The sequence below is a fragment of the Aulonocara stuartgranti genome (genome assembly GCF_965226115.1).
Source record: "Aulonocara stuartgranti genome assembly, chromosome: 6".
NCBI classification, from domain to species: Eukaryota; Metazoa; Chordata; class Actinopteri; order Cichliformes; family Cichlidae; genus Aulonocara; species Aulonocara stuartgranti.
The window spans coordinates 19,421,382-19,665,558 of record NC_138944.1 but is presented as its reverse complement, the minus strand read 5'-3'; the positions used below and the strand labels follow the sequence as shown (position 1 = coordinate 19,665,558).

The window sequence follows — 244,177 nt, the reverse complement described above, 5'->3', positions numbered from 1 at the left end:
GCTCCTGGCCCATCCTAATTTTGAGGAGCCCTTTTTGCTCTCTGTTGATGCCTCCAGCAGTGGCCTTGGTGCCGTGTTGTTGCCTTTGCCAGTAAGACACTCAATCATGCACAGTCCAAGTACCCAGCGCATAGGCTGGAGTTCTTTGCATTGAAGTGGGCGGTGTGCGACAAGTTCCATCACTGGTTGAGGGGTCATCAGTTTACCGTATGGACGGATAATAACCCTCTCACTTACATGCTTTCTAAGCCAAGACTGGATGCATGTGAGCAGAGGTGGATCGCAAAGCTAGCGCCTTTCAAGTTTGACATAAAGTACATTCCTGGTCCTAAAAATGTGGTTGCTGACGCACTGAGCAGGGAGCCCTTCGTGCACCCCAGGGCCTCACACCGTTTGATAAGAGTTCCATATAAGGAACTTCTGGCAGAAGCAGAGGCAGTCGCCACTGGTGGGGTTCAGGAGGCCTTCAGATGGACTGTTCACTCAGCTGATAAGGCCTCAAGCAATGACCAGCCTGTTGTTTCGCAGTGCACGGCTGTTGCACAGACAGGAATGCTGATATCTTCTGAGGTGGGAGCTGTCTTCCAGGCCCATAGTGAACATGAGTCCAGGGTGTGGCCACATGCTCTCCTTCTGCCCCAATGCTCTCAGACTGTGCTTACGCCAAACCAGTCTGACTCTGAACCCTTCTTGCGTGATGACCTAGTGGGACACCAGCGGCGTGATGATGTGCTGTGCAGAGTGATCTCCTATGTGGAAAGGGGACGGAGACCCTCGAGGAGGGAGCGGGCAAGTGAACCGGTTGATACGAAGAGATTTCTAAGGGCTTGGGACAAGTTAACTGTGAGGGATGGTGTGCTGTATCGAGTCTCCAAGAAGCCCGTCTCAAAGACAAAGATTTATCTGTATGTTGTTCTGCCAACCTTGCGGCTCGCTGTACTGAAAGGCGTCCATGATGAAGCCGGTCACCAGGGACAACAACGAACACTTTATCTGGCCAGGCATAGATTCTACTGGCCTGGTATGGCCAAACATGTGTCAGAGTATGTACGGTGCTGCAGAAGGTGTGTTGTTAGCAAGTCGCCTGAGCGAGAGCACCTTTGGAGAATATCAGAACATCAGAGCCTCTTGAACTGGTCTGCATAGATTTTTGGTCTGCAGAGGATTCGGCGAACAAATCACTGAATGTGCTTGTGGTCACAGACCACTTTACTAAGATGGCTCAGGCCTTTCTATGCCCCAATCAGTCTGCTAAGGCGGTGGCACACCAACTCTGGCATAACTACTTCTGCATCTACGGCTTTCCGAAACGCCTTCACTCGGATCAAGGAGCTAATTTTGAGAGTGTGCTCATTGCCGAGCTATTGAATGTGGCAGGTGTCCAGAAGTCTCACACGACCCCATACCATCCGATGGGAAACGGCTCCTGCGAGAGGATGAACCGTACCTTGGGCAACATGATTCGTGCATTACCCCCAAGAGCCAAGCAAAGGTGGCCTGAGGCACTGAAAGCTCTCACATTCGCCTATAACTGCACAGTCCATGAGACAACTGGCTATGCGCCATTTCTGCTGATGTTTGGCAGAGTGCCAAGACTGCCGATTGATGTGATCTTTGGCTCTGTTATTGAGCACCAAGACCTCATGAACTATGATCGATATGTCCAGACATTGAGGAGGGACCTCAAAGAGGCCATGGATTTGGCGCAGGAGGTGGCACGCAAAAATTTGAAGCATCACACGGACCTCTACAACCGGAAAGTGCGGGGAGCCCCAGTAGCGATTGGTGATCACGTCCTTTTGGCCAACAAAAAGGGACGTGGCAAAAGAAAACTTGCTGATCGCTGGGAGAGTGTTGTCTATACAGTTTTTGACAAAAATGATGAGAGTCACACCTTTAAGCTGATGGATGATTCCACAGGGGAAGTGAAAGTTGTGCATCGCAACCTGATAATGCCAGTGAACTTCCTCCCTCTCAGTGGTGTTTCAGTTCAGGATGATGGAGATGAGCTTTCTGAGTCTGGCTCGCTGATGGTTGGATGCGACGGAGAAGCTGTCTGCAACTCATCAGTGGGCACGGCTGAATACAGGACGAGAGCTTGGGTGTCTGACTTACCGTCTGCAGTGTCCAGCGACTCGCTGATGACAGAGGTTACTCAACCAGAAGGCAGCATGGTGGATCGAGAGCTTGCCTGTACCAGTGTCCCCCTTGTTGACACTAAGGAGCAGGTAGATGCCACCTCTGGTGGTCAACATTCTGACCTGCTTATGTCTGTGGCCCCAGTTGCAGCCTCCTCTGTTTCGGAGTTGGCAGCCATTACTGACAGTGACCAGGACAATGAAGCTACGATTGAGGGTCATGTCTCAACCACAGTTGTTCCACCCAACGCAGACCCGATTGATGTTAGCAGGATGGTGGGGACCCGTGCTAGATCGAGAGTGGGACGGTTACTTAAGCCTGTTTCCAGGTTGATTGAAATGATGCATCAGAGACCTGTTAAAGTTTAAATATTGTTGATAACTGTGAGTTGATTCTATTGTTGTTGAAGTGGGACTTTGATCTTTAGAATTGAAACTGATTATTTGTCGTTGATTTTTCTGTGTCGGAGTGGCGTACAGTTATGATGTGATGAAATATGTAACTGGCATATTTTGTTCTTTTTTGGAAGGGGTCTGGCCAACTTCTTCTTCTACTTCCTTTGGGGATAGTCCTCTGACTGAATTTTCTTTGTGACTGTACGACCTGGTATTACTGAACAGATTTATCACATGCTGATAGCTGTGGATTAGCTATTGGATTTTTTTTTTTATCTTGTTCTTTTTTTTGAGGATTATTGGGTTTTTGTCCTCTGTTTGTGTTATGGTGACTGTGGTGTACCTGATTTTTTTTTTAAGGGTGTTTTTTGTTTGTTTGTGGTGTTTGTTTATTTGAGTGTGCAAGTGGAATTCAGCAGGGGGGGAATGTAACAGTGTTTATGTGGTATTATTCCACTTGCCACAAATATCAGTGTAATGGGGAAACAGCGCCCCCCTCTCGGTGTGGCTGGTTAGGTGAGGCTGGCTGCAGTAATCGCTGCCAGTCTGCCGTAGCCATACGAGAGGTGAGTTGTATTGTTCCGCACACGATATAGCTAAGTAGTACAGACACATAAACATGTTTGATTAGCTGACGAGCACCGAGTGTAATAAGTGCTTAGTGGACACATGTCCAACACCAGTTTTATGTACTTTTCATTTGTTTATTAATGTGTGAAACTGTATGCTAAAGCGGAATGCTAATGAGATGTTCTGCCGTAGTGTGCTGTGCGGAGTGGTGTATGGCGAGCCTGTGCACTGATAATACACCGTTGTTTCCATTCAGGTACATCATTTGTTGTTGCTGTTATTTTATTGTATATTAGAAATTGTAATATTGCTGCAGTAATCACTGCCAGTCTGCCGTAGCCATACGAGAGTGTGCTGTGCGGAGTGGTGTATGGCGAGCCTGTGCACTGATAATACACCGTTGTTTCAATTCAGGAAATAAAGTGGCAACGAACGATCAGAGACTCCTTGTCTTTTTAAAAACACTACACAACGCAGAGTCGAGGAGTCTGTTTGGGCCGAACTGTTGCAGCGGGATGAAGCAGAAACCGGTTACATACGCACTCCTTGATACACAGAGCGATACAACCTTTATTCTTGAAGAAACTGCACAAGCTCTGCATATCAAAGGTGAATCGACTCAGCTAAAGTTCACTACCATGTCTTCAAGAAACACAGTTGTGTCCTGTTGCAAGCTCTCAGGTCTACAAGTCAGAGGGTGCTACTCAAGACCATTTCCCTACCAGTAACATATGCCAGAGATTGTATACCTGCAAACCGAGATCACATTCAGACATGGCCTCATCTCAAATGCATTGCAAGTGAGATCGCTCCACTTCAAAGCTGTGATGTTGGTCTGCTGATTGGGTAAAACTGCCCCCAAGCACTTGTTTCTTGTGAGGTTGTGTCTGGAAAGGAAAATCAGCCGTTCGCACAAAGAACTGATCTGGGATGGAGTATTGTGGGTTATGGAAATCCATGTCTCGATTATGGACATGCCTTCGAAGTAAGTCACCAAGTCATTGTGAAGGAAGTGGTGCCTGACATTCAGCCCTCTTCAAACCTCACCAACAAGGTTCACTATGTCTACATAACTCAAATAAAGGAAATGATCTCTTCCACAGAGGTCCTAAAGATGTTGGAGTCTGACTTTGTTGAGAAACAGCAGAAGATACAAAGGTCTCTCAAGAAGATCTCAAATTTTTAACAAAGATAAGACTGCCATTAGGCACAAGGAGGATGGTAATTTTGAGATGCCACTCCCATTCAAGAGTGAAAGGCCTAACCTGCTGAACAACAAGGCATGTGCTATTCATCGTCTCAAATGTTTAGAAAAAAGGCTCAAGAAGAACAAGTAGTACTACATGGACTATAAGAAATTCATGGATGAGATCCTAGCCCATGGAGATGCTGAAAAGGTCCCAGAGCAACACATTGTCAAGACACCAGAGCCCTATTTCAGGAAGCCGGTTTAGAAAACTCAGAGTGAAAAACGATACTCGGGGTTAAGTAACCCCGAACTGTCCAACTCAGAATATTCGGTTTCAGAAAGGCTGATAACAATTAGTTCAGTCAACGTGGAGTTGCTTTAACCCCAAGTTAAGCGCGCGCACGAGGATACATAAAGCCCTGATTAGTGGAGCACAGATTAAGCGAGTCACCATGGAGACGGAGGGAAAGAAGGCGCGGTCAATGTATTTTACAGCGCTTGAGGCCGAAATTCTGATGGCAGCATATGCCGATAACATGCAAATTCCGCAGAAAAAAAGTAACACAGCCTCAGCTGCAAAAGAAAGGGAGGATGCATGGCAAAACATAGCCGACAGAGTCAATGCGTGAGTGTTAATTTAAACATTGATCTAGGGATTTCCACCCATTTAACACGTTATTTTATTATATTTTATTTTATTTTGTATTTTATACATTTTATTTTGTGACGTGATGTGAGCGCAGGTGCAACCCAACAGGCCCCAAACGTTCCTGGCAGCAAGTAAAAATGAAATATAAAAATATAGTCCAAACAGGTGAGGTGTAATTGTATTATGAGCCATAGTGCTTGGTCTGTTTGTCCGATGTAAATCAATTGCAGTTAGAGGCTACATTAATTTTCTTTCTGTAAGCACTTATTGAAATTATCTGAGCACATTACAAGTACATATTTGCTTACTCTGTATGCTCAAATGTGACCCGTTATAGCCAACAGAAAAAAAAGCGGAGGCCCGAAAAACAGGTGGGGGTCCTCCACCACCACCACTCACAGAGGCTGAGCAGTTGGCTTCCACATTTGTGATAATGTTGGCAGCATCACATATGATCTTCACAGTGCAGAGAACACAAATTAGCATCCATTACTATAATGAAATAATTTGTTAGTTTGAAATGCTACAGGGAACTATGTACCTGTGCATTAATGCTGTGGAAAGACTTCCTGTTCACATAGTCTCCTTCATTCACTGAAGGAGCAATGATTGGAATGTGAGTGCCATCTATACAGCCAATCACGCCTGGGAACCGTGAGAATAAATGTAAAATTTAAGTAGTAGTTCAAGTATCACCACATCATGAATTAAGTTTCGTTCATCCTGATACCTGCAATTTTGTGGAATCCCTCTTTGATAAATCTTGTGGGTCTATGACCGGGGAACACCACAGACGAGTACAGGAGACGTTTCAGTGCAACTGTAACATTCCTGACTGCCCGACAGACGGTAGCCTTGGAAACGTGCTCAGCGTCACCAATATTATACAGAAAGCTCCCGTTTGCAAAAAACCGAAGTACAATACAAATAATATGTACAGAACTGAGAGAATGTCCGTGATGTGTCACATGAGCAATATTAGGCCTGAGGATGTTATTCAAATAAATTATAGATTGTGCTGAAAAACGGTAACGTTCACACAGGAGATCATCAGGAAATGATAAAATGTCCGAACGCGCTCTAATCACTCTCTCCCGGCGGAGAGCTCTGCGGAGAATTTGGGCTTCAACATCTACTGGCTCTTCAAGGAAGGAGCACGCCATGTCTGACACTTCCTACAGTCAGGTTTCTGACAAAGAGGCGGAGAAAGTCAGGGTTAGTTGAAGTAAACCTGCTAGGGGGCAGGTTAGCTTCACGGAGTGTGTCGTCATAGTAACTCACTCAGAATTAATCTAAACTCGCTTTGTGAAACCGAAAACCCAGAGTTTTCATTAACTCAGGGTATACTTACTCAGAGTTTGCACTAAACCGGCTTCCTGAAATAGGGCCCAGCTTAGTACATCCCACACCATGGTGTGTATCATCCACAAAAACCTGGAAAGATTCGTATCGTCTTTGATGCCTCTGCCAAGTTCCAAGGCACTTCACTAAATGACCATCTCCTGACTGGTCCAGAGCTAACAAACACCTTGCTCGGAGTCTTGTGTCGCTTCCAAAGAGGCCCAGGGAACTTTCATGTGTGATATCGTTCTACCAATTCCATGTGCATGCTTGTGACCACGATTACCTATGGTTCTTGTGGTGGTAGACCAGTGACCTTGAAACTCCATTCACTGTCTACGGGATGAAGGTACACTTATTTGGAGCAGCATCTTCTCCAGGTTTTGCCAACTATGGCCTCAAGCATCTTGCAGTTGAAGGAGAAGGAAGTTTTGATAAAGAAACCATCATGTTCATCAAGACCAACTTCTTCATTGAACTCTGACTAGCAAGTGTTGACACTGAAGATCAGGCAATACAGCTTGTTAATGAAGCACGCAAACTCTGCAGCACGGGGAATGTTTGTGTAAACAAGATCCAGCGCATTTTCCCCCTTCATCGCAAATATCATTTTGATGTAGATCCACGTGTCCCATGGAAGCTGGTTCCATAAAAAATGGGCTGGAAAACCGAAGGCTCTGCCAACCATTCTACTTTTAAATACTCTGGGAACAACAAGTAAGCCTGCAGTTCAGAGGCGAGCTGCTCTAATGGGGTGATATGGTACTATAAGGTCAGTAAGATAAGATGGAGCCTGATTATTCCAGAAATTGTATGTGAGGATTTTGAATTCAATTCTGGATTTAACAGGGAGCCAATGAAATGAAGTCAATATAGGAGTTTTTTTTTGGATCAACTGAAGACTTTAAATATGAGGTGAATTTACCTAAATTGATTATGTGCACGTTAGCATATGCTACTTCCGGTGCGGAAACTCCTGTGGGGAGCTTTGTTTCCGGTGTCCTATTCGCGCCCTGTTTACGGTCCAAAACAAGTTAAGCAAATGAATGAATTAAGCGGCGATTTACATTTCTATAGATGTCTTGGGCATTTACACAATATATCTGTAAATGATGTTCATCGACTTGTCGATATTTTTTCCCCGCGCCTCAGGGCAAAAGAGAAAATGGATTCAAATGTTATATTTCTCAGCTGTCCCTCGTTTATCGCGGGTGTTATGTTTTAAAAATAACCAGCGATAGGTGAAATCAAGTAGCCAATTTTGTTTTTTGACGGTGCAAAACGTTTCGTGGGCATCGTGGACATACAGTACTGCACTTCAGAGTCACACTGCTAGCGATCGATGCAGCGATTCTGTACTGTACAGGAGAGACGGCACGGATGAGATCGTCTGCAGCGATCAGGACGCAGGACACAATGTGACGTAAGAAAAAATAAGCATGCAAACTTGCACTAAAAAATCTGCGAAACAGCGAGGTGAAAGGTGAACCGCGTTATTAGCGAGGGACCACTGTAATTTTTAAGGTAAGTCACAACATACCCTTCGTACATACTAATGTATAGAAACCGTTACCAGCAATCACTCATTTTTGTGTGGCTTTTTTCACGGTTTGTTAACATGCTGTGTAGGTGTGTACTTGACTAGCTGATCTCGACATAATGGGGGAAACATCTGGTTTGACTATTCTTGTCCTGTAGTTTGAATGCTGAACATTTTCCTGTTTAAATCATAAGACCAGTCACTATACAGAGATGTGCTTCTGAATGTGGACGATGTGTCTTCTGCATGCAGTAATGCAGTACTGCTTGTGTTGAGTGATGTAAACAACTGATCGATCTAAACTCTTTAAACGTCAAAATTGATCATTAGATTTTTTATGACGCAACAGTGGTGAGTGTTCCCACCTTCTCCTCTTTGTAACTTAACGCGATCTTTCCGTTTTCGAGTTTTGGACATGATTTTGGAGTATATCTTCGCAGTAGCGATTGACCGCAAAGTAAAGCTACTGGAAATGTACAACCCCACACCCGGTCTCAAACCAGGAAGTTAGCATTTTCTCGAGCACAGGGTCAATTTCCAGAGAAAGAGATCTGGAGGGTGCAAAAATTGTTTGTCACTGTTTAACTGGAAGACGTTATTAGTCATCCAATGTTATTATTTTCAAGACAAACCACAGGGAATTACAAAAAAGACTTGTCATCTACAGTATCAAAAGCAGTACTGAGGTCCAACAGAATCAAGTCTTCATAACTTCCTGAAACTATTTTAAATGACAGATCATTGGTCACATTCAACAAAGCTGTTTTAGGGGCATCAATGGTAAATGCCTCTGAAGTCTGACTAAAATAGTAATTATCATGGTCCTGAGTCTGATGACTCAGTGTTTTGTTTTTCTTTATATTATTCTATGTTCTTGTTTATTCTGTTATATCTTTTGTTAAGGTTTGCCATTTGTTAGGGTTTTGATCTATGCCTGCCTGCTCCCACTTCTCTGTGTTCCCTCTGTCTGTCCATGGTGTCACACTGTCTGCTTGTAAATCTATCTGGTAAGTTCAGTGTCTTGTCTGGTTCTCTGTGTCTGTGAGTTTCCTGTTTTATTCTGAAGGTCTCTGTCTCATGTGAGTGTGTGCAGTTTACGTTTCCCCTGTCTCGTCAGCTCTGATTTCTCCCAGGTGTGTTCCCCTCTTGTCTCTCGTCCCTTGATTACTGCTGTGTGTATTTAAGCCCTGTGTGTTCTCCTGCCTGTTGCCGGTTCATCTGTGTTATTTCCCTGCATCATCCTATGTTGGTTTCCTGATTCTCCCTGCGTCTCCATTTCAGGTCTGCTTGTGTTAGTTTTTCCAGTTTAGTTAATCTTAGGTTCAGCACTTGCCACCTCCTTTGCTGTTTGTTCTATCACCGTCACAATAAAGCTCACTCTCATCAAAGTCAGTGCTTGCATCTTGGGTGCTACTTCCAACCTCCCCTCATCTGCCACTGCGGATGTGACAGTAATAGTATCTCATTTGAGTTCATGAAAGCAGCAGTAGTGACATGACAACTTTTTCCATTATTTTTCACATGTGTGGTAATTTAGAGATAGGATGGTGTGGGTTTTTATTTATTTTGTTTAAAGGCTGACCTTCTTCAGATACTCGATTGAAACTAGCATCTACACTATCCCGTATGATATGAGAAGACCCAGCATCACAGGGGCAAAAGGGGATTTTCTTGCACAATGTCCCTCAGCTCAGACGAAAATACCTTACAGAACCAGTTGAAGGTGAGTCAGTGCAACACCCAAGGAAGAGAGGCTGTGACCGTTAATCTTATCTTTTCAATTTTATCTATGAAACAAAACCAATAGATGCTTCAGTGACTGTAAATATAAGAGGTTTGACTGAATTGATAATGCTTGACGATATCTTAGATCTGTGAGAATGTGCACTGATGCATCAGTACATTTAATGGAGGTTGCAATGGGATTTTGCCAAAATCTTTCCAAATGCAGTGAGAGGTAATTATGTGTTTGGATATTACACAGAGCAAATAGCGAGCAAAATAAGCTCACAACAGGAGAAGGCAGCAACCTCAATATAAATATTAACTGGGAACCTACAGTGGCTTGCAAAAGTATTCGGGCCCCTTGAACTTTTCCACATGTTGTCACATTACAGCCACAAACATGAATCAATTTTATTGGAATTCCACGTGAAAGACCAATACAAAGTGGTGTACACGAGAGAAGTGGAACGAAAATCATACATGATTCCAAACATTTTTTTAATAAATGTGTGCGTAAATATTCAGCCCCCTGAGTCAATACTTTGTAGAACCACCTTTTGCTGCAATTACAGCTGCCAGTCTTTTAGGGTATGTCTCTACCAGCTTTGCACATCTACAGACTGAAATCCTTTCCCATTCTTCTTTGCAAAACAGCTCCAGCTCAGTCAGATTAGATGGACAGCGTTTGTGAACAGCAGTTGTCAGATCTTGCCACAGATTCTCGATTGGATTTAGATCTGGACTTTGACTGGGCCATTCTAACACATGGATGTGTTTTGTTTTAAACCATTCCATTGTTGCCCTGGCTTTATGTTTAGGGTCGTTGTCCTGCTGGAAGGTGAACCTCCGCCCCAGTCTCAAGTCTTTTGCAGACTCCAAACAGGTTTTCTTCCAAGATTGCCCTGTATTTGGCTCCATCCATCTTCCCATCAACTCTCACCAGCTTCCCTGTCCCTGCTGAAGAGAAGTCCCCCCAGAGCATGATGCTGCCACCACCATATTTGACAGAGTGTGTTCAGAGTGATGTGCAGTGTTAGTTTTCCGCCACATATAGTGTTTTGCATTTTGGCCAAAAAGTTCCATTTTGGTCTCATCTGACCAGAGCACCTTCTTCCACACGTTTGCTGTGTCCCCCACATGGCTTGTGGCAAACTGTAAATGGGACTTCTTATGGTTTTCTGTTAACAATGACTTTCTTCTTGCCACTCTTCCATAAAGGCCAACTTTGTGCAGCGCATGACTAATAGTTGTCCTATGGACAGATTCCCCCACCTAAGCTGTAGATCTCTGCAGTTTCTGCCACTTTGTATCGGTCTTTCACGTGGAATTCCAATAAGATTGATTCATGTTTGTGGCTGTAATGTGACAAAATTTAGGAAAGTTCAAGTGAGCTGAATACTTTTGCAAGCCACTGTATATGATAGAATAAGGTCAAGAGTATACATGAGTAGCCTCACTTATGTTGGAAGGAATCAAAGCAGTCCATTACATAACAGAACTTGTTGACAATGGGTCTACTAGGGCAAAAAAGTTTAAAGCACTGAAACTTTACCACTTATATACAGAAAATATGTACTCCATCCATCCATCCATCCATCCATCCATCCATCCATCCATCCATCCATCCATCTTCATCCGCTTTATCCGAGGCCGGGTCGCGGGGGCAGCAGCCTAAGCAAAGAGGCCCAGACCTCCCTCTCCCCAGCCACCTCCTCCAGCTTATCCGGGGGAATACCAAGGCGTTCCCAGGCCAGCCGAGAGATATAATCTCTCCAGCGTGTCCTGGGTCTGCCCCGGGGCCTCCTCCCGGTGGGACATGCCTGGAACACCTCACCCAGGAGGCGCCCAGGGGGCATCCTTGTCAGATGCCCGAACCACCTCAGCTGGCTCCTTTCGATGTGGAGCAGCAGCTGTTCTACTCTGAGCCCCTCCCGGATGGCCGAATTCTCACCCTATCTCTAAGGGAGAGGCCAGCCACCCTTTGGAGGAAGCTCATTTCTGCCGCTTGTATCCGCGATCTCGTTCTTTCGGTCACTACCCACAGCTCATGGCCATAGGTGAGGGTAGGGATGTAGATCGACCGGTAAATTGAGAGCTTCGCTTTTACACTCAGCTCCCTCTTCACCACGACGGACCAGTGCAGCGTCCGCATCACTGCAGCTGCAGCCCCAATCTGTCTGTCGATCTCCGGCTCCCTTCTCCCATCACTCGCGAACAAGACCCCGAGATACTTGAACTCCTCCACTTGGGGCAGGAACTCATCCCCAACCCGGAGTGGGCACTCCACCCTTTTCCGGCTGAGAACCATGGCCTCAGATTTGGAGGTGCTGATCCTCATTCCCGCTGCTTCACACTCGGCTGCGAACCGTTCCAGTGCGAGTTGGAGGCCCTCACCCGATGAAGCCAACAGAACCACATCATCCGCAAAAATCAGAGATGAGATTCTGAGGCCACCAAAGCCACCAAAGCGAAAGCCCTCCGCCACTAGAAATCCTGTCCATAAAAATTATGAACAGAACCGGAGACAAAGGGCAGCCCTGGCGGAGCCCATCACCCACCGGGAACGAGTCCGACTTATTGCCGGCAATGCGAACCAAGCTCTTGCAACGGTTGTATAGGGATCGAATGGCCCGTAGCAATGGGCCAGACACCCCATACTCCCGCAACACCTCCCACAGGACACCCCGAGGGACACGGTCGAATGCCTTCTCCAAGTCCACAAAACACATGTAGACTGGTTGGGCAAACTCCCATGCACCCTCAGGTATCCTTGAGGATAAAGAGCTGGTCCAGTGTTCCGCGACCAGGACGAAAACCGCATTGTTCCTCCTGTATCCGAGGTTCGACTAGCGGACGAACTCTCCTTTTCAGCACCCTGGCATAGACTTTCCCAGGGAGGCTGTGGAGTGTGATCCCCCTGTAGTTGGAACACACCCTCCGGTCCCCCTTCTTAAAGATGGGGACCACCACCCGGTCTGCCAGTCCACAGGTACTGCTCCTGATCTCCACGCAACATTGCAGAGGCGTGTCAACCAGGACAGCCCTACAACGTCCAGAGCCTTCAGGAACTCGGGGCGGACTTCATCAACACCAGGGGCTCTGCCACCAAGGAGTTGTTTAACTGCCTCAGTGACCTCACCCCCGGAAATTGGCGGGTCATTCCCCTCATCCCCAGACTCTGCTTCCTCCTCGGAAGACGTGTCAGTGGGATTAAGGAGGTCCTTGAAGTATTCCATCCACTGCCTGACAATTTTCTCAGTCGACGTCAGCAGCGCTCCGCCAGCACTATACACAGTGCAGGTAGAGCACCGCTTTCCCCTTCTGAGACGCCTGACGGTTTGCCAGAATCTCTTCGAGGCAGTCCGAAAGTCTTTTTCCATGGCCTCTCCGAACTCCTCCCACACCCGAGTTTTTGCTTCAGCCACTGCCCGAGCCGCATTCCGCTTGGCCTGTCGATACCTGTCGGCTGCCTCCGGAGTCCCACAGCCTAACCAAGCCCGATAGGACTCCTTCTTCAGCCTGGTGGCTCCCTTTCTCCTCCTTGAATCGCTACCTTATCGTGGTGGAGGGGTTTGTGTGTCCCAGGGATCCCAGGGGCTATGTTGTCTGGGGGCTTTTGCCCCCTGGTAGGGTCTCCCATGGCAAATTGGTCCTGGGTGAGGGACCAGACAAAGAGCGATTCAGAAGACCCTTATGAAAAGGATATCGAGGGAACAGTTTACCTTGCCCGGGATAGGGTTACCGGGGCCCCGCCCTGGAGCCAGGCCCGGGGAGGGTGCCCGAGGGCGAGCGTCTGGTGGCCGGGCCTTAGTCCATGGGGCCCGGCCGGGCACAGCCCGAAGAGGAGACATGGGCCCATCCTCCCACAGGCCCACCACCCGCAGGAGGCGCCATAGGGGTCGGGTGCATTGTGTGCCGGGTGGCGGCCAGGAGCGGAGGCCCTGGCGGACTGACCCCCGGCTGCCAAGACTGGCAATAGGGACATGGAATGTCACCTCTCTGGTGGGGAAGGAGCCTGAGTTAGTGCGTGAGGTTGAGAGGTACCGGCTAGATATAGTCGGGCTCACCTCTACGCATGGCTTGGGCTCTGGAACCAGTCTCCTGGAGAGGGGCTGGACTCTGTCTCAGTACAAAATATGTACTCATATTGCAATATTTTTGTGTGAAATACAGAAGATGGTCAGAAATTATTATTGAATAAAGAATTTTATAAATGAGCCCATTGTTCCTTCAGTGGGCTGGTTTCAGTCATTATGCAAATGTACTGTTTATAAGATTGGGGAAACCTGCAGTCAGCTGAGACTGAAGAAGTCACTTGGATGAGTGACAAAACGTTTCTCCCACTTAAAAAGCTACGTTGTGATGAACAGAATCAACTTTTGGAGATAAATGAATGTGCTTCTTCTCTGTGAAGACCTGAGGTTTAAAAGGGCTTCTCTCTCTTCTTTGTTCCAGGCTTGTGGACATTACACTTGTCTTTAGGTTACCTTGTCAATGCTGAATCTGTTTGGGGCTTGTGATAGCCTAATTGAAGAGTGGTGTGAGTTTATGGCTTATGCTTCAATTATTTTGTCTGTTGCCTGGTCTCTAACTATGGCTGTTGTCCATAGTGCGGATCAAAAGCCAGAATGATGCTGCTGATATTAATTATTGCTATTTAATATTATTTTGTACTTACAGTGTATCCGTGTGTGTGTGTGTGTGTGAGAGAGAGAGAGAGAGAGAGAGAAAGGAAGGAAGAGAGAGCAGGAGTGTAAAATGTTGCCTTGTTTTAGTATATTTTTGCTATGATGCACTAGATGACTTTGAGTCACCCAGCAGTTTCAGTTCTGTACTGATATAACCTCCCCCGCTAATTCCAAGTAAATGAACACTCTTCATGAACTCCTAACTTCTAATGAACACTAAAAATGTTATTGCTAAAACTTCCAATAAATATATAAGAGCTGAAAGTGTCAGCCTCCTTTAACTGCAAATCACTTTTTCCCTCCATCTTTACTGGATGGTACATTTAGAGGTTAGACTATTAGACCTTGGCAATAAGTCACTTAAAGACCTGTATGGTGATGATTATTTTGTTTTTGTTTTTTGTTCTTTGTCTGGTAAATTTGGATTACCTAAACATTTCTTTGACTCTCTCTGTTTGTATGCTTGCTGCTCTGTGTGTGGTTACCTGCTTTGCAGGGGGGAATCCTCCTGGGATCCCCAGCCTCTCCTGCACACACCTGAATCAATCAAGAACCTGTGTATCACCTGTTGGTATTTAAGGTGGGTCCTGACTTACAAGTCGTGTCCAAATTCATGGGCTGCATCCTCCTGAGGACCCGGCCTTCGCGGTCTACGTGGGTCGCGTCCTCAGAAGGTCGGGTAGGCCGGAAGTAAACGTCTGGGGAAATTGGATGGTCTAGACTTCTGATTAGCGTCACCGCTGTCTCGGTGGAGTTTAATAAACTCGGCCGTCTGCTCCTTGCTATCTAAAATATAACAGGACACTGACGTAAATTCTCGACCGTCTCATACTTCTTTTTTATCAGTTTTCTGTTTGACGTTTAGTGAGCTGTGTGAAAACCAAGGAGGAACCCACCCGGGGGATTAATAAAGTTTTATTTTATCTAATCTAATCTAATAACTTTAATCTCAGCCAAACTGATTGACTCACAAACAAACAAAACAAAACACTGAAAAAAGCCCGACAATAACATTTTTAGGTTGTCTAAGTGACTTATATATTATGTTTAACCTGAGTAGCTTAAGTCCGCGGTGATCTGAAAATGATGTGCCAGGAGTTGTGCCGTTCTCGGCGGCTTCAGTGACCCTCGAGCTCCCAGTTAGCTATCGAGCTGGTGGGTAGCAGACGTCTCTGAAAACATCGAAGCACTTTTGCAAATATGCGATATCTTGATAAACCGAGAAGATATTTGATGTTTACATACCCACATTCTCGCCTGAAAATATGTTAAAAGTTTATTTTGTGACCCAGAAAGATTAGTAAGAGTAATTTTAAAACTTAGTAGCGGCCGCCATTGTTGGAAACTGGAGTTTGGCTGGGCCGCGCTATGAATTCTGGGATATGGTGGGCCACGAAGGACACACCCGACCCATCCTTCAAATTCGGGGAAAAGGAGGACGCTGTCACTACCCGATCCGTACCGGAAACCCGATCGGTACCCCGCATGCGCGAAAGATGTCTACTTCCGGTCGAAGCGTTTTACGATAGTTACAGGTCAGAGTATCTGTTAAGATGTTAAGAATAATAACTATCTCTTAAAATGTTTCCAATAATGAAACATTTCAATATGATGTAGACAAAAACGAAAAATAAAAAGATAGTTATGGATCAGAACTCACCGATCCTTACTGCGCATGTGCAAAGTCGGACCATACAAATCGGGTCTACCCGATCCGTACCGCGCATGTGCAGGGGTTTTCTTCTTCTTCTGTTCGTTTAATGAGTTTACTCCCCAGTGTATGAGGATACTGCCGCCTGCTGACCGATCGAATGAACCATATTGTAAACTGAATTAGCGTCATTACAAACGTGTGTTAAATTTGATTTAGTGATAGTCGAGTGTGTTTATGCTTGTCTGTGTGGAGAAGATTGATTGGAATAGTGATGGTGATGTCTGCTATCACTGTCAATTGTCAGTAAACACTTCATCTGGCTGATGAATCTTCACGTGACATATTACAAAGTCTGTATTATTAACTCTGTAATTAGGCGCCATTCTTCTTATTTTACGGCGTTGTTCAATCGGGGAACGCTCTCTGTTGAGGAGAAAAGCATAAATTTGTTTGTATACGGATTATCCATTGTTTAAATGTCCTGGTAGTCGAAAAGGAGGCAGAGCTGTTGAGAAATGCTAGGAGCTAACTGGGCACTAACCGTATCATTGAAATATATTGAATGTCGCAATGTTGGCAAAGAGAGGAAGTGACGTAAGATTTGCACATGCGGGGTACCCATGGGTTTCCGGTACGGATCGGGTAGCGACAGTGACAGTCTACAAATTTGGACAGCTTTCGGCGCGTCGCTGTGACGTAATCGGTCTACAAATGCAGCCTCAGGAGGATGCAGCCCATGAATTTGGACACGACCTGAGTGTTGTGTAACTGTGGTAGTCTTTACTGTGCCTGTCTGTAAATCTTTGTTTCCAATTTATTTGGTGAAAATTTCTAATGTGTCTCTTCTTGTGCGTAGGACAGCGCAGCGGAGTTCTGTGAGAGTGCTGCTTGGCCAAGTTAGGCGATTCTGTTCGAGAGACTCAGAGGCTCGGGGACTTGGATTAACTGAACCTTCCTTCCAGTGGATTTTGTACATATGGGACTTTTGAACATAGCACTTTAAGAAAACTTTGCATGTAGCACTATCTGCACCAACACTATAAATAAATTCACTGAACCTTCATTCCTGAGTCCTGGGTTTGAGTCTGGCAAGACAAACCATAACAAAAATAGTCTAAAGTACACAGCAAATCCAGCATGTCCAAATTAACACTGTCGGATTTGATTTCAACACTATTAAAGTGTCTATATGGGTCCACACCAGAAAGTGTTAATTTAACTCTTTTTGGAGAGTTGGTACGTTAACTCTGATTTAGTGTTAAACACCAAATCTGTCTGGAGTTGATAATTTAACACTTGGTGTTAAGAGTTTATATATTAACTCTCAAAGAGTATTTTAGTTTAACTACGTAAGAGTTATCTTCTAATTCATTCTAAAAAGCGGGAATTTTACTGTTCTGAACTTCTAGAAATTTCTTTTGGAAATAAACATTTACTAAAAAGATGCAATGGTTTTTGAAAAACATTTATTCTGAACTGTGCACCACAATTTCAAAACATTTTCTGAAAGATGTAACAGTGTACATGTTCTCACTTTCATTAGAATTGTGTTTATCAAAAGGTCTGACATGGTAAATGCAAATAACAGCATTCTCAACACTTATTGCTTCAATACAATATGCATGTCCTTCATTCATCCCTTTGTGGAACTTCAACGCACTTCTGCTCTCCCCATATTCCATCTTCACAAGCATATCCTGTGCGGAGATTGAATAAAAATTAGTTGACACTAATTAATGGCACAAATAATCCAGTAAACAATTGCAGCACAGTAAAAAAAAAAAAAAAAAAAGGAATCCTCTTTGAGCCATTACTTGTGTAAAGTATTTTCCCAAAAGACAAAGACACAGGCAACAGGTAATACTGAACTAAATGTAAAACCTCAACCTTTTTCATTTTTACCTAAACCGTGTGCACAAAACTCTGGAGGGATCTAAATGCTAACGTAGAATCCAGTCAGGACGTCAGCTACTGCTGTTTGCTCGGTTTTTTTTATGGGCGATCGTTTTCAGGCTTCAAGTAGCACCATTATACCAACATTTCACATTCTAGACATTGTTTTAGGTGTATTTGACCAAAAATTTGACTGAAAATTCACATGCAAGCTTTTTTTCAAGGCTGTGGTATTTGCCCGCAAACAATACCTTTCAGCTAGCTAAAACAGAATATTATGCTATCACCGAGCAACATGGCTAATGCCTTTCACACAGCTTTGTCTCAACTCCAAAGAGCCACAGAAGTAAAAGCTAATAACAATTGAAACAATCTTTGAAAAAATGACTTACCAAGCATGGCAAACAACTCAAATATGTAGAGCAAAATGTTCTGAAACGGCTTCACTTCAGCTTTGATTGGAGCCGTGCTGGGGGCGGAGTCTGTGAATTTACTCTGTTGGTGTCATAGCCCCTGTAGGAGTTCAGAATTAAGAGGTCAAGAGTTAATGTTTCCATTGTAACACCTCCAGATTTGACAGAGAAACACTCATTTTTAACACTCGATTTTAACTACTATCATTTTACACCTCAGAGTTACATTAAAAGAATGTGACTCTGCTTAGAGTAAAATTAACTCTACTTTTGCAAGGAGACTATTAACTAGTGATGGGACGTTCTGTATCGAGGCTTCGGAGCGTGTGTCGAGTAATGGAGGGGGCGTTTCCGCGAAGCGCGTATCGAGGCTTGCTTCATTTATGGGAGGAGCTGAAAATGATGACGTCCGAAGCCTCGCTGCCCGGCTGTACCACGTGACTGGTTCATGAAGCGGTTCGAACTTTGCCGCAAATAATCATTTTCCATACTGCCAGCATAAATATACACAGTATACTGCCATCACTACACTATAGGTGTTTTACACACTCCTTTTGTTGTTGACATTTACAGGCTGTGTGCAAAATGCCACACTCTTCAAATTCATGCCAGCTATTATTTTTACGTCCAGTAGGTGTCCTGCTAGAGCAAATGAAGCTTCATGAAGCTTCGCGTTGGGGTGAACCAATTGGATGAAAAGCTTCAGTGCTTCATGGGGCTTCATCTGCCCATCACTACTATTAACACCAAAACATTTAACACTTTTGAATTTGCTGTGTAGTCAAGTACTGTAGAGCAAGTACTAAGGAAAGTGATAAGTAGAAAGAATCAGCAGACTGGTCAAATTTATTTATCTCCTGGCATCTCCACTCTACCATCTCAAAACAACCCCGGTCGTCAAACTCTCACTTGATTTATACAGACTTTATACACACCTGAACATCATTAGTCTCTACCATTAAGAAATAGGTTAGACCAAACAATACAATCTAAACAAAGAAACAGGAGTAAGATTATTTATCCAATTGACAAACTCATTTATGCAGCTAAATGGTTTGAAATGTAAAACACTGCATACAGTACAACTCAAGAGGTTACTTTAAAGTAAATAAACAGTACTATACAAAAGGAAAAACCCTTCATTTGGTTGTACCCAGTGATGCAGTTAATGATATCATGACCCACACACGTTTTGGATATAGGACCAGAACAAAGGAACAATCAATGGTAAGTTTAACCAAAGCAACATAAGCAAACATAATTTACCAGAAAGTTATCTGTCAGCAGAAGAAAATTCAAATCACTTTAAAAGCATATGCATGGATGTAAACTGTAACATAATGCTACCACAAACAAAGTTACACCAGCAATGTCAAGGTCAAGCCTACCACTTTTTTCCACAAATACCAGCAAGCAATTTGCATATTTTTTGGTTCAGGCCAGCTTTGTAGCCTTCTAGGAAGAAATCTTTAAAATCTTTTTCTACATGAACTGGGAAACAAGTTGTACATAATGCTCTTTTTTTCCAGACCATTTCACCAATAGCACAGCTTCATCTAAAGAGTTTACAGTTCAGGACCCTTTAAAGGCCAGACTTGTAATATTGTGCAAATGGAAATCTCCCATTATTCCTATCATGTTTTTTTCGGAAAATATTCTATTAATGCAATGCTTACCTTTGATTACATTTGATTCTTGATGTTATACTGTATATATATTATTTGAAAATTTAATGAAAAGAACAGTCACATTTTGATGAGTACTGAGGTGCAGCTACAGTGGGGCAAACAAGTATTTAGTCAGCCACCGATTGTGCAAGTTCCCCCACCTGAAATGATGACAGAGGTCAGTAATTTGCACCAGAGGTACACTTCAACTGTGAGAGACAGAATGTGAAAAAAAAAAAAAAAAAAAAAAAAAAAATCCATCAATCCACATGGTAGGATTTGTAAAGAATTTATTCGTAAATCAGGGTGGAAAATAAGTATTTGGTCAATAACAAAAATACAACTCAATACTTTGTAACATAACCTTTGTTGGCAATGACAGAGGTCAAACGTTTACTATAGGTCTTTACCAGGTGTTGCAGCTTTTAGGCAGGGATGACTCCGAGAGTTGCTTTCTCACTGCATATGCTTTATTTCACAATCAGATCGATAACAAAAACATACAGCAGCTCCTCTCCAACTCCTAGCCCTTCGCTGCGGTGGAAAAAAGAACGACTCCAATCCCCTTCAAGGAACATACGTACAAAAGAGTTTTCCTGACACACCAATGGGGCGTTCAATGCCATCTTGTAAATATGAGTACTCTGGCAGAATAACAGTTCAAATGAAAAATACACCAGAACAAACAAGCAAACAAAAAAAGAAGTGTAGGGTACCTTTGAACCAATGACCACCAAAGTATAACAACAATACTTTTTAACATAACCCGGCCCCGTCAATATGTGTATCTCTCACACAGGTTTGCACACACAGTAGCTGGTATTTTGGCCCATTCCTCCATGCAGATCTTCTCGAGAGCAGTGATGTTTTGGGGCTGTCGCCGAGCAACACGGACTTTCAACTCCCGCCACAGATTTTCTATGGGGTTGAGGTCTGGAGACTGGCTAGGCCACTCCAGGACTTTCAAATGCTTCTTACGGAGCCACTCCTTTGTTGCCCGGGCGGTGTGTTTTGGATCATTGTCATGTTGGAAGACCCAGCCTCGTTTCATCTTCAAAGTTCTCACTGATGGAAGGAGGTTTTGGCTCAAAATCTCACGATACATGGCCCCATTCATTCTGTCCTTAACACGGATCAGTCGTCCTGTCCCCTTGGCAGAAAAACAACCCCATAGCATGATGTTTCCACCCCCATGCTTCACAGTAGGTATGGTGTTCTTGGGATGCAACTCAGTATTCGTCTTCCTCCAAACACGACGAGTTGAGTTTATACCAAAAAGTTCTACTTTGGTTTCATCTGACCACATGACATTCTCCCAATCCTCTGCTGTATCATCCATGTGCTCTCTGGCAAACTTCAGACGGGCCTGGACATGCACTGGCTTCAGCAGCGGAACACGTCTGGCACTGCGGGATTTGATTCCCTGCCGTTGTAGTGTGTTACTGATGGTGACCTTTGTTACTTTGGTCCCAGCTCTCTGCAGGTCATTCACCAGGTCCCCCTGTGTGGTTCTGGGATCTTTGCTCACCGTTCTCATGATCATTTTGACCCCACGGGATGAGATCTTGCGTGGAGCCCCAGATCGAGGGAGATTATCAGTGGTCTTGTATGTCTTCCATTTTCTGATGATTGCTCCCACAGTTGATTTTTTCACACCAAGCTGCTTGCCTATTGTAGATTCACTCTTCCCAGTCTGGTGCAGGTCTACAATACTTTTCCTGGTGTCCTTCGAAAGCTCTTTGGTCTTGGCCATGGCGGAGTTTGGAGTCTGACTGTTTGAGGCTGTGGACAGGTGTCTTTTATACAGATGATGAGTTCAAACAGGTGCCATTCATACAGGTAACGAGTGGGGGACAGAAAAGCTTCTTACAGAAGACGTTACAGGTCTGTGAGAGCCAGAGACTTTCCTTGTTTGAGGTGACCAAATACTTATTTTCCACCCTAATTTACGAATAAATTCTTTACAAATCCTACCATGTGAATTCATGGATTTTTTTTTTCACATTCTGTCTCTCACAGTTGAAGTGTACCTCTGGTGCAAATTACTGACCTCTGTCATCATTTTAAGTGGGGGAACTTGCACAATCGGTGGCTGACTAAATACTTTTTTGCCCCACTGTATATGATGATTTATATCGTGCATGTGATCTACATTTCTTTTTTTCTTTTCTTTTTTCTGTTTTTTACTTTCTAAGCATAATTCAACATAATGGCTGAGAAAACCCATATGGAAAAGATATATATAAATGTTATAAAGTTTATCTGTCTTGTGTGAAACTTGTATGAAAAGCATATAAGAGTGAAAACAGATATAAGATCCCTTGAAAAATTATATAATGAAACTTGTATGTTTTGGATACTTACTAAAACAATGTATGAAAGTAATTAGAAAGTGGCCACTTTCATGAGTAATCACATATAAGTTTTTACTATTTCTTTTTCACATGGGAAGCACTGGGAGACTGAGAACAAGATTGCAACATTATTTACAGTTTGGCAGTAAATCAACATGATATCCCAGTGTGTTAACATTTGCATGTAAGTCAGTGGGAAAAGTAGGAAAACAGGAGTTACAGAACCACAGAGAACAGATCTGAAGGGAGTAGAGAGTTAGGGAAAGTCAAAGGGGGAATAAAAAGCAGCTGTGTAACTGGGAAGTGGTGTGACATTCGGTATGTCAGCATAACTTTCATAGGCTAAGATCAAATATCTGCTGTTGCTTTTGAAATCACAGTCCTAAAAAGAGGTGACTGTATTTCCTTTATTCATAAGCCTTTATTCAAAGCAGCAGTGATGATACAAAACAAGCACATAGTACATTTTTTTTAATTGTTAACTTTGTTACTGTGTTTAAAACTAAAATACTAGTTGTTCTGCAGTCAGCTCAGAAGAAGCATAAATGACTATGGTTATACACCAGCTAAGGATTTTTCTTGAAAAGGGCACAGTAAAAACTGTTTAATTTTGAAAGAACATAATTGCTTTCAGCTGCTATAGAGGTATTCAGTAAATGAGACAATCCTAATGGTATGCATCTTTGTCCAAGAGGTGGCAATCTCCTTCCATTGAAAATATAATCTCACTGTGTGCCATAGTCTACATGACACAATCCAAGAAATTCTCCTTTTTGCTTTACCCTGCAATGGACAATATACCTGAATAGACTGTACCTGTTAACCTCTCACCCTATGACATTTTGGGCAGGATTCCAGCCCCACCATGACTCTGCATTGGATAACCAGTTAAGAAAATGGATGAATAGATTTATTTTTCCACAATTTTTTCCTGACATTTCAAAGGCAGCAAAAATGTCCTTGACAAAATGTATGGTATGTAGCACAGCACATGGAACAGTCACACAGTCATATGTGATATACAAACCATTAAATGCCAACTCTTCTAATAAAGTTTTAAACCCATTTCATGACTTGCTGTTGTGCTCTGTCCTCATTGCCCACTATCTAGTCCCTCCTTACCGTTAGTTAATAAGGTTTATCCCCACAATGTATTAATAAATGAACATGTAATGTATATAAGGATATATTTTTAAGGAAATACAAACACAGATAGTTCACATCAATAATAAGAGAACACAGTTAAGTGCTGTAAAGTGAAAACGGGTATAAACAATCCTGCTTCTACACCTTCAAACAAAACCCAGTTTATGTTCTATAACTGCAGTCTGTGCTTCTATTTTCCATGTGTCTATCCTCTGTCCATCTTAGCCAAATCAGGGAAGGTATATTCTTCAAGGTGTCTGCCTACAGAAAAGAAAATGTTCATGTTTTAAGGGGAATACTATTTCACTTGGCTCACAGAAAAAAATGTAAAATAAAAATCAAAATTTTTTTGATTAATTTGAATGCAATAAAATGACCAATTGTATATTTTTTTATTCTTTCATTGGAACCAACAAAAATGTAGGAGCCACTTCCTGTTAACAAAAGCAAAAAATGGAAGTGACACTCCTAGTGACAAGTTAATCATTAACGATTAACTGTTTTCCTGGTATCGTGAATATCTTCCTGTAATTGTATATGTTAAGGGGAAGTGGGTGCTTTTAATTCCTTTCGTAAGAAATTGAACCTTTTCCTGATCCATGACTAAGCATGCAAACACAATAGCCACACAAGGTTTCCAGTTCACCCTAATGTAAAAAATGAAGGTGGGGTTGTGTTAAAATATGTTTCTCAGTCATTGCAGACATCTTGCTCTCCCTGCTTATCCGGATTCTGAAAAAAGTAATATGCTTCTTGTTTAAATAAGGTTTTATATGCACTGGTATCTACTAACTCCCCCTCCCTTTCCAAACGCCTTCGATGCTTGTTTCCTGCGGGGGAAGACGGCGGGTATGCGTGCCGCGCTGAAATGGTAGCGCTGTGTAGGACGACTGCTGTTTTCCTTCGGATTACCCCCCACCCCCCTATCCACCCCTGTGGCCAGTCACGTGCTCTAATGTTGTGATGTGGACATTAATGTGCTCTCTGTGCAGAGGAGTTTTTTTTGTTTCCTGTTCTCATGCTGTCCTCCCATAGGTGCCCAGCGTGAGAAGAGGTCTCTTTTCTTCCTCTTGTACTTTTTCCCATTGTTGTGTAATTTTTCAGTGTTTTCTCTGCAACGCTGCCGATCTCCGACTGTATTCCCATGTGATATCTTTGTTGTGTGTGTAAGTCGGGGGGGGGGGGGGTACTATTCCTCTGCGGGGCAACCTGCATATGGCCAATAAAGCATTCATTCAATTCAATTCAATTCAATTCAATTCAACAGTTACCAAAGTACAGTAAAGTTACACTCACGTAATCTTTTTACTTTTAAGCACTTGTTTGACCCATGGAGCATTGGGGTCCAGACAAATCTTTTGCCCCTCCTTCTTGAGAGTAGCACTGCAGGATCGAAGACAGATACGAGACGGCAGATATATGCATATGGTTCAAGTGTTTTATGAGGGCAAATCAATAGAAATACTTACATAATCTCAGTGCTTTTGCAGTAGGAGTTTGCAGGGTAAATCTCCACGGTGCTTATGAAACGTCCAATTGGCCTTTTCTCCTTAAAGAGGCATTGGCATCTAGGACTGATACCTGAGGCTTTTAGATAAGTTAGAGAATGATTTTAGTGTCTGGAGACAAACAAGGTAAGGCAAGCATCTATTGCAGGTTAAAATTCACATGCACGTGACAAAAATGAAAATTCTGTTGCTGCCATTAGGTGTCAAATGCACATTTCTGAGCAATAAATGTTTTGTATTTTCATCAGTTGTTCAGCTATACTTACCTCCATGGATAGTCAGGAAAACCAGGAGTGCTACAACGATGGTAGACATTTCTTCTGCAACTGACTGTAAACTAAACTATCTAAGAGATACGATATATATCTGAAGAATATGATTAGTGAGTAGACTATCAGCTCAGCCCTCTTCTTTGAAAGATTGTGATGAAGTCTGCTCTGCAGACCCCCTTTCTCTCTTTGCTCCCTCTTTCCAATGAACTCTTTTTTCTCCCCCCTCAATAACCACAACTGAAAAAAAAAATGAGAGCACAGAATAAGAATCACATAAGAAATACATGCTGCAGCAGCAGGCTTTTGGCAAGGAAATACCTGGACTCTGTCCCAAGATAAGTACATCACAAGAGAACTGATTTCCATGGAAAAAGGTTTTTTTTTCTTAAACCTCTTAAAGCCTTGTGCCAGTAAATGGTACTAACAAGTTATCTGGAATATGGATATCTGTGCCAAACCAAAGACTTTGTATTTGTCTTTCTTGTCTTTGTATAATTTGTGTTGCATATATGCATAAATAAACATAGATCATAACAGTTTCCCTCTATAAACATAAATAAAACTAGCACAAACCTGTTAATATTCAGCCAGATATATGTGTGAAGGCTTTGCAGATACCAACTTTTCAAACAGAAGGTGCTTATGACAAGCCAGCAGGCTTGCCCTGGCATGACATTAAAGTCAGAGGGATGCGATTTCACATGTGAAATTGTACTTCGGGACCATCCCCCAACAGATATCCAAGATTAAAGTATTCATTGTTTATGGGTGAGAGGTTGTACAATTCTTTATTTGTTAAACATCCTGACGTTTTTCAGACTATCCAGGGGATGTTTACATTTGAGTCTCAATGGAGGCAAGTTATATTGTAAAACTTCATCCCATCAGCTTGCAGAACGCAAACAATGAACAATTGGCCAACAGCAAGGAAATGATTCAGTTCTTGTTTTCCCAGTTCAGGTTTTTAAGTCTTACCATGAACCTCATGGTAATTTGGGGCTTTTAATGATTTCTTTGAACTGTTATTTTTTCAGGGTGGAATGCTTTGGACGCCATATATCTTTAATTACTTTAAAATTCCAGAATTGGGTGTATAGGATTTTAGATTTTTTTTCTTTGGGGGGGGGGGGGGGGGGGGGTTCTCTAATCCACACAGGCTCAAATATATACATACACCCCCACTAATAATTGGTTAAATTTTTCCAAGTTGCACCTTACCAGGTGCTTTTGTGTCCAAGTTTTAAACTATCTGGGTTTTGATTTGAGGTGAAGAATCTTGGAGGTAGTCTTTCTCCTTTATTACTTCATCTAGTTTGTTGTACCAGCTTTAAGCCTTGGTGGTTCCTGGGGTGTTTCTGAACATGCTAACTAATCATCTCTTGTATTCTTCCAGACTTTGAAAAAGTGATGACATATCAGAATAACTTGTACTTATGCACTACTGTTTGAACTGATGATGGAGAGATCTGCAGTTGTTGGCTCCAAGAGACCTTCCCAACTTATCCTTTTCCGGTTTTATTCAGTTCTTTTTACTTTCCCAATGTTGTGTTGGTCAACCAAATAGGTCCTGTCAAACAAATCCATTTTTAATGCTGGCAAACAGAAACTACAAGTCGCATTTAATCATAATCACTAATCACAAGTTAATAGGCATTGTCCTTGTCAATTTGAAAGACACTGTTGCACTTTCAGCGCCACTTATTAAAATATTTAAGTGAGTGTATGTATATGTTTGATCCTGAATAATTCTGACTCTGTGTGGACTGGAGAAAATCAGAAAATAAATTCAAACTTGTTCAATCAAAAATTTTTTAGTAATTAAATATGTACACTGTACAATCACTCCACGCTGGAAAAAGAACAGTTCAAAGAAATCCTTGTTGCCATGACATTCATGTCCATGATGCGTGTATATACACACACTGTATATACTGTGTGTATATATCTTTGAGTCTATGAACAGGAAATAGATTTCCTGCATGTTGTCTTGACTTCTTTCCAAAATATTTCATCTTTCTACATTGCTTTAACAGTGAAAAGGTGCAATGTCAGCATCTATGCATTTAATATACATGTCTACTATACTGATAAAATAACAGTTTAACTTTTTACTGTATTACACATTTTCAGCATAAATGGAAATACAGTGTTGACAGTAAAAACAGTCTGCACAATTCTAAAGAACTTAAAAGTCAATATTTGGTTTAGGTAAGGTAAACCTTTATTCTTCACACGACCTCAACTTGCTTAGGCAAGCTTCCTTGCTATTTCTTTTCGTTAATGAAATGACTACAGGCTTCTTGAAGGACATTCAAAGCTCTTCTTTGGATGTTAGCTGCCTTCTTTAAAAGTCTCTGTCAAGGTAATCCCACACTGCTTAAATCATGTTGAAGTCTGGCTTTTCAACCCATGACAGATTATGTTCCATTGTGTGTTTTCTATTCAGTGCCTTTTGTGCATCAATAATGTTTTGACAGTGACGGTGATCACTGACACAGCAATCAGATGAGTTCCAGATGTTAGTGAATGATGGTTTATAATCTGATGTTACTTTTTTGCATTCATAATTAAATGAATTTTGACAAGATTCCCAAACCATGACAAATCTTTCAGCAAGTTTTAGCAGTGGCTGTTGACACTCACTTCACAAGACCTGTTGCCACTGAGTTTGAGTCCATTCTTGTTTATTTTGGCACAGCATATTAGCCTTTTCTTCCCGGTTCCCCTCCTTAAAAATGGCTTTTTAACTGCCACACTCCCACTGAAACAATTTCTGATGAGACCTCAGGGAATAGAAGGGACAGATATATCTTGCATTCCCTTTGTCTTTTTTTTTTCGTGATTTCTTCCTCTATTTCTTTAGGGCATGGCTTTCAGTTACTGTTTATCTGCAGTAGATATGTGTAGTTTTTTAGACCTGGCATGTTTTGTCCTCCACTTAACAAATTTCCTTAATTTTTTGGTGACACTCTCAGCACACTCTAACAGCACACTGAGATATGCCCCAAACCAACTAAAGTCACAGAGCAGGGTCAGTGGATGCTTAGGTGCATAGTACATGATGAGAGAGTTTGGCGTATGTTACGTTTCGGTGTTGTCAGTGTGTTGTTTTTGGCGTGACTGTTATGTGTTTCCTGTTTTACTTTGAAAGTCTGTGTTATCTTAGTGTTTTCAGTTTACGTTTCCCTGTCTCGTCAGGTCTAATTTGCCCCAGCTGTGTTTCCCTCCTGTGGTCCATTCCCTGATTGCTCCTTCTAGGTATTTAAACCCTGTGTTTCAGTGTGTCATGGTCGCGATCTCCCCCGTGTTGTAAATAGTTTGGTGTTTTGTTGTAAATAAATAGTCTGTTGTAAATAGCTGTGAATGGGTTTGTTAATATTTTCGTTTGAGACACCTTCGTTTTGGGATTTTGGTGGAGAGCTTTAGTTTTTTTCTCGTGTGTCTTTTTCTTATTTTTATTTTCATACGTTGCACGCCGGTTGCCTAGGCCGGGGTGTAACATATGGGGGCTCGTCCGGGATTGCCTTCGCTGGGGGGGTCCAAGGACCGCCCCAGCCTTTGTCGTCTGCTGGAGGGTCCGTGGGACCGCTCCAGCCTTCATTCGCCTTCGCTGGAGGGTCCGAGGGACCGCTCCAGCCTTCGTCGTCTGCTGGAGGGTCAGTGGGACCGCTCCAGCCTTCATCAGCTTCGTCCGTCTTCGCTGGAGGGTAAAAGAAGTTGACTTGCCTGCACAGAGTCCTGACCTCAACCTGACTGAACACCTTTTGGATGAATTAAAGAGTGGGAGCCAGGCCTTCTCCTCCAACTTCCTTGTCTGACCTCACAAACGCACTTGTGGAACGATGGTCAAAAATTTTCATAAACACAAATAAATTAAACCTTGTGGAATTAAAAATGGGATGCCTCTCAAGTTCATATGTGTGTGAAGGCAGATGAGTGAATAGTTTTGGCAATATACATTTAGTGAATGTGGAGGTGATTGGAGTTGTTTTAATGTTTGAAAATATCTATTTTTTATTATATACTTCACTTAGAATGTGGTAATCTGTAAATGAAAACACACAATTGGTGGGAAAATCAGTGAGCTACATAAAGTTGAAGGTTTACAGACGTTCCTACTATTCATTCTGAGGAAACATGACCATATATGTCATTTTTAAGCACAGTTCATCCCACCCCAGTTGTTGTCAAATCTCAATGAATGTGCCTGCTACCAGCATGCACCAGCATGGCAGCAAGTACTGTAATTCAAGTAGATAGTGAGATGATTCACAAGGACGCAAAAACTGGAATGCTTGCATAAAAGTTAGTAGAGTTTATTCTCACCTCTTAGATACCTACACTAAATGGCACTGCAGTTTCATCCAATATTTGTTTTGTCATTTCAAACCTGGCCATTGTGAGTTGACAGTGTGAGTCATCTTTTAACAATAATTCCAAAATAGGTGTTAAAAATAGTTCATCATTTTCATTATCCACCTAAAATGGTCTGATTTCATTTATTCCATTTAGGGGAATTTCTTTGCTTCAACTTCTAGCTTTAGGTTCAAGATGGGCCAACATGAGGTTGTGGAAGTTTTGTTTTGTGAAACATGCTGTTAGGAAAAATTTTGTTATACTTCCTCTTAATTAAAAGTCTAGTTCCTGTATTTTGTGTGTGTGTGTGTGTGTGTGTGTGTGTGTGTACATGTTTAAACATCTTTGTGATGGCAGAAAATTAAAGCATTATGCCAATGAGATGTCCTCACTAATATACGAAAGTACGCTCCTTAAAATAGGTTTTGCTTTGCAAAATGAAATCTTGCATATAACAGTAGAAATATTTTTTTTCTTTGTTGCGTGCAGGAAATATGAAATACTTTAAATGCACAGAACTCAAACTCAAGCAATAGACAGTGTTTGGTCACTCATATATGTATAAATATTTCTTTAGGGGAATTTCATGGAGCCAGATGATGTAAACTGTCATTTGATTTCTAACATTTGCTGGTGGTCACATGCCGGATATCATCTTTTCTTCACATGTCTCACTACATATGTTAGTTTTAATTTCAGCATCGTAATGGTTAACTTAAAAACTTTCCGTTGAGGTCCATCACATGCTCTGTGTTTAACCATAACTGCTTTCCCTTTCTATATAGCGAAGGTGGGTGTGACCACAAAGGGACCATCGGTTAATAGGTTTATAGACCTTTGGTCATTGCATCCAATTTTTCCAAAAATCAATTTTAAAAAACAAAACAAAACAGAAAAAAAATTCATTACAACTAATATGGAAATATCTGTGCCTTTAAATGACAGACTTTTGCCCTCTGAAAGAAAAAAAATCTTTAGTCAGCATTAATTTGTTAAGTGAAGCAACAGTTAAAGTCTTTTTCTCTTGCTCAGACTTCCTTCTGCTTCATGAGAATGATTGAATCGACGTCATGTCAGCAGACATGTTTGAGCTAGATGAGATTGCATCAGACTCAAGTCCAATAACAACTTTTGGCAGCTCACCCACTGTTGCTTCAGGAAATATCAATTGCATAAGTAATAAACTGACAATCGTGCCTTCCAAAATGACACCAATGTAATCTAGGGTGCATAAACGCCAAAGGTTCAGTGTCATCAGTTCTGGGAAAGGATTTTAAGACAAGATAAGATAAGATAGAACTTTATTAATCCCTCGGGTGGGTTCCTCTGGGAAATTCGACTTCCAAAGAAAGCACAGCAACGACCGAAGTTACAGTTACAGAACTGTTATATATATATATATATACACACACACACACACACACACATATATATAAATACAGAGACAAATATAAATAAAATATACAAAGGGGATAAATAGAATAAATAGGAATAAAAAATAAAAATACAAGTGAATTGCACATTTCAAGTATTGAGTCTATTGCACTGTTGACTATTTTCTGTCTCTTTTTAACATATATGCATTTTTTTTTACTATAATGCATATATGGCATGTGTACATGATCAACATATTCACAGTATACCCACTGTTGAAATACAGCAGGTATTTAGCTTTTCTTCTTAAGGACTGAGTGAAATTAAGTTGGCAGTTAATTACTGAGGAGGCAATTACCATCTCATATGGAAAAGAAATGAAATTCTTTAAGAATAAAAAATACTGTAGCTCTTATAAGACTTGATGAGCGAATGTGATACTACATTTTACTTAGGAATTTAGCCACTTTTGCATTTTTCCCCATTTTCACTTTGTTTTCTATGAAAACTATGCAAATAGGTAACTTTCATGATGACTGAGTATGTGAGAGACATGCCAACAAACGGAGGCTAACATTCATCAACCAGTCATTCAAAAATTACATTCAGGTGTAAATTATATTATATCTGTGAATCAGTCACCACTTGGTCAATCTTTAAGCTTCGTGCAAGAGCTGGTGCAATACAGGAATGCAGACGTAGTTGGTTAATGAAAAAAAAAAAATCTGAAGCATTCCTGTGGCATCAGTCGATTATCACAGAGTTTTAGTCACAGTGTTTTTCCACAAAGGTGATATATGTGACAAATCTTGATAAATCAGACTATTAGAGCTCTCAGTGTGAATTCCCACACCGGGTCTGAAAGTCCACTCTTGCGCAATCTGCAAGAAGTGAGTCATTTTCAGTTGGCTTTAAAAGCTGAGCCTCTTCAGGGATAGAGTCAAACAGCAGAGCAGCTGAACTGAGAGAAGAGAGGGGACCGGGAGCTGAAAGAAAGACAAACAGACTAGAAGAAAAAACAAACAGCTGTTGTAGATTAGCGCTTCAGGCTTCATCAGCTTTCAGAAGAACATTGTTATTTTTCGTTGTTAGTTTTTACAGAATTTCTAAAAGGCAAAATGATAAGCAACAGAATCATTGTCAGCTCCATCGTGGTGCTTTTGACCCTGCTGGCCACCTGTGAAGGTATGTTTTTTTTTGTCATTTAATGGCTTAATTTAGCAGTAACAAGCAATTTTATTCATGCTATCCTTTTTCATTGCATTAAATGTTTTCAGCATGCACTTTGTGACCATGTGCAACTGCTTTCTTCTTACAGGCATGGGAGTGGAACTGCACTGCCGTTGCATTCAGACAGAAAGCAAACCTATTGGCCGCCACATCGAGAAGGTGGAGTTGATTCTTCCCAACTCCCACTGCGAGGAGACGGAGATCATGTAAGAGCCAAAGTCTTCTTTCCATCTCAGTAGTGATAATTTTGCTTGATTTTGTCACTGTGATTTGTTGGCTTCAACACGAGTTCTCTATCTAAACTTTAGTTTTTTTTCACTGATTTATGTTGCAGTGCCACACTGAAAAGGACAGGTGAAGAGGTTTGCCTTAATCCTGAGGCCCCCTGGGTCAAGAAAGTGATCAACAAGATCATGTCCAGGTAAGATTTTACCTAAAAGTATGCCAACACAGCAGTCTTTCTTTTAATAGGAAATAGAAACTAAGAAATTATCAAACAATGTTAAAATCCACTTTTGACACACAAATTAATTCTTCTTTACTGTTTCTTGTCCAAGCAGCAGACCCTGAGCTGAAGAACTGAAGCGACACAAGAGATGTGCTTCATGAACGAGCTGTTTTTTAACCAACAAAAATCACTGAAATCACCGTGTTCCTTTCACGAGATGAATGTCATCATATGCAACTAGCAGTACCATCGCCTGAAAACCTGTTAAAAATGACAGAATTTTGATTGAAGTGTTTGTATCAAACACCTTATTTTTTTACTTCAGTATATGTATTCTCCATGTATTCTCCTGTCATGAAGAAAGGGAGGCTACCTATTTCCCTGTGTGTATGTATTTATGTATTTATGATTATAAGTGCTTAATTTTTTTTCTGTATTTATGAAATAAAATGTCAAATAAAATGTCAAATTGAAATAGCTTGTTTGCCCTTTCTTACATTTTATATTGCAAAACTGACAATATCAATAATAGGAGCAGCCAGATATTGTAAATATTCTGTATGGAAAAACACCCATTCGATGATATAGTAACATATATGACATACATTACATATTTTAATAGATTGTTATTACTGATGCATATTGTGTCTAAGTAATTATTTACTGTTGTAACTAGTTATAGTGGACCTACATTAAGTAGTCCACTGATTCCCACTTATGGCATAATACATAATAATCAAGTAATTGGCTTTTTGTCAGACCATGACTAGTTTTTCCTCTTTGGTCCTAAAACTGTAATTTTAGAGGGAACATCTATTATTGATGAGAATGTCATGAGGCCATCTGTCATCTGAAATGTGACAAGGAGATCCACCGATACAATTTTTTTTTTTGTTGGGGTCACAAGACAAAATTACCTCAAAAGTTAATTGACTTCACAGGTATATGTGTTATAATCTGCTTTTCAGGGCATGCTCACTTTTGCCAAACCACATTCTTGCTTTTATCTTTGCCTTTCTACTGAACACATGTCCTTGGATTTTTCTTCCTGTTGTTATTATCTCACTGACCCAGAAGTTCCCATTTTTCATCAGCCCCTCCTGGTTTCTAATCTCTGCTGGCCTGCATGGTAAATGGCCTGTATTTGTATAGCGCTTTATTAGTCCTTAAGGACCCCAAAGCACTTTACACATCCAGTCATCCACCCATTCACACACACTGGTGATGGCTACATTGTAGCCACAGCCACCCTGGGGCGCACTGACAGAGGCGAGGCTGCCGGACACTCGCGCCACTGGGCCCTCTGACCACCACCAGTAGGCAGCGGGTGAAGTGTCTTGCCCAAGGACACAACGACCGAGACTGGAAACCTTCCGATTACAAGGTGAACTCCCAACTCTTGAGCCATGATCGCCCCGTGCATAACACTTCCTAATCAGCCCTGATTTCTTATTTTATTTTATTTTTTAATTCAATTTTTAATCAAACAAAGTGCATATTTCCCATAGCCATGTAGCCAATTCCAAAGAAGTGAAGTTGATTCCAAGTGTTGAACTAACACGTGGTATTTTTCACTAGAATTCTCAATAAGAGCAAAACAGATGTGGATGGAAGTGAAGGGCCAATAACAGGCTGAAAAAAGGAAAAGGGGTGGCCAAATCAATACATTCTTTTAAAGAAGGAAAGTACTGGTCACCTCAGTGACACCAAAAGGCCTGAAACCTGGCAGAATACAAATAAAATGGATGCTTTTGGTTATTACATACAAAGCCAGAGAGACTAACAAAGAAGCTGCAGCTAAAAGTGGCTGCAGCAAAGGCCAGGCCTAGCAGAGCATCTCACGGAATGAAACAAAACATCTGGAGATATCCATCTGTTCTAGGCTTCAGGCAAAAAGAGACTGCAAAGAATTTCATTCGAAGCATTGAAAACAATCCGTATATTAGTTTTTCCAGTTTCAGTGTTGGGATAGGCTATCTCTTAGGAGATAGTACAATCCTTGGCTCCTTCATACTTTGTGTTAGCATATACTTTGGAAAGGTAGTGAATATGAGTTGGATAAGTGAGAAGGAATGGTTGAATCAAAATGTGAACATACATAATGAGTACTGTAAAATTTTAGTTTCATATATCAAATACTTTTCATGATTTTTTAAAGATAACAACCCACTTTCAGGTCTCTTTTTCAAACATTGAAATGTCAGGCTATGTTTGAACGCGATTATCTTAAAACTATTAAAGATAAAGGTCTAACATTTTCACTGATGTACAACAAAATTTTGAGTGCTCTACACCAACTGTGCATGGAAAGAAAACATATAAATAACAAGACAGCAAGAATATGTAAAAAAGAGGAATATATATACAAAACAAGAGGAAGCCACACAGCAGAAAGGCATTAGAGGATAGTTTACAAAGTACTTGAAAGTAGTGTAATGGACTCGGTCTGAGTCTGTGTGTGAGTGACCTGAGTGATGAGGGTTACTCAGATCATGGCTCAGATTAGTGAGTGGGTGGCCAGGGGTGGGGTGTGGGGGGATAGTCTTTCCTGACATTATGAGTGGTCCAAGGGAAGAAGCTGTTTTCCAGTGTTGAGGATTGGGACCTGATTGACCTTAGGCGCCATCCAGAGGGCAGCAGGTCAAACAGCTGTTGCGTGGGATGCACGGGGTCACCTGTGATGACCCTGGTTTTCCTGAAACAGCAGCTTCTGGGAGGTGCAGCCAATGACTCTTTTGGGTAGCAGCAGCTTCTGGTCCAGGTTATTCTTCCTCAAGGCACAGAGGAAGTGCAAACGCTGCAGGGCTTTCTTTACCTGGTGTTCTGGGTCCAGATGAGGTTGGTGGAGATGTGAGTACCCAAAAAACTGAAGGTGGAACTTCCACCTGTTTGGTTCTTTGCCTTATCTAACTGAATTTAGACCTTTTGGTGTGTTTATTACCATCTCAATAAACACGCCAAAGATCTAAATTCAGTGAATTTCTGGATTTGTTTGCCTAGTTACCTCTGTGGTTAAATAAATCATTATATTGCATTAGCTCTGCCATCTTTCCCCCATGTACCGTCAAGGCTGCTAGCAGCTAGTAGCATGTTAGCAGCCCTATAAATAGCATCTGTGCAGAGTAAACACAGAAAGCTTCCTTCTGGTTAGTTGTATGATTTGTTTGTGTCTGTTTAATACTAGAAGGCTGTTGCTTATCTTAAATCACAGCATGTGCATCTATCAGGATTGTTTTTGCTACTTGTTGCCCCCCATACTAAGACAGTGACTTCAGCAAATTCCACTTACAATATCTGAATCGAAGAGTGCAGTCCTAGGATCAGCTGTGATACTGTGCAGAACCCTCTAGCTCTGTATGCCTATGCAGGGCTTGTGTGGGATGTAAATAGTAGAGATGGACCGATCCGATATTACGTATCGGTATCGGTCCGATACTGACCTAAATGACTGGATCGGATATCGGAGAAAAATAAAAAATGTAATCCGATCCATTAAATATCACGAAAGCACCTCACAAAACTTGCAACACGCCGTAACTCACCTCAGAACGTTAGCATGTCGGAGCAGTATGCATCACGTGATAGAGCGGCTGTGGCATGCGGGACCTGTGGTCTGGATAGCATTTGGAGCTTCGCTAGCAACCCGGCATTTCATCTCCGACAAAGTTATCCCCGAGAGAAGTAAAGCAAGTGTGTAAGTCCATCTCTGAATGTTTGTAAAGCATTCCTGCGTTAAGCTTAACGAGCGACTGCCTCTCGCTCTCCGGCTGCTACTTCAATCGTGAAACTGCTTAATGATCAGCTGATCGGCTTTTCTGTCGCGAGTCCGTCTTTGTTTTTGGCCCACTTTGCACCAGAAAGAGGAAACCAGCGGCTGAACAACAGCAGCACGTTTAAGCTTGATAAGCTGTTGTTAGAATTTATTTAATATTACTTTCTACTAGTGATGGCCCGCTTGAAGCTGACGCTCCGGAGCGTGTGTCGAAAAAAACAACACACTGGTTCAGAAGCACTGTGTCGAGGCTTGCTTCGTTTGGCAAAAGTCACGTGACCAGTGACGTCCGAAGCTTCATTACGCACGTAACTGCTTCGGTACCTGATTCAAACAGATATAAGGAAGTGAATCATCCACGGGATTCGTGGAGTGTGTTGATGGTGACAGATAGCGACGAGGTGATCATTCCACTGACAGATATGGAGCCAGCGAGGAAGAGAGGACGTTCTGGCGTGTGGAAATATTTTGAGTTGATTTTGCTCAGTTCATTTTATCTGCCGAAGTGAAAAACTTGAAATGTCCAAAATCATGTTTTCATAATGTAAATATCATTACAGCATATGACTTTAGGAACACTTCCATGTGAATTAAAGCTGATGAAGACTACAAAAATGTATTTGACACTATACGTACATGACATTGCTACACAGTTTAGAAAATCATTTTGTTTATTGTTTTTAGGTGATAGTCTGCAGGACCCAGGAATACCTGCATATCTACCAACTTGCAGTGTAGTTCCTGCACTCCACAGCCTCTTCTGTTCCATGCAAGTGGATTTTCTCCAGGGCAGGAGAAACTATTTCTAAGAAAAGAAACAGACTCAGCCAGCGCACAGTAACACTAATCCTCTTGTTAACTGTAAATAACAAAAGGGCTACCTTACATTGATCATGTTTTTACTTTGCAAGTTCTTGATTAGGGATGGGTTTTGATTATCGCTTTTCTGATTACAATCCATGCTAAATTGAATAAAGTGATATTGATTCATTAAAATCCCGTGTCGATTTGTAAATTAACGTTATTATGCCTGAAACGCCAGCATCTCAGGTTAAACCTCACAACATGTCGTCAAACACCATGCAGCTAAAACAGTAACTGGGAGCAGGTTTACGGATTCTGCATACAAACGTGAACACAGAGCGCGGACCCGACGCGTCAGAGTCAGATTTTGATGTGTCGGCGGGTCCGCGCTGTGTTTGCCTCTTTTTTTTTCGCTGGCTTCTGCAGCTGCAGGTTTCATAACTCTCTGTTTACATCTCTAATTAAGTCTCACATGTGTCAGCTTTCTTTTAATAGATACGAAATTATGGATATATACTGTTAAATGATCAGACTTGTAATATTTCTGACTGAGGCAAAACTTTCCAGATTCCAATCAAATTGAATCGGATCCTGTATCGAATCAAAATGATTCTACAAATCAGTGACGATGCAGCCGTACTCAGCTTCCTAAGCATTTTCCCTTTCCAGTTCACAATCAATCCCACCCCTAGGTCAAAAATATGTATAGGACAATTGGCCTAATCTAATATTTTGTATGAACCTGTCCAGCTGTCCAGTGATTAAACGACAAGTAGATGGAGGCAGGACTTCACAGCAGGGGCATACTCCATAATGTGCTGTGCATTATCATATGTATATTATATATATTGCTCACTTATTGTATTTACCAACATCAAGGAGTTATGAGCAAAGAAAGGCCACCATAGTGCATGTTTAAATAGGGAAAGTTTATTGATCAAAATGTATTACGCAAATACGCATTACATTTTTTTCAGCCCCCCAATCGAGAAAACAAAACCAATTACATGTTCAAAGCAACGGAACGGTGGCCCAATATCAGAGAGAACTCCACTCTTGAGTGAGCAGTGATAATTGAGCAGTCCGTTTTATTTTGCAGATTCAAGCTGCTCTTCAAAATTTTCACCACCAGATGTCACCGGAGAGGACTGTGTTGAAAAGCTTCGAGTAATGAACCGTTTTTCAATACAAGCTTCAGTGCTTCGGAAAGCTTCATTTGGCCATCACTACTTTCTACACCAGGATCTTTTTCTACGTAGCTGACGCTGGTAACTGTGCAGGGGCGGATCTAGCAAAGTTTAGCCAGGGGGGCCGATAGGGCATTAACTGGGAAAAGGGGGCACAAAGACATACTTTTCTTTCTTATTCTCATTTAAAATGTCGAGCTTTTAATAAATAATTATCTGACACACAAAGTTTTAATTTGATGTAAAATGAATAGAAGTCAATTACTGTATATAGTGACTATTAAGTCTAATATATATACCCTAGTAAGCTATAGTACTTTTTCCTTTGGGAAGGTACCATCTGTGCAGTCTGCAATTTTGTTGAAGAAAGATGTTGAATCTATTTAATATTTCTTAAAAAATAATTGATTTCTGTGCATTTTTTTTCCACACTGCATCAAATTAAGGTTGATTACGTCGATTAAGCATCATGAGGTGGCACGTGAGGGGTGGTTCCCTATTTTTTATTTATTTATTTTTGTTGTTGCTGGGAGTTGGAACCCTATTAGTTAGGTTGCTTAATATTTACGCTAAGTACTCTTTAAAATACCAGAATAGGGAGGATGGTGTAGGTTTAAGTTTATTAGATTGATCAGTATTGCTGAACTATGAAATATTTTTTTTGTATACAGGTATAACAGAATAGCTTTAGTGTAGTTGTTGTTTTAAACTTGAGTATGAACTTGCAGACTTGCAAAATGCAGCAAGATATTTTAAAAAACAGTTTTGTTGATTAAAAAACACTATATCGGATTCATATCGGTATCGGCAGATATCCAAATTTATGATATCGGCATCGGTATCGGACATAAAAAAGTGGTATCGTGCCATCTCTAGTAAATAGAAACAAAATGCCAACCAACCATCAGCTTCACTTTCCTATAATCTGCCAGCACTGTCACAACTGTTTTGCCACTGATGCTTCACAATTAATCATCAATAAATCAAGAATGTAAATAAAACAGAAGAAGGGATGATTCAGTTTCTAGCTTATGTATGACCTTACATTTCATTTGCGCGATTTTTTAATTTCAGAAAGGTTTTGCAGACACGCCAAAAATACTCGTGCATCCAAATGCTGTTAATATTTACAACGTTACATTTATTAATGTTGTTATTTTTGTTTGCCAGTGGCTTGCGTGAGGATGCAGGCAAAGGGGCGGGACTGAGCGCACAGCCGGGGGTAGGTGCGGTAGTGCGGCGTACGATGCGTGCAGAAAGACAACACTTACAGCACAGGACACACAAAATGCTGCGTCCACGAGCTGTAACAAGCCGCTGGATGTGAAGAAAATAAAGGACCGGCTGACGATAACGCCTCCAGATTGAGTACGCTCTAGCAGGCTGCGTTTCTGCCGCAGAAATCATTCCACTAAAGCTCTTGTCGATGCGCTTTAGCTCTGCATGAGTCCCTTCGTTTGGTTTGCAGGTTCAGAACAAAACCGGGCGGTGCTGACTGTGTGTGGTATATACAGTTTGTGAGTGCACCTTATCCGCGTCTCCGCACAGTCCTTGGCACCTCCTTCAGGATGGCGTTAACGATCTGCACGAGATTCACTGACGAATATCAGCTGTTCGAGGAGCTGGGGAAGTAAGGAAACGCGTTCTTCTTCCTTTTTGTTTCAATCATCTGGCATCATCCCTTTTGAAATGTCAGCTTGTTATGTAATAGGCCGCCTTGGTTTAGGGACGCGGATTTCAGGCTGAGTGTGTTTTTGTGAGTGTGCTTGTGCGCGCTGCTGATAAGTGCGGCGATGAAGCCTGATGCAGAGGGGTAAAACACTCTGATGTATATCATGCAGGCCTGTGCGATGGGATCCTATTTGTTTTAATCCAACATCTGAAGCCCTGCTTACGTTTTGTGCTTACGAAAGAAGACGCGTATGGAGCGTGTCGTCATCTGCCTCTATCCTGTGCAGTCTTTGATGCCTCGACCTTAGAGGTTCCACAGCAGGGCGAGGACCTTTTTTTTTCTTTGAAAAGCGAAACCAGGGAAAGATGCATTACTGTGGGTGAAAGCCTGAGATTTGCTAAAACACCCCTCCCTTTCTGCCTCGACCCCCCCATTCCAAAGCCCTCCTCCTCCTCCTCCTCTTCCCTCGTGACAGAAATACACACTCAGTAATGCGACAGCAGACCATGTAGGCGAGATGGAGATGACACACTCCACAGCCAAGCAACCGAACCGTGATCACTCTTAGACCCAGGCAGGGAATTCCTCACCATTGAGAGAGAGCGAGAGGTGTGAAAGAAAGATCCACGTACCTGCATACCTGTGCACACATATGTATATGTTTTTAAGGTGGCTGGCTTGGTTTATATGAAAATATATGTGTGTGTATGTTTGTGGTCATGCAGCTGACTGACCTGCAGTCTGGTCGGCACCCAGTAGTCAGTGTACACAGTTCAAGATGTCTGAAACCAGCGTTGAATTTTACTGACAGCAAAAACTGTATAAGAATGTCCTCCCAGTAGCTCTCACCGAGTATTTTTACTGGAAGAGTTGATCACTGAAAGGAAACCTGGATTTCAAGTCTCCACCGAAGCCACAGCTCCCTTCAATTATGATCCTCTGCAGTATTCATCTTACACCATCTGGCATTAATAATGCACCCGTATTGCTTTCATATTACCATTTAACTCACTGATACTTTAAGCACAGTTTCACCCACACAGGCATTAGACATCTCTCTACTGTCTGTTTACAATACAATGATAGCGTTCCATTAGACAAGTTAGTAAAGGGAATATGGCAAAAAAACCCCACAACAACTCAGATTTGGCTGTTAAAGGACCACACGTGCCTGTCACAGTTTATCTATTGGACTGCATAAAAAAAAAAAAAGTATGTATATCCCCTTCCTGTTCAAGCATCTTTTGCTGTGTAAGCCATCACAGAAAGGATTTAAGTTTGCTTTAATGTCTGTTAGTTTTAAGCTGCATATAAAGTATAACAGTCTGTTATTTTACACCCATGAATTGGATTTACATCGATTTTCAGGTAAAGAAAAAAAAAATTTAATATAAAAAATGGTGACGTCATTTGCAAAAAAGTGCGTTGTGATTGGGATGATTGGAATGATACATATAAACATTTCAGTTCAATAACAAAAATACATTTTAAATCAAAAGCACTGTCCTGTCATTGATGGTAGAAGTCTTATATCCGTTTACTATCTTCTGTGAACTTGAGTGACATAGAAACTCCTATCTGAGCATTTCTTCACCAAGACAATTTTCATCTTTGTTAAGCATTTTTACATAGTTACACAATAAGATGGTCCATACCAGAGACCAACAGTATATTACATTTATATTTGGAACTATATATTTTGAAGAACCCAAAATATCATGGGAAAGTGTTCAGTGTTTAACCCAGAACCGCATTTCTGCTATTGCCTTTTATTTTCTCTGAATTTAGTAACTGCAGGCAGTTTCACTCTGCAGCTACTGTATATTTTGTCCCGCAGGACTGTATAGATGCACTTGACATATGCGTGCAATAGTGCCACGCGACTTAACCATACTGGACAGTCAACTAAAATTCTTATGTAACATGTCATGCTATGATCATTTCCTTCAACAAATCCCTATAAATTAGAGGTAAGCTTTAGTGGCAGGCTGCGCTCTCAAGAGGATGTTAGATAACATGTTTATGGTACACATCACTATATACTCAACAGCCAGTCATTAAACACACCAAAGACAAGAGTCAGCTCTTTCTTGTAAAACTGATTTCATCAAATCACATGATGTACAATTAGCACTAAATTAAGTGAAAGGCCAGAGTTCTTTTGAGATAATGGCTATTCTCAGCATCATCTTGGCAATACTTACTTACTTCTTACTGACTCTTACTGACGTCTCTGATGTTATATGGAATTAGACAGGAGGTTTGGTACGAAGGAGAACATTTTATTGTTAAGAAAAAGCATAGATAGACAGAGAAAAAGCTTGAGTAGCAAAGCCGCAGGCATGGCTGCAGTGCTGAGCAGATCTGAGGCAGGTGGACCACTCCTTGGCTGCATTTACAGATGAGAGATGCAGCACTCTGCTCCTCTCCTTCAAATATAGCTGACCTAGTTTTTTGATCTTCATACATGTGCCTGAAACTCCAGAGCAGCACGTGACTGAAACAAAAGAAGGCTAGTTGGCATGTCTGCAGGTGCTAACGGGTGTGACGGTTTAGGGAACGTGTACTGCAGGTGTGGTGTGTGAGAGTGAGTTACTGCTGCACCTAGACTTAGTACTACTAACTAATTGAAATTTCACTATTGTTTAATTAACTTAACTATAACGTCAGCTGGATTTTTAATAAAGCAAGATTATTTTAGTCAGATATATTTGCAGCCTTTTTCAGGGTATCTGGCTGACTCAAGCTAGTCTTTTAAAATTAAGCTCAATTTTTCTGAACTTGTTTTGTTGTATGTTGACTGGTATGGATTATATCTCTTATTTTTACCTGTTGAGAATAAAAACCCTAAGTATTTTTGTGTGCATGTCCATTTTAGGGGCGCCTTCTCTGTGGTCAGGAGGTGCGTAAAGATCTCATCTGGTCAGGAGTATGCTGCCAAAATCATCAACACTAAGAAGCTATCTGCCAGAGGTAGGAACCACAAACATTTTCAAGCACATACAACAACACAAGCTGAAACATTCCCTGAGTGTTACTGACCTATGAGCTGAGCATTGCTCACTCTGAAACAGGCTTTAGGACACATGTTTGTGTGCATCTGATTAAACTCAGTGAGTGACTGACAGACAGTCACACAGAAGGGAAGAGACTCATCTGCATTTTGGATAGTTATGTTTTCTATGTTTGTAGAAAAAAACAACTGAATACGTGTCAAGTGATGTGTCATGCTGTAATTGTTCTGTTGCACTTTTTGTGATGTACAGTTCTCCCTCCTTTTATGGCTTTCATATTTGTCCTCTAGTTTCTATGCAAATGTTTGTCCCATACAACCTTGTGTGTACGTATGTGCGTCCGTGTGAGTGTGTTCCTTATTGATTCAGGGCTCTGGCTGGTCTTGTTGTCCCAGGGGCAGATCTCTTGTGAAGCCGACCCAGTTCTTTCATATCCATCACTGTAATTGTAGCTGCTGGCCTGGTTGCCTCAGGCTTGGGATGCAAACATACACGCTCACAAACGTATGCATGCGCAGCCACATATGTGACCCAGGAGTCATTAAGAGTCTATCTGTGATTACTATCCAGTGATGTGTTGTGCTTTTACAGTTCCATTTCTTCAGCCAATAGATTTTGTTGCAGTGTGCTTGTTTGTGATAATCAGTGACTGCTGTCTACTACAGAAAATGTCAGATTTATGTATATGTGAACCATTCTTTCCAAACTACAATTTAGTTTGCAATAATTTACTTGAAATTAAACTGACTGGAGTGCACATGTTATATTTGTGTATATTTTGACTGTGATGAATCAAATGTGTGGTCTGTTGCTTAGGACCACCCCTAAGTAAATCAGAAGAGGCACTAAGTTTTGATTGGTTGTTGAAGGATAAAAGCAACTCACTGGAAGTAAACTGCTTGTTGGACACACTTTGGAGCTGACAGCTAGTTACTTTCAGACTTTCCAGATACGGTTGCCTAGGTGCCCCAATGATGTATTTACTGTCATGTGATATGCCAATCAGTGATATCCTGCACTCTCATTGGGGGCTGCCTCAAATTTAAGATAGATGTATCTTGGTGTCTACCCATAACACATATAAACCTGTGTAAACAGTTTTCTGATTTAACCTCTGTAAACACTTTTGTAAATCTTGGTCATACTGTGTTTCAAAATGCAGGATTATCTGTAGTATGGTCACTGGCAGATGACTTATGTAGTAAGTCCCGCTCTTGCTTGTTACATCTAGTTTTCTTAAGCTAAGATGGTGACAGTGAAAACACTCATCTCAAGATTTCAAAACGGGACTAAAGAAACCAGTGGACCAGCGACCCCATGGTAACTTTCATTCTGTCTGTGTCACCATATCCATATCACTTACTAAGCAAGCAAGGGAAGTAGCAGTTGTCTAATGAAATCTTAAAAAGGACATGTTTATATATTTATTTTGAGTTCTTCTTTATTTTCATGCCCATTTGCATCTGTCCTCTCTATTACTGCCATCTTGTGGCCACAGTTTGCTATTGTCTCTGGAAGCAGGATTAAGCCCACTTCACTACAATGCTACTAAAATCTGTACAGGGCCAGTGTTTTGAAGACATGGTCTTGTTCTGTTAACAATAGCCTGAGATTGTCAGTTAAGGGCCCAGCAGCTTTTTCTGGTTGCTTGCGCCTACAGAATCAGAACAAGTACAAGTTTTCCTTACATAACCACCTTTGCAAACATGCAAGGTGTAAGGAGTTATAGTGTAGTGTGAAAAAAGTTTTTCATAACTTCTTTTGCAGAAAGCCTTGATAATGGACAGAGGACATCAGCTGTTGCCATCTCTGGTTTAATAAAACAAGTTTAACAAATTAAGAACCCAGCAGCTCTTTCAGAATAACATGTATGTGAACTCACAGGGTTGACAGAATAAACTTTAATCAGCTGTTTTGCATTTTTAATTAATATTTTGAATCCCTCAGTAGATATTGACGGTTTACCATGTCAGACAGTGCAGACAGCTGTCATTTAAAAAATAAATATATATTTGATATACTGTGTTCCTGAGCTCATTAAAAAACGTTTATTTGAAGATTTGTGGTCCTTATTCACAACCACACTACAAAAATGTGATTTTATATACTATGAATCATTACATTAGATTAAATAGAGAATGAAATATTGAAAATGAGCTGAGACTTAACCATCTGCAAAAATAATATTGTTCCATAAAACGCGATGGGGAACAATTTCTGGGGAATATGCGCTTTTTCTTTTGGTTGTTTGTTGATTGTATGACAATAATTGTGTTTTATGTCTCGTGAGGTGTTTAGTGTTTGCTACTACCTTTTACTAAAGGAATAGTTCTATAACATTTGCCCGCAAGTCAAACCACTTGTCATCGTTAGCTAATAGTAAATACTTTGATGATGACTACAGAAGTTATATTTTACACTTCTTCGACCAGGAAGGCGTACGGAAAGGTGCAGGATGTTTACATAAAGGCAGGTAGCAGACAGGCAACACAAAACAGTATTGACACATAATTTTTAATGACAGTTTTGCTGCCATATCATGCTGTCAATATATAACATTTAAAATTGGTGCCTACTGTTATTAGATAGTAATTTCAAAGGAAATCCAAGAATTGTATCATTTCCAGATGACATGCAAACACTACAGACAATCACTTCTCTTCACATTCAGTGACTTAAAACCATACCAGTTTGTATCTCATACATGATGTAAGACTGTCATATTGTAATATCACTGCTAGAGCAACCCCATGCATTTGCATTCCCTAGTGCGCACAAGAATGAGACAACCCCGGGCATGTCTGAGAGCAAGATGCCCTCTGATGATGCTATACTACCTAAAAACCGACCAACCAAAAAAAAAGTAAAAGAAAAAAACACTAGCACCTGGTGTTGTGTAACTCAACTGTAAGCAAATGACTCAACCAACCTGATTTTCTTGAAATATCATAATAACAAGTTGATCTACATATTGCCATTTGAAACATGCCAAAACTAGCCACATAGGTGCTCACTCAGATAGAATATGCTCAATATTAGATAGACAGTCTCCTGGATTGTTGTTGCTACATTTTTCATTATGCATTTACTGGTGCTGTTCATTTCCATAAAATGTATATTATATGTTACACAGTGCACATTAAATGTTTAGTGTTATACTCAGTTATTTCTCAGTTCTTAAAGTCTTAAATTAAAATGCTCATCGAATTCTTACCCAAAATGTAATATTTAAATGTGTGAGTACTGACTGAATAGTAACTAAGAAGGTTAGTATGTGCTCTATCTGTCAATCCATCTATCTATTGCAGCATATCTCTATCTTCTCCTCCATATCCTAACAGTCTTTTGCACGTTGCTGAGTGTAGTGTTTGTAATAGACACCTTGGGAGACGGATCAGTGTCTTGACACTTGCGTGGACAGATTTTCCAAAAATACTGCAAAGAATTATCTCACCACTTGTGCATGTGGGTCTCGAAGTGCATACGTACTTGCCCTTCCTCTTTCTTATGTGTGTTCATATAGAGGTTTATATACTCTGCATGCTGGCGTGTCAAATATGGACTTACCCTCTTTCCGTGATAAGCCCTAGAATTGCAACTCTGATTCCCTTTTCTCTGGCAGGATCATGACCTTCCCCCTACTCCTCTCTTCTGTTCTCTGTGTTTGTGTATGCAAGTGCATGCGTGTGTGTGTGATTATATATAATTGAAAGGGGTTTAGGATAGGATTGGTGTCTGGAATGCAGGCAGATCAAGGCACTGCGTGTGTGTTTGCTGCTTCTAGTTAAGTAGGCACACATGTGGTGGGCCTATTGAACCAGCCAGATTCCTAAAATCTGCAGTCCTGATTATGCAGCATTTGATTTAGAGCAGCAGATGAGTTAGTGAATAAGAGTGGAGAAACAGAATGGAAGAAAAGGAAAGGAAGCAGAGGGAGAGAGACAGAAAATCAGAGTGAGATAGAGAAGATGGTCAGTCAGTATTTAAGTGTGTGTTTGTGCTTTTAATTTTTAAAAGATGTGCTCTTGGGTTGTCGATACTGATATCCAAGTAAATACTTAATATTCAATGCCAGTTTTGATATCACAGAGGAAAAATGACAAAAAAAATTAAACTAAAAGTTGGTTAAAAAATATATAGATTAGCATAATACAAACAAATTTAAGATTCTTTTAGGTAGTGCAAAAAACCCCAAAGTATTGTCATTGCTGATCAAACAGAGTTGGAAAGGTAGACTGCCTTTGTTTCTACTTGGTGCAGACTTTTCTCACCTTCGTTCTGGTACTTTCAGAGAAACATGACAGTTTTTAGACAAAAGAGAATGTGATCCTGTTAAATTACCAGGAGCCTGTATTAAGGCTACATACTGGCAGGATTGATAATCTTTGATGCCTATTTCTCCATGTTAATGTTATTAATTTATTATTAGTCATAGCAATTAGCCGCTGCCTTAATCATAACTTAACAGACAGATAATGGTGCTATCAATTAACTGCTAATAGTTAAATTGCAAACATTAAATGTTATGATACTCAATTATCATATTCTTGTTTTAAAACAATAAATTATATATTACAAAATAAGTCCATACTTCCCAGTTGATATATTTTGTTATGTATCTATAACCATTTGCACACTGCCTTGGTCACTGACAATGTCTGTCATGTGACACTGTTTGTGAACGACTGTACTAAATAGTAACGTTATACTATTATTGGTTGTGATTACATACTATTTTTTCAGACATACAATCTCACAAAACGTGTTCTTTAAATGTGCACAGCATGGTGATTTCAAAAGAAGTGTTACTGTAGCCAGTACAAAAATGCTATGTTGCAGAGTCTGTCGTCTGCATTGCATTTTGAAAAGTGTAACCACCCCTGAGATTACTTTTGTCTCCTTGCTGACACCACCATCATTGTACTTGAAAATGTTGTAGGAGTGACATCACACTGTCTCGCTGTCTTTCTTCCTCTAACTCAGATGTTTTGAAATTTGAAACCAATTGATTTAGTGAGAATTGGTACTCATTAATACCAATGCAATTGGTTGGTATCTTTAAAAAATACAGAATTTGGCACTCAAGCTAATCAGGGGTTGTGTGCTTTCAGCTTTGTTGATATAGAAATTTTAGAAAATTTTTAAGTATTGATTGATACCCCAGTATGCTCATTGTATTGTTTTGAGCATGGCATGGTGATAAGGAGATGGGCTGTGAATCTGGAAATCATTTCCAGCAAATTAGAGATGGTGGTTTATCTTCTTCTATCTTCTTTCACCTGGCACATGTTTGACGAAAGTCTGTACTATATGTGAGGAGATGACAATAAAGAGACAGCTGAGCCATTTGACAAAAATAATCATAATAATAAAAAAAAGAAATTAATCAATAGGTCTGTAGGACTAAAAACAGAGAGAAAGGGGAGAAGACTGTGGTTAAGATACACAGATATGCACGCAGGAGAGAAGGAAAGGAAGGAGGGATCAGTCAGAAGAAGGGGATCACATGACTCACTGGGTACTCAAAGGCTAAAAATATATTGCTTGTGCTCTCACACCCTGACATACACTCAGTATTGAAAATATTCTTTTTTTCTGTTTTTTGTGAGTGTTTAGCTGTTTGGCAAATTAACAAAGCACTGGACAGCAAATGTGTGTTTGTAGATCCCACTTTAAGTCTTAGTTTTAAAAATATTTTTTCCTGTATAATAATGCATCAAGTTATCAAATTAATTTGATGCATTATGCCAAATTTCTTACAGAGCCGTCTGCCACATACTGTATCATGGACCTTATTATTCAAATGTGTCCTACCACTATGAATAGACATTAGACTGATGGCAGTCATCAGCACAGAGTCTGCTCTAGATTTGCAGATGTGAAACGTGAACCAACTTTGTCCATTAAATTCAATGTATGCATTCAGTGAAAGTGAAAAATAAGTGATGCAGCTCTCACTCTTTTAAAATCACAAAATTTTGACTTAAGGTTAAAAAAATGTTCAGTACAATGTGTGCAACAAAGCAAGGGTATTCTTAGTTACAGATTAGATTACATTTGAATGCATCGCCTACCTCCCTCCTTTTCTCTGTGCTTTTATATGTTAATTTTTTTTCTTACTTTCTCAGAGTCTTAGAATATTTAGTCTGAACTCCTGCTGCAGGTAAACTGTGTACGGTTCATATTGTTACTGTCCTACTTCCTACAAAGAGCTGTTGTGTGACACTGAACATATTTATGACCATTTAGTCATCGGCCATGTACCAAATGATTTCAACATTGACAAATTGAATATTGATTAGATTGTCACAGACATAAATATATTTAAACAATCTTAGAAGACAAAATTCATAATAAAATATGTAAAAGTGTGCATTGTAGTTCAAAATGATGTCACTTCATAGATGGATTAGCATAGCTGCAAAGTTGCAAATGCATTTTCTACTTTTGGCATAGAAAACTGTACATCTGTCATGAGTGTATTGACACTGCCTCATTGCATAGACAGTTGAGCAGAAGCATCTACTACATCACTTAACCAGCAGTTTCCTTTGAAGTGGCAATTTTAGCCACACTAAATGCTAGCCATGACTGCGTCTGAACTATAGGTCCTGCATTGTTATTGTCTTCAGTAGGCCTCATCAGCAGTGTTGTGTTAAGCCATGCTTAACTTGCAGGTGCTTTTTCAGTTTGAAGTGGAGCACTTCACAGCCTGGAAATACTTATCACCCAGACACAATTTGCATTTCGCTGTGATGATTTTGACATCTCTGGGCTCACTCTTGGAGATAGAGTGAGGAGTTCAGTCAGTGGAAGGTCTCATAGTAGAGGAATTGCTCCTCCACATTGAAAAGGCAGTTCAAGTGGTCCAGACATTGTTGCGAAATCAGTTTTACCCCGGTTCTTTTATTCGTCGAGGCATCCAGAGACGGCACCGGAACTCAGTAGTCATTTCACAAAACCTTTATTCATCTTTATTCATCTTCATTTAAGCATGCACTTCTAGAAGGGAAGACGAGGCCGGTGTGTCCCTCTCCAAATCTTCACTCCTTTGTCTGTGAAACACAGTTTTGTAGGGGCGACGCTATCATAAAACCCCCCACGGTGTGCTGCAAACTCTGTGTCTGTGTCTATGTGCACAAGCACATGAATGCCTACATGTGCGCGTTCCCACGTGTCTATGTGAGTGCTCGTGTGTGAGTGTGCGTCTGGATGTGTGTGCGTGACAGTTAAAACACTGTGGGTGTAGGTGACTCCCTAGGTCATAAAACCCATCTCCCTTCCAGACCACAGTTATCCAGTTACAAATGTTGAGACCCCCACCCAAACATTCTCTGGGGAATTTCCACTCAGCATTAACTCCTCTCTGTTTTACTTTCACAGTTCAAGTGGGGAGGGGTCTCCTACAATCTACTCCTAAGTTCACAACACAATGAGGCCTTTATTACATTGAGGGCAGTGTCAATGTCTCTACAATAGTTCTACATTCTATGTTAACACATTTCTAAACTCTAAAATAAGCTAAACACTCCTACAACATCTGCCTCCAGTCTGCTCCTGGCATGTCTAACTGGAGAGTCTGCAGTGCATGGCCTGGCTTGGTTTTCCCCAAGTGACTCGAGTTCTTTACTTTGTAATGCAATTTTCCCACAAGATACTTGTTGCACTTTGTTCCAAAATTAAAACTAGAAAAAAAGACATTCCAGTGTTTTTTCCCCCAGAAAAAAAGTAGCTCCATTAAATTGCTTCTCTTCTACATTAAAACTATTGCTTCCCTAGCTAATAAAAACTGGAAAACTGGATGGTTCAGTCAAGTTCTCTGTGGGTGTATTGGAGGCATTGCAGAGAAATGCAGAATAAATTAGGTCTGGTAGTTGTATTAAAGAATTTTAAGTGTTGACTAATCTTTTTATGCTGTTTCATGGTTCACACATATTGCACATATGTACCTGCACACCCATTCATGTATTTATATTTACTAATATATTTCTTACAAAGCTTAATCATATGACATGCATTGCAAATGGAGAGCTGCAACTTTTCTGTTTAATTTGTATTTTATAAAATGTATAATTTTTTTCCATGGGGCTTTTCTGTTTCTTAAATAACAGGTCAGGTTATATTATTCCTGTTCTTGTTGCAAAAATTAAATTCTCAAGTTGAATCTTTTGTACTGTGTATTTTGGTACCTTGGTGCTGCCAGTTCTCCTGAGCTGCAGGACACAATTCCTACCGCAGTACTGTAGCTGTAATCAAAATAAAGAATGTGCAGCACAGTAGGGCTTGATTGCTGCAATAAAATGGGGTCTTTGTCTGTGATTATAACTAGTATTTTGAGAGTCTCTCCTTGTTGAGGTGTTTTCAGAAAATGCAGCTCAGATTAAACCACTTTTACACATCAGTCTAATGTGTGTGTGGTATATCTCTGCATTACAGTGTATAAGATAAATGCGGACATTACCGTATGTTACAAGACTCTTGGGGCAGTTTTATCTCTTGACACCAGCCACCTTTTGTTTCTCTTCAGAAGAGAAAGCCAGGGAGTTATCAGTTTCTTAATTCTTCCTCTATTGCAAACTAACAGAGGGTGACGGTGTCTCAGCATCCTGGATGGTTTCATTAGATCCCTGGGAACGGTATGGAAGAGGACTACTTAGCCGCTGGCAGCAGAGGATGTTACATTCACTCCACTACATCTTTTTAATTAAAACTCTTAATTAAATGGAGCAGCGCAATTCCAGGACCCCGTTGCGGTGTGTCGCTGTCTGTGTGTGTACATTTGTGTGTGGTTTGAACATTTGCGTCTGTATCAGCGTTAAGACTTCAGAAAACGTTTGTCGTCGTTGGTGGTTAAACTATTGATTGTTTAATAGGGTTAATTGAATATGTATTGGCATTTCCAGAGGATGGTTTCAGCTGCTCATTTTTCTGACCAACACTCAAAACATCCAAAGAGCTATAACCAACAAAATTTGGAATTTTTACTTAATTGATTACCTAAGTTTTTAATTGATTATCAGAATTTGTTATTGTTGACTGGTATATAGAATTAGCATATTTTATACTGGTAACAGCAATATTTTTAGCCAGTAAGGCAGGACATATGTATAAATTCCCCAGATATTTGTAATGATCATTGCAAATATAAGAAATTAGTCTTAAGGATGTTATTTCCATTATAAACTGGCATATTATCATCGATAACTGCATCACTACTTATTCATGACTCTTTTTTTGGTACAAAGCTAGAGTTAGCTAGTATTGGTTCTTTTTTTAGCTTAGGAGCCATTTTCTGTTCAACCCACTTCCAAAAATATTTTGATATTAGCTCCCCTGATGACTGGCAATATATACTTTGGAAAGAACGGGTCAGCCAGTGTGCTGCTTTTCATACTTGGCCTATCAGCTACTGATAAAGTTGGAGAGTCACCATGCAAAACTGGAGTCTGAGTCACATTTGATGAAAGACCACTCAAGTGACCTTTTAGCTTCCCAAACATGCATGATACCTAATTTAAACAGAAAATGTGTTTTCACATATCAGTTTTGTTTGTTTGTTTGGTTTTTTACATAAAAGCGCCTACAATAATTTATTTTGAAGGATAAAATGTAAAAAAAAACACAAAAAAAACATAACAATTGTCATGGATGCCTTCCATTATTTTTTTCCTCATTTGCATTTTGCACTCTTACACAGGCACACTATACTGGAAATATTCTTTGTAGGCCAAAACTATGTATGAGCCAAATGTTAAATAAGTCTTTTCTTTTCTTTTCCTCCCTTGTAATAGATACTACACTCTTTACATGTAGCTACTAGTGCTGTGGTTTTACTATGACATAAAGGTCAGACTGTCAATACTAGCCTGTTAATTAAGTCACCGCTTAACACTGAAGTCAGTAGTAACATTAACTACAGATCTACATGTAATGAAAGTAAAATTACCTCATACTTTATACAGAAAACAGAAATGTTACATATCAAGAAGTAATAGTTCATCATTTGGAAATTGAAATTATAGTTGTTGTCACCATGGATGCAAAAACATCGAGGATGTAAAAAACTAAAAAAAAATAACAATAATAATAAAACTAAGCACAGAATGATTTCACTTAAAGATTCATGCCATGTTCTCAGTCTGCTTCTGTTGCTGTGAAGATGGCTCTATTTAGCTTTTTAGTTTCAAAGCTGACCTCTTTACCTTGTTCTTTTTAAAATGTTTTTATTTATTTATTTAGTTTTAATAAAAATGTTTGGATGTGTTATGTTGTCCCAAAATTTGCTTGTGTTGGACTTGCAGGATATCAAACTATAAAGACACTCACAGAGAGAGCACTATACTGCTGCAGTGCGGTTGCAGATGTGACACTTCAGACACAGACTGAAAAAGAAAGAAGCAGCAGTGGAAAGAAACAAAGTGGGGTAGAGGTGGAGGTTCACTGGGGTCTGCAGCTGGGTGAACTGAAGATGGGCTTGCTGTTGCAAATGTTTTTGTGCCTTTACTGTAGGTTCAGTGGGATTTTTACTAATCACTTTGGAAACAATTCATCAAATGATACTTGCTAACCTGTCGATCGTATTTACCCCAGCAACCCACTGCAACCTACTGCTAACGGTTGGTTCTTTCCAACTTGCAACTGTGTCCATTTAACGTAAGGAATAATAATACACAACTCAAGCAACTGAAGTGTACAGGTAATGGAACAGAAAGAACAACTCAGAATGAAAGAACACATGGCGACCGTGGCTCAGGGGGTTGGGAATCGCATCTGTAACCGGAAGGTCGCCGGTTCGATCCCTGGGCTCTCTGTCCGGGTCGTTGTGTCCTTGGGCAAGACACTTTACCCTACTTGCCTACTGGTGTTGGCCAGAGGGGCCGATGGCGCGATATGGCAGCCTCGCTTCTGTCAGTCTGCCCCAGGGCAGCTGTGGCTACAACTGTAGCTGCCTCCACCAGTGTGTGAATGTGAGAGTGAATGAATAGTGGAATTGTAAAGCGCTTTGAGGTTCTCGAAAAGCGCTATATAAATGCAATCCATTATTATTATTATTATTATTATAACTCTTTGGTTTACAGTCATACCCTTTACTAATAGAAACCTGGAGATTACAGAAAATGAGCAAATGCACAACACAGCAGACAAACTGGTTATCAGCCAGTCCCCACTTTGTCCAGGTTGAAGAGCTGTGTTTCTGTACATTCCCTAGTAACAAATTAGCATATTTATACATTCACTTGGCAGCACGGTGGCACCGTGGTTTGCACTGTTGGCGCACAGCATCAGGCCGGGGTCTTTCTGTGTGGAGTTTGCATGTTCTCCCCGTGTTTGCATGGGTTCCCTCCAGGTACTCCGGCTTCCTCCCACAGTGCAAAGACATGCAGTTTGTGGGGATAGATTAATTGATAATTCCAAATTGCCCATAGGTGTGAATGCGAGCGCGAATGATTGTCTGTCTCTGTGTGTTGGCCCTGCGACAGACTGGCGAGCTGTCCAGGGTGTACCCCGCCTCTCGCCCTATGACAGCTGGGATACGCTCCAGCACCCCCCGCGACCCTGAAAAGGAGAAGCAAATGGATGGATGGACTTTTGAAAGAAGTAACTTGTGATCTGTTCTAAAATGGTGCAAAGCGTAGGAGGCCTAATCTGAGCAGCATACTTGGAATGCTAATGATAGAAAATTGATTATTTACGACATTAAGATTTATGAAGTGACTAATACAACAAGTCAGTATTTTTCTGTAGACTGAAAAGGAGCTGACTGAAAGTCTCCTTGCATCACTCTACATTTGGGGAGGTTAAATCTATACCTATAGCAATACATACTCACCACAAACTTTTAAGATACTGTTTCTGTTGTAAATACCTTAAATAGATATTTCAATCTTTTTGTGGCTATTGCACTGTGCCATGGAAAAATATAACAAATTTGTTGGATTGTTTTATGAGACAAAGAAGTGCATTTGGTATTGAAGAGGAACACGGCTACTTTTCAGCCATTACAAACAAAGTAGCTGTATTTTTTTCTCACACCACAGCTAATTAAAGACAAATTATGACAGTTAAAATAATAAAAGTAAAAGAGAACAAAAAAGAATAGGTATGTTTTTGTATACTTTAAATGAAGTTATCAATCATCGTGGTCTTTATTGTGCCAGACAGAGAAGCACTCATACTTGGACACTTAGAGACGGTCAGCCCAGATCAAGCCAAGAAAAGGTCCAGACAGGGTTGAATGAAAACAGCTGACCGCACATTCACATTTGTTGGCACAGTTGCTTCAGTTTTAACCACATAAGCAAAATTACTCTCACTAGTGTCTGTGACAGCAGGACTCAAGCTTGCGCAAGCAGAGTTGAGTATTGTGAGGCTTTGCAGCCAGTCATAACTGATTGTTTGCGACACTTTGAGAGTCAGCTTTTTTTGCAGCTACAGTCTGAAGAGTGAATGGGTAAAATGCGATTTACTCATGCATTAAAAAATAAAAACACGCTGTTATGCCAGTGCAGGCAGTCACACCTGTGCTCGTGCACTTTTGTGCTCCAATCCTGTTAACTTGTATGAAGCTTGCAAAAATGAGAAACAAGCTCTCAAAGGAAAACCAAGTAATCTTGTGGACTGTCTCATTCTACAGTTACTGTCTGCAGTCCCTCAACACTGAAGATGTTTGACATTAAGGTTTGATTTTCTGCTAAAATCAACAGCATACTACAGTACAGTACAATGCAATACAATTTTATTTATATAGCACATTTAAAACCAGGGGGTACACCAAAGTGCTTCACAGTAAAAATAACGGTAAATGATTACACTGAACAGTAAGTCATTAAAACAAGGTAAAATAGAGAAAGTATAGAAAACAAACAAAAAGCAGTAAGTAGAGATAGGGAGAGATCATGATAATTCAGAGAAATGAGTAGCGATACAGCAATTAATGTGCGTTGAGAATTAGTGAACCGGAAAAAGCCAGGTTGAATAGGTAAGTTTTCAAGCGTGCTTTAAAGAATTGAATGGAGTCAGAGGCACGAACGGTAGCAGGAAGACTATTCCAGAGGTTTGGTGCTATAGAGGCAAAAGCACGATCACCCCTAGTCTTCAAACGGTGCCTGGGCTGGGCCAGAAGTAACTGACTGGAAGATCGTAAAGAACAGTTGGGAGTATAGAGACTGAGGAGGTCGGTGAGATAGTCAGGGGTAAGGTTGTTTAGGCATTTGAAAGTAAGCAGCAGAACTTTAATAGGCAGCCAATGGAAGTCAGAGAGCACTGGAGTAATAGAGCCAAACTTTCTAGTTCCGGTTAGGAGACGAGTCGCAGCATTCTGAACGAGCTATAATCTTTGGAGGTGAGCAAGTTGGAGTCCAGAGTACAGCGAGTTACAATAATCTAATCTGGAAGTCACAAATTCATGTATCACTTTTTCAGAACGAACAGAACTTTGTTATGCTTAAGCTCTTTTGCATGTGTTTGTTGTTGCATTTTTCTCTAATCTTGTAGCTGCTGAGGTTTCCAATAAAAAGCTACAGTTTTAATATTATCAAAAAAATATATTATCTAAATGAACGCATCCTTTGCAGACAAATGTTCACTACTCATCAATCCTTAGACTATCTGCACTTTTTCTGTGTACATAAGCATCTTGAGACTCAACTGTTGCATTACAGAATCTGTAAAGCTCAATTTCTGACTTTCCATCCTCATCTACAAGACTAGACGTGTTTAAGTTAGGAAATAAGCATACGTAGCTCTAACTGTATTTCTGCAGAGTTTTAAAGTTGTGTGTGAACTCTCAATATCTGCTATTTGCATTCAAGGCTGGTTCCACTGCAGAGGAGAGGAGAGGCCTGACGCTCTGATTGGTGCGTGAGTTGCTAGACAACAGATGTCCAGCCGACTAGGAGGTGGACTACCTGTGGAGGAGGGAGAGAGAGGAGAGAGACAGAAAGAAAAGTGGAGGTGGAAAATGATGAAAAAAGGGAGCGAGGCTGTCATATAACAGAGTACAGTCGATGAATACTGCAAATAAAAAAAATAAAAAAAATACAACCACCCTGGCACAGCCAAACATGACCACCTATTATGGAGCATTATGGAAGAATGGTTCAAATCATTTTCAGAGTTTGATTTTTTTTTGAGGTCTGAAAACGTGCTGCAGTCTTTCCTAAACCATGTCCTCAGTATTGCTACTAGGTATGGTATAATTAGGTCAGATAACTTTATTGCTTAGTGTACAAAGAATAACACTAGATTGTGTGTTAATTGTAATATAATGGTTACATAATGGCATTAATGCATTGTGCATACTATCATTTTAACAAAAGTTCTGCAAAAATACTTAAAACTATGGGTATTGTTTTATTTTACTGGAATTTAACAATGTTGATAAAGCAAAGTACAATGAAAAGTAGTCCGTTAAATTCCTTAAGAACAGCAAATTGGCTGTTGTACCAGTGTAAAATACGCTATGATGCTAGTAGACTTAAGTGATGTACTGTAAACACAGGTGTATTATAAAAAACTAAACAAAAAACAATTACTTAATGTAGCAGAAAATGCAAATGTGAAAATTAGATATTTGTGAGTAATGATTCTCTCAATATTGGCAAAGGGAAGACAAAATGTGTTTTGTGTTATACTGACACAAAAGGATGTGCCATTCAGCAACATAATAAGGCAAAGACAGAGATGGAGAGATTAGTGACCTTGCTCAGAGAATCCTGCTAATCATGCAGTAATGGCTAGGCTGCCCTTGTTTCTGGCGCTGTTTGTGGGCTTCTGTGCTGTTATGCTTGTCTCTACAGCCGGCAGTATGCTTCAGCAAAATTGAAATTGGCATGTTCTCAGGGGCATTATGGCAGACTTGGAGCCACACAGAAGAGCTGCAAGAAATTCTGCATGCAGGAAGGCATGCAAGTCCTTTCGGAAGTTTTTACACAGTTTCATCACCGCCTCTGGAGCCAATATGACTGTTGAAAGAAAAGAAACAGCATTTTTTAAGTTAATGAAGTTAATTGTGGCTGTTCTTGGTAATTAATGCTTGGGCTGATGGACGAGAAAGCTTTTTTGCAACAGTAATCAGATCAATTCATTGTAGACCTTTTTGTAGTTTCATCATTTTATCTCTTCTTCTTTTGCCTTTAAACATTCTTTTTTTTGTAGTTTTGTCTGCTCATGCTATATATTTTATTCTGGATTAAACTTTGTCACTAGGGCTGACAAACATCTTTGTCACCTTTCTTTGGGGATAAGTACTTTTCTGTCATAATATGTTTTATATTGGCATTTTGCTGCATATTTGAGTGCACGCCAAGGTCCGTCTCATTTAAAGCTCACTAGCTTTGTTGTTGTGCTTGCCTATTGTTTTCCTATAGGTGCGTTACACTGACACGAAACAAACAGATACCTGGACCTATAATGAGAACAAGCAGCCTAGTGTTCTTTGCTGGTCTTGCCTCTGTGCTGCACTGAGCCCACAGTTTCCATAGCACCAAGAAGAGAAGAAGAAGGAGGCAGATGAGAGTGAAAAATAGGCGTCCTATTTTATTTTGGAAAAATGTAGAACCTCCTGCTCTCTCTCTCTCCCTCCTGTCCTGAGGCAAAGCTGAAATGGGTCGCCTCAGCACCGGATTGTCTTACTCATTGCAATGACTCACTTATTCTGAATCAGAGTCACTGGACATTGGGTTTCTTCTGACAGAGAGATTTGAGTGTCACTTCATGTTTGCTAAGTCAGATAAAATCAGTCTGAGCCTCAATGAGGAGAGATATGTTATGCTGTCTGGGTTGCCATATTGCCTGTCTGGGATTTTTGTTGCAGTACAGTTAGATTGCAGTATCTAATACCTGCTGCTGTTCTATTCTTTGCTTCCCAAAAACCGTCTTTTCCCCCCCCGCATAAAATTTGGTGGATTTCATGTAAAGAAGCATGTACATGTTCTCCCAGCATCAGTTAAGGGTCCACTATTAAAACAAGCTCACCAAAAGCTGATGTTGTATTTAGGTGGAACATTATAGTCACTGCCGTAGAGCATATACTTCTTTAAGGTTTCGGAATATGAGTGAAATCGTTTTATGGTATGCATAATATTACTGTGTGTGTGGAAAAAAAAAGTCACAGTTTATTTTAACCTAAAGCACTTCATTACAGTGATGTAGAAATCTACAAATATCATAAAGTTTCTGATTAAATCTCATCATTGGTGTAATACAGAATTACATAGCTGTTTTTGTATTACTGATTATATATTATTTCAAAATACCCTTTGTCTGAAAAAAGGGGGTAGAAAATAAATAATTTTAACATATTCTATCCAGATTAATTGTTTAACACAAATTTTAATTAAAAACATGAAGAAAAAAACGGTATGAGATCTTCTTTTAAACATTCAAAAGGATTACTGTATAAATCTATTGTATGATACATCTGCAAAACTGCAGCACAGTGTATATTTTGGGAATACAGATTTCAGATTTCCCTCAGGGCACCAAAGAGGACCTAAAAGTACATTGGAGGAGCTTATGCTGAGCCCGACGCGAGAGGTCAATATGAATCCTCTGTGGCCGTTCACTGTGTTTGTTGTTCACTGCCGCCTGCCTGTTTGTGGCATATTACCGAGCACATATCAGGTCACATTATTTTTGTCAAGCATTTCAGTTCTGATAAGGAAAAGAGCCGGCTGACACCATGCCAGCACACACACACACACACACACACACACACACACACACACACACACACACACACACACACACACACACACACACACACAGAGACAGACAGACAGACAGACAGACGCTGACAACCAAATACTGCAATGTGTCCTCCACTGAGTCAAAACTAAGTTGCATCCAACTTCACGTTCTATTATTTATAAAGCCAATCACAGGAGGGAATCATGAGTAGCATTAAAATAACCCATCTCTGTGTTTGTGTCTCCTCTATTTTTCTTTTAGATCATCAAAAGCTGGAGAGAGAGGCGAGGATTTGTCGTTTATTGAAGCACCCCAACATCGGTGAGCTGTGTCCTAAATCTCGGAATACACACACACACACACACACACACACACACACACACACACACACACACACACACACACACACACACACACACACACACTTGTGCAAATTAAAACAGGTCTTTTCAGGTCTCTACTGATTTCTGCTAGGGATATTCATGTTCTAGACACAGTTACGAGAGAGAAAGGAGGAGAGACCACGAAACCAAGTGTGTTTGTGTGTGTGTGTGTGTGTATGTGTTCTAGTACGGTATGTAATGATTATGCTGCACCTGTGTGCTCTTGCAGCTGAGTCATCAAAAAGATACACCAGCCGAACACCTGCTCTCTAAACCTTTACACCCCTCTCATTAAACCTCTGAAAGAAGTGGTCTCTCCTCCTTTGTTTTCACATTTATAGACACATGCTCTTTCTTCCCTTCACTGCTGTTGTTTCATATTTCTCTAATAATTTCTTTGTAGTTTTCTGAGATGTACTTGCTATTTGAAATTTTGAGAGCAACAATGGCGTTAGGTTTTTGATCCTGTGGCTTTGAAATCAAGACAATAATATATAATATAAGTCAAACTCTTCTAATTTCCTAATATTGAAACGCAGTGTAGTAATGCTTTACTTTCTAACAGTAACAGTTTACCTCCGGCAAAACCAGGCTCAGAGAAGGGGTGGTTGTCTGCCGTGACTGGTTGAGGAGAGTGAAGGAAGACAGGATAAAAGTATGATTCTATGCAGAGAGGTCTACTGAGGCCATAGTGAGTGAGAAAGGTGACTGAAGAAGAAATACTCAGTACATCATGGGAAACCACCAGCAGCCTACGCCTATTGCAGCATAACCAAGGGAGGATTCAGGGTCACCTGGTCCAGCCCTAACTATATGCTTTAGCAAAAAGGAAAGTTTTAAGCCTAATCTTAAAAGTAGAGATAGTGTCTGTCTCTCGAATCCAAACTGGAAGCTGGTTCCATAGAAGAGGGGCTTGAAAACTGAAGGCTCTCCCTCCCATTCTACTTTTAAATACTCTAGGAACAACAAGTAAACCTGCAGTGCGAGAATGAGCTGCTCTAATGGGGTGATATGGTACTACAAGGTCATTAAGATAAGATGGGGACCGACTGCGGCTGCAGTGATGCGGATGCTGCACCGGTCCGTCGTGGTGAAGAGGGAGCTGAGTGTAAAAGCGAAGCTCTCAATTTACCGGTCGATCTACGTCCCTACCCTCACCTATGGCCACGAGCTGTGGGTAGTGACCGAAAGAACGAGATCGCGGATACAAGCGGCAGAAATGAGCTTCCTCCGAAGGGTGGCTGGCCTCTCCCTTAGAGATAGGGTGAGAAATTCGGCCATCCAGGAGGGGCTCAGAGCAGAGCTGCTGCTCCTCCACATCGAAAGGAGCCAGCTGAGGTGGTTCGGGCATCTGACAAGGATGCCTCCTGGGCGCCTCCTGGGTGAGCTGGCATGTCCCACCGGGAGGAGGCCCCGGGGCAGACCCACGACACGCTGGAGAGATTATATCTCTCGGCTGGCCTGGGAACGCCTTGGTGTTCCCCCGGATAAGCTGGAGGAGGTGGCTGGGGAGAGGGAGGTCTGGGCCTCTCTGCTTAGGCTGCTGCCCCCGCGACCCGGCCTCGGATAAAGCGGATGAAGATGGATGATGGATGGATGGGGACTGACTATTTAAGACCTTGTATGTGAGGAGCAGGATTGTGAATTCAATTCTGGATTTAACAGGGAGCCAATGAAGGGAAGCCAATATAGGAGAAATATGCTCTCTCTTTCTAGTCCCTGTCAGTACTCTTGCTGTAGCATTTTGGATTAACTGAAGGCTTTTCAGGAAGTTTTTAGGACATCCTGATAATAATGAATTACAGTAGTCCAGCCTAGAGGTAATAAATGTATGAACTAGTTTTTCAGGGTCACTCTGAGACAGGATATTTCTAATTTTAGAGATATTGCGCAAATGGAAGAAAGCAGTTCTACATATTTGTTTAATATATGCATTGAAGGACATGTCCTGGTCAAAAATGACTCCAGAGTTCCTCACAGTGTTACTGGAGGCCAAGGTAATGCCATCCAGAGTAAGTATCTGGTTACATACCATATTCCTAAGATTTTCAGGGCCGAGTAAAATAACCTCAGTTTTATCTGAATTTAAAAGCAAAAATTTGAGGACATCCAGATATGTATGTCTTTAAGACATTCCTGCAGTTTAAAATAATTGGTGTGTGTTATCTGACTTCATTGATAGATAAAGTTGTGTGTCATCTGCATAGCAGTGAAAATGTGGATACTGTATTGTTCTTTCTTTGTCATTTTTTTGTGTTAAGTCATTTTTTGCTCCTATTTAGTTTGTTTTTTTTACTGTTTGGGAGTTGACACACTCTCTAAAGAGATGGTATTTTCAGGGGGATGGGAGGAGAGAAGCTGCAGAGAGGCATGTAACAGTGCAACTCTGCTTCCTGGTCCCAACTCTGGATAGTCACGACTTAGGGGGTTTAATAAATTTGGCCAGATTTCTAGAAATGAGAGCTGCTCCATCCAAAGTGGGATGGATGCCGTCTCTCCTACCAAGAACAGGTTTCCTGCCAGCAATTTAAGGAGAACATGTGGTCCCAACTACAGAGTCTGACATTGTTTTGGCAAAGTTGCACATGATTCAATATTAGTTCTAGTAACCTTCAATTGACGTAACTGGGTGTCATAATTGCCGTGATGTGAATTATAATTTTACTGAATTTATTTTTAGTATTGTAAAGATTTTCATAGACATATAGCTACTTCCAAAATAATTTAGGTTTTATTATGGGAAAGCGAGATTTCATCAAACGACAGCCATCACTATTGACAGCTTTACTATGAAAACTTAGAAGTCATCTATTATTAGTAACATGTTCTGAGATGTTTTAAGTGTTATATTGTAACTTTGTTGACACCGCTGCACACTGCTGGTCTGTTTCTGTTGGCTGATTTTTCTTTTCTCTGTCACACTTTTCTCTCCTTTTTTTTATTTGCGCTCCTCCACAGTAAGACTCCATGACAGCATATCAGAAGAGGGTTTCCACTATCTGGTGTTTGATCTGTGAGTAACACTCATTCACACATTCTGTCAATTCTCTTCACCATACCAATTTTTATATACTATCTCTTATTAATGTTAACACCCTGTATAGAAGAAGCTCAGTTTTTACTCTGAAAGCCATGACCACTGGAGGGGAAAAAAATTCAGGGTTAAACACATTCAAACAAGATATCTGTAAATACCCAATTATATTAGAGTCCACTATGTTAAAGAATTATTATGGCAATTATTATGGCACCCTTTTGTTAGAATGCTAATAGCCAGTTACTGTAATTTGGTGAGTTACTTGCAAACATTTTTTTTCTTATTTTCGTTTGGAACGTTCCACATTCCAGTATAGCATTATTCAGCTGTCTGTGAAGGTTCTCAGTCATCCAGGTCATCGTAGTCAAAGGAGCTTTCAAAGAATAGTGTCTGGACTTCTTTAAGTTGCTTGAAGATGTTTCACCTCTCATCTGAGAAGCTTCTTCAGAACTGAAGAAGCTTCTCAGATTGTTCAGCTGCTTGTTAATGCAAAGGTCTGAAAGATGATTCAAGTGGCTTTCAACATGGCACAGTTATTGATCTTAGAATTTCAGAAACTGCTGAGATCTTGCCACAAAACCATCTATTGGGTTTACAGAGAATGGTCCGAAAAAGAGAAGCTATCCCTTGAGCAGCATCAGCAAGGCCCCCCGAGTATCAACTGATATAAATGCGAAACCCAGCTAAGTATCTTTGCTAAACAATTTATCCATTTATGACCACAATGTGTCCATCCTCTGATGGCTGCTTCCAACAGGATAACACACCCTGTTAATATAATCTCAAACTCGTTTCTTGAACTTGACAATGAAGGGCGTTCACTGTCACCAGGTCCAGTAAAACACCACTGGTATTTGGTGGAATGGGATATTCACATGATGATTGTACAGCTGACAGAATTAAGGCAGCACTGATGGCAAAAAGGGGTACAGAGTCGATACTACCGAGGTGTAATAGTTGAAGTTGCCAGTGATTTTTGTAATTGAGTCCATAGAAAAAATGACAAGTCTGTTTCAGTTTTCATGACAGCCAGAATCATGAATACACTAAATAATGATCTCATTCTCTCTTCCCAGGGTGACAGGAGGGGAGTTGTTTGAAGATATAGTAGCCCGGGAGTACTACAGTGAGGCTGATGCCAGGTAACACATACACACACACGCTGCTGAGCAAAGCAGCCATTATGCATCTCTGTCTGTTACCCGAGAGAACAACTGTGTGTGCCTATATGTGTGTTTGTGTGTCTCACATATGGTTGTCTCAGAGGTGTGATATAGTTACCTTGTCTCAGGGATCTCGGAGTTATTTATAAAGATGATTAATGACATAAAGCCTGCAATATTAATCATACACAACCTACCTAACACTGCCAGCTTTATGCTGAAAAGCTGCATCTCGAGGGAGAAAGAAAGGGGTGTGTGTGTATATCTATGTCTTTATGTTATGCATGTCTTTAACTTTAACTTTTTGCAGAAATAAGTTCCCATCATGAGGCTTAATATCACATAAATCTCACGTAAAAAGTTTGATGACGAGAACAGTGTTATGAATTAGGTTATTCTTCTCTTCTCGGTTATTTTCCCTAGTATCCTCTTTTAAAATATATTTTTTCTTGATTTTTTTCCCCCTCTCTCTCCTTTTAATTTGATCCATCTCATTCCTCCACTTTCCCACCCTCAGCCACTGCATACAGCAGATCCTGGAGAGTGTCCATCACTGCCACGTTAATGGAATCGTTCACAGGGACCTGAAGGTTTGTATGACCACAGACATTGCTGCAACCTTGTTGACCAAACAGACAGACAAAAAGTCCTGACTTGGTAGCAACAGAGAGAAAATTCCATTTTGTCCTTTACATATTTTTGTTTTGCTTCTTTTATGTTTTGTTTTATAAAATAAATAAATTAAATTCTCCATTATCAACCTTCTTAATTATTACATTGTTCATTCTTTCTTTTGAAGGCAATAAAAGTAATAAAAGGCAATATATTGCAAATATTTGATTCGAGCCTACCAGATTCCGACACTTCTTCTTGCCTGCTTGTCTTCTTCTATGTTAAGTTAGTATGCGTGGCTAGTACCCCCCTGCCTGCTCGTGTAGAGAATGAGGAACCTCTTCTAATACCTCTAATATGTTGAAGACAGATTGAAAGTATGTTGATGTTATCATGGCAGTAATTTTGTGAGATGTATGACTGTGTAATGTAATGCAGTGCTGGTTAAAAATAGAGGCAATCACAAGACAGACACTCAGAAATGATCCCCATTCGCATAGTTATGTAAAAAATTATGTTGAGATGTGAAAATTTTTTTTAAGGTCATGACTATTCCAGTGGTAGCCCGTATTCTCACAACTTGCCATTAGCATTTTGATGTTAAGCAAAGAGGCAGGAGAATGCTAAAAAAAAGCTGTTTTCAATGTGACTAAATGGATTGTGAGCTTGTGCCTGCAAAAACACCCCAGAAAGAATAACCAAGTTTGAGATTTCCATTCTGTGACTAGGATTTCCTTTGCTGAAGCAATTTCAGGTTTTTACATGCTTCAAAATTAGGACGATTTATTCATCGTTATGTTAATCGTTATGTAGCTGTGTCTAGTTGTCAGTTACTGTCTATGTCCTGTTGAGTCATACGTCTGCCATAAAGTGACTGCTCACAGGCTGCCTGTGTTTTGAGTCTCTAAATGTTAGGAAATGCATTATTCATTAGAGCACACTGTCTAACTGGCCTTAGGTTAGCAAAGACCTTTCTGCACCTGCGCCTTTGTTAGTGCATATGTGTTTAAATGTGTGTGCATATATGTGCATGCTGTTGGCTTTCATAAATTTATGATGGTGCTAAATTGTCTTAGTGTGCAGTGTGTGTCATTATACATATGTGGCTGAGAGTCACTTGTTTTTACACCCACGTCTCCTGTTCCACCACAGCTGCCCCCTGTATCCTTCTCCCTGCAGTGTGCACTTTGTTCCTGCTCATGGATTCTAATAGTAGAGTGTTTTTTTAATTTACACATCACCTCTACTCCCTTTGAATCCATGAGGCTGGGGGAGCAAGTCCACAGCTCCAGTGTGAAACATGTCCGTGGTCACGTAGAGATCTGGTCCCGTGCACATTTTTGTTCTCTGTCATTGATGTGGCAGAAAGGGAGTTGCCTCAGACACTGATTTAAGAGCAGCTTAGTGTCACTGACCTCTAATGGCTTTGATTGGGATTGCTATGGCTAATCTGATCTTAGATCTGTGTCTGTGGGCAGCTTGTTCCCAGAGCGTGTGACCTCTCACCTCTAACCTGTTTGACTCCGCCCCCCCCAGCCTGAGAACCTTCTATTGGCCAGTAAGCTGAAGGGGGCGGCGGTCAAGTTGGCTGACTTTGGGCTGGCTATCGAGGTACAGGGGGACCAGCAGGCATGGTTTGGTGAGTATTCATCCATCCATTTTCCAACTTGAAATAGCTGATTGGTCAAGCAAGCAATCAGTAATGATAAATAATATTAAGTCAGCCATATAGATGTTTGACAATGTTAGGGAAGTTTTGGGGCAATACTAATAAAGGGGGATTTAGTGTTAATCTGTTGAGAATCTCTTTAATCTCGACAAGTAGGGGCACATACACCAATTGGTTTAAATGTCCCATAGAAACCTTTCGTAGGCTTCTTTTTGTTCATGAACTGGACAGCATCCTGGCCAAAGCACAACGTGATAATAGATTTCATGTGACGTATTGGAGTTATTCAGTTTTCCAAAGAACACTGTCAACAAAATATTTGGCAGGAATAAAGAGTTTCACACGAACCACCCTAAATCCACAGAGGGTACATGGCAGCCAAAGCCTTGACTCCTTGTGAATAAAAATGTTACAACAGATGTCTCTTAGCAGAGTCTCTTATTCAAAATAAGAAAAAGTGAAATTTCAAAAATCAGCATAAGACAACACTCATTGTCTCACAGTCATTTTACGGCCTGCACCAACCTGCCTTTCCAAATATTCTTTCATATTACTCCTCCAGGTTTTGCAGGCACCCCAGGCTACTTATCTCCAGAAGTTCTGAGGAAAGACCCATATGGGAAACCAGTGGACATGTGGGCCTGTGGTAAATAACATTCAAATTGTCTCACTGTAGCTGCTTGGATCTAATACTGGGTCCAAAGACATCTGTTTTTTTTTTTTTTACAAGGACTGAAACTTTAAGTTGTTCTGAGTGTTTTGTGGAGTGCTAAATAAAGAAACCTCATGTTGTTTTTTAAAATAAACAAATAGTATCTGAGTATAAAGATCTAAAATGCATGGGTTTGTGTGCATGTCACTTTGTTCTAGGTGTTATTTTGTACATCCTGCTGGTTGGCTACCCTCCCTTCTGGGATGAGGATCAACATCGCCTCTATCAACAAATCAAGGCTGGGGCCTATGATGTAAGCATATATACATCATCCAAAACTGAAAAAACTAAATGGTAAATAAAGTCAGACAAAACAAAAAGTGACATTTTATTTTAGTTAATTTGCACATAGGATCATTTCATCATCTGGCCATCTGCTCAGTTTTCCTGTAGCATCATTGGGAGCTCAGGACACAGCCACTGTGATTTTTGAATTGGTATAGGCCTTTAAAGATTTTTCTCTCCACTAATATAACATCTGAAACCTGAAATTGAAAATTGGATAATAATTCTGATGTTATCTCCTCTCTTCCTGGCTTGCTACAAATACAGAATCCTCAGAGCTCTGTAGTTTTGTATTTGTATATATGCTGTATATATGACACACTTTTTTTTTTTTTTTTTTTTTTTTACAGTTCCCATCACCGGAGTGGGACACTGTAACTCCTGAGGCCAAGGATCTAATTAACAAGATGCTAACCATCAACCCCAGTAAACGCATCACTGCTGCAGAGGCCCTAAAACACCCCTGGATCTGCGTATGTGGCAAACACACTCCCAGATGTTGGAATATTTGCACAAACACACACACACACAGATGCACACAGAAATTAAAAAAAAAAGCATGAACACACACAAAAGGTGACAGTTGCACTGCCCACAAAATCGCAGCCATACATTCTTCTCACCCATTGTTTCCATTCCTTCAAATCCTCTCATCTTCTCCCTGCAGCAACGGTCCACTGTCGCTTCCATGATGCACAGGCAGGAGACTGTGGAATGCCTGAAGAAATTCAATGCCAGGAGGAAACTCAAGGTGAGACTTCTGGCAGTCCTTCATGCTTCTGTTTATATAGAACAATCCATCCAGCCATTTTTTCCTCTCCTTTTCTGTTTTCCTTGCTCAAGACTTCTCACTATAACTTAAAATGATTGCTTGTTCTGTAAAGCCTTCGAGTTGTCCTTTTGCTATGCTGCTCTTTCTTGCTACAACCTTTTAATCAATCTTTCTTTCTTTCTCTTCCTTCCTTTCGCCCATCATCATTTCCTTCTTCTTTCCTTCTTTTCTGTCAATGCAGGGAGCAATATTGACCACTTTGCTAGTCACAAGAAACTTCTCAGGTATGTCTTTCTCAGCATGGTGTCCAAAACCTGGTTTTCCCAAACATATTATGTTAAAAATTACAAGCATTTGTCCTAAAAAAACAAAAAAAGAAGAAGGAAAAAACAAAACTGGAAGCTAAAAAGGCGTTACAGCTGTTAAAGAGATCTTTAAAAAAGTGGGAATTTATGAACTTATCCATCAGTGTAATACCTGCAGTAGAGGATGCGGACATGAGTACTGGCAAATTAAAACTATTATGGATGAGATTAACAAATTACTGAGGTGATATAAAGCTATTATACTGCTTTTTTTTAATAAGCTAGTAAAGTTTGATTAAAAACAGTAATGAGCAGAACCTGCCTCAACTTTAAAACTTTAAGGGTTTAAAGGGTTAGATTCAATCTAAGGCATTAAAACACCAAATTCACACATTAGTATATATTAACCAGTGAAGACAGTGGTAGACCAACGAATCAAGAGGTAGATACATAGAGTATAAATGGTTGTAACCAGCCTTGTCTACAGCAGGATATTGGTGATGGTATCGGAAGTACTAGGGGAATAAACTATGAATGTTGTAGGTAGTACACTGACTATGGATAACTATTTCAAGCCCACTTAAACTAACCTGAACTATTAAACCTTAATAACTGATAATAATTTGGTTAAGTACTCTCTGAAAAGTGAATCTTCTGCTGCTTACACCATAAAAAGGTAAAATATGGAGAAACTCTAAGTTTTAAAATGAAATAAAATTGAATTTTAGAAGACTTTAAAAAAAGAAACTAGGCATAAGAATGCCATTGCTAAACACGAGTCATTTATATTTTTCAAGCTGTTTTTCTACCATTCTCTCTCTATTTTGACGCCAAACTTTTTTTTAAATATACATTTCTTTTGACCTATCTCATATTCTTCATGCTCTTATTAGACTACTTTTGCTTTTCATTCTACAGTGAAATGCATTTGTTCATTTGTGTCTCTTTTTATTTATCAGTTTCTTCCTTTTTCAATTTTCTTTCCTTTTTTGTTTGAATTGTGGTAACCATTTGAGGTAAGGATTTTTGGAATGACAGTGAAATGTATGAGGTTGAGCCCAACCAATAAGCATTGGCATTTAGGTCTTATTTTTCATTTAGAGTCATGTTTCCAAAAATGTTGGGACACTGTGTAAAATGCAAATAACATTTTTTTATATATATAACTGACAGTAGTGTAAAGATGTATAAAATGTTAAAGGTGAAAAATGTTGTGTTTTAGAGAAACGCATCCAGATCACATTGTTTTCAGGAAAGTTCTTGCTTATTTCAGAAAGACAGCATCTATTACAACACCTTCCACTTGCTTAGCTGAGCTGCCTGCACTCCTGACATGTTATCCACTGAAAACCTCTGGCATATAATCACATAAGAATTCAACACAAGAAGCCAGAAACTGATGAGAAGCTGAACTCATACATTAAGCAACAAATAGGAAAACATTTCACCTTCAAAGCTACATAACGTCTCACTCCTCCTCAGTTCCCAACTGACATCAAATTCCAAATAAGCATATGCTTGTAATAAATGAAAAGCAATTTAAAAAAAATTGTCAAATTGCCTTGGTATTATTTTCAGTTACATGTGTAGTCTAAATGATTTGTTGATAATTTAATTCTGGTTGTATTTTCTGTTTATACTGTGCCCCTACATTTTTGGAAATAGTGTGGAATAGCCAATCGCGCATGCATGAAAGTATGACATTTGGCATTTTAAAGTGTACTACAGAATCTCATCCTTGCATAAGTGCTAATTTACAATCTCAGAGAAATTTAGAGAAAGATGCAGCATGGATTATTGTAATGCAGTTTAGTGTTAAGTTTCTATGTAACATCGGAAAATAAAGTTAAGGAATAGTGGTGGGAGCATATGCGTAGGTGCAAATATACAAGTGCATGGGTATGTGGGCAAATGTCGACTTAGGAATGTTGTGTGTGAGCCTGTTGGAGATAGTTGGTTAGATTAACCTTTTCATCACCTGCTATATATACACCCAATTAACCACCCACCCTTCAGCCCTGACATGTGAGTAAGTATGTAGTAGGATAACAGCCTTGCAGAAGTTATGTTATTTGGAGCTTCAGTTGGATTGCATTATGGATCTTGCAGTTGGATCTTGCACCTGGAGTTTGGAGATAAGCACAAATTGATATGCTTGCTGCATGTTTGTGTAGCCTCTGGCACAAGACTCTCTTGAGCCTCATACTGAAATGTTGTCTCTGTCTTTCCTTCTACAGCAGCTAAGACTTTGCTCAACAAGAAGCCAGATGGCGTTAAGGTGAGCTGCTTTGCACAATGAAGAAAATGCTTTGTTTCTTGCATTATTTTTGTTGGAATGTTTAGTGTCTGAGAAGCCATATTGATTATTATTACTACTGTTATTATGCATTTTGCACTTAACAACATTATCATTCAGGGACAGTCACTCAAAGATGTGGGAAATGGGTATTATTTTCTTAGCTTTCCTAGTTTTCTTAGCTTGTTCGTAGCTTATGTTTCTGGTCTCATCATCCTCTTTTTAAATTATTGATCTTTTTAGTTTTTGTATTTATTGAATTTACCTAAACTCATGTTTTCCATAGTCATTTATAGTGTTTCTTTAGAGTAACATGATGCTCTAGCATACACGGTTTATCAGTGTGCTTGGTATCAGAGCACATTAGGTCAAAGGTCAATAACAGTCTCCCTTGTTGTATCATGTGATCTAAGGCCGTATGTCTTGGACACAAAAAGCACAAAAAGGAGCACAGCTGTCAACTGATCACCACCTAGGAGTGAGCCAGATCAGATGGTGAGGAAGGTTCTCAGACAGACCTGGAAAAACCCAAACGACTAGTGAGGGTGAACTGGGAACATCTGGTTGAAAGCCCCTGTGTGTAGTGCGTTTAAATCTGGAAGGATTCCTCTTGCTTCCCAGAGAGTCTGGAGACACAGAGTCCGAATGAGCCTTGTTAAAGATTGGAGGCGGAGTGTAAGACAGCAGGAGGGGGGGTTTCCATTTTCAAAATGAGGGACCGGAAATTGTTCTCCAGTTATTGGGGTATCACACTGCCCAGTCTCCTGGAGAAAGTCTATAACAGGGTGCTGAACAGGAGGCTCCGGCTGATTGCTGATTCCATTCTTCACCTTTGCAAAACTTTCAAGAAGGATCATGGGAGTTTGACCATCTTGCGTACATGGGATATTTTGGAATGTATATGTACATTGTGGAAACTTTGAAAAGGTTTACAACCAGGCCATCTGGTATTTGTATGAACAAAGGATGCGCTGTCCCTGCATTCTTCACATAAAGTCAAGAATGTTCTCAGCTTTTGTTGGGCTCTAGGGTTGCCCCCTGGCTCCAGTCCTGTTTTTGATTTTCACGAATAGGATTTCAAGGCACACAATCACAAGCATTTGCTCTGGGAATCTCTAAATCTGTTTGCTCTGTTGGCTTCATCAGAGTGTGACCTTTAGGACACATTAGAGTTTTTTGTTTTTTTTTTCCAGCTGCCTCTGATGTCTCACATGTCATTATGTTAAATCCTTTTTTTTATCATCTCCATAATTTAGTTTTGCATGGTAACATATAATAGGAACTGAAATTAGAGCTTTCAAACAGAAGAGTTGGGATGATCACTTTGGTCTGTAGCCGATGTGAGAGAGTGTGTGTGTCTGAGAAGTGTGTATGTGTCATGTCCCTCCCCTCTACACTGCCCCCCTGCAGGTCAACAACAAAGCCAACACAGTGACCAGTCCTAAAGACACTGGCCCTGCCCCTGCACTGGTATACACACACATTCTCATCTACACTCACAGCTTCTTTCACAAAACTTCTATATGTACCTGCCTCACATCCTGTGGAGGAGGTTCAGGTTCACCCTTTCCGCATTGTAAGATCATATTCTTTTTGATCTCAACCTTTGATAAGAAGATTTCAACTTTTAAAAAAGACATGTAAGGATATTGTAGTAACGTGGGGTGAAATACATGTCTAGCACCAATAATAGACTATCCCTGAATGAAATAGTGCATATAGACCTTTGTAACTGTGCAGCATGTCCCAGCTCCAGATTTTTTCATCAAGCTATCTATGAAAGATATTTATAATTCAGATTGATGTATTTATGAATTCATTCATCTGAATTAGCAGTGCATGCATGGGATATATACCGCTTGGCCAGTTTGGATTTGCTGAATTTATGCACCGTTAATGTTGGGTTAAAGCAAGTTAAGTCTTTATATACACACGCACACACACACACGTTTGGATTAAGCTCTAATGAACATGAAGTTCTGTGGTTAGGGTAACCTCTACCTCAACCCCCCCACTTCTTGTGTTCTTGTATTTCTTAAGAAACTCTTCTTCTTTTCTTGCTCTTTTCATTTGTACCATGCATGAAGTCCTTTCATGTCATTGTACTGTACATCTGTTAGATATGCAATTAAAAGTAAAATTGCTGACAGTAATCCACATGTGCATTTTGTAGGATTTGTTACTGGCATAGTTGGTCTGTGCATGACTGTAAGGATTGTGAGGATAGTTGTTCTTTGGGCATGGTGTCTGCTGTCTACGTCAGGCCACATGACTGCCACTATGCATGATGTCAAAGACTTTCTGTCCTCCCATTTGCTGTCAAGTTGATTACGCATGAACACATGCACATGACATCTGTCTTTCCTCTCTTTCTCACTCCATCATCACACACACACGCCCACCCCCAACACACAAACACACATACACACTCACACAAGGCCGCTGATGTTATAATCTTATGTAATCTGGGTGAGTGATTAGAAAGACTGAGCTGGTCACCAGGATCAATTCTACAAAAACCCAGACATGTGATTACCAAGTGAGGGCACTGGCTAGGGCTGCTGAGAGAAAATCAGATGCAAAAAAGACCACACAATACAGAAAGAGTGGAAAGAATGAGAAATACAATAAACAAGAAATTGACGCACACATTTGAATTTGGTCTCAGATACATTGTGATGAATAGATTTACAGATAGACAAAGTTAAAGATTGTAATGAGTAATTGATGTAAGTGGTTGGCCATCTTCTTGACCGTCAGTTTTAGAAAATACACAAAATACATTTTCTTCAGAGGTATCTGCCCAATCATAACTTTTCTTGCATTGTTGAAGTATTTGCTCCCACAAGTGCCTATTATATGTTTTTCTTAGGAACCACAGACAACTGTGATACACAACCCTGTGGATGGAAACAAGGTATAACATAAACAAAGTTCACTTTCACTGATGGCTACATTTAATATTAAGTCTGTTTGCTCCTGTACTATAGACTTTCTTAGTAAGAGCTAACAGGAATGTTTTCCAATTTACCAACAAGAATAAAGCAAATTTGCTCATAAATCAGAGTTTATGAGACCATTTAGCTTTTAAAACTCTCCATTTAAGACTTAATTGTATTACAAATGCATGTTGCATGATATCATTAAAGAAGCATGTATTATGTGTCCATAATCTTTTTGTCATTTTTGTCAGGAGTCAATTGAGAGTGCCAACACCACCATTGAAGATGAAGATGTGAAAGGTAGTAAAAACTGTATGGTTTACAGACTTGCAGATCTCTGCTACACTGGTAATGTTAGTCAGTCCTCATGATTTCCAGTCAGACTGGTCACTCCCATCTGTGTTTTTCTACATCCTGCTTTGTTACGCAGTTAACAGCAGGTTAACTACTCCTGCTCCCATTTAGCTTTTAACTCTTGCAAAATGGAAATTGTTCTGTTCTTTCGTTGTCTTCTCCTCCAACTGCATCCATGTACTCCTAGGTTAATACAAAAATGGGAACACATGCTGCTTTTGTGCCCACCATTTTATGTTTTTATTATTAAATGTTTCCACTCAGCATTTTTTTTTACTCTCCTTTTATGTGTTTTTGTTGAGAAAATCTTTTTTTCGCTATGTCTCTCACCATACATGATTATCTTTGTTACGTCTTCTGCCCTTTATACACACTGGACACCCAATCATTCAATCATTCAATCATCCCATCTCAGCCCTTCGTCTGGGCAGCTTAGTGAGTGGTATCTTGAGTTCTAAGAGCCGTTCCTCACAGATGTCTGACTCAAGACAGACTCCCAACTCCTCAATTCAGAGTAAGTCCTCCACAATGGGGAAGATGCCCTATTTTGCTTACCCAGTCATCCCTGTGAGGTAGTGTTCCTTATATATAAAGTGTCTCAAATGCCATGCTCGTGATGTTCAGATCATATCCTTTTCTTAGACCACTGGGTGTTTGCAGTAGTCTGTGATTTAAGAAAGTTACTCCTCAGTGACTATCCCTTCTTCAATAAAATGAAACCTCTGTTTATGACCCTATTTGCTCCTTTCGTCTGAAGGTGAAGGACTTCTTACAGTTTTTAAAAAAAAAAATTATTTAACATGTCTGTTGTTTCACAAATTGAGTAATTTTTTCAATATCCCCCAGCCTGCACCAATAACAATAAAGGTAACTGTCAATATTACTTAGTTTAAATCGCTTTTACAGCAAATACTTGCATCTGACATTGGTTTGTCTTGATTCATTTGAGCTTTGTTGGGTGAAATATATTGTCATCCTGCATTTTTCCTGCCTGATATCACTATTAGTCATGGGAGGCTTTCTTCCAGCTTTTTTTTTTTTTTGGACTCAGACATGAATGATCAAAAATGTTGTGAAATCCTTTCTTGAGCGCCTTCCATTTCTAATAACCTTAAAATCCTGCAAATCCGTAGAGTAGAACTCATCTGAAGCTGATTTGTAGCTGCACTCTGAACATTTGCCTGAAATATAGTAACAACACATTTATTATGCCAGTTTAGCTGATGATTTTCTGTGATCTTGTGTTTTAGCTCGAAAACAAGAAATCATCAAAGTTACTGAGCAGTTAATTGAATCTATCAACAATGGAGACTTTGAGGCCTACGCGTAAGTTCCCTTCTGTTCACGTTTTCCCAGTAACATAACTATAATGTGTATATAATGTGGCCTAATAAACACAGACTCTCTTCCTGCATTTAAGTCACAGCTCAAAACACATCTGTTCAAACTGGCTTATTCGCTTTAGTGCTGATTTTATCTGTTGTCAAGTTCTGCTTTGCAATTTTAACTTATTGTATGTATTCTATGACTATTGCTTCTTTTATTAATTCTGTTCTTTTGTAAGGTGACCTTGGGTTTTTGAAAGGCGCCCTCAAATAATATATATATATATATATATATATATTTATATATTTATTAGGGGTGCAACCATACACAAAATTCACGGTTCGGTTCGATACTTTGGTGTCACGGTTCGATATTTTTTTGATACAAAAAAAATGTTCATGCCTTTTTAATTTGTCATTTATTAAATTTTCACGGCACATTCCGCACCACATCTCTGTGCGTTCATCATTTGTTTGAAGCCAGCTCACCTCCTGCAACTACTTTTCCGAGAATACGCGCTTCTTTTGTGGTTCGGACTCCTTCTGACATTTCTTTGGAGGTGGAGGAACACCAAAGTAATTGCTTAAAGGAGCTTCTTCGACATCTTTAAAATAGTTCTAAACAAATGTCTGTCCTCCTCCTGAAAATCGGATGTATGCAAACACGCTTTGCAACTTCTTATCTTGTGCCTGTTTTTTATTTTGACAGCGAATGCACACCTGCGGACCACTTATGTGCAGCCCTGGTTATATAGCTCGTCATATTGCAGCCACAGAAATTATTTTGTCCATGAAACCATAAAGCTGCACTTTCTTTTTGCCTTATAGTCTGATTTGTCATAACTTTTCCGTTTTGTGGTAAGCTTTTCTTTGGCTCTCACTTCTTCACCCTGACCTGTCTTATTTGGCTCAGCAGAACTAAAATATTGTGGCGAGCTCAGACAAGGAGGAGACGGAGGTATCGTTTGGTCTTGCTTCCCGTGAGCTAGCCAGGGAGCACAGCCGTTTATTGACATCTGCAGAAGAACACTGCCGCTAGCTAACTGCTCAGCGCGGCAACAGCACAGCAACAACAACAACAACAACATCACACAGGGCGCCCTCTGACCCCGGAAGGACACACTGTCGCAGCGAGAGGGCGTCACCCGTCACTATGGCAACATAAACAAAACATAACTGTACAAACAGAACCCCGAACAGCCCTGACCCACTACAATATATATCCTGCTCCTTTTACACACGCACTAACATAACGCTCAGCGATTCTCTGCGCGATCAACCTCTCACATGTTTAAGCTTGCTGCGGGAGATTTCACTTGTCATGTTTGCATAGTAAGCTAACGATTGATAAGACATGTCAGAGGAATTGGTGCGCAAATTATCATCACTCACCAATCAGTGCTGTCGCTCTCTATACACAGTTTGCGCGATTGCAAAGTGAAAGCAAAAAACAAGCGCAAATTCAAACGCGATTTCAATATGTCACATATTGACAGTGGCTCACCGATGCCAATGACATAATTACCCAGCTACATTTCCGAAAGAATGCAAAAGCATTGACATATATTTTTCCTTCCTACGATAGGCCGACGGACAGGGCAGAGATAGATTTTGGTAGCCCGACTGGAAAAATCGCTAGCCCCAGGACGTCGGGCATTCGATTTTGCGAGCCCTGTATCTGATTGAGGAATCACTCATCTTTGGAAAAGAGAGTTTATTATAGAGAAATGGCTCTTTCCAAAATAAAAGCTATACTATACGCTTCTTCTGGGCTATATTCTCAGCAGCATATTAAACATATCAGGTCCCCATAAGGAGAATCATGTGCTAACGGCTGTCTAAATGACTCGGGTAAAGTTTGTAGCATGCGTGCTTGTTGTTTTTGTCTGCTTCCACTTGTCTTTGCACTAGGATGATGTCGGCGTAAACGTGCAGTCATATTCGTTGTGTTCCCACTAGTGCTGTCAGCGTTAATCTCGTTGAAATGACCTTAACGCCACAACACGGCAAATCTCCGTTAACGAGCTACCACGGATCGCCCGTGCATGGGGCTAGACGGCCAACACGTTAACGAGCTAACTGTGCTAACACACTAGCTCCCACCCATGTAATTGAGCATTGCCTGGCACATCCAACATACTGTTTTACTTTAGTCCATGACGCGCTTACCTTCAGGGTCATACGTCACATGAAAACCAAAATAGTTCCAAACGCCAGATCTGAATGAGGGTGGGGGAGGTTCAATTTGCCATGTTGCAAGGAGAGCTTAACTTCTGTCTGCTAGCTTGCCCTGCACTCAGTGAATCTGCGTTTGACTACTCCGCCTAGGCTGCACTGTCGAGCGCTGATCCACTGAGCGCTCAACACAGACAGCATCGTCAGAAGGAAAGTTGATAAAATAAATTAAAATTTTATTTTGTATTGTTCGATACATATGTGTACTGAACCGAAAGCACTGTATTGAACGGTTCAATATCGATACGAGTATCGTTGCACCCCTAATATATATATATATATATATATATATATAATTTCATAGACTTATTTGCTTGTCTTCTTTGCTGATGCTACATTATGTTTCTGGTGGAACAGGAAAATTTGTGATCCTGGTTTGACTTCCTTTGAGCCTGAGGCCCTGGGCAACCTCGTGGAAGGACATGACTTCCATCGCTTTTATTTTGAAAATGGTAGGTTCAAGACGATTAATTCTAACTTTAGAAAAAAAGCTGCTCTAGCAGTATCTTGAGGACTCATATGGAGAATTGCCTGCAATTTCTGCATTTCAAAAGAAAATCGATAAACTACTAACAACCTGGGTAACATTTGACAAATTAAAATGGAATTAGAAAGAGAATTTGCAGAATTAAAAAGAGAATTTGAAGAGAACTTTTGCTTATGCAAAAGATATCTGCAACTAAAATCTACCAGCTTTTAGTGTAAGAGTTAGAAACAGCTGGCTGACCTCGAATCAGCATTTGATACTAGGAGTAATTAAGGATTATGTTTAAGTAACAGTACTGGAGTCTTTAACCTCCTAGGACCTGGTGTCCACATATGTGGACATCACATTTTGGGTTGTCTAGACCAAAATACAAAATTTTGCTCTACCAGGGCCTGATATCCACGTACGAGGCCATTCTACTGCCACTGTTCTATCAAAATTTAAAACGAATGTCCTCATATGTTGATCTCATTTTTCTCAGAAACAAAAGTCAGGTAAAAAAAATCTGGTAATTCTTTGTTTTTACATTCATCAGGTCCCAATCAGCCCAAATAGCAAAGAGAAATTAAAAATGCATTTAGGAGGTTAAACACAGAGAGTTAGTATAAATATGTTTGCTTACATTGGTATGACAAGATGAATGAACTAATGCACAAGTCGTTTATCTCAGTCACAGTCTGGAGAACTGTTGATTTTTCAGCAGGGGAGAACTTGCATGTTTACATTAAATGTTCTGATGAAAACATATGGTTGAAGAGACCAAACACAATCAATATACTACACTGGAGGAACAAAAAATTTCATTTTGTAGTTTGTTTTAATACAAAGTCGAACATTAAGACTGCTAACTAATTTTTTTGAATCTGCATTCTCCATCTGGTGGTTACTTTGCTGCTGGAACAGCTAAATTTCACCAATGAGGGACAATAAAGGATATTTCTATTCTAAATAACTGCAACTACTAATCTGAGCTGTCAATAGAAATCCCTCTTTAGGGAGCTGATAAAACAGAAACAAGCCAAATAAAAAAAGACCTTGAGGAAAACAAATGTATGACATATTAATCTTCTTTTCAACATTCACACTATCAAGTACATCTGTGCATGTCAACACCAGTTCATAAATTTGTAAATAGTTGACTTAAGCTTGTCAAAATGATAAATGTGTGCACAGAGCTATGGAAACTTTTATTTGGAGGACATAATGCACAAAAAAGGGATAATATGATTAAGATACCTAAAATAACAAAGTCCAGTTCACAACCAAGGAGTTATTCGGATTGTTGAAAGACAATATTATAGGAACATTACTGGAGTTGGACTGGATTGTTTGTCCTATATCAATATTTAGTTCAGTTTGTTCATATTTGCTGCTAAACTACAAGGGCATTGACTAACCTTGGAGCAAAAAAAAAAAAATCACTCATGAATAATGACTGCTATAAATGGCAGAATGTCCTCAGTCTGGGTAAAAATAGTTCAGATAAACCAGATATGCCCCAGAAACCTCAATCACTTGGCAACCCCATGCTTGTCCACTATCCAGCATCAACATATGGAGACTTCACTTGCTCTGATTTCATATCAGTTAATACTCCAAAGAAGAATCAGCATTTTGTTTTTGATGCAACTGTATCTGCTGTATAATATTAACATAAAAAGGAGCAATTCTTAGCCAACTCTGTGTGGAAAGTGGGGAAATACTACCCATAACATTCACATATTGTGTGGCATCTTTCTCTGTTTCATTTGCAGCATTGTCCAAAGGGAATAAGCCAGTTCACACCATCCTATTGAACCCACATGTGCACCTTATTGGGGAAAATGCAGCATGCATTGCCTATATTCGGCTGACCCAATACATGGATGGCAGTGGCATGCCTCGCACCATGCAGTCTGAGGAGACCCGAGTTTGGCACCGCCGTGATGGAAAGTGGCAGAACATTCACTTTCATCGCTCTGGCTCGCCCAGCATCCCCCAGTAAGAGACAGTAAGAACTGCAAAGCTGAAAATGTGTTTTAGGAAAATAGATGTACCACCTGACTAATGTAATGCAGCTGTGGGCTCCGGGGTATGATCACTGTTGGCTGTTGCACCTAATCAATAGATGGCACACTCTCTGTGCTTAACCAGCCGCATAGCTTATTTCAGTCAGTAATTATAATTATCTGTTTAAACACTTAAACATCTGTTTGACATTGAATTTATTTTTTAATTATCAAACATTATTCAGATGAAGTTGTAGGAAATTATATTACAGAATATAACCAACAACGATCGTGGAATTATGCTTAGAAAAATGATTCTGTTTATCTGCACCTATATTCTTCTACTCTTTTAAAAATTAAGGTATGAGGTTTCATATACATACTACCATTGTGTGGAATTCGAGCTCAACATATTCAACTTCAATTCATGTTTTGATCAAGCTGTAGTACATTGGTATAAAACTTGCCGTTGTCCAATGTAGTGGATGAGACAAAGAAACAGAAAAGGGGCAGTCAGAAAACCTTGAAGACTGTTTTACATATGCACTATTGCATATATAGTATTACAACAGAAACGGCGAGAATGGAATTATTAAGTAGAATATGAAAACGAAGCTGTCGTAGTACTTTAAGCAGGAAGCATTCTTTATATTTCTAGATGTTAAATGCTTACCTCTAGAGAAACATTCTTGCTTCTGCTTGGTGAAAAAAGGGAGGTAACCAGGATGAGCTGTTCGATGAAGTGTGCGTTCTTTTGTGATTCAGCGACATCCTTTTATTGTTAGAGCAAAAATAATTATACCAGGCTTGGCATTGTCGCTCTTGAATTTCCCCGAAGTTTCCTTACTCCTACTAAGATAAAAAATAAGTACCAGCTATCACTTCACTATTGAGAAAGCAGGGAATTTCTGTATTACGGTATGATGTAATATTAATTTAACCACAACCCCCCTCTATGTCCTGGGCTTCCTACTCTATCACTTTATCAAAGCTTCAAAGCCAATATTTGGTGTGACCACCTTTATTCTCCAACACAATCTGAACTGTCTTAGCTAGCTTTCTTCTAATATCTTTAAGTGGTCTTCAGGAACTGTTTTTCCACAAGGCTCTCAGTAACAAAGTGCCTAAAGATACAAAAGTTAGTTCTTTGTTCATTTCTCTGTTATATGTAGACAAACACTGGTTAGTTAATTCTGTCAGCAAGGTACCTTTTTATGAATGAACAATTCATAGTCTCATTTGTGTGGCCTAATAAGTAAACACAAATCAAAATAAACCACAGCAGCAACAACAACAAATCATCTTCTGAAAGTGGCCAGGTCGAATAACTGTGCAAAGAAAACAACTGAAAAAACTTCAGAAAGCCAGGAGAATTATTGCTAAAGACCAATTTGGAAAGAAAGAAAATCTGGCTCCATGGAAGCAAAATATTATAAATGCATGGTGGCTCTATATGTTTGGACGGTATTGTAGCTAGATTATGTAAACCAGTGCTACGAGCACCGGTAGCTAAAAAGTTTCTGAATGATTTTTGATGATTTTTTTCTTTCTTTCTATCTGGGAAGATTAGAATAGTTTATAAATCCATAAATCCATAAAGCCTGTTTCAGTTTAACCGTTGTTTTTAATTAATTGCATGCTCAAAAAAACGTTTTGTCTCACTACCATTTCTTCTTGTTGCATGTTGAAGCTCTACTTGGAACCTTGTTAAGATCCAACCATGCAAAATATGATTTTTTGCCATTTTCAAGTGTTCTTAAACTTTTGATCGGGGCTGTTTAATGCGCTGAAACTGTAGTTGTATAACATAAAATATCACCTTAAGCATTCCGTGCAGACTTTCTTTAAAAGTGAAAGAACTCCTGCTGATTTGTTTTGAATTGAGAGCCTGGGAAATGTTCACTTGGCATGGCATGATCATAATATCGTGTATAAACTGTTTGCTTTGCAAAGGTTAAGTATAAATATTGGCATTATATTTGAACACACCTGTGCAAGTGTCTTGTTGGCATTTCTGGGATATTACCAGTAAACAGTATCGCAGAGCTGTTTGCATGCCAGTACCATGCCAGTACTTTTCACTTTCACTGATGTGTGCTTTTCATTTCATGCCATTACATGGCTTAATATGTTTTCTCAAAAGATCCTTTTTATGCTGTCTTGTCAGCAAAGATTCACATGGTTGCTCTCTGTCTTTTCAGTTAATGGAACATCAACATGTGGTCACATAAAAAAAAAAGAAAAAGAAAAAAGAACCCTCATCAGCAAATCTAGTGGAGTTCATGACTGCTCTTTGACCCCTCCATAAGGATATGACATACCACAGGAAACAAGTATTACTACATTTTACTGTTATGGCATTTTATTAATGGACATCATTCGAAACCACCACTGGGTGGCTGCACACCGTATTTGGACATTATGAAACAAGCATATTGAGAAAAAAATCTTTTTTGTTTGTTTTTTTTAAGATGTTTTGGTATGCATTTTAAATATAAAATAGAGATGTTTAAAGATCTACAACTGTAACCTCTCCCCAAAAAATAGTTATGTATTTTTATGTGTATTTATGTGTGTGCAATTCAAAAACATTTGGAAGATCAGAATGTTAAAAATTGAGCTTGCTTTAGTTCTGGTGATGTATATACATTGTGATTGTTGGTTTAAAAACACAAAACACAACAAAAACAAATACTGAAATTGCTATTCTTGCTATCAGAGGACTTAAGAGTTTACGTAAAATCCAGTTTATGAGCTACATTTATGTTTGCTATGAGCTAAGTCATACTGTTTAAATTGTCAGATTTCAATCTATAGTACTAATTTAAATGTAAAGAAAAGCAGAGCAGCTTACACTTGCGTTGAGATATGTTTGCCTTTATATAAGTGAAATAAGAAATAAGAGAATGTAGCATATATGTAATATATGAAAATCCAAGACTATTGTGTAGTGCATGGTGGGGGGAGGGGGGTGTTATCGTGCTAAGATCATATGAAACTATTATATCTTCTGTTTGATTTGTCAGTCACTGACTTGTTTGTTTGTATTTGTTAATGTTGTGCATCAGTCCTGTCCAAATGTTTCTAATGTCCTCCAGCATCATGGAACTGTTGTAAAAACAATAACATTGTTATTGTTACCATCCAAATATCGGAATCTCATATCTAAGAGGAGGAGAATAAACTCCGGGTTGCCGAAGCACCACTTACATTTTGTACAAAAAATAAGACGAAAACAAGCTCATTTTTCATAACGTTTGTACTTGTATTGTATAACTGTATGTAGGGTTTCTTTTGTCATTTTATTCTTGTCATATCAGTGTGTTATTTTGCCAATTGCATAGAGGTGGTGCAGATGATGAAGATGGCACAAAAGCACTAGAAGGTTTGCCTTCTGTCAGGTCAAGTGATACAAACTGGTGGTCGGACTAATAGGTCTGGAAGCACTGTAATGAAAAAGTTGCACCAAGGCAAGAGGATGGTATCAGAAAATTGAAGGAGAGAAAGTGCAATGGACTGTAATAAATGTTGGGATGTCTTCCTTGGCGATCAGTGCTTCTGCTAGCCAGTGGTCTTACCACTGCAGGACAATGGCAGTGTCTTTGTCATCCCTACTGTTTGCTCTTTTCGACTGATTTGTCTCTTCTTTTTTAAAAGGGAAAATATGATAAACATTTCTTTCGACAAAACGTATGATGTCAATGCAATGCACCACTCCTTATCTGGTGTGTAACTGTTGCCAGCATGGCAATGGATGGCTTAACATGTTTAAGAAATAAATAAATCAGCTAAAATATGTGATAATTGATGTGTTTTAATTTTATTTTGTGTTATTTTGGTATTGATTTTTCATGCATTTGTGTCCTGTGGTTTGGTCACTGTGTGATTAGATTGCTGTGCTTCAGAAATGCTAAGCCCAGACCAGGCTATATTGTTGTGCCTGATTATTTGGATATTTAAAGACTTATATTACATTTTCATGTTTAAACATACTCTGAAATACAACATGTACAACCTGGGCTCTGGGGAGGCCAATCCATGACTGATAGTGTGCATACGTATCTTTTTTCTACGCAGGTATGCTTTTACTGCATTAGCAGTGTGTTTGGGATGATTTTCCGGCTGAAAATGATGCTGTTATTAATCAGATGCTTTCCAGATGGTATTGCATGGTGGACCAAAATATGATTGTTCACAATTCCATCAATTTTGACAAGATCTCCAACAACACTGACTAAAATACAGCCCCAAACCATGACAGAGCCTCAGCTGTGTTTTATAGTATGACTGTAGACAATCACTGTTATGACGTCTTCTTTTGTCCTGATTCCTCAAATTTTTTAAGGATACATTGTACACGATGTCGAAATATGCCAAGTGTTGAGTTGATGGCGCTTTGGGAATCACCTTGTTGTTGCAAAATTACCATTTACTCCTCAAAGTGTTATCTTTGGCTATTTTTTGTATTCAACTAAAGAAATGGAAAAGAATTATGTGCTTTTGCTAGTAACAAACTGTCTAAAGATGCAGTTAAAAATATGTTCTTTGCTAATTTGCCTGTTTTGTGTAGATACAACACTGGTTGATCCTTGTAGTTAGATGCCTTTTTGTGCATGAATGATTGATTAAAAAAATATTCCCCTGAAAATGGTCAGGTGTGAGGACTGGACTGAAAATGTGTGAGAAAGCATTTAAATATTTAAGCTACCAGGTGAAACATGTGTTTATGATCAATAAAGTTGGATTCTACTTACCTTGGTAGTATGGAGGTAAAGTGTATTAAATAAGCAGTTCAACCTTAAATGACCTCCTTGGATGAAGATTTGTTAACCTTTCAACCCTCTTACCATCAACAAGTTCTTGAATTCACTAGCTTTGTCGGGCTATTGCACAAGGACAACTGCAGGGTGCTAAACCAAGGAAAGGATCTTTAGATCACATCTCCAGAAGAGTGCATTTCACACAGACCTGAACATGTGTCAATTAGGCAAATCAATTTCTTAACCCACTGTGATGAAAGCTGTCCTGTTTATAAACCATTTCTTCCCAAGTAGCTGATTTGACTCTTAGTACACATGGGTGCAGATTTATGGATCATTTGTAATACTTTTTAAAGACTGGAACTGTGTCTTTGAAAATGTGTAGTGTGAGGTAAAATTCATGCAACCCATTTATCTTGAGTTTAAATGGAAATCTGTTTCTTCTGGGTTACCCCTGATGCCCAGCAGGAGGCAGTACAAACTCTACTAAGTACATGTGCCTAACATATCTTTATTATAAAACTGATGGGACTGGATGTAGCAGGAATTAAAAAAGACAATTTTTAAGATAATTTTTCCTTTGTCACAGTAGAAAAAGTGTAGTGTATTAGACATTTTCCCAACAAACAAAAGCTCCCCAGTTCAGTTCTGAGACATAAATCCTTTTGGAGTTAAGTCAGGAAGAAAATCCAGCATGATATTCATGGTCAAATATGCAGACAAGGTGCCCTCTTGCAAATAAAGAAGCAGAATAAAGTAGTTTCTAGAAAAGCACAGATGGAATTAATAATTCTCAGTTCCAGTAAGCTCTGAACTTGGTTATGCAAGACCTCCCCTGAGACACAACCATCAACAATACACCCAAGCTACTATTTTGGCATGTCAAAATGGCCCATTTTACAGTTAAAAGATGTAATCAGATACAACACTGCACATTTGTAGATTTTTATTCTCAGCTATAGATACACTGCAGCCATTTTCTTTTCTGCATTCTTGACTTTTGATACAGTAATACATGCCTTTATAGATATTTATTTATATATGCATTGTATATGTATATAACGGGTCATCATCACAGAGAAGGGATGCTGAGTCTTCAAATTAAAAGCATATCTGTCACAGTGAATCTCCACTAATTTGCATTTTTTTCTCTAAATCACAAAATAAACAGTGAGAGTGAGAGTAAATACATTGCATGTTGTAAATACAAACAGTAGCGATGCTCCGAGCTGTGGATAATCATATATTTAAGCTCTCAACCTGCTTTGTTACAGCAATCCCTCCACAATGAGTATATCCCTGTGGCTGATATATTCTGTACCTTGTATTGCAGTGCACAGAAAGCATGGAGGTTTCCTCTTCTGAAATTCAGGAGTGCAAATGCCAATTGTGTAAAATAAACATTTCTTTTCTTTGCTGACAGAAACTGCTACACATCCTTTAACTACATACGCCGAATCATTCACTCACACACATAACACAAAACCGCCTTTATCTACTTCAACAATCGGATTCAAAAGATAAACTAACAAATCTTTACATAAATAAAACACTGAGTGTATCATCATCTTACCGCAAATGTAATATTAGAAAACTGGGATTATTTCATTTCCCAGTGCCAAATCCTGAGGGGCTGAATTATTAAATTAAATAACTTCTCTACACGAAAATGAAAAAACAAACAAACATCAGCAAACAAGTTAAAATCACCTACAGAAACTTTTGACCAGCGTTCAGTGTGGTATTTAACTCATCAAATGCACAGACAAAATCAAACCTAAAGCAAGTACAGTTACACCTGCACTCATCACATCCATACTTTAAAAGTGGAGGTCAACAATGATTAGTTGAAACATAATAATAAAGAATGAAAGACACACACACACACACACACACACACACACACACAAGGTAAAGAAAAGCAGAAGGGCAATCCACACAACGACAAAGCAGTCAAAGCTAGGATCAAACTGACAGATGTTGATTAGTCATGCCTGTTAAGTTCACATGAGTGATTATTCATTCCTAGGCTACAGATGTCAGTAATGTTGAGATTAAATAGAATATATAATTCCCAAAGACAGAGTACACATAGTCAACACGAAACACAACAGCAGCAGTTAAATTCAGTGTCAGTACAGTCTGATTTTCTGTTTGTGATATCTTGACCATCTGAATCAAAAAAGCAGAGGCTAGTACAGTGAGTGAGAAGTTGTTTTTTTTCATAAAGGATTATCTGTGAAAGTTGTGAGAGGCAGTGCAATGTGAAATATCGTCTTTCAGTCCAAGCACCTACTCCAAGAGCAGTACCAGTGTTTTTAAGTAAAATGTACTTCGGAGGTTTGTGAGTTATTTGATGGGGATAGTGTCGCTCTGTTTTCTTTGAGTGTTCTGTTGCTCTACCACAGGATAAGACAAACCTATCAGACAACTTGAATCAGAAAGTAAAACAATCAGGAGATCAACAAAAGGCTTTCTTTGGTCACAAAAGGCAAAAAGATAAAAAAAATAAAATAAAGAAACTCAGAAGTACTTTGAAACCACACAGGGAAAAAACTCCAAATCAAGAACTAAAGATCATCTTCCAGGTCCTAAAGGGGAAGACTGTGGTAGCTTTGAGGTGTGTTTGTGCACACTAGGATTGCATGTGACTAATGCATAGGACTAGCAGGGATTTTAGCATGGGCACAACGAGGGAGTTGGGCAGAGTGTTACTCAATCATTTACTCTTCCTTCCTCCTCATCATTGTTCTTTTCTTCTTCGTAGTAGCGGTGAAAGAGCTGGTGGAGATGCTGTTGGAGATCACGGGTTTTTGATCCTTTTCTGGGGTGGTCCACTTTCTCTTGAATGACCTGTTTGCGCTGCCCAGCTCCCTCAACCACTGTTCGTGTGAGAGTGCAACCTTTACGCAGATGGGCCCTGGACAGGTAGCAAGAGGCAGGGAGGGGAAATAGATAAAGAAAGATAAATATCTTTGAAAAAATTCACCTGTGGAAAATAAAGTAAAGGAAGAGCTATAGTTACAGATATGTTATAGGAGAAAAAAAAACCCCACACAGATTAGACCGTGTAAATCCAACATTACATTTTTGGATTTACACAGTTGAATTGAATTCAGGTTTACTTATAAAGTGCCAAATCCCAACAACGATCACCTCAGGACACTTGATACTGTAAAGTAAAGACCCTATAGTATTCTGGAGAAAACCCCAATAATCAAGTGACTCTATATCACCCACATGGGGGACGAAATGTGAAAGCTTTTTTAGAAACTCTAGAAACCACAAATAAACCTGCCGTCTGAAAGCAGAAGTGCTCTGTTGGGATAATATAAAACTGTCTGATGACGGTATGATGAAGCCTGATTACTCAAGATTTTGTATGTAAAGAGAAGGACTTTAAATTCAGTTGTGGACAGTGAGCCTGAGAAGCAGTTATGGGAGAAATTGATCTCTCTTTCTCATCTCTATTAATACTCGCTGCACACATGCACAGCAACTTCATGGTCTTGATGCATGCTCGATCGTCCAGGTAAGGAAATCCCCACAACTTGATTCTGTTCATCTGGACCTGAAATCCCTATGACTAGATGAAAGGAATCAATTTTTTGTGAGCAACTTCATAGCTATTTTCTTAGTGGAGAAAGCTTAAGATTGTGTTGCAAAACTCATACTGTTAAGGCTGAAAACATGTCGTCCCCTGCGTGGAACCTGAATTCAGGTTCCTCAAACCAAGGAATTTCTTTTGAGCCAGTTTTTCCTGAATTAAACTTGTTTGTAAAATACCACCATTAGGAAACCTACGGAATTCTACTCAAAACTCATTTGTGTCAAAATGTATCTTTTTCCTTTTCATTTTTGTGTCTTTTGCTTGTTAATTACTTGGAATATTTAAGGCTATTCAACTTCTATACTACTCAAAAGCAGCAACACAAAGTAATCACTAAAACTATGATTTACTAAAAACAACTAAATAGTGCATGAATAATAATTTTAATGTAGTGCACGGGACAACATTTTCTTGCAGTTGTTCACAAGAGTTAAAAAATTATAAACTCACATCTCACTGGTTTATTTACACGTTTGACTTTGAATTGGTTAAGAATACAAAAAATTTGTTTGCCAGCACAAATGAACATGCGCAAACATTAGTCAATAATAGTAAGCTTCACACACACACACGTGCACTCCAGTAGGCACACCTCCTGACCACTGTTCCATCCTCTTTGATAGTCTCTCTTTCTACCACCAGAGGGAGCTCTGTTCCGCTAAAACCACTCAAATAACCGAATGCCTGGTGGCATGAAAAGCAGAGAACACAGTCTCTTAATTCAAAGTGATTAAATAATAAAAAACATACATTTGAAACTCGAAACATCTTCACAATGTGCTGTTTGTTTATTATTTTTTTTAAACCTAAGGTGCTAAGACATGAAGAATGTTGATGTATAAGTATTATGTTAATATGTGGTTATGTGGTTGGGGAATAACGGTGACAAAGTGTTTAAAAACCTTCTTGAAGTCGTCCTGGGCTGTAGGCAGATCAGAGGTCAAAGACTGATCACCATGGTGTGTCACTGTCCTTTCACCCTCCAACACGGTTGTCCTTTCCGTGTGACTGATCTTGCGGCCATCAGCCGTCTCCTGCCTTGATGATGACGAATGCTCACGTTCGGTAAAAGTCACCTAGGTCAAAAAGTTTATTTAGCTGTACTTTATATATTAATGTCAGTATAGATGTTACACCTTCCATTTTTTGGTAAAAAACAAAACAAAAAACAACCCCAAAACAAAACAGAACAAAACACTATGAAGAAGGACATCTGCAACGAACATACCTCTGTGTGGTCTCCCTCACTTTTCACGACTGTCCGCTTCACAACCTTAGAGTAGCCATCTCCCTCCGCTGCAGGGACAAACCCCTGAGGAGCTCCTTCTAAGGTCGTCTCTTCATGCTCCGCACCATCCGCGGAAACACACTTACGTATAATTTTACGGGTAACCTGAGCAAGATAATGCATTTAACGACTATATATAGGATTAACTTATACTTGCATATAATGCATATAGTGCATTTTTTCTCCACCTTTTTGACAACTATGTGTCCATTTTCATCCTTGTACCTTTCTTCTGACACCGACTGGGCAGGGAGGTCTGGCATTTCATCAGCCTATGAGGAAAACAAGACAACTAATAATCATACAGGCTCATTTGGGTCAGTGAAATATTCACTTCTTTAACTGACAAATTAGTGCAACTGTATGTTCGAGTATAATAATGCACACAACTTTTAAGCAGTAATTCAGTGAGAAAACAGAGACTTCGGGACACAGGAAACAAACTTGCATTTTCAGATGTATTTTGTTAAATAAACCAAGAAAAAAAGTGCTCACAGCAGCACAAAACTCTCAGGTTAGGCTCATACATGTTAATCAAGGGGTGTGTTATCTAATTTGAACCCATTTTAATCCTTTCTGTTAAGACTTAAGGTTGTTAGAAAATAAACATTTGTAACTTGACAGTGAAAGTTTTTAGCTTTCATTTAGTTGCCACACTGGTTTAAAACGTCATCAGTCATGCTAAATCAGATACCTGAATGACAACTCTTCTTTGTACTATTCTGGCAGTCAAAAATTCATCATCTGAACTTTCTGACATTGATCCAAGCTCAGCGTTGATCTCCTGACCAAGCAACACAAATCCATTGACATTTAATAATGAATGACAGCATGAATGCTAGGTTTGCAGGAAAGCAAGCAAGAAGCAGAGTGATATGTTGCACTTTCAGATGATTGCATGTCGTTTTGTACATTACACTGAAAGTACAACATGGCAGTCTATAATTAAACAAAAAAAGAAAATACACCATGCTCTTACCTAGATGACAATAAATGTGCCTACTGATGAAAAAAAAAAGTAACTCATGTTATCACTGTGAGTGATCCTACTAGTTACAGGCAGCAAAGTGACATGCTAAGTTAGGATTAGTCAAATGTGAAATCAAAACAAATTAAGGGTTAGAAGGAGTTTTAGCTCCCATTCACGTGTCTACAGGGTTACCAGCAGTCATTCCTCTCTGAAGCAAATATAGTCATTTGGCCAAGCTCAGCTCTGGGGAAAACACTTGCAGTTTTTTTTACCAACTCTCATCTTACCCTTGTCAGAGATTTATCAGTATCATGATATGCTGCAGTTTCACAGACAGGTGGTGGTTGTGAAGTCTCACACAAGGTGAATTCTTCATCTGATGTTTCTTGCATTTCTTCTCTCTTTACATCTACACGATAAATAGGCTCATGGACAAAAGAAGCGTCTTCGTAATCTTCACTTCCAGAAGACAACAGTACTTTTTGATTCAACTTTTCCTGCACTCTAGAGTGATCCTGGGCTTGACCTCCACTTGACCTAGCTCTTGTCTCAGATTCATCAGGATCAGGCTCTGAGAAATCGGATGAACCCTGTTTGCAGTCAAAGTAAGGCTCTGGGTCAGAATATTCATTGGTTGGACTGTCTGCACCACTATGCACTATAGGACTGTATCCTGAAGGTATCTGAGTATAGGTAGATGAAATAGAGGAGGCCTCTGCATAGCCAGGTGGCAAGTTGTACTCTTCATCAGAGGCTGAAGAAGAATAAGTTTTGGGTTTGACTGAAGAAGACTCAGAGTCAAAACATTCATCGTCTACTGAAGTCAGAGATCCTTCTGAATGGTGTTCACTGGTCCTGTCCTCATCTGAAGATATTTTTAAGTTCCTTGATGAGGAATTGGGCACCAGTTCTTCAAAGCTGAAATTTCTTGCAGATATCACTGTCTCAGGAGTCAAATCAGAAAGAGACTGTGAAGACAAATCTTCATTATGTATACTGTCAACAGAGTTTGCTGCCCATAACTGAAGTCTATCTGGGTTAGTCTGTGATTCTGTCACACCTTTAAAGTCATTAGATGGCATAGCTAATTCATGTGCTTCTTGACTCTGAAGAATGTCAGTTGTAGCATCTTCCCAACAAATATCTTTCTCAGGTATGTCAGACTTGCTCTTTGTAGCAACTGAAGGAAATTTCTGAGTATTATTTAGACCATGTGTGCTTAACTGAAATGCATCCACATGAAAGCTTGGTTGTTCCATTTCTTCACAAAGTCTTTGGGAAGATTCTGGGCTCGAAAGGGATTCATTAGAGGACTCAGAACTGTCTTTATGAAGACCAGAGCTTGATGGTACGCTTATGACAAGTTTTGTTACATCGGGAATGACTGAGACCATTTCATGTTCAAGCTGAATGGATGTCTGGAAATGTGGATGCTCTGTAATGGGAATATCTGGGTTATCTACTGCAAGCTGTGCAGCAGATGATAGATTGACTTTTAGCATATCACTATATTCTGCAGGGCTGTGATCCTGAAGGAAAATATCTTGGAACTCATACATTTGGTCAACTGCAGGGATCTCGTTGGTGGATTCAGATGAATGTGGTTTAAGTGCCTCTGGTCTAAACTTAAGTTTCATCTCCTCCAGATCTGACAGAAGCTGGTCAAGCTGAGGGGACCCAGACCCTGGTGGTGTTGGTGTGGATTCTGAGGACATGACAGTTGCAGCATCTGGGCTATCTTGAGCTGTTTGAGAGACTGATTCTAGAGTCATGAAGCTTGGTTTAACTAAGCCATAATCTTCACTTGTGGGAGATGACATTTTGTCTTTTTCCTGTGGTGCACTAATTTGATTGTTCACTGTGGTGTCAAATTGTGCTTTACTCAAGTCAAAGTTAGCTGGAATTGGTAATTCTAGTTTTTTAGTGAAAACTGTATTTGAATCACATGGTAAGGATGGGGATTCTGCTGGAAAGACCTGCCTCTGTCCTAATTCAAGATTTTTTTGTTGTGAATCTTGTGAAATATTTGTCTTGGAAGATGCAGGTGACACCTGAAAGAAATGGTACAATGAAGTGGGAATTAAAAATAAATATCATGGGTGGTTTTGTTGTTGATTTAAGGAAGACTCCAATGACGCATGCATTTTCCAAGATTTTTCAAGGACAAGTTGGTGTTTTAAATACAAGAACAGTGAGCAATATTTTAAATAATTAAGTTCACTTGTAGTGCACATGCATATAAAACAGAATTAACATATTAAGAAATATGTTAATACATGTATTTAACAAGCAGCATGAGGTTTAAAAAGCATGGCATGACCTATTAAGATGCCCATCGATATTTTTGAAATATTCTTCATAGCAGTACATAATTGACAAGACATTATATTACAACTATGATAGACTTGCAAAAATGAATAACAAAAGATTTGATTTACTGTGAAGATGAACATGCATAAGTATAGTATAAAGTCACTTCCATGTCATATAAAGTCAGCCATCCAGCAGTTTATAAAATTTGCTAGTGCATTTTGCTGAGCTGCATTACTGCAATAATAATAACACCGTTTCAAAAAACCTGCCCAAATGACACAGCATTATAAGGAAAGGTTACAAAAACACATCAGGTGAAAATTTGAATCAACGCAACCAACCCAAGGTGTTGCGCCCCTGCCAATACATTTGGGAAAGCAAAATGTGTGGGTTTTAAATGTAAAAATTCTTTGGCGGAGGATGTACTTTCAAAGAGGAAGAAAAATATCAGCTGTGGCAAATTTAGAATTCTGTGTTTTTTAACTGAACAGCTAAATATTGCAAAAGATTTGCTGCAACTACAGTAAATAAAAAATACATTTCTATTGGTAATCTCTATTAGTTTTGCTTCAGAGAAAGGGCATTCTACCTGTTCTAATGCAAACATGCCATGGTCAGAGAGCCATTGCTTGTTATTGGGGGAAGCTACTACTTATAAAAATCAACACTGCATTCACTGATATGCAACAGCCTTTGCTGCCTTACCAATGCCATGGAAATTTTTCTCTTGAACTTGATCGTGGATTTTCTTTTCATGGGCTTTTCATGTACTTGGGAAGATCAGTCTTGGACATGTGATATTGTTGTGTCCATTTTTGTTCATACACAAGTTGTATTCACTTCAGGGATTCTTTTTTCCTTGAGGTTGTTCATTGGAAAGCCTCCTCCAGCCAGGTACCATGATGAAAACCACTGTTTTCTACAGATGGCTTGTGACTCAAATGATGAAAACTAGCTGTGGTTTATTGTGATCTAATATAGACTTTTTGGCATTTAGGCTTTATTAAAAAACAAACTGAAAAACGATTATTTATATCTTAGTAAAGAGTTATAGGTTCGTTTTCAGATGTTTCATTTTGTGTAGTCTTTGTTTCAAGATATGTATCTGTGACTGTAACTAATGTAGAGTGAAATCAGAATTTTGTAATCTATTTGAATGCTCTTCTATTTTTTCTTCTTACTTGCCAAAACCAACAGCAACAGATCCTCTGTCTGAACTAGCCTGCATGCCAGATATACTTGGGCAAGATAGTAACCCCAAGTTGCTCTTCGATGCATCCACTGGAGTGTGAATTTTAGACAGAAAGCAATTGCATAGAAAAAGAAAAAAAAAGTGCTTGTATGAGTGGGTGAATAAGGCAAGTTGTAGCGCTCCGAGTGCCTTGTCAGAGTAGAAAAGTGCTATATAAGAACCAGTCCATTTACTACTGCTTGAGCATAGGGCTTTGTCTGATTGTTGGGGAGTTTCACTCTAATCTGAATTTTAAATAATTTTAGTGATTGCAGGCAACAAATCATCAACAACTGACTGTGTACACCTTTTTTTGTACAGTACATTTATGGGGGACCCGTAGGATTGAATATTAAACTCTAAAGTATAGAGTGTACAATACACATTGTATACAATAAAAACTAGTGTATACAATCGATAATATGGTCATATCACATAAAAGAAAAATAGCAAAACATAAATAATTACAGTGTCTCTCCAGATTAGATAGATAGGTAATTTTATTATCTGAGCTGTGAATATACAATGTTATGCCTATAATGTCTATTCTCTGAAAGACAGAATTGAGTTGGTGGAAGACAGATGATCTGTGACAAAGCACAACACCTGTCAACTCCCTCTGGTGGCCCATCTGCACCATGTGATGACAATTCATTTGCTAACTTTTTATTTATCCAGGGAACATAGTGACAGATATAGCATTTCATTTCCTTTCTAAATTATTTGTTGCACCAAATATTATAATGTCTTAAAATCAGAGTCAAATACCTCAGCACTCCTGAACAAAACTGTTTTGACCAGATGGTGACCCTTTAATTTATAATTTATGTTGTCACGCCTCCATTTGAATGTGCCCCTACAGCATCAGATAGTAGAGTTACACCAGCAGAAACGCCTAACTAATGCAAAAGCTTGTTTGGACAGAATAAAACAGATAAACAACTGGTCACACTGCATTCTGAGTATGAGCAGTAGGTCAGCCACAACATTGAAACTACCTGATATTTGGTAGACACCCAGCAAAACACCTATGGTCCACTTATGCATGCACATAGGATGTTACATGCAGGTTACACTATACAAGACTAGACCTTGACTAGACCTTACTCCAAAATGTGGCCTGGATTTCCAGCATTACAGCCTGTGACAAAATCAGCAGACTTGAGCTTAATAAAACTTGACAAGCGTTAGGGGTGGGCGGTAGAAACGGTATACGATAGAAACAATATAAATTTGGCCAACGGTAGAGATTTTGACTTATACCGCTCTACCGTGATAGCGCATGTTGACGGCGTCATCAAGCTGTGCCTGTTTTGGTCGAAAGCATTGCAGCAGCTGCAAACAACATCATCTGCAAATTATGCCGGGCGACAGTAATAGCAAAGAGACGAAGCACTTTTCGAATATGGGGAAAGCTAAAAACTGCGCTTCCTCCACTTCCGTACCATTGATTCAATAATGATGAATTCTCTCGCAGCTGTTCTATTCCCATGTTGTTGCAGTATATTAATGACTAACCTCGTATTGTGGATTACCTCAGTTGTTCTCCTGACTGAAGTTTTGTCCGTTTATAGCATCCTGCCATGCAATTGCATTTGTCCCTAACCACCAGAAATCCTCACGTTAACTTTTATCGAGTGGAAAAAGGTTAGCGTTCATCCTTCAGCTTCACTGTGCTAATGTTATGCTAACATAGCTGTTTTGCTAGCGATCACGTAGCACATCATTATATACCAGCTAGTCCAACTTCAGTAACCCTACAAAAATCACTGCTGTTTAGTTTTCTGTCTGTTTTCATTTATGTTGGAAGTCATAGCAGACCTGTACATTTTAATTTTTCAGAAATCTCTCAGTCAGAACATGCTATATCATGTTTAAGTGGAAACTAGCGAGCTAACTTCCTGCTAACTTCTAACTCCATTAAATTTAATAAATTCTGTTTTCATGGATGCCTGGATGTTAAACTTAATTGTTACACCTGGTAAAGCAGCAACGCTGATTATTTTATTAAGGATGAAAGAATTTAGACAGTTTTTCGTTTGACTTTGGGACCTGAAGCAGACGGAGTTTTGGACCCGGATTACTCCGCGAAGCTCCTGACTACGGCAGCCGTAACGCTCCGGCAATCCATCAAGCTGTGCGCCTTCATAGCTTACCAAAATCATACTAAAACATTTTTTGACAGATTTCTACCACATAAAATCGGTTCGAGGTGAGTAAGCACAACCAGAATTCAGACATAAGGCACACTGTCGATTTCTGAGAAAATGAAAGTATTTTATGCCTTATAGCGGGGGGTAGACAACCTTTCTGATGATGAGTACCATCTAAAATTTCCTCAGAAGTCAATGTGCCATATGATTGCATTAGCAATAAATTTAATAACTCTATATTGACAGTTACACACTATATAGAACAACTTTATAGAATTATATTTGTTCGCAGATGTTTGCAGCTATCAGCGAATAGTTATCAGCTGTTTTGAAACAAAAAATTACACTTTTTATCCATAACAAGAACTCCATAACAGCAAATGAACTGTACAACAGAAAATGCAAATGCTCTTTATGGTCTCCTCACAACAATGATAAGAAAAATAAACTGAGCCAATATGACATGTTTGTTAATACAGGGATACACATGTTAATGTGATCTCTGGTCTCCCACTCAGAGACACAGGTCTACGAGTGTCCAGCATGCAGACCGCTACCTGAGGACACTCTTCGTGTGAGAGAAAATCTGCTTACACAGATATGTAGAGCCAAATACTGTCAATAATGCCTCTGCAATGTTCTGAAGACAGTTAAACTTGTCAGGTAGTGATGTCCAGCAGGTGAAAATGCAAGCTCCATGAACACGCACAGCTATGGATTCCAGCTTCGTTCGTAGTTCTGCAAACTTTCACCCCCACAAAGTTGAGGTTTTCAGTTCAATCAGCTGCATTTCAATGTCGCATTAACTGGCATTAACTCAGCCAGTTAATGCGAGACAAATCCAGCTGCTCATTAAAGCCTTCTGGTTTGATCAGTCTCGAGTCTACGGATGTATCCGTGTATTTCTGTGGTGCTGATGCTGCGCTGAGCGGAGAGCTCCTGAAGCATCTGAAGTGTCGGAATGTGGAAATTTCAACATCGCTTGAAAAAACTGTCAGCTAGCAACGTCCCTCTCACTGGTAAGCTAAGTTATTTTTAGCCAATTACAAGTTGAATCTGGTCGTTGTGGTTGTTAGCTAAGATACCGTCATTAAGAAGCGGCACAACTAGTGTGTCTATGTGAGCTAATTTGTGATGTGCACCGCTGGCCCAGCCATTTATTTTTTAATGCACCTTCTCAGATTAACTCACTGCGTGTCGTGCCCAGGGCTGGACTGTGACAAAAGATCGGCCCGGGCATTTTGACTAGAGACCGGCCCACCAGGTATTAAAGATATAAAGCCTTTGAATGAAAACAAACGCCTTGGTGACAGTGATGTACACTGTCTTGTTGGTATATGTATGATTTCTATACATTTTACGTCAGATAAAAACTTTGGTTATAAGATTCAGATAATTATTTAATAAAAGCTAGATATTTTTAAATGAGAATAAGAAAGAAACATATTTCTTTGTGCCCCCCTTTCCCTGTTAATGCCCTACCTGGCCCCCTGGCAAAACTTTGCTAGATGATGTTGCTGTTTTCCTGTTTCCGCTGGTTTCCTGTTTCTGGTGCAAAGTGGGCGATAAACAAGCATAGCCGATCAGCTGATCATTGATCAGTTTCATGACTGAAGTAGCAACAGGAGAGGGAGGGGGAGAGAGTGAGAGAAGAAGAAACAGCTGTGCAGCGTAAAGACGCAGAAAAACTCCAGCTTTGCTTGTGAAGCTCGCACACAAGAATTTCACTCACATGTGCTGTACCAATGTACCTGCACATGTGATGTGACAATAAAAGTGATTTGATTTGATTTGATTTGCTTTGTGTCTTTTTCCATTTTAGCTGAAGTACGGGACAAACTGTGTTCCTTTTCAGCTCAATACGAAACGCGTAATATTTTCTCTGAATATGGGATTATTCCGTTTTTTACAGGACGGTTGGCAACTCTACTAACTAACCTTATGAATAAAATAAAGTTCGCTATCAGTAACATCATAGCACTTGCCCAGCTGTATAGAAACTCCGCCAGCTAGTACGCAGTACGGGTTATTGTAACTGACTGTAAAAAGTCAGCACAACGAAAATAAACTACACCTAAACTTGGTTTTTCTATGACCCAGATAGACTGCAGGTCATAACGTCTTACCTGAAGTTCAGTTCACCTGACACTGGGACCAGCGGCTGCCTCTGGTCTCTCCTCCTGCCCCCCCTTTCCCTCATCCACCCGCTGGCCTCTGGTGGTGGCTATGGCGGAGCTTCCACAAACAACTGAGTTATTTTTACACATCGACCAGTATCTGGCCAATCCACCACCTTTCATTGTTTATACCGTTACAAAAATAAATAAATAAATACATAATCAGCCCATAAAAACGAAAAATCACCCGGTATGCCAGATGGCCAGTCCAGATACGGTCATGCCATCAGTTAACCCTTGGCACGCGTGCCCAGGGTTGTCGACCCCTGCCTTATAGTGTGTAAAGTATGTTATACAGAAGAAAAGAATATATCGCGATATATATCGTTACCGCACATGCTTCAAATTATACCATGATATGGATTTTAGGCCATATTGACCAGCCCTAACTGGCGTGGATAATCATTAAACATTACACATTAGGGAACATGAAAGGCTTGGTCAAACAAAAAAACAAACCCCCCTCAAAATTAGGGCTCAAAATACAACCACATTCACTAAAAAAGGCAACAGTTGAAAACACATAAGGGAACATTAAGCTCATTTTGAGTTAATCCCATGATCCTAGTAGTACCTAGAAGCCCTAGCAGTAACTAGTTGGCCTTACTTGCATTGAGGAAAAGAGCATAAGGACTAAGGAATAAAGGAATAAAGGATAAATAGAATATATGTGTAGGGGAATCACACAGTTTATCATAAATTAACGTCATAAATCAAGATTACGGGTGTCTTCAGCATTGCAATAGAGATGCTTGAAGATCTAATAACACAATAGTTGTTATGCAAAAAAAGATGACTGGTGACTGGTGAAATACTAGAGAAAAAAAACTGAACCATTTTAGTTACTATTGCGTCAGGATATTTTTTGTGATGTTCAACTGACTTGACTAAATAGGTGGATGGTTTCAGAAAATCTAATATCACAACAAGGACATTTTCCTTTATACATTGGATCAGAAAGATGTGACATTAGTTTGGGAAAACAAACTTTGTTTTGTATGCTAGAATCACTAACATATCTCATTTCATATGACTGTGGCAAGGAATGCAAAGATGAAGTGTGTACCTGGGTATGGTTTTTATTAACTAATAGGTTTTGAGAAGATAGAGGTTCAAAATCTGATGAAAAAGCCTTGGCTGAAGTTGATTTTTCTCTGAAAGCATGACTTGATTTTCGGGACGAAGTTGTGTCGCGTTCATTTTCTGGGGACAAAGGACTATTATTTGATAAAGAATCGGGACCAAAATCAGATGAATGTGACTGAGAGGACACTGGTCTGATCTCATCAAACATAATTTCCAGACGCAAATCAGAATCTTCCCAGTCCGAAAATGCTGATTCTGGTGTAACCGACCTTTGCCCTAACAATTCCGCATTACATTCATTATGGGGACATCTGAACTGAGGAACAGGTGAGTCCGGAGAGAGTGGCCTAAATTCACCTTCAGACTCCAGCGATTCAGGAGACTGTGGCCTTAATTCCGCCACCCACTCGTCTAGAAGATAAAGGGTATATTCTGTATCAGATGCTTCTGATAGCGAAGATGCAGAAGGCATAGTTCTCAAGTCACTACTTTGGAAGTCAAATAAAGTGTCACATTCGTTGTCATGTGTAAAGCCTCGCACAACCTGTGCATTGGTCAAAGTTCTTGAAGCAGGCAGCAAAGGCGATGATTTTACAGTAAGAGCTGAGTGTTTAACTTCAACATTTGAAGAGTAGGAATCTGGTGAATCTGGTCTGTTGTCTTCAAACATTTGTGCAAGACAAAATTCTAAATCATCATTATCGGACATTGTTGAAAGAGGTGACGTGGGCCTATTTTCAGAATATTGCAAGTAGTAGTTACAATGTTGACTGATTGTTGGACTTAACATCAGGGAAGAAGAATGAGGACATTGATGAACTGACACCACAGATTCTGGGGAGGATGCTCTAAAGTCTGCCAGCCAACTGTTCAAGAGTGAAAAGTCCAAACCAGGAGACACAAACTCTGGAGACAATGCTCTATTATCTGACAACAGATCCAGACTAAAATCAGATGAATGTGACTGAGAGGACACTGGTCTGATCTCATCAAACATAATTTCCAGACGCAAATCAGAATCTTCCCAGTCTGAAAATGCTGATTCTGGTGTAACCGACCTTTGCCCTAACAATTCCGCATTACATTCATTATGGGGACATCTGAACTGAGGAACAGGTGAGTCCGGAGAGAGCGGCCTAAATTCACCTTCAGACTCCAGCGATTCAGGAGACTGTGGCCTTAATTCCGCCACCCACTCGTCTAGAAGATAAAGGGTATATTCTGTATCAGATGCTTCTGATGGCGAAGATGCAGAAGGCATAGTTCTCAAGTCACTACTTTGGAAGTCAAATAAAGTGTCACATTCGTTGTCATGTGTAAAGCCTCGCACAACCTGTGCATAGGTCAAAGTTCTTGAAGCAGGCAGCAAAGGCGATGTTTTTACAGTAAGAGCTGAGTGTTTAACTTCAACATTTGAAGAGTAGGAATCTGGTGAATCTGGTTTGTTGTCTTCAAACATTTGTGCAAGACAAGATTCTAAATCATCATTATCGGACATTGTTGAAAGAGGTGACGTGGGCCTATTTTCAGAATATTGCAAGTAGTAGTTACAATGTTGACTGATTGTTGGACTTAACATCAGGGAAGAAGAATGAGGACATTGATGAACTGACACCACAGATTCTGGGGAGGATGCTCTAAAGTCTGCCAGCCAACTGTTCAAGAGTGAAAAGTCCAAACCAGGAGACACAAACTCTGGAGACAATGCTCTATTATCTGACAACAGATCCAGACTAAAATCAGATGAATGTGACTGAGAGGACACTGGTCTGATCTCATCAAACATAATTTCCAGACGCAAATCAGAATCTTCCCAGTCTGAAAATGCTGATTCTGGTGTAACCGACCTTTGCCCTAACAATTCCGCATTACATTCATTATGGGGACATCTGAACTGAGGAACAGGTGAGTCCGGAGAGAGCGGCCTAAATTCACCTTCAGACTCCAGCGATTCAGGAGACTGTGGCCTTAATTCCGCCACCCACTCGTCTAGAAGATAAAGGGTATATTCTGTATCAGATGCTTCTGATAGCGAAGATGCAGAAGGCATAGTTCTCAAGTCACTACTTTGGAAGTCAAATAAAGTGTCACATTCGTTGTCATGTGTAAAGCCTCGCACAACCTGTGCATAGGTCAAAGTTCTTGAAGCAGGCAGCAAAGGCGATGATTTTACAGTAAGAGCTGAGTGTTTAACTTCAACATTTGAAGAGTAGGAATCTGGTGAATCTGGTCTGTTGTCTTCAAACATTTGTGCAAGACAAGATTCTAAATCATCATTATCGGACATTGTTGAAAGAGGTGACGTGGGCCTTTTTTCAGAATATTGCAAGTAGTAGTTACAATGTTGACTGATTGTTGGACTTAACATCAGGGAAGAAGAATGAGGACATTGATGAACTGACACCACAGATTCTGGGGAGGATGCTCTAAAGTCTGCCAGCCAACTGTTCAAGAATGAAAAGTCCAAACCAGGAGACACAAACTCTGGAGACAACGCTCTATTATCTGACAACAGATCCAGACTAAAATCAGATGAATGTGACTGAGAGGACACTGGTCTGATCTCATCAAACATAATTTCCAGACGCAAATCAGAATCTTCCCAGTCTGAAAATGCTGATTCTGGTGTAACCGACCTTTGCCCTAACAATTCCGCATTACATTCATTATGGGGACATCTGAACTGAGGAACAGGTGAGTCCGGAGAGAGCGGCCTAAATTCACCTTCAGACTCCAGCGATTCAGGAGACTGTGGCCTTAATTCCGCCACCCACTCGTCTAGAAGATAAAGGGTATATTCTGTATCAGATGCTTCTGATAGCGAAGATGCAGAAGGCATAGTTCTCAAGTCACTACTTTGGAAGTCAAATAAAGTGTCACATTCGTTGTCATGTGTAAAGCCTCGCACAACCTGTGCATAGGTCAAAGTTCTTGAAGCAGGCAGCAAAGGCGATGATTTTACAGTAAGAGCTGAGTGTTTAACTTCAACATTTGAAGAGTAGGAATCTGGTGAATCTGGTCTGTTGTCTTCAAACATTTGTGCAAGACAAGATTCTAAATCATCATTATCGGACATTGTTGAAAGAGGTGACGTGGGCCTTTTTTCAGAATATTGCAAGTAGTAGTTACAATGTTGACTGATTGTTGGACTTAACATCAGGGAAGAAGAATGAGGACATTGATGAACTGACACCACAGATTCTGGGGAGGATGCTCTAAAGTCTGCCAGCCAACTGTTCAAGAATGAAAAGTCCAAACCAGGAGACACAAACTCTGGAGACAACGCTCTATTATCTGACAACAGATCCAGACTAAAATCAGATGAATGTGACTGAGAGGACACTGGTCTGATCTCATCAAACATAATTTCCAGACGCAAATCAGAATCTTCCCAGTCCGAAAATGCTGATTCTGGTGTAACCGACCTTTGCCCTAACAATTCCGCATTACATTCATTATGGGGACATCTGAACTGAGGAACAGGTGAGTCCGGAGAGAGTGGCCTAAATTCACCTTCAGACTCCAGCGATTCAGGAGACTGTGGCCTTAATTCCGCCACCCACTCGTCTAGAAGATAAAGGGTATATTCTGTATCAGATGCTTCTGATAGCGAAGATGCAGAAGGCATAGTTCTCAAGTCACTACTTTGGAAGTCAAATAAAGTGTCACATTCGTTGTCATGTGTAAAGCCTCGCACAACCTGTGCATTGGTCAAAGTTCTTGAAGCAGGCAGCAAAGGCGATGATTTTACAGTAAGAGCTGAGTGTTTAACTTCAACATTTGAAGAGTAGGAATCTGGTGAATCTGGTCTGTTGTCTTCAAACATTTGTGCAAGACAAAATTCTAAATCATCATTATCGGACATTGTTGAAAGAGGTGACGTGGGCCTATTTTCAGAATATTGCAAGTAGTAGTTACAATGTTGACTGATTGTTGGACTTAACATCAGGGAAGAAGAATGAGGACATTGATGAACTGACACCACAGATTCTGGGGAGGATGCTCTAAAGTCTGCCAGCCAACTGTTCAAGAGTGAAAAGTCCAAACCAGGAGACACAAACTCTGGAGACAATGCTCTATTATCTGACAACAGATCCAGACTAAAATCAGATGAATGTGACTGAGAGGACACTGGTCTGATCTCATCAAACATAATTTCCAGACGCAAATCAGAATCTTCCCAGTCTGAAAATGCTGATTCTGGTGTAACCGACCTTTGCCCTAACAATTCCGCATTACATTCATTATGGGGACATCTGAACTGAGGAACAGGTGAGTCCGGAGAGAGCGGCCTAAATTCACCTTCAGACTCCAGCGATTCAGGAGACTGTGGCCTTAATTCCGCCACCCACTCGTCTAGAAGATAAAGGGTATATTCTGTATCAGATGCTTCTGATGGCGAAGATGCAGAAGGCATAGTTCTCAAGTCACTACTTTGGAAGTCAAATAAAGTGTCACATTCGTTGTCATGTGTAAAGCCTCGCACAACCTGTGCATAGGTCAAAGTTCTTGAAGCAGGCAGCAAAGGCGATGATTTTACAGTAAGAGCTGAGTGTTTAACTTCAACATTTGAAGAGTAGGAATCTGGTGAATCTGGTTTGTTGTCTTCAAACATTTGTGCAAGACAAGATTCTAAATCATCATTATCGGACATTGTTGAAAGAGGTGACGTGGGCCTATTTTCAGAATATTGCAAGTAGTAGTTACAATGTTGACTGATTGTTGGACTTAACATCAGGGAAGAAGAATGAGGACATTGATGAACTGACACCACAGATTCTGGGGAGGATGCTCTAAAGTCTGCCAGCCAACTGTTCAAGAGTGAAAAGTCCAAACCAGGAGACACAAACTCTGGAGACAATGCTCTATTATCTGACAACAGATCCAGACTAAAATCAGATGAATGTGACTGAGAGGACACTGGTCTGATCTCATCAAACATAATTTCCAGACGCAAATCAGAATCTTCCCAGTCTGAAAATGCTGATTCTGGTGTAACCGACCTTTGCCCTAACAATTCCGCATTACATTCATTATGGGGACATCTGAACTGAGGAACAGGTGAGTCCGGAGAGAGCGGCCTAAATTCACCTTCAGACTCCAGCGATTCAGGAGACTGTGGCCTTAATTCCGCCACCCACTCGTCTAGAAGATAAAGGGTATATTCTGTATCAGATGCTTCTGATAGCGAAGATGCAGAAGGCATAGTTCTCAAGTCACTACTTTGGAAGTCAAATAAAGTGTCACATTCGTTGTCATGTGTAAAGCCTCGCACAACCTGTGCATAGGTCAAAGTTCTTGAAGCAGGCAGCAAAGGCGATGATTTTACAGTAAGAGCTGAGTGTTTAACTTCAACATTTGAAGAGTAGGAATCTGGTGAATCTGGTCTGTTGTCTTCAAACATTTGTGCAAGACAAGATTCTAAATCATCATTATTGGAAATTGTTGAAAGAGGTGACGTGGGCCTTTTTTCAGAATATTGCAAGTAGTAGTTACAATGTTGACTGATTGTTGGACTTAACATCAGGGAAGAAGAATGAGGACACTGATGAACTGACACCACAGATTCTGGGGAGGATGCTCTAAAGTCTGCCAGCCAACTGTTCAAGAATGAAAAGTCCAAACCAGGAGACACAAATTCTGGAGACAACGCTCTATTATCTGACAACAGATCCAGACTAAAATCAGATGAATGTGACTGAGAGGACACTGGTCTGATCTCATCAAACATAATTTCCAGACGCAAATCAGAATCTTCCCAGTCCGAAAATGCTGATTCTGGTGTAACCGACCTTTGCCCTAACAATTCCGCATTACATTCATTATGGGGACATCTGAACTGAGGAACAGGTGAGTCCGGAGAGAGTGGCCTAAATTCACCTTCAGACTCCAGCGATTCAGGAGACTGTGGCCTTAATTCCGCCACCCACTCGTCTAGAAGATAAAGGGTATATTCTGTATCAGATGCTTCTGATAGCGAAGATGCAGAAGGCATAGTTCTCAAGTCACTACTTTGGAAGTCAAATAAAGTGTCACATTCGTTGTCATGTGTAAAGCCTCGCACAACCTGTGCATTGGTCAAAGTTCTTGAAGCAGGCAGCAAAGGCGATGATTTTACAGTAAGAGCTGAGTGTTTAACTTCAACATTTGAAGAGTAGGAATCTGGTGAATCTGGTCTGTTGTCTTCAAACATTTGTGCAAGACAAGATTCTAAATCATCATTATCGGACATTGTTGAAAGAGGTGACGTGGGCCTATTTTCAGAATATTGCAAGTAGTAGTTACAATGTTGACTGATTGTTGGACTTAACATCAGGGAAGAAGAATGAGGACATTGATGAACTGACACCACAGATTCTGGGGAGGATGCTCTAAAGTCTGCCAGCCAACTGTTCAAGAGTGAAAAGTCCAAACCAGGAGACACAAACTCTGGAGACAATGCTCTATTATCTGACAACAGATCCAGACTAAAATCAGATGAATGTGACTGAGAGGACACTGGTCTGATCTCATCAAACATAATTTCCAGACGCAAATCAGAATCTTCCCAGTCTGAAAATGCTGATTCTGGTGTAACCGACCTTTGCCCTAACAATTCCGCATTACATTCATTATGGGGACATCTGAACTGAGGAACAGGTGAGTCCGGAGAGAGCGGCCTAAATTCACCTTCAGACTCCAGCGATTCAGGAGACTGTGGCCTTAATTCCGCCACCCACTCGTCTAGAAGATAAAGGGTATATTCTGTATCAGATGCTTCTGATAGCGAAGATGCAGAAGGCATAGTTCTCAAGTCACTACTTTGGAAGTCAAATAAAGTGTCACATTCGTTGTCATGTGTAAAGCCTCGCACAACCTGTGCATAGGTCAAAGTTCTTGAAGCAGGCAGCAAAGGCGATGATTTTACAGTAAGAGCTGAGTGTTTAACTTCAACATTTGAAGAGTAGGAATCTGGTGAATCTGGTCTGTTGTCTTCAAACATTTGTGCAAGACAAGATTCTAAATCATCATTATTGGAAATTGTTGAAAGAGGTGACGTGGGCCTTTTTTCAGAATATTGCAAGTAGTAGTTACAATGTTGACTGATTGTTGGACTTAACATCAGGGAAGAAGAATGAGGACACTGATGAACTGACACCACAGATTCTGGGGAGGATGCTCTAAAGTCTGCCAGCAAACTGTTCAAGAATGAAAAGTCCAAACCAGGAGACACAAATTCTGGAGACAACGCTCTATTATCTGACAACAGATCCAGACTAAAATCAGATGAATGTGACTGAGAGGACACTGGTCTGATCTCATCAAACATAATTTCCAGACGCAAATCAGAATCTTCCCAGTCTGAAAATGCTGATTCTGGTGTAACCGACCTTTGCCCTAACAATTCCGCATTACATTCATTATGGGGACATCTGAACTGAGGAACAGGTGAGTCCGGAGAGAGTGGCCTAAATTCACCTTCAGACTCCAGCGATTCAGGAGACTGTGGCCTTAATTCCGCCACCCACTCGTCTAGAAGATAAAGGGTATATTCTGTATCAGATGCTTCTGATAGCGAAGATGCAGAAGGCATAGTTCTCAAGTCACTACTTTGGAAGTCAAATAAAGTGTCACATTCGTTGTCATGTGTAAAGCCTCGCACAACCTGTGCATTGGTCAAAGTTCTTGAAGCAGGCAGCAAAGGCGATGATTTTACAGTAAGAGCTGAGTGTTTAACTTCAACATTTGAAGAGTAGGAATCTGGTGAATCTGGTCTGTTGTCTTCAAACATTTGTGCAAGACAAGATTCTAAATCATCATTATCGGACATTGTTGAAAGAGGTGACGTGGGCCTATTTTCAGAATATTGCAAGTAGTAGTTACAATGTTGACTGATTGTTGGACTTAACATCAGGGAAGAAGAATGAGGACATTGATGAACTGACACCACAGATTCTGGGGAGGATGCTCTAAAGTCTGCCAGCCAACTGTTCAAGAGTGAAAAGTCCAAACCAGGAGACACAAACTCTGGAGACAATGCTCTATTATCTGACAACAGATCCAGACTAAAATCAGATGAATGTGACTGAGAGGACACTGGTCTGATCTCATCAAACATAATTTCCAGACGCAAATCAGAATCTTCCCAGTCTGAAAATGCTGATTCTGGTGTAACCGACCTTTGCCCTAACAATTCCGCATTACATTCATTATGGGGACATCTGAACTGAGGAACAGGTGAGTCCGGAGAGAGCGGCCTAAATTCACCTTCAGACTCCAGCGATTCAGGAGACTGTGGCCTTAATTCCGCCACCCACTCGTCTAGAAGATAAAGGGTATATTCTGTATCAGATGCTTCTGATGGCGAAGATGCAGAAGGCATAGTTCTCAAGTCACTACTTTGGAAGTCAAATAAAGTGTCACATTCGTTGTCATGTGTAAAGCCTCGCACAACCTGTGCATAGGTCAAAGTTCTTGAAGCAGGCAGCAAAGGCGATGATTTTACAGTAAGAGCTGAGTGTTTAACTTCAACATTTGAAGAGTAGGAATCTGGTGAATCTGGTTTGTTGTCTTCAAACATTTGTGCAAGACAAGATTCTAAATCATCATTATCGGACATTGTTGAAAGAGGTGACGTGGGCCTATTTTCAGAATATTGCAAGTAGTAGTTACAATGTTGACTGATTGTTGGACTTAACATCAGGGAAGAAGAATGAGGACATTGATGAACTGACACCACAGATTCTGGGGAGGATGCTCTAAAGTCTGCCAGCCAACTGTTCAAGAGTGAAAAGTCCAAACCAGGAGACACAAACTCTGGAGACAATGCTCTATTATCTGACAACAGATCCAGACTAAAATCAGATGAATGTGACTGAGAGGACACTGGTCTGATCTCATCAAACATAATTTCCAGACGCAAATCAGAATCTTCCCAGTCTGAAAATGCTGATTCTGGTGTAACCGACCTTTGCCCTAACAATTCCGCATTACATTCATTATGGGGACATCTGAACTGAGGAACAGGTGAGTCCGGAGAGAGCGGCCTAAATTCACCTTCAGACTCCAGCGATTCAGGAGACTGTGGCCTTAATTCCGCCACCCACTCGTCTAGAAGATAAAGGGTATATTCTGTATCAGATGCTTCTGATAGCGAAGATGCAGAAGGCATAGTTCTCAAGTCACTACTTTGGAAGTCAAATAAAGTGTCACATTCGTTGTCATGTGTAAAGCCTCGCACAACCTGTGCATAGGTCAAAGTTCTTGAAGCAGGCAGCAAAGGCGATGATTTTACAGTAAGAGCTGAGTGTTTAACTTCAACATTTGAAGAGTAGGAATCTGGTGAATCTGGTCTGTTGTCTTCAAACATTTGTGCAAGACAAGATTCTAAATCATCATTATCGGACATTGTTGAAAGAGGTGACGTGGGCCTTTTTTCAGAATATTGCAAGTAGTAGTTACAATGTTGACTGATTGTTGGACTTAACATCATGGAAGAAGAATGAGGACATTGATGAACTGACACCACAGATTCTGGGGAGGATGCTCTAAAGTCTGCCAGCCAACTGTTCAAGAATGAAAAGTCCAAACCAGGAGACACAAACTCTGGAGACAACGCTCTATTATCTGACAACAGATCCAGACTAAAATCAGATGAATGTGACTGAGAGGACACTGGTCTGATCTCATCAAACATAATTTCCAGACGCAAATCAGAATCTTCCCAGTCCGAAAATGCTGATTCTGGTGTAACCGACCTTTGCCCTAACAATTCCGCATTACATTCATTATGGGGACATCTGAACTGAGGAACAGGTGAGTCCGGACAGAGCGGCCTAAATTCACCTTCAGACTCCAGCGATTCAGGAGACTGTGGCCTTAATTCCGCCACCCACTCGTCTAGAAGATAAAGGGTATGTTCTGTATCAGATGCTTCTGATGGCGAAGATGCAGAAGGCATAGTTCTCAAGTCACTACTTTGGAAGTCAAATAAAGTGTCACATTCGTTGTCATGTGTAAAGCCTCGCACAACCTGTGCATAGGTCAAAGTTCTTGAAGCAGGCAGCAAAGGCGATGATTTTACAGTAAGAGCTGAGTGTTTAACTTCAACATTTGAAGAGTAGGAATCTGGTGAATCTGGTCTGTTGTCTTCAAACATTTGTGCAAGACAAGATTCTAAATCATCATTATCGGACATTGTTGAAAGAGGTGACGTGGGCCTATTTTCAGAATATTGCAAGTAGTAGTTACAATGTTGACTGATTGTTGGACTTAACATCAGGGAAGAAGAATGAGGACATTGATGAACTGACACCACAGATTCTGGGGAGGATGCTCTAAAGTCTGCCAGCCAACTGTTCAAGAGTGAAAAGTCCAAACCAGGAGACACAAACTCTGGAGACAATGCTCTATTATCTGACAACAGATCCAGACTAAAATCAGATGAATGTGACTGAGAGGACACTGGTCTGATCTCATCAAACATAATTTCCAGACGCAAATCAGAATCTTCCCAGTCTGAAAATGCTGATTCTGGTGTAACCGACCTTTGCCCTAACAATTCCGCATTACATTCATTATGGGGACATCTGAACTGAGGAACAGGTGAGTCCGGAGAGAGCGGCCTAAATTCACCTTCAGACTCCAGCGATTCAGGAGACTGTGGCCTTAATTCCGCCACCCACTCGTCTAGAAGATAAAGGGTATGTTCTGTATCAGATGCTTCTGATGGCGAAGATGCAGAAGGCATAGTTCTCAAGTCACTACTTTGGAAGTCAAATAAAGTGTCACATTCGTTGTCATGTGTAAAGCCTCGCACAACCTGTGCATAGGTCAAAGTTCTTGAAGCAGGCAGCAAAGGCGATGATTTTACAGTAAGAGCTGAGTGTTTAACTTCAACATTTGAAGAGTAGGAATCTGGTGAATCTGGTTTGTTGTCTTCAAACATTTGTGCAAGACAAGATTCTAAATCATCATTATCGGACATTGTTGAAAGAGGTGACGTGGGCCTATTTTCAGAATATTGCAAGTAGTAGTTACAATGTTGACTGATTGTTGGACTTAACATCAGGGAAGAAGAATGAGGACATTGATGAACTGACACCACAGATTCTGGGGAGGATGCTCTAAAGTCTGCCAGCCAACTGTTCAAGAGTGAAAAGTCCAAACCAGGAGACACAAACTCTGGAGACCATGCTCTATTATCTGACAACAGATCCAAACTAAAATCAGATGAATGTGACTGAGAGGACACTGGTCTGATCTCATCAAACATAATTTCCAGACGCAAATCAGAATCTTCCCAGTCTGAAAATGCTGATTCTGGTGTAACCGACCTTTGCCCTAACAATTCCGCATTACATTCATTATGGGGACATCTGAACTGAGGAACAGGTGAGTCCGGACAGAGCGGCCTAAATTCACCTTCAGACTCCAGCGATTCAGGAGACTGTGGCCTTAATTCCGCCACCCACTCGTCTAGAAGATAAAGGGTATGTTCTGTATCAGATGCTTCTGATAGCGAAGATGCAGAAGGCATAGTTCTCAAGTCACTACTTTGGAAGTCAAATAAAGTGTCACATTCGTTGTCATGTGTAAAGCCTCGCACAACCTGTGCATAGGTCAAAGTTCTTGAAGCAGGCAGCAAAGGCGATGATTTTACAGTAAGAGCTGAGTGTTTAACTTCAACATTTGAAGAGTAGGAATCTGGTGAATCTGGTCTGTTGTCTTCAAACATTTGTGCAAGACAAGATTCTAAATCATCATTATCGGACATTGTTGAAAGAGGTGACGTGGGCCTATTTTCAGAATATTGCAAGTAGTAGTTACAATGTTGACTGATTGTTGGACTTAACATCAGGGAAGAAGAATGAGGACATTGATGAACTGACACCACAGATTCTGGGGAGGATGCTCTAAAGTCTGCCAGCCAACTGTTCAAGAGTGAAAAGTCCAAACCAGGAGACACAAACTCTGGAGACAATGCTCTATTATCTGACAACAGATCCAGACTAAAATCAGATGAATGTGACTGAGAGGACACTGGTCTGATCTCATCAAACATAATTTCCAGACGCAAATCAGAATCTTCCCAGTCTGAAAATGCTGATTCTGGTGTAACCGACCTTTGCCCTAACAATTCCGCATTACATTCATTATGGGGACATCTGAACTGAGGAACAGGTGAGTCCGGAGAGAGCGGCCTAAATTCACCTTCAGACTCCAGCGATTCAGGAGACTGTGGCCTTAATTCCGCCACCCACTCGTCTAGAAGATAAAGGGTATGTTCTGTATCAGATGCTTCTGATGGCGAAGATGCAGAAGGCATAGTTCTCAAGTCACTACTTTGGAAGTCAAATAAAGTGTCACATTCGTTGTCATGTGTAAAGCCTCGCACAACCTGTGCATAGGTCAAAGTTCTTGAAGCAGGCAGCAAAGGCGATGATTTTACAGTAAGAGCTGAGTGTTTAACTTCAACATTTAAAGAATAGGAATCTGGTGAATCTGGTCTGTTGTCTTCAAACATTTGTGCAAGACAAGATTCTAAATCATCATTATTGGAAATTGTTGAAAGAGGTGACGTGGGCCTTTTTTCAGAATATTGCAAGTAGTAGTTACAATGTTGACTGATTGTTGGACTTAACAACATGGAAGAAGAATGAGGACATTGATGAACTGACACCACAGATTCTGGGGAGGATGCTCTAAAGTCTGCCAGCCAACTGTTCAAGAGTGAAAAGTCCAAACCAGGAGACACAAACTCTGGAGACAATGCTCTATTATCTGACAACAGATCCAAACTAAAATCAGATGAATGTGACTGAGAGGACACTGGTCTGATCTCATCAAACATAATTTCCAGACGCAAATCAGAATCTTCCCAGTCTGAAAATGCTGATTCTGGTGTAACTGACCGTTGCCCTAACAATTCCGCATTACATTCATTATGGGGACATCTGAACTGAGGAACAGGTGAGTCCAGAGAGAGCGGCCTAAATTCACCTTCAGACTCCAGCGATTCAGGAGACTGTGGCCTTAATTCCGCCACCCACTCGTCTAGAAGATAAAGGGTATGTTCTGTATCAGATGCTTCTGATAGCAAAGATGCAGAAGGCATAGTTCTCAAGTCACTACTTTGGAAGTCAAATAAAGTGTCACATTCGTTGTCATGTGTAAAGCCTCGCACAACCTGTGCATAGGTCAAAGTTCTTGAAGCAGGCAGCAAAGGCGATGATTTTACAGTAAGAGCTGAGTGTTTAACTTCAACATTTGAAGAGTAGGAATCTGGTGAATCTGGTCTGTTGTCTTCAAACATTTGTGCAAGACAAGATTCTAAATCATCATTATTGGAAATTGTTGAAAGAGGTGACGTGGGCCTATTTTCAGAATATTGCAAGTAGTAGTTACAATGTCGACTGATTGTTGGACTTAACATCAGGGAAGAAGAATGAGGACATTGATGAACTGACACCAAAGATTCTGGGGAGGATGATCTAAAGTCTGCCAGCCAACTGTTCAAGAGTGAAAAGTCCAAACCAGGAGACACAAACTCTGGAGACAATGCTCTATTATCTGACAACAGATCCAGACTAAAATCAGATGAATGTGACTGAGAGGACACTGGTCTGATCTCATCAAACATAATTTCCAGACGCAAATCAGAATCTTCCCAGTCTGAAAATGCTGATTCTGGTGTAACCGACCTTTGCCCTAACAATTCCGCATTACATTCATTATGGGGACATCTGAACTGAGGAACAGGTGAGTCCGGACAGAGCGGCCTAAATTCACCTTCAGACTCTAGTGATTCAGGAGACTGGGGCTTTAATTCCACCACCCACTCGTCTAGAAAACAAAGGGTATGTTCTGTATCAGATGCTTCTGATGGCGAAGACGCAGAAGGCATAGTTCTCAAGTCACTACTTTGGAAGTCAAATAAAGTGTCACATTCGTTGTCATGTGTAAAGCCTCGCACAACCTGTGCATAGGTCAAAGGTCTTGAAGCAGGCCTTAGCAATTCTTCATTGTACTCATTATGGGGACATCTGAACTGAGTAACAGGTGAGTCAGGAGAGAGAGGACTAAATTCATCATCAGACTCCAATGATTCAGGAGATTTTGGCCGCAATCTTAGGCATGATTTTACATTAAAAGCTGAGCGTGTAAGTTCAATATCTGAAGAATAGAAATCTTTTGAATTTTTTTTGTTATCCTCAAAAACTTGTGTAGGTACTGTTCTCAAGTCACTGATAAGGGTTAACTCCTTTTCAGTTAGAGTGCATACGGTCCCCAAACTTTTTGTATCTTCAGGAAATACATAATCCCTCTGTTTTCCTAGCGATGTATGTGAAATTTTCAAACATGGCCTTAGTGCTTCCTTCTCATACTGACAGTCTTTGTTTACAGTTTCATTTAAGGGTTTTTTTGTGTTAGAGAATTGAGTTATCGTTGGAAAGTCCAAAATGTATTTTGGTCTCTCCACTAAGTCAAACACAAGTGGTTGGGCTAAAGATATTTTTTGCAAGTTGTCACAAGTTTCAAGTTTTTGGTGTTGGTCTTTGGTAGGTGATAATTCTTTCACCGAAGTCAAATTTATAGTCGCTTTCATTTCATTGTATTCTGGAGCCAATTTTGGCTTTGTTGTTAAATCTTCAACTGACTTCCCTGGTAATGAATTATTTTCTAAAGATTCTGCTTCCAGCTTTGAAAACCAGTAATCAAGGTAAGATTGACTCCTTTCCTCTCTTAATTTTTGGACTCCAGAAACTAGTGGCTTAAATTGAAATGACTCTTCTTCTTTAGCTGAACAGCCCAAGTCTTCAGTGTCAATGATTTTGACTTCTACACATGTAAGAGTAGATGAATCCATAATTGGTATTTCTCGTCCTTTCATGTGACATATCAATGAATCTGATGCATCTGTGGTTTTATCATCTCGCCATTGATTAAGATGAGATGAGCAATTCTTTATAGTATATTGCTTGACATCACATGCATTATGTTGGTGCTGTGAAGCAGAAAAATGTGGTGGAAGATAAACTGATGTGGCAGATTGCTGGGGGATAGACGGAGGGCAATCACAATCTACATAGTCCTCCATCAAAGGGCTACTTTGACCTGCTTCCTTTACACTGAATTTTTGGTAAGAAGTTGGCATCAGGGATGGTGAGGATGGATTTTCTCCTGAATACTGTAAATAATAATGACAGTGTTGATTCATTAGCTGTGTGCGAATTGGCTGTGACAGCAATAGTTCAAGAAATGAAAAACTGCACTGAGAAGTTTGCGATTGTGGGGAAGATGGTCGGCAATCCCTATCTGTAGATAAATAGTCATGAATAGCTGCACACAAGTCAGGTGAAGATATTCCTTTGTGAACTGAAAGATCATATTCATTTTCTACTATCACAGGTGAGAATGTTCTGGATTCTTTCTTTAAATTTTCACCCTCATGTCTTGGACTATATTTAGAGATTAGATAGTCATTCGATACTGGTCTAGAGTGTGAAATTACAGGAACAAAAGCCTTTGACCCAAAAAGCAGTTTGTGGTCGTAACTACATGACTCACAGGTGTTATATTCATTTTCAGTGAAGTTGTTTGTAACTTCTGGAGAACTACATCTCTCAGACATAACAGAGAGTGCATAGGTCTCATCAAATATACTTGAAAAGTCTGGAGGTAATACTCTTTCCCCACCCTGAGGAGAGTCAGGTGACATTGCTCTATAATCACTAACTGACATGACAGATTCGGGGGATGACAATCTAGGTACAGATTCATTTAACATCCATGCATCTGGAAGGAAGTGACCACTTTCATTAGCGGGAGAAAGGGAGCCACACTGCTCTTCAGATGCTAAAGAATCAGGGGTCAATCGGCTGCAGTCTATAAAAGTGGAAGGTAATGTGATACCACACTCAGGTGTTTGTAGTGTGAGATAAGTGACAGGCTGGAAATAGTGGAAAGACAAATTCTCTGGCTCAGTAATGCAGGACCTGTTTGCTGCTGCTACAACATTGTTACTGTTTGGAGTAGTAGAATAACAATTACAGATCATCTCAGTTGAGTCACAAGCCATACAATGAGGGCGACAGGTTGTCTGACTGCATGGCATCATTGTCTGTATGCCATTTTTAAATGGATTCACGTTGCTGGACTTAGCTGTTGCAATATTGAGTTCAGTTGCCTGCATATCAGCATTATCATCAATGAAGGGCAAGTTTTCCAGAATGACTTCACTATATACATTGCACTTTGTTATTTCTTCTTTGCTTAACTTGAAGGGTTTGGTGTCCATGTCCACACCTGAAACCTGTGTGGTCTTGTCATGACTATAGAGTACTCTCTTGAACTGGGCTGTGATCTCACTAGAACTGGCTGGATCTCTACTGCAAAACAAGGGTGCACAATGTAATTCATTACAAAGCTTACTGATATCAGTTTCAATTTTGTCTGACTCTGACAGCCTCAGAGTAAAGTCTCTGACAGAAAAAGATGAGTGAGATGAGTGAATTTCACAGGATTGACCTTGCTTGTCTTCATAACCACAGTGCTCTAGGCTTTGACCATCTTTGACTTGAGCTCCACCTTGGAAAGAGCTGATGAAATGAGCTTCCTGGTCTTTCACTTTGGGGTCATAAACCTGAGTTGCTTGGCTCCCAAATGCAGCTTCTTTTGAAGTAGGCTGCATACTTACTTGCTCATCTAAGTTGTCTTGACTTGATTCACGTGTAATTACATTCTCAGAGGTCCACAAGTTAGGATTCAACTCACTGCAGAACAAAAAGAAAGATAGGTCACAAAATCTGACTTTGATGATAAATGTGCATCTCAGAGTCCTAATCTGACAAGCTAAAAGGGAAACACACCCAAAGAACTGCACCCACTATATGACACAAAGAACAGCCTGAAGCAGGATAGGACACTGTTCTGTTTCCTGAGGACAACTTGGTGGGAAACATTAGGCTTGAGAAAAGGAGTAGTTTGATCTGACATTGTGTTGCACTGCCAGTGCATTTTGCAGAGTCAGGAATATTTTCAAATGAATAACTTACTGCGGGATTTCAAGCTCCTCCAATAGGTCACCATGCATGCTCTCCGAATGGATCTGTCCAACAGGCTCTGCCCACGAAGGAATATCCAGTAGGGAAGCGACTGAGAGGTCCTCTTCTGAAACAGCTGGGGGTGGTCTGCGATCTGACTCCACTTTTCTCACGACTCTGGGGCTATCTGCATCCTCTTGGACTGAAGATAAGGCTACTGACACTAAAAACAACATATATATGTATATATATGAATGAACGTAAACACACAGGGAGCTTGGTGTAAGGTAGGGTGTTCAGTGTGCTAAGAAGTACAACTACCTTCACTGTGATCCAGTGTCTTCTCTATCTCTGCATAAGTTCTAGATGTTTGCTCTTGAACTGACTTGTTCATCTGGGTTTCAATAAGATGAACAATGTCCATGCGGTTGATCTTAGTCAGCCTCTTAATCAGACAGTCCTCTGTGGAAGAATCAATAATTTATTAATAGATGACTAGAAGACATTCATTTCTATTACGTAAAAACTGAAAATAAAACATTTGTATTCAATCAGCGATTTGAATATGGGTCTACCAAATGCACAAATAATTTCATAAAGGCATATCTGGCAGGACAAAATGTTATGGACCTGTGGCGTGTTTTCCCTCACGTTCAACCCAGCGCTGCAGTAAAGCATGGCTCTGCTCTTGCAGGGAATTAGGATTCTCTGTTCTCACTAGCTGAATATCATCTTCACTGAATTCCAGTTCTCTTGCAAGTTCTTGAGAGGTGGAGAACAAATCAAATAACAAAAGGGTTGAATTATGTATAATATCATCTGTTCCTGATGATGAATAGTTGAGTTAAAGTTAAAATAACATTTGAAAAATGCAGTAAATACAGCCTCTACCTAAAATACAGCCTCTTCCTAAAGTACATTGCGTATTTAAAATTTAAAATATAAAACTTAAAATTAATTGCATAATTTGACAGCTTACCAGTCCAGCTGAAGCCAAGAAGATCTGAAATGATAGCTAATGTCTCCTCTTTCCTGTCAGCATCTTCCTGCCAATCGACTAAAAAAAATGCCAACATAGCCAAACATTAAATGTTAACAACTCCTGAAGTGAAAATATACCGAGTAAAATTTTATTTTACATATTGCAAGTATATGTTATGTGAATGTGTACGTGTAAAATAATATTTCACGAGGATTCTATGCTATAGGCTGTAAAATAAATGTAGATCTGTAATAATGACGTAGATGATAACATAAAGGCTGAAATTTGATACGAATTAATGTTTTCTTACAAATGACTAGTCACGGTCAGCACATCATGCTTTTCAGTCATTAGTGTAAGTAATGTTATAGATCTGCTTTTCCTTATTTTGATAATAGTAAAGCTGGATTATTAGTACAGACAATACTCTCATATAATAATCATTCATTCATCTATAATCAATAAGTCTTCATTGAAACTACTTAGACTATTTCTTTAGCCAACATGGCCATTCAATCTTGAGACTGCATATTCACAAACACAGATGGGAAAGTAACTTACATGCACAACACAAAAATATACACATAGGGGCACACATACTCACATACAAAATACACTAAGCTGTGCAAGGTGGGACCAGACAAGTCACAACATATGAAAGCAATGCAAAATGAGTAATGTTGATATTGTTCTTAGGAGGAGGGAAAAGGCTCTTGCAGCTGAGAGGAAGAGATAAGAATGTAAAAACCCACTTTGAGTCTGGCCATACCTGCCGTACATTCTGAAGTTTGGTCATCGATGACTCTCTGCATCTGAGTTTCCACTGTTTCATTCCAGGCAGGCCTGGATTCAAATACATCCACTGTCTCACAAGACAAATGCTCTGTTGGCTCTACTCTACTGCCATCAGAACCTGAACTATGCGAAGCAGGAATGTCATATGTGAAGATAACAGAATCTGGGCTCTTGTGACTAGCGCTACTTATATCATCGGTATCCAAAGAAGGCCTAACAGATGTTTCTATAGTCATGGACAGTTGGCTGTCTTTCCTTGGAGAAGAGCATGTCGAGATCATATGAGGTAAAGCTTTTTCTTGTGTCATTACAGTAAGTTTGGAAGGGGAAAGGTCAGTTGTATTAGTGGGCTGACTACCATCAGAATAACTCCTGCTGTCTTTTACAGAGGATTTATTTATGTCACTAGCCTCAGATCTAGTCCTACGGGCCAAGGTGGAACTTTTTTCTTCTCCATGAACTTGAGATATCTGTGTGTCTTTCTTGGCTTTTTTATAATGACCATCTCCCTTAACTGCCGTGGCTGGTTTTGTCAAAGGTGTGGGTGAGTCCTGATTATATGCTGGCATGCTAGGCTGACCAGATGAAAAGGCCATCTCTATGACTGAGCACTGGTCTTCTTCCTCCTCAACGTCATCATCATCATCATCATCATCATCATCATCTGAGAAATCATGGCTCTGGTCTGAGTAGAATGAATGAGCGACTGTGGATATGTCTGATTGAAGATCGGCTATGGTAGAGTCTAGATAGCTTAGACCGAGACTTTCAAGGCTTTTATTGTCTAAAGCAGAGCTAGAGCTGGCACATTGAACTTTAGTAAGTGGCTTCTCAAGTTGTGATTTTCCACTTGTAGCTACGATGACAGTTTCAGAATTGGGACTAGATGCTTTGTCACTGGTACCCTGAGTCAAATATGAATTTGGGGTTTCTTGATGGGTTACATCTGAGACATAATCATTCATCTGTAAAGTTAAAGACTTTGATTGAGAGTGTTCAGTCTCTTCTGGGACAACTTCATCAACTGGATGTTTCCCAATATGAAAAAATGCATATGCTTCCCTTTCTTCATCGAGGCTTCTTGTCATGTCAATAGCTCCACCTCTGGTCATTTCAAATAGCTTTCCCTCTTGAAACTGAAATGGATCAGGGGTTTTTTCATCACCTGGTGTTTTATCTGGTGTTTTTCTGTCCTCTGAAATGCAAAGACCCTCACACTCTACAACAAATTCTCCTTCTTTAGTACACACCGTAGTCTGAGGTTGGCTGACTGAAGCTGAACCGATTGTAAATGGTGATCCAACTTCTTTGTCATCATTTAAATGATGTTCATCTGAGCCAGAAAAAGGAATGTCAGTGACTGCACCTCCAATAGTGTCTTTATCTTTGTGTGGCACAGAGTACTCACATTCTTGTTCAGGTTCATCTGGAGTTGCAGTTAAACACAGTGAACTGTCAACTGAGTGAGTACTTTTAGGATCTGACTGAGTTTCTTCCTTCTTATTAAAAGTAATATTCAGTGCCTCCTTTTGTCTGTGAATGCTTTCTGTCACACATTTCTCTGTTATTTTCTCTATTGCATCTTGTGGGACAGACTGTGAAACCGGGCCAGATTTAAGATCAACCTCACCATTTTCATGACCATTTGTTTCTGATAGTACAATAGCATCAAAAGATTTTTCTATCCGCAGTTTAGACTCCTGTTCCATCTCCTCAAATGTTTTGATCTTTGCAGCCATTTTAAACATCTCCTCTTCTGGTGTTAACTGTTTATTGGTGCCATCAACCGCCCTTTCTTCTGTGTCAAAACAGCCTTGCCTTACAAACATGTGAAGACTCTCACCATGAGCTACTCTCTTTGTGGATTCAGAATATTTGTCTTCTTTATTTTCACTGTGTATTTCAGTTGTCTCAAGATTGTTATCATGCTCAACATGCTCACATTCATCTGAGTAAATATTTTTCTCATAAGCAAAACATGCTCGGAGCTGGGAAGCATAATCTTCATATACAGCAGTCTTTGCTGGGATCTTAACATCTGCATTGTTTGACTGAGTAGGACTTCCCTCAAGAGAGTCTGGACAAGGAGATTCTTTGGTAGGGCTTGGTTCAATTGAATCAGGGGATTTCTGTGACGATTTATCCTCCACAAGAGGGCTAGCTTCTAGTGAATCTCGATGACATGACTCATTAGCTGGGTCATCAAATACAACAGTGTTTAGATTTTCTAAATCAGCCGGTCGCTGTAGTGTGTTAAAACTACTTGGTACTTGAAAAAGAACAGAATCAGAGACAGCAACACTAACATCTTCATGGTCACTTTTATAGTCATGTGCATCCACCATCCATTCCGTTTTAATTTCCTCAGATGAAAAACTCTTCAGGCCTTCATCTTCTTTAGAACATGTGTGCCAACCACTTTCTAAAGGTTGTTTTTTAGTGATATCCAGGCTGTCAAAAATTGTATCTCCTGGTGACATCATTTTATGTTCAGGAGATAAGGCATGAGTTTCTTGTTTGAAATCCTTTATTGCTATAACTTGCTTGTAGCTCTCATGGACTAGTTCCTCTTCTGGTTCAGATTGCACTACTGCTGACTTTTCCTGAAGATGCTGATCTAAGTCATGACTAAGAACTGATAGCATGCCAGACATATTTTTCCCAGTTGTAGATGGCTGGTGGTGCGCCTTTCTCTCTATGCAAATTTCTTGGAATGGAGTTTCTACCACTGAACTTAGTATTTCTCTGTCTCCAATTACATTTGTCTGAAGCTCTTTGTTTGCCTCTTCTGCTATTTTGACCTGTAAATCATTATTTTTCACAGTAGTTTGTTCACATCTCTCATGGACTACATCCTCTTCTGGTTCAGATTGCACTACCACAGACTTTTCCTCAAGATGTTGATCTAAGTCACTGCTAAGAAGTGACAACATGCCAGACATATTTTTTTCAGATGTAGATTGCTGGTGGTGTGCCTTTGTCTCTATGCAAACTTCTTGGAATGGAGTTTCCAACACTGATTCTCTGTCTCCAATTACATTTATCTGAAGCTCTTCATTTGCCTCTTCTGCTATTTTGACCTGTAAATCATTATTTTTCACAGTAGTTTGTTCACATCTCTCATGGACTACAACCTCTTCTGGTTCAGATTGCACTACCACAGACTTTTCCTCAAGATGTTGATCTAAGTCACTGCTAAGAAGTGACAACATGCCAGACATATTTTTTTCAGATGTAGATTGCTGGTGGTGTGCCTTTGTCTCTATGCAAACTTCTTGGAATGGAGTTTCCAACACTGATTCTCTGTCTCCAATTACATTTGTCTGAAGCTCTTTGTTTGCCTCTTCTGCTATTTTGACCTGTAAATCATTATTTTTCACAGTAGTTTGTTCACATCTCTCATGGACTACATCCTCTTCTGGTTCAGATTGCACTACCACAGACTTTTCCTCAAGATGTTGATCTAAGTCACTGCTAAGAAGTGACAACATGCCAGACATATTTTTTTCAGATGTAGATTGCTGGTGGTGTGCCTTTGTCTCTATGCAAACTTCTTGGAATGGAGTTTCCAACACTGATTCTCTGTCTCCAATTACATTTGTCTGAAGCTCTTCATTTGCCTCTTCTGCTATTTTGACCTGTAAATCATTATTTTTCACAGTAGTTTGTTCACATCTCTCATGGACTACAACCTCTTCTGGTTCAGATTGCACTACCACAGACTTTTCCTGAAGATGCTGATCTAAGTCATGACTAAGAAGTGACAACATGCCAGACATATTTTTTTCAGATGTAGATGGCTGGTGATGCACATTTGTCTCTATGCAAACGTCTTGGAATGACGTTTCCAAAGCTGATTTTCTGTTTCCAATTACATCTGTCTGAAGCTCTTCCTTTGATTCTCCCTCTATTTTGCCCCCCAAATTATCACGTGTCAATATGACTTGTTGAAACCTCTCATGGACTAGCTCTTCCTGTGGCTGGGATTGTATTGTCACTGACTTTTCGTTGAGATGCTGAACTAGGTCACTGCTAAGAAGTGATACCATACCTGACATATTCTTCTCAGTAGTAGACTTTGGTTGTTCTAAATTTCTCTCAATGCATGTTTCTTGAAATGGAGTCTCTGATATAGAACATGGTGTCAGTTCTTTTACTTCAGCCACATCAATCTGTGTCTGGTCATGCATCTGTGCACCTATCTCATCCTCCATATCAGCACTCGAAGACTGATGTATTTTGGTTTGAATAACTTGCTGAAAATTCTCCTGAACAACAACCTCCTCTGTAGGCTCACTTTTCACTGGCTTGTCCTTGAGGTACTGATCCAAGTCACTGTTCAGCAGGGATAGCATGCCTGACATCTCCTTTGGTTCTGTAGATGGATCGTATGATTGTTGATATTGTACCTTTTTTTCAAGGCAAACTTCCTGGAATGGAGTCTCACTTGCCAAAGTTGGCATGATTTCTTTCTCTCTAATTACATCAGTGTGCAGGTTTTTATTTGCCTCACCGTCTATTTTGTCCTGTAAATCATTACTGGACAATATAATTTGTTCACATCTCTCGTGGACTAGATGTTCTTCTGGTTCAGATTGCATTGCCACAGACTTTTCCTCAAGATGTTGATCTAAGTCATGACTCAGAAGTGATAGCATGCCAGACATATTTTTCTCAGATGCAGATGGCTGGTGCTGTGACTTTCTCTCTATGTAAATTTCTTGGATTGAAGTTTCCACCATTGAACTTGGTGTTAGTTCTCTGCCTCCACTTACATCTGTCTGAAGGTCTTCACTTGGTTCTCCCCTTATCATGTCTATTGAAATATCACTTGTCAATATGACTTGTTGGAACCTCTCATGGACTAGCTCTTCCTGTGGCTGGGATTGTATTGTCACTGACTTTTCGTTGAGATGTTGAACTAGGTCACTGCTAAGAAGTGATACCATACCTGACATATTCTTCTCAGTTGTAAACTGTTGTTGGTTTAAGTTTCTCTGAATGCAAGTTTCTTGAAATGGAGTCTCTGATATAGAACATGGTGTTAGTTCTTTTACTTCAGCCACATTAATCGGTGTCTGTTCATCTGTCTGTGCATTCATCTCATCCTCCATATCAGCACTAGAAGACTGATGTATTTTGGTGTGAATAACTTGTTCAAAGTTTTCCTGAACAACAACCTCCTCTGCATGCTCACTTTTCACTGGCTTGTCCTTGAGGTACTGATCCAGGTCACTGTTCAGCAGGGATAGCATGCCTGCCATCTCTTTTGGTTTTACGGATTGCTCATATGATTGTTGATGTGCCCTTTTGTCAATGCAAACCTCCTGGAATGGAGTCTCAGTTACTGAAGTTGGCATGAGCTCTTTCTTTCTAATTTCATCAGTCTGTGGGTCTTCAGTTGGCTCCTCCCCTATTTTGACCTGTAAATCATTACTTTTTATTATAATTTGTTCCCATCTCTCACAGACTAGATCTCCTCCTGGTTCAGACTGCATTGCCATTGGCTTTTCCTTCAGGTGTTGATCTAAGTCATGACTCAGAAGTGACAACATGCCAGACATATTTTTCTCAGACGTAGATTGCTGGTGGTGTGCCTTTCTCTCTGTGCAAACCTCCTGGAATGGAGTGTCACTTACCAAAGTTGCTGTGAATTTTTCCTTTCTAATTAAATCAGTCAGCAGCTCTTCATTTGTTTCTTCCCCTATTTTGACCTGTAAATCATTGCTTTTCACTATAGTTTGTTCACAACTCTCATGGACTACATCCTCTTCTGGTTCAGATTGCACTACCACAGACTTTTCCTCAAGATGTTGATATAAGTCACTGCTAAGAAGTGACAACATGCCAGACATATTTTTCTCAGATGTAGATGGCTGGTGGTGTGCCTTTGTCTCTATGCAAACTTCTTGGAATGGAGTTTCCAACACTGAACTTGGTATTTCTCTGTCTCCAATTACATCTGTCTGAAGCTCTTCATTTGGCTCTCCCTTTATTTTGCCCTCCGAATCATCACGTGTCAATATGACTTGTTGGAACCTCTCATGGACTAGCTCTTCTTGTGGTTGGGATTGTATTGTCACTGGCTTTTCTTTGAGATGTTGAACTAGGTCACTGCTAAGAAGTGATATCAGGCCTGACATATTCTTTTCACTTGCAGATTCTTGTTGTTTTAAGTTTCTCTCAGTGCAATTTTCTTGAAATGGAGTCTCGCTCACAGGAGTTGGTGTGAGTCCTTTCTCTGTAATTACATTAGTCTGCAGGACTTCATTTTCCTCACCACCTAGTTTGTCCTGTAAATCATTACTTGACAATACAGTTTCTTCATAACTTTCATGGACTAGATCTTCTTCTGGTTCAGATTGTACTGCCATTGGCCTTTCCTGAAGATGTTGATTTAAGTCATTATTGAGAAGTGACAACATGCCAGACATATTTTTCTCAGATGTAGATTGCTTTTCCGTTGAAGACTGTTGTAGGCTTAAGCTTTTCTGAATGCAAGTTTCTTGAAATGGAGTCTCTGATATAGAACATGGTGTTAGTTCTTTTACTTTAGCCACATCAATCTGTGTCTCTTCATCATTAATATCATCCTTCATATCAGCACTAGAAGAATGATGTATTTTGGTGTGAATAACTTGTTCAAAGTTTTCCTGAACAACAACCTCCTCTGCATGCTCACTTTTCACTGGCTTGTCCTTGAGGTACTGATCCAGGTCACTGTTCAGCAGGGATAGCATCCCTGCCATCTCTTTTGGTTTTGCAGATTGCTCATATGATTGCTGATGTACCTTTTTGTCAATGCAAACCTCCTGGAGTGAAGTCTCAGTTACTGAAGTTGGCATGAGTTCTTTCTCTCTAATTACATCAGCCTGACTAGATGTTTTTATCTCTACTTGGATTTGATCTTCCTCTGATGGTATAATGTACATTCCATCTTCTTTAGTAGAGTACGAATGGATTTCATTGCTCAGTCCTGACATGAGTCCTTCAGAACTGTCTCTCTCACCAGTGCTGGAGTGATATGTTGTAATAACACTAGTCTCTGAGGATTTATCAATGCCTTTATGTTTGTGACTCTCAAGATACTTGGGACTTATGTCTTCCTCAAAATAAGTATCAGAATCCTGAGCAAAGCTCTCCTCTTCAGGTGTCTCAAGTTGATGTCTGACATCTGAAGCTGTTTGCTTGAACTGCTGGTACTTTGGACATTCCTCCAGCTCAGCTTTTATGTCTGCACTAAAGTCCTCAGAAGGTCTGCGATCAGGGCTAATCTGTGAATCATCAGATATACTCTTTCTAATAGCCGGTTCTTCGAGTTGCATTATCCTTCTTGATAACTCTGAATCATCACTCCAAGAGCTAACCCTTCCGTCATCTAACTGAATTCCATAAGGATTTTTTACTGTTTCTCCAAAATAAGAAATATCTAACATTTGTTGTGAACTCTCAGGATTCTGTAGAGGGCCAGTTTGGGCCTCTAAATCCTTCATATCTCTCTGCGGTTGGAAAGTTGTGATATTCTGCATTTGGGTTTGCAATTTTGGCTCATTTCTGGGACTGTGTTCACTCCACTTAATGCCTGACTCTGACTCTAGTGCTCCAACTTTACTCTTCAAAGGGTCTTTCTGAGACTCAAATGTTTTCCTCAGCTCCTTCACAGACATGGCATCTTTATGTAACATCTTTGGCCCCTTATTAAGACACAATTGATCACCCTGAAGTGTATCTACAAATATTAGTGACTTTCCATAAGGAATATCTGAAATTATCTGTGATTCCTTTTTGATTAAGGTTACTGGTTGATCAACCAATTCTGCCTGGTCATATTGCTTGGCATCACTCTGTTGATGTACATTTGTGAGGTTCTGACTTTGGATTTGAGTATTTATCTGTTTTGTAGGACTTTGTTCAGTACTCTGTATCTCTGCAGAATCTCCTGAATGGGATATTAATGTTGAAATAGAGGAAGCCACAGGTTTGTGTTCAAAAAGTTCCACTTTAGTTTTTGAGGGGTCTTTTACAGACTGGAATGTTTTCATCAGCTCCTTAACAGACACATTTTGCTTTTCTGAAAACTCTTGCACATCTTGCTGTGGGCTAACAGCATCATACTGAACTGTGTCAGCAAACGTAACTGTCTTTCTCAACAGGGAAATGTCTGAAATTAACTGTGGTTCCGTTTTGATTAAACTTTGTGATTGATCATCTGTGTCTGTCTTTATGATGCCGTGTACATCAGCGTCACTCTTTGAATGGAAAACCGTGGGTCTCTGAGATTGGCTTTGTGATTCTGGCTCCTGTGTAGGACTTTGTTCAGTTGTCTCTCTCTCTTCAGAATCATTAGAATCTAATATCAGTGTTGAATGAGGTCCCACTTTACTTTTTTGATCTTCTTGCCCAGTCTGGAATGTTTTTATCAGATGTTTCACAGAGATTCCCTCCTTCTCTGACAAGTTTGATACTTCTCGCAATGGGCTAACACTTTCATCATCTCGTTGAACAGTATCACTAAATGTAACCATCTTTTCAATATAAACACTGTCTGAAGTGAACTGGGATTCTTTACAGCTGATTAGGTTTGCTGGTTCATCCTTGATGTCTGTTTGATCACCTTTCTTGACACTACTCTGTTGATGGAAAATCGTGGGCCTTTGAGTTTGGATTTGTGATTTTGGCTCCTGTGTAGGTCTTTGTTCTATATCATGCACTGTTTCCGAACCTGGTGATTCAGAAATCCATGTGGAAATACAAGAAGACTGCAAGGATTGGTGTTCAAAAAGCCCAGATTTACTTTTTGACGGGTCCTCCCCAGTTTGGAAAGCTTTCATAAGGTCCTTCACTGACATAGTTTCCTCTAATCTTTCTGTCTGAGATCTAGGTGACTTAGGAACTCTGGGAAGTTCTGGCATAGCTTCCTCCATTTTCTTTGCGGTAATAGAAGATTTTCCATCGTATGTAAAGACTTTAGTATCTTTTTGCACTTCTTCCTCTTCAACTTTGTTCTGTAAAGCTTTTACCCTGTCCTTTATTGATCCTATAGGTGTCTCAACCACCAAAGGAGAAGCTGGTGGCTCGACAACTTGGGTGGATAAAAGGCTACTCTCTTTAAGAATAGTATCACCATCTAAAGACTCCTCAGAGCTCATCCTTTCCAACTCTCCCTCAGAACTGCTACATCCAGAACGCGATCTGTCTCTAAGTTTTTTCCGAATAGGTTTCTTGATATCTGGGGGGTGTTTTTTGTTTGCATGCTTCTCAATGACCTGTTCAAATCCATCTTGGACAAGATCTTCTTGAGAACCACATGTCCTAGCAGATTTCTGGCCAAGGCATTTTTCTGTCTGTGTGGTAGGGGGGGAGAACAATGTGATGTCTCTAACATCTGTGTAAGATCTACTTAAACTTTGTTTCTCAATGTTCTTTATGACTGGCTCTTCAAGGGTATTGGCCCCATAGAGTGAAAATTTATCTTTGATATCATCAATTTGTTGTCCTCTCAGTTTACTAACATTCGTCCGATCGTTAATTTCACCAGCCTTTTCTACTCTGTCTTTGAACTGTTCTACAGTGGCCACAGATTCTCTTTCTTCCGATTTATTAGTTTCAGCTCTTTCTTCATAGATATCTGGAGTAAAGATAGCAGACATTCTGACATCTTGTGTGTCTGACAGGAGATCTGGGCTCGCAAGGGTTGCAGGGTCAAGAGGTTGATTAGTTCTTAAGGAGAATGTCTCCGTTGATTCAGATTCATCGTCTTCAGTGAAAAATATTTCAGAACCAAAAAGGGTACAGAACATAAGGGACAAATGAAGTGGGGGAGAGAGACATCAGAAAATTGTCATCAAGATAATGCCATCAAAAATCCATCTTCAGTTCACAGAGTTAGAAGATGACAAGGCAGAGAATAAGGAAGTCTCAAAAAGAAGACCAAAGAAGACAAAGTAGTTCCCAGACACTTGAAGAGCGGTAGAGCAGCAACAGCATAAGCAAAGCCAAGAGGTGTAACAAAATGAATAGAATGTAAATAAGTACCATAATAATCTAAATTGTTTGACTATGCATTAAAAATGAATTGCAAGATATACCAAAAACAAGATGAAACAGATAAACCTACATATGGAACAAAGGTACAAGAAGGACTGAAAACAGACAAACAAAACTTCTCAAGATTGTTGCTATTATAGTCATGTTTGCCAACAAATAAACATTTTTTTAAATAATAAACTTTGAATTAAAAAAATTATAAGGTATTTGAGTGAGTGAAAATATGAGGTAAGCAAAGTAAGAGAATCACTGTTACTTGACTGTTTTAGTCTCTTTTCAATACCTACTAACTGTAAGCAACACAATATATAGAACTGTTAGTTAGTATAAAATACTGTTATATTTAGCATTTACACTCTATTTGATGTGTTCACTATTATTAAATATTATAGCTTACAAGTTGTTACTGCTAGAATCCTATAGTTTTGTGACATGATAGCATATATAGAAAATAAAAATAGTGAGGTAAAACAGTGTAAACCAAATTTAAAATTTGTGTGAATGAGTGAATGAAAGTAACTTAGTACAAAAAAATAATAATAATTTAAAGAAATAAAACAACAAAGGAGAAAGCAGTGGCTAAAGAAAATCATAGAACATGAATTATGTAATAATAAATTGGCTAGTAATCAAGCACAAACAACATGATATTGTTTGTTTTTCTGTGAATAACAATTTTTACACGCAACTCGTACAACTGCTGAGGTTTAACATGAGAAAATATTATGTCAAAAAAATACTTGTTACATAATAAATGTTATTATCATAAAACATAATTATCTGTAAGTTAAGATTAATGTCAAGTACAAATATCTAGAGAATCAAACAATTTTGAGAAGATATATATAAAAAATACTATTTTGACCTTTGTATGAAATTAATAAAAACAAATATAGTGGAAAATTGAAATGATAGGAAAGTCAGTGGAGTTTGGAGTGAGAACATAAAGTATAGCAGCCATAGCATTTCCTCCAGTTACAAACATGTAACTGCATACAATGTTAGTAGTAGTAATTAGTAGTTAGTATATATAACAGGCAAATCTTTTAACTTAATACTTCAAAATATTTATGACCAGCAATCTCAAGTTAATCTTGTGATGCATAAATGCATAACTATCATATAATATACAGGCCCATTACTATTGAAAATAGTTTTTACAATGTCTCAATACATGAATTTCTATCATGCATTTTAGATACTTGGTCTATTGTGACAATATATATAAGAAAACTAACTTCTAATAGAGCACAAATACTAAAATAACAACTTACATTTCTTGTCACTCTTCTCACTCTGAAAAAAAAAAAAGAAGTCAAATCACAGTAAGCTGCAACCTAATTATACCATCAAGGTTTTTTGCTATAGACTGAAATCAAACAAACTTTATTTACCTCATCATCTCCATCTTGGTCTGAATCAGACTCCTAAATAAAAGAATAAAAATGAGGAGAAATCAGCAATGCGGCAGTTTCAAAGTTAAAGTTAAAATCACCTAGCATACATGATAAAATATTTAAAAGCTGACCTTTGAGTATGATGGAAGGGTGATGTTTAGGTTGCAGATTGCATTGAGATTAAGACTACGGTACGTGCGCGGTTCCTTGGTAAAAGACAATCGACCACATGGCTCCTGTGCTGTGTCTCGAATCTGCTCATATTTGGGGAAAAAATATGTCTCTGACTTGCATATATTTAGATTTGTGAATTTCTGAGTAAAAAAGTAAACATTTTATATATTTTAATAGATTTAAAGTCATACTTTAATAAAGAGGGCCAGTCTGTTCTCTTTGAAGGCATAGAAACTGAACACATGGTGCTGCCCACTCTTGGTAAGAGGCACCAGGTTTCCAAAGCAGTCAGCAAATATAGGTTTCCCCTCTAGTACCTGTATCAGGATATGACAAATCTAAATGTTTCCATGGCTCAAAAGAAACAAAAATTCTTGGACAATATTATTCAATTTCTTTCCAGAAATGAAAAAGAACCAATATTAATAAGAATCAGTCAGTAATAACCTGCGTCTGATTTAAAATCTTTAAATACCCACTTAACCATCATTAATTGACATCGACCTACTTTTCTCAATTACTGTTTAACCCTCGTTAGATAAACCTGTGCACACAATTTGATTTGATTTGCCTTATTTATTCCCCAGTATTACACTGCACCTCAACATCTCGGCTGCGGGCGACTTCAGTGAAGTTTTCTTGCTGTTCCAAGGTTTTGTCCATCTTGTCATCTGTCATGCAAAAACACCGTAGGCGAGCCTCAATGGGGTCAAGTGTCTTAGCAAAAATGACAAACTTAGCCATGTATGGGACACAGATGATTTCTCTGTAGACCTGAGTGCCAAAACCAACAGACTCCTGGATCTGTCTGCAGTCTATCAGCCAGAATCTACAAATGAACGACACTTTTAGGTAAGTATCAACAGGTAAAAATTTAAGCATAAACGTTTATAACCTTCAATCGTAAGACTGCAACTGTGCATCGTCATTTACCAACAAATAAAGGATTTACCTTGCTGACACATTCGTGGTGAAGGAAACACATTGGTTAACAAAAGTGAGAGGCGTGGAGCCGGTGATGTCCTCCCATTGTGCAGGAGTGGTACCACCTGAAAGGTAAACCGATGATTTGTTACTCAACCTCTGAAAACAGTTCACGCAATATTTTTTAATCTTCACACAGTCTTTTTATTGGACTTAAGATAAGATACATCCACCACCACGAAGTTCTGATAAATTACGTCCATTAAATCAGGTCATTTCTTTTAATAGCACACAAAGAAAAATATCAAAGATTGACTAAAGAGCTTTATATTAAGATTTTAAACATAGAAATCTTAATAAAATTATGAAAAAAAACAGCAATTGCACAAGCAACAAATACAACATGAACAATAAATTAGGATGTTCACGGGAGCATTTCAATATGTCATCCAATGAGATGTGCCTGAAAGCCATCTAAGATGTTTTTTTTCTAAAACAAAGGGTTTTATTTATAGATACTTACCTGTAATACTACAAAGCAAACGTAAAGTCGGGGTCTCCCCACTGAATGTGGTGTCACTATTGGAGGTCTTGGGAATTGGGATTGTCATTGTGATGGGTTTGTGGAACTTTCTTCTCCTTGGCTCCAATGTGACAATTGGGCTGAACGTTGCTTTATTACCAAGAATCTTTCTCACCATGTCAACATCAATAGGCTGAGCCTGGGGCAAGATATGTGGTAATATGTATTCATATTTTTTTTCTTCATAGCCATAATTTGGATATTCTGTTGGTATACCAGTCAAGGAATGTACACACCTGAAGCCCAACTCTAATCTTCTTAGTAAGGGCTCCTTCAGGGAATACAGCCTGGACCTGGGGCACGAGAGTACTACTGAGGACCCCGCCCTCTGGACCAATCAAATGACTGTCCTGCTTTATCCTTGACACAACAGCAAAATACTGTGGGAAGTCTCTGGTGATGATGCGACATATTCTTTTCTTTTCAAGTTCCTCAGGGGAATCAAGTTCTGTGAAAGAAAGCATAAAGTCAGTGCTTTGTTTTTTCCCTTTATTATTTACGTACTGTGCTTCACATTATTATACTAGCATTTTAAAATCTATAAGACAACTCTCTCCTGCTCTAGTGTTGCTTGTTTTATGGCATTCATGTATTGTTTTACATAAAATGCTTTGAGATATCAACCTATCGATCACAGTTATACATCACAGGCCACTTCAGATCCCTTACTTTCATCCATGCCATTAAGTATCTGGTTCAGTTCCTCTTCAGTGAAGTCACAGTGGTGTTCCTTCCAGCTCTCTCCTGTTTCACTCCTTAAGATCACTAGCTCCCGCTCTGTTCCCCGCAGAGCAGCAAAATGGGGGATCTCTACAATCACAGGCCTAAAAGGTGTGACAAGGTAAAAGCAAATACAAATTGGACTAATGCTAATTAATGCTTTTCAGCGCTAACTCCAGAGAAAAATCAATGATAGCATAGTGTTTAGGTTGACATGTGAATGAATTTACGAAGAAAGAAAACAATAAAAACTCAGTTAAAATTAATTTCAAAACACAAACTATGAACATAAAAATAAATAAACATCTATTTCACATCAGGACCAGAATCCAACTAGAAACATGATTGGGGAGATAGGTGCTTGTGGGAAGCATGAAGAAAACTCAACAGGTTAAGGTAACAGGTCAGGTGGTAAAGCTGTCCTTCTCTTCAAAGAAAGAAAAGAAGCACCACAAAAATAAATTATAAAAATTAATATATATATATATATATCATGAAAAACTAAAAAAAAAATTCAAATTTCAGGACAAGGGAAAAACACGGGTGGGCGTGTAACCAGGATTTGAGGGTGGTTGGGTATCACCCTCACATGGTCCTACCCGAGGAACTTGGTTCCTGGAGGACCCAGCTGCAGGATGCGACTGACCAAGCTCTCACCCTCATTCAGAGGGGGTGGAGCTGTAGGTAGGTGGAGCTTACTGATCCATACGCAGCACAGAGGGGGAGTGAAGAAGAAAGTATGAACACACCACACAACTACTGAAACACACTTATACCAGATAGTACAAAGCCACCAGCAAGTACACAAACTGTTAGTAGATGCGCGCAGACACACACAAACACACGCACACTCAACCAAATTTACCCCAAGAACTGGGCTCCAGTGGGTCCCACTTCTATAATGCGACCAGCCAGCCCTTCACCCTCTACCATAGGTGGCATAGAGGCCAGACGATGCCTCTTCACCAGCCTGCAAGTCACCCGTGTCGGGGCAGAGCACTTTCTTGGTGGGACAATAATTCGCAAACCATTGTGACGGCAACCACGCATAGCTCCACCTCTGGCATCTACCATAAAGCTGACCAGGAAGCTAAAGAAAAGGCACCAGAAATGGATGAATTGGTTTCTAGACATTCAAACAAATAAAGATGCAAAATCTCCATGCTCACAAGGCAACTGAATCAAGTAAAGGTAAAAGAAAAGGCTATTTTTGTAACCTGAGAAGAGACATTAATAACAAATAGGTCTCAATAAATATCACTTTATCCTGGAGAAACACTTTTTCGGTTTTATTCTGCTTTAATTTTTTAACTTGCAAGATTCTGGTCAGGACACAGGTTGTATTATGAACTGATATAATTAAATTGCATTAAAAACAGGGCAAAGCCAGCTAGAGCTGCACTAAGGATAAAAAAAAATCTGGTTATTTCAGGTTATTTCAGGTAATGTAAGGGCATTCATTATGAAATAAAGCAGAGAAACAGGATGGAAATGAGAAAATCATTCAAAAGTGACAAAGAAAAAGAAGTAAAGGCACAAAGGAGATAAGAAAATAGACAAAATAAAGACTTCACCTGCTGTTGTCATGGTCTAGGCATGGTGAGGAACGGCTAGAAGCAGAATACAAAAACAACACACACACACACACAGAGTCACAAACACAGAGAAGATAAGAGAATGCACATCGAAGCAACAACAAAATAAATAAAAGAGAAAGAGAGAAAAAAGAATGAGTAAAAGTGAGAAAACCTGACCAGACAGATAATTACACAGCAGGAAAAATAAAAGGAGTAGAAAAGACACATGAGAAAGTATGAAAAATACACCAAAAGTACACCAGAAAAAAATAAGGGCATGTAAAAGATGGAATATCTATTTCAGAATATAATGATAACCCTTGAAGTAGTGCATTAGCCAGCACAAGCAGCAGAACAGTCAGTAATTTGTTGCAGGAGGTATATAAGCTGAAGGACAGCTGCAAACAGGAGAAAGATTTACTGAAATAAAGGCTTGCAAAGCACCGAGATGCCATTTTGTGTCTTAAACTTTGGTGACTTTATCAGCAAGTAAACTAAAATAGAACCAGAAAATACACAACAATGGCAGAATAATGCTTTGAGTATAAGTAAATCATTAAAAAAAAAATCAATATCAGCTGATCCTTTGACATGCTGCTGCACATACTGTACACAAAGCAAAATGCAAATGAGAAGATCCAGTTAGAAATGCCCACATAGCCTGTTTATCCAAGATGTACACCTTTGTGTATAAAGATGGAGCCTTTAGTCTGAATTCTAATGTCCAAGCTCACTCTGAAATTAAAATGCTACAAGTGTAAAAAAAAATTGATTTTACTTTGAAGTCAATGTGCCTTTAGAGGGCACTGCTACCATAAACAGGTTGGTAGAATTTCCAAAGATGGGCTTAATGTATTTATTTCTATAAGAGACGCCATGCAAAATGAAACTGTACCTGAGTGTAGTGACAATAAAGACAATTCTGCTTTTGGTTGTGGATAATTTACTAAAGAAATTTGGATAAAGTGTGCACCCTAAGCTGATTTAATGCAAGTCCACAAAAAGTTTATGGCATCTTGTGGATTTTACAAATTGTGGGTTTAAAAAAACCCCTCAGTATTTCCAGACATAATGGGAATGTGTATGTTAAGTTTGCAACTGGGTTAAGTCCCAACATTTGGATTTTCTCTGAAAGAAAGGAGTGTGAGTTTTTCTCTGTGTGTGTTTGTGTGTGTTTATACCCAGAATGTAGCAGACTGGAGGACAGCACAACATTATCAAGATGTTCAGCACCCCAGCTCAGACGGAATGAGTCCTTTTCATGCTCTCTAGACAGTGTTGACACCTAAAGAACAACAAGCATCAGCAGGCTGGTTAAACTCACCTCGAGTGTCTAAAGATACTTTATTGAAGGTTAGACTACGGATACTACGCTTACCTGGTGACTTGTAAGCAGATCTTCAATGAGAACTTCTCTTTGATGGAAACTTTGGTGAATGGGAGTGTGTTGGGGCCTGATGAAAAACCAAGGTGAATCTTCTCAGACCTTTTCTGTATATATCTGCATTACTTAGGTATTCCTTATGATGATGAACTTGGCTAACAGCAGATCTGGAAGGTTTGCTGTGAGCAAATTTAGATGTTTGTCAAATACAATATGTGTGTGCTGTTTCTGACCTGTCCAAGTTGTGGCTCATGTAATTGAAGCCATCTAGATAATGTCCTGGCAGAGAGTCATCTCCCAGCTCACGGAGGTCCTCTGCTCTTAGATACTCTCCCCCATCACCTGTCATTGTGTCCTCGCCTGGAAAACAGATACAACAAAAATGCCAAACCTTGTTATGACCAATGAAAAAATGGCTCTTCTTCAACCCTTCGAGCACTTTTTCAGATCCAAAACTACATCACCTACAATACACTTTTTTACAACTTTTGAACAATGAGGTATAATTTTTTAATGAAGCTCAGTCATGACTTATTGTGTCTCATGACTGGAGTAGTTTTTTCCTATAAAAAAATTAGCTTGATATCGATGAGCAGCACACTAAATTCTTGTTTTCTACATTTAAGTAGCTTACCCTCTTCATCAGACACATCGAGAATCTCAGTCATGGTCTCTGGAACATTCAGTTTGTGTTTCTCTGTAACCGTCTAATGTAACACCATTCAGAGTCATGGAAAACAGACAACCAAAACAGAGAAAGGTTATAGTTTAAGTTAAAAAAAATTTCCTGGCTCCATTTCCAGAGGCTAAAGCAATCATGAGCTTACAGTTGTGGTTGTGATGACCTCCTCAGTGACGACTTTCAGTGTGTCTACCACAGAAATGTAACCCAAACGTTTCGCAATCGACAGAGCGGTATTTCCATTCTAACAGAGAGAAGGATATACGATAGCGTACCAGCAGAACTTTTTCCACAACATATTTCACATGTTAAAAGTAAATGCTTGGACTCTATTGTGTCTTACCACTGTAGTAGTATTGGGCTTGGCCCCATGTTGTAATAAAACATTAATTATGTGTGTATTCCCTTGTTGTGCCGCTTGATGAAGTGGCGTGTAACCATTCTGCAGGGCAAAAGTTTAAAAAGAAGACAACAAAATTTTGTTAAGTCACAGTAGAAACTAAAACGAAAGGGATGCTATATTTGAGTTTTGCTTCATGCTGTGTCTGCAGTTTAAGTTAAATAGAGCTTGCATGCTTCAAATTTAAGATTTAAATATAACCTTGGTTTTGGAGTTGACGCTGGCTCCTTGTTGTAACAGGAAGTTAACCATCTTGGCATTTCCATAATGACAGGCGACAATCAGAGGGGTATATCCAAGCTGTAGCGAGGAGGGAGAGGGTGAGAGATGAACACTGATCTTCTGTAAGCAAGCACTAAACTCAATCTTAATGCTTCCTGAATATATGATGTATATGAAGACTTTGTTATGTTTTTAAAAAGCCTCTGGATGGCAGGTATTTACATGCACGTCCATATGATACACTTAAATATTAACATGTAAACATAAAGCGAATAAACAGAAAGTAAGCAAGACATACTGTCATTCACACAGGAAAATTCTTGTAGATTAGCATACTGTTAGGTTTTCATTACTAGTAACAATTTTCTTTTGCGTATACTTGTTAAATTTGTCATGCACATGCATGTCTGTACTTTGGTTTGCTGGTCCAAGTTGGCATCATGTTTGGCTAGTACTTCTGTTACAGTGACTTTGTCCTCTTGGGCAGCAAGATGCAGAGGAGTTAGTCCACTCTGTAAAACACAAAGCAATGTCACATTACCATCCTTCACACTTTTTTATTTTATTAATTCCATGAAGCAATTTATTAACATAGTAATAAATTGCTTCATGGAACAAATTAGACAAAACTGTTGTTATAGAGCACTCAGCTTAAGAACTAAAGAGTTTTATACAGCTGTATGTAGAGTGCATGTGTTTCTTGTTTCCACTTCAAATTATTTTAATAAATAAAAATGTCATAAAGATTGTGCTTCTGTGTGACCTTTGTCGCTGTGTTCACATGGGCTCCTTTTCCCAGCAGGAGGCTGGCCATCTCTGCATGTCCTTCCTGAGCTGCCAGATGCAGAGGGCTGACTCCCTGTTTCGTTAAAGCATTGGTCTCTGCTCCATACTGCAGTAGCGCTAAAGCAATGTTTGTCTGGTTCTTTTTGGCTGCAATGTGGAGAGGAGTGTAGCCATTCTAAAACAGAGGAACGAAAGAAGATATACACTGTGATAGAAATACAGTACATGCAAACAAGTGTGAGCTTCTCATGGACCTTTATTTTTCTTTAAAACTCAGCCTAACCTTTGCAGTAGCATGAGGCGATGCACCTTTATCCAGGAGCAGCAGCGCCACCTCTTGGTTGTCATAATGAGCTGCCACATGTAGTGGAGTTAAGCCATTCTGTGAAAAGAAGCATTTGATTTAATGAAACTTTTTGCAAGCCTTTGTGATATTTTTGTGTGTGTGTTTTTGTGTGTGTGTTTTTTTGTTTCAAGTCAGTTTTATTCCATAATTTGTGTTTCAGAGAAAACAATCAGATGCTCAAAGATTAAGTGTAATGTGTCTCTCTCTGAAATTAAGACAATTACCCTCAGTGCTGGGTTTTGTTTCAGAACCTGCTTCTACAACTTCAGCTCACCTTGCCAGCATCATCAGTAAGAGCTCTGCGCTGAAGGAGAAGTTTTGCTACGTCGAGGCTTCCATATTTTGCTGCTACATGTAATGGAGTGAATCCTTTCTGTAGATGTAAAAGGGATTAATTAAAATTCCACTGATTTAACTTATCACATGTTATTTATCTGTCTACGTGCATTCATCCTCTGTTCACCTTGGTGGCCATTGAGTGTGAAGCTCCAGCCTCCAGGAGCACAGCAGCTGTCTCCACCTGCCCCTCTCTGGCTGAAATGTGGAGAGGAGTGTAGCCATTTGTGGTGGCAGCATCCGGGTAGGCCATGTGCTGTAATAGTAGCTGGACAATGTCTGTTTTTCCCAGACGGGATGCAATGTGCAGGGGAGTCTGGTCCTCCTGTAGTTGAGGGGAAAAGAGGTAGTACATGTTATAGAAGAAAAGGATAAACGGAAATGATGCAGTCATTTAAAAGCAGTAAAATTAGAATGAACGGTGATGTTGTAGGCAGAGCTGGGACAGGTGACATCAGGCATTCAAACCAGTGCTTGAAATATAAAAATTTACTGTAAACAGAAGGAAAGAGTGATTAATGTTTACAGCTGACTCACCCTGGCCATGGCATCCACCAACGCTCCATTTCTCAGCAAACAGCGAACCACTTCCATCTGTCCTGCTCGTGCTGCCATATGGAGAGCTGTCTCACCGCGCTGACAATCAAAGGCAGAAGATTTTTAAGCTTTAGGACACTGTGCTAAACACAAAAAGTACACCAGAACGGGGTACATTTTTTCACGTGTTTGCACTGAAACAAATGAAATGTGTGTTTACTTTGTGATGTGTATTTCCGACTGCTGATCGCTGACCTGATAAAAGAAATTACTACTTACAATGTTACGAACATCAGGAGAAGCTCCATTCTGCAGTAGAAGTAAAACGATGTTGAGGTGACCCATGAAAGCAGCTACGTGCATGGGAGTCAGACCAGACTGCAATAATGAAAAAAGAGACAGTAACAGTAGCAGTAACAACAAGGAGAAGCATTAAATGCAAATTTAGAACAATGTTAGCAACAAAGTATACTGTGCTAATCCATGAAATCCTGACACACCAAAACAATCTCACCTCAGTAATTGCCTGTATGGAGGCACCGTATTTGACCAGCAGCTCCATCACCTTCACTCTGTTTTTCTTACAAGCAATGTGGAGAGGAGTAAAACCATTCTGGTAGAGACAGTAAGAGAAAAATTAGCAGGAATATGCATGTCTCTATAGTAAAAAGGTAGCATTGGAGTATTTAAATTTTATAACCTTATTTTATATTTCAGGAGTTATTAAACTTTTTGGGTCAACTGACCCCTGATAATCTGATTAACCCTATGCTTACTACTGTTGGGACTCTTATATATCATTAAAACTAACTGTATTCTGACCATTTCCAAACCAAAGAGGCATTTAATTTGAAGGTGAAAAGTCAGAATATACGTGTTCCCAGTCAGAATTTTTTAACTGTATCTGCCCCTCAAGTCAGATTTCCAACTCAGACCATCAATGCTGACTTCACAATCCAAGTTGGCAGTTTGAAATTCCTCAGGAACATTTTATATGAAAGAATATGGAAATATATAAATATATATATAAATAAGCATACTAGTAAATCGCAAGATATTCACGATCCATAGTGTCACTCTTTTTATCTTAATATGTGCATCAGTAAATATCATGATAATTTCTGTTAATACCAGTTTTGGTGCTTCTCTTATTGTTTCTTTGAACCCTTACCAGTGCTCTTGCATTGGGATTGGCCTTCTTGTCCAGGAGGAGCTTAGTTACTCTGTAGTGGCCACAGTGAGCTGCGACGTGCAGCGCGGTAAGGTAGTCGAGTGTGACATCATCAACAGGCGCCTTGTGTTGCAGCAATAGTTTTACACACTCTATGTGGTCTCCCTGGGCTGACATGTGCAGTGGAGACAGTCCATTCTATATGGAGGCAAAAAATTTAAAGAATAGCAGCCGAGATAAAAACCAAAGGCATATAAAAAGGAACAATAGTACTCATATTGTATAAATTCTAAATGATATACTAGTGCAAATATGCTAACCTTGGTTCTAGCTAGGATGGGGGCTCCTCTTTCCAGCAAAAGCTCAACTGCAGGATCATGTCCACTCCTGGCTGCACAGTGCAGGGGCGTCAAACCATCCTTTGGAACAATCACATATGCACAAGCAAACGCACACATTAATCCAGTTTAAAGATTTTGAGAAAGAGGACGTGGAAAGTTGTTGATTCCACTTATTTATTGTTCACTATGGTTTTAATAAAATCTGAGTCTTACTCTTGTTTTAGCATCTATCTGAGAACCTCGGTCCAATAACAGGGCCACCATGTTGGTGTTGCCCCTCTTAGAGGCAACATGTAGAGGTGTTATTCCATTCTGACAAGGCAGATACAGAAACAAAGGTACATCAAAAACTACAGCATGTAAAACATACAGAAAGAAATGTAACGTTTAATGGGCTAGAGGTAAATGTATTAATAAAGGCTTATTAGAAGTGAACACTACGATGGTAAATAACATGCCCTTCTGTAATGATCAAAATCAAAAACAGCCACACAGCAGGAATTTGGCTGTACCCTGGCTGTGAAGTCAACAGCAGCTCCTCTGTTCAGCAACAGGGTGGAGACATTCACGTTACCATAGTGAGCCGCAATGTGCAGAGGGGTGAAACCACTCTGATAGGAAAGGAGAGAATAGAGAGGGACAGAGTGAAAGGAAAAGAGGTTAGAGAGTGCAGAACAGCTCATCACGAAAAGGAGAAAAGTAAAATGAAAGTGAACAAAAGAAAGTAAGAAAGACTTTTCATTGTTAGATACAGGAATAGACTCTACTGAAGCAGACTCTGCTGAAGTAGTAATATGATGAAAGAGCGTGCTGAAAGAAAAACATTGTGTAAGAAGGAGCATAAAAATGAGCAAATCCCAAAATAGCACATTCAATAGATAATACATGCAAAACTGCTCAAGTTCAGCCATGCTTACTAAAAAAAACTACGGGTGAATCAACTTGGTTTTTTGGATACATAAATATATTGAAATAAAGGACAAAACATAACTCATAAGCACCAAGCAACACTATGGACGCTCGCAAGTATGTGTTTCTACTTGGGTGGACAAATGAACATTTATATATTAGCTATATATATAAATTTTCATAGTACACAATTGCAGGTCGGTTCACTCCTTACCTTCCCATTCTGATAGACATGGTGCAATTTAATTAAGAAACAAAGTTTACTTAAAGATCAGAGATCAAAGTGTTTCAGAGAAGTAAATCAACATGCACAAGGACACACATGCGCTGAGTTACGCGTAGAAAGATAGGAGTAAAAGAAAAAGCTGATTTTACTTTCAGGTTATCAGTTCAGTATAAAATTCGTAAACATAATACATTTCAATGACCTATCAATTAAAAATAACAACAAAAATCTATAAAATAAATGATCAGTAATTAACTGACATTCTCTGGGGATTATCAATAAAACACATTGTGTTTTACTGTCAGCCATGCAGTGTCTAATACAGCAAACTCTGGCATGCAGGGTATCCCTATGTCACAAAAGTCCTCAATAAGTAAGGACAAGATCAAAACAAAAGAGCTGAAAAAAATGGTCAGAAGTAGGGATGGGTACCGGTGTCCGGTGCCATGATGGCACCGGTTCTGACATAAACGGTAGTAACCAGACCGAAAAGCAGCGCACATTTCGGTGCTTTATTTCGGTGCTTTTTTTTTTCCTGAGCTGTGATACACTTCTAGCCAATCATTTTACGTTTCCGAGGATAGTAGGCGGGGCCAGGTACGTGCGTTCTTTTAGAGCAGAGCTACAGATTAAAATGTCCAAGGCGAAGCGGTCAAAAGTCTGGCTGTACTTCACAGCAAAATATGCAAACTCAGCAGCAACAAGTGCTTTAAGGTGATACTGTGATACTGTCAAAGGAGGTAACTCCTCAAATCCGATGAGACACCTGGCGACGCATAGCGTTTTTTTTTAAAAGCCCAGAAATGCGCCGTATGATAGCTTGCTGCGAGACCTCACACCGAGCGCATCTACTGCGGGTGGGTTGCCTGTTATCTGACCCGGAGTTAGCAATATCCCCCAAAAACCCCGAAGAGGAGAGTCCTGGCCCCTAGCCCTGCCAGTGTAGCAGAAATGATGAGGATGATGATGCAGCGGCAGCCGTTCTTCTCTGCGTGAGTAGCTTAATGTTGTTCGTGTAATTTACGTTGAGTAGGCTAACCACGTTATTACATTAATGCATGTAAGGTGAACTAGCAAACATCATCATAGCTACATGCAGCTGTCTTCTTGTTTGATGGCAGATACTCCCTTCACCCTGGACAAAAAGGCTAAAATGACCAAAGAAAAAGTGGAAAACAGTTAAACATGAGAGGTTTTTGGACAAAGTTTGTGTTTTTTCCATTGTTTAAGCACTGCTTCCAGCCAAGAGTGATGCCATATATGCCCCATAGCTGCAGAAAAGGCTAACATTGTTATCTTTTTACAAAAAAAAAAACAAAAACAGCTGAACATGAGAGGTTTTTGGACAAAGTTTGTGTTCTCCATTCTTTAAGCACCGGTTTGAGCACCGTTTGAGCACCGGCACCGTTTCAAAAGTACCGATTTGGCACCGGTATCGGATAAAACCTAAACGATACCCATCCCTAGTCAGAAGTGACAAAATTCAGAATCAAAGGAGGAGGTGATAAGTCTGTATACCTCTGTGGTTCTATTGACCATCATCTGGTTATGATGCATAGAGAGAGAAAAGGGGAATAGGGTGAAGGGCTGTTAGGGGAAACACTCAGTATTTTTTTTTAATTTAAAACACTGAGTATGTTTATAAGTTTGCACAGTTTGAAAATAAAAAATAAGGACCTGTACAATACAGCATTTTCAGAGAGGCCTGGTCTGTCCGTTTTATTATTGTTCCCTAAGGAACCCACAAACAATAAAATGTAACTTGTCCCTGTTGCCCTCCCTCACCTTAGACTGGACATCAGCGTTGTGGTCATTCTGAAGCAGCAGTGCAGCAGACTTTGTGTCGTCTTTGCGGGCAGCAATGTGCAGGGCTGGAAGGCGTACCTTACCCTTAGTGTCATGCTCCAACAACAAGGAGACAACTGAGTTGTGCCCCTGCTGAAGAGCAATAGCAAGTGGAGTAAAGCCATCCTGGAGGAGCACAGGGGAAAAAAGTTAAATGGTTACACGCTTCATAGAGAAAAGAAAAGAAAATAGGCAAGATATTACATATTGTTTTTACCTTCAATAATTGTATATATAACAATATGAAAGATAAACATACCTCTGTTGCAATGCTTTGATTTCCTTCATTTTCCAAGAGGTATCGCACGACCTCCAAGTGATTCTCCTGAGCCGCCATGTAGAGTGGCGTGAAGCCATTCTGAAGAGATATACAGGCAAAAACAAAACCACATCATATACTTGTTGCTTGTGTTGCATGCTGATGCATTTTGTAAAAGTTCTTGTTAATTCTCACCTGTGACTGAGAATTGACATCTGCTCCTCTTGACACCAACAATTTGACTACTTCTTTTTGTCCAGCCAAAGAGGCAATATGGAGGGCAGTGTTTCCTTTCTGCAAAGAGAAAACAGGGTTAAGATCACCAACCAAATATCTGTCGTCTCTTACCTCCCTCAGTCTTAACCCTGAAAATTCCAGAAAATTCTGATTTTTGAAAATGAATGTTTATTGAAATGTTTGACACATATAAAAAAATATACATACACTTGGTGTTACAGGGCTAAAATCACATTATGCAAACATTTCATTTCTGCTTTAATGTTTAGGATGTAAAAGTTGGGTTTAATTCCAAGAAACGTATTCAAGTCACTCGAAGGACACAAACAGCAGAGTGATAGATTCTGTGTCAGCTGTTCACTGCTGCTAGCTGTTGAGCCTGAGTCATGAGGCAGTCACAGACTCACATAACAAGCAGCTTGCCAAAAAGCGCACTACACATTCACTCTCGCCTTCTCTTACTCCTTCCGACTGAATGGTACAATATCTAAACTTAGCACAAAAAGTAAGGATTTCTTTGTTGTAACAATGCTTCTTGGCAATAAATCTTATACTGTTGGAAAGGGTTGAGCAGCAGAGTTGAGTATACAAAACATATTGGCCATATAATAATAATAATAATAATTTAACAACAGAGGCACAAAGCACAAGTCATTAGTAGAAGAAGCTGTTTGGGATTGGCAGAGAGGTTTTTCATGGGCGCAACCGACACACTCAACTCTGCTGCTCAACCCACAAATGCAATTTCCTTACCAATGTGGCACCATTTAATGGAAAAAAATTAAACAGGGCTTCCAACATTTACTGCCAAGAAACATTCTTACAACAAACAAGTCATCAGCCAATCAAAAATTTCCTGACTCATTGTGCTAAGTTTATATATGATACAATTATTAATATTTTATTAATTAATAAAACTGAATGTCTGAAGAAACAAACAATCAAACTCTCATAATCATCTTAAATCACCCTCATATCCACCCCAATGGCTCCTTAATTCACTAAAGAAGGAATGATTTTTATGGTATTTTACAACTTATTTAAATCCTTTCCATCATCTCCTTCTTTCTCCTTTGGTTAAAATAATTTTCTTATCTTTTTTTCCCTCTTTTAAAAATTTAGCTTTATCTTTAAAAAGTTATCTTTGCCAATGCAAGCCAAAGAAAAACCCATTAGATATATAGTGAGCGATTAAAGCAACAATTATATTAACTGAAATATATCAATTAAAGACCCTATAAAGCTAAATCATGTGTGTACCTTGGTGGAAGAGTCAACAGATGCTCCTCTCTGTAGCAGTTCCTCCACCAATTCCTTGTGCCCCTCCTTAGCCGCCAGGTGTAACGCATTGAGACCATTCTAAACAGAAAACAAGAGAAGATTTCAAGAAAACACGTGAAGAAAAAATGAAACTGCGTGGTGCTCAGGGAATCATATTACAACCCCCCTGTATCAAAGATAAGGCATACCAACATTACAGGACATAAAGCGATATCTACTGGAAATTGGCTCAATAACAATCTAATGGAATCATGTATACTCCTGCAAAAAAGGAAAACTATAGTACAAGTGTGAATTTTTGTAAAATTGGCAACAATAAAAAATCTTGATTAAGTTTATAGTCACTTATGAAGGTATAATCCAACTTGACATTGCATTATACTGTACATGATTTATGGCATTCATTTCATTCACAGTTGGAGAGATTGACATTTAAGAATGGAAACAGAAGAAAAACTATTTGGGTTAAAAAAACTGGCTGATTTTTCACAGTTCAATTCGCTCATAACAAAGGCCTCACCTCAGATTTATCAACAGGAACTATAGCAGCACAAGAGGAGAGCAGACCTCAAATGTTGCACTCCAACAAGCCCTTACAACACAACTGATTTATCCCCACTCGAAAACTCACAGTACCTCTTCTGACGCTGACATTTACACACAGAAACAAACTCTAAACAAAACAAAAACCATTCACCTCGTCCTCCTTTTCTTCCATCCTGTGCTTTGGATCTTTGAAATTTTGCTCTTTTTTTTATCTTTCAAAATGCCCGCTCCTTTGGGTATTCTGTGCCTTCATGAATCCTTTGCTCTGTTTTCTTTTGTCTTTGGTGATGGAACTCCAACCAGTCCTCCACCTCCTGCTTCCTCTATACTGGTTTAGAACCAGCTTTCTAGGTTTATGTGCTCTGTCCTCTTCCTGCAGGCTAATTCAGATGAATGACAGCGAGGAAATGTGCCTCTAAGCTCTGGATGCTTTTTGGGCAGTGATATAAAAGAGGAGCTGTTGCTAACCCCTCTATCATTGCCTTTTCCCCTCCATAGCACATGTACATCATGCATATACATTCACACACAAATAGAAACACGCCCTCTCTTTCTTTCTCGCGAGTTGCTAAATGCCAAACAGCCAAAGAGGGTGTCATATTTCTGCACAGTCATAGAGGGAACCCAAACACACATCCAAACATAGATAATCATATTTAGAAGCAACTGAAAATGTCAGCCTTTAAAATAAAAAGGGGGGCATTCCTCAAAGGCCAAAGTATATCAGTGACTGTCTGGCTGAGTGATTTATAACATGACTTTAAAAAGAGTGAAAAATGACACATAGTTCGTATCACTATGGTACATCCATAAAACCTAAGAAGGCATAAATGCCTTCAGCTTGTGCAAACGGTTTCTAATGAGCTACGAGTAAAGCGGCACAAATGGCACTAGACCAGTGTCTGTTATGTGTCTTAATCAAATCTGCAGAGATCCACCGATCGACAGTCTATGACACATTCTCAATCAGTTTCATGTATGTCAGATTATGAGTTGGTCACACTGCATCACGCTAAAATAGTCACACATGCTCTCACAGCACAGTCGCTTAAAGTGTGAAAGCTCCTCATGGTCTAATCAAGTCTAATCAAACACTTAAATCATCATCACGCAGGTCTGCAAGGTCTGCAACTGACTCATCATAGCAAGCACTCACTTTTGATAAGTAAAGACTTTAAATTTTAATATATGTTTTTGCTGATTTTTTTAAATTGTCATTATCACTTCCACAATGATCACACTGCATATCATGTTTGTCCGGTCGCATGGCCAAACCTTCTAATATCATCATCACTTCAGTATATTTTAAATCAGTATGCAGTTAGTCCATCTGTGACTTTTTCCACTGAACTGGCAACGAATGAAAAGAGAAAAAAATAGTCTAGGCTATATCAGATGCTCTTTGCTGACATTTGAGAAGCAGAAAGTCCAGCCTCAGTTATACTTCAGTTCTGAAATGATAGACTCACTGACACGGCACAAAATAATCATACTTTCAGCCACATTTCAGCCATTATGTATTTCAGGAGAGACAAGAAAACCCTACAAAACACACACACAGTCACACAAACCGATCTAAATCTCCTTTCCCTCTGAGCTCAGTTGTTCCTAAAAGCTTCATTTAGCTAATGGACATCGTGATCCCTGGCACTTTGTTGCTTCCCCTAGCAGGAAACAAAATGTTGAGCTTCATCCAGCGCAGATTGTCATTCAAGCTGCTTTGACCGCTGACCTTTGTTATAAGCACACATGGTATAAACAACCATGCTTACTTGGTGCCGTTTTATTGTCTCAAATGTCACAGGGGAAAGATGTTGGAGGAAATAATGTAAATGTCATAAATGTCACAGTGGGATAGATTTTGGAGCAAATAATGTAAATGCATGCGGATTAAAGTAAAGAGTAATATTACTCACCAAGGATTAAAATTTTAAGTAGATTAGAAGGGAAATCTGGCCTTTAATTGTGAAGAGCGAAACAGTTCTTATACACACTCCTAACACGCAAATACAAGCACATAGGCATATTGTATTAAAATGCAGAATAAGCTGTAGTGACTCATTCTCTTTTGAAATCCTAAAACTCAAACACACCATGCTTAAAAACTGGAAGAACAAACATCATCTGTAAAAAACATTACAACTTTATTTATACATCTCATTCATAAAATCTGTGCAATGGAGAATCATAGTATGACAGTGGCTTTGGCAAGCTAGGAATATACCCCTCACTCTCTCTTCTACTAACTTGGGCAGCCTTCTGCCCTTGGCGCCAGTTTCTGGCCCTTGCCACTCTCTTCGTGCTTTCTAGGTTTTTACTCTTCAGTTATTAATGAATATAGCACCAAGGGCGATACTCAAAATATGTGCATGACTTAGTGTGTGACATTTGCAGCTTCTTGTGGTGTTTTGTGGATGGATAGACTTTTTAAAGAAACCATGAATAACATTAAACATGATAAAATACTAAGATACAGTTCCTGTATTTGATTGCATTGTGAACGGTAATCGGAAACGCATTAAAACAAGCAAAAGGAAATTGGGTCATTCAACTGCAATGTCACATTATCCGGCTCTTGTCAATAGACTACTAACTCTAATGACTCATTATCGGACATTATTTCAGATAATGGCTTTGTGATAATGATGCTTTTCCGTGATTCGTTCAAGTCTTTGGAGAAAATTTGCATTTATGCACAGAATTATTGTGATTTTTTTTTTTTTTTTATCTTACTGCAGTAATCAAAAGCATTAATCCTGGGCTCATGCCATCACTTCCAGTACGGTCATGTCACTGCCTGTTGTGCTTTGACTTAACAAAATCATTCTAGAGACATCACTCATCAGCTGTCATACACATTCAGCACAAATTAAGACCAGTGATGTGTGCTTTAACTTAACCATACTGTCAATGTCTTTCCTCTTAAAATTTGTGAGTAAAAAGGTAAAGACACAACAGACTTCCCTGCCTGTAACACAGCATATATCTGTAGGTGGAAAAAGTGTAGAAATGATCTGTGAATCTGTGAATGTATGATTATGTATTTAAGCACGTGCAATCAGAATTAGAGACAAATACACACGTGGGAAGATGCACACATTATTTTATATTATTTTACATTTGGCTATTGAAAACACTAAGAGAAAAAAAGTAATGCATTTATGTGCATGTTATAACTTTAATTTGGTTTACTTACACATCACTGGAATAAAATAAAGTCTATAGCTTATGTTCATATGTGCTGGGAGATATTTAACGTGCTTAGGTCCAAAATTACATTCACTGCACATTATACTGGCCTCTACACACACAATAATGAGGGAATAACTGGGATATGTATAAAAATGTCCCTTACATTTTTTGGTCACTTGACAAGGTCTCAAATTTGATCATCTGACCACCGAGAAATCCTATTAGGGCAAGGCTCTCCTGTTGCAGGACAGGAGGTGTGTGTGCCTATGTACATGTCTGTGTGTATGTGTATGTGAAGATTAGTGTGTGCACAGCTTTCTATATTCAGGCTTCCCTCTCGGGGCACAAAACAGAGCCCATGGTGCCCATGATAACAAACAGCAGAGCTACGGGTTGGCTTTTTATAGCTGCAAACCAGCTATAACAGTCAAGCAATGACACAGTAAAAAATAACGATATGCACGCACACACACAACACATACGCTCACGTAGCCTCACTCCTTTAGGCTGTCTTGTGACTTCTGTAAATCACATTGACGTAGACAGGAGAGAGGAGTAGGGGGAAATATTTTAACCTCTCCAATCCCTCCCCTTCGGCGGAATGTGGGACAGGGCGAGTATGGGGAGGGGACGAGAACAGCTGTCACGGAGACAGACCTTTTCAAAAGCTGCTGAGATTGGGGGGAAGAATGGGTGGGGGGGGGGGGGGGGGGGGAGTAATTGTAGCTATGAGGGTAGCTGTGAGTATGTAAAGGGATATGGCAGGTTAAGGTACTCGCTGTGTGATGCCATCATGACACGGCAGGGCAAAGGTTAGCTTGAGCAGGTTTGACAGTAGCTTGCATTGAAGCACTAAACAGCAGATTTTAGATATTATTTCACACAATTGCTATATCAGTTCTGGAAAGTTGTAATAAATATTTAGATTTAAAAAAAAACTAAAAACTTAAAAAGTATTATTTAAAATTAAAAACACAAAGATGGAGTTTTGAAAAATATAACTCCATAAAACCTGAAAATTTGTCACAGTTTTTATTTTTATCGCCTCTCTTCAAATTAATGTAACTGCATACAAGAATTCAAACAAAATCCGATGTTGTTTAAGTTTTCTTACCTGGTTACATGTGCTGATGTCAACCCCGTTCTTCAGGAATTCAAGGACTTTGTCAATGTTTCCAGCTCTGGCAGCCCGGAGGAAACTGGTGTTACTGTCCGACTACAGAGATAAAACAGAAATTAGGGTAATATTAATAACAGGTAAATAAGCAAATGTTTCTAATTTATTTTGTTACTGTGTCATTCTGATAAAAGTGCCACATATATGCAATATTATAGTAACAACATTAAAGGCCACATTCCATTTATCAGACAAAACAGTATTTTTCTCTCTCTCTCTCTCTCTCTCACTCACACACACACACACACACACACACACACACACACACGATGGGTTTGTTCCTTAAAGCTCTTTTAATGTGAAAACATAAAATAAAGGGTCAATCATGTGTTTTTATATGGCTAAATAGCTGCTTGTACAGTATCAGTGGCCTACTAGGCTACTCTAAATGTAACCATCACAAAGCAGCTGCGCACGCATGCACACACACACATGCACACACAGAGTCACGTTTCCACATTGCCAGAGGACATTATGTTGACTTACATTCATTTCATGGAGATTCTAACCTTGATCCCTACATCATGTTGTCATACTAAATTTGCATTTTGATGTCGTGTTTTTTTTTTTTTGTTCAGGCTTAAGTTTATTTGTTTTATTTAGCCATTCCTGGTGTCTTTTTTTTAGTTTTACTTGTGTCTTTACTATTTTTTCCTCCATTTTTGTCTGTCCTGCACTGATAAATATCACCTGCGTTAAACTGCCGCACTTGTTCCCAATCTGTTACTGTTTGATCTCAAGCCTTCCAGCATTTCTTGTTCTCCTGGTGTAAGACTTGTTTTCATTTTATTCAAAATGTGTTCATTTTTTGTTAGAATTGTTCGTTACTGCCTGATCAACAGTTAATGACAGACTGTCTTTATGTGCATGTACACAGCAAATTTAAGTTTTAAATGTAAATTGTGTTTTCCTCTTGCTCTTTAAAAAAAAATGTAAGAGGAATAGCACTCTTTTCTGAGTTGGATTAAATATAAATCTTACCAAATAGTGTTATATTTTTAAGGCAGTATCAGAATTAAAAGAAAAATCTTATATTAATAAAACATCTAACATTTGTTTACTGCAGACAATCATAATCACTGCAGCTTAATGAACAGAAATTTAACAACCAATTTTAACAGCAAACAAAAAAACAAAACAAAGTCAAAGGAAGTGATGACTTTCTGACGATGGCCTGTCATTACCTCTGTAATGATTTTGGCCCAAAATAGAATTTTTCATTGCATGACATCTGATATTTGAATAATCAAAATATACCGATGTATCGCTTTATTTGCTGAATATCACAGTATGTGAACATTAGTAGTGTCTTCATTATCTTGAGAGTGTCAACGAGTTTCTAACCTCTTTTTAGCAAGGTTAAAGTGTTAAAGTGTCAGTCAATCACCACTGGAAGTTAACTTGTAAGGTCATCAAACTTCGCAATACATGTCAACAATCATACCACACCCCCTATGTGGATTACCCTTCACGTGCAATGTCGCACAATCCCAAGCAAACCATCAGACATTAACATGTTTGTTTCTTCTTTTTTTTTTGCCTGTCCCGTTTGGTGCTTTTGCCATCAGAATTGTTGTCTAAAGGCAAAGAAAGATGCCCAATGGATTTACTTTACCAAATGGACCATCCCAGCCTTGCTGTATTGGTCTATTTGATTCACCTTTGCTTTTATTGTTTATTTTATTTTCATTTGCTGAACACGGGACAAACAAACATGTTTGTTTCTGACAAAAAAGGACATTAGCAGAAAAAGAAATTATAACAACCCAAGTCTGCTTTTTCCATCTCTTACCAGTAAATCATCAACGTTAGATCCAGTGTCAGCAGCCTTGTAGTAATCAGTATGTTGATTTGAGGCATAGTCAATCCCAACGGTCTTTGAAGCTTTATCTGATCCACATATCTTACATGTTGCTGCATTTCCCATGGTTACCATTCAAACAGGAAAAGAATTCACAGCTTTACCTGAATATTGTCGCCTTTCTTTACTCTCTTTGGCCACTTTGTCAAATTCTTGCAGTTTCTCACTTTGCATCTCTCAGTACACTCCTGATTACTGGCATCCTTTAATCCTACAGTCCAATAAATTTGTACATATCTTTGGTTCAAACATATTTAATAAATTACCAAATCTTGCTTCCTTTTCTAATTAATTCTACTACATTTCCTTGTTGTTCCCTTTTATCACAGTGCAAGCTGAGGATCAGCCTCTAGCTCTGACTTAATGTACGATGTACTGTGGTCAAGGCCCAGTCCTGCCTACTCTTCCGCTGCCTCTCCTCTCTCGCAGTAAGATAACAACTGCAGCCATAAACATTTAACCCTTACTGTTTCTCCTGTCTTAGCTATTTTTACCATTCTAGACCTTCAGTTCCACAGACACAACCCACTGATGGGTGTGTGTGTGTTCATGGTAGGGTGCATAACAGCTGGGTTTCACTCAGAATGTAGACCACATGGCCTACGGTGCTTTCAGGAACACCAAGGGTCAGGATTCTGAGACAAAATTAAAAATGGAACACAGCAATAAAAAGATTTAAATAAGAAATGCACTAATTGAGATTTCTTTGGCCAATTCCATGTTTTTTTGCAAGTCTGACATGGTAATACATATTTTTGATGATTCTGATTCTCTTCTTTCTAAGAACTATAACTGTTCTTCAAAGCAAAATTAGCTGAAGCATAAATAGTTAACTGAAATGTCTGATATATTTTTCCTTACCAAACAAAAGCAACAGATTTATATAACAACAACAACAAAAAAACCTTTCATCTTTTTTCAACATGTTCATAACAGGCTTTCAGCCCTTCCTTCATTTTTACTCATCTCTATAATTGTCTACATAACTCCTCCGATCCTTTGCTCATACCGAGGCTGCTGGCTTGGATTGGCTCTGAGCTCTGGACGGCTTTAGCTTTAGTCCCTTTGCCTTGGTTACTTTCTTATAAATGTTCATGGTGGTGATTTAAGTGTTTGATTAGGTTTGCTGTTACAAAGGTTTTTCATGGTAGTGAACAGTGAGACTTTACCTCCAAAAGTTGACAGTACTGTTTATCCCCAACCTTATAAACAGTACTGTTTATCCCCAACCTTATAAACAGTACTGTTTATAAGCTTGGGGAAACCTGCAGTCAGCTGAGACTGAAGAAGTCACTTGGATGAGTGACGAAACGTCCAGATGAACAGAATCAACCTTTGGAGATTTACTTACCTGGATGATTGAGAATGCATCAAGAAGTGAGTCTTTACAACACTAATGACATGTTAGTGTGTGGCTGTGAGTGTGTATGCAACTGTTTGGCTGTGCTGCTGTACATGTGTTGCTCATGCATAACGGGACATATGGGAGGCTGACAGAAACCACTGAAAAATGGACCAAGTCAGATCCGATTAGTACAAGCAATCTAATTTCAACCTTACATAGAATTTTTCACTACACAGAACTCGTTTTGTGTGTGTGTGTATTCTTCAGTCTCCACTTTTTGAGTTTTTACTCGTCTGCCTGCCTGATTCAGCTGTTTGCCAAACTCCACATGCAGAGATTGGATTGATTGAGATCCAGCTGTAATCTCTGTATCCGTACAGGATTTGCACAGATTCGCCTGGAGTCAGTCATGTAATGAAGGACAACACAAGTATGCTTACACTGGATGAAAATCAAAACTCTACTTATTATCACGAATGTCTCATTAACAGCTGCTTTATGTACACGAGGTCACTTATGAACATATGTGCACTAGTATTGCTAGGGGCTTTAGCTTTAGTCCCTTTGCCTTGGTTACTTTCTTATAAATGTTCATGGTGGTGATTTAAGTGTTTGATTAGGTTAACCTCATGGTTAACCTTGTTTTAACCATGAAGGTTAAAACAAAAACGGTGAAAATCTTTTTAAAAAATTATACTATTTATGGTAGACAGTGGTACAGTACTATTTCTTTGACTTTATCCGTTACCTAGTGCGATTTCAACCACCTCCACATCTGTGCAAATCCCACAGCCCCTTTTCATGTTGTCCTACAGTAACACCAAAGCGTACGATAAGGCCACCACAGAATGTGGTAATGAAATTGTCATGATACACACCACGTGTGACAGATTTTACCTGACGCTTTCGTTCAGCTCTTTCCCGCTGCCGTCTCCTCTTCTCCCTGGCTTTCTGCAAAGCCCTGTAGTCTGGGTGTTGCTCAAGCTCGCGAGCTTTCTTAAGATGGGCTGCAGCGTGGGCCATGACTTCACCCTTCTACTTTTCTGTGTTTTCTCCTTGGTGCTAAAGTTTATAAATTCCGCCTAAAGCAAACTAAACACCTTCACTTTTTATATTTGTCAAAAAAAATGCCATACTATATAAATTATAAAAAGTTATTAGGCCTTGTTTTGCATCAGCATTATGCTAATACTAAAAGAAAAAACAGAAATATTGACTAATTACTCCGAAATGACTGAAAAAAAGACTTTAAAGAAGCGTTAACCCAAATTCAGTGAAAAATAAAATATTTTTAAAAAACTGTTGCATATTCCTCTTTTTCCTTTCTTCGGTTTTCTTTTCTTCCACCTTGTACAGCAGTTAGATTTCAGTCCTCACACAAAAACACAGGCATACACACACCTACAGGTGCTCAAAAAATGAATCCCTCCCCTCGTATGGTCCTATCAAACACGAACAAGAGGGATGATGACTGAAAAGGGCTGATGAAAAATGAACATAAGAACCACTCACACTCTCATCCTCATCACATATTTCAACACACAAACAGGGAATTACCCATCCCAGATGTACATGAAAACCCTCCATGTGAACAGATGTGGCTACAAAAGGCTCTGAGTGTGTACGAGCGTGTCCTTGCATGAGTGTTAATGTGCATGTGAGCCAGAGTCACAGGAAATTTTTCATTGTGTAAGGGATTTAAGGAGGCTGTGTGCTAACAGCCAGCTGACTGCTGCAGACACAGCTACTTCCTCTGCTGCTGTGAAAATGCTCTCCATCCTTAGCGAATGAGGTAAATGTGTAGTGAAGATTTAATAGGTCAGAAAGGACCATGAGACGGATTACAATGGTCGAAATACGGTAAATATTCTAGTCATGGTATGGTTAACCCCCAATTTACAAGTTCATAAATCTATAAAGTCTGTAAGGACTTTTTATTTTGTCGCAGTTTAAATGATGTATGCGTTTAGTTTCTTTTATTACATACTACAGACTTTTCCAAATAAAAATGGAAAAGAATGATGCAAAAAGTGTTCAAATAAAAATGAGACAAGACCATGAAAAGGGTGAACTTGGGTACAGGCTGTCCTACTGTGAGCCAGCAGAGCAAATGGGACACACCACTCTGTCCAGAGGGGGACCAGTGAGCAGAGAACAGTGGCTTCCAACCACCAAGTTACAGGCTTCCCCCTAAACGGGAGAAAGTGGGTCAGTCTGAATCTTAACTGCATTGCACCCTCCATAGTGGTGGCTGATAGAATTGAAGTTGACAGCTCCTGCATGTGAGTGTGCGCGCCCACTCCAAGCAGACGGGTGTCAAGGTCTCTCTCTGTCAATGCCGCTAATGTTAGGAGTTTGAAATTTCAGCACAAGTGACAGGGACACAATCTCACACCTCTATTTCTGTTCACACATTCTGCCTGATCGGTTTCACTGACTCAGTCAGCTACAGCAGCATCAGCAGCATTTATTTCTTCTAGTAATCATGAATGGGACAGATTTGCTGAATCACTCCACAACTGCAATAATGTTGTTTTCCTTTTTTTTTTTTTTTTTTTTTAAACACTGGTGCACTGAACCTGACTGCTTCATTTAGTTCCATGACAATGCTGCCTTTAGAGAGACTGCACATTTCTTTTTCCTTTGCTGCTCTCTGCTGGTGATGAAGGGAATAAGAGAATCTTTTTTTTAAGGAAACAGCGTATGGATCTTAGAACCCAATCTGACCTAACAACAGTGTTTATATTGGAAGAAAAAACAACTGGCAGTAAACACAAGTAAAAAGAACACTCGACATTTTTGCATCATTAATCCATTATACTAATATTCAAAACAAAATAATACTACTCTGATCTAGGTTTTTGGAACAAGGAACCTTGAACAGAAATTTAAGGCTCCTTGTTAATTTATTCACTTGAATAAAAATAATACAGCTGTAATAATTGTAATAAACTGAAATTGTAATGTACATTTTTTTCTGGTTTCTTTTCAAGCATAAACTTGTTTTTAACTGAAATTACAAGCACATGCTATTCACTAGGTCACCTATTCAAACCATTTATGGTCATAAAATTAAAACAGTTTATGGTTACAGATACTTTAGAATGTGGCTGGTTACTATATTCTCAGTGCCTGATTATGAATTTATTGTTTGATTTTATGCTCAGTAAAAACATACTCTCAAAGCCTCAGATGAGATTTTCCTCAATCATTGTATCTTAAAAGAAAAGGTGGGCTAGTCTTCCTTAACAAGGGAATGAAACAGATGCAAAATGTTTATTTTTATTGTATTTTTCATAAATTTGCAATTACCTTTGTTTATTTGTAACAGGCGGGCATAGTACATAAAGTCTGAGTTTTCAGGAAATGGATTCAACCAAAATCTTTTTATTTCACGAGAGATAATTTCGCCATTAACTACATTAACTTTTACATAGCAATATAGTTGGTACTGTCCAGTCACAGGACATCCTAACAGGACATAAGAAATTGTGGAGTCTCAAATGGAATGGAACTGCTGCACAATACAATTTTACTTTTTGGTTTGCTATTGTAATTTTAAATATATATGCATCGTTACTTGAAATGTATCACATACTGAAATACTTACTGGATGGGGGTTATTTACAACTAGTAGCATTTTGTTACAGTGAGTGATTGTAAAATTACTAACAAGTTCTGTTTGGATTGCCGAAGATGTGCAGTCTTTTGGAGGTGTACCTTCATTGGGTACACCTTCCCTTCCCTAAGTACACTAAAGCCAACTCTGTTTTACAAGTAAAAACCTTGGCATTACCCGAGTTCTTGAATTTCACATTAAACAGACAAAAATCTATAATTATTGATCATCATGTTAGCTGATCCAGAAACAGTGTCCTCAGTAATAAGTTATAATGCTATCATTGCTTGTCTGCAAATGCACGTGTATATGAGGAAGTGTGTGTGTGTGTGGTGGCGGTTATCCATTTGAGATTCAGGTTACACTGATGGGCGATCTGAAAGAAGGATGACGTGAGCTCTCGTTTCTGTTGGTCCAGTGGACCTGGTACATGGGGAGGGGTTAATGGTCTGCTTTCCTTTTTATAGATCCAAAGGCTTTTATTTGGCCCATTAGCATTCTTTGATAGACAGAGAGCACACACGCATGTTTCAAACTGTAAATGTGTGTGTGTTCGCAGAATTGTACAACTCCTTTGTCAAATGAACACACACTCATTTTTATATGAAAAGGGGGGTTATAAACAACCAAATTCACACTTTACATCTATGTTTCAATTTGTTCCTGTTTATTTTTCGACTTTTGTGCTTAATTTTCAAGCTGATTTTTTATTTAATAATGAATTTGACAAAGGCAACAGGGCTTTAAAAAGATAGTTGCCTTCCATGGACTTCGATCTGTCCATCCATCCAATCTCTTCTGCTTATCCTTATCGTGGGGGGGCTCATGTTATGAAACACAAGCAAACATTAGGAGCAAGAGCAAAGGAATAAGCCATTATGTTTTTGATCACTTTCTTTAAATTGTGAGATAGGCCATTATCCTTGATGGAAGACGTGGCCTTCAAGTTGATAACGATTATTCTACCTGCTAATGGAGCTACAGTGCTGACTAGTAGAGTTCTCCCAGAGAAGAGTGTCTAACAGCATATAATGCATCTGAGATTTAATGGAGATATGATCTTTCTGTTTGAAAAAACTCATATAGACTTCTTAACGCGTTTAAATATTTCATAACCACAATTTTTAATCTCCTCCCTGAAATTTGTAACAGCGATCGGGGATGGCTACCAGATTCTTTTTTTTTGCCAACCCCTTTGAACCTTTGTTAGCTTTGAATAACTTGACCATTTTCAGGCCCGGGACTAATATAAAGACTCATGATGTCAATAACCACTATATTGTATTTTCCAATATATTTAATTTAGTAAAATATCCTTCATTATCAGATGACATCATTCCATAAGAAAGATTGGAGAAAAAACTAAATTTAAGTTAAGGCTTTACCATGCTTTAAAAGATTATGTATAGCAGAGTTTCACTTCTTAACTGTCCAAAGACCAAAAATAGCCAATTTACAGCATCGACTGAGGCCGATGACCAGTCAGTCAGCCTCACTTATTTCAAATTACAAGCCGGTCTGTTTCATGCATGTACAACACACACACAGTGATGTAGGCAAATCGTTGCATGCAAACCACATGATACTATGTGGTTAGCTTTAAGGCTTCTTATTGTGAGTGAAGACACGATGTTTGCCAAAATCACAGGGGGACCACCACAAATGTTCAGAACAAAAAAAATCTAAAGAGACATTTAAACCACCTCCACCTAGCGAAACATGGAAACGTGGATTTTAAAGAAACTAACAAAGGCAAAGTGGCTAAAGCTATAGAGTTCAGAGCCAGTCACAAACAAGCAACCTTGGCATGAGCAAAGTCACTAATAGTTATTTTGTTTCATAAATCTGTTGCATCTGTGGGTGCACAGCAACTACACTTGAGTTCTAAATACTTCTTTCAATAGCAGAGCACTTTATTTTTACTTGTGAGAGAGGATCCTGTAAAACATACAGTTTGGGGGAAAATTTTTTGAGGGCAGTTTTTTTAAAAAGTGATCAAAATATGATTTTGCATTGAAGAGAAGTTGATTTTTTTTTTTTTTGCTTTGATATGCTGACTTTCCACTTAAAAGGTTGATATTTCTATTTTTTATGTCTAATAGCTAAATTGTTAGCCTGTTTATGTTTGTGTAACAGAATTAATAAAATACATGGCTGAAGCAGTAATGGACTGCCTCAGAGACAGTTCCTAAATGCCATGTCTTTTTGAAAGCCTCTTTTAGTGCTTAAGAAAGGTCAGCACCATAAAATACACAGCACACATGCTTGCTCTCCATCACCGTCCCTGTTTTTTCCAAAACCAAATCATACAGAGTCAAATTTAATAGCAAGCAAACAAAGCAGGCAGTTAAGACTCCAGATCATGCCACACCCAAACACACACTAAGAAATAAAACTCGGATGCTTGGTGGGAGGGGCTGAAATGAGATGAGATTGAATAGAAGGGCACATTGTAGACATGACATAACCTTGATACATTATTATATAAAGAGAAAGTCAAATGAAGAAAGAGGAAGTCAAAAAGACCACACCCTGTTGCAAATGAAGCACAAAATGGAAAAATCTCATTAGTCACTCAGCTCATTTACACGTAACATGACTTGCTCCATTTGTTTGTTAGTGTTGTGCAACCGCACTAAAGCCCCCAATACACACACCCTCACAGACAGGCAGCAACACTAAAGGCAAACAGCAGTGCTACATTAACTGATTGCTTAAGCTTTTATTTTTTGTTACACAATGCCACAACCTTCAACTTCTTTCTTTTCCCAAATAAATTATGAACACTTTAAGAAAAGCTAGATGGCCAGTAATGCAGTGTAAGCAACTGCTCACGTCAATAAATTCATTATTCACTTCCCGTAACTGATGCCAGGGTTTATGAAGTGTTATATGTAAAAGCCATCAGTACAATGCAATGCCTCCAGCTACAACCAACATTCACTGCCTCCCTGTGATAGATGAGGGTTGGTAAGATAGCCGCTACGGTACCTTGCAAATGGCCAGTACCTGAATTTATAGCTTTCCCCTTTTCCCCTCTTTGAAGTTCTACCCAAGTCCCTTGGGAACACATGATGTCATCTTGCTTTTCATTTTAATTAAAAAGAGGCCTTGAGGCAAATGGAAAATAAATACTTGAAAGAGACTCCCATCCTATTATAGGATGTTATCAATGTTAAGTAGTACAATATACCAGTTATCACAACAAAAGTCTGTAGTTTTGTATACTAAATACTGAAGTATAAGTTCAAGCCATAGAGTCCCTAGCTATGTGTGGCTCCACAGCCTAGTGGTTCACACATTTACCTAACAAATGACATCACCTAACAAGATACCTGGTTTCAGCACCGTATTGCACAAAGTAACAATGCAACATCATATCAGCTGGGATAATGTTGGGGATAACCTGTGTAATTTTTTTACGTGATATAAAAGTATAAATGGTCTGGTTCTTATATACCGCTTTTCTACTCAGTCTGAGCATTCCAAGTGCTTTACAACTTGCCTCATTCACCCATAGAAAACACTTACGACGTAAGTGCTTTCTATCTAACATTCACACACATTTATTCTCCAATGAGAGCACCTCGGGGTTAGTATCCTGCTCAAGGATATTTGGCATGCAACCTGAAGCAGCCAGGAATTAAACCATCAACCCACTCCTGCGTTACAACCACAAGTGTCACAGCATGACATGTCATTGCTATAGTAACGCCTAGTACAAGCGTTACTTTAGATTCCCTAGTACACACAACAAAACAAGCCCGGACATCTCTGACAGTAAGAGTATGTGTCAGCTACTGGAACAACCACCAACAAACTCTGGAAAAATATGCAAAACATTTGTTCCTAAAAGTGGAACTAAAGGTTCCACCTTTTGCTAAAGGTGCTAAGCATGGAAATGACAAACATGTTTTGCCACTTAAGGCAGAATCACAGTCAAGAACAATGAGGAGATACTAGCAGCTGGTGATGTGCAACCCAAATATAATCAAATGGCCTCACCGGGAGTTGATGGAGTACTGACTAGTTGCACACCATATGAAAGGACGCACAAACAGTGAAGGAAAATTCCTGATGCAGTTATAGAATAAAAAAAGCACGGCTGGCTAAAAACCTTCCAACGAGAAAATATTTTTCTTTTTTATTATGTGACAATATTGTGCAGCTCCTGATAAATTACAAGGTTGGGTTAGTTTAGTTATTTTTGAAATCAAAGTGTTTAGCTGTTATTTTACCTGCTATTTAAAATTTCTCAGGTAACATTACATAGGCTTACATTTGAACTTACATTTAACATCTGCTGTGTCACTGGATATTATGCTGTATGATCTCTAATGCAGTATAATGCTTCTGCAGCTGGCACCTTGTTTCAGTAGGTTCACACTTCAAATTACGTGGTGTGTCATCAATGACAGCAGCTCACTGAAAAAGAAGGATGAAAAATGACCTTCAATAATTTAAATGCGGCTGCCTGCAATCATCAATAACACATCTTTCTGTATCTTTCTTTCTGTATGTCTTGATATGAGTCAAAACTGACTCAAAATTGGACACAATAAACATCCAAGCATCCACTTATTTTCTTAACTGCTTATCCAATTCACGGTCTCAGGGGTGGGTTGGGGGGGGTTGAAGCCTATCCTAGCTGTTACAGGTCAAGGGGAAGGGCACACCCTTTACAGATTGCCTATCAATTGCAGGGCTTACACATAGAGAAAGACATGCATTCATGCTCACATTCACCCCTACAGCTAATATAGAATTGGAAAATTATCTGTATTGTAAATTTTCTGCACCTTTTCTTTAAAGTTCACTGATTTCTTGATATGCTAGAATAACAAAATGATGACAGAGTGCTGTGTCAGATGACAAAGGGTATTGAGGCAGAAACTGATTTCACCTCCAATCTGAATGTGTTATGAATAATGAAGCGTGTGACCTAAAATCCGCTGCAGCGCACAGTCATGCAGGAATGCTGAGTGATGCCGTGATGCCATCACACAGAGAAAAAGAACAATGCAGACAATTAGTAAGACAGACATAAAAAACAAAACTGTGAGATGGCGACAAAGAAAACAAAACAAATGGGGGAAGAATTCACTTTATTGTATCGCCACTTTTTTCAGCCGCTTTTTAGATCTATAACCATACCAGTTCAGAAAGGAAAATGTTAGACCTAAGTGACACATAATAAAAGCACAAATGTCAGACTTAACTCTAATGTAACTGCTGCATGAGTTAGAAGGTGGGTCACAGGTTGTGTCATCTTCCTCGGTTTGTGAAAAAAAAGCAACATGCTGCTGTGCGTATGTACACGTACATGATTGTGCGTGTGAACATTCAGTTCGATCAGCAAACTATTCTCAGCAACACAGTCAAAAGCTTTGATGCGTTTCCTATGAGAAAACCTTTGCTTACCCAACTTAAATTTGATGCAAGAGAAGTGGAGAGAAGGAGCATTAGGAAGGAGCTGACGGCTGGGGAGAGTGCACATTTACATAGATATGTCTGAGCTTCTGAGAAGTCCATTGATCACTAACCACACCCTGCTCTTGCCCCCGCCTTCTATTTCTCTCTAACGGGAATCAGCCTTATAAGGTCATTATAAATAATTAACTTCTAAATGCTTCTCACTGCCTTGGTCCAAAAACACCTGTCCTCTATGAAGCAGAGGACACATTTCAAGGGATACAATATTTACATAGTGTTGTTAGCTTTTCTTATACTCGGGCTGATATTCTCTCAAGTTTTCTCCTTATAATTTCATCTGTTTCAGTCTGCAACATTTTGTAAAAATGATGGTGAGGTATTACACATCAAGTGATGCTATCTCTCTCCTTGAAACATCTATAAGGAAAAAACATGCCAGGAAAAGATGGTGTCAGACGTAAATAGGGCACCCAAGCTAGCTGTGATGTTGAGTCAGGGTGTTGTTTGTACCCCAGTATAGACATGCTCATGTGCTCTTTGGATTTTGGATCTTGGACAGGAATACCAATGGATTTCTCTACACAGTATCACCATTACCTAGTACTGAAACACAACACTCATGTGTATTGCTTGTACATTGCATCAGAGCTCACCAGCAATGTGGCTCATCTGTATTTGGAGAACATTTTTCTAATTACTTGCTCTTTGACAATAATTGACTAAAGCTAGGTGTCAGTATTTAAAAATAATTGGTACTAGTAAAATGTTTCAATTAACAATTAACCAGTTGGCAAAAATAAATTATTCAGAATATAAGTAGTGAAAATTACAATAAGCATTCTGTATTCTATTGTTGTGTTGTGTTGGTCCAAAAGCTCCAAACTACAAAAACATAAATCATTTTCCTTGTATTATATCAACAAATTACAAGAAAAAAGCAGCTTTACATTTTTTGTTAAAAAACAAAACACTTTACTAATTCTCAAAATCTCAAAATTAACATTTGACAGACTGAGTGACGAACTGGTTAATCCGAAAGATGATGCAGTAATGTGCCATTTTGCTGATGGTATAGTATATGAATAGTGAGAAAGTGTAATTGACAGCTGTATCCTGCTGAATCATATCTATACAGAAATAATCTGGAAGCATTAAGCCCACATTATAAATTGTTAATGGCATTTGACAACCATAGGGTACTGGAGTTGTTGACCTGCAGTCATTTACAGGTTTTTGCATGAATTTATAATCAGGAATGTGCTGTTAAGCCTCTGGTAAATACTAATATACAGTTTAATGCTTTACCTACATGTGCGTTTAGCAATTTGAATGAATATAGAGTATTTGACCCCAAACGTTTCCAGTGGTTATATGTGGGTGTACATTGATGTAGCTGTTCTGAAGTAATGTAATGAAGATCTTGGCTCCATTAGGACTCCCTTCCTGCAGAGTCCCATCATGAGACTCCCAGTGGAAAAAGACAGACAGATAGACAGGCAGGCAAAAACAGAAAGGCATAAAAGCAACAGACAGAGAGGCGGAAAAGAGAAAGCTGAAAATGTCAAAGGCTGCAGTGTAATCTGACCTCCTTGCACATCAGGACATGAGTGTAGGAACTAGTGGAGAGGAGTGCAGGGCAAAAACAGTGTGTGTGTGTGTGTGTGTGTGTGTGTGTGTGTGTGTGTGTGTGTGTGTGTGTGTGTGTGTGGGGGGGGGGGGGGGGGGTATTTTGCTGGGAAATGAGAGATGGGTAGGGAAGGCAGCCAAAAAGACAAGGAGAAAACCAACCTAAAGAGTCAAACCCCTTTAAAGAGGAAAGAACGAGAAAGCAAGGCTCTCGAGGAGAAAAGACAACTGGCAACCAGAAAAGAAAGTGGAGAGGGAACGCAGCGCAAGAAAAGGTGTCAAAAGAAAGGAGCATGCAGCGACAGGGCTTGACACTTGAAATAGGACCTTCATATCAAGTCCTGAATAAAAAACAGGTCAAGCTGCCTAAACCCATCATCTTTGGATATAAAATGAAGGCATTACGCTTTTCTGGGTTTTATATCTGTATCTACATGGGGAGCAGCATTTTTCCACCAAAGCAAAAAGGTTCAAATAGCTCCTTGACTTGTCTTAGACTGCAATGAACATAAAATCTAGTAGAATCAATCTCTGTTCCTAAGAATCTACTATTCGAGCCCAGGAAAGTAGTTTACATATTTTGACGCACTCCACATATCTTTCAGATAGAGGAGGGAGTACACTGCAGAAAGCAATCATTTAACAACAGCTCAGAGTAGCGTGCAAATGAACAGTGACATTGGTCCATTGCAGTGAGCGCAGAGACATGGACACAAAGCCATTTGGCTGGGAAAAAGCGATTTCTCTCCAGGACAATCACGAGAGAGACAGGAGTATTTTTAGACCTGAAAATAAGATCTTCACATCCCAGTCTCCCTTAGTCATGTTCTCCTTTTGTGTCAGAGCTGTTTTATTGTTTTAGTGAACTCCAGCTCAACGATAAGATTTCGATTATTCATAAGATTAAACATTAAAGTGCTGTAATATATTACATTTATTCATGTCAACTTGCTTTTTTTTTAAAGTTTTGCGCATATTGTCTATCTGTGGTTTGGAAAGTACACTGGAGATGAAACAAAGTTTGGTTGCAGGATTAAAATCTTTGAAAGTTCAGTTTAGAAAAACACAAGAATCGTTCCTGCAGTCAATCCTGTTTCTTCTGACACCTTAAAGTCCTCCATAAACCAAGGTATCGTTATTAGAAAGACATTTTCTGATGTATTTAACAGATAAAATCAAGAGTATCCACTCAGCTAGATGCTTTTTCACACTTGCAAGACAACAAGACAAGACAAGTGTACTCTTTGTGCCAAAAGCCTATTAATTGGACAGTATCCCTTTGATGTGCCATAGTCTTTCTTGCAAGTTAAAGTGATGTATCCCAAGAGGCCAAAATGTGCTATTTTTTATACTCACGGTGAGTAAAATTATCACACGTATCACATGATTTGCCTTCACATAAGAACTCGCTCTGTACCTCTCCTTGCTGGCCCATGCGCATTTAGGATACTTAATTTTCACTGTGCTCATTAAAGCCATTTCCAGCAACAGCAGATATAAAAAGGCTTTGATAAAACCAGTGTGCCCTAACAAAATGGCAGACAAAGAAAGCAGAAGCTTGCTGGTGAAGAGAGTCCAACATAAAGCAAGAACAAGACTCAGGAGTTAGATGGGACCAAAGCAGGGGGTGAAGAAAGTGAATATCAGAGTCATTCATAACGATACACAGAAACCTGAATCAACTTCCAACACAAGTTTTCAAAGATTTGTAATATCTTTTTGTGTTTTGGGCATACTGACTATATAAAGTATTTTGATTTTGCACCACTGTTTGCTCAGCTGTGGTGCATTATGCACCCAGTGCACTCTACTGAACAATTCGTTACTCATCATTGCCTCAGGCATCTTTTCCTACATTTTTCTCTGTAAAAAATAAAAAAAAAAAAGTAATATACAGTCATGTGAAAAACTGTTTTAACAGGACTCCATGCAGTCCTGTTATGATTCACTAACTTGTGGAACCACCTTAAGGAGCAAAAAGTTAAAGTAATCTTTTAGCAGTATATTGTTGTGAAAGATCTCCACTCTTCTTTGCTTTGCTGAGGCTTGCAAGCTCTTCTTTATACAGCGCTCTCTCACCACATCATTTCCATCAGGTGGAGGTTTGTACTTTGGCCCATTGCAACACCTTGATTCATTTATTTTTTTGTAGATTTGATCCTCAGAGACCTGTGAAAACTTGTTTTTCAAATGATTGTACGTACACAGTGCTAATCAAATTTATTAGACCACCTAAAACTGTAAAAATTCATATTTTAGCATTAAAAATATATGAGTTAAAGGGCTTGCACATACTGGTGTATTAATGATTACATGTATGTGAAATTAGTTTTAGTCATTACCAGTTCCAATGATTTAGTGCAACTGTGGTGTAAAATGTAAAGTGGGTGATGGTCTAATAAATTTGTTAAGCACTATATATTGGAAATCAATAGGTCAGTGTCATACAGCCTCAAGCTGTAAGGTGTGGCTTATTGTACCAGTTTAGCCTCTAAACAAGCTTTGAGTGTCACAGCCTGTTTAGAGGCCTAAACGTGAATCCAGTTTGTTATCTGAAAATTAAGAAATCTATTTTCTGCTTTCATTGTGGAGCACATCAACATAAGTATGCAAATTGCATTTATTTTAAACTAACTATAGTAAACCTGTAGACGATGTGATTAGTTGACCACGAACAAGCAAGCACACGGATGAGCAGTGCGGCGTTTGATATTTCAGTGCCATTTAATTATAAAAAAACAAAACCTCCGGGGTAATTCAAGTATCTGAGCTCAAAGGCCCCACCCCAAAAGAAGGGTCTAAGTGTGTGTCTGTGTGTGCAAGTGTACATGTAGCACCACAGTCCATTACTGAAATCACATTAGCCTCAGAGAGTGCACTGAGACAGGAAACAACCCTCTGCCATCTCCTGACTCACTTCCACCGAGCAACCAAACACACATTGCATGATCAGGCCTAGATGGTAACGCTTTACATCCATTTTCTTGTTCATACTGAAAATTTATGAAAATTGACTTTTGGATATAGATAAAGGGACTCTATATATTACTAGCATGTGTACTCATAAAAGTAAATCTAGAACTTAGTGATAAATAAACAGTACTGTTAGTCTGTAAGTCTTGAGCCATCCCCTCATTTCTTAATATTTTGTTTTCAAGGAGCCATACTTTCACGTAATTTTTAAAGTGGTCCTGGGCAATAGTTCTGCAGGCTTCCTGGAGGTTTTTCAGTGTTTTTCTTGGATATTGGCTTCTTTTTCCATCCAGTCCAGTCCTTATACCTGACCATTTTCATACAAATGTTTAAAAGGAATTTTTTTTTTTAGTATTAAGCCATTTAACAAAAACACTGAACTATAAAGCACTCAAACATAAGCAAAGTGCCTTACTATAACATGTTCTATTTCTTTACCTGAATCTACAAAAAATACCAATGACCAAACAGTTTGACACACATAAAATCCACCATGCAATACCATCTGCACAGCATCTGATTGGAAATGACTTCATTTTCCAGCATGACAAGGATCCCAAACACACTGACATACAGTATTTTACTGTATGCCAGTGTGTACACCTGGGTAGAATAACATACAATGGAAGAGAATCAATCCTGGATTGGCCTCCCCAGGGCCCAGACCTCAATTATTGAAATAGTGCGGATCTTGACAGAGAACAGAGCAAAAAGCAGCCAACGTCTAAAAACGAAGATTTGAATGTCCTTCATGAAGCCTGGAAAACTATTCCTGAAGACTACTTAGAAATGATCAGAAAGCTGCCTAAGAGAGTTCAGGCTTTATGGAAGAATAAAGGTGCCCATGCCAAAATTGACATTCAAGCTCACTACCTCTGTCTGTTTGCATGTTTCAATAAATTGCTGAGCTTACTGTATTTCCCATCTTTTTAGTGAAATGTAAAGAAATGAGTGGAGACTTTTGCACAGCACTCTATGTGAGGTTGTTGCAGATATCACATACAGTGTATGCGTGTCATTTCAAGAGCTTGAGAGTCTCAGACACAAGTCTATGGACCTACAAATATTTGGGAAAAAAAAAATCACATCTGAAGTTCAAACTAATCAAGCAAATATTCAGAACTATAAACAACTTGCAGTGTGTCATGATATGGCCGATCCAGACAGTAAACTTTCAGTGGTAAATGATAACATGTAAACATTCTTCACTGAAGCCCCTCGACCAGAGCAGACCTGGTGGTGTTTATTTTGACGGCCATAACAACTGGCACAGTTGGCCTGTTATCACACAATGCTGAAGCACGTCCCTCTACGTCGCTTATCAAAACAGATGGTTGAGGAGCTTTTCTATTATTAACAGCTAATTTAAACACAGTTTATGCAGCATCATAGGAAAATCTGTCTTCTCGGCAGCGCCGATGTGATAAAGCACGGCAACGCCTATGACCGCTCTGCCTAGGCGCACAGCATCATCAGCAGCATCAGCATCAGCGCTTTGGACTGCTCGTTACACGGCTGACTGGGCCAGCTAGTGCAGAGAGCAGGCTGCGGACAGACACCCACCTGGCGTATACGGTTTTGGTGCAGCGGTGGTGGATTTCCATCCTCGAGGGACGTGCTGCTCGAAGAGGCCGTCTTTAAGTCACGGTTGGAGCCGCCGCCCCTGGAGTGACTTTCTTCGGGGCTACTTGACATTCCGTCTCGGGCTTGCTGCTTCTTCTGGAGGAGACACGGGGGTCCTTTACCCGACCCACTGTGGATTTCTGTGCACGCCTCAGCATCCACGGCGCCCGGCAGAGCCCGGGATCATTATGCGTCGTCAGAGAAAGTCTTTAATCAAGCTCGACAGAAGCTAATACAGCGATTCTTCCAGATGGTAAACCAAAACGAGCGCTCCCTCCTCTCAGGGATGCTCCCGGTGTGCTGCTATGGCCTGCGCGCGTGTTTGTGTGTATGGAAACGGGAACGCGCTTCAGATGCGCTTCCCCGAACCTCCGCAGGACCAGTGTTGCCTTCGTGGACAACCGGAAACCTCGACAGTAGACCTTGGCAGTGATGACCACCCTGAATGCGACCAGAAGTAGCCTCAGAGCACCTTTTAAAGGGGCGCACTGTGCGCAGACATTTTTTTTAACACATCGCATCACTTAAAGCATACATTGTCACCATATAGTGCTTTACTGCATAGTAAAGCACTAATTCAAAACAAAACATTTACAATGAGACAATTCCCAGTGGCACTTGAATACACCGACGCCCTGTGCAGCAGTTTGCTTCAGAGATCAAAGTTCCCAGTATGGAGCATGTTGTCCCATGGTTGAATAAAAACTGTGAGATTACTTACACACTCATGTGAAATTAGACACTTTGGGTTGGGTTTAACTAATCTAATCTCCTTCTTCGTGTTCTTACGCCCCCGCCATGGCCTGGCCTTCTTCACTAGATGACAAATTTAATATAGGCTGACAGGGCAAAAATCAATAACAATGTCTTGGAGACATTTTAAAAAACAGACAGCATCTTGGGCAGAGGAGGGCCAAGTACGGGAAGAGATGTAAGAAATCATGTTAGCAAAATGTCATCGTTTGAGATGCAGTCTTCAGAGCCAGTAGGGCATAGAATAATATGCCCTAGGCCAAATCTATGAGTTTACAAAAAAGACAGAGGTAATTTTTTTTTCTTTAAAACATGCGTGAAACAATTACTAGATAAGAACACCTTTTAGATGTGACTTAACCCTTTGTCAGAAATCAGCTCTAAAGAATGCAACAAATGGTTTAGTTAAATAAAGTAAATAAACTATGAATGGTTGCCAACACACATGCAATTTCTGAGTGAAGGGAATGGATGTGAGAAATGCCCTGGGCTCCAGCTGCCCAGGTCAGATGTCAGGTCAGCTCCACCCACTAATTACCTGGGGGATATGATACAGGCAACAAGGACAACAAGGGTGGCCGTCATACTGCAGTATTATTGTGTCTGTGCCTAACACAACCCCCCCCAGCTCAGAATACTAATAAAATACTAGTATTATCAATGAGGAATAGAAAATAAATCAAATCAATTTTATTTATATAGCACTTTTAAAAAACAACAACTGTTGGCCAAAGTACTGTACAATAGAATAATCAGATAAATAAGATAAGAAAATAATAAGAATAAAATAATGACAGACTCATACAGAATAGTAATTTTTTAAAAAAAGCCAAAGAGTAAAAATGGGTCTTTAAACAAGTTTTAAAAGTATCTAGTGTTGGAGAGGTCCTGATATGTTTATTCCACAGTTTCGGGGTAGTCACAGCAAAAGCCCGATCTCCTCTGTGTTGTAATCTAGACCTAGGGACAGCTAGAAGCATTTGGTCCGCGGACCTCAAAGATCTCGCTGGAGTGTACCAATTTAAAAGATCAGAAAGATATATAGGAGCTAGTCCATGCAATGTTTTAAAAGTGTCAAGATTTTAAAATTAATTTGAAAACTTACTGGCAGCCAGTGTAGCGAGGCAAGTATATAGGGGATATGTGCTCTCACTTCCGCTTGCCAGTCAGAAGCCTTGCCACAGCATTTTGAACCAGCTGTAGTTGGCCAATAGATGACGAAGTAACACCAGAGTAGAGGCTGTTGCAGAAGTCAAGGCGAGATGAAATAAAGGCATGGGATGCTTTCTCAAAGTATCTGAAGCAGAGAAATGGCTTCACCTTTGCAAGTACGCGGAGTTGAAAGAAGCTGGTCTTGATCACATTATTTATCTGTTTATCGAATGTTAAATTACTATCAGAAACTTAGTTATTTACAAATAAATAACTGCAAAGTGGGGTGTGCGTAATTATTCAGCCCCCTCTGGTCTGAGTGCAGTCAGTTGCCCATAGACATTGCCTGATGAGTGCTAATGACTAAATAGAGTGCACCTGTGTGTAATCTAATGTCAGTACAAATACAGCTGCTCTGTGATGGCCTCAGAGGTTGTCTAAGCGAATATTGGGAGCAACAACACCATGAAGTCCAAAGAACACACCAGACAGGTCAGGGATAAAGTTATTGAGAAATTTAAAGCAGGCTTAGGCTACAAAAAGATTTCCCAAGCCTTGAACATCTCACGGTGCACTGTTCAAGCGATCATTCAGAAATGGAAGGAGTATGGCACAACTGTAAACCTACCACGACAAGGCCGTCCACCTAAACTCACAGGCCGAACAAGGAGAGCGCTGATCAGAAATGCAGCCAAGAGGCTCATGGTGACTCTGGACGAGCTGCAGAGATCTACAGCTCAGGTGGGGGAATCTGTCCATAGGAAAACTATTAGTCGTGCGCTGCACAAAGTTGGCCTTTGTGGAAGAGTGGCAAAAAGAAAGCCATTGTTAACAGAAAACCATAAGAAGTCCCGTTTGCAGTTTGCACCAAGCCATGTGGGGGACACAGCAAACATGTGGAAGAAGGTGCTCTGGTCAGATGAGACCAAAATGCAAAACGCTATGTGCAGTGGAAAACTAACACTGCACATCACTCTGAACACACCATCCCCACTGTCAAATATGGTGGTGGCAGCATCATGCTCTGGGGGTGCTTCTCTTCAGCAGGGACAGGGAAGCTGGTCAGAGTTGATGGGAAGATGGATGGAGCCAAATACAGGGCAATCTTGGAAGAAAACCTCTTGGAGTCTGCAAAAGACTTGAGACTGGGGCGGAGGTTCACCTTCCAGCAGGACAACGACCTTAAACATAAAGCCAGAGCAACAATGGAATGGTTTAAAACAAAACATGTCCATGTGTTAGAATGGCCCAGTCAAAGTCCAGATCTAAATCCAATCGAGAATCTGTGGCAAGATCTAATCTGACTGAGCTGGAGCTGTTTTGCAAAGAAGAATTGGCAAAGATTTCAGTCTGTAGATGTGCAAAGCTGGTAGAGACATACCCTAAAAGACTGGCAGCTGTAATTGCAGCAAAAGGTGGTTCTACAAAGTATTGACTCAGGGGGCTGAATAATTACACACACCCCACTTTGCAGTTTATTTGTAAAAAATGTTTGGAATCATGCATGATTTTTGTTCCACTTCTCACGTGTACACCACTTTGTGTTGGTCTTTCACGTGGAATTCCAATAAAACTGATTCATGTTTGTGGCTGTAATGTGACAAAATGTGGAAAAGTTCAAGGGGACCAAATACTTTTGCAAGCCACTGTAAAATGGCGGAGTCTCCCGAGTCTGTAAAAGTTAAAAAGTCATTAGAAACTTTTAAAAAAATTAAAAGGTGCACAGTGGCTGTGGTTTCATGGTCAGAGTGAGGTACACTACATATTGCAGAGATTATTTTGAAGTTAAGCTGATGATGCTTAGATTAATTCACTGCAATCTACCTTCAGTCTGTTTAATTTTCTACCTAAGTGATTCAAGCTGAGTATATTATTTAGAACTAAAATTTCAACCAAAGTAAAGTTAGCATTCTCATTTATTGTCATTATTAAATTAACATAACAGTAGTAGAAACATCTTCCAAAGAGATACTTTTTACTTTCTTACTTTGCGCATGTTTCATGTTTCAGTCTATACTTTTTCATTGTTAGTTGAGTTAAGAAGGTGAATCCGTACTTCAACTTTTACAACAATCAGTACTTGTACTTAAGCACAGAATGTCTGTACTTTTGTCACCTCTGTGGCAAAAGACAATACACTTCCAGGGAGGAGGAAGTCTTAAGCAGCATACCATAACTGTTAGAAGATAATCACACGGATGACTTCATGTTCATAAATTCAACCTGAGATTTTATCACTTTTGCCACTGTTAACAGCCTTAGAAACAAATAACACAAACATGTGCGTGTACTGGAGCACACAACTGATGCTTTCTGCTACTTAAATAGCGCTACACCTCTAGGTATAGTCACATTCAATAAGTACTCTAGACTATGAGGCCTCCCCAAACCAGTTATAGGTCACAGCCCAGTACTCAGACAACCAATTCACAATATTAACACACAAAGGGAAGGGGTGGTGAGCTCTGTGCTCATGTGGTCTGTGCTTATGTGCTTCAGGACTGGTGCCATAACAGCAGAATTACACAGTCACTGCTCACTACACTTAGGTGCCATGTCCACTTGGTGCTGGCCTATCTATCTGCCTCGCAAGCTAACGGTAGCCAATGTTACCACTGAACAACCTCACCAACCACAAAGGCCAGAGCTATATCCTGGACAGCAGCCTCAAACTAGCAGAGGAGCTCATACCTTCTTTGCTCAGTTTGAGACCACCCCTCCCCCACTTCCCCTGCCACCCACCTCACCCAGCACACACCCTTCTCCCTCCAGGAACACGAGGTCATGAGGAGGCTGAGAGCAGTGAACCCCAGGCGACCTGCTGGCCCCGACAGCATCCCAGGGGCTGTGGTTAAAGTTGGTTGAACGAACTGTCAGGGATCCTCATCAGGCTATTCAACCTCTCCCTGACTCATGCCACTGTTCCCAACTGTCTGAAGGCCTCCACTATCATACCCATCCTCAGAAGACTGGTATAGACAGCCTCAAAGACTTCATGGAGGCTGTCTATGAGCCTGAGCCATCTGGAGAACAGGAAGGTGGACTAAAGCTTCAAAACCATAATCCCAGAAATCCTCACCACCAAACTGGACTATTTTCAGATCCCCCACTTTCTCACCAACTGGCATCAGTCAGTCCGACTTGGCCCCACCTCTCCCCCTCACTGTCACTGAGCACCACGGCTCCCCACAGGGCTGCGTTCTCAGCCCCCTTACTGTACACTCTCTACAGATACGAGTGTAAACCAACCCACCCAACCAAACATCATCATCAAGCATGCCAATGACACCACTGTGATATAGATCAGACAGTGTACGGGGCAGAGGTAGAGAACTGGTGCTGAGGAAATAACCTGAAGTTGAACATTCTTAAAACAGGCCCAGGGTAATTAAATCATTGGCTGCCCACACCCCAACCCTGCCCAACCACCTCACTAATCTGAGCCATGCTCTGAGTAACCCCCGCAACACTCAGGCCACTCATACATGGACTCTATTCAGATCAAGTCTTTACTTTGCATTAGTTCCAAGCACTTTGCAACTTGTTCTCTGTGTGCCTATTTTTGTATATATTTATCCTGTTTGCTATTTATTCCTGTCTACTATTTATATTTTCATCATCATCATCATTGTTTATTTATATAGCACTTTAAAAACACACAAGGCTGACCAAAGTGCTGAACAATAGAAACATAATAGATACCATAAGAATAATAAATACGATCAAATAAATAATATTTTATTGCACCACAGTTGGTGTGAAGCACCCAAAATTACATTATACATGTAAAATGACAATAAGCAGCAATATTCTGTTCAATCCTTTTCTAAAGGCAAGTCAAAAGAAATAACTAACCAAAATAAGTATACACAAGATGTGACCCCAAGAATACCAGGTGCAGCCTAACAAAGCAGTACAAACAAGCATTTGAAAACTTACTGGACCCCGATTTTTGTGCAGACAAGCTCCCATTCGATGCAACCCGCTTTAAAAGAATAACAAAAACAGGGAGACCACACCTAATCTTAGGAGGCAGTGGAGTGGTTTAATGAAATAAAGTAGTGAAACCAGAGATTTGTATGGGTAGTTATCAGGACATCAGTGTGTATACAGTGTGTGTGTGAGTGCAAAGACAGCGTATAAGTGTGTGCAGGTGAAAACAAAAGCGAAACCAAATGGCCAGGCGGCCAGCCAGCTAGTCAGTCAGGCTTCTGGAGGAGGAAACATACAGGCAACAAGGAACACAAGGTCAGTCCCATCACATTCCTTTCAGACCTTTCACATTTAAACCCATTTGGACCATTATATGGACCATGAGTTTGTTTGTTTGTTTGCAGCCTCTGTGAACCAGCATTGTGCACTTTAAATCAAACAGTCAATATGTGGCATAAGTACAGATTTTTGAGGGGGTTAAACAAAAAAAATATATTGAACTAAGCTCCCCCTGGAAACACACATTGTTTATAGACCGAAAAGCAAACTAAAATTATTATAACTATCAGGATTGTTTTTAGTGTCAGGATGGAAATCACTTGCAGCCAACGACATCGACCATGGACATTACTAAATATTGTTTCCTTCCTTGATCTGCTAGTCCTTTACTGCAGCAGTTCAGCTGCTGCTTTTTTGTGTGTCTCTCTGTGTTCAGTTTTGTAGTTAATAACTGAAAAGTTTCCTCTGTTACGTCAAGTTCAGGTGACTGAATGATCTATTGAAGAATATCCATTTTTCTTCCTTGAATAAACTGTAGCGATGCCTCTTTGGACTTCAAAATTGAACAACTGCTCAATACAAGTCCAAAAGTTGGAATCAGCTCCAGATCTTCCATCTGCTTAGTTTTTCAGGAATTAACAAATAAGGAAACACACCCTGTGCATTATATGTATGCCTCTAAAAATGGCTCTGATGGACAGGGGGCAAATTACAAAATCATGCTGGTGTCAAAATATTTACAAACTGTAAATATGTCTGTTTACAGTCTGACTGTAGGTCCTTAAATCCAAATTAATGAATGCTCATTCCAAAAAGAGTTTTTATAAGTCTAGTGTACCAATGAAGCTTCACGACAAGAAAAAACATCAAAGCAGGAAGACGACAATGACACAGCCACCATAACCTTTGTAATGCACTTTAGATTTTGAAGATGTAACATACTCAGTGTAAGCTTGCCCAATTATTGACAAGTGAAATAAATGTTTTGAAATGTCTTGAAACAAAACAGCAACAGAGCAGTCTGTGCAGTCATCCAAATTTTTAATAAAGGCTGCGTTACTGTGGATGCAACCATTCCAATGCAACCACATGGGCTTCTTGTTGCATATTACTCTGCTGTAAAACGTTTGTTTGTAGAAAGGCTCTTGATATAATAGAGGCTTAAATAAAATATATCCAAATACCAGCCATTTTATGAACTGCATCTAATCAGAAATGGGAAATGAATGAGGTGGCTCAGGCCTGGTTTTAGGGGGTTTTCTGGCGTTTCCAGTATGCTAAAACTGGAAACTTTCTTATTGTTACAGTTTTTCTCCTCATATCCTGAAAGACTAATGAAAAGACAGGAAAGGATCAATCCCTTTCTATATGCCAAAACATTCATCAACAGAAATGTCAGTTACCAAATACATCCTATGTACAGTATGGAAAATGATGACTCAATATATGAATGATGGGAAGTCGTTCCCAGAATCTTACCGTGCTGCTCATTTATGAACTCCCATACACAACACTGCCCTCTATTTCCACTCTATGGTATTACACCACCTTAAACGCATTGTTCCATCAGATTGCCTGCAGTCTGATCAACACCAGTCCACCTTGATGATCTAAACTCAAGGCAAAAATTATGATGACTGCACAATTCAACTGTAAAGTGAGGTGGACTTTGGCTCAGATTAGGCTGGACACAAAAATCAAACAGGTTAAAAAAAAGAAAAAAAAAGTAGAAATATATATTTAAAAAAAGCTTTATTGAACAGCTACCTTTTACAAACAAGACATCACTAAACTGTTTCCAGTTAGTGACAGCAGCACAAATCCACCAAAAATATCAGCAATGACAAACAACAGAAGACAAGAACACATGGTGGGAAAGCTTATAAAGAGCCAGAACAGAAATGTACTTCTGAATAATTTTTTTTGTTTTAATGTGGAGAGAGTTGGTCTATGTTGTCATGGATACGACTTGACAGATGGGTCTCCAAAATTTCCCCAAACAAGTTCCTTTTCAGTAAGTTGTAAGCCATGGGCAAAAGTTGCTTGATAACCTTGTGGAAGTACTGTAAGAGAGAGAGAGAAAATCAAAGAGAAATGATTTATATCCCCAAAAACCCAGTCCTTAAAAAGTTTTGAAAATTCAGTTCTTTGTATGGACCAAAGCATTAGTTCCCAACTTATGTTTATTCTATTTAACTTAAATGTATGTGCAACATTAAACCACTAATAGTTCTAGTATAGCCACTGTTGTGTTTTGTTTTAAATATGTCAAAGAATTAAAACTATCCCATTTTAAATAAGAAATAAGTCGAAAAGAAAAGTTCTTTTTATTTCATAAGTCATCTCAGAAATCACATCAAATCCAAGAAAGATGATTGCTGAAGAAGCAGTGACTTAGTATACTCACATGAGATCCATAACAGAAGAGGTCTATTCCCAGTTCATAACCCATGCCATAATCGCACTCGTCATTAGCAAACTGAACAAATGTTATCATTTCCTGGATCGGTCCAAAAGCTTTGACGCGTTCTTCATCAGTCCGTGCTTCAACAATGGCTTTACAAATTTTCTTGAGACCAGCTGGGACACAAGGGAAAAAACAAATTTGTTAAGGAGCGGAGACAAAAAAAAAAAAAAAAAAAAAAAAAAATCTCTGCAATCTCCAAAAGTTGATTCTGTTCATCTGGAGGTAGCGTTTTCAGTGGGAGAAACGTTTTGTCACTCATCCAAGTGACTTCTTCAGTCTCAGCTGACTGCAGGTTTCCCCAATCTTATAATCGTATGAGTTCCGGTCAATAGCATTGTCTCTTCACTTGCATCCCAGTCACGGAAGCGTTGGAGGTAGTTCGTAAGAGATTACAGGATGACCCCAACCTCAGCAACAGGACCACTCTCAGCACTAACCAAGTGTGTTTGCTGTTGGAACTGTATCTTCATTCCACCTATTTCACATACAAGGGTCAGTTCTACAGGCAGAAACATGGGTGTGCCATGGGCTCCCCAATTTCACCCATCGTGGCCAATTTGTACACGGAAGAAGTGGAAAAGAGGGCTTTGTTATCCTACCCTGGAACACCACCAAGTCATTGGTTCAGGTATGTGGATGACACCTGGACGAAAATCAAATCTCAGGACGTACCACAACTCACGAATCACATTAACTTGGTGGACCGACACATCAAATTTACCAGGGAGGATATGAAAAGTGGCAGGTTAGCCTTCTTAGACTGTGAGATTTCCATCAGTAATGGGGAACATCTAAAAGCTGAAACCTACGCATACAGATCAGTATTTAAGGTTTGACGCTCATCATCCACTGGAGCATAAACTGGTTGTCATCAGGACGCCAACACCATCCCCACAGACACAGCGGACAGGGAAGCAGAAGAACATCACATCAAGAAGGCCCTGAGTAAATGGGGTTATCCCAGCTGGACTTTTGTCAAAGCTGGAAAGGCGCCTAAAGAAAGTTCCAGCCGATCCAGGAGAGAAGGACAACCGCTGACTAAGCAAAAACCTGTAGTGATCCCATGTGTCAGGAGTTGAGACACATTTTTTCTAAACATCGTGTCTCTGTGGCTTTTAAACCCCAAAACATGCTGCGCCAAAAATTGGTCCACCCCAAGGATCTGGTCGCTCGACACAAACAGAGTAACATAGTGTACGCTGTTAAGTGCCAGGAGGATTGCCAGGATTTATACATCAGGGAAACCAAACAACCTTTGGCAAAGCGGATGGCACAACACAGAAGAGCCACCTCATTAGACCAGGACTGCAGTATTCCCACCTACAGGGTGGACACTCTTTCAATGATGAGGATGTACACATCCTGGAAAGGGAAGAACGCTGGTTTGAGCGCAGAGTCAATGAGGCCATTTACATGAAAAGGGAAAGACCATCTCTGAATAGAGGAGGGTGCTTAAGGGTACATCTTTCGCCATCTTACAATGCTGTGATTGCAGCTATTCCCCAACTCTGTGTGAATGGTACTCATGGCCATTGATCAGTGATCTTTGATCAGTGGTTGTTGATCAATGGTCATGAGAATTTGCATAATCAAGATGAAGGAACTGACCTCCCAGTCCATTTTTCCTTCAGTGGGCTGGTTTCAGTGATTATGCAAATGTACTAGTTACAGTATAAGATTGGGGAAACTTGCAGTCAGTTGAGACTGAAGAAGTCACTTGGATGAGTGACGAAACGTTTCTCCCACTGAAAACGCTACATCCACATGAACAGAATCAACTTTTGGAGATTTACTTACCTGGATGATTGAGAATGCATCAAGACATCTCTGCAATCTATATAACCAGCTTATTTCACAGAAGCTAAATTCCTTTATCAAAATTTGTTTACCTCACCAATGAATAAACAAAAGACAAATGGAAAAAACTGGTGTTAAAACAACTTTAAATTTGTAAACTCACCATCTGTTTCTGGAAGTTCCCTGTATCCAACATCATTCTTGTCTACAGGTACAACAATGCCCGCGCCGTGGAATGTCTTTGTTACGACCTATAGTGTGTAAAAAGTTTTCAAGCATCAACTTTAAGAACACTTTTTTTTTTCATATCTATACATTTAATGCTTTTCAAGCAGCATTACTGTCTTGTAAATGTGGAACAGTCAGAGCTACCAGAACTTTTTCTGTAAATGAAATTGGACTTGATCTTTTATTAAGATGTCTCGGGGATTAAATGTGTACATCAATGTCTTTAAAGAAGAAAGTGCAGTTTCACTCATCCGGTCCACTTAAGATCAAAGTCGGCTATATGCGACCCTAAATGCAAAATGAGTTTGACATCCCTGATTTAATGGGTATTACAAGAGAGGTCTTGGTAATTTTTTTTGTTGGCGTGTCCATTTTACCTTCTTGTCTCTCTGCTTCATGTCTTTGGTCTTCTGCTCCAGAGAAAAGCCCAGAGTCTGTGCTTTGTCTCTCAGCTTTGCCTCCAAGGTTTCCAATGCCTCATCCCCAGTTTTCTTACTGCCCCTCTCTTTCCTCTTCCTCAGCAGATACAGGCTGATGGAAGTAAGAACAGCAAATTACAAGACAAAAAGAAGTGATGACAGAAAATTTCATGCAGTAATGTACCTCCACTCTCACACATGAAATAAAAGGAGGAAGGACAAGAGGGCATATTATGAAAAGTTAAGGATCACCCAATTTGACTGTTTATTTCTGTAAGCATCAAGTTATTGATGGAATTTTAAGTGGCCAACAAACAAATAAACCACAACATTAAAGCCACCACTTTAATACTCTACAATTTCCCCTTGTGCTGAGACCACACCTCAGTGGGTCAGAGCTGTTGAGGGGTGGACTCAACACAAGACCTCAGAAGGCGTTTTGTGGTATCAAGCATCAACAGATTAGCATGACTTCCTTTAAGTCTCCATGCACTCGAGTTTTTTCCCAACACATTCAGATGCTCAATCAGGCAGACACAGAAACTCAGCAAGTCAACTTAAAACCTTAAAGCTTTTTTCATATTCCTCAAAACATTCCTGAACAGTTTTTGCAGTTAAATGTGGTGCATTATTCTACTATTGTTCCCATGAAAGTTTATTTGTGGTCTGAAGGTTTAGGTGGGTGATATGCATCAAAATAACAACATCCACATAAATACACTTTTAGTAATGTAAGAGTTCAGCAAAGGTACCCTGACTGATCTACAGCTACAAAACCCAAACACAACAGGATGCAACGCACTGATGATTCTTTCAACTTTCTGATAGTGCTGGATGATAAAACGATTACAATATTATTTCGAGAAAATTTTTTTTTAAGACCATGATAATAAATGTAGGCTTTACAATTTGATCAGACAGACAATACAAGTAGCTTGTTTAATAATAATAAATAAATAATAGCTTGTTTATATTATGCTAACGTAGCTGTGTCGCTAGCGGTCACGTAGCACATCATTATATACCAGCTAGCCCAACTTCAGTAACCCTACAAACGTTACTGCTGTTTAGTTTTCTGTCTTCATTTATGCTGGAAGTGATAACAGAGCTGTACATTTTAATTTGTTTCCAAAACCCCGCAGTCAGGACATGCTATATTGTATTTAGATAGAAGCTAGCGAGCTAACTCCCTGCTAACTTCTAACTCCTTTAAATGTCATAAATTCCGTTTTCATGGATGCCTGGATGTTAAACTCAATAGTTACACCTGGTAGAGCAGAACGCTGATCATTTTATTAAAGATGAAAGACTTTAGACAGTTTTTCAACTCTCAGTAATGCCATAGTGATCGTTTGATATATGGACCTGCAGCGGAGTTTAGACCCAGACACGGCTAGTGACGTCAGACTGAACAACCGGATAGCCTATCAGACAGTATTGTAGGGTTGGCATAACGCCACAGCAGTCAATCATAGTCAAATCAAATTCAAATTCAAATTTTATTTGTCACGTACAGTCATACACGGTACGATATGTAGTGAAATGCTTGGACAACTGCTCGTGACCTAAAGAAAACAAAAAAAGGAAAGGCTATGAATAAGATAGGAAATAAATATGAAAAATTAAAAAGGGTAAATTTAACTAGGAAGGAATAAAATATAAATTAAGGTTAAAAATGAAATAACTGTACAACACAAATTAGAATGAAGGGTAAATTTAACTGGGAAGAATAAGATAAAATATATAAATTAAAGTTGAAAATAAAATAACTGTACAACAAAATACACAATACACAATATAGAACTATATAAAATGTATGAAGAAATCTAAATATAAATAAATATATACACAATAACAGCAGCTGTACAAGTATTAACTGGAAATGAAGAATATAGTGACCAGTGTTGTGCAAAAACAATGTCCAGAAAGTCCAGTGTGTGTGTAAGAACCATATGTGTGGGTCAGTACTGTGTGGTGGTGTGATTGAGAGACCGTATCGCCTGCGGGAAGAAGCTCCTCCTCAGTCTCTCTGTGTTGGTCTTCAGGGAGCGGAATCGCTTTCCTGACCTCAACAGAGAGAACAGTCTGTTGTTGGGATGGCTGAGGTCCTTCACGATCTTCCTGGCCTTAGTCCAGCACCGCCTGCTGTAGATTGAGTGCAGGTCAGGGAGCTCGGAGCGGATGGTGCGCTCAGCTGACCGCACAACCCTCTGTAGAGCTCGTCTGTCCTGCATGGTGCTGTTCCCGAACCAGGTTAAGATGTTTCCCGCCAGGATGCTCTCTATGGTGCACGAGTAAAAGTTCCTGAGCACCTTGGAGGGCAGTTGGAAGTCTCTCAAGCGTCTGAGGTGGTAGAGACGCTGTCGGGCCTTTTTCACCACGGTGTTGATGTGACAGGACCATGACAGGTCCTGCGTGATGTGAACTCCGAGGTATTTGAAGCTGTCCACTCTCTCCACTGGGCACTCGTTGATGACGGGGGTCTGGTAGTTCCTCTCCTGCTTAGTGCTGAAGTCCACTATCAGCTCCTTTGTCTTACTGACGTTTAGAAGGAGGTTGTTCCTCTGGCACCAGTTCTCCAGATTCCTAATCTCCTTCACGTAGGCCGTCTCGTTGTTATCAGAGATCAGGCCCACCACGACGGTGTCGTCAGCAAACTTGATGATGGTGGTGGAGCTGGTAGTGGCCACACAGTCATATGTGTACAAAGAGTACAGCAGGGGGCTCAGAACACACCCCTGGGGGGCTCCAGTGCTGAGAGTGGTGGAGGCTGAGACATGTCCGCCCATCCTTACTGCCTGTGGTCTGCCAGTTAGGAAGTTGGAGATCCACTGACACATAGATGAGCTGAGTCCCAGATGCTCCAGCTTGGTGGTGAGTGTGGAGGGAATTATGGTATTAAATGCAGAGCTGTAGTCTATGAAGAGCATTTTAACATAATTCCCCCTTCTAGTGTCCAAGTGAGTAAGTGATGTGTGGAGGAGATGAGAGATGGCATCGTCTGTGGAACGATTTGGACTGTAAGCGAACTGTAGTGGGTCCAGTGTGTCTGGTAGTGAAGAAATGATGAAGTCTCTGACCAGGCGTTCAAAGCACTTCATCACTACTGAGGTGAGGGCTACAGGGCGATAGTCATTGAGAGAAGCAGGGTGGGGTTTCTTCGGGACAGGAACAATGATGGACTCTTTGAAGCATGTGGGGATCACCGACTGAGATAAAGAGATGTTGAATATCTCAGTGAACACAGGAGCTAGCTGGTATGCGCAGTCTCTTAGGATACGACCTGGGATGCCGTCTGGTCCTGCTGCTTTCCTGGTGTTCACTCTCTTGAAGGCTCTCCTTACTTCATGCTCGGAGATGACGAGCACGTTTCCGGTGCTGGCAGTATCTTCCTGTCTGCAGCCGTTAGCGCCGCTAACACTAATCAGAATCAGAATCAGAATACTTTATTGATCCCTGGGGGAAATTATTTAAGCATTGTTGGAGACCTTAGCTGCAGCCTCGAAGCGAGCATAGAAAGTGTTCAGCTCGTCTGCCAAAGTCACGGCCGCGTTCGTCATACCGGTTGTTGGTGCTTTATAGTCCGTTATTGTCCTTAGTCCCCGCCACAGGCTCCTAGAGTCACTCTGTTGGAGTTGTGACTCTAGTTTCCTCCCGTAGCGCTGCTTCGCCTCTTTCACCGCCCTCCGCACGTTATATGACGCGGCTTTGTACGGGTCTATGTCCCCCGTCATGAGTCCCGTGTTGTAGGCAGCGGTGCGGGATCTCAGAGCGTCGCGGATGGTTTTATCCACCCACGGCTTCTGGTTGGGAAACGTTGTGATAGTCTTTGTCTCCACGGTATCATCCGCTAGTTTCCCGATGAATCCCACAACCGCTTCCGTAAACACGTTGACGTCATCGTCGGAGCTGTTTCTGAACATGCCCCAGTCTGCGTCATCGAGTGCGTCCTGTAACGCGGCCACCGATTGATCCGTCCAGCGCGCGACCTTCCTCTGAACCGGAACTTCCTGTTTCAGCCTTTGTTTGTATTTTGGCATGAGGAAGATGGCGGCGTGATCAGATTTGCCAAATGGGGGGCGGGATTGTGCCTTGTAGCCGTCCTTGACCGTAGTGTAGCAGTGGTCCAGTGTCCTTTCACCCCTGGTGGGGCAGGTGATGTGTTGATAAAAGTTCGGCGCTGCGCGTTTGAGGTTGGCGCTATTAAAGTCCCCCGTCACAATAAGCGCAGCGTCCCGGTGTTGTGTCTGGTGCTGTGTGAGTGCCTCATGCAGCTCGCATAAGGCGGTGACCGTGTCCGCTTGTGGTGGAATATAAACGGCACTTACAATGACCGATGTAAATTCCCGAGGTAGATAAAAAGGACGACACATGATGGACAGTAGTTCCAGATTTGGTGTGCAGGAGCATGTGAGAGGAACAACGTTCGCACTGTTGCACCAGTTGTTGTTCACCATTAAACACACGCCGCCTCCCCTTGACTTCCCCGAGTCCCGTGTCCTGTCCATGCGGTGAACCGAGAAGAACTCGGCCGGCTGGATGGCGTGGTCCGGCACCGCTGGGTTCAGCCATGTCTCGGTGAAGCAGAGGAGATTGCAGTCCCGAATGTCTCTCTGGAACTTTATCCTGGCCCTGAGGTCGTCAAGCTTGTTCTCCAGTGACTGGACGTTGGCGAGCAGGATGCTAGGCAGAGGTGTGCGGTGTGCACGAGCTCTCAGCCTGTTCCTGACGCCGGCTCGCTTCCCTCTAGGCCGCCGCCGCTTCCCTTTGTTCTCCCTCGAGATCTCACTCGGCCAGCTCGGATCCGGAGTTAAAAACGTCGAATTGTGAGTACATTGTATACCAATAGAAACAAGAGTGTCACTGTCATACCTAATGTACCCAATGGTGATGATTTTGCCGATTTAGAAACGCTGAAAACTAACTTAAAAAACAAAGACAAAGAAAAAGTGGTCGGAGCAGTCGTGACGGCAGCCGACCTCACCGGCGCCATCTTAATCACTCACTGACGTCAGACTGAACAACCGGATAGCCTATCAGACAGTATTGTAGGGTTGGCATAACGCCACAGCAGTCAATCATAGTCAACATGTTGCCCATTCCCTCAGAAGACGAAAAAAATAATGTAAACATTACTTGCAAGGACTTGTGAAAAACATGTCAGGCAACTAAGATGTCCTTGTGAGCAGTAAATAAAGACGACGATTGTACCGCATTTTGATCCGGGACGTAATCTGCATGAAAACAAGCGCTCACTCTTCCTGCTCAACAAATGACAAGGGCGGAGCCTTATACCACGTGATACAGAAGCTGGCTGCTAAAATTAGCAGGGAAAAAACAACGGAGAGCACATGAGAAAGTGACAGGAGAAAATCCGTCCCGGTCAACCACCCAAACATCAATAACGGGAACCTTATACAGCGCTTCACGTCGAACTCCCGCAGGCACAAAGAAATTACGGAGGCTATCACTTATCACCTGACCAAAGATATGGCTCCCATCAACACTGTGCAAAACGAGGGATTTAGGAAAATGATCAACACCCTAGACAAACGCTACACAGTGCCGTCCTGCAACTATTTTTCTATTGTTGCACTACCTGCTCTATACCAGTGTTGCCAACTCCTCAGTAAGGAAAGTCGCTATTGGCTGTCCTAAAAGTCGCTAGAAGTCGTTAAATGACGTCATCGCCTAATTTGCATAATTGGTCATGCTAATATAACTGTAACCTACGTTGTTGGAGAGAGAAATAACATCATGGAAGAGACAAAGTGAGTAAAGAACATTCTAAATGCATTTAGAATTTATTTATAACTACAAATTAAATTTATTTTAGCAATTATTGTTTTTTTTTAATGTCACAATTCCAACCCTGTTCCTTTATCCGGGCTTGTACCGGCAAAAGTGACCCGAAATAGGCACTCTGGTGGAGTTACTGTGTGTGTGTGTGTATAAGTAGTTTTAAACCTCGTGATCCACAAAAAAGCACAACAGTAAAAGAAGAACTGACTGCGTTACAGTCAGTGCGAGAGCAGCGGCTTCGCTCATGCGCTATTCATTTGCAGTTCGGACGCACAGGTGTGAACATCTTCTGCCCTGATAGAAGCTGGGGGGGACTATTCTCCGCCCGTGAGCGCTTTGGAACGGGTGAGATGCCCACGGCAGCACCCGCTGCTTGTTGAGAGTAAAAGCGATACGCGCTTTCACTTCAAAAAGTCGTCATAAATAGGTCTCCAATAACACCAGAAAAAGTCGCCAGATTTGTCGCTAGTCGCTTTTTAGAAAAAAAGTCGCCAAGGGGGTCTGAAAACTCGCTAAATATAGCGACAAAGTCGCTAATGCTGGGCTTACACTGTGCGATTTTTGGCCCATTTTGAGCAGATTTTTGAGTCGTGCGACCGTTTTGGCGATCGGCCCGATTTTGGCCTTCATCGTGCGTCGTGCATCGTGTAGTATACGTGGGGTAACGAGAAGCGATTGACACCTCACGACCAGCTCCCGATCATCAATCGCTTGGTCGAGAGGATTTCAAACCTGTTTGAAATCCTCGCGACCGTCGTGAGGGTGTCACCGCAGTTTCTCACACTGCGCACGCGCAAACACAAATGTCAGCGAAAAAGACGGCGCAGCACGGCAGTGCAGCGTGTGATCTGGACACAAGCGATGGAGGCACAACTTGTAGAACTATGGCAAGCTCATCCGAGCCTTTTCGATGTGGCCTCACAAAATTATCACGACCACAACAACTGTGAAAATAGTTGGATCTACACTGCTGCTCAATCACAGCTGCCTGGTCAATGTTTTTCATTAGCAATTTAGCAAAGTTGATGGTGGTGGTGTGCGTGTCTGTGTGAGTGAAAGACAGAGAGGGAGAGCGAGCAACAGAATTTCTCTTATAACCTTCATTTTATGGACGCACAGTGTGAGCACTCGGGTCGCATCAGAGCATCGGGCCGTATAGTGTGAGACCCTGCATCGTGACCTATGAACTTCTAACCCCTGCGAGTCAACCGTACAGTTTGAGCAGGAGCTGAATCGCGCGACTGAAAAAAATCGCAGTGTCTGCCCAGCTTAAGTTGGCAACACTGCTCTATACACGCAGTGTCGAGCAACGGTGGAGACGGAATTTCAAGCAGTACAACATTTTGCAGCAACAACAAAATGTGAGACATTTGTTGTTTTTATGTTTATTTATTGTTTTTATGTTCAGTCTCAACTGTTGCGAAGTTGATGTGCAGTTAATAAGTGCAATAAATATTTATACTGGAAAAGAAAATCGTGAGATAATCATGATCTCAATTCTAAGCCAAAATAATCGTGATTCTCATTTTATGCAAAATCGTGCAGCCCTAAATAATACCATTCAAACAAGCATGATGGAATAGTGGAAAGTCCACGCAACAGGTTTTCCTACAAAGAGTCTTCTTGCTTAGCGTTAAATCTGTATCCCTGCCATCAGTTCACCAGAAACTGAAATTGTTCAGTAAAGAAAAAAAAAAATTTGTGATTGTTTTTTTTTTTTTTAATCCATATTGCCCAGATCTACCTTCCAGTACAGCTGATACTAAGCTCTTCCTGATTTTCCTGAACATAAAAAAACAGTTTTCATTTCTCCTGCTTTGGAGGCTGTGACCTTGTTGCTTTTTCAGCATTTGTCCCCCTTCAGATCACTTTTAGAACCTGTTAAACAGTACATACCTAAACACTACATTTAAAAAAACAAAACAGTTTATTGTGAAATGTGATGTGGGAAATAAAATCACCACCATCAGTGGTCACTAATGCACAAGGACTTTTTTTGTTCTTGTGCCAAGAATTTGTTTCTTAAGCTGGAAGTTGGATTATATAAAGTGATATAAGGTGAGTTTGTGGTGGTTAACACTCACTGGACTGCAGCAAACACGTTGTCCCCCATCTGTGTTATAGTACAGCCCTTCTTGGCTTCATTTTCCCCAACAAACGAAGGGAGGGAGTCTGGAGTATCTCTGGCGGAACAATGAAATTCAGTAAAACAAAGCAACAACAAAATCAGAACCACTTGTGCTCATGTACATATTGTTATCACTATTTTCATATTATTACACACGATGCTCTCTATCTTCTCGGTAGAGCAAATGTTGGAAGCAGCCTTTGGTGGAAGCTACAAGATTCTAATAAAAGCCGATAGTCACACACTTCAGATCTTATGTTCTATACCTGTAGTAACCAATGTGATGCTGGCTGTTCTCACACCCTGCGAGTATGGTCTGAAACTCTGGTGGGTCATAAAAATATCGCCAGTGAAGGTGGAAGTTCGGCTGGGAATTCTTGGAGTTTTTGTGAGCTCCTGCCAAAATATCAAATGGTCCAACTAGCTGCAATCCCAGCGAGTCTTTCAGAGCACCTACAGAGAGTGACAATATATTGATACAGAAACGAGCTGACACAGAAGCATTACTTAAGTGCAAATTATTGATGAAATATTTTACTAAATAGACACACTGTTTTGTAGCACATATCTTATACACCACATAAGTATCTGAGATGGAGATTTTTCACTTAATGATAAAATGAATCATCTGCACTGCTCAAAAAAACCTTGATAAATGAAATAAACTTAAATCTGAGAACAAAACAACACTCAGTGGAAACAAATCATCCACTGTTTTAGGGCTGGATTCAAAAATAACAAAAAAAAAAAAAAAATCAAAGATAAAATTGTTCAGGTGTTCAGTATATTTGACATTTTATAGATGAAATGATCATTGACTGTCAGCTGCTGTACTCTACTGCAGTGTGTACACTACCACTCACCGCAGCACCTTCAAGAACATCTGCTTTTAGCTAGCTGTTACACTGGCCTTTAAAGCACCGTACAGTACTACAGTATTACAGACGTGATGCTTCTGTCTTCTACTGTGTCATCTGTTTCACACCTGTATTACAGCTCCTAAGTTCATTACAACGATTGAGCATCTAATAGCTAAAAAACAGGTTCTGAATTTCATGTTTAAGTATAATAGGAGATCTGTTCATTTTGAAGTCCTTAACCACCGACTGTCACGTGGAATTTTTTTTTGCTTTGAATTACCTCGTCTTTAATGTTCTATTAGACTGAAATACTAAGCAGTATTAAATTCAGCGGTTCCACCCTATGAAGTCTAGTACCACATCATCATACCACAGGGGTTGTCAGTGCAAAGCTCGCTGCAGAATTCCCAGAAGTGGTACAGATCTTCTGGCATTTGAAAACTGTATAACTGCATCAGCTCATCACGTTGCTCCGATTTCACTCCCGATGGCAGCACATCATTGGATTCTTCACTTCGAGCTTTCTTCACCTCTCCATTATTTGTGCCTTTTTCCTAAAGACATGAAAAGCAGGGGAACTCCTGAGCAATACTGCATAGTAAGTTGCCTATTTATGTATTATATCAAGCTCCAAATATCTCATTTTGATTCAGCAGGTTGACAGTAAAACATATCGTGGATACATTGAACCAACCACTATATTATTATAAAAAGAAGCCATCCATCCAAAAAAAAAAAAAATATCGATAAAGGTTATTCAAAACACTTCTATAATAATCATTGAGCATCATGGTCTCCACAGAAGTAGGTCAATATTTACTGCGTGAGAAATAATGCATCGACCTCGCATCAGCACTAGTGTACAATAAGTACAGCTGTGTCCACTGCCTTGGACTCTGTACCCTGCAGTGGCGTGTACAATACGAGTAGGGATCGAAATCTTTTCCAATAGTTGCTCGCAACCTTAGCAAAACGATTTTATGGGGCCATTTATTGGTGTTTAATGGATAAAGGCACCAATCAATGAAGACACCCACAGTGCGCTTGCTGATGCCACACTACACAATCAGTGAATGGGAACGACGCACGGATATTTCCTAGCTAGCATAAAGGTCCAGTTATGGTGCAGTGCTTTCCATTTAATCAAAGCCCAAGACCCCATTCAGGTATGTGCTGTTAGCATCGCTGAACAAGCTGCTTTGTGGGACCAGCCTGCAGAGCTGCTGCCATGTTGTCCACTGCTGCTCGGTCAGGCTGCTAAACACTTCTTCACACCGACTTTAACGGCAGCTGCTCTGCTGCACACAGAGCACGGCGTCTCGTTTGGTAAGGCTGCTGTTTTAAACGCATATTCCTGCACCAAACACAGCAGGTCAAAACAAAGCGTATTTACCTGAACGGCTTTGTGTTTTCTTTTGCGCGCCCTGTCATTTTATCCCTCTTTTTCTCCGTTGAAGTCTTCTTCTGCCAGTCAGCGTCGAGCCGTCCGCAGCAACAGCGCCCTGTTTAAGAGCACCAGTGCCACCCACAGGCCTGGAATGCAAACGTCCATTCCCCTAAATAATCCAGGTAACAATAAAACAACGCTACTACTACTACTACTACTACTACTATTACTACTACTACTACTAATAATAATAATAAATTGGCTTACTATACACTCATCTGCCCCTTTTGCCTCTACAGTTCAGCTAAATAACTACTTACTATTAACAAGGTTATGAAAATCATATAGAAGGTATGTGACAATACTTTGAACATTTTAGGCTGGATAATTATTTAAAATGCATGCTGTATATGTGTGGTGAACAATATCTTTATTGCTCAGTTTCAGATGGTGGAAATAACATTAGTTGTTATCAGTTCTGCTAAATTTCAAGATAACCTTGTAAGTCAGAGCCAATAAAGGGGAACAATTAATAGAATTAGCACAGGGTCAAAGTGCTCCAAAGAGCCATTATGGAAAGAAAGTCAAATCAGATAAAAAAAAATGTAGATGTCAGTAATCTAATAAAATAAATAGTTGAATACAAGTTCACAAAATTGATTATGTTATAGATCACTGTACTAATTTGATGGTATGTGGAAAGGAAGCAGTACATTTAAAATACTTATGCATTTGAAAATCTGGATACAGGTCTTACGAAACTCAGTGTAGCACAGATAAAAATACAAATACAGATATGGTGTGCAAATAATCAAAGTCATTTTTCAGACTTTCAAAGCTTCACTGCTAAATAAACAGATTAATGTAGGCTCAATGTGAAGGCAGAGCAGTCCATCCCCTAACCTAACACTCCATACAGAGAGAACATAAATGTGAATGTAGCTTTTAATGTAAAGTACTTTGAGAAGCTATTTAGTACATCTTTACATACAGTAAATGCATTTAATTTGCTATTATATATGTGGCACAATAAGTTGTTTGCAATACAAGTGCAGGAATAATCATAACCGTGAGGGCCACTGCATAACATATTAACCAGTTTGCTCATCAAAGTTCTGATGTGTAAGCAATAGGTCAGCCTTCACTTAGAAGAATGAAGATGGGCAAGCCTCCTTTTAGCCTCTGAAGCCACGTGTCTTCATCTTCTCTCCAGTCCGCTGTTCATTGGTCTGTCTGTGTCTCTCCCTTAAAGTCTTCATGCAGTGAAGTTTTCATTGTTTTCTTTTTCTTGTTCATCAGCAAGTTGCAGCCAGTTTTCTCTGTTCTTCTTACACCCATTTAGCAAAGGAGAGCAGGAGTCAAACAGTCTCGATACAGTCTGAGGAAGGCAAAGACAGAGATGGGATTGTTGATAGAACAGTGGAAATTACAACTGATCTTAAGGGAACAAGATGACAACAAGGTGAATTCTGTGATGAAATATATAAGGACACATGCATGCAAGTAGAATATACAGTTATCTACACATTGCTTACACAATACCAATAGTAATAACACACCTTGTAGAGTGGATAGCAGACCTCATCAATGTATTCAACTTGCATATACGGCAGTCGAGTGCTGTTTTCTCTGTTCATTATGTCCTAGTGAAAAGTAAGCATAAAGTGGCTGTTAAAAAGCACTTAAAGCACTTACAGAAGATCAGATAGAATTGTAAAAGTATGCAGTACTTGAATATGAACATTTATATATGAAGATTGATTCAACCCCAAACACTGCAAGCTACATTAAATTTACTTCACTCTGAATGGGGAAAAATGCATCAGAAATACACAACAGGCTTTATAAAGCTTTATGTATTCAAAGATATTGTTATTTTTGTTATAGTGTAGACAGAGTAACAGTAACATTTTATGAAAACCCTTTTTTTGAATCTGTGTAAACAAAATAAGAAATTTTTTTAAACCACAGTGACAAAAATGTGAAGATATTCTGAGACATACCAGTGTTTGTGGTTATGTATTTTTTCAAAGAACAGTCTTTGGCACCGTGATACTGTTATACGACGGGGTAGATGCAATTGTAGCGCAACAAGAAATAGGACAACAGCATGCCTTTTAAACTTAAAAACATTTATCATCAGACTGAAACAAGATATTCACAAATGATTGGATTCTTGTTTGATTCCAATCATGAAAAAATAATATTGATTTAAATTCCTTTTTATGTGCGCACACTTTTTTATCCGGATGTGAGTTCCACTCAACATTTTCAGAATCCTTGGCACACTACAAATCCTGCAAGCTCCACTTACAATGGGTTTGATTTTGAACTCTTCCCTCTCTTTGTCCCCCTGTGCAAAGAACTCCATGGCAACCAAACTGGCAATCTGTTAGGCGGAAGAGTGAGGTTAAGGTTGCAGTGAAAAAGGATTGAGAGATGAAGCATGAAGTGTTTTATTTTTCATTCAGAGCTACTTTGTGAGACCTACTCTTTTTTGTTCAGGCCAAGGCTTTGTGATAGCAGAGAGGTCACTGGCTGTCATCAGCATTGACCTGTGGGGTAAAGTAATAGCTTACAACACAGCGCATTCTCTTGGTTTACCGAGCACAACAATATAATATGCCTCTGATTCTAATTTATGTGATTCTCACCTGAGCAAGTCTCTTTGTTTCTCACTTTTCCAGCTCACTCCGCTTTTGTTAGCAAGAGAAAAGAACTCCTTTCTTCTTCTGAAAAAAAAAAATTAAAAACAGCCAGAAGAAACATGGGTTAAAATAAGACTGACTTAATGTGTAATCTACGTCTTCTATGACATTTTTAATGTTTCAGACGTACTCCATGTAGACAGTCAGGTCTGTGGCAAGGATTGCCCTTTTGATTAAGTGTAATAGAGCTTTGTGCTCTTCAGCAGACAGACCACTAAGAATCTGACTGCCCTGGAAGATGAGAGAGAGAAAGAAAGAAAGTAAATTAAATTGAAGACTACAAGTTCACACACAGAGATCAAAATAATCTAATTATTTCACAAGTGGAATGATTGCAGAATAATAGATATAGTATATGAGCTTCATTTGAACGTCCTGTTGTGTGCATGCAAACATAACTTATTTCTTGCATCTTACAGTGTTGTTTAGGATGAAGACACACAGGTTGTAGTGGTGGTTCTCAAGAGAGGAGTGTCCATATAACTGAGCTAAAGGCTGATGAGTCCTGAGAGAAAAAAGAAAGAAAGAATCAGGACTGAATATAAGTAGGCAGTGACTAATAAGTGTTATAGATAGTACAAATCAAAATAAATACAAATAATTATGGTCTAGATAATTTAGAGTAAAAATAAGTAATGGAGTAAATGTGAGAGATGAAGAAGTAACATTTACCTTTCTATGAAGGAATTATTAACTCCTCTGTGATCAACATCATGATTCAGAGTGGCTATCATCAACGCTAAGATCTCCAGACGAGAAAAAATGGTCTAACATATGAACAGAAAGAAACAGGTTGTAATAATGAAGAAAATTATTTTTCTGCATTTTATAATTGAACGCTTTATAGGAAAAAAATAATAAGTGAGAAAATAATCATCTGCACATGTATATATTGCACATGTGCTACACAAAATAAAAGAAAGTTTGTATCAATAGGTGGCTCATGTGCTGTCAAAAGTCGATAATAAAAGTTTCTAACAGATAAGATGATAAAGGACCAACCCCAATTGGAGCTGAAGTCTATGGATCCCTACACACGAGTATATGTAAGGGTAAAAAACAGGAAGCAGGAATTTATGGATAGTTGATGATGCAAAATCTCTAAATCATTTTTAATTTTTTTTTGTATTTTAATTGTATTTAAATAATCTCTAATCTAAAAGAATTAAGTGATAAGACAGTAAAATGTTAGATAGTAATGTCATTTTCTATCTGAACAAATACTGAAAAAAAAGTGTAACTGTAATTCTACTATTCAATGTTTGATGTTAAAGAAATGAAGTACGACAAATGATACTTCCATTTTAGTGTTACTAATACCAGTCAGTGTCTTCATTGAATATCCCACATAATTAAGCTCCAGACTATAACAGATACAAATATGCATAACAGATACAGCTTGGTCCTGGTACAGAGACCCCCAGGGTGGCCATACACCTGGATCTCCAAAAAGCTTAGAACACTGGTGAGTGAATGGCAGAAGTCACTTGAGTTGAGGCGTAGGCATGTGTCTGATTGTTACAGACAGCAGTTAAGAGGTTTTGGCAAGATCTAAAATTAATCCTCTTCCAAACAGTTAAGAGCGCTGAGTATGGAAGGACAACCCTGGCAGTCCTCAACTGACTCCTCCCAAAACTTCTGAGCTACAGGACAGATGAAACTCCGGCGGCATTATGCAAATGTCACAGTGTGACTGTCACATGGACACATAGAATTGATTGTAAATAAAATTATAATAATAGCAACTACAGACCCACTCTGCTTTTACCACAAACTAACCTGGAGTTGGTCTGTTGCCATGAGCATTGCAAACATGCTTTGAGCAGTGCTCACTGCATGGTGCCAGTTGTGGTAGGGCACGTTGTTCCTGTAGCCACGTTTCACAGTCAAAACCCACTGGCAAAGACTCTGGAAGGATGAGATATGTAAAATTGATAAATAATAGAAATTGAGAATATTTAAGGTATTAGGTGATTCTATTGTGCTTTTCTAGTTTGTCAGTAGTGAAATTCCTGTAACTCAAAGAGACATATTGAACTACATATTGTCAAATGTAAGAGCTAATAAGATAACACTAAAATATCCATTATGAACTCATATTCTCCTCTCTCAAAGGTCCTTTTCCCACTAACGTGATTCCTGTTTTGGTGCCTTAGATAAGATGGAGTTAATGAAATGAAAAAAAGACCAATGCCAGTGAAACAAGCTTGAACCACCACAGAACCCCAGGGTTTCACAGTCCTTAACATCAGTAGCTACACAACAGGATTTTACCAAGAAATTCACAGATAACTTGCAGATGCAGCTTGCAGATTTTGACAGAGAAGCTTTTCTTCTTACCAAAATCTCTTTACCCCAACTTTTAAAATGGAACATTGTGAAATGCTTAGTTATTAAACTTTGAATTTTGTGCTTGTTCAAAAGGCACAAACGCCAAACTGGCTTCACACTAACACTGATACAAGCACTATCCTGTATCCTGATTGGAAAAAAGATGTAAAAGAAGCATGATGTGTATGAAAAAGGATTTTTGAATTCATAAATACTTATGAAACAAGCCTATTAATGTCATTTTGTTCTAAAACAAACAAACAAACAAACAAACAAACAAACAAACAAACAAACAAACAAACAAACAAACAAACAAACAAAAATTAACTGTTTCCTCATTTATATGATAAAGAAAATGACGCTACTAATAGAAATAGAAGCTGAGCTACCTTGTAGTCTATGTTAAAATCCTGCACCAAATTGAGATCCAGGAACATGCGAATCGTGGATTGTGTTGTCGCGTCTTCTGGCACGCCGAAACCAGAGAAATGGAAGTCTAGAATATTCAGCAATTCAGCAGAAGGAATGGTGGCCTCCTAAAAACACAACCAATAAAAGAAATTGAAATGTACTCTTCAGGACGTTCAAGCACAAACACACACAAACAAAATAGAACTTGAGCTCTTTTCCTCAGTTTACCTAGGTGTGTAAACACAGAAAACCCATCTAGCTTTAACATGGGTGAGGAGGTTACCTTAACACTCACATTCAGTGATAGCAGCTGATCAAGAGCTTTAAGTTGTTAGGGCATTAGTTCTACAATAGCATTAAAGCCTGTAAATCTGGCCTCTTGGAACAAAGCAAGGGTTGATTGCTTGACTACTGCCATAGTGATTAAAAAAATAGGAAGAGTGGAGAAGGAAGGCATTTAACAGAAAGAACAAGGTATATGAAAGAAAAGGGAACAAATGTGTGCGCTATTTACTTTAAATCACTATTTACATGCACGATGCCACGCTGTAACAGGGATAAACTGGATAAAAAGAGAAAGGCTGATTTCTTCCAAAGAAAGCCTCACCTGCAATGCCTGGATTTCCTGCTCTGCTGCAGTGATGTGGTAGGCAAGGACCTGCACAATTACAATAAACAAAGAAAACTCAGAAACAAAACTTTAAGATTTGTTAATGTATGAATTATTTTTCTGACTCTTCTCTAACTTACTAATTGGGCGAAATAGTGTTCTCACCTCCTGTGTGACCTCTATACTGGCCCTCCGCTCCTCAGTGATCTGGACTGCCTGAGCATACTGTAGAGCCAGGCCACAATACACTGCCAGGTCTTCCAGAAGGCGCTCGTCATATCGGTTAAAGACTTCCATTTCATCTGAGGCTCTGCTTTGTTTGTTCATCAGCTGGCACACAGCTAAATGACATTAAAAGACAGATGGTTGTGTAGCTTGAGCACAAAGTTCTTCAAATTATGTTTTTGTTTTTAACACATAGTCTAGTTGCTTTCTGTGGTAAAGCTGAGATGGGCAACTTGTTTTTGGAATCACTGGGAAAAAAAATCACAATAATAATCTCAGCATCTAAATATTCAAGTGGCTAGAAAAGATAACTGGATTAAAAACTGAAACAATTTTATAAAATGTCCAGATCTGGTCTTCTCAGAGCAGATCACAGTAAGTAGTATAAAGACTGAAAAGGTCTAAACAGTAAGTAAGGATTTCTAGCTGTGAAAGGTCACTGCAAATCATCTGTGAAACCTATTATTTTATATTATTTGATACTATTTTATTTTCTATTTTAATAAGAGAGCTTTGTATGCTGTGCTTCATTTGTGCTTGTCTGGTAACAGAGGTGTGAAAGATTTATTTTCAAATTCTATCCTGTTTACAATGTTTACTGCCATTCAAGAAAAGAACTTACCGATAACATTTTCAGATCTCTCATTTCTAACTGGGCAGCAGATGAGACTCCTTTTCAGTTCATCAGAACTCTTCGACATATTAAGTGTTTCCATAGAAGTCAGGGTTCGAAAGGCATATGACGGATCTATATTCCTGAGGTCACGCTCCCTGAAAAATTATACTTTCAAATTACAAAACCCCCCAAATATCCCATATTTGTTTTAAAAGTAAATCACACTCAAGGACTTGCAAAGTCTCCGGACAATACCTTCTGTAGATCTGGCAGGTTGATCCGAGCTCCTCACATTCCAAATGTATAACTCTTGAGAATAAAGTCTGTAATCAAAAGACAAAAATGAAAAACAAAACAAAAAAAAACAAAAAAAAAATGAAAACATTGTGTATGGCTAAAAATATTGTACTATATTCTAAACAGACAAAGTAATGGAAAACAAGGAAATTGAGCAGGATGTCAAGATAATGTACCTTTTCTTCAGTGTCTGAAGTTTGCTCACTGGGGATAAAGATGGTGCAGTATTGAGCGTGTGTAAAGGGCATGATGGTGGCAGCCATCTTACTCAGCATAACTTCAAGGGAATGGTGCTCCTTTGATAGTACTTGTGCCATCTCTATCAAAGCCTGGACCACACACACACACATATGCATGAAGATATTACTTAGATATACATGTTACAAGGCATAAAACGATTTTAAACTGTTCTCTGGCTTTACCTTACTGCGTTTAGCCTCTTGTCTCGCACCTTCATACAGCTGGACATTATCCAGGACAGTCCCCAACACATCCATGTGATTTGACAACACCTTAAAACAAAATCAAACGCGTATTTATGGGTGGTAAGCATTAAGACAAGGCAAATATCTGACATTATAAATAATGTTTATAATAGAAAAAAATCTCCATACTAAAGTCCAATCCCTCACCTTTTCATCAACGTTTGTGAAAACAGAACGTGATCCATCGCAACTATTTCTTTTGTTGATCATTAGCAGGACACCTAAAACCTGTTCAAAAAAAGAAAACGTTTTATTTACATCCAATCTATATTTAAAATTCTGTTATGACAATGAACAATATGCCACTGAAAAATCCACAGGACATTTACATTAGTTAAAGGTATTTGCAACGGCACACATACCTCTCCCCTATGGTTGCTGATAGGAACACTCAGAACCGTCCTGATCTTTGATGTTTGATCATTGGCTAAGTTGAATCTGGGGTCCTGTTGGGACAAATAAGGAAAACATAAGTGCATGTAAGAGGATCACTTAATATTAATTACTTAACAGCAACATGTTTTAAACATATCCTATCCAACAGTCTTATGTATGTTAGATATTTGTGGCAACTGAGTAGCAACAGACTTTAATACCTAAACTAACTTTAATCTCTTCATAACCCTTTGTTGTTAAGCTATTGGGTCAGCGCTGTTCATCAGCTTTAGCCACATCTGACCAAAAATACCCACACTTCTCAGGATGCTTGGCATCTACCTAGTTATTAGGGACAACCCATGCACACCCACGCTGACTGGGTTTACCTGGTGTTCAACTCTTCCAGGCACACATTCCAAATCACCTTACTTGTGAGGGCAAGAAGAGCTGCTGTGACCACCACCTGTAAGCCTTTTAGACAGCTTTGGCATGAATCTACTTTTGTGGGGGTGTATGTGTGGGCATGTGCGAGGAAAGGACAGTAATCCAAGGTTTATCACTGGAAGCAGCCACTAAAAGGATTAAAAGAAACTGCGTCATCAGGGATTCCCTATCAGGCTTCTTCAAATAGCCATGTCATCATCTCAAAACAGACTTTCAGGAAATGGGTGACTCATTAAACATGCAGTCCTCATTTCTGATTTTTAATCCCTCGTCTGTGCCCTGGAACATGGGAGTTAAGCTTACATGTACAATCATGACATCAACATTTACCTCAGATGCATCTCTTAGATTTATTGGTGAAGCTGTAGCCATTACGCATCCCATGATCCCTTTTACCAGTTCTAGATGAGCTTGGCTGTATGGGTTTCCCTCATTCAAGTGCCCCAGTGATGTTAGGGCTATCACGTCTTCCAAGCTACTCCTTCCACCACAGTGTTTCCGTACAAGAGAGAGCGAACCACCCTCTGCTCCCAGTAGCTCCCCAACATGGATCACAGTCCCCTGGCAGAGCTCTGCTAAAGAACCCATACAGCTTAGGCCTTCTCCTAGGAGCCCCATCATCCAAGGGCAGCCGTCACCATGGCCACATGATGTGGGTGGAAAAAACTGTGGAGGGTGGGGTAAGCTAGATGAGCAGGGGCAAACGGGAGCTCGTGGTTGACAGGGAGAAAACTGAAAACGGGAACAATGAGGTAAGCAGAGACAGCATGGTGAATGGCTTTCTTTAACATCTGGACCAAAGTGGTCCATCCATTCAGGGACACTGAGATTTGAAGCGAGGCGTCTGTCTGTCAAAGTTAAAACGTTCAGGTCTGAGCTTCTCAATGGGGAAGAATTTCTCCGATAAGGTGCCTTCATGAGCGCCTCGGAATGGTCAGAGCTCCTCCTTTGAAACCTTGACAGAAGTGGGGACATTTCTGTCTGTGGACAACTGACCCTGAAATCATACACAAATTACACGATTTATTTAAAAGCAAAACTAAAATAAAGTACTTAAAATTTGTATAAAAAGTATTAAACGTATATGTGGAAACATAATTTTATCTAATGCAGCTTATATTTTCATTACTAATAAAGTGTTCACCTTTACAAGCGTTTTATTCAACAAAAGTTTGTTAAAAACGTTTTAATCGCACATTATAATTTTGAGGGATCTGAGTAATTTGAGTTTCAGCTAAAACTGTAGAGGTATAAAATGTAAACTCTTACGCTGAGGTTCTGCGTAAAAAGTAAGCCCTTGTGAAGTCGGAGTGGTCATCCAACCATGCGTCCTCTTGGTAGCTTGTCGTACCATCTCCAAACTTCCTGCTATGCAACCTGGACCTTGGACTCCACAGTGGGGAGAAGAACCAGCCCGTGCCTTGCACCATCGGCGAGTCGCTCACGATTCCCCTGCGCATCGACTCCGCGCCAGCGTCCGGAGATGCCCCAGGACTCACGCTGCCAGGCTCCATGGACTCTAGCGCTTCAGAGTGAAGGCAGGGCATCCCCTCGCTCAGGTAAATCGAGAAAAGATCGGGTAAACTCAGTTTTTACGCCCAGTGAGCTATCTAAGAGAAACACCTCGAACGCGAGGAGGCAGAAAGTAAGACAGACTAACGACTTGCCAGAGAGCAGAGCATAAAGAGCCCGTGAAAACGATTGCGTCAAGGTAATCCCTTGACCTTTATTTAGCCGATATCCACTAAAGGAACCTGATTAAATGGATTTGCTCTAATCCCCGGCTCGTACATGTTATGAACTCGTCATTTAAATTTAACACCTGTGTCCAAGTGTCCAAAAAAGTAAATATCTTAGAACTAGGAAAACCAACCTATTGTGATATTTATTTGTACAATAACAAAAAAGCACCAACATGTCCTCATTTAAATAGCAAATAATAGGTTAATCCTAATTATTTGGCTTGAAGTACAGAACGAGCAATAAAACCAAGTAAAAAGGACAAAATATGGTTTAATCATCATAAGTACACAACATATTATGTGTTATTCACTTACGTGATGTGGATAAACTATAAATTAACCTTTACGCTTTATATAAAAAAAGCATGATAGGTGATCACATGATCAGCAAATATTTGAGCTTTGCAATTTAGACCTTTAGAATTAAAATAAACAACCAAGAACAACATGAACACAGTCAGATATCATTACAGATATATAGCATTAACTGGACATTAGAAGATTATTTCACACTGTGCTAATATGTTACAAAATAGTACTTTGCCCTCTTAAACAAGAAATAAATTTGAGTAAAATGTAACTGAAATATATAAAATCAAAAGTTTCTTTTATTTAAATAATTAATGATGGAGCAAAATAGGCTTGGTGTAAACTGAATGCCAACTGTATACCAGTCAAGTACATTTCATTTAGCCAGATTCTGTTAAATACATTTATCCGTGCAACATAAGTACAACATAACATAAATTGTACTCCTTGCAAAAAAAAGAAAAGAAAAGAAAAGCCGAAGATCATAAAAGCAAGGTGACCAGAACAATGTTTATTTAGTTTTTAGGGAATATCACACAGTGCTGTAATAAGAAAGGGCTTTTCAAACATTCTTTGACTGATATCTTGTTTATCCTTTTCTTATCATGTTTTATTTTCTGGAGACAAATAACTGAAATTGTAGCGACATACCATCAATTGGTGTGTGAGGTTTTAAAAGTTTCTTTTAAAGAATTTTTCTTTCATCTGTTTAAATTGCTCTGCAGTCCTCAATATTATTTTTTACTTTGGACAGAAAACTGCATGCTGGTATGTGCCACTCAGTATTTAAGGGCTCCCTCTGCTGGTCTTGGGTACTTCTCATCACCTGCAGTGGGTGGATCCTCCAGTGACAGCTATACTGTGATTGGCTGCTCCAGTAGGAGGCTGCCATGACACATTGGATGCTGCACAGATCCACAGCATCAGCAGGCAACGGACCTCCATCCTCCTCGTTATCCCTCTCTCTTTCTCTTTTTTCTCCTCCTTTGCCTCTCCTCCTCTCACTACTACCCCTGCTCTCTCTTCTCTGTCCCTTCTCCTCCCACTTGGAAAGACACGCAGGCCTGTTTGAGTACACTGCAGCAGAGGTCCATTAACACAACAGCAGCAGGAATAGCAGCAGCAGCGACAGCAGCAGGCGGACTGGTAGGTGTGCTGAGGCCTGTCTCCCTCCTTATTGCAGCACAGGCAAGACATCGCATTCTCCTCTGATCACTGTCAAGGACTATCTTTTTGAGAAGTGTGCGTGCATGTGAGAGCAGGAATCTGGCAAGTAGTCAAAGAGGACTACCACACCCTGGGAACATTATTACCAGTGGTAGGGCTGAATGTAGCAGCTGATATTTTCATTCTCATGCTATGTTCATTATGTACTTATTTCTGAGCTTAAACACAAGGATTCATCTTTTGCTTTTCTCTGCTCTAGTTGTTTGTTGCTTTTCCTTCATTCTACAGCACTGTGATTTGATTCAGCACCCACTAGGCCTTGTTCGTCTACACACGTGTCTTTGCTAATGAATGCATTGAATGTCTAACTAAGGTCACATCATTTGCCATGCTGTGCGCACATATTGTCAGCCTACCTAATGACAGCCTTCGTCTTTCCTTTCCAAAGCTGTCTTCATCACCAGCCTCTCCATCCACCGTTCTCTCTTCTGTCCTCCTGCATCTTAATTTCCTCTCACTCCCATTCCTCTTTCCTAAAACCCTGTTCCTCCTTCCCCCGCCCCTTGCATTCCAGTCTCAATCTCTTCGACGTGCCTTTTCTTCTTCCTGCCGGCTGGTTTCCCAGGATGCCTTTTTCCAGGCCGCTCCGTTAGGCCCTACCAGCATGGGCGGAGACTGGGTGGGGAGAGACATTACGGATTGGACCCTTCCCCTCAGGACGGGCGCACTGGCGGGTCACCCTCCCTCAGCTTCAGATGGGCGAGGACGCTGAGAGCCCCAAAATCAACCACACCTTCCTGCGAGACTACGTCACTGAAGGTAGAGCGGACGATGTCTCGCTGCCATCTCTGTGGTGTCAGATAACATACTGGTATAATTGAACAGATTAATTTCAGCTTCCTGCATTGCACAGTAGAAGGAATGTATGATGACACTGCCTGACTCAGCAACAGACACTTTCATAATTTAAATTTTCCTTAGGCATCATAGACATAAATGGTTGATTTATGGTTTAGAGTAACTGAAATAATATGTGATTTTATTAATTTTTCTTTCATTGCCAGCCTTTTCTACATTGTTATGGTCACTTAATCATCTGTGCTTTTTTTGCCATGTCTGCCTAACGTTCTCGCTACTCTATCATTGCTGCGGTTTTCTTTTCTTCTTTCTATACTTTTGTTTAATTGCCTCCAATGTTCCTATCTTCCTTACAGCTGATGTCATCTCTACAGTGGAGTTTAACCAGACAGGGGACCTTCTGGCCACGGGGGACAAAGGTGGCCGGGTGGTCATCTTTCAGAGAGAGACTGAGGTTAGTTTACAATGCAAAACCACCACTTTCTGTACACATGCTTTTTTAAAAAAAAATAGCTTCGTACACATACTGTAAATGCATGCTGAAAGCCGTGTTTTCCTCACTGTCTGCCCTGGGCAGCCGAAAGGTGAATCAGAGGAGGTGGGCGAGACAGGGGACTCTGGGGAGTACAATGTCTACAGCACGTTTCAGAGCCACGAGCCTGACTTTGACTACCTGAAGAGTGTGGAGATAGAAGAAAAAATTAACAAGATCAGATGGCTGCCACAGCAGAACGCAGCACATTTCCTCCTCTCCACCAATGGTGAGAAATCAGTGACTTCTCAGTCTCTATCAGAACATCATATTGATTGTTGGTTGTCGTAAAATGAAGTACAGGAAGTATACATGCATATAGGTTTTATCTATCTATCTATCTATCTATCTATCTATCTATCTATCTATCTATCTATCTATCTATCTATCTATCTATCTATCTATCTATCTATCTATCTATCTATCTATCTATCTATCTATCTATCTATCTATCTATTGAGAGATAGTGAGAGAGAGAGATTTGTTATAAATAGCAGTTGTTTTTGCTTGATATGGCACAGGTATCGCTTACACACTTTGGTTTCAAACTACCTCCAATTTCCAAAATTATGGCAGCCTTGTGTCATCTTTTATTACCTACATAGAATTAAATAACATCAAGATAGTCTTTGGAGTCTCACTTACGGGTGCAATAATGGCACAGAAAAAAAAATCTAAATTTGGTGCATGAATTAAGTATTATGTTTTAAATTAGCTGCAAATGTGATTTTTGTTGTGCTTTGCAATTTTCAATGAATGTAATCATCGTCAAAGGAGCTTGCAAAGAAAAGCGTCTGGACTTCTTTAAGTTCTAGCAACTCAAAGAAGTCCAGACGCTTTTCTTTGCAAGCTCCTTTGACTACGATGACCTGGATGACTGAGAACCTTCACAGACGAATGTAATCATCATTTTCTGGCACGCAAATCCCGATGCCTGTCACAGATAAGACTATTAAACTGTGGAAGGTAAGCGAGAGAGACAAGAGACCAGAAGGATACAACCTGAAAGATGAGGAGGGACGGCTCAAGGACATCTCTACCATCACCTCTCTACAGGTACTCGGACACACACATACAACTGCACACTTTCATTTTGTTGGGTATGCCTGATACAAGTATTTATCAGGCTAACATTTAATCATCAAATCAAGTGTCTGTCTTTTTGCTCCTGTCCTTAAATGATCCATGGCTCTACTGTCCTCCAATTATGTCCTTTCTCATTGTTGTCTTTCTTTTTGCCCTATGATTTACTCCTCCTGTTCTTATCACCTCCTCCCTTCCGCCTTAAATCTTTTATCTCTCACCATTTAAGGTGCCAGTGCTGAAACCTACAGATCTAATGGTGGAGGTCCGTCCCAGAAGAGTATTCGCTAATGGACATACCTACCATGTCAACTCCATCTCAGTCAACAGCGATGGGGAAACCTACCTGTCTGCTGACGACCTCCGCATCAACATGTGGCACCTGGGCATCACAGACCGCAGTTTCAGTATCCTTACTGTCTTTTTTTTGTATTATAACACACTATTTTCAGTTTAACCAACCATGACCATTTGCTTTAAATAATTCTATAGCTCCTCTCAGACTTTTGTGTGGTGGAAACTCCTTCAATTTTACAGAGAATTCAGCGGTATGAATTAGATCACTGTTCATTGTTAAAGTATAACTGTATCCTTATGGTAATTGTAAAACAGCAATGAGAACAATATACCTAAACAGGTAAAGATTCCTGTCTACACCAAAAGGGAAAAGAAAAGAAAAAGTGCAATATACGTCAGTAAGCTTTTTTTGTGTTTGATTTTATGGTGAAGTGTCCATAAAGGATAAAATCTCATTTTAATTGTGTTAAGGTACACTGTAAAACAATTCATGCTACTATGTTAGTGTGCATGATTTTAGTTATCAGTATTGATCATTATGTATGTAGTTTCCTTACTAAAGAAAAAGAAATTGAGCAGTGTTGGGAACGCATCCCATATGCTTCTAATCTGTGTTTGTATTTCATCCACTGTTATCTAAATTTATGCCTAAAATATCACGGAGCCAATTCCAGGTTATGTACAGTAATCATAACCAATCATCCAAATTCATCTTCTGATTTATACTTAATGTAAACAACGTGACTCTGATTGGATTTGTGTTTCCATTATAATGCTGAGTAGTCAGTGCAGGTGGTAGCATGTGGGACTGGCTGCATGTTGTGATTTCCCCATTCAAATGGAAGCTGACCTAGAAAATCATAGAGGCATCTATGGAAGACGAGTTTAAATAATTCACACGGCAGTACACTTTCTTCTGAGCCACACAGGACTACCACAAATAGAACAGAGAGGAACAGCCTGTGCATGCATATTGGGGATAGGATGGGGTGCAGTTTTTTTTTTTTCCGGGATGTCTTTATGAATTTAGGTTGTGAACGTGTAGATCATCTGAAAATAAAAAGACTGCATGAATGAATATAAGTGATTTGTTTGCATGTCTGCTGCCTCAATTGACAAAATGTAAACATAGTCATGGAATTCGGTGTGGCTGTGGTAGAAACCCAGCTCGCCAGATTTATGTGGTGCTTAATGTCTGCGCTGTTTGTTCCTTGATGGCTCTGCTTCTCAGATATTGTAGACATCAAACCAGCAAACATGGAGGATCTGACGGAGGTGATAACAGCGGCAGAGTTCCACCCTCACCACTGCCACTTGTTCGTGTACAGCAGCAGCAAGGGAACGCTGCGCCTCTGTGACATGAGAGCCTCGGCTCTCTGCGACAAACATACCAAACGTGAGGAAACATTTTAAAGAGTTTACTGCAAGCTGTGCATGAGGAATCCTGCTCTCACGAAAGCAATGCAATTATATTTCTGTCTGATTAGTTTTTGAGGAGCCTGAGGATCCAGGGAACCGCTCCTTCTTCTCAGAGATTATTTCCTCTGTGTCGGATGTTAAGTTCAGCCATAGCGGACGTTACCTGCTGACCAGAGACTACCTCACCGCTAAGGTGTGGGATATCAATATGGATAAAGGCCCAGTGGAGACCTTTCAGGTAGAGGATTTTACCTGCACCTATTTGGAAATTGTATTCATTATTTGTCTGACATAAAATCTGTCTGAATCAAATTTGAAAATTTTGGGTGTTTGTTATGCTTTTCAAATTCAAAATACATATATTTTTACATTCATACACAATTCATTCAGTTGATCAGCATAATTCAGCAGCATCAACTTGATCCCAAAGAAAATCTGGAAGCCTTTTCTCATTTTTACTGCCGGTGTATTATACATGAGAGCAAAGTACAAGAAAGAAGATTAAAATGCCAAAATGTGAGCGTCCTGAGCAGGATAATGCTACCTTCCCCAAAACTTAAGCTGACTGTTTGCATCATCCCCAGGTCCATGAATACCTGAGGAGTAAGCTGTGTTCCCTCTACGAAAACGACTGCATCTTTGACAAGTTTGAGTGTGTTTGGAACAGCTCAGACAGGTAAGAGGCGGTGGGGGGACAGACAAAGTACAGCTTAAGTAGATTTGGAAGCAAAAACAGACTGCTGTGTCAGTGTGTTACTGCTTACAGTGATTTCCTAAATGCCCGGCCTCCTGCTTTATCCGACGTTTAAATCAATCCCAGAGACAAGCTTTACAGACATCAAATCAATCCTCATGTATTCAGTTTGCTTTTTCCTCTTTTCCTCCCCCTCATTCTACCATGAACACCGCTTGTCTCTTCCCGCTCTTTACTTCCTTTCGCCTCTCCTTTCCTCCATGATCCAGCGTGATTATGACAGGGGCGTACAACAGCTTCTTCCGGATGTTCGACAGGGAGACAGGCCGAGGCGTAACCCTGGAGGCCTGGCGAGAGAGCAGCAAGCCCCGGGCCGTACTGCGAACCCGCCGTGTGTACACTGGCGGTAAACGTCGCAGGGGCGATGTGGGCGTCGATAGCTTGGACTTCACCAAGAAAATCCTGCACATGGCTTGGCACCCATCTGAAAATATAATTGCCATAGCAGCCACCAACAATCTGTACATCTTCCAGGATCGTGTCAACCCAGAAACGCAGGCACAGTGACAAGAATGGAAATATGAACAGAAGCAGACACAGTACTTTTTATCAAAGTGTCACAGAAATGCAAAGAGTGACTGGAATATATTTGGATGTTCTATCGAGGGCATGGAGAGTGGCATGTTTGATGACATGCTTTGATGCAGAGTCTGTACATAATTGGAATAATCATAAAATAACAAGACTCTTTATTCAGTTCATTTTATTTAAAGGTGTTTAATCTAATCACCGAACTGAACTGATCTAGTACCCATCGGGACATTTGATTGATTGATTTATTTTTGGCTGCACTCTACTTCCACTTTTTGAAGATGTTTGTCTAACTGCCCCACTGTTGGGGCAGTCAATGAGGTGCAGGGACACCTCTCGATCTGCAGTGACTCAGTGCTGTTCCTCACACCGTGTTGCACTTCCCATTAATGTTCTGGTTACCTTTCACATAAAAATGGAAGATATGTGCTAGCTAGCATTTGAGAGGTAATTTCTAAATGCTACAGAATATACCGATAGAATGGCTGGAAAACTTTACCAGGCATTTAATCCAAATCTAATTGTTTTCACTAGGGTGAGGTATCAGGAATGGTGTTATTGTATAGTTCACAACAGTCTCCTAAAAGTTTTTTCTTCTTTGTCGTGTGACAACAGCAATTCAGTCTCTCCTTCAGAGCAGTGCTCTGGGGGAACGCACGAATAACTGTCCCGTAATCTTTTCCCCGTTCACGTTGCAATAATAACACTAACAAAACACAGTGCAGCACCATTCCTGCTTTAATACATGAGCTCTTCTTCTACAGGTAACAAAAAAATGTACACACTCTTTTTACTGTTTGCTGTAAATAGTCTGTGTTTTTTTTTAAAGGCGGTACCAATTTTCAGTTCCAGAGAGCTAAGAAAAAAAAGCATTTTGTCAAGGACACTCTAAATCGGTGTGAGATCTCATTTATAATAAGGTTTGTGGAATCACACTTTATCAGATATTTTCTCGTAGCAGTATATAGGTAGTTGTCGCTGGCTGTAGAGAGGACGGGGTAAAATTGTGCACAAAAAACACTAACTGTTTGGTTGTGTATATTAAGCCCTTATTGTGTTTTGATTGCTGTATCATGGTAATCTCATGTAAAAAAGAAAAAAAAAGAAAAAGAGGAAAGAAACAAATCCACATGCTTATATGAGAAAACATAGCAGTTGAAGGAGGCAGTGTGTGTATTGATGGGGGAATCTTGCAGTTTGGACAAACTTGAATTCTAAGCACATCGTTTATCGTTGAGACTCCCAAATTTAAATCAAAGTTGACTTTGTGTCCAGTGTGCTTGGAGGTTAGAGGTTATCATCAGTGCAATAGCTCATCACAGCAGTAATGTCATGTGAATTCATACTATCACAAGATCTTAATGTCATTACACCGTATACCTCACAGCGCCACATGCTACTCTGCGGTGCGACTCTGAAAGCCTGGGATGTACAGCAGTACAGTAAGGTGATGTCCGTGTTGGATCGCGTGAGACTTGTTTGTTTACAGTGAAGTACTTTATTTTCAAGTGACCTTGGCCCTGATGGGATTATTGTAAGTGGTTTAAATGTGTACTGTAGTGGGTGGGGTAACATAACCAGTGCAAAGGTAGAGAATATCAAGTCCCTTTGCACATTTTCAAAATCTGAAGAATCAACAGTGTAAAGAAATAACTGCTGTCACACCTGCTTCTTCCTCTCTCCCTCATGCCCGTTTGGTTTTCCAAGTTGCTGTTCACACACATCTGTGTTATCTGCCTGTAGCTAAGATGGTTTTCTTATGGGCATATATATTTTTTGTCTTCACTACCAGCCAGTGTTATCATGTTCAGGTACAGTTTTTCACTTATTGATTTAACATGTACGACACAGCAAAATCCATGATGACGACAACCCACAAGAAAACGGTTTTACATAGTGAAGGGCCTTGTGAAGCATTATGTAAGCTCCGAGGTTCATCCCTGCAGTGGCGAAATGTAGTTTAGAACAAGTCAGTTGTAATCGCATCATAACCACCAACACATACAACCAGTGAGACGATTTGTGTTCGGGAGCACAGCAGCAGCAGCATGTCGCCATTACTCAATGCTACTAGCGTGTATATCTATCATGCTTTAAAAATCTAACAGTACGAAAACATAACTCATATGAGGTGAATGAAAGGAATGTGCATTAATAAAATAACATAAAATCTAACAAAAATGTGTTGGATTTCATTTTAATGTCTGTCCTCATTTAATAGATTCTGCTTTTTGTCTCATCACCAAAAAAGAAATATATATAAAAAATATATATTAATCTGAATAAAACCTTTCACAAGAGATTTTTCCCCCCCAATTCAAGCATTTTAATAGACACCCCATTTAACTCCACCAGTGGAAAAAAAAAAGGCACTCACATTTACAGTGTCGAGGCTCAACGTCAGCAATTGTAAACCACACGAGCATTGAGGTTACAGATTGATAGTGTTTATGTGTAAAGCTTTTCATACACCACCACTGCATTACTGTACTGTGTAAACCAGATAGCTAGGAAAACCCCCATTTCAAAAATAAATTAATCATTCATTACTGTTATTTTAACTATCCGTCCATCCATCTTCTTCCACGTATCCAATTCAGGGCTGCTGGAGCTTATGGAGCTTAGGGTTGAGAGGTGGCGATACACTCTGGGCACATCGCCAATCTTTCACAGGGCTTATTTTAATTATGTGTACAATATTTTCTTTAGTACCTCTTTCTTCAGTCAAATTCCAAACTGGCAAATTTTGAGATAAAAACTGTTTTTCTTTAAAGGTTCGGATTCTGTAAACAAAATGGTCTCTTAACTTGAACCAATATTGTGTTCAACTCAGTGAAACAACACGTTTTAAACATTCCTGGTAATTCTTAATTGTTATGGAATGAACATGGTGTGTCTTAAATTTGTCATTTGCATACATTTGAGAAATACCATAAAAGGAGGTCTAGTGTGTGTTAATGTGATAACGAAAGTTTTCACAGAACTGCACAAAGTTCAACCTTATTTGCGTCTGGTTATTGATCATCAGCAAGTGAGCACTTCTATAAAAGCAGAGGTTTTGGCAGTTTTCTGGGCTGGAGCATTCTCATGTGTGTTAACAAAATGCCACAATCTTCCAATGAGGGGATGCCCCAGCAAATTCACTCCAAAGTCACACTGTGTAACTCTCAGATCACCTACAAGAACAACAAGCACTATATCTTAGCCTCTATAGGCCTGAATATGTTAAAGTTCATGATAGTAAATTTATAAAAAGTACAACTTGGGTAGAAGGGGTTCCAGGAGAAAGGCTCTTCCTCTAAAAACAAGATGTCAGCACAGTTTAAGTTTGCAGATCTGCATCTGGGCAAACCACAAGACTTCTGGAACGATGTCTTGATGAGAAACAGATCAGACCAAAGTGTAGATATCTGTGTATAATCCACAGCACCACATTTGATGCATTTTGATATGTGTAATACAAAAATCTGCAAGTTTACTGCAACCCCCCCTTGATGAAAGTTTTATGCTGGCTTTTCAAAATGACTGCATGTGCATCATAGCTTGAGAGACAGGAAAATCTGATGCTAAAATTAAAGTTAAGACCAGGAAGTTTAAAGACAACATCATAAAATATTGCCTAACAGAGGAAGCCAGAAATGCATATATATTATCACTAAATTTGTGTCATATATTTCCATAAAAATATTTAAATATGCATTTGAAAATGCACAAATATAAACAGAATACAAATGCAAATATCTTAACCATACACTATATTTCTAGATAAATTTCTAAATACAAAGGCAGATATAAAATCTACTCAGTCGCTATTTTGTTTTCAACAAATGTGCAGTTTTCTAGGTATTCAAAGGAGAACAGCACCCAGCATTAACCTTCTTGCATACAGCTGGATACCATCAAATTACAGCAATCTTCCAGTTCTTTATAACTATATTATAACATATTATTATATATTAGGTTGTGTGTGTATAAGTTTAACTCTAGCTAGACATAAAATGGATTTGAAAATAAAACAGATCATGAGTCTTGCCAAAGTTGGTGTCTGACGATTCTTGAACTGCTGTAGATGAAGTAAAAGTAGGATCTGCATAAACTAATGCACAGGAACACAAACTTTATAGATCCATCCAATTAAAAAAATACTATTTTAATTGCATCAGTGCTTCTAGACTAACATCATAAGAAACAAGATGATGTTCTGGAGAGACTCAAATAGGTTATTTTATTTCTACTTTTAATTACTAGTTTTAAATTTTTGCTGACAAAAATGGGGAAAAGAAAAAATCAAATGCAAACTTCAGGGCTTTCATTGTGGTACGTCTCCAGTTTCTCTCTATTTTCACCTGCCTGCCTCCAGTGAGCACTGAAGAAGGACAGTCAAGACAGTGGATAGCTTTCAACTCAAAGGCTGGAGCTCTGGCTCCTAGACGTCCCTCCAGTTTGGTGCTAAACTCCACCTTATTACCAGGGCTCAGATTTAGAAGCACCTGTCTGAACTCATGAGTCGCCATTAGGACTATATCTCTGGCTGGGTCCTCTCTCTCTCCACGTTCATCCTGGATCATTCCCACTGTCACTTCAAAGCGGTAGCTGTCGAAACGCTTGACATGGCAGGTATGTTTAGCCAGAGCCTTGAGCTGACACAGTTCTTCCTCATCTTGCGATAGAAGGAGGATTGGCAGTGAAACAGGCCCTGATGCAGAACTGGCTGTCAAATCTGCAGCTGTCAGATTTGCAACTGCGGCATTCTTTGGCTCACATTTGGGATAGGTCTCACCGTACAAGCAGCGCAGCCAATCTCCCACAAACACCGGCAACATGTTGATCACAGACTGTGCCCCATTCTCTGTTTCAGCCACACGGACTTGCTTGAAGCACCCAGTCCAGGTGACTCTGTGTCCATTCAGGTGGCTACAGAAGATTTGTGTCTGGGCTATGCCTTTGGTTTCCCAAGCAGGAGGCCCACAAACCTGGCCATACTGACTCCAAGTAAGGGTGGAGTTGTACACCTTCTCACCTTCTGCATGGTACACATAGACAGAGAAGAATAGAAGGACCATGGAGATGCAGAGTAAAATGAGTTTGACTGGACCCCGATGAGTCAGTGAGCGAAAGACATCCAGAATGGACGTGCTGAACCGCGTCCACAGCCGCAAGGTGACAGGGATCGCACATATTACCAGAGTCACAATCATCTTTGTCAGTTCTAGCTCGAGGAACCACTTAAACACTTGGATGAAGAGCATGGTGGCGAGACCAAATGCCAGAACAGGCAAGGCAAACAGGAAGAGAAAGTAAGCCACACAAGTGCGGATTAGACCCACAACAGTGGAATTCTGGAGGAGGACCATTGAGAACTCGCACCACATGAAGCACACAAGATACGGAACCAGGAAGCAGTAAGTTCCCCGGAAACCACGCAACCTCGCCATGCTAAGGAAGGAGAAACAAAAAGGAGGGGGTAAAAAGTTCTGAGATTACTTTAAGTGTCTGAAGAGTAAATCTGTCATTTTAACATAGAATAAAACAACACGGCAGACAGGAGTAAGACCAGTTTGAGAATTTTACTAATATAAGTAATCAATATTTCAGTTTGTCCAAATCTTTCTTACCTGAAGAACAGATAGAACAGGTAAACATAAAGCAAGCAGGGGAGACTGAGCTTCAGCACCACAGACTCCCCCAGTGGCAGAGTGGCGAAGGTGCGTCCCAGTAAATGAAGCGCCGTCATGTTCTGTGGCAAGAACTGCGTCAGGCAACAGAGAGATGATGCCATCTGGATTAAACCAAATGCAAGGACACAACAGAGGTTTTGATTAACTTGGAGAAGGCTGTTTTATTTCACTGTCATAAAAACATTAAGATTATAAATAGGAAAGAGATTTTTGTCGACATTTGTTAAAACCTTGCACAACAGCATTGCATGTTTTCCATTCATAAAACTGAGGTTAAGTACACATAAAAACCCTTTAACCCATTCTATGGTTTAGTTTATATCCGTAGTTCTGGTTCTTTTAGTTGTTTTTCTGTTTTGTGTAATACTTGTAGTTTCTGGCCTTAGTTTTGCCATCTAGTCTTCAGGTTCTGTTTCCATGCCTCTCCTATGTTCCACAGACTGTTTTATCAGACTTGTCTTCATGTTTGTTTTACTCTTATCTCCGTGTTTAGTATTTCTTTTCTGTCTCCTCAGTCAGTTTTGTTCCCATGTCTGTTTCTCCCCTGGTCCCAGTGTCAAACACTTGTTTCTTAGTCTTTGTCTGTGTGGTTATTGTACTTCCTGTTTTATTTTGACAGTCTCTCGTAGTGTGTACAGTTTGTTAAGTTTTGCTTCTCTTGTCCTGTTTGTCTGTATTAGTTCTCATTGTGTCCCATCCTCTCGTTATCATGTGTGTATTTAAGTCCTCTCTCTTCCACTGCACATTGTCGTGTTGTCCCTGTTTGCCATGTGTGCCATGTTTTACTTGTTAATTCCTAGTTTTAATCTCCTAGTTGTTTGTTACCAGTTTATAGTTCCTAGTTGCTAATTTCTGAGTTTTTGGTTGTTAGTACCCTTGTGGTTAAATAGTCTCAGCTGCGTCTTTCAGTTGATCCCTTTGTGTCTGAGTCCTGCTTTTGGGTCCTACCTCTGCCTGCCACACAGCGTACACAACAACGAGTGAATGAAAGCATGTGGTCACTATCAGGCTAATTATGCAACTTATGCCTAAAAAAGGCATTACTAGAAAATTATGTCAAACTCTGGTTTTACAAGGCAAAATAAAACTTCAACTCCCAAATCTGAGATTTCCCAGTATTTACAAAAATATTTTTTCTCTGTTATCAATGTCATGTTGCTGCTACACGTTTTTATGACAGAAGGCAAACAAGTGGTTTCCTAGAAATTCCAAATCATTTCATTAAGAATGAAATGATTAATTAAGCAGCAATATTATTAGTGTAAATTATACTTAGCAACAGGCAAGACAGTAATTCTGATCATTCAATCACTCAGTCAATTGACCTCTATAACCATTGCCCGGCGTGCATATGCTGTGGCATTTGGGCTGAGGCTGTGGTAGCTGACAGCAGTAAAGAAGATGGCCACAGTCGAGAGCTCAGAGCAGGGGATCCAATTCTTGTCTGCTACAGGGAAGGAGAAAATTACAAAGAAGACGGAGAAGATAAAATAGAGGTACGGTTCAAGGTTGTTCCAGCCAAAGTTTGTCTCTGCTTGCTCCACATCAAGGCCAGGTTCAAACCGTGTCAGCAGAGATGTCAGGGCACTAAAGTTCTCCCAGGTCTAGAAAAAGGGGGAAAGTTTACAAGTGAAAGGAAGCAAAGCACTCCAAAGAAATTTAAATGCAGGGTATTTAGACTGAAATTCAATATCAAACAAATTAAAGAAAAAAAAAAAACAACAACAACAGAAAACATATTCTCACCTATCCCATTTAGCATTAGCTGACTTTTTTGTACAAAAATGTCGTCCGCAAAGTTTACATTCATGCTATAAATATTTTCTGATTTATAGGCATTCAAAGTGGATTGAGGTTGGTTGAATTTTTTTAATGTGCTGCAAATTTTAAATCTGAGATTGTGTCCCTTTTTTTTTGTATCTTTGGGGTCAGAAATACTAAGTTTGCAGAATAAAAAGCATTTAGCATAAAAAGCAACTTTTAGCAACACAGTAAATTTGAAACAATAATTATATTTTTGCATTAAAAATACTGATTGTGGTATTTTTTTTTACTGGTAATTTGATAATTACCAGTACTGTTAATGTAGGGCAGATTTAGCATAAACCTTACATTGGTTGTGGTGTAATAAATTGGTTGAGCACTACATAATTTCATTGATTAAGGAGAAATGCAAAAATAAATGCACATTTACAGTAGAAATTACTTTGTTTCATAAACTTTCATGTAAACTTTCAGGGTTCTGACAGTCCTGCTAACTGTGTGAAAATTACTAAATGAAACTGAAAGGAAATGCTCACCTTTGTCCTCTGGAAAATACGCAGCGTGCAAATGATCATGGCGATGAAGGAGAGGTAGAAGACAAGCAGAGGGATAACAAAAGCAAACAGATCCACCGTCAAGTTGCTGATGATGAAGAAGAAAATGAGAGCATTGACGTGTTGCGTTGGAATGATTGTGCTCAGCCACTGGACACCGGCCCGTGATGCCCAATCAACAAGATGCTCCTTTATCTCAACAACTGCATGCAGTGGGTACTGCAGCATCTGAGGAGAAGAGAGACGGATATGAAGATGAACAGAGAATATCAACACATTTAAAAGACTATTAAAATGTGAAATAATAATGAGGTAACAGGTACTATTAATTGTGACTTCATGTCCATGGCCCTTCTAAAGGCTCCGGTCTCACTAGTGTGCAGCATCATCCCACTTCGGCCAAAACTCCAGGCACTCTTGTTTGACTTCTTGCATCCTGATGAGACTGACTCAGCCTTGTGCTTTAAAAACACAGTTGCAAACACAAACACATTCACAGCCATGCTGTATCAAATAAACTATGTTCAAGTAACAGTTTATTTCTGCTTATGTAAAGTGTAAACCTTTTTTTCTTTTCTTTTCTTTTCTTTTTTTTTTTTTTTTTTTACCCCTGTACGACTGTCATGAAGTGCAGGGCTTTCAGTTGTGGCTGAGACTTGGCTGCCATTCTTGGGAGTAGCCGGGGCAATACCCTGTGCATAGTTCTTAGTCATCTCAACAAACTCATCCAGGTCCACCATCTGACTGGCTAAGAGATAAAGAGAGATATAATTACAGGTGGAGATGCAATATAGTTTCTGGTCCGCTCCTCCACCCTCTCTGGATACCTACATTCTTTGCTGACCATGCTCCCCAACACTTTCTGGGCTTGATTCGAAGTTGGGACAGGAACCTTGCTGCTTGCAGTGCCACCTGTTGGTGAGAAATGACCACACCACCATTGAGCTGGATGAAAGCTGGTAACATGAAACTATTCATTGTAACAGCTGCAAATATTAAAATCACACAGGGGCATCTCATATTTCCAGCAGTAGTGACAGCTATTGCATAACAGCATACTAAATCCTTCTAGGTATAGCCACTAGTACATCATGCAGCATTATTTTCACCATTCAAAAATAGTTAATACTTTTTAATGATGAATTTATCAAAATATCTGTGGCTGAGTTTGTCTCTCCTACCTGGAACTGCATTCACCTGGTTGACATTTTCCAGCATCTCAGATACAGTCACCTTCTTCTTCCTGTCTGGGTTTAGCTTCCAGTACATCAGCATGGCTGCTTTGCGTACTGCCAGCTCAAACTTACTCTCTGTCGACAACCTGCGGACATCAGCCTCATTCTCTGGAGTGATTCCTAGTGGAAGTGAGCTTAAGTTATAGAACAGAAACATAAAGACTTTAACACATGTGATACTTGTGTTAAATGAACCTTTTTTCTGGATCCAGCAGCGCTGCAGGGCTTTTGCTGCACCCCTTCTTCCCTGTTTCGCTGCTTTAACAAGCCAGTTAACAGCCAGCAGATTATTTGTTTCACTATCCTTCTCTTTAGCAAGACCCAAGTAGTGCTGACCAAGCTGAAAGACAGAGGAGAGGTAAAAGGGCCAGATTATTTCAGCTTACTTAATGTACTGCATGCATGGATATGTATTTAAGCAAGCTTGTTATACTGTGGTGTTAAAGGCAAAACTACAAAAAATCGTGTATGTCCAAAACTGTATGTCTACTACAATCTTTTTGCTAGCTCCCAAGATACAGCAGTGAACAATGCCCCAAAAAGTGTTATCATAAAACATTATGCCATAGTGAAATCATAGCTGAGCTTCTTTTGTATTTTGGACAGAAACAGAATCGCATATTAATTTTATCCCATTAAAAATGTATGTGAAGTGTTTTGGTCATAATTGGTGTATGCATGTTATGGCCAAAAATGTGTTACGTGAGGTCACACTGACCTCTGAATTTTAGTAACCAAATAATAATAATTTCATTTTTGAGATCAAGTGAACGTTTGTGCTAAAGCTTAAGAACTTCCCTGAGGGTATTCCTAAAATATTAATATTATGAAAAAAATGGGAGAGACAGATGAAAAAAAAGCAACACCTCCAGCTACGACATTCACTGTCATCAAAATTAATCTGCAGTGGCACAAAAATGTAATTAAACAGGAACTTGTATTTCCAGTAGCTCTCTTGTTATTTTGAACAATCCTCAAGGATTATTGGATTTACACTTGTTTGTGAGCTCCATTCAAAACAGTTCATAGTAAAGTTCATATAATGCACCAAGAACACATGACTTCAGAATGTATTATTTTCTGTTTCTGTAGCCGTCGGGGCATTCGTCATGTCTAACTAACAGGGGCAGCAGTGGCCCCTGTGGCATATCAAGTGACTGCTTTCTAATATTAACTGTCATTTCATAAACTTCCCTCTCACTCAGTTATTATTAAATGTCCCTATTTGTGTGGAATCAGATGTGTCTTCGTTTTTAATGGTTCTGCAGTTGTGTATTCCTGTGTCTATCAGACAAACAAAGAAAATACCATCATAAAACTTATTTTAATTGCTAGAGTGACAAAATGTTTTTAAAATAAAATAAAGCTTTGAATTGGAGTATTGGACAGTACTGTAAATATTATAATGTGTATCTTGCCTATTGGGATACCATAATGCACAAATGGAAAGCCTACCAATGCTTCTCAGCATCCAGCTGCTGTACTGATATGGTCTCAGGTTTGCATGTGTTCTCTTAGATATGCACACCCTCTCCTTATTTAGACAGTGGGTATGTGCAAATACATGACATCTGGCAAGAGAATGTTGAACCAAATGTTGACAAGACACTTGGGAATGTCACTTCTACCACCCTTGAATTTGTTTGCGCTGGCAGACAACATGGAGTAAACAGAGTGTGAATTTTGCATTGTTATTTATACAGCAGCAGTACATGCTACAGTATGCTTTAACTTTTACACTTCTTAATGATTTGTAAGTATGACAGTATATTAGTGTGTCACACTGAAATTGTGGGATCATCTTCCAAGTGGCCCAAAATAGGCACATGCTGAAAACCAGACTGAGTCAGCTTGCAGGACTGAAAACAATGCCAAGAGCCTGTCTGTGCATGTCTGTGCATGTGCTTTCACTTACACGGGCCTGAGCTCTGGCATCACCGCCTATGGCCTTCTCCTCAAGCTGCTCCACAGACACGTCTTCCTCTGGTTCTTCATCTGCAGGAGAGGACACAATATGTCTTAATAAAAAAAAAAAAATCATGTATATCAATTTTAATTAACTGCCAATAACTTTTTGACAAAACCTCAAAGCTTCCAGCAACACCGTGCCCAGTTTTTACCTCACAGCACTTGTCAGCTGTAAAAGTTTCATAACTGTCCCCCCGCTGTCCATTAAGAAAAGGGCTTGACACTCTTCAACTTTAGCCCTTACTGCATTTCAAATGTCACAGCTTATCACGCATAGCAGATCTCCAACTGGTGAAGCCAGGATCTTGTTTTCAATTCCAACAGCTATGGAATATATTGAAATACCACAAAATGTCAATGAGACAAGAGTGTCGGTTTTCTAAAGTACTTAAGGAAAATGTACATTATGAACAGTTTTATTATTATACATAAAAATCTGATTATACAGTCTGATCTACTGGGACTTTCCCACACAGTCATCTCTAGGGTTTCCTATGAATGGTCTGAAAAAGAGTAAATATCCAGTGAGCAGCAGTTCTTTTGGCAAAAATGCCTTGTTGTTACCAGAGGTCTGAGAAAGATGGCCATACTGCTTTAAGCTGACAGTTAGGAGACAGGAGACAGTTAGGAGACTCAATATTTACTTTCACAAACAAGGTATGCAAGGGAGAGTATCTCTGAGAACACATTAAACCCCGAAGCAGATGGATTACCACAGCAGAAGACCACAATAGGTGCCACTTCTGTCAGCTAAGAACAGGAAACTGAGGCTATAATTCCCACATACTTACCAAAACCAGACAACACAAAAATTGGAAAAACATTGCCTGGTCTGAGGAGTCTTGACTTCTGCTATGACATTTGGATAGTGGGGTCAGATTTTGATATATGCAACATGAAAGTACAATGCATTTTTTATTGTACCAAGGTTTAGGGAGGATATTTTCTTGACACACTGTAGACTCCTTAGTATCAACTGAGCATAGTTTAAACACATTGTTGCTAACAATGTTAGCCATCTTCTTGTAGGGTTAAAAAAAAAAAAATGCTGCTTCCAGCAGGATAAAACACCATGTCAGGAAACTCAAACGGGTGGTGTCTTGAACATGACAATAAGTTCAGTGTATCCAAATGGGCCCCACAGTCACCAGGTCTACATCCAGCAGAGCAGTTATGGGATGTGATGGGGCAGGAAATTCACTTTATTGTTATGCTGCCAACAAATCCGCATCACCTTCATGATGCTGTCATTTTAAAATGGACCAAAATTTTTGTAGAATGTTTCCAGCACCTTGTTGAATCTGTGCCAGAGAGAATTAATGAACGCGAGTGTTAATTTTTGAGTGTACAATGACACAATCAAATTCTTTTTGTGCTTTGTTTTTTTATAGAATAAACTTTAAATAGTAATACTTTTTTGCATATTTAAACTTTCAGAGAGTGCTGAACCCTTCCTATTGTTACTCTTGGCAGACATTTTTAAACCAGTGATGCTGCTAACCAACCAAATTTAGGCTGTAAAATTGACTTATTAAACAATGAGCAACTTCTGTTTAACTTTTCTGTTGCAAAATTCATATTTTTTCAATGACAATACAATTTCTTCAGTTTCAGCATTTTACAGATTGCCTTTGTATATTTTTCCACGAAATATGGAGTTTATGTGATTTGGAAATCATTGCATTCTTCTTAAAACTGCATTTACACCTTCCCAACTTTTGGAAGTGAGGTTATAAAATTAGTGCACTTGACAGATAAAATATTTATTGTGATACATGAAACATATCATGATGTACAATGAAAAAGGTGTATTATTTCTATCAATGAGGGGACATGACTTTGTGCACAAAATTCCACGGCAACGCAACTAATATTGTTTCATAGATTTGAACCTCATATTAGAGTTTTAGACTACCAAAGTCATAATGTCCCTGTGTAATGCCCTACAGATTTAAATGCAAGCCATAACAAGTTGCTGAGATATTTAAGTAAAAGCCTTTTGCATTATTTCGATTATTGTGTTTAATTCACTGGGAAAAAAAGCATCCCAAAATGTTTTACAGCACGGTATTCAAATGAGTAAACAAAGGAAGCCAAAGTGGATCTGCATTCTGGATTCTTGACAAGAGTTGTGTTTTCCTCGGGACAGGGTTACATGAAAAGACATTCCAAAGCATGCAGAAGGCTTATCACCTTAACACAGCAACTGGTCTATGACATCCTCTCAGCAGCACTGAACCTTCAAAATCTGTCATTTAATCCCTCAATTTGAATGAAACTATTCTTACCATCCTCTTCATCAAAGGCATCCTCTTCCTCAGCTTTTCTAAGTCTTTCCTGTATGATTACCCGTTTGGCCATGGAAGCAAAAGTGCGTTTTGCGGAGGCCATGGATGAAGATGTGGAAGCCGTGGTGGAAGTAGCTGTTGAGGAGGCAGATGTGAGGTCGGAAGTGAGTGAAATTGTGGAAGTTTGAGGGTCAGCAAGGGTGAGAGAAGCTGGTAGGGGTGTTCTGATCGGAGCACTAAGGGAGGGATTAGTAGAAACGGTTTTACATGTAGAGCTAGGAGACACAGCAGGAGATAAGGGCTTTGACTTGTCTAAGGAAAGGGGGGGATCCATCTGTTTAGCGGTAGTATGTGTAGATGGTGGCGAAGAACTGGGTAATTTTCTGGGTTCCAGAGAGGTTGGTGATTTTTCATGCTGAGTGGGAGAAGCAGAGAGGTTACTGGAGATGGGTGTAAGAGGAATTTGCATGGGGGATGGACAAGAGGGCATATCCAGGACAGGGCTCGACCCCTGGACGTTGACACTAGTTGGTGTTGATGACAAATCCTTCTCCATCTCTCCTAAAATAAAAACAGGGTGAGAGAAAATGTATATTTTAGCTGGGTAGTGAACTTTCTGAACTCCCTGTTACAGAATTTGATGGATTCACCTACAGACATTTTACGTCCATAACAACAGATCTTCTCATTGAAGTTTTGAACTTAACAAATTCTTACATAAAGCAGGCTAAAAGTGCAAAGCAAGAAAAAGGCTAATTAAAAAAATATACAACAGCATAAAAATTTGAGAAAACGCAAGGTAAATGAGAGGTGCTTTGGGAAAGTACTGTAATTACTCCGCATTAAAGCATCAGAGCAGCAAGCAGGGACTGACATGAAGTAACAGGCAACAGGAGAACTCGGAACGTCAGTAACTAGAGCAAATCTTCAACATTAAAACTGCGCTATGATGACATACAGTAAAGCAATAATCATTACCTGTTTACTAAATGAGCAGATTTCTTTAGGATTCAAGACAATCACCCTCCTGGATTTGAATGTTGAGTGTGTATTCCATGTTCCAGATTAATCCTCACCAAACAGCCCCGAGTAACCAGAGACGCACACTTGCTCGCTGCCGTCAAACTCTGGGCTATAAACGACGCCACAACTTTGTGGCCCGCCCTCTTAAAACAGGCTCTCGCACTGCAAGGACTGCAAATGTCCGTCAAAGGAACAGCTTACCTGATTGGTTTTTAGCTTTTTAAACCTGTGACAGATGCTTTGCGGATGTTTTATGGCGATTCTTTAAACATTTCCCCAATGCACTTCCAATTTTAAAAAGAAAAAACAAACAAACTTGAGGTCTTGCTTTAAAGTTCAAGCCTGGACGTACAGTTATTTTAGCTATAGCTAGAGCAGTAGACACATGTAAGTAGATTACGGGGTCCCAGATCAAACGCTACGGGCCTACACTTAATCGATTGTGTCTTTTCCATATGGCAGAGGACAGCGATCCTGCACCCTGAGATGCTGTGAAAGTAAAATAGAAATCATTAAAATGACTAATAAATAAAACCAAGATAATTATATAAGTCACAATTGCTGTAATCATCAGATACAAACACAATCGCATATGAATTAAAATAGGAGATTCTTATGTATACCTGTTTACCATCTCTCGGTTACTTCAAAAGTAAATGTGTATTGTTATTAATACCCGATGTTCTATTAGACGAGGATTTATGATCCTTTCATTATTTCATTAAGGAGAGACAGGATTTTACATCAGTGTAGTTGATCATTATGAGGCATGTAGTAGAGAAACACTTGTATCAGTATACTAAAGAGGACAAATACATAATAATAATAATAATAATAATAATAATAATAATTGTTAGGTATTTTAGTACCATGGTAGCATTTACTGGATATTGTTTTATAGTGACATTATGCAGGAAAACTCTGTCATTCAATAAGGCCCCTTTGTTTCAGTGTTTTTCTCTTTGACCCAAGAATTGATGTGTGAGAATCACAGGCTGGTACAAGGTTGAAATACCACAGAGATCACTCCCTCAGCTACATTAGTTTCTTAATCTTTTAGACGCCTGTTGAAGGCCAAATGGTTTGTTTCAGATTTCACTAATGTAAGAACTCTTTGTTTTGTGCCTTGAAAATATGTCGCTGAGATAATCACAATTGTAGCTGAACTGATACACTACACAAAGGATGCTTCTTCACCCAAGGGCAGGAAGACGCTGCCTTATCTTGGTCTGTACTGGTTTAAACTGATAAATCTGCTGTCTCATGAATTTTACCATATAAACTGTTGTACTTGTGAATAAAGTTGAGTCACTTTGGGAAGACAATCTAAAGCAGTCTCTGTTTTCTTGTTCTCCCAAGCTGCTCCCGAGCTCGTACTAACACGCTGAATGGCATGCTTGAATATTACTTGAGAATATATTTGACTGTGTTACAGACTAAGGGACATTCTCTGCTGATAGGTGAAGGTACATTCTCTGCTGATAGACGTCCACGCCTCGAAGGAAGTCGATCCACGGATTAGGCCCTGGAAACCGTTTCCTTCAATAATAATAATAATAATAATAATAATAATAATAATAATAATAATAATAATAATAATAATGCGTGTGCACGTATTATTGCTGTGTTAATGTTTGTAGCGGTCCACCTGTCCAAGTGCTGAGGGACAGCCGCCGCCCACCCTCATCCCGTTTCCGAGAGTACATATGGAGCGCCCTGGGAAGGGCAGGCCTCCATAATTGAAGATGAAGGAACTAGAAAGGCTAGCTCTCGTTTAGCTCGCATGGTCTTTGATGTAAAGCAGGTCTTTGTGTGACAACCGCAGTTAAGCCCCTAAGGCACATGGACTTTGTGGATGATCCCCCCCAGATGTGGATGGAAAGATGATGCTGATTTAATCCGATGATAATGATGTGTCTTGCTCAGACACAACCCCCCACATTAAAACACGAGAAAGGGGCACACTGGAGAGAGACAAAGAGGTCCTCCACAAAGAGGCCAAAACACCGAATCTAAATTTATCGGGGTAAGTTGTAGATGTGCTTACTTATTCTTTCAGCACGAATGCTTCACTTTAAAACTAGTTCACACTGACACGCCACCAGTCCTGTCAAAACGGGAGCACTGCACCATGTGTGTATGAAGAGGAAGGATTCTAGGTTGCCCGAAGAGAGCTGCTTTTCCAGTTCACATCATCGAATGAGTGCGCTTGCCTGGAGAGGCGGGACTGTGACCCGGTTAGACGTAAAATAAGCAAAGCCGTCTCCATCCTTTCAGACTTGGGGGGGAAGTGTGCGTCTCCCACTGTAGCCAATATGTCTGACTGCAGAAGACAGTGGAACCGGGAGGATGAGCTACCTGTCTACCTAGCAGGGCCGATCACCACCGGGCCGAACCAGCGGAAGACCTATGGTATGTTCAGCTCCGTCGAGGGGGCGTTTGAGAGCAAGACCATAGACTTCGAAAACTACGCGGTGGGGAGAAAAGGTAGCCGCACCCCGAGAAGCGGGAGCCGGGAACGACTCTTAGACACCGGTGACCCCATTAGCAAGACGCCCAGCGAGGCCCGGGAGTCGTCGCTGAACGGCTCGCCCGGAGAGAGAAACGAAGCACGCAGTGGTGCTGAGGTCAGATTTTCATCGGGGACGGAAAGTCCTAATGGCAAGGTAGGACTGACAGCTTCAATCTGTGGCTTTTTGTTGACATATGTTGATAGTGCAATGGCTCCGTCGTTCCCTAACTATAATTTATTAATGAAGTGCACCAGTAAGTGCCACTAGACTTTAACCTTTGGTTAAACCTTTGGCCTACGCAGAGGATAAAATTAATTTTTACTCATAAACCACCAAAAAAAGCTATGCTGGTTTCGTTTTGGGACACCAGGAACCAGGAGTTATTTTCCTGACAAAGGCGTCAGTTTGCATAAATTATGAACTTTTTATGGTGCATTGCAGTTTGGCTATTATGGATTGCGTTAAGCTTAAATTCTCAATAAAAGGCGCAAAACGCGCGCAACAAAGCAACACATATTTTTTGCTTGCCGTGGTGCTGAATCGGACAGCGACAGACAACATGCACCCCCACCCAACCTCCACGCTGCATTGTTTATGCTTTGAAGTAAGATGTGTGTGTGTGTAGTGGGTGTGAGGGTGCTCGTGTCTTCACATACGGCCTATAGCTGTCTTTTCCCCCCCGTGTCGTGAACGTCGTCAGGCAATACGGTGGCTGTGAGTTTTTCCTCACGCGCGCGCCCACAGGAACGTCAGCTTTCTTCCACTGTGCGCGCGCCACGCAGCCTGACGCAGCCGTACGGCGGCGGATTCATCGCTCGCTTTCTGTCACACACGGAAACAAAACCCACATCACATCAGTGGAGACAAAGGGGAGCAGGAAGCCGCGCAGGGGCGCCGGAGTCGGTATAATTCGCTTCTGAGTTAACTGCCAGGGGGCAGAGCGACGGAAAGAGCATGTCTGGGTCCAAGAACAGCATCCCCCATCTGACGGTAAGCGAGCCGGCCTGCTCAGCAGCGACCAGCAGTCATGTATGCATGAATACGGATTAAATTCCTACTGAAAGTTACCTCACTTAAGGCTTTCTCATGCTGCCCCTACGAGAAATTGCACGCCAAAGAAAGGTGACAGTGCGTTGTGTTTGAGCGCGTTTTCTCGCTCCTGGTTGGATAATGTTATATAATCTCGCTGCCTGTCAGAGAGATTAACTCGGTTGACGTGTGCGATCGAAACTGGAGTCGAGCAAGTGACAATTGCTTGCTTAAAAGCAACGAAATGTGAAGCTAGATTTTAACAAACGACGTGCATCCTTTTCAGTCTGTGTTCAAGCGTGGATTTTACACATTTGGCACGTCTGTTATTTGAGAATTATCCAGTGTCTAATGGATCTTAAGCCTAGAGTTACACATTGAATTTGAAGGTTAAGACACAAATAATGTCTGCATATTCTTCCCCCCTTTTGCCTTCTCATTGGTCAAAGACGTTGATTTTTCGGCAAGCCGTCAGCTGTCGTCATGCCAAACTCTGCTTGATCACTGGTTACCATGGAGACGTAACATCTTCCTAATGCTGTTGCCAGGCACCATCCGTAGTAGTAGAGGGTGTGGACACGTGGTGGTCTCACAAAAAACGTGCTGGTTTCAACACCCTGTTTGTGAATGTTCAGTATTTGATTGCACACATAATTGAAATAACAGAAAGATACTTTTTTTTGGCGCCCCATTCAGGTACAGCTCTTGTGTGGCCATGCATTTCTGTCCACACTACACCACATCATGTTATATTGCTATAAAGCCATGGATTACATAACTGATTGTGCAATATATCAAAATGTCAGGACTAAGTTCAACCTCTCCCTCCCTGATCTCCCTTTCTGTGCTTTTCCCCTGCAGAGTGAAAGGCTGCTGATCAAAGGAGGGCGAGTTGTTAATGATGACCAGTCTTTCTATGCAGATGTCTACATTGAAGACGGGCTCATCAAGTGCGTATTTGGGGACATTGTATGAGCGTGTTGTTTTAAGCACTGCACAGGCTGTTTTCTACATTTCTTTGCTCTTCCTTTCTTTTTGTGTTCTTTTCCATCTTCTCAACCCTTTTGCATTCCCATGTGTATTTTGCCATGACAAATCTTTTCCATAATCTTCACACCTCCATAATTTGGCTTCCTTTTCCCTTTCATCAATTCATCTGTTTTTGCACATCTTATCCTGGGTAGGCAGGTGGGGGAGAACCTGGTTGTCCCTGAGGGAGTCAAGGTGATCGAGGCCAATGGCCGCATGGTGATACCAGGTGGAATAGATGTTAACACCTGCCTGATGAAGTCCTATCTGGGCACACAGCCTGTTGATGACTTCTTTCAGGGCACCAAGGCTGCACTTGCTGGGGGCACCACTATGATCAGTGAGTGTGAATGCTTAGACTTAGTCAGCAAGTGTCAGCTACAGTATAGCACATACCATATCTACATTTGTCTTTAAGTGTTTCAAAATACTGATTACGCTCTTTCTTTTTTCTATGCCTTGTGCCCTTCCTAATTTTCAGTTGACCATGTAGCCCCTCAGCCTGGTGACAGTTTGCTGGAGGCGTTTGAGCGCTGGCAGGAGGCCGCAGACAAGAAAGCCTGCTGTGATTACTCTCTGCACGTAGACATCCCCCAGTGGAATGAAAATGTTAAAGATGAGTTGGAGCTTCTGGTGCAGGACAAAGGTACGTCCATTTTTAATTATTTTATGATATTTTAGAGATGTGGCCTTTCTTGCAGTTCTTGTTTCAATCCCTAGTTTGGGCACATTTCACAAGAACAATAGGGACAGATTTAGAAACAATTTGGCTAAAGTGCTGAATCCTCTTAGAGTCAAGACACTATAGAGAGCCATTGTTCTCACTGCTGTCATTGTGGCCATGTGCAAATTTCACTTGTAATCTGTTTGAGTAGAAAAATTAGCATTTTCTTCTGGGGCAGCTTTAAAAGTCACCATACGAGATAAACCAGCTGCTTGTGTGTCCAGCTTCCTTCTAGGAGTTGTATTATTTGGCTAGACACAAACACGCACTGCTTCCCATTCCTACTCACTCACAGTTTGTCTTTATTATCCACGCTCCTGAGTATTTACTTTCTCATTATGAAGCCGTTCATTGTTTCTTCTGTTGCCAGGTATCAACTCCTTTCAAGTATACATGGCTTATAAGGATGTGTACCAGATGACCGATTCAGAGGTATGTTTTATACTCATAAATTCCACGAATCTGTACTGTACGAATCTTCTGGCTTCTGTTTTTAACAGTAGAAATCTGAAAATTGGTGTTCTTGTCTTTTAGCTGTATGAGGCATTCTCATTTCTGAAGCAGCTGGGTGCTGTGGTGTTAGTTCACGCTGAAAATGGTGATCTTATTGCTCAGGTAAGTGCTACTGCCTGCTGAAAAAGGATATCTTATTATGTAGGTAAGTGCTGCTGCCTTTTTTTTTGCTCTCTCCAGCATGCACCACAGCTTAGAGATATTCTTGTTACATAATGCTGCATCTCTCAGAAAGAGAAAGCAAGGATTAATACGCCTGCAACTGCAGCTGCAGTTGAGAATGACATGTTTATCTTAGGCCACCATTAAAGTTGACCATTATTATTCTAATGAGGATGATGATTATGTAATGGTGATTAAGTTGGTGAGGGTGAAGGTGCTGATATAGCTAGCAGAAGTGATGGCAAGTATTAGTTGTGGTCATGGAAATGATGGCCCAGATTAATGAGACAATTATGGCAAAAACTTTGATGTATGTGAAGATGAATCAGGGTAATGGAAGATAATTGCAGTGCTGATGAATGATCATGACACGCTTGTTAAACTAACTGTAAGAGAAATAGGGAGATAGGTGATGAAAATTCATATCAACCCCATAGAGAACAAACAAACACTAAAAAGGGAGCAGGGTGGGGATCTGGTTGTCATCCAGGTTTTCAGAGAAACTGAAATGTGCTTAATCTTCCAGCTGTGCGCTGGCTTTCGAAGATTACACTGCATATTTATTTTAGCTTGACAGGCCAAAAGATTTGTTATTTCTAATTCCTGAAATCTCATCAGAGGCATTCAAACATGGCTGTACAGTTACTGTATGTACAGCTGTCAGTGATTGCATTGCATGTGAAGATAATTCTGACATTCTTTTGTTATTCTTATAAATTTTTTTTTTTTTGCAGGAACAGCAAAAAATACTTGGAATGGGAATTACTGGCCCAGAAGGCCATCCTCTTAGTCGTCCCGAAGAGGTGATTTTTTTCCCCCCATAGCTTCACTGTTAATCAATTCACCTGCCACTGTATAGGTTCTTGGCTCTAGTTTATTCCCTTCCTGTGCAGTTGGAGGCTGAGGCGGTGTTCCGTGCCATCACTCTTGGCAATCGTGTGAACTGTCCTGTTTACATCACAAAGGTGATGAGCAAGAGTGCAGCTGACACTATCACCCAGGCCCGGAGGAAAGGTAGTTCTTAATCATATAATGTCCTTTTCTGTCTTTATTAAGGATGAAATTAACCATTCTACTATTCTTCTCAGGTTCGGTGGTTTTCGGAGAGCCAATTACAGCTAGCCTGGCCACTGATGGTTCGCACTACTGGAGCAAAAACTGGGCCAAGGCTGCTGCCTACGTGACCTCTCCACCTTTAAGTCCTGACCAGACAACCCCGGACCATCTTCACACCCTGCTGGCCTGGTACGTCTCACTTTTTCTTTTTAAACAGTGAATGGATATTGCTAAAAACTGTAGTAATTTAATTTATAGAAGACTCCAGAGTTTTACAACAAGTAGTTTGTATGAAGTCTGAGAAAATGTGCAGTGTCAAGAGTGTTTCATAAACCCTAAAACAGGCAAAAACTTTTAGTATTTATGTAAAGGCAGACAAAAGCTTAATTTAGCTACAGTATGACCTCTGCTCAATGTGAAATGCAAATAGGATCGAAGACACAAAAGGAGACTCTTACGTTTTACCCCTACACACTCTTTGGTATTCATGCCACAAACAGCTGCTAGTGTTATGCAGAATTTTAGATCAAACTTCAGTGAAACAGAAGAACAGATGGAGAGAAGGTGAAGGTGTGAGGAGAGGCAGAAGAGAAGAGAGACTTAATTACAGACTAAGGACTACATAATCATTTGGAAGCCACTTTACTGTATATTCAGTCAAGCACACAATAATGGTTGGTTAACTTGTACCTATGCATAAGTGCAAGTCAAGGCCAAACTCACCTCAGGTATTACCTCAGACACAGTACTCGCACCCGTCACACATATCACACACACACAATGCGGAGAACTTCCAGCTGCACATTTTAAAATGCCCCCGATTCCACAAATAGCACTGAAACCTCTATTATCTGTTGCCTTGGCTACCGAGTGCCTCCCTCCTCCTTCTCCTCCTCCTCTATCTTCCTCTGTTTCTCCACCCTTCGTCTGAAGCTCCTACTTCTCAAGGCGGGTCCATGCTGTCAAGCCGGTGGTGTGATACTGCTGTTTTCTTTGAGCCACTCCTGAAACAACGGGGTGTATCCTTAGGTTCTTTTCGGAGACATGAACACAAGAACAGCTTTTTTTCCTCCTCAGATTTCAGTGAAGCCCATTATTTACATAATAAGCACTTTCTTGGCATTAAGGTGACGATCCCACAGCTCACTAACACGGAGTAATCACTGTAATTAACAAATAAATTAAAGGTCTTATAACTGAACCGTGACAATCACAATTCTTTATCAGCCGGATTCAGCCTTATTTATTCAGAGCTAAAGCGAGCATAAGTCTTGTTGGCTTTCTTTAATGATGCAGACCAGACTGAGCATTAATCTAGTTAATGTTTAAAGGACTGATACTGCAGCTGTGTTGCACCATTCTCTGTAGTTCAGTTGGCTGTTTTTCTGCAATAGGCCACTGCATGACTTGACATACTTTACCTTACATGCTCAGTGAGGACACCTGGTGGCTAGTGGTCAAAAAATAACTTCTCTGTATGTGTCTTCTTCATTCTGTCTTTTTTTTTTAACGTAAACATTTTTATTTTATTGATTTGTTGCTATTTCTACAGACTGAGCTCTCTGAGGGGTTTAAAACTTTTAGCAATTTGTCAGGGAACCTTTTAACATTAGACAAGTCAATGACTGCATCCTTAAGTGTTTGCTGATGATTTCACTTCATTTTGTTGCCTTGATACAGTGGGGACCTCCAGGTGGTGGGCAGTTCTCACTGCGCTTACAGCACCTCCCAGAAAGCTATTGGTAAAGATGACTTCACCTTGATCCCCGAAGGAATCAACGGCGTCGAGGAGAGAATGGGCTTTGTCTGGGAAAAGGCAGTGGTGAGCAATGAGGGCATGTTTTCGTTGTTTCTTTTGTGTAGGTGTGAGGTTTTTGTGTAGCACTCTAAACATCCACTTCTTTTTCCCTTAGGCCATGGGGAAGATGGATGAAAACCAGTTTGTGGCAGTCACATCCACCAACGCTGCTAAAATCTTCAATCTGTACCCACGTAAGGGTCGGATAGCTGCGGGCTCTGATGCAGACATTGTCATCTGGGACCCTGACAGCGTCAAAACCATCACTGCCAAACTCCAGCAGTCGGTGAGGACAAAAAGAAAAGAAAGATGATGAGGGAAAAGAGAGGGTGGGTAAATCGGAGAGAGGGAGAAGAACTAATAAAATAAGGGGGGAGGTCTAGACAGAGGCTGCACAACAGAAGGTTTCATGGGAGACTGCAGAGTGTAAAATAGGATAAGAACCATGTGGAAGATCACAGGAGGGGAACAGAAACCTGAATAATAATATGCAGTCAAGTCTAGCTTTATTTTACTCAGTATATATCATATATGTGTGCTAGAACCAAAATAGTAAGCCTCAATGTTTTAAAAGTTTTTTCCTAAATTAATTAAAATAATATTTCGTAAAGGCAGATGAGACAGAGTTTACACATGAATAGCTGTTCATTCTTATTGTGTTCGGGTCTGAGCAAATGTGCGGTCAAATGTGCATTTTGTACATTTCTCTCTCAAAATCAGAGATGGCAAGTGAAATTTCGTATTGTGAAACCGACACCGAGTCTACTGAAAATGACACGGAACAATAACCATGCTCCCGAGTTCACGCTGTGGACCGTGGATTATCAGGACATTGTTGTTTTAATCCTTTAAGCATCACAGATGAAGCCTTTTCACCTTTTTCAACAGCAGCAGCTATCACACAGACAGCTGTGTCTGTGTGAAGGATAAGACAAAATCTATCTGCAAAACAAAATGAGCTATAGGCAAATGGTAAAACAAAATTGCTTTCAAAAATGTAACTCAATACACCGTAGTTCATTTATTGGTCTGTTCTGCCACTCCCAAAGACCCTAATCCAGACTGAAGCCAGATTTAAATTATAATCTCCCTTCACCCCTCACCCATTTTGTTATATCTCCGCCCATCCCCCTGAATTTATACAGTCACCCCCCGTATCCCCTTGCCCCCCACTTATTTATCCCCCATCTTCTCATATGCTGCATTTTGCTGCATCTATTAAACCCTATGATAAAAAACAAGCTTGCCCTGACTGCATAGAGAGGCTAAACACTGTACAGTATTTGGAAAAATCAAATAATCCTCTGTTTTCTGTACTTCTTTGTCTCATATTTTCTCTCTGCACAGGCTGCAGAATACAACATCTTCGAGGGTCTGGAATGTCGCGGAGGTCCAGTGCTGGTGCTGATTCAAGGCCAGGTGGTGTATGAAGAAGGAAAGCTGCATGCTCAGCAGGGCACCGGTCGATTTATTCCACGCAAACCCTTCCCAGATTATGCTTACCAGCGTGTAAAGTTCAGGAATGAGGTAGAGTATTTAGAAGATTTTAAAAATACTTAAAAAACAGTGTTATAAATGTCACATTGAAAAATTTCATTGAAAGATTAATTGGATAGTAGATGTTTGAGGATTTCTTTTCCTTATCTTGCTGCAAGTCCTCATAAAAGGTAAAAATTTAAATATGCCCCCAAAATGAGGCAAATAAAGATTTGAAGAAGACTCTGTAAATTAAATAATTGTACAACCTAACCTTGGTTGGAGGAATTTGGGATGTTTATTTTTACCTTTTGTACAGATTATTATGTTATGATAATGAAAAAGAAAAAAAACAAAACAAAACAGGAGCTGAATTGATTAGAAACATGATCATTATTCTCTCTTTTTTCACCAGTAGGTGATTCAGGCAAAATACAAATGAGCCAATTAGTCCCGCATTATGGAGACTAATGTGCTGCAGGCCATTCGCTTCTAAAGAATGAATAATAGGTTGGCTTGTTTGTGTCTCTGTCTGTTTTCTGCCCAGGTAAAGCGTAAGCAGGGTGTAACTCGGGGGATATATGATGGCCCTGTATATGATGTTGCTCCGACTCCCAAATACATTACTCCTTCACCGTCAGCCAAAACCTCTCCCACCTCTCACCAGCCACCACCAATACGTAATCTTCACCAGTCCAACTTCAGCCTTTCAGGTAAGAAAAGTAATATATTTTCAAACAGAATGTACTCTAAATACACAGTTATGCAAAATTGATTTCTTTTGCAATTAGAGCCATCTAATATATAAATTTTGTCCTCATTTTAGGTGCACAGATTGATGACAATATCCCACGTCGCTCTGGCCACCGCATTGTAGCACCCCCGGGTGGTCGCTCCAACATCACCAGCCTTGGCTGAATACTTGAATACATATGAAGCACGGCTGGTGCGACGCTTCACCTACTGAGTGTGTGCGAGTGTATGTGTACGACTGAATGAATACCTTTGCATTTTTTTGGCATAACGTGACCGTTTCTGTTATATCGGTTTGTCATGGTCACTCAGAACAAAAAAAGCACATTTCTACTTCTAATCCAAAAAAGGTGTGTGAGTTACAATCAGCTAAATAATTCAAATCAATAAAAAGTCACGTTCCAGGCACACACACACACACACACACACACACACACACACACACACACACACACACACACAGATTCAGTGTTGGACCCCCTCCAACCAACCCGTCGCCCAAGTGTTATGTCATAAACTTATTTCCTGTGAGCATGACTTCCTTCTTATTCTTCCTCACCTCCCACATCTTACCGTGTGGGTCTGACATGGTGCTCCTTTCCACCCACATGGTGGACAGCTCAAGAATTGTCAGATTTTTTTCTGCATCTGGTTCTAATATCTTGGCAATATTTGTTTCATTGTGGCTCAAGCGGATCAGTTACACTGCATGGACGCGTCTTTAGATGTTACACTACTTGTGGTTTATTGTTGCAATGGAGGAACACTTTAAAATGAACTCAAAGCACATTTGTATTCAACAGCACAAGCATATTCTTATATTGGTATATGTATGGTTTGAAAACCCTAACGACATCCACTGTGGGCAGAGGCAGTTGTTACCTAGTTAAAAACATATTCATGCAATTTAAATTACTGTAAATTTTGAAAGGAATGCATTTTTTTCTCCACCACCAGATACTATATGCAAATGTGTCAGTACTCTCTTACACTCTGTGTGAAAGTAGATAAGCAGTCAAAGTGAAAACAGAAACAAGTGAACTAAATTAAGTTCTAGATTGATGTACCTACATAATGTAGACTTCTCAGTGTGCGTGCTTAGTTTGCTGCCAATCACTCCCACCAGAATAAGAACTTTGTTGTAATGACATGCTAAACTCACTGCAGAAAAAGAACTTCTGAACAGGTTTTTTTATTTTTATTTTTTAAATCTTTTATTGTTTCAGTTATTTATTTCTGGGCATTTTCCTCATTATAGTACATTTAGTGTTTCTCTGTTTTGTTTACTCTTGTCTGTTGTCACCAATAAAACCACTTAATAAAGACTGGACTGTTGTCAAAAATGATGGTAAGACAAACACACTGTGAGTTATTAGTAATATCATTTGTTATTCTGATCGTAATCAAAATTCAGATGATTGAATATAATTTTTCACGATCTGTCTCTGTCTTTTCTAAATTTAGAATTACTGAATGCATTTTCTCAGGTTAAATCAAAGGCCTTATTTATTGTAATACACCTTGAAAGGAAACTTTAGAACAGCCAGTTTTGATAGGTTGTAATGGTTACAAACTAAAGCACAATTATAATTCTTTCACTTTATTGTATTTTGTTTAAGATTGGAGATAAATTTCCTTTTATAGAGGCTCAGTTAAATACTGTGTGTTATGCATATAAAAATAATCTAATAATCTTCAGAGTCACTGTTATACAGGAAAGTCGCTGCCAACATAAACTGCATGTAGTTAATCAGAAAGATTTAGGTAACGTTGCTGTTAAAAGCATTAGATACAATCCCCCCCAAAAAGGTTTACACATGCAAAAGGTTGAAAAACTGATTTATAAATATAATTATATAATTTATTATTACAATTTATAAATCACAGTAGAAAAAGTTGCTAAACTGAAAAGAAATGAGTACAGGAATGAGAACACTACATTTTTTATAGATCAAGACTGAATGAAAACCAATCTGATGCAGGACTAACATGGAGAGACAAACAACCATTTACATTCACATGGAAATTTAGATCCACCGATTAACCCAACCCCACTAACTGCATGTGTTTGGATTGTGCAAAGAAGTACCTGGAGAGAACCCACGCAGACACGGGGAGAACATGCAAACTCCACACAGAAAGACCCCGGCCAGTTGGCAGAGTCGAACTCAGGGCCCTCTTGCTGTGAACCAACAGTGCTAACCTTTTTAGCATATTGTGAAATTTGGCACATTACAAAAACGTTTGGTATAACAGGATGTAGTAGAAAGAATCTAAAAAAGTCTGCTTTAGGTTTCTTTTTTCAAAATTTAGAGAAGCTGTATTTTAACATTGGATTTCTTCTGTATCTGTGTGCAATATGGAAAAGGTCAGCAGAGGGCGTTCTGGATGTTTTTTTGTCAGTACACATGGCTCTTGCTGCTTTACAGCCTATCCAGCTTACAGTCAATAGTGACAGCAGGCACACAGTGGGGTTCCATGTCTGACGAAAAAGCCTTTCATGTCTATGATGGCAGAATGTTGGGTTGTGCTGGAAAGCTGTGCTACTTCAGAGTAGTCTGAGTAAAAGTGTATTTCTAAAAGATGTCCTTTCACTTTATGATGGAGTAGATCAGTACCAATGAGGTTTTTTAGCAGTATTTTTATGCACATCTGAGGCATCATTTCCCAGAGTTAATTTAAGTGTATCCTTAACTGTCATCCCACTAACTGGGCTCTATGAAGCCCCAGGAGTTATATTTTTGTTATATCTCTTTTTTCAATCTTTCAGGTATTTTATGATTTTGTCAGTTAATGTGTTTCTAATGATGCCACATCATTGCTTTCTATTTCTGCTTTGATTAGTGTTTTTTTTTTTTTTTAAAATACAGATGTTTTAAAAAGAACCCAATTCTGCCGTTGCAGTTTTAGCAAACTGATTTATTCAGTTATTGTTTGTCCTAAGTTAAAGTATCACATAATATCAAGGGAGGCAGGGGTACCTGTCATGTGTCAACTTAGATGCTATTACTGCATTCATCATCTTGATGGGGAACTTCCCAGACTGGAAGTCATCAGAACATTGGAGACATTGCCAGATCTACTTGAGACAGATAGATGCCCTGGTTATGCCACACATGAAAAGGACAGCTGATGCTGTTATATTGCAAGCCACAATCCCTCCTGGGAGTGAAGAAAATTCCATCTGCCGATGTGACTGTCCAATATTTGGCTGGACAATCTACTTGACAAAGGTGTCACCTTTATCTGACGGAAGAGTGGAGTGCCCAGAACGAGGTGCTGTCCCGAGTGGAGGAGTTTAAGTACCTCGGTGTTTGTTCACGGGTGAAAGCAGAGTGAAGCAGGAGATTGACAGACAGACTGGTACAGTCTTGGCAGTGATGTGGATGCTACACCAGTCTGCTGTGGTGAAAAGAGAGCTGAGAGAATCAGTCAATTTGACGGTTAATGTGACCATACCGTCCCATATGGTCAGGAGCTCTGTGTAGTGACTGAAAGAATAAGATCACAGATGCAAGCATCTGTGATGAGTTTCCTATGAAGGGGGTCTGTGTGCAGCCTTAGAGATATTCATTTGGATGCCGCTACTCCTTCACATAGAAAGGCACCAATTGAGGTAGTTTGGGTGACTGACTGGGATGCCCTGTCTGTGCCTTCAAGGTGAGGTGTTTTGGACATGTAAAGAAGGCCCCAGGGCAGACAGAGGACATGGTGGAGAGGTTATGTCTCTGGGCTGGCTGGTTTTTGTGTTATTTCAAGTATTTTATATCAGTTTCATCACAAAAATACAACACAAATAATGTTTACTTTATATCAAAATCAAAATATTGTTAAATAAGCTGTTAAATAACAATTTGCATTGTATTTGGAATAAAGTTACAAGTTGAATCAAAGAAAGCTATTGATTTTAATTTTTTACAAAATATGTAAATTAATTGTAAGTTTGAAAAAATAATAATAATGAAAATCATTTTTTTCTTAAGATTATATTAATTATGTAACTAATAATGCATTAAGTAGAAATAAGGTTTGTTTCTGCCACCAAGGAGGTTACATTTTTTGGAAGTGTCTGTAAACATGATATTTCAAGCATGGGGTCAACAATCCATTAAAATTTACCTCACATACGCCGAGGTCAGCTTATAAAAAAGCCTTATAACATAGAAACTATAATTTTTACAAGTGTGGTCTAACATATAGTATAAAGGTGATTGAGATTGAGAACCTTCACAGAGATATGGCATAGAGATTCAACATATCATGTAAAATTTGACCTCTAACCTCTCCTTCAAACTCGATTGATCTGAAGGACAAAGTGATAATAATGCTAAATATCTACTAAAAACTATGTTACTTAAGATATAGAGACTGATCTACAACACTAAATATCTTGTTTCTTTGGACCTCTGATCTCATCTTATAAGGTTAAACTTTCACAAAGTGTCTTTTATCTTTAAAGCTGTGCTTAAAAGTCTACTGCCTTTGTTTGTATTGGCAACATTTAGAAAACAGTACTGGTATATGGGGATTTTGAATATCATGTTATAGTTTGTATCCAAATATCATGTCACATTTGACCTCTCATCATATTTCTCCATATTTCTCCATTTTACATTTACAAATTACCTGTTATCGATTAGCTACTCCCATATAATGGTTGTATAATCAAAGTAAACATCCTTCATATATAGTCATTGATTAATTGTTGTTTAATAAAGATGATTTATTATTATTACCTTCAAGTAAAAGGTGCATGTGATTAAACAGTATGATGATCCTATTTCTAACAAGATGGAGCACTGTTTAAAAAACAAACAAAAACAGAACTCTGACTCTGAATAACTTTACATTTAATTAAAAGTAGAACAAAGGTAACATATCAAATATGCAAACTATCAGTGTTTGTTGTTTGTAAAACAAATATCTAGTACTGTTTAAAAGTCTCAAGCTGCTGCTCATTTCTTTATGTTTTGCTGGGTAAATGGGAAATAGGTGCAAGGATTAAGTGAAATAGATAGACGGACATATAGTGTATATGGTAAAAACATAGCTTGTAAAATTTTAATGAGCCTGAAAGTTAATATTTGGTATGACTGCCTTTATTCTTCAACAAAGAATAAACTCTGTTAGGCAAGCTGCCTTGTAATTTTTTTTATATAGTCTTCAGGAATAGTTCTCCAGGCTATCTGAAGAAGATCCAAGGCTCTTCTTTGGATGTTGTTCTGTTCTCTGTCAAGACGAACCCACATAGCTTCAATAATGCTGAGGTCCGGGCTCTGGGGAAACCAATCCATGACTGATAGTGTTCTGCTGGCATACCTCACTCTTTTCTTCCTTCTTCCCTTCCTTAAGAACTGCTTCTTGACAGCCATCACTTCCAGTGAACAATTTCGGATGAGCTTTTGGTGAATAGAATACGGGTCAGATGCATGTCTCAGATCCTGTCTCAGGTCTTTCAGGAACTGTCCCCCGGTTTCTTAAGGACATAACTTTCAGATATGTTCGATGTTATTTAGGTCTGCACGCTTCCTCTTTTACCTTCAACTTGAATATTTTCCTAAAACTTTTTAAGCACACACTGCATTTCAAATGAAAGAAGGGATGGCTAAAGAACATATAAATGCTATATTTAAAATTTCACCACAGCATCACATTTCAAAAAGTTGTGACAGGTGGCATTTTTATCATTGTATTGCATTCCCTATTACCTCTTCTTTTAAAAGTGCCCACTTAGTATTGGGGAACATAGAGCAATTAGCTTTGGAAGAGCGATCTTTTCAAATGCCTGTTTAGGATTTCAGCTGCTCAACAGTTTGGGGGCCTCATTTGTTGTTTTTCATTTCATAATGTGCCAAATGTTTTCAAAGGGTGACATGTCTGGACTTCAGGCAGGGTGGATTTTCATCTGGACTCCTTTAATATTGTGCCATGCATGCTGGTGTTATTCATTCTGAATGTGGTTTAGCATTGTTTTGCCAGATCACAATAAGCGAGGCCTTTCCCTGGAAAGGACTTCATCTGGATGGCAGCGTGTGCTCCTTCACAACTTTTATATTATAGCTGGCAGGCTCTTAACAGTGACAAATACTCATGAAAGAGAGGCTATAGATGGGCCACAATTGAAAAGAAAAGTCCCTTAGTTTGTTGTTGGGTGACCACGCAATGCCAGAACAGCCTGAACGTGCCCTGGCAATAACATCCATCCACCCATTTTCTTAACAGCTTACCCATTTCAGGGTGGTGGAGACAGCTTTCATCAGGAGACAAGTGCAGTACACCCCAGACAGTTTCCCAGCCTATGTGAGGGCCCCTGGCAATAAAAATGTCTGAAACTCCATTGGAGGGATAGAGCACCGTTTTACCAGAAGATATTTCCTCATTTAGTGTTTTGATGATAGCGATGGAGAGTGCTGTCTAACAAGGCGGTCCAAAATCTCTAACAGGGGTTTGAGCGGAGAGTGACTGGTGACTGCGAAGGAGATAGCATATCACTGACAATATATTTTTTACACATTGGGGACCATGGATTGGAGCAGTGTGATCCTGGAAAAGAGCACTAACACTGAGATAGATATGTCAGGATAAAGGTTATCACTCAGAACAACTTTGCATTGACTGGCAGTGATCCACTGTGAGTCTGTTTTAAACATCACTTATCCCGATGCATGAGTGTAGTGAACTACACAGTAAGCAGCCATTATGTAGTTTTCTCCTGCTCCATTAACATGGAACAGCATGGACCGCAGACTGTCTCATATTAGTTTCACACAGCATTAGTCAGCGAACTTTCACAGATGTCACATGATATCTTAAAGTAAGCAATAAATGCTACGCAAAACATATCAACTAGCACGACAAAAAGCCATGTACATCCAAACGCTACATACGATTAATTATGCTGCATCTGTATAATATCTACACCCATCTGTGTTTCCTTGGAGGCTCATTTCCCTTTATTGTGGTCCTCAACAATAACAGCTACTTCTACTTCACTTAATTTCCACGTTTCATCTGGAGACTGATATCACTTGTTCTCAAGTGTTTTCTCAAAGGAAGCGCTGTTTAGTGAGTTTGCTTTATTGGGGTTGCTTTTGCACTCTCTGTGCATCAGTTGCATTCGTTATAGTGTCCCAGAGTTTATTTGTGTTTGCCTTCTAAAGTCCTAAAACACCATGTTGTGTTTTAGGGAGACCAGGTGTGAAAGTGATAATTATGAAAATGAATAAACAGTTTTTAAATGCTGCAGGGAGAGCAGTGCTGGGGCTTGCTTTAGAAACAGTGGAGCCACTTACCCTTTCTATGATCATAAAAAATGTAAAGGTCAGAAAGATGTTCATCATATGCAATCTGAAATGTCAAAGATTTTAATTTTATGTCGCATGTAACAGATAGGGGTATTTTGTAAAAGCAATAAAGCAGACTAGTAATAGCACATAGTTTGACATTTATTTGATCTTCGCACTCAAACTTTATTTGCTTGGAGATTTTTAATTTACATCATGCAGACTATATATATATATATTTGAAAAGAACATTTTCTAGCTTCTAGTACAGATGAACTGAATCCAGACAACATCACCTTCACAGAGACCAACAGAGACCTGCATGCTGCTGCTGCCATCTGCTCTGGGAGTAAACCAAAGGGATGTAATATTGAGCTTCTGAGGCTGAAATTATGCATGTCTTCCGATTTTCTGCTGCAGGCGATGAAATCACAGAAATGTAAAACAGTGGCTGTGTGTACGTGGAGTTTACACAAGTCTGAACAGGTGCCATAACAATGCAATGACTTCCCATCCCTTGAAAGAGTACAGACCGCTTCTTGGGCATAACAGAGGATTGACTGCATCCAGGCAAATTACTGAGCCAGCTGTGCTTTCGTCCTACTACTGATAGTCCCATAGGCCCCTGCAGTGCATATTTGAGCTGCATCCAGCATCCGTGCAATAAACAAAAAAGTCTGCTAGTTCTCTTTAGAACGTGACGATATTTTGAGTGACATCCAAAAACAAAAGATAATACGCGGTAATGAATGGTCCATTATTCGTAGCTCTAAAACAGACATGTTTGCAGAGATAGTATGGATCATAACTATAGTCCTAATTTCAACAACAAAATTATCAAGACCACAAAAATGATGATTGCCTTCTGAGGAGGAAGTAGAGGGATGCAGTTTGATTATTAATGGCATTACCACTTGACATTATTACACATCCCCATGTTAAATGTGTCATCATCAAATGCTTTTAACAGCAGTAAATCACATCTGCCTGAGAAAGACAAAACTTTCTTTAAATAAGATGCTGTCCATGCTGAACTTTGGGGAAAATGGTCTAGACTCTCGAGGCATTCAGAATCTGAAATGGATGTAGATTGATTTAAACTTGAGCAACAATGTTTGGTGTCCTCTTTACTTGAGTAACAGACGAGACTGCATTTGCTATATGGATGAACTTTTTAAATAAAGCTTTAGGGCAGCAGTTTTTACAGTACTTTTTTATCCCCCAAATGAAAACAGTCAAAGCGAATTACTGGAAATAGAAATGAAGTGTATAACGTATCTATCTGTCACTCCTTTGGCACTGCTTATCCCACTTAGGCTTTCACAGGGTGGCTCTGGAGCCTATCTCACGGTGCAAGAGACCAGAGAGTGGGGGTGTTATTTACTAACATGCAAACTTAACCACATGTAGTAAAATTTCGACACTGGGCAGCTGTCACAACTTTGATTCTGAATTAGCTACACAAGTGAACCCCCCCCCCCCCCCCCCCCCCCCCCAAACCTTCTTTTGTGAGGATAAAGACAAAAACAACAAAAAAACAACAAAGGACTGAAGAAACATTTGGAAACCCAAAGAAATGGTCAATCAGGAGATGCAATGACATCCCTGCAATCACTTGAAACAGAAAATCACATGTCACCACCTGCAGGTCATCAGCCACACACACACACACACACACACACACACACACACACACACACACATACACACACACACACACACACACACACACACACACACACACACACAGAGGGTTTTTATTACTTCCTACGGATTATGAGCTCAGACTTATCTGTGAGGAAATGGCACAAACAAAGTAAACACATTTGAGGAGACCCATGGGGTAAATTAAAAACACTGAAAAGTGGTCTCGCCTTGAGACCATTACACCAATCTAAGCAGTGCGGTCCTGCAAGTATGGAAATAACGTTACTCTGTGAGTGTCAAAGTGAGTTCTCTGAAAATCACATGATTGTTACATAAAAGCAGAGCAGAGGCTGTGAAAGGTTCTGTTAGATTTCATCAGTATGCAGTGAGGAAATCCCAAGTTCACTTTTAAACGTGTGTATAAATGAATCCTTAATTTAAAAGTCCTTTAAAAAGAATGGACAGAATATAAATGTGTTCATTCAGGATGTATAACTGCAAAACCTTAACAACATGTACCAATGAATTTAAATGCTGTTTTAGCTGTTTCTCTTTTATCTTTATGAAAAACTGTTCCACCTGTTCCGCTTTGCCACAAATACTGCATTGCGTATTTTTCTTCCCTGCTGAAACCTATTCATCATAACAAGTCCTGGTATAGTGACCATTGTGACATCGCACATTTGGTACGGCATGGCTCTGCAATGTGATCGCTTCATTTTCTGCATATATTTTTATTTTTCGTTCAAGACCGTTCTTGCAGCCTTCCATCGGCATGGAAACCCCTTCATCTAAAACATGAAGAAGCCGTTAATGCATTTTACAGTAATGACTATTCTCACTTGTTTGGATTTACTTTGACAGCAGAAACCAAACTGACATTGATACTGTGCAAATTAGCCTTAAAACATACCATGCAGTCTTCATACATTACAGCAAGTGCAAAGCTAAGCACAGCAGAGGACTGTCAAATATATTACATATTTCATAGAAATATATAATTGGCATATTTATCCTGCTTCATAAACATTTAGGAACATTTGAATAACCCACTTTTCATCTGAAAAGTAACTTTTATCGTGCAGGTATAGGCAGATGCCATCATGCTAAAAGATGCGCTTTTATATAAAATGTGCTGTATATGTTTTATTTCCTGCTTCCTTGTTCCTACCAAGAATGCTGATGGCACAGCTTTGATGAGCTGAGGCTGGTGTGACCATGAAAAGATGAAAAGACATAAATGACAGCCTATCAAGGAAGACGGGGAGGATCAAATCTCACATCATCTGTCTGGCATATTGGCGAGAAATAGTGTTTACAGCTCTGCTGCAAGGCTCCCCTTAACATAGGAACATTGCACTGACAGAATTTATCGCATCCTTAATGCTTTATCTTCACTTCTACCAATCCTGAATGTTGTGTATGTGTGTGTGTGGATAAGTTGCAGAACTCTTTACATCTTCTACTCTTACACCTTCTGATAGGATCTGAAAATAAACCCCTCTCATTGGAAAGCACAAACGAATAAGACAGGCGAATTTCAACATATTACACGAATATGTCTTTTCACTTTGAAGCAATGAGCCCAAGGTTCTCTGTGCATGTAAAGCCAATTCAAAGGCAATTCAATCTAGCTTTCTGTCACTCAGAAGAAGAGTGAGCTTAAGCTCTTGAAAACACCTGACAACTCCAAAGACCACTTGATATACTGCTGGGCAGTGTGTGAGGAGGTTAACATGCTGGGATTTACTTCACCGGGCGCAATCGCAACACTTTCTTCTATCTTTATAAAATCAATAAAATGAACATCCATCAGATGTATCCCTTGAATTTAATGAAGAGTTTAACTTTAACACTTTTTCTGGATGACAGACAATTTCTTATTCAATTATCATTTACAAAACCTTTTATGGCTAGTGCTTATTATATGAGTAAAAGTTGATTGATATGATGGTTCTGATGTTTCAAAGAAGGTTTTTAATATTTTTAAATGATTTAATCAATGTTTGCTTTTATTACTTTATTACCAGCTACATAAGAATTTGTCCTCTGTGGAATGCAAATACATCTAGGTGGCTATTTCCTGAAAACTTAAAACTGAGGTCAGCACTTCATAATGTTTTTCCAGGTGAAAACAGCCTTTTATTGAATGGGTGACACACTTGCATAGTAATACAAGCGATTATTCTAATTGATGATAATAAGGACACACAATTATATGACTTTAGAGTCCATCAATTGACATTTTTTTCACTGAACCTTAAATCAAATGTGAGATTATTATAAGCCATCACCCGAGGAAAAAATAAAACAAGATGCATTTGAATTGAATTTTGTCAAACAGCAAAAGTAATTTAGTAATTAGTTGGAATTGTTTGAAAATCTAATTGTAAAACAGGAACGCATTAAATTCTGAGTGCTGTAACCAGCTCAAAGTTCAGGAGAAAACATGCTGTTCTGTGACAATGGAAAACAGAGTAGAGTGCAGGATTCAACTTTTAATTGCTGCGATGCCCCTGATAATGGGTACTCAAATATTAAAATGTGCTTGTTTTCTGAAATTATCAATTCCTTTCAAGAACAATAAAGTAATGTTTAAATAGTTATCGTAGCTATCATGTAAAATATATTGTGTATCACATAAATTCGAAGAACCTTCTTTTCTTAAAGGATCATTTCCAAGATTCAGGGACATCATATTTTGATATTTTATTACATCTAAATCTTTAGCAAATATTTTTGGTTCAGTGAAAAGAGTCATTTGAATTAAAATGACATGTTTTTTAATGTAAAGTTAATGCCTTTAATTGCTTAAAAATATTACTGTACTTCACTTCTGCATGTTTAAAGGGGTTATGAC

At 39.9% G+C, this 244,177-nt stretch overlaps 10 protein-coding genes across 40 annotated transcripts; 4 read left to right on the top strand and 6 right to left on the bottom strand.

Annotated features, from left to right (window-relative positions):
* Nucleotides 1–22,614: 22,614 nt before the first annotated feature.
* On the bottom strand, nt 22,615–25,380 carry LOC309708030 (C-X-C motif chemokine 10-like). Its single transcript, XM_082535751.1, has 4 exons — nt 25,138–25,380; nt 24,833–24,950; nt 24,660–24,746; nt 22,615–23,624 (listed from the first exon to the last, which is right to left on the bottom strand). The coding sequence occupies exons 1-4, from the start codon at nt 25,184–25,186 to the stop codon at nt 23,612–23,614; spliced, it is 267 nt and encodes an 88-aa protein (XP_082391877.1). The 5' UTR covers nt 25,187–25,380; the 3' UTR covers nt 22,615–23,611.
* A 6,191-nt stretch (nt 25,381–31,571) lies between these two features.
* On the top strand, nt 31,572–33,026 carry LOC309708029 (permeability factor 2-like). 2 transcript variants are annotated; one of them, XM_082535749.1, is made up of 4 exons: nt 31,572–32,058; nt 32,192–32,309; nt 32,438–32,524; nt 32,661–33,026. In XM_082535749.1, the coding sequence occupies exons 1-4, from the start codon at nt 31,992–31,994 to the stop codon at nt 32,671–32,673; spliced, it is 285 nt and encodes a 94-aa protein (XP_082391875.1). In that variant the 5' UTR covers nt 31,572–31,991; the 3' UTR covers nt 32,674–33,026. The 2 variants fall into 2 exon arrangements, with proteins under 2 accessions (XP_082391875.1, XP_082391876.1); XM_082535750.1 differs by having other exon boundaries at nt 31,592–32,058; nt 32,664–33,026.
* Nucleotides 33,027–33,113: 87 nt separating this feature from the next.
* Nucleotides 33,114–85,007, top strand: camk2d2 (calcium/calmodulin-dependent protein kinase (CaM kinase) II delta 2). Of its 18 annotated transcripts, XM_082535732.1 has the most exons (23): nt 39,309–39,682; nt 39,783–39,944; nt 42,865–42,959; nt 59,951–60,010; nt 63,031–63,085; nt 64,186–64,251; nt 64,790–64,862; nt 66,421–66,523; nt 67,116–67,199; nt 67,424–67,518; nt 67,901–68,023; nt 68,218–68,301; nt 68,564–68,606; nt 70,865–70,905; nt 72,334–72,393; nt 73,796–73,840; nt 74,117–74,165; nt 74,635–74,733; nt 75,066–75,086; nt 75,470–75,545; nt 78,137–78,231; nt 80,021–80,246; nt 82,456–85,007. In XM_082535732.1, the coding sequence occupies exons 2-23, from the start codon at nt 39,883–39,885 to the stop codon at nt 82,457–82,459; spliced, it is 1,659 nt and encodes a 552-aa protein (XP_082391858.1). In that variant the 5' UTR covers nt 39,309–39,682; nt 39,783–39,882; the 3' UTR covers nt 82,460–85,007. The 18 variants fall into 18 exon arrangements, with proteins under 18 accessions (XP_082391851.1, XP_082391841.1, XP_082391854.1 ...); XM_082535725.1 differs by lacking the exons at nt 39,309–39,682; nt 39,783–39,944 and adding an exon at nt 33,114–36,245 and having other exon boundaries at nt 70,868–70,905; XM_082535715.1 differs by lacking the exons at nt 39,309–39,682; nt 39,783–39,944 and adding an exon at nt 33,114–36,245.
* A 938-nt stretch (nt 85,008–85,945) lies between these two features.
* On the bottom strand, nt 85,946–154,578 carry ank2a (ankyrin 2a, neuronal). The gene is made up of 50 exons (XM_082535443.1): nt 154,046–154,578; nt 149,880–149,981; nt 145,007–145,105; nt 143,705–143,803; nt 143,510–143,608; nt 143,191–143,376; nt 142,924–142,947; nt 140,783–140,881; nt 140,484–140,582; nt 140,250–140,348; nt 139,930–140,127; nt 139,273–139,371; nt 139,038–139,136; nt 138,759–138,857; nt 138,349–138,546; nt 138,160–138,258; nt 137,823–137,921; nt 137,517–137,714; nt 137,167–137,265; nt 136,733–136,831; nt 136,475–136,573; nt 136,277–136,375; nt 136,084–136,156; nt 135,683–135,809; nt 135,444–135,519; nt 135,247–135,350; nt 134,063–134,098; nt 133,354–133,578; nt 133,088–133,186; nt 132,438–132,592; nt 132,005–132,216; nt 131,709–131,907; nt 131,214–131,310; nt 130,862–131,090; nt 130,453–130,578; nt 130,219–130,341; nt 130,085–130,117; nt 129,965–129,986; nt 117,846–117,923; nt 117,497–117,628; nt 117,188–117,328; nt 116,879–117,089; nt 116,521–116,596; nt 91,170–92,933; nt 90,607–90,696; nt 90,101–90,184; nt 89,853–90,017; nt 89,527–89,700; nt 89,217–89,308; nt 85,946–87,934 (listed from the first exon to the last, which is right to left on the bottom strand). The coding sequence occupies exons 1-50, from the start codon at nt 154,169–154,171 to the stop codon at nt 87,730–87,732; spliced, it is 7,665 nt and encodes a 2,554-aa protein (XP_082391569.1). The 5' UTR covers nt 154,172–154,578; the 3' UTR covers nt 85,946–87,729.
* Nucleotides 125,001–128,443, bottom strand: LOC309708642 (uncharacterized protein; the record flags this gene model as incomplete). The annotated part of the gene is made up of 3 exons (XM_082536870.1): nt 125,001–125,026; nt 125,326–125,917; nt 127,166–128,443. 3 exons carry the CDS (start codon nt 128,441–128,443, stop codon nt 125,001–125,003), a joined length of 1,896 nt encoding a protein of 631 aa, XP_082392996.1.
* Nucleotides 154,579–176,274: 21,696 nt separating the features above from the next.
* hpf1 (histone PARylation factor 1) lies at nt 176,275–189,671 on the bottom strand (the record flags this gene model as incomplete). Its single annotated transcript, XM_082535748.1, is given in 9 exon segments — nt 176,275–176,602; nt 176,947–177,119; nt 178,967–179,054; nt 179,409–179,562; nt 187,337–187,435; nt 187,647–187,833; nt 188,611–188,794; nt 189,634–189,659; nt 189,662–189,671. Coding segments are annotated over 9 exon segments (1,056 nt in total). The 3' UTR covers nt 176,275–176,467.
* On the top strand, nt 188,978–208,964 carry ppp2r2ca (protein phosphatase 2, regulatory subunit B, gamma a). Of its 12 annotated transcripts, XM_082535744.1 has the most exons (12): nt 188,978–189,566; nt 189,698–189,809; nt 201,238–201,329; nt 201,799–202,169; nt 202,565–202,662; nt 202,786–202,969; nt 203,684–203,796; nt 204,053–204,230; nt 205,352–205,516; nt 205,608–205,777; nt 206,124–206,215; nt 206,503–206,804. In XM_082535744.1, the coding sequence occupies exons 4-12, from the start codon at nt 202,106–202,108 to the stop codon at nt 206,798–206,800; spliced, it is 1,362 nt and encodes a 453-aa protein (XP_082391870.1). In that variant the 5' UTR covers nt 188,978–189,566; nt 189,698–189,809; nt 201,238–201,329; nt 201,799–202,105; the 3' UTR covers nt 206,801–206,804. The 12 variants fall into 12 exon arrangements, with proteins under 12 accessions (XP_082391870.1, XP_082391867.1, XP_082391863.1 ...); XM_082535741.1 differs by lacking the exon at nt 188,978–189,566 and having other exon boundaries at nt 189,635–189,809; XM_082535740.1 differs by lacking the exons at nt 188,978–189,566; nt 189,698–189,809 and adding an exon at nt 198,868–198,884 and having other exon boundaries at nt 200,938–201,329.
* On the bottom strand, nt 190,002–200,060 carry pde5aa (phosphodiesterase 5A, cGMP-specific, a). Its single transcript, XM_082535714.1, has 20 exons — nt 199,402–200,060; nt 198,463–199,129; nt 197,673–197,756; nt 197,458–197,538; nt 197,248–197,337; nt 197,002–197,154; nt 196,784–196,851; nt 196,535–196,683; nt 195,853–196,028; nt 195,685–195,735; nt 195,056–195,202; nt 194,115–194,243; nt 193,008–193,102; nt 192,753–192,840; nt 192,466–192,566; nt 192,282–192,359; nt 192,119–192,182; nt 191,942–192,016; nt 191,187–191,270; nt 190,002–191,005 (listed from the first exon to the last, which is right to left on the bottom strand). The coding sequence occupies exons 1-20, from the start codon at nt 199,677–199,679 to the stop codon at nt 190,883–190,885; spliced, it is 2,781 nt and encodes a 926-aa protein (XP_082391840.1). The 5' UTR covers nt 199,680–200,060; the 3' UTR covers nt 190,002–190,882.
* A 2,106-nt stretch (nt 208,965–211,070) lies between the features above and the next one.
* wfs1a (Wolfram syndrome 1a (wolframin)) lies at nt 211,071–221,460 on the bottom strand. Its single transcript, XM_082535713.1, has 12 exons — nt 221,290–221,460; nt 220,312–220,872; nt 217,971–218,050; nt 216,251–216,395; nt 216,002–216,175; nt 215,652–215,732; nt 215,429–215,568; nt 215,144–215,281; nt 214,803–215,048; nt 213,828–214,106; nt 212,440–212,603; nt 211,071–212,260 (listed from the first exon to the last, which is right to left on the bottom strand). Exons 2-12 carry the CDS (start codon nt 220,865–220,867, stop codon nt 211,075–211,077), a joined length of 3,189 nt encoding a protein of 1,062 aa, XP_082391839.1. The 5' UTR covers nt 220,868–220,872; nt 221,290–221,460; the 3' UTR covers nt 211,071–211,074.
* A 1,906-nt stretch (nt 221,461–223,366) lies between these two features.
* Nucleotides 223,367–233,712, top strand: crmp1 (collapsin response mediator protein 1). 2 transcript variants are annotated; one of them, XM_082536018.1, is made up of 14 exons: nt 223,367–224,000; nt 225,738–225,826; nt 226,061–226,245; nt 226,387–226,551; nt 227,000–227,061; nt 227,164–227,244; nt 228,039–228,107; nt 228,198–228,318; nt 228,393–228,549; nt 230,041–230,182; nt 230,274–230,444; nt 231,506–231,685; nt 232,182–232,347; nt 232,461–233,712. In XM_082536018.1, exons 1-14 carry the CDS (start codon nt 223,650–223,652, stop codon nt 232,550–232,552), a joined length of 2,031 nt encoding a protein of 676 aa, XP_082392144.1. In that variant the 5' UTR covers nt 223,367–223,649; the 3' UTR covers nt 232,553–233,712. The 2 variants fall into 2 exon arrangements, with proteins under 2 accessions (XP_082392144.1, XP_082392145.1); XM_082536019.1 differs by lacking the exon at nt 223,367–224,000 and adding an exon at nt 224,361–224,837.
* The last annotated feature ends 10,465 nt before the right edge of the window (nt 233,713–244,177 follow it).

Coding starts and splice junctions, on each gene's coding strand:
- ppp2r2ca (XM_082535744.1), top strand. CDS start 202,106: ATGGGCGAGGACGCTGAGAGCCCCAAAATCAACCACACCTTCCTGCGA. Junction 205,517..205,607: donor CTGCGACAAACATACCAAAC/GTGAGGAAACAT, acceptor CTGTCTGATTAG/TTTTTGAGGAGCCTGAGGAT. Junction 206,216..206,502: donor GTTTGGAACAGCTCAGACAG/GTAAGAGGCGGT, acceptor TCCATGATCCAG/CGTGATTATGACAGGGGCGT.
- wfs1a (XM_082535713.1), bottom strand. CDS start 220,867: ATGGAGAAGGATTTGTCATCAACACCAACTAGTGTCAACGTCCAGGGG. Junction 215,569..215,651: donor GAGCATGGTCAGCAAAGAAT/GTAGGTATCCAG, acceptor TTTATCTCTTAG/CCAGTCAGATGGTGGACCTG. Junction 212,604..213,827: donor GCCGGGCAATGGTTATAGAG/GTCAATTGACTG, acceptor GGTTTAATCCAG/ATGGCATCATCTCTCTGTTG.
- ank2a (XM_082535443.1), bottom strand. CDS start 154,171: ATGGCCCACGCTGCAGCCCATCTTAAGAAAGCTCGCGAGCTTGAGCAA. Junction 143,609..143,704: donor ATGTCAATTCTCAGTCACAG/GTGAGAATTAAC, acceptor ATATCTCTTCAG/AATGGCTTCACGCCACTCTA. Junction 117,090..117,187: donor GACACTGGATCACAGTGAAG/GTAGTTGTACTT, acceptor TGTTGTTTTTAG/TGTCAGTAGCCTTATCTTCA.
- pde5aa (XM_082535714.1), bottom strand. CDS start 199,679: ATGCCCTGCCTTCACTCTGAAGCGCTAGAGTCCATGGAGCCTGGCAGC. Junction 199,130..199,401: donor TTTTTACGCAGAACCTCAGC/GTAAGAGTTTAC, acceptor GTATGATTTCAG/GGTCAGTTGTCCACAGACAG. Junction 196,684..196,783: donor ACCTGCCAGATCTACAGAAG/GTATTGTCCGGA, acceptor ATAATTTTTCAG/GGAGCGTGACCTCAGGAATA.
- camk2d2 (XM_082535715.1), top strand. CDS start 35,947: ATGGACCGATCCGATATTACGTATCGGTATCGGTCCGATACTGACCTA. Junction 73,841..74,116: donor ACCCTGTGGATGGAAACAAG/GTATAACATAAA, acceptor CATTTTTGTCAG/GAGTCAATTGAGAGTGCCAA. Junction 78,232..80,020: donor TCGCTTTTATTTTGAAAATG/GTAGGTTCAAGA, acceptor TTTCATTTGCAG/CATTGTCCAAAGGGAATAAG.
- crmp1 (XM_082536018.1), top strand. CDS start 223,650: ATGTCTGACTGCAGAAGACAGTGGAACCGGGAGGATGAGCTACCTGTC. Junction 226,552..226,999: donor GCTTCTGGTGCAGGACAAAG/GTACGTCCATTT, acceptor TTCTGTTGCCAG/GTATCAACTCCTTTCAAGTA. Junction 230,445..231,505: donor CTGCCAAACTCCAGCAGTCG/GTGAGGACAAAA, acceptor CTCTCTGCACAG/GCTGCAGAATACAACATCTT.
- LOC309708030 (XM_082535751.1), bottom strand. CDS start 25,186: ATGTCTACCATCGTTGTAGCACTCCTGGTTTTCCTGACTATCCATGGA. Junction 24,951..25,137: donor TTTCCTGACTATCCATGGAG/GTAAGTATAGCT, acceptor CTTATCTAAAAG/CCTCAGGTATCAGTCCTAGA. Junction 24,747..24,832: donor TGCAAAAGCACTGAGATTAT/GTAAGTATTTCT, acceptor TCGATCCTGCAG/TGCTACTCTCAAGAAGGAGG.
- LOC309708029 (XM_082535749.1), top strand. CDS start 31,992: ATGATAAGCAACAGAATCATTGTCAGCTCCATCGTGGTGCTTTTGACC. Junction 32,059..32,191: donor CCTGCTGGCCACCTGTGAAG/GTATGTTTTTTT, acceptor TTCTTCTTACAG/GCATGGGAGTGGAACTGCAC. Junction 32,310..32,437: donor TGCGAGGAGACGGAGATCAT/GTAAGAGCCAAA, acceptor TTTATGTTGCAG/TGCCACACTGAAAAGGACAG.